This window comes from Mytilus edulis, chromosome 13 (genome assembly GCF_963676685.1).
Source record: "Mytilus edulis chromosome 13, xbMytEdul2.2, whole genome shotgun sequence".
NCBI classification, from domain to species: domain Eukaryota; kingdom Metazoa; phylum Mollusca; class Bivalvia; order Mytilida; family Mytilidae; genus Mytilus; species Mytilus edulis.
The window spans coordinates 50908899-51197256 of record NC_092356.1 but is presented as its reverse complement, the minus strand read 5'-3'; the positions used below and the strand labels follow the sequence as shown (position 1 = coordinate 51197256).

General features: G+C 32.3%; 1 protein-coding gene and 3 long non-coding RNA genes across 4 annotated transcripts; 3 read left to right on the top strand and 1 right to left on the bottom strand.

Moving 5' to 3' along the window:
* The first annotated feature begins 101954 nt into the window (after window positions 1–101954).
* LOC139499887 (uncharacterized) lies at window positions 101955–115277 on the top strand. The gene is made up of 6 exons (XR_011658253.1): window positions 101955–102019; window positions 105971–106005; window positions 106658–106736; window positions 111472–111502; window positions 112672–112721; window positions 114826–115277. It is a non-coding gene; the product is annotated as an uncharacterized lncRNA (long non-coding RNA).
* A 38834-nt stretch (window positions 115278–154111) lies between these two features.
* On the top strand, window positions 154112–154876 carry LOC139500802 (uncharacterized). Its single transcript, XR_011658367.1, has 2 exons — window positions 154112–154178; window positions 154723–154876. It is a non-coding gene; the product is annotated as an uncharacterized lncRNA (long non-coding RNA).
* Window positions 154877–185833: 30957 nt separating this feature from the next.
* Window positions 185834–286119, bottom strand: LOC139501742 (uncharacterized). The gene is made up of 39 exons (XM_071290887.1): window positions 285920–286119; window positions 283822–283888; window positions 278452–278502; window positions 274406–274429; window positions 272736–272823; window positions 272005–272076; window positions 271206–271367; window positions 270023–270194; window positions 269766–269863; window positions 268359–268541; window positions 265064–265143; window positions 264190–264343; window positions 262490–262676; window positions 261660–261757; window positions 255075–255257; window positions 250544–250602; window positions 248986–249139; window positions 247825–247931; window positions 245096–245186; window positions 240345–240457; window positions 238830–239070; window positions 235747–235784; window positions 234825–234956; window positions 231430–231514; window positions 229342–229454; window positions 223178–223281; window positions 220897–221206; window positions 219722–219807; window positions 217131–217179; window positions 216626–216757; window positions 213852–214097; window positions 212445–212619; window positions 207593–207752; window positions 205694–205944; window positions 201035–201116; window positions 198834–198867; window positions 196182–196223; window positions 190035–190088; window positions 185834–187552 (listed from the first exon to the last, which is right to left on the bottom strand). Exons 8-39 carry the CDS (start codon window positions 270187–270189, stop codon window positions 187514–187516), a joined length of 4047 nt encoding a protein of 1348 aa, XP_071146988.1. The 5' UTR covers window positions 270190–270194; window positions 271206–271367; window positions 272005–272076; window positions 272736–272823; window positions 274406–274429; window positions 278452–278502; window positions 283822–283888; window positions 285920–286119; the 3' UTR covers window positions 185834–187513.
* Window positions 191121–193187, top strand: LOC139501744 (uncharacterized). The gene is made up of 3 exons (XR_011658644.1): window positions 191121–191237; window positions 191948–192047; window positions 193075–193187. It is a non-coding gene; the product is annotated as an uncharacterized lncRNA (long non-coding RNA).
* Window positions 286120–288358: the final 2239 nt, after the last annotated feature.

Genomic DNA, 288358 nt, shown 5'->3' with positions numbered 1-288358 from the left:
GATTATTATAAAAAGGAAAGCATAAATTATAACAAGAATTTACAGAAATAAGAATGAGACAAAACTAAGAAAAATGGATAAAAATTAAAAATAAGGAATACAGACTAACGTGGCTACAATATACCGACTGTTGGTTGCTTAACGTCAAGTGGCAAATATTTCATGAATGTTCAGGACGATGTGATACAATATAAAGAATAGAGAATATATATAGTGGTGTACTATAATATGAAAATAGAGAAAAATGGTAGTTTATAGTATGTATATTAAACGTGGTGTGTTAAAATATAAAAATAGATTGACTTCATCTTTTCTTTTGGGTTGCTTGGTTATCGTCTTGTGGTAAATAGTGTATGTTCAGGACGAAAAAAAATAACAATAATTATAAAAATGAGGTCCTAAATTATAGCCCGTTGGGGATACATGTTCGAGAAATTATAACTCACCAGAAAATTAAGGTATATTGTATTGCTTTATGTACAACGGTCCACCTACGGATCCCTCTCTTAGCGCGCAGAGAGCGCGGTATCCTCTATACACGACCAGTGGCGGATCCAGAACTTGTTATAAGGAGGGTACTATACAGTCATGCTACAGTGTTTCCTTATATGAAATAATCAACCAAATTTTTCCCACGAAATTTAATTTTCTTATACATGTGTACAAAATTCAGAAAAAAAGATCGCCGCTAATTACAGTTTTTTTATCGTTCTTTTTTTTAACATTGCCCATCTGCAAGTTGGGCAACATAGGATCAGCTACAAGAATGTCAGTTTTAATAGTCACATATAAATGTAACGTTACACTGTTTTACTGTTGTTACTTTTTGTTTAAATATAATGGGGATAACGGAAGTGCTATTTATAGATATGTTCTATATTTAATTATTTGTTACGCCCCCTATAAATACCTGACCAGTCCGGTTAATCACCCCAGACGCTATATTTAAATATGCGTCTGGGTTATCGAGACTAACACAAAAGTATCTCAATGCTCGTCGATCTCAATCATTTAACCGTTTTAATACGCAGTTTAAAGTGTAAATTATACGCATTACTGTTCTATTTTTAGAGAATAGCAATAATACATAAATGTACAGTTTCTTAACAAAATAGCAACATAATTACAAGATTAAATCACCACATTGTCACAAGATTATATAATCTGCACCAAATTGACAGTTTGTCGTGAGTTATCATCATAACTAATCACTATAGCAAATGAACACTTTATCATAATATGTACATATAACCTAGTATCATGATTTCAATCCGACCCCACTTACGGACGCGTTGAACATATAATGCATGCCACTCATTAATAGCCAATCAGACGTTAAAAAGACCTTCATTTCCCAAAAAATCATTCCGGAAACATCCGCGAAGCAGTATTTATAACCAATGAAATAACAGAAATATCGTTAACAGATTTACCCGAACCTGACGTTTAGCCTCTGACTAATCAGACCGTATGACCATACGGTAATGAGTGTCGTCGACTCACTCCAAACCTACTGTTTGAAATGGGTAAAACGGGAAAAAGCTGACAAAAAATCTTTGGACTCATTTTTTAATTCAGTAATGAAGATAGTTGATATTCGAATACAACATTTTAAAGAACATTTTACTCTTAACAACAACCATAAAAACCATATTTCGCATATAAACTAAAAGAACTAGCCAAAGAATTTTTTTTGTCCCGGCTGATAAAGCTGCTAATAATATCATTATTGTTTGACGTAAATTTTATATAGAGTTTCTGCAAAAGGAAATCACGAGTTCACCAACATTCCAACTGACTTCATTTTCAAAAAACGACATCTGTAACAAACACAAACTTTTAGCTACTTCTTTCCAACCAGAACAAATTACAATGAAAGTCCCAACTATGTACTGGCTTCCGAAGCTACACAAACAAGAGTGCACACGCTGAAATGTCTCGCCTTCTATACTAACCATTGATATTATGTTGATAGTCCTAAGTATAAAGCTAAACTTTAATACAACTGTCACATACACTTAACATTAACCAAGATAACTAAACAAAGACCAATGAACCTTGAAAATGAGGTCAAGGTCAGATGAACCATGCCAGGCAGACATGTACAACTAACAATGCTTCTATACAATATATATAGTTGACCTATTACTTATAGTTTAAGAAAAATAGACCAAAACACAAAAACTTAACACTGTGCAATGAACCGTGAAAATGAGGTCACGGTCAAATAAAACCTGCCTGATTGACATAAAGATCATAAAATATTTCCATTCACCAAATATAGATGACCTATGGCATATAGTATTAGTTACAAAGACCAAAACTCAAAAACTTAACTTTGACCACTGAACTATGAAAATGAGATCAAGGTCACATGACATCTGCCCGCTAGATAGGTACACCTTACAATCATTCCATACAACAAATATAGTAGACCTATTGCATATAGTATGAGAAAAACAGACCAAAATACAAAAATTTAACTATAACCACTGAACCATGAAAATGAGGTCAAGGTCAGATGACACCTGCCAGTTGGACATGTACACCTTACAGTCCTTCCATACACCGAATATACTAGCCCTATTGCTTGTAGTATCTGAGATATGGACGACCACCAAAACTTAACCTTGTTCACTGATCCATGAAATGAGGTCGAGGTCAAGTGAAAACTGTCTGACAGACATGAGGACCTTTCAAGGTACGCACATATCAAATATAGTTATCCTATTACTTATAATAAGAGAGAATTCAACATTACAAAAAATCTGAACTTTTTTTTCAAGTGGTCACTGAACCATGAAAATGAGGTCAAGGACATTGGATATGTGACTGACGGAAACTTCGTAACATGAGGCATCTATATACAAAGTATGAAGCATCCAGGTCTTCAACTTTCTAAAATATAAAGCTTTTAAGAAGTTAGCTAACACCGCCGCCGCCGCCGTAGCCGCCGCCGGATCACTATCCCTATGTCGAGCTTTCTGCAACAAAAGTTGCAGGCTCGACAAAAACCTTACAAATATAGATTTATTTCATCTTCAAGCCATTGTTCCACTACTAAATTGTCTATTTTACTTCCTAGTACACTTGGTACAATATAAAACGTGATAATAAATTGTTCAAATAAAGCCTTTGAAAATAGTGGAATTAATTACTTTTGGAGTGTCAAAAACTCGTTGGAAGTACTTGATAAATTGCATGCATATATTGGTGATTTTAAATCTGTTCAAAGTTTTGATTTTTCTACCCTTTGTACCACTTTGCCTCATATTCTAATTGAGAAAAAATTCACATCCCTTATTAACTGGGCATTTAAAAAGTCAGAATGCGAGTATATATGTTCAAACTCTTTTATTTCATTCTTTAGTAGCAATAAACAAAAGAACTATGTCAATTGGACATGCTTTGATACTATATATGCGCTTGAATATTTACTTGATAACATTTTTGTTCGCTTTGGAGATTCCGTATATCGTCCAGTTATTGGAATTCCAATGGGGACTAACTATGCAACACTTATTGCGGACCTGTTTTTGTATTGTTATGAGTTACAATTTATGACTAAAATTAACAAAGACCCATCGAAACAACATTTGATACAAAAATTTAACAATACTTTTAGATATTTGGATGATATATTGGCTCTCAATAATGACGACTTCAGTATGTATACTGAAGAAACTTATCCTTTTATGATAAAATAGATGATTTTTCATTTCCTATCGTTAATTATCCATTTTTAGATGGTGACGTTCCCTTGTCACCATCTTATGGTGTTTATATATCTCAACTTGTACGATTCGCTCGTGTATGTAACAACGTATTAGATTTGAGCGAGAGAAATTTATGTATTACTGAAAAATTATTACACCAGGGTTTTCGATATTACAAACTGGTCAAAACATTTACTAAATTTTATCACCGGTATAAGGAAATAATTCGTAAAATATAACTCAACATGCAGACATCTTATACGTTCAGGTATTTCACATCCAATCTTTTATGGTAATATTCTTTACAAAGCACAAAAAATGTCAGTATTCACCTCAAAAGCTTACAAAACCTTAAAACAGACTTATTAAGAAGGGATATATTTACGATACTGTTGTCAGGTCATTAAAGATTGCATATTGTGGCTTTAATATTGATTCACTTATAGGGTCTTTGCATCGGAACTAAACACATTTATTTAAAAAAAAAAGTTATTGGCATGTCAGTTAACTGCTAGTAGTCTGTTGTTATATATGTATTATTGTCATTTTATTTATTTTCTTTTGTTACATCTTTTGACATCGGACTCGGACTTCTCTTGAACTGAATTTTAATGTGCGTATTGTTATGCGTTTACTTTTCTACATTGGCTAGAGGTATAGGAGGGGGGGTTGAGATCTCATAAACATGTTTAACCCCGCCGCAATTTTGCGCCTGTCCCAAGTCAGGAGCGTCTGGCCTTTGTTCGTCTTGTATGATTTTTAATTTTAGTTTCTTGTGTATAATTCGGAGTTTAGTATGACGTCCATTATCACTGTACTAGTATACATATTTTTAGGGGCCAGCTGAAGGACACCTACGGGTGCGGGAATTCTCGCTACATTGGAGACCCTTTGGTGGCCTTCGGCTGTTGTCTGCTCTATGGTCGGGTTGTTGTCGCTTTGACACATTCCCCATTTCCTTTCTCAATCTTATTATACTACTGGTACTTACTGGATGAAGGAATCTCCAGCCTGACTCTTCGTGTTCCAAACCAATCAGCTGTTATCCACTTCTGGAAGAGAAAGTATGTGTTTGAGTGTTGTTACTTGGTAGCGATTCAATACGAAAGGTAAGTAGTAAAACCTGATAAGATAAAGTCACCTAGAATTTTACTACTCGTCTCGACTGTTCATTGGCAACTCTGTTCTCTAAAGCGGATGAAAGCGTTGGTTCTACAAGTGTGTTCAGTTCGTCTTGTTCCACTCTGATTCAGATTTCTGATCAATGTTAAAACATTAAATGTATGTGTCTAGTAAGATGGATTTGGTGATAGCAAGACTGAGAAAGCGTCCTGGGTGTATACCGTCCTTGTTGTTTATTGAAAGGTTTACTAGTACTGATTTGCGTATTTGTCCTTTCCTTCTCTTTCGTCCTCTAAAGAAGTAATTACTGACTTTGACTGATGTTTTATTGAGTTTACTGTTGAGTTGGTAGATTTTGTAGTCCAATTCCTGTATTTGCTTGGTAACTAGGAAGTCTTCAACTTCATAGGCGGATCCAGGAGGGGCCAGGGGGGGGGCAGCCCCCCCCCCTTTCGTGGGAAAAATTTGGTTGATTATATAGGGAATCATTGAAGCATGACTGGAGCCCCCCCCCCCCCCCTTTAGGAGAAGTTCTGGATCCGCCACTGAACTTTGTACGTCTCTGGATGTTTGTGACCTTTGTACTTTTTCCAGTTGGATATCGAAAGTAATGGGCAGTCGATGAATTTTATTTCTGCGTTTTGGTACTTGCTTACAATATTAATTGCTCTATCGTATTGTTCTTCTATGGTTTTAATTGACATTTGCTGTGAGATTTGAGTTTTATAAATCTCCCTTCTTTTTGTTGAGGTCGCATGTACCGGACCAGAGGTAAATTATGACGTGTTGGTGTCTTTTGATGGATTTTTCAATTCTACTTTTGATAAGATCTACGAGTACTTCGGTTGTAGCCCCTGATTTGCACCAGGATTCAAGTAGGAATTCCTTTTCTTTGCAGGCGTTTCTTAGTGTGAAGCCTTTACTATTAGAAACTAGGATAGGGGTTTTGTATTGGAACCCATCTGGATATTGAGGCTGGTTTTCGATGTATTTTTCGAGTTTTCTACTCATGAGTTCACTCAATCGTTATAGTTGTTTACATTGGAGATTTACCGGAAGTTGGACTGTCACAAAAAGATATGTTCCCGCCGGTTGTCAAAATCAAATTTTGTTGACAACTTCTTTGGTCATTTCTCCTTGGCTTAAAACAATTTTCGGGACAGCATGATACGATCTTTTGACTTCACCTCGATCTGATCTGTTGTGACAGTTAAAAATAACACAGGTATTATAGTGCCTAACAAGATTTTGTGAGGTAGACGAAATTGACTTTAAAACGATCGTATTGACTTTTGATGTGCAGAAATAGGCAGATCGGACATATTTTGACTTTAGTTACTTACTTCTTAAGTTTGGGATTAATTGTAATCAACATATTCCAATGAGACTGAAAAATGCTTTTTTTTATTATGATAAATAATAATTTTACCTGCCGTAGTCGTGCGTAAAATATATTTCGGTATTTCTCTTACGAAAATGACTTGTTTAATGGAACAAAACGTATTATTTGTAAACTTTCTCTTTACTCTTCACAATAGGCTTTTAAAAAATAACCTTTCAACTGTATATTACGAAAATTTTGTGAAAATCGAATAAGTGGCAATTCTTACCTTTCATACCTTAACTTTCATTGATAAAACATAATATTGACTCGTCCAGTGTCCAGCTTGAAGGTCATTTTAGTTACCGTACACATTCATGCACGTTCTAATTAAACAATTGTCATGTATGAAAAGCATAAACAAGTTTGAAGGTAAACAAATAACAACTTAATCCAATCAAATTGCCTACGATTCAATAACAATGACCAGTCCACATCATAAAAATGTATAGGGGTAAACTGGGTAGGGAGAAAATGTCAGATATATTAAGTTCATTATTTTGCAATAACGAGTAAAAATTTGTTAACCAATAGATTTGTTATAATTTCATAAACATGTCGTTATGTATTGGTATAGTTTTTGGATCTTTCATTAGCGTATTTAAGGCTGTAGAAAGTTTGGCCTTCAAAAGTCAACATAATCATTGACTTTATAAAGAAAATTCGCCTTTTTAAAACATTGAATGTTTCACAAATAATACGCGACAACAAAGCAAAATCATTTCTTAAAACACTGCAAAAAAAATAATTCTGATTGATGCAGTGGTATTGTCATAAATTGCACTGGAGTGAACAGTGGTACATCAAACGTCGAATTCCCTCACACAATGTTATCACACACTATAACCATTGTGTTATTTATTCTAAGCTTAAGGCGATTTAAATGTCTCTAACTCGATACTAAGGTAAACAATTGATGGGCGCATTTTATTTGCGCCAATTTTAAAAAAATCAAACCTTTCATTTGCGCCACAAGGTTATATATCATTTGCGCCAAAAGAAAACCCTTCATTTGCGCCATTTTACAGGTATGACAGGTAATATAACGGAAAAGATAAATATTATTTACGATTTATTTTGTTTTCTGTTTTCTGATATCGTGCCCTATACAAGATTGCGGCCGACCTTTTGAACTCAGGGAGCTGACGTCACATGAAATCTATGTATTAGATGATTTTTTTTATCTGGAACTTAGTTTTATATGTGTGTATTGTTGTATTTTACACACTGTATATATATAGATATGTTTTAGAATGGTCGTAAATGATGAATTTCTAGTAATTTCCAGGAGCCGTCGGAAGATCAGCTGTGTTGTCCGAGCATGCGCATTAACCACTGCCAGCAACTAATCATATACCTGTGTTTGTCTTGATTATAGCTTATTGAATTTAGAGATTGAATATTTTAAATTCGGACGATCAGGGCGATGGAGAATTTAAACTGTTTGTTTGTGTATGATTTTCGCATTAAAAACTAATATCGACGTCCTTGTGGTACTTTATATCAAAATAGTGAGAGTGTTCTCCCTTTACGTGACTAAACAGTAGGTTTATTTTGTATATTACTACCTTAAAACTAGCGTGGTATAAATAAAGAAATTGCTGAAATACCACTGACTTCATATTTTATATGGAAAAAAAGACAAAAAATGTTAGATATGATTATTATATTGATTATATAACATATCGTATCTTCAAAATCTTAATAAATGGAGCATCATATTGTTATATATACATAGGGTGAAAAAGGGGAACATTCAGAATTTAACCAAATTTGCTTTATTTCACAGATTTTAAAGAAATTAACACAAATATGAAGTTTTATAAATATTTAATGAAGATTGATAGAATCCTGGGCCTTAAATATGATGACTCAGCATAAATTCACAGTTTACAGTATGCATAGTATACTTAAAGTCCTGGATACAAAATAAATTCATAATATTTGCATATTTGTAAGTTAAATTGTTAAGAAGTGCTTATATTTACTCTTCACAGTCATTGAAACTCATAGATTCTTCCTGAATATTTTTTATTGGGTGTTTGTGTCCTTTCGATATCCCAAAAGTATGCCGCAACACCTAAATCTGCTTTTTTGTCACCACGGCATAATAAATACAAGCTAGAAAAACAAAAATATCTCAACAAAACTTACAATAGTGAGTTCTATCCTGAAAATGTACTAAATATTCTAAATTGCTAGAAACAGCAGAATGATTTAGGAAATTTGAGGCCCCAGGGGCAAAAAACATAGAAAATTGCCTACCCCCTGGGTCATAAAACAAATAATTTAACTGGTAAATGCTATGATTTATGATTTTAAAGGTCTTGATATAGAAAACAATAACTATGCTTGGAAGTTATGCAAAAATCAGATATTAGCAGTCATCTCTATAACATTTTAAGTGAATTTATATCTCAGACTGGTATCTGCAAACATACAACTATTGCATATATATGGCTTTGTTTGAACACTTCTAGTATATATATTAGCTAAATTGTGTCAGATATGTGGTAACAGATGATACTGTTGTGACAAGAATTGTAAAGGAGTAGGTTCAGTAAGACCCCTTTTTGGCCCCAAAATATACCAGTTTTTACAAAATTGTTAAAATGTAAACCTTTAGTTATTTATTGGACAGTAGAATGCTTCTGCTACATAAATGTGGGCTGTTTTTGACAAAACAATGCACATATATCCGGTACTAGCACCATTAAGTCATGCTAAATTACTGAAATCCTCATAATTCTAGCATTTTAGTTAAATTTTAGACGGTTTTCGTTTAAACGAAAGTGGCCGCATTCGTGTTCATCCTTAATATTGAAATGTAAGTTGTATTTTATGATAATACATAACATATATAAAGGTTGAGGATGAACACGGATGCGGCCACTTTCATTTTTACCAAAAACCATCTGAAAAGTGACATTTTTCGGCATATTAGGTAGATTTGTCATATTTGGGCTTGAATCGGATCGCTTTTAATGACTAAATCTGTTTAAATCTTTCACATAAACTAATTAATTCAAATAGAATAAAAAAGTGGTCAAAATGTTTCGTCAGATGAACCTGAAATTTGAGGCCAAAATCGGTCCTTACCGGACCTACTGCTTTACCATTTGAGGCAGAAAATGTGTACTTTAATTGACAAATAGGCATACAGTAAGATGTGGACTGGAGACAGAGGCTGGATTGGATACTTTATATAATCTTGAATGTTGTAATGATTGAATGCTAAACATTACATTTATAGTATTCTGATATGCTTTCAATATGTTATCGAAACAGTTTTGAACAGGTTCTAGGCATTTTTTTATCAGAAAATATGCAAATAGGGTAAGCTGGCAATAATTAAAATCTTGTTTTCAAATTCTTTAAAACAGGGAGGGGGTATAAAATGTAGAGTAAAGAAAAACTTGGAGTATACATACGGCTATAATTCTGATAAATGAGTATTACATGTAATGTGAGAAAAACTGATTTTAGAGAGTTTTCTATTTGAATAAATGTTTGTATAGGTTGCACTTTTTAAATACAGCTGTTTCTCAAAACACGCCTCCTTTGGGGAGATCTTGAATATTGATAGAAAATTAATTTTGTTTACATACTGGTTCCCAGTTATGCTCTGTGTATTCCATCTCACAGAGACATAACTTGGGAATGTTACCAGTAAATATACATGTGCATATTGTTTACATTGAAATCTGTGGTGAACTTTCATTCGAGGTAGGGGTAGTTAAGAAAATTAGTGTTAGTTTAAACTCCAAAAGTTCAGGGCATATAAACGTTGAAAATATGCCGCACAGCCCTATATTTTGACCTTTGAAAAAAATTGTGGTGCATATATGAACTTTCAATTTTAGGATCAGATTTTTTTCAAAACTTCATAGTAAAAGTGGTACAGTTTTCGCCGTGAAAGGAGATTCTATGGGAAATTGCATGGTCAATATTTACAGAAGTGCAACCTACAAATATGTTTCGTGGGATATATACATATTTTCTTGTCTGTTCCACTTCTTTTGCACTAAGTTGGGATTTACCTTTGGTGAAAGCAGGAATTACTAATGGTGCATGGCGACTGGCTAACTCCTCTGCAATTAAAAAACCTCGATCGGTTAGAATTTGGTCCCCATGCTCTTATTTATCCAAAAAACCACTTCGCTGAGTTATAACTTTGTCTGACGTTCTACCTCCAAAGGCTTTTGACACAAATGATATTGTACCGGTAGGTGTTATTGACACTAAAAACTTGATGGTGTTGTGATGCTTATAATTCGACCAGGTTTGTGCCCTTGCAGATAAAGCTGGTCTTTGGATGAATACTTCGAAACAGTCTATTATGCTGATACAGCTTGAATATGAAAGTTTGAATACTATGAGCATGTTCTTAATGAGATTGTCTTTATATCTGGCCACTGCACTAGAAACGACAGTTTTCAGCAAGTTTTGGAATACCTTTGTTAAATATATCGAATGCAGTAGTGACTGACACGTTGAACCGATAAGCTATATCTTGGTGATGAATGTTCAGTCTAACAGTCATTCCCAAAAAATGGGTACAATTCGAATGAAGACACTGTTAAAAAATAAATTTCAACTGAGCAGAGAGAGAGTGTTGTTTTCTTCTGTGTCTATATCTAGTCTGTCATTTTTTTAATTTTTACTTACACCATTTTAGTTGTTTTCTAGTTTTAGCATTTTTTTGTAAGACAAGGTAAGTATGAACGTATCGGAGGTTAGTGTTGTATAAAGTCATCGTAAAAATTGCATTAAAGATTTAAATCCAGGCTCATGTGAAATGGATTACATTTACCACCATAGCAAACTGATTTATACGTATTATTCTGTATATATTGAAAGCAAATGCCAATTTTAAGGTCTGAATTAATATAGTGTTTAAAAAATAATTCAAATAAGTAGTTTTCACAACTTATTTAGTAATAAATTTAAACTAATGAAATGTTATGCTGTATTATATTTTAGTTTCATAATACAGCTTTCCAGGAAAAACCCTATTATTTATGTTTTGAATCACTTGTATGTATTTTTTATGCTTGTATTAGTCCACACCCCCATCTTTGTTACGGAGGTTGATATCAAACCAGTATCTGAATGCTGATACATAGTAACACTTAACTCTTTAATCCTAGCTTTTCTAAACAATTTATTGACATTACAAACTAAACTAGAGGCTCTCAAGAGCCTGCATCGCTCACCTGACTCTACTTGGGTTTTTCAAATCATATAAAAAAAGATAAAATATTTGGCTACAAATTAACAACACTTGGCCAGCACCTGATTAGGAAAGGAGCATTCATGCTATGTTTGGTTTCATTCGATTTCTATGTAGTGGTTCTCTAGAAGAAGACTTTTGTATGCATTTCACATAGGGTCCTATATTAAACTAAGCCCCTTGATGGTGGCCATCTTGGATGTTGGATCAGCGACAAAGTACAACACTTGGTCAGCATCTCATCAAGAACATTCATGCTAAGTTTGATTTCATTCCATTCAGTGGTTCTCTAAAAGAAGACATTTAAATGTATTTCCCGTTGGGTCCTATGTTAAACTAAGTCCCCTGCTGATGGCCATCTTGGATGACGGATCAGCTACAAAGTAACAACACTTGGTCAGCACCTCATAAGGAACATTCATGCTATGTTTGGTTTCATTCCATTGAGTGGTTCTCTAAAAGAAGTCATTTGTTTGCATTTCCCTTAGGGTCCCATGTTAAACTAAGTCCCCCCTGGTGGCCATCTTGGATGATGGATCGGCTACAAAGTAACAACGTTTGGTCAGCACCTATGTTGAAGTTTGAAATATTAGCCAGTTGATATAAATCATCTAGGTGGTGTGGTATGTATAATTCGTACAGAAGAGATCTTTTAAAGTCCAAAACATATACCTTGTCCAGTTTCAGGTAAATCACAGGTAGAAGTGTCTGTTAATATATTCTGAAATCAAAATAAATAATGACAAGTGTATTTTTTGTAGGTTATAACTTTAAAAGAAAATATTGATTTCAGCTAGAAGAAATCAATGAGTTCCTGTATCATTCTCAGGTTTAAGACAAACAAGAATGTGTCCATAGTATATGGATGCCCCAAGCGCACTATCATTTTCTATGTTCAGTTGACAGTAACATTGGGGTAAAAAATCTAATTTGGTATTAAAATTAGAAAGATCATATCATAGGGAACATGTGAATAATGTTTCAAGTTGATTTGAAACCTGAAGCGGGACAGACGAACGGAAGAATAGATTTAAGGACAGACAAACCGACACACAGACTAGAAAACATGATGCCAATAAATGGGCATAAAAAATGTCAATCACAGCTTTAGGCAGTATTTCCATTCTCAATTACATTTGATTGTCAACATACAAAGATTTCATTGGTGTATAAAAGTAAACAAGAGTGCACAAGCTGAAATGTCTCTCCTTCTTTACTTAGCATTGCTATTATGTTGATAGTCCTAAATATAAAGCTTTATTACAACTGTCATATAAACTTAACATTAACCAAGAAAACTAAACATTGACCAATGAACCTTGAAAATGAGGTCAAGGTCAGATGACAGCTGCCAGTTGGACATGTACACCTTACAGTCCTTCCATACACTGAATATACTAGACCTATTGCTTATAGTATCTGAAATATGGACTTGACCACCAAAACTTAACCTTGTTCACTGATCATTGAAATGAGGTCAAGTGAAAACTGTCTGATGGGCATGAGGACCTTGCAAGGTACACACATACCAAATATAGTTATCCTTTAACCTATAATAAAAGAGAATTTAACATTACACAACTCTTCACTTTTTTTTTCAAGTAGTCACTGAACCATGAAAATGAGGTCAAGGACATTGGATATGTGACTTGACGGAAACTTCGTAACAGGAGGCATCCATATACAAAGTATGAAGCGTCCAGGTCTTCCACCTCCTAAAATATAAAGCTTTTAAGAAGTTAGCTAACAACGCTGGCGCCGTAGCCATCGCTGCTGGATCGCTATCCCTATGTCGAGCTTTCTGCGACAAAAGTCACAGGCTCGAAAAAAATCACCAGTAAAGAGGAACAACAGTTATTCCTAAATACATATTTCTCGTTTCCTTTAAAATACTCAATTTTGATCACTAGTACTACAGTATAAATACAAACTTACACTGATTCCCAACTTTCTCAAAATGATATTAAATGCTTCTGCTGTTAGTCTTCCACCTATAGCATTTACCATATCAGATATAGAATTCCCACCTAAAAATAATATATTAAGACTGTTCAGCACAAAATAGTCATCTAAGTACAAAAGAAATCAAGTTTGATTTCGATTAATTGTTGCTTGCATACTGTTCAGTGACAAATGTTTCAACAAATTTATGACAATTTTCAGTAAACGATGCATCTTGCATTAATAAATATCGAAATGGGGCTCGATATAAATATAAATAATTAAAATAATTTCATGATATTGGTTAAAGCATTTTTGAGTCATTGTAGGACATGTTGACCACAGAGGGACAGACAGCAATAGTATACCATAATACTTCCCATAAATGGACATGTAAAAATACACTTTTGTTTGGTACTTAAAACTATTGATTAAAATATCTTAGAGAAATGAATGCTTTAGAGCAAATTCAATGTGATTTCCAATATAATTAATATTTCTAAGGGGCAAAACTCGTTAAAAATATTTCAAGAGCACTTATTATCCCAATTGTTAAAGACACTGCTGATATAAACCTATGAGAAACAAGAATGTGTCCCAAGTACACGGATGCCCTATCCGCACTATCATTTTCTATGTTCAGTGGACTGTGAAAATGGGGTAAAATCTCTAATTTGGCATTAAAATTGGAAAGATCATATCACAAGGAACATGTTTACTAAGTTTCAAGTTGATAGTACTTCAACATCATCAAAAACTACCTGGACCAAAAACCTTTCACCGGAAGCGGGACAGACGGACAAACAAACGGATGGACGAACAGACGCACAGACCAGAAAACATAATGCCCATAAATGGGGCATAAAAATTCAGGCAAGAGTTTTACACATGGGAGTTTTTTTTATTTAACTTTTATTGAAACAGACAAACAATGCAAACATATTGCATAAACCCACTAAACTGTGTAAGGGTTTTACCTGGCCATGTAAAATTTTCATTACATATTGGTATTGGAATCTCCATATCCTGAACAAACATTGTATCATCAAGTATACAGGTTCCTGCTATACACAGTTTCATTCCAAAATCTACTTTGAAGACTTTCTTATCATCATCTTTATCTACTTTGACCCTGTCAACACATTTAAACCAAGTAAGTAAGTACAAAGAAAATTTGGTGCAATAAGCATAGAGATAAAATAATAATAGATTCATATCATTTTTCTGGACCTGAGCAAGTTGGTGAATTGGATTATATGTTATATATTTAACATGTCATGCAGTCACATTTCAGTTTCTTTCATTAAAGACTTATTATGGTACTGTTGTTATTCAATCACTAACGTAACAGTACCCAAATTACACCTATTCAGCAAAAAATTGCAGCGAAAATCTGAAAATTTTCTTACAGAATAATAAATTTGTTTTTTTACTATTAGACATTTCAAATAGGTTATAACATATTTAAATATTCCCAAATCTACAGTAACATCGACATGCAATTTCCCGTCAACTTCCACAAAGAGTCAACTTTTAAAAATGAGCAAATAAAATATGTAACAAAATAGTTTATAAATAAACGTAGGTAAAAAAAAACTGTCAAAATATTGCACCTGATCATGAGGTCCCTTTACTGTTTATGACATGATTTTTGTATGAAATCTTCTACAAAGTGTTGCAACCAACACTAAATGGGTTTCGAAAGATGAATTTCTGTAAATATTGAAAACCCAATTGTTTCAGATCTACAATGCAACAACATGCAGTGTTTTCATACCCACTTACTCAGAATATAAACTTACAAAATATGAATATTATCTGTAACTGAATATCTTTCAACCTGACCTGTAATTAGAAAATTGTTGCTTGGATTCTTTTCATTTGCAATTTCATACACATATCATTTAAAGCAAATAATGTGAATTCAAAAATTATTGTGAGGTTTTTATTTATGCACAAAATGTGACTGAATAATTATCACAATAGTAAGAAGTCACATTTTTATATCCAATACATAAACTGTATGCAGGTTTTGTGGAAAATGTAAAAATGAATCTCAAATTTTAGTCCATTCTCCAAAATCTGCAGATATATTACAGTGAGTTGACTGTTAGTGTTGCTCTCCACCAATTGCAACTCATTCAAAATTTTGACCAAATTGCAATTTGTTTTTTAAAATCAAATTGTTCAACTGGTCAGTAATTTGAACCAACTGCTGTAGAAAACCACAGCCAAGTCATGAAAGTGCAAGGTGATAACATAAAACATACTTACAATCCTATAAGACTTTAACTCCACTTTAATGATGTTGTGACAAAATTAGTTTATCAGTTTGTATAGTTATATTATATTCATTTCCATGCTGAAGGGGAACTGTTTATTTTGAATTGCTATTAAATTGTCCAAACTAAGCTTTCATATAGTTTTTCTTTCTAAAAGTATTCTATATTTATAAGAATCAGATATCATTTTAAATAAAACATCATATATTCAGTAAAACATGTGTGAAATAACAATATGCTATATTGATAAATTTTCAGGGGAGATAACCTAAAATATTATTCTTTTGAATAAAGACTTTTTGAAAGAAAAGTTATTATCTCCCCCATGGAAACTTCCTACAAACATATATTGCAATTTTACACATATTTTACTGAATATGAAATGTTTTAAATCATATAATGTCTGATTCTTATAAATACTAGAACACACCCGTGATATCGCAGGTCCGTGACTGAATTAAAGTATGTAACTATGTGAAGTCTTATTTTAGTATTAGTATTGTCATTTGATAAAGTCATGCCGATTATAAGATACACAGTTTTCTCCGCTTTCAAATCTTTCTGTTTGAACCCGTCGAACTGGAACTTATCAATTATTGATAATATTAATTATTTGGAAAACAAAAGGTCCTGGAATGGAGTACTTTTTAATCAACAGCATTGTCCTATATTAGTCATAAATAAAGTTGAATTCTTTGATTCGCTGTTTTACGTAATGCCCGCTAACAAATTGAAAACTGTACCTATACGCCTTATTTTAGTCCAGATTTTTAGTATTCGTATTGTTATCTTAGAAAGTCTAACTGATTAAAATACTACAATAGGTAACAATTTGACAATTAAGTAGTGTCAACCCTGTGATTATGACCCGTGTAATACTATATAACATATTAATCCTGAATACACCGTTTGGTGGTGCGCCTGTCAGATGCGGAACGTACAGATAAGGTAATCGGTAACAGGTGAATATACTATTGGTATCGGTATCGGACTGACACTCGACCCGAAACTTCTTAATTATTGGCAATATTAATTACGTGGAAAACAAAAGGGCCTGGAGTGGTGTAATTTTTAATCTACACCTTTGTACTATATTAGTTATATATAAAGTTGAATTTTTTTATTCGTCGTTTTTACGTGATGACGGCTGACAAATTGGACCTCGTAATTTTAGTATTATAGATAGAATACTTTTAGAAAGAAAAACTATATGAAAGCTTAGTTTGGACAATTTAATAGCAATTCAAACTAGAGGCTCTAAAGAGCCTGTGTCGCTCACCTTGGTCTATGTGCATATTAAACAAAGGACACAGATGGATTCGTGACAAAATTGTGTTTTGCTGATAGTGATGTGTTTGTAGATCTTACTTTACTGAACATTCTTGGTACTTAGAATTTTCTCTATCTATAATAAACTTGGACCTTTAGATACAGTGAAAAATATTTTGTAAAAATTTACAAAAATTTACCAAATTAGTGAAAATTGTTAAAAATTGAATAAAATGGGCAACAACTCCTTAAGGGGTCAACTGACGATTTTGGTCATGATGACTTATTTTTAGATCTTACTTAGCTGAACATTATTGCTGTTTAAAAGTTATCTCTATCTATAACAATATTCAAGATAATAACCAAAAACAGCAAAATTTCCTTAAAATTACTAATTCAGGGGCAGCAACCCAACAACAGGTTATCCGATTTATCTGAAAATTTCAGGGCAGATAGATCTTGACCTGTTACACAATTTTACCCCTTGTCAGATTTGCTCTAAATGCTTTGGTTTTTGAGTTATAAGCCAAAAACTGCATTTTACCCCTATGTTCTATTTTTAGCCATGGCGGCCATCTTGGATGGTTGGCCGGGTCACCGGACACATTTTTTAAACAAGATACCCCAATGATGATTTTGGCCAAGTTTAGTGTAATTTGGCCAAGTAGTTTCAGAGGAGAAGATGTAAAAGATTACTAAGATTTACGAAAAATGGTTAAAAATTGACTATTAAGGGCAATAACTCCTAAAGGGGTCAACTGACCATTTCGGTCATGTTGACTTATTTGTAAATCTTTTTTTGCTGAACATTATTGCTGTTCACAGTTTATCTCTATCTATAATAATATTCAAGATGATAACCAAAAACAGCAAAATTTCATTAAAATTACTTATTCTGGGGCAGCAACCCAAAACCGGGTTGTCCAATTCATCTGAAAATTTCAGGGCAGGTAGATCTTGACCTGATAAACAAATTTACCTCATGTCAGATTTACTCTAAATGCTTTGGTTTTTGAGTTATAAGCCAAAAACTGCATTTTACCCCTATGTTCTATTTTTAGCCATGGCGGCCATCTTGGATGGTTGGCCAGGTCACCGGACACATTTTTAAAACTAGATACCCCAATGATGATTTTGGCCAAGTTTGGTGTAATTTGGCCCAGTAGTTTCAGAGGAGAAGATTTTTGTAAAAGTTAACGACGCCGGACGACGACGGACGACAGACGACGGACGACGGACGCCAAGTGATGGGAAAAGCTCACTTGGCCCTTTGGGCCAGGTGAGCTAAAAACTGTTTTCTATCAAGTTATATGTTTCTTTTAGTCAAATGGACTTGTTCTTGTCAAAATCTCCGTAACGATTCATGAACTTTCACTCAAAAATATGTTTTACCTAAACCGAATACTGTTCAACTTAATTTTATTAGCTCTATACAGATAATGTCATCTTCCTTCACACAATAATGTATGTATTATACTCAACTATGAAGTTTTGGAGTCAAAATAGTTTCTTTTCGAAAATTTCTATCCTCCGTAACGACATTTAAAACCTCCATAACGGACAATTCCAGTTTTTACCAACAGCAAACATATAAATGAATGTAAATATTGGAATTAAATGACAAACAAGACAACAGAATTAAACATTTTTCTTAGAAAATCGTTATCTAAAAAGAGTAAAGTCCTGTTAGAGAAAAAAAAAACTTGTTTTCCTTTAATTTCTATCCTCCGTAACGTAAATCAATGATGTCGTCTATGATTGACATCACCTTTTGATTTTTATTAGTGATAATTGATGAACTGATTTGGTATCTATAACAATGTACAAGAATTTCAATTGGTATGATCGTGTTTTCATGCATCTTTAGATTTTTGTTATTTGCATAACCTCCGTTACATTGATGAGTCCTAAATAATCTTGAAAATGTTTGCCATAAACCGCTGTTAAAGTTATGATTGTCGTCGCAATTACACAAGTTGTGTTGTAGACTATTTCAAATCTAAGAAAATGGCTGATATATCGTTTATTAAAAGTTATAATGTTGCTCACATAATAGGGAAAAAACAAGTTAACATACCTTTCTCAAAACAACATTTTTTTTCTCAAAATCTGTATTTTGTTTGTCTGTTTCCTTTATAATAAATGATGTCTGCTACAAAAATGACTTTCGGCAGTGTCGGCAGCCGCTAATACTGATAAACTAGAGGCTCTAAAGAGCCTGTGTCGCTCACCTTGGTCTATGTGACTATTAAACAAAGGAAGCAGATGGATTCATGACAAAATTGTATTTTGGTGATGGTGATGTGTTTGTACATCTTACTTTACTGAACATCCTTGCAGCTTACAATTATCTCTATCTATAATGAAGTTGGCCCAGTAGTTTCAGTGGAAAATGTTAGTAAAAATTTACAAATTTTATAAAAATTGTTGAAAATTGACTATAAAGGACAATAACTCCTTAGGGGATCAATTGACCATTTCGGTCATGTTGACTTATTTGTAAATCTTACTTTGCTGAACATTATTGCTGTTTACAGTTTATTTCTATCTATAATAATTTTCAAGATAATAACCAAAAACAGTAAAATTTCCTTAAAATTACCAATTCAGGGGCAGGAACCCAACAACGGGTTGTCCGATTTATCTGAAAATTTCAGGGCAGATAGATCTTGACCTGATAAACAATTTATTCACCTGTCAGATTTGCTCTAAAGGCTTTGGTTTTTGAGTTATAAGCCAAAAACTGCATTTTACCCCTATCTTCTATTTTTAGCCATGGCGGCCATCTTGGTTGGATGGCCGGGTCATCGGACACATTTTTTAAACTAGATACCTAAAAGGTGATTGTGGATAAGTTTGGATTAATTTGGCCCAGTAGTTTCAGAGGAGAAGATTTTTGTAAAAGATTACTAAGATTTACGAAAAATGGTTAAAAATTGACTATAAAGGGCAATAACTCCTATATGGGTCAACTGACCATTTCGGTCATGTTGACTTATTTGTAAATATTACTTTGCTGAACATTATTGCTGTTTACAGTTTATCTCTATCTATAATAATATTCAAGATAATAACCAAAAACAGAAAAATTTCCTTAAAATTACTAATTCAGGGGCAGCAACCCAACAACAGGTTATCCAATTTATCTGAAAATTTCAGGGCAGATAGATCTTGACCTGTTACACAAGTTTACCCCATGTCAGATTTGCTCTAAATGCTTTGGTTTTTGAGTTATAAGCCAAAAACTGCATTTTACCCCTATGTTCTATTTTTAGCCATGGCGGCCATCTTGGATGGTTGGCCGGGTCACCGGACACATTTTTTAAACTAGATACCCTAATGATGATTTTGGCCAAGTTTGGTGTAATTTGGCCCAGTAGTTTCAGAGGAGAAGATTTTTGTAAAAGTTAACGACGCCAGACGACGACGGACGACAGACGACGGACGACAGACGACGGACGACGGACGACGGACACAGTTTTGGAGGTCAAGCTGTGTTGTACAAGAATCTATAAAATATTTTGGGATGCTATGAAGAACAAAGACGCTAAATTCATTCAAGTGTGGACATCACAATATAGCAACTAATTACATAACAATTGATTATGTAATAATTATGTCATAATGAAATTATCACAATTTGAAAGATTAATCTTTCTTCTTTCTTTTGGTACCTCATTTATAAAATATAAAGAAGGATGAAATGAATTACATCAGTTTAAAGTTGTCTGATTGGGAGTGAACAAATCGTTGTATTGTGCTACCTTAAGATCGGTCCTATAAGATATTCTTAGTACAGAAATTATGATAAAATTAGAACCGAGTTACGACATGTTAAAAGCACGCACATCAAAGCTATTTGAGGATGATTTTAGCCAGGATGTCCTAACCGCTGTCTCAAGTATTGGCGTAAAAGAAAATAACAAATGAAAAATTTGAAATATATTTTTTCAAGTCTAAACAACAACTTTAATTGAAAAAAACGATTAATTATTAGAAAATAACTATTAGTTTTGAATTAAAGGTAATAAAACAATTTTGATATTTTAATTGTACATTTAAACTCTTTGAAACAAAACATAAGTGAAAAACATAACTACGTTTTATATTAGAATTGAACAAATTAATTGTAAACAGTTCAAATTAGATATATAATCGGTAAAATCATTTCAAACGCGCAATTTTACACCAGTAATGAAAACCTTCTATCATTTATGGGTAGACTTTACATAGATAAATTCAGCCGTATTTGACGTGAAACTGTACTTATGTGTCCCGTCATACTTTGAACCACACCATTATTTTATTTATTATTTTTACTGTAAGTCTGTTTTTTGTTATATCTACTTTACGTGAGTCTGCATTTATGTATGCCGTCATACGACAAAATTATTTTTATGTCTACCTGTGCGAATTTCAAACGCGCAATTTTACACCAGTAATGAAAACCTTCTTTCATTTATGGGTAGACTTTACATAGATAAATTCAGCCGTATAAGAAAAGCAAAATGAGAATGTTAAATTTGATGTATGCCTTTTTGTGCTACTTTGTTACATTTGTTGTTTATGTAGTGATATTAAGATGATAACACAATATTGACTGTTGTACCCCTATTTTTTACATTTTTACTCTTTAAGTATGTTTGTTTTGTTCATGCATCGTTGACAATGTAATGAAATTTGATGCGACTGTCATACAAGTGAGAGGTTTAGCTAGCTATAAAACCAGGTTCAATCCACCATTTTCTACATTAGAAAATGCCTGTACCAAGTCAGGAATATGACAGTTGTTATCCATTCGTTTGATGTGTTTGGACTTTTGATTTTGCCTTTTGATTTTTGATTTTCCTTTTTGAATTTTCCTCGGAGTTCAGTATTTTTGTGTTTTTACTTTTTACATGCTTTGAGGGAGCTGAATTTGAATTTTATTACTGCAATTAACATACGTTTGAATACATGCATGAGCAAGAGAAAAAAAAATCGAGTTTTGCCAATGCAAAACTACAGGGCCCAGTTTCATCCTAAATATAAAAAAGGTATGTGGTATGACTGCCAATGAGATACCTCTCCCAAAGAGACCGGAAATAAAATCGATAATAAAATACATACTATCTATATTAAAACGCATCAAATAATAATTCAAAAATATGAAAAATTGATGGAAACTTGTGTTAAAATCATTTTGTTATCACAAGTTGTGGAACTGTTAACAAAGAAAATGTACTTATCCAATACAACAAATTGGAAAATGGTGTGAGCAAAAAATAATATCCTAATTGTGTCTACTTTTGACCAGTTCAAACCAGCTCAACTAGTGAAGTGTACAAATTTTCAATTAAATATAATAATTATTCTATAAAATCTTTCCCCTTTTTAAATTGCATACAATCACTTTTTTAAATCTTTTTAATATTTTGTTATACCACAAAAACATGAAAAAAGTTTGAGTTAACTCTTTTTTTAACTGCTAAAATTACTTTTAAATAAACTTAGTATACTAAATTTGAAGACCTGTTAAATGAATGTATTATATTCATACATGTAATATTAGAAAGATAATTAGGAAACAAATTTATATCAAGAATAAATCACCAAATATGCATAAATTCCACAGTTTACTTGTTGCCTAAAATCATGTTCGGCAATAGGATGAATAATCATCATCAAATTTCAGGAAATAAGCTTAATGCCTGAAAATTTCAGGCAACAACTTAATGCCTAGGCATAAGCTTATTGCCTAGGATTTAAGCTTAATGCCTAATTTCACTTATTGCCGCTAACATATATATTCAATGGTCAAGTTAACTATCTAAGATATGCATTAAACACAAAAAATCCAATTTCTAATAGTACCTTTCAAGAGAAACACATAAAGAGAAAAAATAATCTATGGGTCACTCACCCCTGGCAATCAGGTACTGAAAACAAATATATAATCTCAGATATTGAATATCATTAACAACGAAAAGGCTAATTTTAGAAAATTACTTTTGAAAAATAAAAGTTACAGGGATATTTTTCAGGAGGAAACAGTTGATAAAAAATAATCAAAGTTCACTGAAAAGTGAAACCACAGAAGTTTGCTCTCAGCACCAACCAGCCAACTGAAAGCTTATGGTCCAATAAGAAATATAACCACAGAGGTTCAGTATCAGCTATAAGATTTTACTACAAGTATCGGATAAGCATAAAACTGTCAATATTTTATGGAAATGAACCATGATATACAAACATACAGATATAAGAAGATGTGGTACGATTGCCAATGAGACAACTCTCCATCCAAGTCACAATTTGTAAAAGTAAACCATTATGGGTCAAAGTACAGTCTACCGCATTTTTGCGCCTGTCCCAAGTCAGGAGCCTCTGGCCTTTGTTAGTCTTGTAATATTTTAAATTTTAGTGTCTTGTGTACAATTTGGAGTTTAGTATGGCGTTCATTATCACTGAACTATGTATTTGTTAAGGGGCCAGCTGAAGGACGACTCCGGGTGCGGGAATTTCTCGCTGCATTGAAGACCTGTTGGTGACCTTCTGCTGTTGTCTTCTCTATGGTCGGGTTGTTGTCTCTTTGACACATTCCCCATTTCCATTCTCAATTTTATTCAACACGGAGCCTTGGCTCACACCGAATAGCAAGCTATAAAGAGCCCCCCCCCCCCCCCAAAAAAAAAAAAAAAAGTGATGTAAAACCATCCAAACGGGAAAACCCATGCTGTACACATTACAATCATTTCATATAACACATATAATGATCCTGTCGGTAAAAAAAACCCAACTAAAACCTTAACATTGATTAATGCTCCATAAAAGTCAGGTCAAGGTCATATGAACCCTGATAGTAAATGACTTTACTAATACTGGTTTTATGTTGATAGCCCTAAATATATTTTTTTACTTCTAATATCACATTAACTTATCATGATCCAAAACATGAGGTCTAGGTCAGATATTAACCATATGAGACATACATATACACCTTACAATCCTTCCATGCATTGAGTTAGTATAGTTGACTTATTGCTTATTGTATACACGAAACAGACCAAACCATAAAAACTTTATTTAATTACTTACTTACTTACTTACTGCCGATTACTCCCATTGGCGTGTGGGGCAGCAACATTTATTTTGAACAATGAAGCATGAATATGATTGAGGTTAAAGTCATATGAACCCTGACAGACAGACATATACACTTTACAAGCATTCCAGGGATCAAATATAGTTGATGTATGAAATAAAGAAAAAAGCTTAATCACAAAAACTTATCATTGAACAAGTTAACCGTTAAAATGAGGTCAAGGGGAGATGGTATCTACAAGACAGCCAAATATACAATTCGATCATTCCATATACGAGGTCAAGGGGAGATGGTATCTGCAAGACAGCCAAATATACAATTCGATCATTCCATATACGAGGTCAAGGGGAGATGGTATCTACAAGACAGCCAAATATACAATTCGATCATTCCATATACGAGGTCAAGGGGAGATGGTATCTGCAAGACAGCCAAATAAACAATTCGATCATTCCATATACCAAACATAGTTGTTCTATTGTTTAGTTTAAGAAAAACAGACCAAAACACAAAAAAACTTAACATTGACAAATGAACTGTGAAAATGAGGTCAAGGTCAAATAAAACCTGCCAGACAGACATCATGTACATCATAAAATATTTCCATACATCCAATATAGCTGACCTATTGCATACAGTATTAGAAAATTAGACCAAAACACAATAAAATGCTTAGCAGAGCGCAGCCTGATACGACTGCAGAGGTTCAATCAAGAAAAGTTGGTGCAAATTTGGACACAATATTCAAGCTTGTTACTGTCTGAATATGTATTTTTTATCAAATTTTTGACATAATATAGGTCTATGACACAAAATAAATGTAGTGAAAGATCTAAAAAATTTGAAATGGGTTAAAATATTTGTATCAATTTTCAATTCAAGATTTCTTGCTAATGCGCAGTACTGTATAAAAGATTTCTTGCTATTACGCAATACTGTGATATTGAACAATACTGTGCAATAGAAGAATTCTTGCTATTGTGCAATACTGTGCTATGGGACATTTCTAAATACTTGCTATTGTACAATACTGTGCTGAGATATGTCTTTGATAAGATTTTTTGCTATTGTGGTATACTGCAATTGAAAATTTCTTGCTATTGCACAATAATGTGCTATTGCACAATACTTTAAAGAACTGAAAGGAAAAAAACTAGATGCTCTGCATGGCGCAGCTTTATACGACCGCAGAGTTCGAACCCTGAACAGTTTGGGCAAGTATGGACACAACATTCAAGCTTGATACAGCTCTGAATTTGGATTGTGATTAAATAGTTGACAACAAAATAGGTTTATGACAATGAATGTGGTCTAAGAACTTAAACTTAAAAACTTAAAATTTTTAAATTGGACATAAATTTACCTATTATGGTCCAATATCCAAAATCTAAATGCATGGTTAGATTCAGCATATCAAAGACTCCAAGAATTCAATTTTTGATGAAATCAAATAAAGTTCAATTTTGGACCCTTTAGACCTCGATGTGGACCAATTTGATAACCGGGCCAAAATATCAAAAATCTAAATACATGGTTATATTCAACATATATTTAATTTTTGTTGAAATCAAACAAAGTTTAATTTTGGACCTCGATTTGGACCAACTTGAAAACTGGGCCCTTAATCAAAAATCTAAGTACATGTTTAGATTCAGCATAGCAAAGAACCATAAGAATTCAATTTTTGTTAAAATCAAACTAAGTTTAATTTTGGACCCTTTGGACCTTAATGTAGACCAATTTGAAAACGGGCCAAAAAATTAAAAATCTACATACATAGTTAGATTCGGCGTATCAAAGAACCCCCATTATTCAATTTTTGATGAAATCAAACGAAGTTAATTTTGGACCCTTTGGGCCCCTAATTCCTAAACTGTTGGGACCAAAACTCCCAAAATCAATCCCAACCTTCCTCTATGGTCATAAATCTTGTGTTTAAATTTCATACTAGATTTCTATTTACTTATACAAAAGTTATGGTGCAAAAACCAAGAAAAATGCTTATTTGAGCCCCTTTTTGTCCCCTAATTCCTAAACTATTGGGACCAAAACTCCCAAAATTAATCCCAACCTTCCTTTTGTGGTCATTAACCTTGTGTTTAAATTTCATAGATTTCTATTCACTTATACTAAAGTTATTGTGCGAAAACAAAGAAAAATGTTATTTGGGCCCTTTTTGGCCCCTAATTCCTAAACTGTTGGGACTAAAACTTCCAAAATCAATCCCAACCTTCCTTTTGTGGTCATTAACCTTGTGTTTAAATTTCATAGATTTCTATTTACTGAAACTAAAGTTATAGTGCGAAAACCAATGTGTCTTCGGACGATGACAAAGACGACGACGCTAACGTCATACCACAAAGTTTTTTTGCGGTCGTATGATAAATTATGAAAAAAAATCCCCCCCCCAACTTTTTTGGAACCCCCTTGCAGTGATTACTCCCATACTCAATCCCAACCTTCCCTTAGCAGTATGATACCTTGCAGTACAATTTCAGAGAGATCCATACACTTAAACACAAGTCATTGTCTGGAAACTATAAAAATGCTTATTTTTGGCCCCTACTTCCTGAACGTTTGGGGCCATTACCCCAAACTAAATCACAGCCTTCCCTTTGTGATATGAAACCTTGTGGTACAATTTCAGAGAGATCCATACACTTCCTCACAAGTTATTGTCCGGAAACTACAGCTTACAATTATTCCATACAACAAATATAGTTGACCTTTTGCTTATAGTTTAAGAAAAACAGACCAAAACACAAAAACTTATCACTGAGCAATGAACTGTAAAAATGAGGTCAAGGTCAAATAGAACATGCAAGACAGACATGTACATCATAAAATATTTCCATACATCAAATATAGTTCACGAGAATGCCAGACACTATATTAGTTCACACTTTTTTTTCACTAATTTCACGTGTTTTCAAGTTGTAGTAAACTCGTAGTAGCCCACAATGCATTGTAGTTCATTGCGTCGATTGGTCAGTTTTTCAAGGCCGTATTGGAAATCAAATCAAATCAAAGTTTTATTTATTGTGGATATGTTCCAGACCATATAAGTATTTGGACCGTACTATATCACAAAGGGAAGGCTGTGATTTAGTTTGGGGTAATGGCCCCAAAACGGTTCAGGAAGTAGGGGCCAAAAATAAGCATTTTTATAGTTTCCAGACAATGACTTGTGTTTAAGTGTATGGATCTCTCTGAAATTGTACTGCAAGGTATCATATATTCTTGGTGTTCCTTAAAGGAAGGCAATACAAACAGAAGAAGAAGAAGTACGCGTACGGTCTGGACCGTATGCGTACTTTTTCAAAATACTCATACGGTCGGACCGTACGCGTAGTTACGGTCTGACTAATATTAAAAAGTTGGTCAAGTTTATAAGTTACAAATGCATATAGCAGATCAACATAACTTAACTATCAAATTAATCTAAAAAAGTTCAATTGTAATTGAAACAAAAACTTTATATTTTAACTTTTTTAAAATTCACGCTAATTAAATCTGTTAGTCTCTTGTATTAATCATGTCGATCAGTAATACATTAATTGAATTATGATCACTGAAATTGAAGACATCGGAAGTAAACATAATGTGGGAGGTCAATTGTTTTAGAATATTTAGCAACTTTACCAAAAAATTCAAATGCAAAGGAACATGCATGAACTGCATACATGAAAATGTAAAAAATATTACGTTATTTGAATTGTGTCACCTTGAGCGAGAGTACCAAAATGGAATTCAGATATAAAATTAAACAAATACTTAATTTCAATTGTTCGTTTGTTCATTTTATCTATCTAATTGTAACAAATTATCAATAACAATTTGTAAAACTAAAAATAAAGATTGTGATAAATGCTTGTTTCAATTTAACCCATATGATCAAATAACATGACTGTATGGTCAGCTCGTACTGGACCGTACGCGTATACTCATACGGTCCGACCGTACGCGTATAGTCGGACCGTACGGGTATACATGTACGTATACGGTCCGGACCGTACGCGTACGGTCCAAATACTCATATGGTCTGGAACAGATACATAGTAAACAAAGTAACAGTCCTTAGTGTTGACAGTGGGTTACTTTCCATTAATTTTTATACCCCTTCCAAATTTATTTCTCCATGTTTAATGCCTCAAATTGCAAGTAGGGGATGAAATTACACTGTAAAAAAATTAGGGTCCAGAATTTTAAAGGAAAGTAGTGATTTGGTCAAGCTGAAAACGGTTTAAAATTAGCACTTCGGAAGCTGTCAAAAGATTTCAAGACGCCCTAACATACAATTGTCCATATTTTGAGTTAGAGACGATAAAGTTTTCTATAATTTTGATATAATTTGTCCCAAAAGTAGTACAACACACTGTAAAAGTTTCTTAGAGAAAGCGTAGGTGGGATTTTTTTATTTTCATTTATGTTCTAAAAGAAATGCACTACGAAATAATTGTGGTCTCGGACCAAGTAACATGCAAACAAAACACACATATTAAGTAAGACAAACATAAATACATTACAGCATGATATTAAAAGCACATACATGACATAAGCAGATAGAAAAATACTGTTCATGCAGTTAAAATATAAAATCATAGCTAGCAAATTTTAGTATTTATGAAAAAAGGTGAAAAAAGCAAAGCTAAGCTCAAATCCCAAAGCACTATAATGGTATGAGCTGCCATTCCAGGTCTGTATTAGATTGGAAAATTGAGTAAGAGTATTTTCCTGTCTCATGTGGTTTGGCAGCTCATTCCATAACTGTGCAGCACTGAAACGAAATGATTTTTAACCCATATTATGTAGTTTTAACTCTGGGTATGTCAGCTGTATCCTTAGATCTTAAGTTATAACGTTGAGTGTTGATATTTATTAAGTCATGAAGATAACTGGGACTTTTCTTGTGTACAATTTTAAATGTTTCAATTTCAATGGGTCTAAGTCTGCGAATTTTTAAAGATGGAGGTTTAGAAGTAAAAAGTAAATTTTTATAGCTGCTTATATTGTCTTCATATTTGAAGCGGAGAGATCTTTCCTGTATTTTTTCAATTTTTTGTGTATTCGTTTCACTACAGAAATGCCAAATTACTGGACAATAATTAAATTTGAAAGAATGAAAGAGTAGTAAGCTGTAAGACGTCCCAACCTGTTTAGATATTTGCCAATACGTTTAAGAATGTTTAGTTGTTTAGAAGCTTTTTTACACCAAGGAATTTAACATCTTCATCACATGAAATTTTATTGTCTTCTAAATTAAAAGTTTAATTATAATTTTTGGGAGTTGTGTTTGGGAAATTACTATATGCAAATATATTCTGACGTAAGGAAATCTAGACTTCTCGATCTGTTAAATAGCTTTAAGGCTCTTTTTCATGACACCCGCTCACGTGAACTCGCGTTGTGATTACGGTTCCTTAACTCGAAAATTATTCTGGAATTTATTGCAGGGTAAGAATGACGGTTTTTTTTTTGTTTCGATCAATATATATATAAAATAATTTTGTGCCAAACATAAATCGATTAAAACTCAAACAAGATAAATCTTTACTACTAAAAACTCAAAAGACCTCTCCTGTCCTTAAAAAAAAAGAATAAAATAAATAATATATATACAGACAATTTTATGTCGACATAAGGTCCTGTGTATCCTTATTCTAGGGAACAGTTGATCCCCCAACATCAAATACTGGACCCGTAAAAGTATCTTACAGGAGATCCCCCAACATCAAATACTGGACCCGTGAAATTATCTTACAGGAGATTCCCGCACATCAAATGCTGGACCCGTACAAGTATCTTACATGCAGGAGATACCCAACATCAAATGCTGGACCCGTAAAAGTATCTTACAGGAGATCCCCCAACATCAAATGCTGGACCCCAGATCCCCCAACATCAAATACTGGACCCGTAAAAGTATCTTACAGGAGATACCCAGCATCAAACGCTGGAACCCAGATCCCCAAACATCAAATACTGGACCCGTAAAAGTATCTTACAGGAGATACCCAACATCAAATGCTGGACCCCAGACCCCCCAACATCAAATACAGTACTCGTAAAAGTATCTTACAAGAGAACCCCCAACATCAAATACTGGACCCGTAAAAGTATCTTACAGGCGATCCCCCAACATCAAATACTGGACCCCAGATCCCCTAACATCAAATACTGGACCCGTAAAAGTATCTTACAGGAGATACCCAGCATCAAACACTAGACCCCAAATCCCCAAACATCAAATACTGGACCCGTAAAAGTATCTTTCAGTAGATACCCAACATCAAATACTGGACCCGTAAAAGTATTTTACAGGAGATACCCAACATCAAACGCTGGACCCCAGATCCACCAACATCAAATACTGGACCCGTAAAAGTATCTTACAGGAGATACCCAACATCAAATACTAAACCCATAAAAGTATCTCATTCAATACTCCCCATGCAATCTGAACGTACAGACGAATAAGAAGTAGTATCGAATGTGCTTATTATTATTTTTTTTTTTTAAATATCAATATGTATATGTAATATATCAAAAGGAAGATGGGGTGTGATTGCCAATGAGCAAACTCTCCACAAGAGACCAAAGAATACAGAATTAACTATAGGTCACCATACGGCCTTCAACAATCATTATGAGCAAAGTCGGTTAAGAGTTCTATGCAATGTGTTGATTTGTACTTATCATGCACGACTCTAAACAGAATTTACTTACTTACATATATTTCCAAATCAGGATTCTGTTATCCCAAATTATTGTATGGTATGTCTCTTATTTTAATACACAAAGAAGGCTATGTAAGGGCTTTTTTGCTCATATGAAGTAATCGAAGTTATGTGGTCCTATGGGGTGGGTCGTGCTCCTTTTCGTTGTTTTAGAGGTCTAGAATTTAAACAATGAAGAAATGGACATCAACAAATCCAGACCTTTATGAGGACGGGATGTGTAATATTTTTGTTTTGACAAAAGATTCGAGCCAAATTACTCGAGGTTAATAGTTCATGACACCCTCTCACGTGTTGATCACTGACCATGCATAAACTTGCCAATCATTCTGGAATTTAATTGCAGCGTAAGAGGACATTTTTTTTGTTTGGCACAAAATTATATTATATATATTGACAAAAAAAAAACACGGCATTCTTACCCTGCAATAAATTCCAGAATAATTTTCGAGTTAAGGAACCGTAATCACAACGCGAGTTCACGTGAGCGTGTGTCATGAAAAAGAGCCTTAAAGGCTATTTAACAGGTCGAGAACTAGATAGATTTCCTGACGTCAGAATATATTTGCATAGTAATTTCCCAAACACAACTCCAATACGGCCTTGAAAAACTGACCAATGGACCCAATGAACTACAATGCATTGTGGGCTACTACGAGTTTACTACAACTTGAAAACACGTGGAATTAGTGAAAAAAGTGTCAACTAATAAAGTGTCTGGATGAAATTTGAAAAAAATAGGCAGGACAGGAGTTTTGAGTAAAAAAAAAAGGCAGGATGAGACGCTTGCAAAAAAAAAGTCAGGACGACAATTTAGGTAAAAAAAAGTCAGGATAAACTAAAAAAAAAAAGGCAGGACCGAACAGAGTGAAAATTAAAAATGCAGGACAGAGATTACAGCTAAAAAAATGCAGGACAAAATTTTTCATCCTAGCCCCCTCATAAAAATCAAATGGTAGCTCCCTAACATAATCTTCAAGGTGCATGCTCAGATTACAAAAGGATTGTTTACGGGCTTCACTTTTCGACTTTCTCTTTCGCCTCGTATAAGTAAAAGTAGCTGAACAGGTTTGTTCCATTATTATAAAATTGAGAATGGAAATGGGGAATGTGTCAAAGAGACAACCACCCGCCCAAATAAAAAACAACAGCAGAGGGTCACCAACAGGTCTTCAATGTAGCGAGAAATTCCCGCACCCGGAGGCGTCCTTCAGCTGGCCCCTAAACAAATATATACTAGTCCAGTGATAATGAACGCCATACTAATTGCCAAATTGTACACAAGAAACTAAAATTAAAATAATACAAGACTAACAAAGGCCAGAGGCTCCTGACTTGGGACAGGCGCAAAAATGCATTGTAATGTACCTGTGCAATAATTTCACGGCGTGAAAACAGCGAAATTTCAGATGAATTGACCAGTATGTAAAATTTTTAGGCTCTTTTTAAAACCTATATAATGTCAGGACCTGAACTAAAGGTAAGAACATCATAACATTCAGTAACTATGCTAAAAATAAGGTGTTATAATAGTTATCAAAGTACCAGTGTCCTATAGCCATTCTTCCCCCATGTCAATTTTTTGAGCTCTTTAAAACCTGTATAATGTCATATTAAAAACATTTCTGCCTCTTAACTCGAAAACTGGCACTAAAACACTTCTATCTGTACTGGATGTGTAAACGTTTTACCAGGACCTGAACTAATGGTAAAAACATCATATTAACATTCATTATTTTTTTCTTTCTTTCTAAAACGTGCCCGGTTTGTATATAGAAATAAACAGATGAGGTATGAGTGCCAAATGAGACATCTTACTATCCAAGATACAATCTAAAAGTAAGCAATTTTACGTTCAATACCGAAAAGCAGGCTTTAAAAGGACCACAAATTGTGTAAAACAATTAAAAAAAAACAACCAACGGCTTTATTTAATATACAAAAGAAGAAATGTATCCAATAAATAAAAGAAATATAATAGCTCTGCAATTTTCACAAAATATATCAATGCAATCACTTGTCGCACATCAAATGGTCTTGCTAAGGTTGGTAAATTGTACGAGTCAGTCTGTTAACAAAAAATCAAATGTCTCCATAAGAAAAAAATCAACTTTGCAAGTGGAAAAACAAAATGAAACTACAGTTGCTGCTTCACTATCTTCAGAACAAAATGACCAATAATACAGAAATATATCAAAAATCATTTATACCTATAGATTTTGTTAACACTGTCAGACAAGAATTTAAAAAGGTTTTGTATAGTTTGAACTTTCGATGAAATATGATGGATGATACAGGTTTTGTGCATGTTCTGTACCTTTGAAATTCTCAAAATGAAAATATTACTTAGTGTTCTACAGACGTTAGTAAATATATTTGAACTTCGGGGTTTCTTGTCACGGGTTTGCAGGGGCGTAGCTAGATAGAAACAATGTGGAAGCAACTACTGGGACCCTATTATGCAGAATTTGTTTTCGGTTTTCGGTCATAGGACGCTTAAAAGAGGAGCTATATGTAGATACAAATTTATGAATGTAAAACTATTAATAAATCTTCTGAATATAGTAATACATAAACATGATAAACAACACATATTTGTGATATAGAATTTACTCAAAATTGTCCAAAATCTGCTCTTCGGGTCTGGGCAGAAACAAACTTCTCTATTACTTTGTCAACATTCACACTGAAATCCCGATGAATATGCAGTAATGCTATGTATCTTTCGTTGTTCATTGTTGATCGTACATTTGTTTTCAATTACATACGTAGTACCGTGACTGATAGATCTCAGGGCCATCATGGCATGGTAGCACTCGCGAGATGTTATAAACCAGCGTTCGTGTTCGGCATCGAGCGACCTCCCAATTGAATTCGTCAAAATTACATGCTAGGTCAGTTTCGTATGTTTCAGACAATATTGAGATTTGTTCGTTTGTGATATTTCCTACAACACGATGAAGCAGATAGAGCACAAAGAAGCGATTTTCTGATAACTTGACGCGACTCCACTCTCCAGTTGCCTTATCATATGGTCTATGAACGCAAAAAATAATGAGACTTTCCAATACTGTTTTGGCGTGGTTGCAGGGTGATTGGCTCCGGTAGTCTGTCAACCACATCGCCTCGGCATATTTTCAACGATATCGAACGGATCTGACAATTCTAATGTCGATTGGTACATCTCATTCCAAACTGATATGAACTGTTCACTGTAAAATGTGCTCCAAAACTACATATCTTAGACTGAGTATTACAAATTCAAAAGTAAAAATCTTGTAAAAAATACAAGTAACCTTCCGATTTTGTCATAATCAGAGACATATAATATATGTCTCTGTCATAATCATGCCAAGAAATTGCCTCCGTTGAAATTCTGCAAACACGTACCCCATAGAGCAAATTACATGGATGATTATTTTTGACTATTTGGTATATGGCCGTGTTCTAAGCGACACGTACATGAAGGTCATACATTAATTTCTTGAATGAAATCAAATCTTTAGCTACTAATGACTGCCGTAGGGGGTCGACCGGAATTTTTAGCGAGGATTTCTTGGCATGCTCCAAATTGTTTTTTATTTTGAAACCAAATGTCGTTAATTAATGATATGTCATCAATTAAAAAAAGTGACAACATAGGTGTTTCCTTTAACATTCAATTTATAAATTTTTATTTTGCGATTTCTTTTTTTGCATGCCGAATCAATGTGCACGCAACTTCGGAGCTACGATCTTCAAGTTTTCTGAATGAACAGCTTCATCAACACTTGTAACTAGGTTGTCAAACTAATATCCGGGATAGACGGAAAGATACCAACAGTCTCCGATTGACCAACTCGTCTCTCTCTTCTGCTTTTTTTTATTTTTTTATTTTTTTATTTTTTTTATTTGTGAAAACGACGTGGATGCACGTGCTGTCGTGCCTCCGGGTAGCTACGCCCCTGGTTTGTATCCTTTATAGAAAATCCACAGCCTTTATCCTTGTAATCTCGATATTTGGCAATTTGATGACGGATAAATATAGGATGTTTGCATGCAGTGCTAGTATTGATTTCCTTAAAACAAGTTTATTAATGTAGTTATTATATTTGGTTAAAACAAATACAAATGTGGACCAAATCAAGTAAACCTTTTAGGGTGCGCTCGACTTTAGTGACTCAGCACGAGGTATTTTGGAATTTACAGGTTGCTTAGAACTTTTTGTAAAGAATTAACACTAGTCAGGTTGCTTAGAACTTTCGTAAAGAATTAACACTAGCACACCATAGAAAAGGAAGTGAGTAATCTATGTTTCAAATTTTATATAAAAAATCTATGGATTTTATATAAAAATCTTGGTTTATTTGCCACAAAATCCTCTTTTTCTCTTAAACTGTTAAATGCAATGAAACAGTAGATAATGATGCCAGGGCCGTAACTAGCTTCTTTTAATATTGAGGCAAAATATATTTGCCGAACGTAGCGAGGCGAAATTGTTTTGGCAAGCGGTCTGGGGGCCGCTGAAGGCCCCCAAAAGCTCTGAGAAAAATAACGCAAAATCGTGCATTCTGAGCGTTTCCCAGACTCTTTCTTACATTTAAACGCAATTAATTTTTTAGCTATTTCTTTCGACAATATTCTTGTTTCAAAGCAAAAACATAAATTCATTGTAATTCAAGACTTTTAGGTTTTTACGTAAGTAAGTAAGTAAATTTTATTAAGAGTCGGCATATATATACATAATAACAGAGAAAACATGAGCTCTGGTGAGCTCTTTAACCGAGCTTACGGGGACAACATTAAAAGTAGACCGATATGTAGGATAAAGCAAAAACCCAAATTCTCATAATCATAATATGTCTGTCTGTTCTTGTCTTGTACTCCGTGCATAATTCAGACTTTGGTGATTTTTTTATGACTAGATTTAAATATAGTGACAGTGCAGTATTATACTTTAAGTACTAGTACTGCTTAAGTCGACACTAAGGACCATCTTGACCATGTTTTACGGTATTAATGATTCTTTTATTGTTGAAGACCCTCCATCAACTATCAAGATGAAGAAAGGGAAAACAAATTTGGCCATTGATCATTTGTATTTTTCTATGCATTGACTTTGTGTGAGATAAGGTCCTGTTGTGAACATATATTTGTTCTGCATAATACTTGTTCCCCCTGGAACAAAACTATGGATAATAAAAGTTCTTGGGATCAAACATTACATAATATTATTTCCACCTTCATAAGATATTTTCCTGGAACTAAAATGTCATATGGTTTCATAATATTTGTTTCTTTAAAGAAAAGGTGTCATAGGTATCAATTTTAATGGATAGTCTGACATACCTGCCAACTGTCACTATTTATGGGGGATTTCCCCCATGGAGGCTCCCAAATTGAAATTTTTAAAGAGAAATTTTGTCCTCAATTTTAATCAAAACAATTGATTTTTCAATGACTATAGGCTTATAAAAGTATGAAGAAGCAAAAAAACAACATAAAAATGTATTTGATGGCCCACTTGAAGTTTTTATAGGACTATGATAGTCATCTTGCACGCAAAACCCCCATGGGCATTTTGAAAAGTTGGCAGGTATAGATAGAGGAAAACTTGCACTTTTGTGGATATTTGATTTCGTGCCAATCTCTGCATACATAGCCTATAGAACATCTGTAATTTGTTGGACATTTAAATTCAGGGTTCACCTGTACCCATGAAACCCCAAAAAATTGGTATCCGACGAATAATAATGAATCCGCAGTATATATTTTATGTTTCAATTATTAAATTAATGTTTGAAACATAAGATATATATACTGGTAGTACTATTATAGGTACTTACTTTTATTAAGACACTTGCTTGTACTTGGGCACTTGCTCTTTATGTCTATATTTACATTTATGTTAGATGTGACCATGGAAGTATTATATTGACAATATAATACTTCCATGATGTGACCTACCAAATTAGACTTACACTAGGTAATAGTATTTACATAAAAAACAGGATGGGTGCCACATGTGGAGAAGGATTTGATGTCTGTCCATTTGTCTGGTCTTTGTTCACACTCTCACTCACATTCTTGCCAGATTTTTTTATAAAACTCATACTATAGGTTGATATCAGTAATATCTCGCACAAGTGCTATAACTGTGGACAATCTAATTTTTTGAAAAGAGTTTGAAATATTAAATAAGTGCAATGAGAGAGACATTTTAACTCTTTTTCTTTTTATTAATTTTGTATATTATAAGTCAGGCAGCAATAATGCGTTCAACTTTAAAGAAACATTTATGTTTCGTCATCTAAAGTATGACATATTTTACCATTTTTTAATAGGGAGCTACCATTTGATTTGGAAGGGCTAGGATGAATAGTTTTGTCCTGTCTATTTCCCCCCTTTTAATATCAAATTGTAGCTTCCTAATTTATCATAGCCAATTTTGACAAAAATTCTCAATATTGATCTTCTGTTCTCTGACTAAAAAAATATGATACACTAAAGTTTAAGTACAAATTAACATTAATCTGATCTAAAGATATATGTGTAACTGAATTTTTACAGCAGAATAAATAAGCCACTATTGTAAAAAGTTGATGACAACTTATTCATAGAGGAATCTTATTCCAGATTCAATAATATCTTTTTTGGTTCGTTGATGACATTGATTGGTGACTTCCAAAATGCAGTCAATTATCGGTACTGATTTTTCAACAGAAAAAAAATGTTAACTAAAAAAGGCTTAGAAAATTTAGTTAAAGCTTTGCTTCCAAAATGTATGTTGTATGTGAACTTGAATATTATTGTAAATGACTGAAATAAAAACTTAGGAAATTCTGGGGTACAGAGAAACTAACCTTATTTACACATAAATAAAGAAATGCACAAGTTTTGATTCCCAAAACTATTATACAACAATTTTCAAGTTTACATTATTACAACATTTTGGAAGTAAACTGTATAAACAATTGAGATTGACAGTTTTGTCACATGTCTAATTTCAAATGTCTTCATTGGTCCACATGGATGATATTTTCAAAAAAGAGATTTCCTCCCATCCCACCAAGGGGTTTGTGTAAAAAAATATTTTAAGCATATGTAAAAAGCCATATCGAACATTTTGGAAGCTTTGAGACGATATAGACAATGAAATTTTATACAGGTTTCAGAAATTATACACACCATAATGAAATTGTATTTTCATATATGAATGAACTTTGTACTAAAATAATTTCACTCTTTTCCAGATAATTTACATCGTTTTTCAGCTATTTATAATTATTTCAAAGGTATGTATAAATAGTAATAATTATATGCATAATTGAATTAGATGGAATATTTCAATTACCGTTAATTGTGTATTTATCTATAGTGTACTTTGAATTGATTCAGTGGCGGATCCAGGGGGGGGGGGGGGGGGTGTTCTGGGGGTTGGAACCCCCCCCTTTTTTTTGGCCGATCAATGCATTTGAATGGGAGCATATAGTTGGAACCCCCCTGTTTAAAATGGCTGGATACGCCACTGTGATTAATTAGATATATTAAGAAGATGTGGTATCAGTGTCAATGAAACAACTCTCCATCCAAGTCACAAATTATAAAAGTAAACCATTATTAAAGGTCAATGTACATTTTTCAACACGGAGCTTTGGCTCACACTGAACAGCAAGCTATACAGGGACCCAAAAATTACTAGTGTAAAACCATTCAAACGGGAAAACCAAAAGTCTAAGTCTAATCTATTTAAAAAACTAGAACTGAGAAACACTTATGAACCTCATCAACAAACGTCAACTTAACTGAACATCAGATTACAGCTAGTAAATTGGTAATGAAATTTTAAGTTTGTTTGCCTTTTTATTGGTTGTAAACATGGGTAGACATGATTGTATGGTCTATTATTAGTAATCAAGAAAAAGTTTACTGTGTACAGATTCAGTGAAGAATATGCAATTCAATTCACTCAAGAAGACATTTTTGTTCAATAAACTGAAGGTAACTTTTCGCCTATGTAATACTGGTTATTTCAAGCATTACTATTAAATTTTGTCATAATCTGTTCAATAGTTTGAGAAAAATCTAGTAAAATGAAAGACGACATCTACAGCGATTCGAGCAAAATTTCTTCTACAAATCCAAACCAAGCCCCATCAAGATAGAATAGAGTGTGGACCAATAAATGATCAAATATCTATCTTATCTGCCTACAAACAGTTGAATATGATACACAAGATGATTTAAGGAAGATAAATACCACTAATGGACCTTTTTGTTTTCCTTATAAGGTCTCTTTTGGTCAATTTATGCCTCTCATTTCCTCAAAATTTCAACTTTTCAGGCCAATAAATAAAAATAATGGGGTAACTTTCACTCAGTTATGGTAGAAATGTTATAAGAAATGAGCAATTGAAGCATTTTAACAGAATGAACAATCCATATAAAAGTTAACTGTCTCCAAGGAGGTTTCAATAAGTCCTTACGTAAAAATTAAATTTACGCCGCGTTCCAAAGAGGGACATAAAAGGCTTCTCTTTAAGTAAATAAATTGTCATTACGGCATTAAAAATAATTTCATCTACTTATAACTATATATTTATTTAAGTTTTTCCTAGGAAAATGTTCTATCATAGCAGAATAGAAGAAATAAGGAGAAAAAGCCCCCCCCCCCTTTTTTAGTATGGCTTGTTCTGTCAACTGAATAATCATGGTAGAGTCCTATTTCAAGGCAATATTCTCATAAAATTTGTTTTGAAGACTCAATCCACTCAGAATATTTTATTTATTGAACTATTTCACTTAAATAGCAAGAAATTTTAACACATGAGATAATACTCACAAGGTCAAAGGTACATGTACAGCTTCCCATAATGTGTTATACCACCATTGATTTTCCCCTATTAGTCTTTGTTAAATTTGCACTTTTCAAAAAGAAGTGCAGAATTTATCCTTGTTTCAAAAAAAGAAATACTTGACATGAGTAAAGTTTTATCCTGTCCAGTTCTATAGAAAAAAATTCACATAACATTTCATTGCATATAAGAAAATAACCATCATTGGAAGTTAACCAATCAAATTTCTCCCCTTATTTTATCTTTGTTTAAGGTTTAGTCACCATGTAACCTCAAGATTACAAAATTTTCTATAGAAATCCCAAATAAAAAATAATGGTGTTTTGAAATACCCAAGACATATGATTATGACACAGAAATAGTTTTACTGCAATAAAATGTAGGATTAATTACCTACTATAAAAAAGAAGATGTGGTATGATTGCCAATGAGACAGCTATCCACAAAAGACCAAAATGACACAGACATTAACAACTAGAGGTCACCATACGGCCTTCAAGAATGAGTAAAGCTCATACCGCATAGTGAGCTATAAAAGACAACTGTCAAATTCAAAGGAATATATTTTTTGACCTACTTTCGTATACAACCGTATGTGACGTACCATGATTTGGTGGTATTACACCTCAATAATAAAATAATTAAGATATCAAATTCTTACATTAACATTTCAGATTAATTTACTTTACAGCAAATTTTGCTATCACATTTTTTTGGTGAAATTTTAACTCAATGATATTGTTTTGCAATACTAGAGTTCCTGTTACATTGAAAGTTTAGTACAAATCATCATTTTATCACAGGTTTGCCCTTAAGTTTGCTGATATTTTAACCCTCGCTGTCACTATGGTAAAATATTAGTGGTAAAATCAGTATAAAGTCAAGTCCCCATGAATTATTTCTTAATCAATAAAAAGTTTACTTTGTACAGATTCAGTGAAGAATATATGCCATTCAATTTACACACATAAAAATATTAATAAAAAAATTGTTGTTAGATTTTTTTGGTGAAATTGTAATTTTATGCAAGGCAAGTCAGTTCTTGATAATGTGCATCATAATTTACATTTAAAGTTTTTGTAAATTCAGAAATTATTGTGATGTTTTTATTATTGCGAAAAATGCAACAGGGTTATAATTGCAATAATTAAAACACGCATTTTGAAATTTATTATATGAATTTAAAAGGATTTTCTCAATATCACAAAAATTTTAATCACATTTTAGTCTAAAATGACAAAATGGCAATACAAAGTGTATGCAATAATTTCTGAATTCACAGTACAAAAATGTAGTGGATTTATGGTATGTTTTCTAATGAGATATCTATCCATCAGAGATCAATTAAAACACTGAAAGACCTCTGCATGACAAAATACAAAATCAATTCAAAAGAGAAAGCCAGCATCAAGATTCATGGTTAACATGTATATAAAATACAACACAAATGTGGAAAACAACATCAAGGTTCAGGCAACCACTAAAGTACTCCTGACTTCATAGGCGGATGCAGGGGGGTCCCCCCTTTCATGGGAAAAATTTGGTTGCTTATATAGGAAATCACTGAAGCATGACTTGAGTGGCCCCCCCCCCTTAGGTCAGTCAGCGGGCCCCCCCCTTAGGAAAAGTTCTGGATCCGCCACTGGACTTGGGATTAAAGGTGAAATAGAATACTATTTGACTGTATTAAGAAAAGTTGCTTTTTCTTGAAATTACTTTTTTTGTATTTTTAATTGTAGATCATCCATCATGTATACTGTCATGGACATATTGGAGATGTGGATAAGGAAGTTCAGAGAAAATTGGGTAAATAATATAATAATATTAATTATCAAATAGAAGATTTGTTCGAAAAGATTGACTTTTTGACCGTTTATCTAGTCTGTTGGCATACCGTCCCTGTCAGTAATTGTCATCATGATCTGATCACTTGGCGTCAGTAATCATCATGGTAAAAAGTTTCCTCTCAAACCTCTGGACTACTTGAGACAAAACTGACCAGAACAATCTTAAGGGTATCTAGTATAAATTGCATTAAGTTTTACTCTTGTCTGTCTGTACGTACGTCAGTCCTTCCATATGAATGTCACAAAGTTTGGTTTCCATTCTCTAACTTAACTTTACCTCAACCATATTTTTATCTTTTTTTTATCTTTTTTTTTATCTTTATTCTTTAATGAAACTGTCAGCATAAGTTTTTTTCTTGGTATACCCCCATTTTGCATTGTACAATCGCAGTACACAATAGGTCTAGTTATGTGCCTTAATCTGCAAATTAGGAGAAAGATTTGCATTTTATTGGTTAGACTGTTTATTTATTCAAAGAAAATTTGATAATTTATTGTTTTAAACAAAACATTCAAACAAATATAATTTTTTTTTTTAATCATTTTTGTCAACTAAGCCATTTAAGGGGAGATAACTCTTAAAGTACAAAAAAAATATACTTGACCAGTAGGGAAATTTTCAAATTTTGCTTGTAGCAAGAAAACAAGTTTGGTGACTTCATTTTTTTCTTCTCCTGAGTATGTTTATGTGTCCGTGACCTCATTTTCATGGTTCACTGATCATCAATAAGTTTATGTCATTACTTGGACAGATGTATGATTTGATTAGCAAATTTAGGCAATTTTCAGCGACCCATAAATTGAAAAATAGCATGGTGACCCATACTTTTTATTATATTTTTGAAAAAAGCATAGTAAAATCTTCAATTTGGCAAATTATAAGAAAAATCTTTCTCAATAAATATATACTGATGATCTACCTTAATACTTATCAGTTTTGCTTCTTATATTGTTGTAAGGTTATATTTTATGTATGCAGGATTATAGATTATAAATTAATTGCTCATTGCAAGCTACACATTCATCAGACAGAGATCACCTAACCTTGACCTTATTTCAAGATGTGGTTACTTTTTCTCGGGAACTACAGTAAAGACTGGTCAACTAATTTTAAAAGTGTGTAGAATCTATGTAAGAGGTATATACCTGTTCATGTGACTGTGACCTCATTTTCATGGTTCACTGATCATCAATAAGTGATTAGGGTTGATTCATAGACACTAAACAATACTATATTGGGTGTATAGAATAATGCAAAGTGTACATACCTACTTTCATTTTCATGATGCATGTGTATAAAGTCTAAAGAATAATTGTTAGGTGTAAATGTCTGTCTGACATTATTTTATCTGTCAACCTATGACAATGAAAAATGCAGGTGATGACCTGCATAGAATAATGAAATCTCAGGTCATAACGCGTACAAACTTTTTCGAGCTGAATATCAGTATTAAGGGGACATTTTTCTTATAATTTATATCAAAGTTTCCAAGACATGTCCACATGGTTAAATAATTTAAAATTGTACATATTATTAATGTGTCATTGCTCTTGAAGGCTATTTATAGATTTTTGTTATATTGCCTTATTTCCTTTTCCTATTCGTTCCATGAAATTCAATGTGCCAATTTCTGTTTACATTGCATACATTAGTGCAGTTATTTGATCATATCACAACAAATTTGAGTTTTTAATGACCTTGACTGGCTACACAGCCGTGATACGGTCAGTTGAGAGGTTGATATTCAAATATAATAAGATAAAGTTAACAGTTTAAAGAGGTATAGATGAAAAAAGTAATTTTCAAAATTTGTAGAAAAATAGTAAATGTATTATTCTGATATGTTTTTCATATGATGAAATCATAATCTTTCAGTCAGTTCAATTGAAGTCTGGAGCTGGCATGTCAGTTAACTGCTAGTAGTCTGTTGTTATTTATGTATTATTGTCATTTTGTTTATTTTCTTTGGTTACATCTTCTGACATCAGACTCGGACTTCTCTTGAACTGAATTTTAATGTGCGTATTGTTATGCGTTTACTTTTCTACATTGGCTAGAGGTATAGGGGGAGGGTTGAGATCTCACAAATATGTTTAACCCCGCCGCATTTTTGCGCCTGTCCAAAGTCAGGAGCCTCTGGCCTTTGTTAGTCTTGTATTATTTTTAATTTTAGTTTCTTGTGTACAATTTGGAAATTAGTATGGCGTTCATTATCACTGAACTAGCATATATTTGTTTAGGGGCCAGCTGAAGGACGCCTCCGGGTGCGGGAATTTCTCACTACATTGAAGACCTGTTGGTGACCATCTGCTGTTGTTTTTTTCTATGGTCGGGTTGTTGTCTCTTTGGCATATTCCCCATTTCCATTCTCAATTTTATTTTGCATTCAATTCATTTCAGATTTAATCTTGTTACAAAAAAAAACATAAGTTTAAGGTGATTATTGTGAGATGACAAAAAAGGGGAAGTAACTCAAATTGTTTTTAAAATAACTTTGAAATACACAAATTATTTACGACCTAAACTAAAGCTAAAGTAATTGGTGTAAATTAACAGTGCGTTTTACACCAAAGTTGTCAAGTGAAGCCATGCTCTGAAATGGGTCAAACAATTTAAGTTTACACAGGTAGTTGAACCTCCTGTTCAGGAGGAAATACGAATTTACCGGTTATTTCAAAGGAAAATCACTTATGAAATCAATCTGAAGGCTAAGGAATCTGTGTCAAAAACCGATTATTTGGTCACCTGGCACACCTCAGAATTGTAAAAAACTCGGGTAACACCCACAGGATCCTGGTCAGTTGACAGGTACTCAATGAGTAATAGGATAACATTATTTGGTATGTGCGTACTTTGCAAGGTCCCCATGCCCACAAGACAGTTTCGCATGACCTTGACCTCATTTCATAGTTTAAGTTTTGGTGTCAAGTCCATATCTCAGATGCTATAAGCAATAGATCTAGTATGTTTGGTGTATGGAAGGACTAAATGTCCAATTGGTAGGGGTCATCTGACCTTCACCTCCTTTCCATGGTTCAGTGGTAAAATAAGTTTTTGAGTTTTGGTCGTTTTTACTAATACTATATATGCAATATAGGTCAAATGTATTTGGTGTATGGAAATATTTTATGATGTACATATGTCAGTCTTGCAGGTTTTGTTTGACCTAAGCTTGACTTCATTTTCACAGTTCATTGCTCAGTGTTAAGTTTTTGTCTGTTTTTCTTAAACTTTAAGCAATAGGTCAACTATATTTGTTGTATGGAATAATTGTAAGCTGCACATGTCTGCCTGGCATGGTTCTTGGTACCTTGACCTTATTTTCATTGTTTATTGGTCAATGTTTAGTTTTCTTGGTTAAGTCTTTTTCTAAGAAACTATATATAAGCAATTGATGAACTATATTTAATGTATTGAATGATTGTTAGGTGTACATGAATTTCTTGTTTGGTTTATATGACCTTGACCTCATTTTCATGTATCATGTTGAGGTAGATCATAAGTAAATGTTTTTTGAGACAGAATTTTCTTATAATTTGCCAAATTGAAGATTTTACTATGCTTTTTTCAAAAATATAATAAAAAGTATGGGTCACCATGCTATTTTTCAAGCTATGAGTTGTTGAAAATTGCCTAAATTTGGTTAGTTTGTTCATGAAAAAACACATAAGAGAGCATAACAAAATTCCATAGAATTTTGAAATAAATAGTGAGAAGATTATGTTTCATAATATGTTTTAAGAAAAGAAAAAGAAAACATGGTGTCACCAAACTTGTTTTCTTGCCACAAGTAAAAATAAAAAATTTCCCTATTAGCCCTTATAAATTTTGTACTAAAAGAGTTATCTCCCGTTAAATGGCTCATTTGAAAAAAAATGATTTTAAAAACCAAAAAGGTGGATATTTGTTAAAATATTTTAAATAATACAATAAATTAACAAGTTTTCTTTATATAAATAAACAGTCTAACCATTAAATTGCAAAACTGTTTCCAAATTTGCTGATTTGGGCAAATAACTAGATCGATTTTGTACTGTGATTGTACAATCCAAGATGGCAGTATACCATGAATCTACCTTAAGTTTATGTGATAGTTGTAGTAAAGCTTTGTATTTTGGACTATCAACATATATCAATGATAAGTAAAGAAAGCAAGACATTTCAGCGTGTGCACTCTTGTTTAGAAACTATAGTGCATTGTATGATTGTAAGGTGTACATGTATTTCTAGTTTGGTTTATGTGACCTTGACCTCATTTTATTTGACCATGTTAAGTTTATGTGACAGTTGTAGTAGACCTTATATTTAGGACTATCAACATAATATCTATGATTAGAATAGAAGGTGAGTAATTTCAATCTGTACACTCTTGTTATTGTAGGAAGAAGCAGTGCCTGAAGAAGCACCAGAAGAAGCAGTGCCTGAAGAAGCACCAGAAGAAGCACCCGAAGAAGCAGTACCTGAAGAAATAAGAGTTGATATTGGGGATCTGTTAGAGGCAGAAAGAATCAAGGTTTGGAAAATTATTGGATTTTGTTTTTAAACAAGGAAAATTGAAATTAAATGCCATTTTTGAAAACCCAAGAGGCTGAGTTAAAAAGTGTTTTTTTTGTTTTTTTTATGGCTTTGCCAGTTTGTTTTCCAATAGTATTTTGAAAAATATCTTGTCAAGGGGTACATTTTACAAATGGCAGAAAAAATTAGGTCAAAAGATTGTTTTTATGGCTTTGCTGTAGGCAATAGGGTCAGCTAGTGTTATATGGTCCCTTGATGGTCAGTCTGTCTTTCCGTTCTACTGTCCTTCCATTCATTTTATTTTATTTTCTGCACGTTAAATTTTATTAAGGTGGTACCCAACACTTTCACTAAAATTAATTTGGCTCGTTTAATTTTCATAAAATTTTGACAAAGTATTTACTTTGACCCTTTAACAAAAATATAAAAATTTCAAACCAACCATTTTATCAGAAAAATTACACTGGTTAGATAGCAGTTTGACAAACACCAATTTTGATCATTGAGAAGCTTAATATTCCCTTTACACAACTACGTATTTAAAATGTTTAGCAGACTTTACAGAGTTATCTCCCTGTAGTATAAGGTACCACCTTAATCCAAATTCTCTGAAACTCATACACAAAGCTTAGAGCCAAAACTTGTATAGTTCAAATAATTCACTTATTGTTCTATAGTAATGCCCCTTTATTACAACTTGGAAAATTGCAATTTTTTTTGCTTCATTAGTTGTTAAGTTTTCTTAATCCAAATTTTATGAAACTCATGTACACGATATGGTAAAAACAAAACCTTGCAAACAGAGTTCTAATTTGTTCAGTAAGTCACTTACAATTCAAGAGTTATTCCCCTTTATAACTTGAAAATTGCAAATATTTCTAATACCACACTCATATTTAAGTTTGCTAATCCAAATTTTATAAAACTCATACAGTGATAAGGTTACCATAACAGAAAGACGGGGTCGAAATTTTGGCAGTATTCTTCTAGAGTTATTCTCTTTTTACCTTGAGAAAATGCAAAGCTTTGGGTGCATTCTTGTTCTACAAAAGAATTCTCCTTTTATTTCAACAATCTTTCACAAAGGGCTTTATGGGGAAAAACTTAAGGGTTGACACACTTGAACATGAGAACAGTTAACAGTCTATTAAAGAGGTTGACACAAAAATAAGAATCATGTATTATTAAAGTAAGGAGATGAAGTATGGGTGCATGCCAATAGACATGTTATGAAAAGGTATATTCACGACGCTGAGGTTTACAAATTACACTTTAAATGTAGGGACTGTGTCGAAATTCAAAAGAGATTACCTGTGTATACATTGAATATTCTTTAAAAACTGCATTGATACTTTTGGAGGCAATTCCGCCGTATGGAACGAATATTCAGAAACATTTTTACCATAAGAAATAAAAGAAATAGATATTAATAAATTCCATGATATTTTTAAGAAACTCTAATGCAAAAGATTGGAGGGGGGAGGGAGCCTTCATGTAAATGCAACGGAGACACGGGGTACATGCGTGTGTAAATATTTCGGGCGAGCCCTTGCAAAATTGATAGAAGTTGCAAATAATCTTAAGTATTATAAACTGCTTTACAAATACCTGCTCGTGAATATATGTAACGGTCATTTTTATATATGTATGAAAAGCACACAAAGAAGTTTATGTATTTTGATCCAGTTTTTTGCCACCTAAATTTTTATCTGACGGGGTCTGTTTTAAAACACATAGACATGAGTTTTATACAATTTCAACTCGAATCATGTTGCATTCTAGTTTAGAAAATTTATACTCCCGGTCACATAGCTTCGAGGGCATGACTTTTCTTCCTTTATTTTCTTCCAACTTTGTCTTAATTTAAACAGTTTCAGCTCAATTTGTATTTTCTTTATAAGGTGTTTGTGATTGATTGATTATTGGTTGCATAACGTTCAGTGGCAAATATTTAATGCCTGTTTAGAACAATAAGAGGTTTGTGTAAAATATGACTCACTACTCATCAGTTGAACGTTGAACTAGGATTAGATTTGAAAAAGACATCAACTAAGAGCTAAATGACGAGCAGAAAGATGAAAATGTAAAAAAAATGAATTTGCGTATATAAGAGTGGCGGGTATATGTCGAACACGATATAAGGCGCTTCAAAACTTTCAGTGTCAATGGAAGCTTATGGAGACACCCGAGAGAAGAAATCAATCAGACAATAGAGCGTTGTTTGGGATTAATAAAGCCATGCATTAAACTTTTTCAGGAACTGTAATACAACAATAAAATTATTATCTAACTATGTATATATAATCAATCTAGAATCGAATGAACTTGTATAACTCTCAGCCCCCCTTTTTCTATTCCACCCAATATTACACGCGTACAACTTTCAAGTCGTTTGATAGTCAACAATATCACAAAAGCAAATGTCATAATATTAGGATGTTACGTAAATGTGATTTGAATTCACCAAGACCCACATGATTTAATTTTTATCTATAATCAATGTTTTGACACCATCCCCAGATTTAAAGTGTAATTTGTCAACCTCAGCGACGAGAATATACCTTTTCGTAACATGTCTAATGAGACAACTATCCATAGAAGTTTAAAGTAAATGTAAGCAATTACAGGCAATCATACAGCTTTCAATAATGAGCAAAATCCATACCAAATAGTCGGCTATGAACAAAGGGCCCTGTCAGGAAAATATGAAACAATTCAATTGAAAAAACTAATGGCCTAATTTATAACCAAACAAATATGCATGACAACCACTAACCTACAGGCTTCTAACTTAAGACAGGCTCATAAAGAATGTGGTAGGATTAAACATGTTTTTGAGTTCTCAACCCTCCTCTTACCTGGGATAGTGGTGTAACAGTACATTACATCTTCTGACATCAGACTCAGACTTCTCTTGAACTGAATTTTAATGTGCATATTGTTATGCGTTTACTTTTTTACATTGGCTAGATGTATAAGGGGAGGGTTGAGATCTCAGAAACATGTTTAACCCTGCTGCATTTTTGCACCTGTCCCAAGTCAGGAGCCTCTGGCCTTTGTTAGTCTTGTATTATTTTTAATTTTAGTTTCTTGTGTACAATTTGGAGTTTAGTATGGCGTTCATTATCACTGAACAAGTATATATTTGTTAAGGGGCCAGCTGAAGGACGCCTCCGGGTGCGGGAATTTCTCGCTAAATTGAAGACCTGTTGGTGACCTTCTACTGTTGTCTTTTCTATGGTCGGGTTGTTGTCTCTTTGACACATTCCCTATTTCCATTCACAATTTTATTACATAACAATTGTTAACAAGCTATAAATTCAGGTCACTTCAAAAAGGCACTTTTTTCTCCTCATTGTTGATTATTTCAGGTTGTTCTTTGATCTAGGGAGAATGATTATTTAAAAGAAAAACTTCAACTTACCAGATTAATAATGTACACCTCTGAGGAGCCAAAAATTTCTAGAATTGAACTTTTTTTCTTAACCTGATTTTTGGGTTTATATGACTGTAAAAAAAATAATTGAAGAAAAAATCATATGGTGGTGCTGCTGGTGCACTTCATTTTTTTTGCTACAGCCCTCATTTTGAAAGTACCCAATTTTGATGATTTTCCCATTTTTCATCAGATTTTGCACATTTTTGGGCTATTATCATGGAAAAAATTAAAGTTCCACAATTAAACTTTTTTTCATACTTTCAAGTAAGATTAAGTGGACCAATCTGAATAAGTTTCACTTAAATAAAACTATAGGTAGGTGTTAATATAAGAAAGTTTTTTATCATATTTTGATGCTTTGTCGTGTCAAATTAACCATACTGTCAATTTTGTAAATTTGTGATTTTTCTCTGTTTTTAGAACAAAATGCATATTATCTCAAGTTCTTTGTTATTAATGATTGAAAAATAATACATATCTAAGAAATTTGAAAAGAAAAATATGGGATGTACAAGTTTATAGTAAAATCATTTTTTGTACCCCTCATGCACCCATTTTCTCAAATTTTTGGATAAAAAGACTGCTTTGATTGGTATAGTAAAATTTGATTTTTTTTTACTTAAAAACAGCTGATAGTAAATAAACAATTTTTTCACAGAGTTTAGTTTGATTATGATATTTATTAAATTCTTTGCTATTTTCCACTTGTATCACATGTTTTGGAAAAAAATCCAGAAAGAGATTTCTACGAGGCTGAAACTTCAGAAGAATACATCCTTAAGTAGATTGAGTGACATTATCGAGAGATATTAATTTTATAATGATGCTTGGGAACTAATGGTTAATATAAATTTTCATACTATTTTTCACTTTTCATTGATTAATTTCAGGTGGAGCAATTGAAAAGAGATGTAAGAAGAACATCTGAAGAAAATGGTAATATTAATTTCCATACTAAAATATAACCTAAGTTTGGCCTATGCATAATGTTCCTTTAAATTTTAAAAGTGTCATAGACGCTAAGGTTTTTTTTAAAGTAAGCATATTTTAAGCATTTGTCAATTATGACTTGAATTGTACATACTTCAACAAGAAACAATTACTATTATTAGTGCATCCTCACAACTTAATTACAACCATTCTACAGCTGAAAATATAAGATATTAATATATATATACTACTTAAGACAATAACAATCAAAACCAAGGAGTAAACAAAGACTCACAAAACCAAAGGACATTTACATCAACAGACTGTTATAAATAATAATTAAGAAACAACACGAACTCCACTAAAAACGGGAGTGAAATCAGGTGCTCTGGAAGGGTAAGCATTTCCTGCACCATATACGGCACCCGCCGTGTTATTTCTTTGTTCAGTTCGGTAATGATGGAAAGTTATCATGACTGAGGAAGAATATCAGATATGATTTCTGACACACTTTTGTCATAATGGCCAATCAGCTCATGATTACGACCATAAAATTTCTTGAGTGATGACCTTAATTTGATTGATTTATAGCCCTGTCTTAGCAACTTTTGAGAAAGCAGTATTCCTCGTTCAACAAAATCAACGTACTTTGAGCTAGCTCTAGAGTAACATATCAATTGAGACACATATACTCCATATGCTGGTGCCGCTTGGATGTTGCTACACAGAAATGGAAAGTTGACAATAGGAAAATTAAAATCATCGCGTTTGTTATAAATTTGGGCAAACTTAAGGAAGAGACTGATTTCATTGAGCTGCATCTCCTCTGAAACCATACAAAGTACGAAAGATGTGTGATATGATGTAAAAATGTGTAGTTTTTGTCCTTTGTAAAATTGTCTTTGAAACAATCTTTTTCCTCAAAAAATGCCATTTTTTCAAGAAAATAACCCAATTGAGAGCCTGTTATCAATCCGTGTAGTATATCACAGCTTAAGTGCATGTGTGACATAAAATATTGTCCTCCATGAAATATTGTCTTTCACACAAATTTTCATATAAATATTGTCCACAGACAGTATTTCATTATGAAATCGATAGTTAATTAGATGGCGTCTGGACTAAAATATACACGAAATGAACCTATATATTATCTACCCCATGCTCTGTAAACTGTTTATTTTAGACTTTTGATAGTTTGGATAAATGTTTTACATTGTTGTAATTCAAATATGAGAATTTGAGTCAAATCGGTGACCATGAATTTGACAGCTAGTGCCCCTTTAAAACATTAAAAGGATAAAAGGAAAATAAGACATTCCAAAAGACCACTCCTACCAAAAACAATAGACCCTTCTCCAAAATTAATCATGATACATGTAATCACTGGCAACAAATGGTCAAGATATCCCGACTTGTTACAGACGCAAATGTGATGGGTACAAACCTTTAAATCAGTTTGAAGAGTTATACTTTCTGTTTAAACATTGCTTTTATTTGATTGACATGTAAATGACTTGGTGTTCACAAAAGGCCGTATGGTCAAGATCTTAGATCAATTGTTTACCTGATCAAAGTTATAATTTCTTGCTTTTATATTGATACCTATAACACTACATGTTCAATTTTCAGAGAGAATGAGAGAAGAATTATCTTCCAAAAGACAGAAGGTAAGAAGGTGTTTTGGAATTACAGTACAAACAAAATGATTCAGTAATTAATTACTGATGGTTGTGATTTTTGTAAGTCCCCTGTGAAAGATCGGGATTATAATCTGCCAACATAAAATCCCATCCCTAGATTTTCCATCATCTATCATGGAAAACTTCATGGAATTCCATGGAATATTTTTCCATGGAATTCCATGGAGTATTGGAACCTGTTTTCCATGGAAATCCATGGAAAATAAAAAGAGAAAAAAAGGAATTAATAATATTTCCATCTGAAACATTTTCCATGGAATTCCATGGAAAATATTTTCCATGATGTTTTTCCATGGAATTCCATGGAAATATATTACATAGAATTTCTTTTTCCATGGAATTCCATGGAAATATTTCCATCGTTTTCATTTAAAATGAATTGTCCAAATTAACCTTTTGACAATATACCCTGTTTAACCGTATCTGTAATAATGAAGGTAAAAAAAACTAGGTTCCATGCTTTTTTTCGGTTTGGTAAGGTCTTTTGAGTCTTGCAATGGTCAGTAATAAGCAATAGACTCAACCATCATTTTAACCTTTAATTCAAACTCATTTGATGTATTATGATAAATACAATAAACAAGCAAAAACTTTCAATATTGGTATATGTTTGCACTGCCTTTATATCAAGAAATTAAGGTTATAAATGTCACTTATGTCAACACCAGGCTTCAGTAGATCCATCTTGTAGAACAGCATTAACCATTTTATTGGAGTTTCATTTCTTCCTCATGATACCTAAAAATAATTTTACTGTTATAAATAAACAGATATTCTTTAAATAATGACATTATTAATAATGGTTAACCACTTTAGTCTTTGTCCTAAATAAATTTTTTTCATAATTATTGTATATAAATGTCTTCATTGGTACATTGTATTTTCCATATATATTTAGAACTTAGTGTTGATCTGCAGTTTGCTGTATTAAAGATTCACTTTTTTTTACTTTTATGGATCTATTTCTCATTGGCAACCAATTTTAACGGATCTTAAATTTTATAACCAAATTACTTCATTAGTGGATTATTAGTTATTATAATACACCATACACAGTTTGTCTTGTCTTAATACCCAATCATTATAATTATAAGTGAAAAATCTACTATAGGTGTTTTCATGATGTTGTTATGTTGAACTAAAGGAGCTTGCTCACACTCAAAATGGTAGAATCTAATTCAGTGTACTTACCAAAAAATATGCTCCTAAATCCAACAGTCAATGCAAGTCATCAGAGAATAAATCTGCACTATTCGATGTCAAGAACTATTTGGAACTATTTAATCTAAGTCCAATATAAATTTTCCATTTTGTTCAGGAGAGAAGACATCTTTGTTTGTTGCCTGCATATCCGTTGCAAGTTCAAATTTTCAATGTGTTGAGGGATGTATGAGGAGTTATCTGATTTCTTTTAAAAGAGCCCCAATTGAATACTGTTATTTACCTATATCTTGGATATTTTATATATATTTTAATAAAAGATTATCCATTTATTGTTTATTTACCATTTTTATATTTAAAGTAATAATAATTGCACAAAAATGTATAAATTCATGTTCTACCCTACATTTGGCCTCACACTGTATGGTCATATCACTTCTTGTCTTCTACACAAAGACCAATGAAAACCAGATGGCACTTTACATTTCTTTCACAGTCTAAGTGATGATAAAGAATTAATGTATGTAATTTGTGTACATTTTTTCCATGACTTTCCATCTCAAAAATATTCTAAGTTAAGATTCTATAATTTTTCCATGTTAAAAATATTCTAAGTCAAGATTCCATCCTCTTTTCCATCTCAAAAATATTCTAAGTCCACTTTCCATCCTCATTTCCATCTACAAAGTTTTATTAGTCTACTTTCCATCCCATTTTCCATCCAAAAAGTATTTTTCCATGGAATTCCATGGAAAGTTTTCCATCTTATCATGGAAAATGATGAAATAAGTAACACATATAAGTTTTCCATCTGAGATGGATTATTTTTCCATGAAATTCCATGGAAATTCATGGAAAAAAACGCAATTTCCATCTTTTTCCATCATTTTATCATGGAAAAAGTTGAACTGCATGGAAAATCTAGGGATGGGATACTTGTAAAAAGATTCATGTTTCCATAGGTAGAAGACTAGGATGCTTCATGCCCTATGTACATATACACTATGTTATGAAGTTTCCTTCTGTTATGTGTCAATTGTAAAAATAATTGTGGTGTATGGAATGATTGTTATATGTTCGTGTCTGTCTACTTTAGTATTCCTGACTTGGTTCAGGTCTTTTCTTATAAATGAAGAATTGGATCGATCTCTTTATTAGATATATAAAATGATTATTAGGTGAACATGTTCACCTGGCATTGTTCATCTTATGACCATGACTATTATCTTTATGGAACCTTAATAATGTCAAGTCTGACATACCAGTAAGGCCTTAATCTAAGACATTCAACATAATTTCAAATATATCAAGAAAACAAGCACTAAGACATACCAGTATTTGGTCTTCATCAGCTGTTACAATATTACTTAAGAGTTATCTTTCTTGATTTTATTTTGTCATTTGGCAGAAGCAACTGTTGATTTTTTGTGTCAGTGTAAACTTTTTTTTCTTTTTTTTTTTTTTTTTTTTAAATTTTATACTTCTTATTGTAGGCAGAAGTAGACCATGCTAAGATTGAGAGTCTTTTACGCTCAGAGAAGGAAAAGGTTTGCAAAATTATGTTATTTTTTTTAAGCAAGAAATAGTGAATATATTGAACCAAATAAGGCTGAGTTACATAGTGTTTTGCGTTTAATGTACGTCATCTTTTTGTAATTTTTCATTTCTTCCATGGCTTTGTCAGTATGTTTTTGACTTAGGTGTTTGACCTTGATGCCTTATACCTTGTATACAGCTGATACCTCATATTATGAAGTTCCCTTTTGTCGTGCATTAGTTGTCCTTGATCTAAATTTCATTGTTCAGTGACTGCTTGAAATTTTGTAAAGTGAAATGCATATAAGTAATTGGATGACTGTATTTGGGTTCAAGTTTTTAATTTAATTTGTTTATGTTGAAAAAAGTACATTTCCAATGCATGTTTCTGGAAAATTATAATTTGAATTGAAATACAACTCTACAACTTTAAATTACAAAAATACTTTACCTAAGATTCAACTAAAAAAAATGCAGAGAAAAGTCTTTTTAGATTAATTGATGGAGACAACAATAGTTCATAGTTTCTGTTTTGATCATGATGACCCCAGTGACAAGGATAATTGATCAACTTTATTTGAAGAAGAATCTTTATTTGGTATTTTTGTTTTGTTTCTAAAAAATAAAATATAAAAGGTGAAAATATGCAATACAGAAGATTATTTGGTTAAGATATGAAATTGCAATATAATGAACAAAATTATTTAACATAATTATTTTAAAGTGACCCATTTTACTATTATTAATTCAAATTTAGCTAATCTTTGGGACTATGAAGTGCTTAATTATACTCTGAAAGATTGCAATTCATGCAATTGTCAGCAAAAGTGCTTTACTGTGGATTAATTTATTTTCGTGGGTATCAATTTTAATTTTTTATGTGGATTAAGGAAAACTTTCATGGTTGTGGATATTCAATTTGTGGTTTTCATAAAGTCTGCATACAAGCAACTGGGAAAATGTGTAGTTCCTTTTAATCTACCAATAAAATCTATAAAAAAATGTATCTAATAAAGTTACAAGCTTCTGTCAAAGTTTGGTAAAGATAAGGGATGATTTATGAATCTAATAAATGAAAGATTATTTAAAAGAAGAACTTCACCTAATACCAGAAGTAGATTGAGTGACATCATTGAGAAATGTTAATTTTATAATGAAGCTAAAACAAACTAATGGGTAATAAACATTTTCCTACTATTTTTCACTTCTCATTTATTATTTCAGGTTGAGAAATTGAGGTGGTTAGAGGAAGAAAGGGGTAATTTTAATTTTCATACTAAGTTTGGCCAATGCTATGTTCCTTTAAAAATTAAAGTGTCATAGATTAGCTGAGTTCTATTAAAAGTAAGCATATAAGGATAATCTTTATACCTTAAAAACTAAAAAAAAAATAATAATCGAAGAAGGCAAACCAGTTAATATTAAGAATTATCTCTTCATCTGTATATCTCCACGTTAAAGAAAATGTATTACTTATCAACGATGGCTATAAATTACATGTTCATTGGTATACACATCTTATTTAGCCTTAATGTAACTCTATTGTAATCCATGACCCCCTTGGACCCGCCTCTGGTATTCAGGCAAAAAGTCTATAATCCATTGATTGTTTTTGATAGCTGTCTATATCAAACAGAAGATTTGTTTTTGAGACAACTCTTCACAAGATACCAAACGACACAAAAATGAACAACTATAGGTCAATGTACGGCCTTCAACAATGAGCAAAGCCCATACCGCATAGTCAGCTATAAAACACACCGAAATGACAAATGTAAAACACTTCAAACGAGAAAACTAATGGTCTAATTTATGCTTAAATAGTGAACAAAAAAAATATATAACCACTGAATTACACGCTTCTGTCTTCGGACAGGCACATACAGAATATGGCAAGATTAACATGTTAGCGGGCACCCAACCAACCCCTAACCTAGGACAGTGGTGTAACCGTACATTGAATGTCGTATAGTAAACACTTTCAAAAATGATATCAAATTAGAAATCAGACCTGTGTATCTGTATGCTCAGCCAGTGATATTTGCATCTCGAGTAATTGTGTTTTCCTACAAATTTACACTTTCGTATACATAAGGATGTTTTTTTTCGTATGTACAAAATACCTCCAAGAGTGTTTCGACAATACAACAGATATTATGGGTTGCTGTCTGCATGTTATGGTGGTAAATTATTTTTTTAAAACATGTATATTGGTTAAAATCATATTAAAGCATAATTTAATACATGCAAAATTCATTGACAAACACAATATTGTCGCAACGAAGCGTACCGTATAAAAAGCTGTTATGAAAGGGAAGACACTTTTAAACTTGTATTTTTTTGTTTCTTGATACAACATAAACCAACGATCTTTATAAATTTGTTAATTTTAAACTATGAAATTTTCAAAAATGTATGTTTTAAAACTATGATGCACGAGAAACATTAAGTTTTGATGTTTAAAAATACCAGGCCGTTTTATCATTGATATTGTCGTGCGTTTTGTGATGTTTGTGTACAAAAATATCACATATTTCAAAAAACTTTAGTAAGTAATGAGTATTATGGCAAAGAATATATTGGAGCAAAATATCTGAAGAATGGATATTGGATTTTCTATAAAAGTGGTCATTCTTTACTGTCTGAACTCAGTGGTACACGGTGTGTTCGATTTGAATGCATCAACGTCCAGATTCATCTGTATCCGGGTTATACAGGGTGAAAATTAATCATACATGTACTCAGGCAACAAATGGTCAAGATATCCCGACTTGGTCAGGCACAAATGTGATGGGGTACAAACCTTTTAATCAGTTTGAAGAGTTATACTTTCTGTTTAAACAGTGTAAATGTAAATGACGTGGTGTTCACAAAAGGCTGGACAAGATCTTAAATCAATTCTTGCTTTTATGTTGATACCTAACACTACATGTTCAATTTTCAGAGAGAATAAGCAGATCCCTTCATGCTGAAAGACAGAAGGTAAGAAGGTGTTTTGAAATTACAGTTCAAACAAAATGGTTTAGTAATTAATTTAATACTCATGGTTGTGATTTTTGTAAGTCCCCTGCAATTTATGCAATTGTCAGCAAAAGTGCTTTACTGTGGATTAATTTCATTTTCCTGGGTATAAATTTTATGTGGATTTAAGGAAAACTTTCATGTTTGTGGATATTCAATTTTGTGGTTTTCCTAAAGTCTGCATACAAGCCACTGAAAAAATGTGCTGTTCTTTTTACATTTAAATTTGTGGTTCCCTTCTTTACCAATAAAATAAAAAAGTATATTTAACAAATTAACAAGCTTGTGTCCAAGTTTGGTAAAAATCCAGGAAGGGCTATGAATCTAATATTAAATGAATGATTATGTAATGGGGAAATTTCACCTTAATAGAAGTAGATTGAGTGACAACTGCATTGAGAAATGTTAATTTTATAATGAAGCTAAAACAAACTAATGGGTAATATATATTTTCATACTATTTTTAACTTCTCATTTATTATTTCAGGTTGAGCAGTTGAAAAAAGAAAAAGGCAAGGAAGAGGAAGAAAAGGGTAATTTTAATTTTCATAAAAAAAAATAACCCAAAATTGGCCAATGCAAAATTCCTTTAAAAATTAGGGCTATTCCAGTAAAATTTACCTAGGAGGGGCGGAACGCCGACGATATTTTTTTCCATAGGTGGGGGTTATCAACATAATTGTATTCTGGAGGGTGGTGGTCCCGATTTAAATTCTCATTTCTGTTGGTGGGGGGTTTCTGAATGATAGGTTAAACATATTGTTCCCCCTGTTATGAAGGAAGATTCTCCTGAAAAGGTCATCCAACTGCAAATAAAGTTGGCAGACCACTAATTTTAAGCGTCCGTTTGTGTTCTTGTCAAACCAGTGATCGGGAAGGACGTGCCCCCTGCGCCTATAACGCATATTGACAAGAAATGGCGCATACAGTGACAAATGTAAGCGCCCACATGGCGCACGATACTTTTCACTTCGTTTCGAAACGTTTAGATATCGTCAAATGAATTTCCGATCGTGTTCCATGCCGCCATGTGTGTGTACACAACTGTGTAATGTTCCTCCAATAATAGGAGCACCTATATATTTTTGGGACGTCTCGGATGTTTACCTGTGATAATAGAACCATGCGATTTCACGTCTCGGGTGTTTTCCTATTGTAATAATAAAACCATGCGGTCTAACTGATAACCCGAAAAACGTAATTAACCATCATTCATGATATATATTTTTTTTATAAACAACTTTAAATTTGTTAAATTTGGCTAATACAGACGAGATTTAGCCCTTATAATAATTTCATTTAGTTTAGCTTGCTATTATTTCGATTGAAGAACCCCAAAGACTTTTTAGGAATATAGTTTTTGTCTCCATAAAAGACGCTTAACTGTCCTTGTCATTTTTTGGTCTTTGGCTCATTTTGACATTTTGTAAACATGACTTCTTCAGCGATTTGTTGTTTTGTTCTATGAATTAATGGTACTCTATACTGTTATTCTTGTCACCGTGATGAAGATATAATGATACAAGAAGTGCAGAGGAATTGCCTGAAATGTCCTCTGATACAGAACGTCTGGAATAAGTATGCCCTGCTTTCCTGACCTTGAATTATTCATGAATATTCATGAACAATTCATGAATATTCATGAATAATATTCATGAATATTCATGAATATTCAAGGTAACAGTTCATGAATATTCATGAATATTCATGAATATTCATGAATGTTAAATGGCACCTTGAATATACATGAATATTGTTTGAACTGAATAAGCTTGAATATACATGAATATTGTATGAGCTGAATAAGCTTGAATATACATGAATATTGTATGAACTGAATAACCACGATTAAACATGAATAATTATCTGTAGAATATTCATGAACATGAAATAGGATGTCTATGAATAATGCATGATTAGAATCACCATGAATGAAAAATATATATCTATCCCAATTTTGAATGCTAAATACATACTCTAGAATAACCTTGAATATTTAATGAATATTGAAAGGTTGAATATTCTAGAATAACCATGAATATTGAAAGGTTGAATATTCTAGAATAACTATGAATATTGAATGGTTGAATATTCTAGATTAACCATGAATATTGAAATAAGTGTCCTTGAGAGGTTTTTTGAAAACCAAAAGCAAATACAGACATTTAAGTTTAAAATATTTTTTAATCATGATAGCTGTGAAATATGAATTTTACAATCACTTTCATTAAAAGCTAGCAAAATTGTCCACTATTTAATCTAGAATTTAATCCAAACCTGTTTAGTCGGATAGCTTTTTGAACATTTTGTAATTATGCAATGATATTTTTTCTCATTTATCTGGGAATTGTTCAAAAATTGTTATTGTCAATAATTCTTATGTAGGCCTATCTAATGCTGGCTTGACGTCGTCCTTTGCATTGGCTTTTCTTCCTTTCATTAACTTTACCCAACCCGCTAGTTTTCTCCAAAAATGAACAGGAAAACATCTATGACACATGACTGAAAGTCACTTTTGTTGCTTATTATTTTCTTGACATCTGAGTGTTTTGTATGAAGATGTTATGAATATCACCTACATGAGCTATCTATTAAAATTATCATATATTTTTTTCATTTAACTGTGGAATACATACATGTACATGTATGTTATTCCGCATCAACAATCAAGTAAAAATATACGTATACAAAAGTCCTAGAACAAATTTCATTATCAATTTTTATGCCGTTTACCACAAATAGTTCTGAGTCATTATCATGCAGCTTTATTCATGCTTATTCATGTTTGTCACACAATGGAAAAAATATTCTAAGTCCAAAATTTATTCCTCATTATTCATTCTTATTCATGAAATGTATGCAAAAAAATTCTAAGTCCAAACATTCATTCTTATTCATGTTTATTCATATTGACAAAAAGGGTTTTATTACCACAAAAAAACAATTTTGAATGAAGGAAACTTGATTATACTATGATATAGTAAGTGACTAGCATTTTAAGAACATTTATTTGTTGTCTCCAAACAGTTATTAAGAATTCATGTATATTCCACTTAATTCATGTTTCATATTCATGAATAATTTTGACACTGGAATAGTAACCATGAATGGAAGTGGAATATTCATGAATATTCATGAATATTCTACTTTATTCATGAATACATGAATATCATGAAAGCAGGGTGGTATCGACGAAGACCCAAATTTAATGTAAAAAAAACCAACATGAACATGAACAAGGCAACAGTACCAGTTTAAACATTGTAAATAAAGGTTAACTTAAATATTGTTGCGGTTGGAAGAAGTTATTGTATATTCATTGAAATTGAAATGGCAGAATTTGCTGTACTTAAATCTCTTTCCTTGCAAAGAATATGTCCTTAATAAGGTGGACTGGCCAATTCTTTGCAATTTTTGTCCCAAATAATATTTTATTGCATACAGTTTATAACAACTTCATGTACCCTCTCCCTTGTATACCGTCTCCCCACAAAAAAATATGTGTGGGTGACATCCAAACTATGCGGTCCATAAAAAAATATTTATATTTGGCACAGACAATTAGATTTTTATTGCGCATGTTGCGTGGGTGGTATTGAAGGAAAAAAATGGCCTAATTTTTGCGGAAAAATATGGCCTTGTTACACAGGAGAGTATATCATCTTCCTCAACATTTGCCTATTGAAAAAAAAAATGTATATAAGAAATACAAAAAATAAAAAAAGAATTACATTGTGCCTACCAAAAATATTTTATGGCTCAAACTAAACTCTGAAACATCAAATGGTTGGTGCCAACCAGTTTCCCCACCTGAAGAATATGTCATACCTGAAAATGTTATTGACAGTTTTAAAAATAAAATGGGCCATAATTAAAATCGCACCCCCCTTTTTCGGTCACTGTGAGCTATTGCCGTCATGTTGCATCTGTCGTCTGCTGCTCCATAACATTGTTACATGTTTCATTTTATATTTTAATAGCAATATAGCTAGTATAAAAAAGAAGATGTGGTATGATTGCCATTGAGACCAGAGGCGGATTTTGGATGCACTGAAATAGATAAACCAACAAATTTTACATTTATTTGACAGGATGCAACATTTTTGTATACTTTGAAAAACTAGCTAACTTTTATTTTTTTTTCTCTAGGTAGGGGGTCTTGGAAGAAAATACATGTTCTAGGTGGGGGTGTATTTTTTTAATCTTTTTCATAGGTGGGGGGTCAAAAAATAAGTGGCGTTCCACCCCCCCTGGATAATTTTTACTGGAATAGCCCTTAAACTGCCATAGATTAGCAAAGTTCTTTTAAAAGAAAGCATATGCTAAGCATTTGTCAATCATCTTTAGATTCATGACTTGAATTGTACATGCTTTTGCGCATGCTCAGTAGGCGTACTGACCGCGAAGTTTAAAACTTTTTGTTTCAACACTTTTGCTGCTATTCTGAGGGCATCTTTTAGTATAAATATAGTTTTGTAAAACATTAAAAGGATAGTAGGAAAATAAGACATTCCAAAAGACCACTCCTACCAAAAACAATAGACCCTTCTCCAAAATTAATCAGGCAACAAATGGTCAAAATATCCCGACTTGGTACAGTCCACAAATGTGATGGGGTACAAACCTTTAAATCAGTTTGAAGAGTTATACTTTCTGTTTAAACATTGCTTTCATTTAATTGACATGTAAATGACTTGGTGTTCACAAAAGGCTGTATGGACAAGATCTTAGATCAATTGTTATAATTTCTAGCTTTTATATTGATACTGTAACGTGATCGAGGGGAGGTCAACACCGACACAGACGGACGGATATAGCCATCTATGGCACGACAATATATCCTGTGGTAAATTCCCAGTAACTAAATAATACGGTATTTATATATACAAGTTTATTAACAAATGTACATTACTTCAGACACATTGACAAAGTAAGCTACAAAGTTTAAACATATAAACTTTAAATACAAGTCCTCCAGAATCTAACTGATTCAAGACTTCAAGGAATACACATCCTTACAGTATCACAGCTGATACACAATCTGACAGTCTCTTGACCAACTGACCTTATCATAGAGTTCAATTACTTCATCTCTAGACAAACAAATAGGCATAACTAATTTTATTATCCTACACACCAGGACATCGTTTCTGGTCTTAATCACATCTGATAGTTCAACTTTAACTGCAGATAATAAACTAGCAACTTGTCAAATTAGCCTTGCGTCATTAATTTTCTCTGTACACAAAATAAACAATTGTAAAGCCAAACTAACTAGAGGTCAATATTTACAAAACATTAAAATATTACAATACCTAACTAACACTTCATGTTCAATTTTCAGAGAGAATGAGAGAAGAATTGTTTTCTGAAAGACAGAAGGTAAGAAGGTGTTTTGAAATTACAGTACAAACAAAATGGTTTAGTAATTAATTACTCATGGTTGTGATTTTTGTAAGTCCCCTGTGAAAGATCGGGATTATAATCTGCCAACATAAACTACTTGATAATAATTTCTGAAAGTAAAAGATTTGGATGATTCCTGCCTTGTTTACATGTACATTATGTTATGAAGTTTCCTTCTGTCATGTGTCAATTGTAAAATTTCAAGTGAAATACTAAATTATTATGATCGAGTCATAGGATAAACTATTTGGTATGAAGGTTCTTTTCAATGTCTACATGTCTGTGAGTTAGGATTCAACTGAATTCAACCTCATTTCATGGAGCATGCATGCAGTGATCAATGTTAAAGTTAATTGGCTAAGTTTGTATTCCAGATATTAGAAGGTTAACTATATTTGGTGTATGAAATGATGGAAAGGTGTAAATGTCTATTTGGCAGGATTATTCCAACCTTGACCTCATTTTCGTGGTTCATTAAACAATGTTTGGTTTTATGTGGTTTGGTCTATTAATCAAAGCAAAAAGTCAGTGGATTAAGGAAAACTTTCTTGTTTGTTGATATTCAATTTTGTGGTTTTCCTTAAGTCTGCATACAAGCCACTGAAAATCTTTTTCTTTTAACATTTAAATTGATTTTGTGGTTCCCATAAAATAAAAATTTGTATCTAACAAAAAATAATGAATCCACAGGTTATACATATTAATTTTCTTTTTTGTTGGTAGCAAACCTAAATATAATTTGAAATTGTTCAAACTACTCTTTCAAATTTTTCACATTTGATTTCCATCTATATAATATTAGTTTTGTTTTACTTTTTTTGTCGCGCCTGTGACTTTTGTTGCAAAAGCTAGACAAACTGATCCTACATTCTGTCGGGTGTCGGCATAGGTAGCCACAAATATTCACTCTGTGGTTAAAGTTTTGAAATCTAACTATCCTGGATTTCTAGAAAACTGATGGACAGAAGTTTGTTTTTGATCATGAGATTGAAACAATTAGCTAATTTTGTAAAAAAAACCATTTTTTTTCTGTATTTGACTTATAAATAGACTTTGTTTTTCTGCCAGTTAACGTTACATTCACTCAGTTGTTAAAGATTAAAATTTTTTAATAACTTTCTTAAATCTATCCTGGATTTGTACCACACTTGGACAGAAGTTTGTTTATTGTTTACGATCAAAAGCTAGTATCTGGAAAAAAATTGGCTTCATGATTGAGTAAATATGTTGTCAGGTCACTTCAATTGGACATTATTTTTCCCTTATCATTGATTGTTTCAGGTTCAAGATTTAACAAGAAAGAGTGCAGAGGCTGGTGATGACAAAGGTAATATAAATGTTCTAACTAACAGGTAACTGAAGCTTGGCCATTGCAAAGTCTTAGTAGCTAGGTTCTTTTGAAAGTAAACATGCAAAAAATTTAAAAAAGCCAAATATAGTACAAAGTTGAAGTTCTTTTAAAAATAAGCATTTGCTAAGCATTTGTCATCCTCTTTTAGATTCATGATGGGAATTGTACATGTTTTTGCACATGGTCAGTTGACATACTGACCACTAAATTTAAAAACTATTTGTTTCAACACTAGCCCAATTGTGTGGCAATTTCGAGGGCATCTTTTAGTATAAAAATAGCTTTGTAAAAACATTAAATGGATGAAATGGGAACATATAGACATTCGAAAAGACCACTCCTACCAAAAACAATAGACCCTTCTCCAAAATTAATCATACATATACTCAGACAACAAATGGTCAAGATATCCCGACTTGGTACAGGCACAAATGTGATGGGGTACAAACCTTTAAATCAGTTTGAAGAGTTATACTTTCTGTTTAAACATTGCTTTTATTTCATTGACATGTTACAATGACTTTGTGTTCACAAAAGGCTGTATGGACAAGATCTTAAATCAATTGTTAATCTGATCAAAGTTATAATTTCTTGCTTTTATATTGATACTTAATAAAATGGAGAATGTGTCAAAGAGACAACAACCCGACCAAATAAAAAACAACAGCAGAGGGTCACCAACAGGTCTTCAATGTAGCGAGAAATTCCCCCACCCGGAGGCGTCCTTCAGATGGCCCCTAAACAAATATATACTAGTCCAGTGATAATGAACGCCATACTAATTTCCAAATTGTACACAAGAAACTAAAATTAAAAAAATACAAGACTAACAAAGGCCAGAGGCTCCTGACTTGGGACAGGTGCAAAAATGCGGCGGGGTTAAACATGTTTGTGAGATCTCAACCCTCCCCCTATACCTCTAACCAATGTAGAAAAGTAAACGCATAACAATACGCACATTAAAATTCAGTTCAAGAGAAGTCCGAGTCTGATGTCAGAAGATGTAACCAAAGAAAATAAACAAAATGACAATAATACATAAATAACAACAGACTACTAGCAGTTAACTGACATGCCAGCTCCAGACTTCAATTAAACTGACTGAAAGATTATGATTTCATCATATGAACATCAGGCACAATCCTTCCCGTTAGCTAGGGGTTTAGTATCATACCATCATAACATATATGAGAAGAACATAACCCGTGTCATGCCAACAACTGTTTTTAGAATAAATGTGTTTAGTTCCGATGCAAAGACCTTATCAGTGACTCAATATTAACGCCAAAATATGCAATCTTTAATGACTTGACAACAGTATCGTAATTATATCCCTTCTTAAATTAATAAGTCTATTCAAAGGTTTTTTAAGTTTCTGAGGTGAATACTGACACCTTTGTGCTTTATAAAGAATATTTCCATAAAAAATTGGATGTGAAATACCTGAACGTATTAGAAGTCTGCATGTTGAGCTATATTTACTATTGATGTCTTGATACCGATGATAAAATTTAGTAAATGTTTTGACTAGTTTGTGATATCGAAAACCCTGGTGTAATAATTTTTCAGTAATACATAAATTTCTCTCGTTAAAATCTAAAACATAGTTACATACACGAGCGAATCGTACAAGTTGAGATATATAAACACCGTAAGATGGTGACAAGGGAACGTCACCATCTAAATTACACATTCCAAAAGACCGCTCCTACCAAAAACAATAGACCCTTCTCCATAATTAATCATACATGTACTCAGACAATAACACTACATGTTCAATTTTCAGAGAGAATAAGCAGATCCCTGCATAATGAAAAACAGAAGGTAAGAAGGTGTTTTGGAATTACAGTACAAACAAAATGGTTTAGTAATTAATTACTCATGGTTGTGATTTTTGTAAGTCCCCTGTGAAAGATCGGGATTATAATTTGCCAACATAAACTACTTGTAAAAAGCTTCGTATTTCTGAAAGAAGAAGACCTGGATGATTCCTGCCTTGTCCCCATGAATTATTTTGATTCTAATAGGACAAATACGGCAATTGTTTTTGATCGAAGCTAAGTGAAAGCATTATTTGCCATTCCCATAAATAAACGCACTATTAAATTGACATAAAAGAACGGAGCAAACTGAATAAGTGATATGCTGAAACTATTTGCAATAGCATTGATTGATTGTTGGTTGCATTATGCCGCATTTTTTGCAATAGTATATTTAGGTAGGTTTGAATGAATCTAAATTATAATTGTATTTATATATCTTATATTTATTAAAAAAAATGGCTTTTAACACGTTTTAGCATCATTTGTTTACGTTTTCTTGTTGTGATGATTTTCGGTTTCACAAGCGTGTATGTTCCCGTAAATTGCACATATTCTGACGTCATCGTTCTATGACGTCAGGTAGCTCATTTATAAAAAACATATGACGTGGGAGTACAATAAGAACAGTCCAAATAATATATTCACATTTTACCACAGGTTTGTGCTCAAACTGTTAGAAGGACGTCATGTTAGAACTGCTTACAGACTGCTGTTAAAAGTTTTTAAAACATTTATTAGATTTATAAACCATCCTGGATTTTTATCAAACTTGGACAGAAGCTTCTTACTATGTAAAGATAGTATCTAGAAAATACTTAAGTGATTTTTTTCCTATTTTTGTTCATTCTGCGACTTAGAAATGACTGTAATATTTTTTCTGTCTATTCTAAAATAAACTTTAAAAGTGTGGTGCACACTCTAAAATAACCTGCTAGGCAGCTGCTTACAAAGTCAATTTTAGAAAAATATCTGTTACAGGTTACATAAATACAAATCACAAAAAGAAGTTAATTCAAACAATTTTATTTTCTTCAAAAAATGTTTTGCAGAGGGCTTCATGACTGAGTAAATGTGTTGTCAGGTCACTTCAATTGGACATTATTTTTCCCTTATTATTGATTGTTTCAGGTTCAAGATTTAACAAGAAAGAGTGCAGAGGCTAATGATGACAAAGGTAATATAAATGTTCTAACTAACAGGTAAATGAAGCTTGGCCATTGCAAAGTCTTAGTAGCTAGGTTCTTTTGAAAGTAAACATGCAAATAAAAATTTAAAAAGCCAAATATAGTACAAAGTTGAAGTTCTTTTAAAAGTAAGCATTTGCTAAGCATTTTTCAATCATCTTTAGATTCATGATGCGAATTGTACATGCTTTTGCACATGCTCAGTCCACATACTGACCACTAGATTTAATTTGTTTCAACACTAGCCCAATTGTGTGGCAATTTTGAGGGCATCTTCTTGTATAAATATAGTTTTGTAAAAACATTAAATGGATGAAATGAAAAAAATTACACATTCCAAAAGACCGCTCCTACCAAAAACAATAGACCCTTCTCCATAATTAATCATACATATACTCAGACAATAAATGGTCAAGATATCCCGACTTGGTCAGGCACAAATGTGATGGGGTACAAACCTTTTAATCAGTTTGAAGAGTTATACTTTCTGTTTAAACAGTGTAAATGTAAATGACTTTGTGTTCACAAAAGGCTGTATGGACAAGATCTTAAATCAATTGTTAACCTGATCAAAGTTATAATTTCTTGCTTTTATGTTGATACCTAACACTACATGTTCAATTTTCAGAGAGAATAAGCAGATCCCTGATAAATGAAAAACAGAAGGTAAGAAAGTGTTTTGGAATTACAGTACACTAACAAAATGGTTCAGTAATTAATTACTCATGATTGTGATTTTTGTAAGTCCCCTGTGAAAGTTTGGGATTATAATCTGCCAGCATAAACTACTTGTAAAAAGCTTTGTATTTCTGAAAGTAGAAGACCTGGATGATTCCTGCCTTGCCCCCAATAAATTATTTCGATTCTAATAGGACAAATATGGCAATTGTTTTGGATCAAAGCGCTCTATAGCTAGGTGAAAGCATTATTTGCCGTTCCCATTAAAAAACGCACTTTTAAATTGATGTAAAAGAACGGAGCAAACTGAATAAGTGATATGTTGAAACTATTGATTGTTTCAGGTCCAAGATTTAATGAGAAAGATTGCAGAGGCTGGTGATGACAAAGGTAATATAAATGTTCTAACTAACAGGTAAATGAAGCTTGGCCATTGCAAAGTCTAAGTAGGTTCTTTTGAAAGCAAATATGCAAACAAATTATCATTCATCTTGCAAATTCTGATTTGAATTAGACAAATGACTTCAACAGATCAATTGTTAACCTAATCAATGTATAGTTACTTGCTCTAATGTAACTGTCATAAAAGCAAGAGGTTTAGCTAGCTATAAAGCCAGCTTTAATCTACATTGTTCTACTTTAAAAAAAAAATGCCTGTACCAAGGAATGTGACAATTAATGATTATCCATTCGTTTGATGTGTGTGAGCTTTTGATTTTGCCATTTGTTTAGGGACTTTCTGTATTGAATTTCCCTTGGAGTTTGGTATTTTTGTTATGTTACTAATAGCTCACTTGCCCGAAGGCCAAGTGAGCTTTTCTCATCACTTGGTGTCTGTCTTCTCGTTGTCGTCTCTTGTTCTCGTCTCTTGTCATTAATTTGACAAAAATCTTCTCCCCTTTTATTGGGGAAAGTTTAACCAAACTTGGCTACAATCATAAGGGTATCTAGTTTAACAAGGGTGTTCTATGCCAACCAACATGGCAGACATGGCTAAAAATAGAACATAGGGGTAAAATGAAATTTTTTTGGCTTATATCTCTGAAACTAAAGCATTTTGAGCAAAAAATGTTCATCAGATTTAGATCTGTCTGCCGTGACATTTTCAGACAACTTCGACAATCTGCTGTTGGTAAAGTGCTTCCCCTGAATTGGTATTTTTAGAAAATTTTGTAGTTTTCATATGACCACAAAAATAAAAAATTATTTGGTCGTATATTTGTATCACCTTGTCGTCGTCGTTGTCAGCGTCGTCCAAAGATGGATGGTTTCCGGATAATAACTTAAGTATAAGTGAATAGAATTCAATAAAGTTTTAACACAATGTTTATAGCCACAAAAGGAAGGTTGGGATTGATTTTTGAGGTTATGATCCTAATGGTTAGAAAAAAAGGGCCCAAAGGGGCCCAAAACAAGCATTTATCTATTTTCAGGACAAAAAGATGTGTATTATGAAGTATTTCAATTGCTCTGAAATTATACCACAATGTCCATACCATTAAGTGGAAGATTGCGATTTATTTTAAGGGTTATGGGGCAATCAGTCTAGGAATTAAGGGCCATAAAAGGGGCTAATAACAAGCATTTTTGTAGTTTCAGGAAAATTACTTGTGTATAACTATATGGATCTCTCTGACATTGTACTACAATGTTCCATATAACAAAGGGTGGGCTTGTATTCAGTTTGGGGTTGATATCCTTGAACATATAGGAATAAGGGGCCAAAAAGAAACATTTTTCTAGTTTACAGACAATTACTTTTGTTGAAGTGTAAAGATCTCTCTGAAATTATACTACAAGGTTTCTTACTACAAAGGAAAGGCTGAAAGTGAGTTTTTGGGTTCTTCCTAAAAGGGAGGGAGGTTTCAATAAGTGATTGGCCAAAGAAAGGGCCCAAATAAGTATTTTTGTAGTTTTCAGTGAATAACTTGTGTTTAAGTGTATGAATCTCTCTGGAATTATACCTCAAGTTTTCATACCATGAAGGGATGGTAAGTATTGACTTTGGGGGTAATGGCTCAAACAATTTGGAATAAGGGCCATAAAAAGTGGAAAAACTAGGTCTTTCTGGGAAATGGACAATTAAGACAATTTAAAAGCAGTTTAAGGGCTGTAACACAAAAACATTTAACATACAATGTTGAGTATGTGTGGATTTTACTCCCTTACACTGCTTGTAAATTATGTATAAAGAAATGTCAGGTTTTGGAATTATTGCAAAAAATGGGGGGTGGTAGCAGTTTTCATTTTTTTTTCCTCCAAATTTCTCAATTATTGTGCAATAGATTTTTAGATCTTGACTTTTTGTGTCAGAAACTCTTTTTATGTCAAAAATCTAATCACAATCCAAATTCAGAGCTGTCAAGCTTGAATGTTGTGTCCATACTTGCCCCAACTATTCAGGATTCGACTTATGTAGTCGTATAAAGCTGTGCCCTGCGGAGTACCTGGCTGGTTATTATCTTAAATATTATTATAATTAGAGATAAAATGGAAACAGCAATAATGTTCAACAAAGTACGATCTACAAATAAGTCAACATTACCAAAAATTTTAATTGACTTTTAAGGAGTTATTTCTCTTTAAAGTAAATTTTTAACAATTTGTTTGTAAATGTTTGCAATCTCATTCAAAAAATTTATAATAGGGTTCTTGATTGAAAAATATATCTGATGACCCTTCCATCCAACCAACATGGCTGACATTGACTGAAATAAAACATGGGGATTTATTATACAAGTCTAATGGAAAATTTTAAAGAAAAACAATTTCAAATGGTCACAATAAAAAAATAATCTAAATAATGATAAGAGGTCTTCAGTTACTACTCTAAACTAGTCTAGTTACTAGTGGGATGACCTGCTTTTAATTAAACTTAACTAGGCCAAATTAAACCAAACTAATGGCTTGTATCATAATAAGGGTATTTAATACTATTTACTATGATATAAACCTTATTGTACATGATATCCTAAACCACAGCAGATTCAGGTGAGCAACACAGGCTCTTGCGAGCCTCTAGTTATATTTATACATAACGCTACACGTTTAATTTTCAGAGAGAGATAGCAGAAAAATGAATAACGTGTTGGAATCAAATTCAAGGCTACAACAGCTCATTACTGAGCAGAAGGTGAGCAGGTGTTTTGAATTACAGTACATTTAAGGGGAGATAACATGTTTAGTAAAAAATTATACTGGACTGATGGGGAAACTCTTATTTTTTACTTGTAGCAAGAAAACAAGTTTGGTGCCACTATTTGTTCATGTCTTTTTTTTCTAAAAGCATATTAGATCATATTAAAGACCTATCTTCTTTGATTTTATTTCAAAGTCTATCTCATAGATTCTTTTTATGCACAAAAATGTGTTTTCTTCTGAACAATCTAAGCAAATTTGGACAATTTTGAATGACTCATAGCTTGAAAAATAGCACAGGTACCCATCCTTTTTTTTATATTTAAAAAAAAAGCATAGTAATTCTTCATTTTTGCAATGTTTTTGATTTTTTTTTATCTAAGAAAATATATACCAATATGCCTTAAATTTATGTGATTTTTGTATTAAAACCTCATGATATACACTTAAAACATAGTTAAGATGATAGGTAAAACAGGTAAAACAATTCAGTCTTGTTGTTTTACAAGTTCCCTCAAATTCTTAAGTTTTGTAGGAATAATTCAAACATGCCTAAACAATTGTTTTTCTAGCTTGCTAATATCATTTTGAATTTCTAGCTGTCTCAAAAACTAAACAAATAAATCTTAAGGCCACACCAATTTAATTTCTTGTTCTACAGATTTTTGGACTCCAAAATTTGAGGCGAGCGAGCGATTTTAAAATTTTAATAAAAAAATATTTGATTTGCAAATTTTTGAGGCGAAGCTTGAAAAGTTAAGGCGAGCAATTAATTTTTATTTTGTAAACCTAAAATAGTAGATTTTGACATTTATTAAAACTTGATTTATCACTTGTACTTTGACTTTTCTTTAATTTATGAAGAAGTTTCTCCCTGTTCACCAAGAAATAACTGAATAATTGTCTATATATGTTTAACTGACAATGAGACAATTCTCTATCCAAGTCATAATCAGTTTTGGAACAACCCCTTAATTTTATAAATATCCCTTTTATGAGGGGTCAATATAAGCAGGACTTTCTATACTAAGTAAGTAATAGAAAGTCCCTGATACAGGTTATAATATATGTTTTGTGAGAAAAAAAACCACTTTTTAGTACAAAAGGGCTCATATTTTCCCAAAGAACTATATATCTGTCTGGTATTAAATGGTTAAAACATGTCCAAGAATTTTGTAATATTCCTGGACTTTTACCATGTAAACATATTTACTTTAAAAGTTCAATATTATTCAAAATAAGTGGAACCCTCTTTCAGAAAAATGGTTTAAAATATGATGTATTTCTCCTCTTTTTGAGTAAAAAATTATAAGTTTTCAAAGGTTTTTTAGTAGCACTATACAAATTCTTGATATTTCTAGTTTCATTTCTATATCAGTAAAAGGACCCCTTGTCTGAGGGAGGGTTGCTCCCTACCTGATAATAACAAACACATGTCAAAGTACGACCTTTTACACTGGGCTTTGATCCAGACCGTCATCAAACAGCAAGCTATAAAGGACCCTTAAATAATTAGTGTACATTCAAACAGGAAAACCAACGATCTTATTTATATATCCAAACCGGCAAACGGGAAAATACCAATGAACCGCATCAACAAACGACAACTGCTGAACGACAGACCCCTGAATCAATCAGGACAGGTGCATAAACATGCAGCGGGTATTGATAGTTTTGTTTCGCCAGCATACAATATAATTGCAGTTGAGGCAAATCCTTCAGAAGTTCTTTGTACTTTATTCTAACAACGAACATTTTTTGATAGGGAATATAAGTAAGGGGGAAAGAAACCAACGTTTTGTTCTTTACAAATATTTCCGCTGTTATATATTTATATCGGAGCACTTCCATTTTGGATAAATTGGTTTCATGCTGAAACAAATATTCTCACAGATATTTACACAGTGTGGTGGGGTGCTTATAGGTATAAAATCGTTATATACAGGTTAGACCAAAATGTTGATATTTTTTTATATCATTTACAAAAAACAGTTCGGGAAATGGACAAGATTACAGTTCCGGATGCGGGAAGTGGGAATATAAAAAAAAAAAAAAAAATCTGTTTTGAAAAAAATATGTGTGGGCGGGTCCGTCGAACAAGGAATTAAATTGGTGGGGCCTAATCTCACATTTGTTAAATTACTCTGTAAGGCTGTCCAATATTGCTCCCTTGTAACTATCAAATTTGTAGTAGTTTGAATATAACAAACAAAGCAGATTTTCATTGTCCATGAATTTATACTTTTATGAATCATAAGTAGACAACTATTTTAATGATGGACAATAAACACTCTATTAGAGCAATGTAGTCAAGCAAATTAAAAGTAAAGAAGAAAGTAATATTTTTGACTTAAAGCAAGTAATGCAACTCTAAATTATGTCTAAGAGGTATATTTCTACCTTTAAAATGATGCACTAGTGAATGGGAGAGATCCGTTTGCGCCAAAAATGCGTCCTTTTGCGCCACAACTTTTTTTCTCAAATGCTACGTTTGCGCCACATGTTTTAAAATTAGATGGTATCATTTGCGCCAAAAATAAAACATACGATTGCGCCAGTTAAAAGAAAAATTACTAACTTATCCTTTATTCGGACTTGGAACCGGCAGTGTAACACGGCACATGTTTCCTTTTCTGAAACATATCTTACTGCTGCTGCATGAGTATTTCCCTATTTAATGTATGCGGTAGCTTTTAACTTCTATTTATTGTCCAAAAACACAAACATTGAAGGATGAAATCCATAAAATAGTTTATATTAGTTCATAATAATAATAAAGCCCATACGCATGGTGGGAACAAAGCTCTGTGTCATCAACGTATGTGGCTAAAATATAAAGAGCAAACACTTCTATTTTCTATATTGGCATTATCTTAAAAAGTTTGTTAAGCAAAGCAATAGGTTTTATTCTCTCTCTGTACATTGACTGTCAATGCTGTTTAAGTCATTTAATTCTCTTCAGAAACTCGTCTTTATGGTGAAATATCTCCTAACATATGATACCTTTTTAGGCAAAAATAAGAATAAATATATATATATATATATATATATATAGTAATCATAAATATTTATGATAGATATATGTGTACAGGTAAATTGGCGCAAATGAGTTCCGAATATTGGCGCAATTGATACATTTTGAAAATAAAATTTGGCGCAAATGATACCACTGAAAAACAGTAATTGGCGCAAAAGGACTGCTGCCTAGTGAATACCCCCCACCTTGTATCAGTAATGACCCTGTCTGATGGGGAGATAACTCAGTAAATACAACTCTGACTGTCTAAGGGGTCAATCTCTACCTTTAGAATGGTGTACTAGTGAATAAAAAACCCTTGTATCAGTAATGACCCTGTCTGATAGGGAGATAACTCAGTAAATACAACTCTGAATGTCAGGGGTATATCTTTATCTTTAAAATGGTGTACTAGTGAGGGTATAAAAAACTAGGGGTTATTCCCCAACTAAAAATAGACATGGAGGGAAGTCCCTTTTTATCAACATAATTGGTGAAAAAGTATCATGTTTTTTGTATTTGGTTGCAAAAGATATGTTAATTAACTTCAATTAAAGCAGGTTGAATGATTAAAATAATTTAAAAAATTAGATTAAATATTCATGTTTTGAGGGGAGACAACACTGTAAACAGTCTTTTTTTGGCAGTGAAAATTCAAAACTTATTTGCAGCCACTGTAGCTCTTTTCTCAGTAGGCAAACGTACCCTGAAGCATGAATTTTTTGAAATACCTGGTAAAAATCTATGAAATTCATACAACTTTGATTATGAAAAATGTGCAGGTATCATGTCTCCAGGGGTGTGCACTAGTCCAAATAATTATGACGTCATGTAAGGCGTCAAAGAAAAAATTATAATAGCCTTTCAAGACGTCATAATTATTTGGACTAGGGTGTGCACATGACCTGATTTCAGGTTTTTTAAGCTTAAATTAGGCAATGTTTTTCCCAGTTTCTCTGGATAAAACTTTTTTATTCTATTAAAAGTACACTTTTTTTTATTCCATTATAAACTATAGAGAACATTCTGATTCCAGTGATATCTAGTTTTATACAAGCATCTTTATTAATCAGTCCACTACTAAGGGTCACTTATACATGGTCCCTCAAAAGATGACGTCATAGAAAAAAACTGTTGATTGCACCCTGAATTAAAAAAAACTTGTATCAGTAATGACCCTGTCTGAAGGGGAGATAACTCAGTAAATACAACTCTGAATGTCTAAGGAGTATACCTCTACCTTTAGAATGGTGTACTAGTGAATAACCCTCCCTCCCTTTCCCCTTTGTAGCAGTAAAAACCCTGACTGATGGGGAGATAACTCAGTAAATATTTTTCAGTTTGCTATCATTATCTCAAGTTATCAAGCATTTACTTTTGAATGACAAATTGTAAGATAAGAATAGCATATTGCTTACTTAAAGTTATATGGAGCGATTGAGCGGTGAAAAAATGTTAATCCATTTCTAGAACCTATGCATACATTTATCATAAACTATAAGTCTTTTGTGCACGATTTTATCATTTTTAAGGCAACCATTTCGTATAAACATCAAATAAATATATCAAGCAGTCAGTGTTGTTGGGAAAATATGCCAGCTAATTAATGGTCGTATTTTAAATCCAGATTTACCGAATGTCACCTTTGTAAACTATCCACATACATTAAGCATGTATATTCAGGTAGGCACATGTAAAACATGTATGTTCAGATTAAGTTTATTTTGATGGAGAGATGTTTACATTGGTTTTCCCATTTGTATTTGCGTATTGTGATCACTTGATTTTACTAAAAAGGTCTTCCCGCGGGTAACTGCATTATTACAGTAATGGAAAACATATCGGCTTCCAGCAAACAATTTTCTTCAAAAAAAGTTTTAGTCATGTCGTTATAACATACACATAGATTTTGTTTTTAATTTGAAGTTTCATATAACTTTAAGTAAGATGGTTCCCACCTTATTTTAAAAAGAGGGGTTGATTTTTATGACATTTTTTAGTAAATCACCTCCTTCTTAAATAGACAATCATTGAAATGTGTAATTCTCTATTTAGTATGATAAATTAACCAAGTCTCAGGTCAACGAAGTGAAGACGTCATTACAAGGACATAACATGTATATATGAACATATTTATGCTTTTATTTACACTTATTGTTGTAGGGACTAGTAATGTCATGTATGTAGGACAATAGATATAAATTACTACTGTGAGTGGTGAGAGGCGTCTGAGTGGTTCATTTGAAATTTGACCTGGTTTTCATGGTTCATAAATCATCAGTTTTCCTAATGATGTCCTTTTTGTCAATCTCTCTCAGATCTAAAGGCTTAATACAATCATTCTAATAGGTGTATAAATAAAAGTTTCTATGATACCAGTAAGGCCTTGATCTTTAAAAGACATTCATCATAAATTCAATATTGAAATAAAACTGGCAAGACATAACCGTGTTTGGACTTTTATGTTGGTCATAATTATAGCTCTTACAATGCTTAACTTAAGAGTTATTTTTCTTGATTTTATTACTTTTGTCGCAGAAAGCTCAACATAGGAATAGTGATCCGGGGGCAGCATTAGCTAACTTCTTAAAAGCTTTATATTTTAGAAGGTGGAAGACCTTGATGCTTCCATACTTTGTATATGGATGCCTCATGTTACGAAGTTTCTGTCAGTCACATTTTTAATGCCCTTGACCTCATTTTCATGATTCAGTGAATACTTGAAAAAAAAGTTCAGATTTTTTGTAATGTTAAATTCTCTTTTATTATAAGTAATTGGATAACTATAGCTTGTATGTGTGTACCTTGCAAGGTCCTCATATCCGTCAGACAGTTTTCACTTGACATCGACCTCATGTCATGGATCAGTGAACAAGGTTTAGTTTTGGTGTCATGTCTATATCTCATATACCATAAGAAATAGGTCTAGTATATTTGGTGTATGGAAGGACTGTAAGGTGTACATGTCTAACTGGCAGGTGTCATCTGACCTCGAGTCGACCTCATTTTCACGGTTCAGTGGTCAATGTTGAGTTTTTGAGTTTTAGACTTTTTTTCTAATACTATATGCAATAGGTCAACTATATTTGGTGTATGGAAATATTTTATGATCTATATGTCGTACAGGTTTTATTTGACCTTGACCTCATTTTCACAGTTCATTGCTCAGTGTTAAGTTTTTGTGTTTTGGTCTGTTTTTCTTAAACTATAAGTAATAGCTTAGGGTCAACTATATTTGTTTTAAAAAATTGGAAGAATTGTTAGCTGCTACAAGCCTGCCTGGCATGGTTCATCTTACCTTGACCTTAATTTCATGGTTTATTGGTCAATGTTTAGTTTGCTTGGTTAATGTTAAGATTATGTGACAGTTGTAATAAAGCTTTATATTGAGGACTCTCATCATAATATCAATGATTTGTAAAGAAGGCGAGTAATTTCAGCGTGTGCACTCTTGTTTTAAAATGTTACAATATTGTGTAAGAGTTATCTTTCTTGAATTTTTATTTTGTCATAACAGAAGTAACTACAGTTAGCTTTTTTATTTTTTTTGTAGGCTGTAGCAACACAGATGATTGAAGAAAAAAACAATCTTATCAATACAGAGAGAAAAAAGGTTGGAAAAATTATAGTTTCTTTGTTTTAAAGCAATAAAAAGTGAAATTTGATGCTGTTCTCGACTTACATGTATAATGTTTTATGTACTGTCTGTCAGTTGTTTTTTTTTGCCATGGCATTGGCAGTTTGTATTTTCTCAAGAATTTGAATATACCTTTAGTATCTTTCGCCTCTTTTTATGATATGATACAAGACAATCACTCACAGGTAAGAAACTTTACTTGGGACTGGCCAGGAAACATTTAATGTCGAGTTGAAACTAATTTATGAGTTGTACAAAATTGTGAGTTTCAGTGTACATATATGTCAGACATGAAATGGTAATTAATTCCCCTACCATACAGTCCTCTCGCCTTTAAATCACAAAAAGACAAGACATGTTAAGTATTTTGTGAGTTCGACAGGTCTGGAACTACATGTAATAGATCATTGTTTTGACAATCATACCACATCTTTTTTTTTATATGTCAATTACAGGGAAAGTATCTGATGAGGTTTACATTAATATTATACAAATAACAGAAAGAAGTAGGTCAAATGGTTTTATTCGTTCAAAAATCTTTCACAGAGGTCTTCATGGGTGAAAGTATAAATGGTTGACACAAACATTAGAACTTGGACAGTTTAACAGGTTGATACACAATTAAGAATGTGGGCGGTCAAACAGGTTGATACGAAAATAAGGATGTGGACAGTCTAACACGTTGATACAAAACAAACATTAGAACATGGACAGTTCAACAGGTTGATAAAAAACAAAGAAGTGGGTGGTCTAACAGGTTGAAACATACAAACATTAGAACTTGGACAGTTCAACAGGTTGATACAAAAATAAGTATGTGGGCGGTCTAACAGGTTGACAAATAAATAAGAACTATGTACTGTCAGGTCACTTCAATAAAACATTATTTTTCCCTTATCATTGACTGTTTCAGGTTGAAGATATTACAAGAATATGTCAGACGGTTCATGCTGAAAATGGTAAATTTAATGTTCTTACTAAAAAATAACCCAAGCTTGGTCATTGCAAAGTTCCTTTTATCAAAGTCATAACAGGATCTTTTGAAAGAAAATAACCCAAGCTTGGCCATTGCAAAGTTCCTTTTATCAAAGTCATAGCAGGATCTTTTGAAAGAAAATAACCCAAGCTTGGCCATTGCAAAGTTCCTATTATCAAAGTCATAGCAGGTTTTTTTGAAAGAAAATAACCCAAGCTTGGCCATTGCAAAGTTCCTTTTAACAAAGTCATAGCATGTTCTTTTGAAAGAAAATAACCCAAGCTTGGCCATTATGCAAAGTGTCTTTATCAAAGTCATAGCAGGTTCTTTTGAAAGAAAATAACCCAAGCTTGGCCATTGCAAAGTTATGACCTTTTATCAAAATCATAGCAATTTCTTTTGAAAGTAAACATGTCATTCATCTAAATGCAATTGATGATTTAAATTGGACAATACTTCAACAATAGTTAATAGAATGGTAACCAAACAATGATTCTGTTAAAGTTGAAAATATTTGATTAAGAATTGAATGCTTCTTTTTGTAAATTCATTGGGGTGTAAAAGCGTTGACCGAAGTACATTTTGTATGAAGCGCGGAAGCGCTTCATTCTAAAAATGTGTGCACGGTCAAGGCTTTTACAACCCTATGAAGTTACAAAAAGAAGCGTTCAATACTTATAATTACATTTTTTAGCTATGATCAAGAAAACACGAATTTTATATTGTTTTTATTTAATTCACCTGTGCACTTTATTGTGGGACCACGTTTTATGATCATGAATGAAAAGTTTTATTGAGTGATGCAATTGCTTACGGAATAACATGTGATGTGTAGTTAGCCAATCAGAATAAAGTATTGTAATGAAACATACATCTAATTTAATTATTAGGAAATGCGATGTAAAACATAAAAGAATAATAATAATGGATTACATTTTAATTACTTTACATTACATTTATATATTTGCTAGGAAATTATTAAAAAAAAACATTTTGGGCTTTCCTGATGCAATTAAATATCATACATGTATGTTTGATACTTTGATATTTAGAAAAATAGCATTGTTTTATAATAATACTTAATCATTATTTAGTATTTGTAGTATAATTTTTATCTATATTTGATCCATTATTTTATTTTCTTCACATGCATAAAAAAGAGCGTTTTACATTTGTGCCGATCTGCATTTCACTTGCACTGATTTTGTACTTTATTTGCAGTTGTGAACAGGTAAATTATAGGTGTTTATCATTATAAATGTTCTTTATTAGCCAGTTGTACATATGTTATGAATTGTCAATGAATTATAGATTTGTTCTTGTTGAGTATTTATATGCTAGTACATCTCCTGACTTTTTCCTTGTTCATACCCAGAGTTCTTTTTCCTCTGTCTTTTGGTCATCTGCCACATGTTTATGCTCTTTCTGTGTTTTGACAATAGTCAGACCATCAGAACCTGTGGTGACCCTGGGTTTAAACAACTTGATCGTACATTGGTAAGCTTTGTTATTATGTTTCAAGAAATTGACCTGCCAAAATGTATTGTCTTATTATTATGACCTAGTCCTGAAAAGTAAAACTGTCTTTCTGGTTTATTGCTGCCTGGTCTTACTTGGACGTCAACTTTGATAGGAAATGCCCCTATTGCATGCTCCATTATTTGGGGTAAAGCGTTGTCCTGTGCTGAATAATTAACAAAGAATTGATGCTCGACCTTTTCAGTGAGCAATACATGTATATGTTAATCATGTTACAACTATTAAAATTCCCGAACACATTTTATATGCAGATTTTACCAATGTACGTTCTAGGTAAACTGTATTTACTCACTCGATTTAGAATGAAAATTCAAATAGGAGCAAATGTAGAAATGGTGCTTGTGATAAAAAATAATGGGCATATTTAAGGACTTTGCTTGTGATATCTTGGAATTTTTGTCAGATTTTCGGAATCCTCTGGTTTCATCCATTTGATTGCCTCCAAAAATTTGCCCATTGACCCCCATTTTTCTTTTTATAAATCTTTTACATGTATAATGATAAGCCATCTGTGAAAGTCTTATAAAATTTTGATTATTTCTTAATAGTTTTTAGAAACATAAACTTGTCAATGATAAAGCTATGAAAAGTCAAGAGAAAACATTTCCCCGTTAAAATTTCAATGGCTAAAATCCGGAAAACAAGCACATTGACCTATTTATTTTTCTTTTAACTTTTATGATTCCTTGATTAATCCCCTATCAATATATACTCGTGTTTTGAAAAGATAATTATACCCCTGCTTTGAAAAAAGGGGGGTATACTGTTTTACCTCTGTCTGTCCTTCTGTCAGTCCGTCAGTCTGTCAGTCAGTCCGTCCGTCCCATGAATATTTTTTGTCACATTTTTCTCAGGAACTACACTACCAGGATTTCTGAAATTTGGTTTCAGGCTTGATATAAGTCAGCTATACCGTATGATGCATTTTCAGATTCATAACTCAACAACTTCCTGTTTACCAAACACTTGTTTGATTTTACACATGATAGCCAAGTTGAAAATTTTTCGTCACATTTTTCTCAGGAACTACAATACAAGGATTTCTGAAATTTGGTTTAAGGGTTAATATAAGTCAGCTTTACCGTGTGATGCGTTTTCAGATTCATCACTCTACAACTTCCTGTTTACCGAACACTTGCATATTTTTACACAATTAATATTATCCACTTGCGGCGGGGGTATCATCAGTGAGCAGTAGCTCGCAGTTTCACTTGTTATTTTGAAACTGAGAAACGACCTCCCTTAATGAAAGAATCAAATAAAAAAATAGAAATTTAAAAAAATCTATGAACGTGTCTACGCCCATAAAAAGTCTAAAAATTATAACAGAGTAACAATTTATTAAGGCAGACATGATTGATGTATTATTTGTTTATATGGTGTATAACAACTTACAATAATCTGATTAGACTATGGATATTTCCTTTCACTTAAATTTTGCAAGAGATTATGTCCCTTGGTTGAAATTCAAAAGGCATTTTTTCTTTTAAACCATCATATTTATTATATGTTAAAATATGTTCAAAAGGTTATTATTCAAACTCATTCTACAAAATTTAAGATAAAGCATTCAATTAATATTGCTAGTCTGTAATAATTTGAAGCTTGAAAGTTACTTTTGAGTTGTTTTTTTTTTATTCACATGAGATAATATAAAGAAATCCTTTTCAAAAATCTAAATCTTAAGAATATAAAAAAAATTATTCATTTGTATATATACATATATCTTTGCAAAGCGTTTTTTTTTTTCTGATAAAAAAATATATGCAATCAGATAATCATCTTTAAAAATTTAATTGACCCAAGGTCTCATGGGGTTAAAGTCATTAAAACTTTGCTCAGTGATCGGAGCACAAAATTCATGCTCAAAACATGAAATAAGCATTTTGATTGGTTGATTTTGGAGTATGAGAACAAAAAACTGCCTGTTATCTTATATATTTATACATAAACACTACATATTTAATTTTCAGAAAAATTAAAAGAAGAGAACTCAATCAACCAGCATTTCCGTGCTTTAGCTAATGAGCAGAAGGTGAGAAGATGTTTTGAATTACAGTACAAACAAATCAGTTCATTCTTTTACTCTTGCTTTCTCATTCATGGTGGTGATTGTGTCTGCAGTCACCTTTGAGAATTCGCTGTTTCAGAATCCAATGCATTCTTGGTAATATTTTCAAAAGCGTACACCAAAACGTGATTGGTTTAAAATGTGATAAACAATAGAAATTCAACCAATGACATAAAGTTATTTTAATTTTGGTTTACGAACAACGAAATAACCCATAGTCCTTTATATTAGATTCTGAAAAGGCGAATTATAAATTTATATACCAACTATTAAAAAAATCTACTTCTCATGATAATTGAACGTCTATAGATTTAAAACTAACAATCATTCGTCAAATAGACCATCGCACATCAGTGTACGGACCATTGCACTTCAGCATAGACCATCTCACTTCAGCGTGACCATCACACTTCAGCGTCCGCATCCCACCTCGGAGTCCTACATATATGCTCAGATACTCAAGTCACAAAACGATGTTACACCTGTCAAGAAAATTGCGTAACTTTTGCAAGGTGCAGGAATCTAATATCTGGTCTAAAAATGTAAATGATGTCATTGTTTAAGTCATCTTTAATAAAAATTGGAGGTCCTCCATTGTCCAGATTTATAGTTGAATCAACTGCAACCAATGCATTTATAATGACAATGCATTATTAAATTTACTTCCCACTGATAAATTTACGCAATTTTAACCCTTCGTGTGCTTACAAGCACTTTGATTTTGAAATGTTAATGTATTGTGAAAGAGTTATCTTTCTTGATTTCATTTTGTCATTGAAGCAACTTTTGTAATATTGTGTCAGATAATTTTTTTAAATTATTTTGTAGGCTCAAGCTCAAGCTACCATTCAAAATCTTGAGGCCGAAGTTATAAAAGTGAGTGAATTTTTGTTGATAATGAACCTAAATATAATTAAAATTGTTCAAACTACTCTTTCAAATTTTGATTTCCATCTATTATGATTTTAGTTTTGTTTTACTTTTGTCACGAAGCAATTAAGACATAGTGATCCTACATTCTGTCAGGTGCTGGTGTAGGTTGCCACAAATATTCACTATTTATATAAACTATCCTGGATTTCTACCAAAATAGGACAGAAGATTGTTTATTATCATGAGATAGTATCCAGAAGTAAAGTTTGTAAAAAAAAAATCCTGTTTTTCAATATTTTTTTTATTTTGTTGTTCTGTTAGGTAACATTACATTCACTCTGTGGTTAAAGTATAAAAAAAAATTAACAACTTTCTTAAATCTATACTGGATTTGTACCAAACTTGGACAGAAGCTTCTTGCTATATATAAAGATAGTATCTAAATTTTTTTTTACCCCTGCTTTAAATCATACCCCCGCTTTCAGGATTTATAGAAGTCAGCTATACTGTGTGATTTGTTTTCAGATTCATTACTCAACAACTTCCTTTTTACCGAACACTTGTATCATTTTACACATGCTGGCCAAGTTGAAAATTTTCGTCACATTTTTCTCAGGAACTTACAATGCCAGGATTTATAAAATTTGGTTTCAGGGTTTATATAAGCCAGCTATATATTTACCATGTGATGCATTTTCAGATTCATCACTCATGTCATGGATAAGTGAACAAGGTTTAGTTTTGGTGTCATGTCTATATCTCATATACCATAAGAAATAGGTCTAGTATATTTGGTGTATGGAAGGACTGTAAGGTGTACATGTCTTACTGGCAGGTGTCATCTGACCTCAACCTCATTTTCATGGTTCAGTGGTCAATGTTGAGTTTTTGAGTTTTAGACTTTTTTTCTAATACTATATGCAATAGGTCAACTATATTTGGTGTATGGAAATATTTTATGATCTATATGTCGTACACAAACATTAGAACTTGGACAGTTTAACAGGTTGATACACAATTAAGAATGTGGGTGGTCAAACAGGTTGATACGAAAATAAGAATTTGGAAAGTCTAACAGGTTGATACAAAACAAAGAAGTGGGTGGTCTAACAGGTTGAAACGTACAAACATTAGAACTTGGACAGTTCAACAGGTTGATACAAAAATAAGTATGTGGGCGGTCTAACAGGTTGACAAATAAATAAGAACTATGTATTGTCAGGTCACTTCAATAAAACATTATTTTTCCCTTATCATTGACTGTTTCAGGTTGAAGATATTACAAGAATATGTCAGACGGTTCATGCTGAAAATGGTAAAATTAATGTTCTTACTAAAACATAACCCAAGCTTGGTCATTGCAAAGTTCCTTTTATCAAAGTCATAGCAGGTTCTTTTGAAAGAAAATAACCCAAGCTTGGTCATTGCAAAGTTCCTTTTATCAAAGTCATAGCAGGTTCTTTTGAATGAAAATAACCCAAGCTTGGCCATTGCAAAGTTCCTTTTATCAAAGTCATAGCAGGATCTTTTGAAAGAAAATAACCCAAGCTTGGCCATTGCAAAGTTCCTTTTATCAAAATCATAGCAATTTCTTTTGAAAGAAAATAACCCAAGCTTGGCCATTGCAAAGTTCCTTTTATCAAAATCATAGCAGATTCTTTTGAAAGAAAATAACCCATGCTTGGCCATTGCAAAGTTCCTATTAACAAAGTCATAGCATGTTCTTTTGAAAGAAAATAACCCAAGTTTGGCCATTGCAAAGTTCCTGTTATCAAAGTCATATAGCAGGTTCTTTTGAAAGAAAATAACCCAAGCTTGGTCATTGCAAAGTTCCTTTTATCAAAGTCATAGCAGGTTCTTTTGAAAGAAAATAACCCAAGCTTGGTCATTGCTAAGTTCCTATTATCAAAGACATAGCAGATTCTTTTGAAAGAAAATAACCCAAGCTTGGCCATTGCAAAGTTCCTATTATCAAAGTCATAGCAGATTCTTTTGAAAGAAAATAACCCAAGCTTGGCCATTGCAAAGTTCCTTTTAACAAAGTCATAGCATGTTCTTTTGAAAGAAAATAACCCAAGCTTGGCCATTGCAAAGTTCCTGTTATCAAAGTCATATAGCAGGTTCTGTTGAAAGAAAATAACCCAAGCTTGGCCATTGCAAAGTTTCTTTTATCAAAATCATAACAGGTTCTTTTATAGAAAGTAACCCAAGATTGGCCATTGCAAAGTTCCTGTTATCAAAGTCGTAGCAGGTTCTTTTAAAATAAAATAACCCAAGTTTGGCCATTGCAAAGTTCCTGTTATCAAAGTCATAGCAGGTTCTTTTGATAGAAAATAACCCAAGCTTGGCCATTGCAAAGTTTCTTTTATCAAAATCATAACAAGTTCTTTTATAGAAAATAACCCAAGCTTGGCCATTGCAAAGTTCCTTTTATCAAAGTCATAACAAGTTCTTTTATAGAAAATAACCCAAGATTGGCCATTGCAAAGTTCCTGTTATCAAAGTCATTGCAGGTCCTATAATAGAAAATAACCCAAGTTTGGCCATTGCAAAGTTCCTGTTATCAAAGTCATAGCAGGTTCTTTTGAAAGAAAATAACCCAAGCTTAGCCATTGCAAAGTTTCTTTTATCAAAATCATAACAAGTTCTTTTATAGAAAATAACCCAAGCTTGGCCATTGCAAAGTTCCTTTCATCAAAGTCATAACAAGTTCTTTTATAGAAAATAACCCAAGATTGGCCATTGCAAAGTTCCTGTTATCAAAGTCATTGCAGGTCCTATAATAAAAAATAACCCAAGTTTGGCCATTGCAAAGTTCCTGTTATCAAAGTCATAGCAGGTTCTTTTGAAAGAAAATAACCCAAGCTTGGCCATTGCAAAGTTTCTTTTATCAAAATCATAACAAGTTCTTTTATAGAAAATAACCCAAGCTTGGCCATTGCAAAGTTCCTTTTATCAAAATCATAACAGGTTCTTTTGAAAGAAAATAACCCAAGCTTGGCCATTGCAAAGTTCCTTTTATCAAAGTCATAACAAGTTCTTTTATAGAAAATAACCCAAGCTTGGCCATTGCAAAGTTCCTTTTATCAAAATCATAACAGGTTCTTTTATAGAAAATAACCCAAGCTTGGCCATTGCAAAGTTCCTTTTATCAAAATCATAACAGGTTCTTTTATAGAAAATAACCCAAGCTTGGCCATTGCAAAGTTCCTTTTATCAAAGTCATAACAAGTTCTTTTATAGAAAATAACCCAAGTTTGGCCATTGCAAAGTTCTTTTTATCAAAATCATAACAGGTTCTTTTATAGAAAATATCCCAAAATAACATGCAGATGTTATATGTATCTTTTTTGTAAACTGTATTTACTCACTGGATTCAAAATGCAAATTCAAATAGGAGCAAATGTAAAAATGGTGCTTGTGATAAAAAAAAATTGGCATATTTAAGGACTTTGCTTGTCATGTCTTGGAATTTTTGTCAGATTTTTGGAATCCTCTCTTTGCCCATTGACCCACATTTTTCTTTTTATAAATCTTTTAGATGTATAATGATAAGCCATCTGTGAAAGTCTTATAACATTTTAATTATTTCTTAATAGTTTTTAACACAGTAACAATTTATTGAGGCAGGCAATATATGATTGATGTATTATTTGTTTATTATGCATGGTGTATAACAACTTACAATAATCTGATAAGACTATGGATATTTCCTTTCTCTTAGCTAATTTTACAAGAAATTATGTTCCTTGGTTGAAATCCCAAAGGTAATTTTTCTTTTAAACCTTATCATATTTATATGTTGAAATATATTCAAAAGGTTATGCATTCTACAAAATTTAAGATAAAGCATTCAATTGCTAGTCTGTATTAATTTGAAGCTTGAAAGTTACTTTTTTTTTTTTATTATTCACATGAGATAATAAGAAATCCTTTTCAAAAATTTAAATCTTAAAAATATAAAAAAATACATGCAATCAAATAATCATCTTTAAAAATTTAATTGACCCAAGGTCTCATGGGGTTAAAGTCATAAAAACTTTGCTCAGTGATCGGAGCACAAAATTCATGCTCAAAACATGAAATAAGCATTTTGATTGGTTGATTTTGGAGTATGAAATAAAAAAAACTGCCTGTTATCTTATATATTTATACATAAACACTACATATTTAATTTTCAGAAAAATTAAAAGAAGAGAATTCAATTCAAAACCAGCATTTCTGTGCTAGCTAATGAGCAGAAGGTGAGAAGATGTTTTGAATTACAGTACAAACAAATCAGTTCATTCTTTTTCTTTTGCTTCCTCATTCATGGTGGTGATTGTGTCTGCAGTCACCTTTGAGAATTCGCTGTTTCAGAATCCAATGCATTCTTGGTAATATTTTCGAAAGCGTACACCAAAACGTGATTGGTTTAAAATGTGATAAACAATAGAAATTCAACCAATGGCATAATGTTATTTTAATTTTAGTTTACGAACAATGAAATAGCCCATAGTCCTTTATATTAGATTCTGAAAAGGCGAATTATAAATTTATATACCAACTATTAAAAAAATCTACTCCTCATGATAATTGAAGGTCTGTAGATTTAAAACTAACAATCATTCGTCAAATAGACCATCGCACATCAGTGTACGGACCATTGCACTTCAGCATAGACCATCTCACTTCAGCGTGACCATCGCACTTCAGCGTCCGCAGCGCACCTCGGAGTCCTACATATATGCTCAGATACTCAAGTCACAAAACGATGTTACACCTGTCAAGAAAATTGCGTAACTTTTGCAAGGTGCAGGAATCTAATATCTGGTCTAAAAATGTAAATGATGTCATTGTTTAAGTCATCTTTAATAAAAATTGGAGGTCCTCCATTGTCCAGATTTATAGTTGAATCAACTGCAACCAATGCATTTATAATGACAATGCATTATAAAATTTACTTCCCACTGATAAATTTACGCAATTTTAACCCTTCGTGTGCTTACAAGCACTTTGATTTTGAAATGTTAATGTATTGTGAAAGAGTTATCTTTCTTGATTTCATTTTGTCATAAGTGAAGCAACTTTTGTAATATTGTGTCAGATAATTTTTTTAAATTATTTTGTAGGCTCAAGCTCAAGCTACCATACATAATCTTGAGGCCGAAGTTATAAAAGTGAGTGAATTTTTGTTGATAATGAACCTAAATATAATTAAAATTGTTCAAACTACTCTTTCAAATTTTGATTTCCATCTATTATGATTTTAGTTTTGTTTTACTTTTGTCACGAAGCAATTAAAACATAATGATCCTACATTCTGTCAGGTGCTGGTGTAGGTGGCCACAAATATTCACTATTTATATAAACTATCCTGGATTTCTACCAAAATAGGACAGAAGATTGTTTATTATCATGAGATAGTATCCAGAAGTAAAGTTTGTAAAAAAAAAAATCCTGTTTTTCAATATTTTTTTTATTTGTTGTTCTGTTAGGTAACATTACATTCACTCTGTGGTTAAAGTATAACAAAAAATTAACAACTTTCTTAAGTCTATACTGGATTTGTACCAAACTAATTCTTGCTATATATAAAGATAGTATCTAAAAAATTGTATACCCCTGCTTTAAATCATGCCCCCGCTTTCAGGATTTATAGAAGTCAGCTATACTGTGTGATGTGTTTTCAGATTCATTACTCGACAACTTCCTTTTTACCGAACTCTTGTATCATTTTACACATGCTGGCCAAGTTGAAAATTTTCGTCACATTTTTCTCAGGAACTTACAATGCCAGGATTTCTAAAATTTTGTTTCAGGGTTTATATAAGTCAGCTATACCATGTGATGCATTTTCAGATTCATCACTCAACAACTTCCTGTTTACCAAACACTGTATCATTTTACACATGATGGCCAAGTTGAAAATTTTGGTCACATTTTTCTTTGGAACTACAAATTACAAGGGTTTCTAAAATTTGGTTTCAGGGTTAATATATGTCAGCTTAACTGTGTGATGCGTTTTCAGATTCATCACTTGGCAACTCTCTGTTTACCGAAAACATGTATTATTTTACACATGATAGCCAAGTAGAAATTTTCATCAGATTTTTCTCAGGAACTATCGGATATACAACACAAGGATTTCTAAAATTTGATTTCAGAGTTTATAATTATGTCAGCTATACGTGTGATGTGTTTTTAGATTCATCACCTGACATCTTCCTTTTTACCAAGCACTTACACATTTTTAAACTATTAACAATATCCACTTGCGGCGGGTATCAACAGTGAGCAGTAGCTCGCAGTTACACTTGTTTTATAAATTTTCCCTGATTTTTGTTGACTAACAGGAAAAGTAGGCGAAACACTGTTCCACGGAACCCTTACAAATTTTTAAAAACATATCAGCTGCTTGCATGATAAAGCCATGTCAATTTCAGGAAAAATATCTGTCAAGGGTTACATAAATACAAATCACAGAAAAAATTTATTTTTTTCAAAAAGTGTTTTGCAGAGAGCTTTATGAGTCTATAACAAGGGACAGTCTAACAGTTTGACACTAAAATAGGAATAATGTTTTGTCAGGTTACTTCAATTAAACATTATTTTTCTCTCATTGATTGTTTCAGTTTGAAGAATACAGGAGAATCTGTGATGAGGCCCGTGAAGAAAAGGGTAATATAATTGTTCTTACTAACAGATAAGTGAAGCTTGGCTACTGCAAATCAAATTCATAATAGAAGGTTCTTTTCAAAGTAAACATGCAAAAAAAATATCATTCATCTTGCAATTCATGATTTCAATTGGACAAATCAGCTCAACAGATGTTAACCTAAATCAATGTATACATTTAGAGAGAGGTTTAGCTAGCTATAAAACCAGTTTTAATCCATAATGTTCTTCAAGAGAAAATGCATGAACCATGAAGGAATATAACAATGATTATCCATTCGTTTGATGTGTGTGAGCTTTTGATTTTGCCATTTGATTAGGGTTTCTGATTTGAATTTTTGTTATTTTAATTTTTATCTCAAACTAGCCCTTTGGGTAAAGTGAGCTTTTCTCATCAGTTGGTTGTCTATCCTCTGTTGTCTTCGTCGTTTTTCGTTGTTAACTTTTTAAAAAATCTTCTCCTCTGACTGAATCTGCTGGCCTGGGCCAAATTAATCCAAATTTGACCACAATCATCATTAGGGTATCTATTTTTAATATGTCTGATGACCCGCCCCTGCCAACCAACATGGACGACATGGCTAAAAATAGAAAGTATTTAAGCAAATCTGACAGGTGGAAAAATGTTCATCAGGTTAAGATCTATCTGCCCTAAAATGTTTAGACAAATCAGACAACCCGTTTTTGGTTTGCTGCCCCTGAATTGGTAATTTTAAGAAAATTTTTAAAGTTTACAATTATTACATTGAATATAATTATAAAAAGAGATAAAATTGAAACAACAATAATGTTCAGCAAAGTACGATCAACAAATAAGTCAGCAATGACCAAAATTTTCGATTGACCCCTTAACAATTATTGCACTTTATAGTTGGTTTTTAACAATTTTACAAAAATCTTCTACACATATAGTCAATCGCTACCCCTAGCTGTAGAGACAGGGAGATACACCAGACCGCAGATTCCATTGAATAATAGACTATGTAAATTTTGTAAATTGAATGATATTGAACACGAAACTCACTTTTTAATGGTTTGCACTCTGTATGAAGACATTAGATATGAATTGTTTCAAAAGGCACGTCAATGTATTGAAAATTTTGAAAACATGAGTACAGAGCTCAAGTTCAATGCTTTAATGACATGTAATGACATTCAAGTAACACTGTCCTACTCTATTCACAAATTTTATGTAAGGAGAAAAAGTTTTTTATAACATATAATTGTCCATAAAACCTATTCTTTTTATCAGGGTAAAAATATAATTTAAAGAAAATATATATTAATTAAAGGAAATAACTTTTGGTACATAAATAAAGAAAGTATATGTATTGTAATAGTTTATGTAGTATGTCGATAGAACATTTTAAATATATTTTTTGAAAATTGTTGAAAGTGGTTTAAATGTACTGATGATTCAATTTACTTTTCTTTTTTCTATGACTTTTATTAATTCTAAATTATAATATATAGAAATATTTTATACTTATCGCAGTTTTACCCATAATTTTGTTTTCGTCGTTAGACGCAATTTTTGTCGAGCCTGCAACTTTTGTTGCAGAAAGCTCGACATAGGGATAGTGATCCGGCGGCGGCGGCGGCGGCGTTAGCTAACTTCTTTAAAGCTTTATGTTTTAGAAGGTGGAAGTCCTGGATGCTTCATACTTTGTATATAGATGCCTCATGTTACGAAGTTTCCGTCAGTCACATGTCCAATGTCCTTGACCTCATTTTCATGGTTCAGTGACCACTTGGAAAAAAAGTTCAAATTTTTTGTAATGTTGAATTCTCTCTTATTATAAGTAATAGGATAAACATATTTGATATGTGCGTACCTTGCAAGGTCCTCGTGTCTGTCAGACAGTTTTCACTTGACCTCAACCTCATTTCATGGATCAGTGAACAAGGTTAAGTTTTGGTGGTCAAGTCCATATCTCAGATACTATAAGCAATAGGGCTAGTATATTCGGTGTATGGAAGGACTGTAAGGTGTACATGTCCAACTGGCAGGTGTCATCTCGCCTTGACCTCATTTTCATGGTTCAGTGGTTATAGTTAAATTTTTGTGTTTTGGTCTGTTTTTTTCATACTATATGCAATAGGTCTACTATATTTGTTGTATGGAATGATTGTAAGGTGTACATGTCTAGCGGGCAGATGTCATGTGACCTTGACCTCATTTTCATGGTTCAGTGGTTATAGTTAAATTTTTGTGTTTTGGTCTGTTTTTTTCATACTATATACAATAGGTCTACTATATTTGTTGTATGGAATGATTGTAAGGTGTACATGTCTAGCGGGCAGATGTCATGTGACCTTGACCTCATTTTCATGGTTCAGTGGTCAAAGTTAAGTTTTTGAGTTTTGGTCTTTTTATCTAATACTATATGCCATAGGTCAACTATATTTGGTGTATGGAAATATTTTATGATCTTTATGTGAGTAGCGCAGGTTTCTTTTGACCGTGACCTCATTTTCACGGTTCATTGCACAGTGTTAAGTTTTTGTGTTTTGGTCTTTTTTTCTTAAACTATAAGTAATGGGTCAACTATATATGTTGTATAGAAGCATTGTTAGCTGTACATGTCTGCCTTGCATGGTTCATCTGACCTTGACCTCATTTTCATGGTTCATTGGTCTTTGTTTAGTTATCTTGGTTAATGTTAAGTTTATGTGACAGTTGTAATAAAGCTTAGCTTTATACTTAGGACTATCAACATAATATCAATGATTAGTATAGAAGGCGAGACATTTCAGTGTGTGCACTCTTGTTAAACTAGGTGTATTTAACATTCTTACATTTCTTAAAAATCTAATTTTTATTAGTCCGTTTATAATTTATAAGGTTTGCAAGTTTTTTTTATATATTATTTCTATTTTTTACATTGTGTGATTGAGCTGTTTTATATGTATATAACAGTGTCTCATAAGTCTTTTTAGGCTGGGTGTTGATCTTTTTTTTATGTGATTGTACTTATGTAAATATTTTACTATAATTGTGTAAGATCAATATGTGACACTTTAATAAAATAAATTTATCTCTTATCCCCCCATATGAAACCACATATGTTTTTATAACTAAATGGATAGTTTTTATTAAAAAACGTATGTACATTTTTTTTTTAAAGAAAATTCTTTAATTTGTCCACATTTAGAAGAAGTTTACTTTTTAGCTCACCTGGCCCGAAGGGCCAAGTGAGCTTTTCTCATCACTTGGCATCCGTCGTCGTCCTTCATCATCGTTGTCGTCGTTAACTTTTTACATTTTGAACTTCTTCTGGAGAACCACTGAATGGAATGAAACCGAACATGGCATGAATGTTCCTTATAATGTGCTGACCAAGTGTTGTTACTTTGTAGCCGATCCATCATCCAAGTTGGCCGCCAGCGGGGGACATAGTTTAACATAGAACCTTATGGGAAATGCATACAAATGACTTCTTTTAGAGAACCACTTAATTGAATGAAAACAAACATGGCATGAATGTTCCTTATGAGGTGCTGACCAAGTGTTGTTACTTTGTAGCCGATCCATCATCCAAGATGGCCGCCAGCGGGAGACTTAGTTTAACATAGGACCCTATGGGAAATGCAGACAAATGACTTCTTTTAGAGAACTACTAAATGGAATGAAACTAAACATGACATGAATGTTTCTTATGAGGTGCTGACCAAGTGTTGTTACTTTGTAGCCGATTCAACATCCAAGATGGCCACCAGCGGGGGACTTAGTTTAACATAGGACCCTATGGGAAATGCATACAAATGACTTCTTTTAGACAACCACTGAATGGAATGAAACCAAACATAGTTTATATGAATGTTCCTTATGAGGTGCTGACCAAGTGTTGTTACTTTAATTGTAGCCGATCCAACATCCAAGATGGCCGCCAGTGGGGTGACTTTGTTTAAGGTTCATGTGGACCCTATGGCTAAAATGGCCGTATTTTCACCTCAAAATTTACTCCGAGTACAGGCAAACCTGTGCATTTTGAGAAGTTTTAAGGCATAGCATGCCCTAGATAAATAGAATTCAAATGCATTGTATGATTTAGAAAATTCATAACTTAACTGAATTTTACCGTACACTTTTTTTCGTCCCTGCAGAAGATGATGAAATCAACAAACAGTTGAGTTTACCTTGATATGGTCCACTCAGGTACACAGTTTAAATAACCAATTATTGTCAGGTATCTATTGTCCATCTCATGTCCATGTCAAACAAAACAGCTCACTTCAATAATTACCTGTGGGGAAGTTCTCAAACCTGTTTCCCAACTTAGTTTATTATGGCACCTTCTGGAGGAATGAAAAAAAGTGCACGGCAAAATCCTGGTAAGTTTTTATTTTTCTAAAACACAAAACATATTTGAAAAAATTAATTTATCTAGGGCATGCCTGAAAATTTTTACAGATGCACAGGTTTGTCTGTACTCAGAGTAAATTTTGATGTGAAAATACGGCCATTTTAGCCATAGGGTCCACATGAACCTTAACATAGGACACTATGGGAAATGCATACAAAAGTCTTCTTCTAGAGTCACCCACTAAATTGAATGAAATCAAACATAGCATAAATGATCCTTTCCTAATGAGGTGGTGGCCAAGTGTTGTTACTTTGTAGCCAAATTTTATCTTTTTTTATATGATTTCAAAAACCCAAGTAGAGTCAGGTGAGCGATACAGGCTCTTGAGAGCCTCTAGTTTTTAATTGCTTGCTTCCAGGAAGCAATTAGCCAAAATATTTTCTGTATACAAGTGAAAAATCTGATGCATAGATCTGTCATTGAAAACAAACATTATCTGATTGTACCCTGTGTCGGGGCAGGTTTAGTTGAGTTTCAAGATGGCGTCAAGTAATTGCAACAAAATAAATGGATACAAAATACCTGGTTTCTGACAAAATACAGCCGAAGAAAGGGGCTGAAAAGGGTAATTTATTTTTGCCTGTATTTTGGAATTAACAAATAATTTGTTCATGTGTGTATGAACTGTCGGAGATGTTTATTAATTAATAAAACAGAAATTACATTTTTTTCTCAGAATGAATTCTTTTTCTCACAGTTTTTTTCACTAACAAACTTTTTTTTTCAAATGCTTACAGGATGAGTTTTCGTTCCGAAACATAATGAATTTTATTTTGATTTTAATGCTTTAATTTGACAGTAGATACAATTTTTTTCACTTCCCTTATGATAGTCAACTCAATGGAAGAGTTTTGACTTTGTTTCGAAAAGGTTGCGCACATGCGCATTAACACAGATCTTTTAACTTGAGTCAACCGGAGTTGGACAAATTGAAATAGGCCCAAGTGTAAGGGAAAATTGCAAAAACAAGGTTTGAATGGTTACTATTGAAAAATAATTTAAATAATGATAAGGGATCTTCAGTCAACTAATTTTTTGTACTAGTCTTGTTACTGGTGGGATGACCTGCTTTAAATTTAACTACTGGGCCAAATTAAACCAAACTTGGCCTGAACCATTATCAGGGTATTTTCTACTATTTATTGTGATTTAAACCTTATTTTATATGATTTCCAAAACCACAGTAGATACACTAGGTGAGGGACACAGGCTTTTGAAAGCCTCTATAGCTATATTTATACATAACACTACATGTTTAATTTACAGAGAGAATGGAAAGAGAAGAAAAGATGGCCATCTATGCAAGATTCAATGAACTCCTCAATGAACAGAAGGTGAGAAGGCGTTTTGAATTACAGTTAATTAATAACAAAATGGTTCAGTCATTAATTTCTCTTAGTGGTGAATTTTTGTCGGTCATCTTCATGAAATAAGGATTAATATCTGTAGCCATGAACTACTTGTATTAAGCTTCATATTTCAGAAGGTGGAAAAGTTTCCCATTCTATCATTTTTTGAATTGTTCTTGCATGGCCTCATTTGCATGGTGCAATGACTTCATTGAAATTTTGTCAAGTGAAATACCATTACCTCATCTTCATAGAATATTGATATTGTTAAGGTAGAACAGTGGTATGCGGCTATCTTGGATTGTACAATGGCAGTACACAGTCAGTCTAGTTCTTTGTCTAAATCTGCAAATTTTGAGACAGATTTGCAATTTATTGATTAGACTGTTTATTTATATCAAGAAAAAATAGTGAATAATTGCATTATTTAAATGTTTAAACAAAAATCAAATGTATGTGATTTTAGTATCAATTTTTCAACTGAGCCATTGAAGGGGAGATAACTCTTTTATTAAAAAAATATACTGGACTGATAGGGAAACTCTAATTTTTTACTTGTAGCCAGAAAACAAGTTTGGACGTAACACCATTTTTGCATGTCTTTTTATATTCAGAAAGCATATTAAAGACCTATCATCTTAAATTTTATTTCAAAAGTCTATCTCATAGATTTCTTTTAATGCACAAAAATGTGTTTTCTTATAAACAATTTAAGCAAACTTGGGCAATTTTGAACGGTGATCCATACTGCCTTATGGTCTAAGGTGTCCATCTGGCATATATTACAATTTTGATTCAATGACCACTTTAAACACTTCAGTTTTGATCACTTGATTTTTTCATGGTTATTTTTGTTGTTAGGTAAACTATATTTTTTATGACTCATTGCAAGGTGCACATGTCCATCAGACAGACTTCACCTGACCTTGACCTTATTTCATGGTTTACTGATCAAATTTTAGTTCACAAGAAGAGGTCTATTCTTCATAAATATACAGTCATAGTTCAATTGTCAGTGTAAAGATTTTCTAAGATTGGTATATACCTGTCTGATTGGGGTCAGCTAAATGTGACCTCATTTTCATAGTTCATAAATCAATGTTAAGTTTTTATTAATCATAGTTTTTATTATTACATTGGTTGCAATGAATTACATTGATTTCCCAGTTAGATAAAAACCGATAATTTCACATGTGAAATAAACGTGGTTATTTCACTCTCTGACGTCATACAACAATAGGCGTTGTCAAGACGTCGATAACGTCGGATCAAAACAAATTGTCAATGCGTAGGAAAAAGATATAGTTCCGTACATTTTCTATATTAATTTCATAAAAAAAGGCCATTTGCCAATGTAATAAAAAGAATAACTAATCGCCGTATTTGAATATCAAAAATAAGACAACTTGTGACCGAACGCCGCTATGGATTAAACTCGTGCTGCGCACTCGTTTAATCCATGCGTTGTTCGGTCACGCGTTGTCTTATTCTTGATATTCAAATACGGCGATTAGTTATACTATAAATAATATCATTTTCTATGATAATATAAGTGATTGGTCAACTATATTACTTGAAAGTTAATGCAAAGTCAGCTACTCAGTACATGAGAGTGTTATCTCTTATTTTTGGCCATCATTAGCTGTTACAAAATTACATATTAAGTAGTTCTCTTTCTTTTTTTTTAAAGAGGTTTGCTACTCAGTTTCAAATAACAAGATTTTATTAACACTGAAGTATATATTGATAGGGGATTAATAAAGAAACCAAAAGAGCAAAAAAAAATATATAGTGCAATGTGCTTGTTTTCGACATATTAGCCATTGAAATTTTGCAAGAAAATGTTTTCTTTTGATTTTTCATAGCTTAACCATTGACAAGTTTAAGTTCACAAAAACTAATAAAAAATCGCAAAGATTTCAATACTATCAGACTTTAACAGATGGCTTGCAAATATACATGTACATGTAAAAGATTTATAAAAAGAAAAATAGGGTTCAATGGGAAAATTAATTTAAGGCATTCAAATGCATAAAACCAGAGGATTCTGAAAATCTGTCAAAAATTTAAAACATGACAAGTGAACATCCTTAATTTGAAATGTTACTGTATTGTGTAAGAGTTATCTTTCTTGATTTTATTTTGTCACAGACAGATGTAGCTATTGTGTCAGAGATAATTTTTTTCAAATTTTATTGTAGGCTCAAGCTACAGAACTGCTTAAAAGTGTTAATGACAGTCTAGATACAGAAGTAAAAAAAGTTAGTAAATTTAAGACTGTTCTTGAACCAAATATGTAAAAATTTAGTGTTTAGTGCATGTTACTGTCTTTCATAGGTTGTTTTTTTCCATGGTATTTTTGTTTGTTTTTGACTTACGAGTTTGAATATACCTTTGGTATCTTTTACCTCTGTTTTAAAGCTATGTAAATTATTACAATTATTACCCTGTCCTATTTTCGAAGTAATGAAAACAACACAATAATTTTTGAATTTACAGTATGTTGTAACTAAAACAATTTAACAATACACAAAAGTATTCTGACGACGTGGCCGTTATAGCAAGTAATATTCTGTTTGAGGACGGCGAAGACATACTGGGGAAAGCACAGAAACTTGTTTCTGAATTGGATATATCTTTGGCAGAACACGATATAATTTCTACCTATCGATTGAGAAGTAAAAGATCCGATAAACCTGGATTTGTGAAAATTTGTTTCCGCAGCGTTCAGATCAAAAAACGAATTCTTAGAGAAAAACATAAACTCAGACAATCAACAGATTATCGTAGTGTGTATTTACGAAGCAGCAAATCATATGTAGAGAGAATGATAGAACTAAATATGCACACTCTTCTTAAGGAACTGCCGCAAGGTGCGCAATATCGCATGACAGCAAGCGGAAGAATAGTTAAGAAAAATGAAGATTCAAGTGAGGAGAATAATCAAGAAGGAAATGGTCATGATTAGGATACTTCCCGGTCTGTTGAAGATGTTTTAAAGTTTGAACATATCAATGTAGGCGGTTGGACAAGTAACAATGAAGTGTTACGAATTGCATTGATCAAAAGTATTCGTGCTGATGTTGTTAGCGTTAACGAAACACACTTAAAGGATACCGGTAATGATAAGTTGGAATTTCGAAATAAAGGATATAAATGGTTTGGTTTTAACCGACATTCTGTACATAGGAAGGCTCCAAAAGGTTCTGGAGGTGTTGGTTTTTTTTGTTATATGTACATTTTAAAACTTTTTTCAGGTACGTGTGATTGACAAATCTATTGATGGTATATTGGGATTAGATCTTCGTCATAGACAAACAGACTTGTGTTTCGTTGTATTTTCATGTTATCTGCCACCTGAAAATTCACCATGGGGTAGAGACGCTGAAACTTTTTTCTCTCAAATTCTGGCTCAAATTTACTTGCATTGCGATATGGATGCCATCTTTTTATTAGGCGGCTTTAACTCTCGAATTGGCCATTTGAATGACTTCAATTTTGAATTTGATAATGTTTGTGAAAGGACCACTATAGACGGAAAATCGCCAGGCATTGACCTTTTGCATTATGAAGTTTTTAAGAATAATAGTATTAAATCTGTGTTACATAAGCTATATCAATTATGTTTCAAAACTGGAAAAGTACCTTCAGTATGGGGAAAGGCTATAATTCATCCAATTCCAAAAGGTACACAATTAGGTCAAAGAATTTCATTAAACTACCATGATATAAGTCTGTTTTCTGTAGTAGCTAAGTGTTATAGTTCGGTTTTAAACAACAGATTGCAAAACTTTTTAGAAGAAAAAGATTCAATTGTTGACAAACAGAATGGATTTGGAAAAGATCGATCATGTTTGGACCATGTCTTTACATTAAACAGTATGATTCAAAATCGGAAGTCAAACTTTGTAACTTTCATTGATTTGCAGAAAGCATTTGACTTCGTTGATTGCAACTTACTGCAGTACATGTACAAACTTAAATTGAATGGAATAGATGGTTACATGTACAATGCTATATCCAGTTTATATGTTAACACTGAGTCTTGTGTGTGTGTAAACGGATTCCAAACGAACTGGTTCCCTTGTGTAAATGGTGTCCGACAGGGAGACAACATTTCGCTGATGCTTTTTTCAATCTTTATTAATGAATTAGCTGTTAAGATTAAAAATTTGAAAATGGGTATTCCGGTAGAAGATGAAAAAATCAGTATATTGTTGTACGCCGATGATATTGCTTTAGTGACTGAAAACGAACGCAATATGCAAGTTGTTCCTGACATACTTAATAAATGGTGGAAATACAAGAAGCTAAAGAAAAACTTTTATGTTATACTGAAAGTGAATGGAAATACAAATCTGCTTTATCACCGAAAACTACGAACATTTGTGACCTTCAAACAAAATTAGGAACTAGAACAGTATATCACATCAAATCTGTCTTAACAAGAATGGTCGGCTCTTTCCCAATTAAGATGTGGGATTCTTCCTATACATATTGAGACTGGAAGGTTCCGTAACGAAGCGATACCAGACCGAATATGTGTACTGTGTGAAAAGCAAGAGGTCGAAGATGAAAAACATTTTATGTTAAACTGTCCATGTTATGACAAACTTAGACAAAGGTTTCTACCTATGGCCGCATTAGACAATTTTAGTGACAATAGTGAAAAACTTATCCATTTATTGAATTACTATCAAATTCAAACTGCAAAATTTGTAAATTCAGCTTTTATGCATAGAAAAAAACAACTTTACGTCTAATTCTGTATTTTTTTTTTGTAAATTCTTTTACGTTTTCGGATATGATATTATATTGCTAAAGTGACATATAGGTCCAATGGGCTGGATGTAAATATCAAATTGCTATGTATATAATTGTAAAAAATGTATGTTGTGATACACATGTCACTTATAATAATAATTAATAATTACTTACTTACTTACTTACTACTAGTTTTGATTTGCTTTTATTAGAAAAAAATCATCTGCATGCACTAAGACATGCCATTTTCAGGAAAAATCTTTGTTTATGGCAACAAAGATACAAATAACGGATACAAGAAGGTCAAATGATTTCATTTTTTCAAAACTCTTTCACAAAGGGCTTCATGGGATATAATTTAAAGGTAATTGACATCACCATAAAAATTGGGGATAGTCTACTGTAATAGGTTGACAGAAAAATAAGAAAGGGGGACATTCTAATAGGGTGACGCTTAAATAAGAAATTTGGAAATTAAATTCTAATAGCTAGGGTAACACTAAAACAAGAAAAGGGGAAATTATAATAGGGTGACACTAAAACAAGAAAGGGGGACATTCTTTTAGGATGACCTTAAGATAAGCTAGAAACGTGGACATTCTAATAGGTTGACAGAAAAAACAAGAAAGGGGACATTCTAATAGAGTGACACTAAGATATAAAAGGGGGACATTCTAATAGGTTGACACTAAAGGATCATGAATTGTCAATTCACTTAGATAAAGACATTAATTTCCCTGGTTATTGATTGTTTCAGGTTCAGGTTGAATCATGGACATTGTATTGCCATAAATTAAACGAAGAGGCTAAGGAGGAAATAGGTAATGTAAATGTTCATACTAGAAAATAATAGAAAATATTTCTGTTTTAAATTGTTACATTTGTCATTTCAGGGCCTTTTTATAGCTGACTTATTGGTATTGGTTTTGCTCATTAATAAAGGCTTTACGTGATCAATCATTGTTATGCCGCACCTACAATAGTAGAGGGGCATTATGTTTTCTGGTCTTTTGGCCGTCCATTCATTGGTTCTTAATCACTTATATAGTCTGATAGTCTAAACACCCCATTTGAAGACAGTCGGTAAGATAAATTCTTTACATGGTGTGCAAGTGACCTAATATGATATATATGGCATGGTGTGCAAGTGACCTAATATGATATATAGGGAATTTACTGACACCATATATATTGTATTGGGTCACTAACACACCATGTAACTAATAATATGCTGTTTCAATTTTTTTTTCATTTACATGTTTATATCTGGTAGGTCCCAAAATGCTGTATAAACATGCTCTTACATCAGTTTAAATCTAATCAATTGATACTTATTAGCTCATATATATAGCACTATTTGTTTAATTTCAGATAGAACTATTGCATAGGGTTGGAAGCTGAAAGAAACCAGCTTCAACTGGCATTGAATGCTTTGAAGGTGAGAAGATGTTTTAAATTACAGTACAAACAAATTGATTTAGTTATTAATTATTCTTAATGGTGACTTAATATCATAGAATGTGTATCATAGTGTTAACAATCTGTCACAAGGTTTAATTGTAAAAAAATTTTAAGTTGATTCAACAAAATTTACAAATAAGTCATATGGACTTGACAATTTTTTAGCTTTCCCCCTTTTTTCAAAATCTGCTTCCTATATGAAATAGGTCAAATATCCTGTTACCTTATCAATACTTGAATTAATTGAGTCGTTGTGTAATGGGCATTTTCTTGAAATCAATGTCAGGAAATTTTATACATTTGTATTTTCATGGCCATATACTAATCATTTCTCATATTATAATAAACTGTAAAGATTGATTTCATATATTAATTTGGATGCTACACAAATATCAGCCAATGAGAAAAAACATGCAATACTGCATAGTCAGTGTAAAGGTCCCCAAATGACAAATTTAAAGCAGTTCAAATGAAAAAATAAATAACCTGTTTTATGTACAAGACCATGAACAAAAACATATGATATATATATACAAATGAAAACCACTGAGTTATAAGGCTTCTCCCTTGAGATAGACACATTCAGAATGTGTCTGGATAAAAAAATGTTTATTGATGCCAGTTTTTGACTTAAAGAAACTTGAAACTCCCATGATAAAAATATCTTTTTTTGGTTATAAAGTTATTATTTTGAATGTTGATTTAAGGATGTACACCTCTCACTCACTCAGAGGAGCTCAAAATTTCTAGAATTGAACTTTTTGTCTAAACCTGGTTTTTAAACGCCCATTTATGGGACGTATTATGGTATACCATTGTCTGTCTGTTTGTCCATCGTCAACATGTCAGACATTAACCAAAAAATGCTTAAACCAATTTGCATAAAATTTTGTGAATTGTTTGTATCTATTGACGTCAGCTCCATTTTGTTTTTTTTTTAATTTTAGATTTTAGGTTTCAGAGTTCTGGGGTTTTATTCAATAAAAAAGAAGGGGATTATCCAGTTTTCGAAACAAAAACTCAAAAATGATTTCAGCAGTTCTTTAATAATGAAACTTTGGTGAATTTTTTATATCAATTGATGTAAGCTCCCTTTAGTATTTTATAGATTTTACATTTTACATTTCTGAGTTTTGGGGTTTTATTCATTTAAAAAGGGGGGATTTTTCAGTTTTCAGACAATAACTCAAAAATGCTGTCAGCAATTATTCTCATGAAACTTTGGTTAATTGTTTATATCTATTTATATAAGCTCCCTTTTGATTTTCATAAATTTCTTATATGACATTGAGAATTAATTGAACTTTATTTGTTTATAGTTTCACAACAGATTTATATTTTACTTATATGTAATATAAGTTTTGTTTATACAAACAAGAGTATAATTATTATCTGGTGAAAGATGCTGACATCATTGATACATTTAACATCATTGACCACCTGTTTTAGTTTGAGAAAAATGTCTATGGTATTTGACACTTTGAGGTTATGGAGTCTCACCAGGACAAACATTAATCTTTTCCTAATCAGATACATGTCACAAGCAATTACTCTTGGTGAGGAAATGCAGATTATGATAACAGATCATATAAAATTTATTGAACAGCAATTAGTATATCATTCTGAAGGCCAAGTGAGGTCAGTCTCCTCCCACTGTATGATTGATGTACCCAATCTGTGTGTGAAGCCATATGCATGGTCTTTGTATAATCACTTTCTAGGTTCATAGCAGTCTGACTAGTTGATATAGTTAATTACAGTGCTATTATTCAACTTACCACCCACCGTCCACCTTCCTAACACCTTCAATAATGTTTCATGACGAGGGAAACATTTCAGCAATTTTACTAGTGATAAATATTATTTTTCTTTTCATATTATATTTCCTTGATGGAATTTTATCACTGGTCATTTCTAAAATTTCATTCATCCCCAAGCATTTCGGGGACAAATTTGATCTAAATAATTCCAGAGCCAGTTTGATAGACCCCTGCTACTCTACTAGCACATGGGCTATCCCCTGATGCAGTCCTTGCACAACCCAGCTGCAGATGAGATGTCTATTCTCATCCTCTCTGTGGAGACACTCCACTTCCTGGCTGGCGCATTGCCGGGCAGGTAGGTTCTTCCTCACACTGAAGGTTGCAAGCTGACTTGCTCAGGCAGGAACTCAAAATTTTATTTTGTATGCTGAGTGTTTCTCAAGGGCCAAAACTGTTTTGATTGTTTATAATAAAATTATTATTCTAACATATCTTTCTGCTTTAAGCCAGTGTGACTTGCAAGGATTATGTTTTGGTTAACACACAGATATCCCTTATGTAAAATGTGGTTTATTTGTGTTTTGAGCTGGTAATTGGTGTACAATGCTCAAATATGTGGGTTGCTGTCTTGACTTTAATTGAGATTTGCTCTATCAGGAGAGTTTACTTGAACTAATTATTGAACTTCAGGACTTCTCATCAATACACAGAGTAAAAAATAATTTACCTAAATTACAGCTGTAAAATACAGGTTGATGCATGTGATCGTTAAAACTTTCTTTTCATCAATGGAAGGCTTACATTATGAAACTTTGCTCTTTGGGATAGGTAAATGAATATAACTCAAAATATTTAGTACGCCTGCCATTGGTGACCTACAATGTTTTGTTTTAATACTGACACTATACATTTATAAAAGAAGTTTTTGCATACCACTGGACAAAAAAAAAAAAAATAAACAACCACCTTCTTAAACTACAGGAAATATTTACACCTACAAGATTTCAGAAAAGATTAGAGACTACAAGAAAGTTACAATATGAGACAATTAAACAGTTTGACTGTAACATACAACAAGTTTGTATAAACTAAGTATTGTGCAACAACAAGAATTCTTCAATTGAATGTAAATTCAATTTATATAACTAATTTCAAGTTCTCTGACTACATTTATTCAGAAACCTATAATATGTCAAATATTTAATTACTGTCCAAATTCAAACCTGTACCAAGCTTGAATATTGTGTCCATTTTTGCCCCAACTGTTCAGGGTTTGACCTCTGCAGGGTGTATCTAGCAGCACACAGGGAAGCAGTTTATTGGCTTCCTATAGCTATGACTGTAAAAAAGTAATTGCAGAAGAAAAATCGCATTATGGTTGTACATTTCTTTTATTTTTTGCTCAGCCTGTTGAAAGTACCCAATTTTTGATGATTTTCCCATTTTTGGGATATTATCGAGGGGAACAAACTCGCAGTTCCACAATTTTTTTCATACTTTCTATTAAAATGAAGCGGACCAATTTGAGTAAATTTGAATTAAAAAACTATATTTGTTTATATAAGAAAGTTTTATCACATTTAAATGCTTTTTCGTGTCATTAATATACCATGCTGTCAATATTGTTAATTTGTGATTTCCTATTTTTTAAGAACAAAATGCCTATTATGTCAACTTCTTTGTTAAAATTGAATAAGAAAATAAATTTCTAAGAATAAGAAACTTAAAAACTAAAAAATTGATATAGGATGTTAATGTTTCTGGTAAAATCACTTCTTGTATCCATCACCAATTTTCTCAAACTTTTGGCTTAATTTAATACTGACTTGATTGCTAATAAAATTTTATTCTTAAAAAACTGCTTATTATAAATCTTCAATTTTGTTCACAGAGTTAAGTTTGATAATGATATTTATTGTAAAATTCATAACTATATTTTTCACTTGTATCACATGTTTTGAAAATAATTCCAGAACAAGATTTCAAAGAGACTGAAACGTCACAAGAATATATCCTTAATTCATGAATATGTTCCAAAGTTTAACTGTATATACGGTAGACGTCACAAGAATAGTACATCCTTATTTCATGTATATATTCCAAGGTTTATCAATTTATCAAGACTTTCAAGATGAAGTTTATAATTGAAAATTTTCTCTTTTAAGGAATCCAACAAACACATCTACCAGACTTCACTTCTGTAAGCAATTATTGTTATTTTACTGATATCCAAATTATATTATTGATTATATTTAGGGTTATGTCCCTTACTTTAAAAATCATAACAAGATAAACTGAACTGAATGTTTGTGGATATTTACTCACTGGCAGAGTCTTTCATGGATGCTGTTTAAGGGCAGATCCAGCCATTTTAATGGGGGTTTCCCAACCCAGGACAAAGGGGGGGTTCCAATTATATGTCCCCAGGCAAATGCATTGATCGTCCAAAAAAAGGGGTGTCCATCCCCCGGAACCCTCCCCAGAACCCTCCCCCTGGATCCGCCACTGCTGTTGGTTGATATTATTTTTTTGAAAATCAGACAATCACTTTTTTTCTTTTTTATTTGACAATCTTCATTTTACTATACATACATTTAAAAAAAAAATATCTAGGTTTTAATAAAAAATTTATTATGAAATGATATAAACCTAGGAATTTTCCAGTAAAATTATTAATTCTTTATGGAGTTATTGTCCTCTATGAATGATTTATCTAGTATACTGAAAATAGGCTTTTGTTGAGGATGCAGGAAGGCAAGATGTGAGGGTCTTTCCAGCCTCTGGTTGTAAGTATCAGGGCTGGACATTTTTTATTGATCAATTCTGTATTTGTTATTTTTTTTAATTTGTAGAGAAAGAGATAGCATAAATGAACAAATTAAAAAAGAAGCTGCAATAGAAATGGAAAAATCAATGATGCAAATAAAAGAGGTATGCATTCATAATGAATATTGTTTTTTATTATTTAAAACAGATATAAGTATGGTTTAACCATTTTTCACTTAAAATAAATCATAAAAAGTAACCATTTAGTAAGCTGCTAAAGTCTTGAAATTGAATATGTTTTTCAAAAAATGCACAAACTTTCAATATTTGAAAATAAAGTTTGGCCTTCTCTGATGATCATCTATGTTTGTAGGACATTATTTATATTTCAGGGGGCCTCAATAACCCAGTGTTCTAAGTAGTCGAATAACTGTAATACTAGCAAAGTCAACAGAGGTTGTGAGTTCAAAACTTGCAAAGGGCAGGTGCACTCAACTATAATCTCTTTTGACTAAGATTGTCAGCTTACCTACCTAAAGTCGGTTGTTTTCTCTGGGTTCCTCCACCAATTAAACAAATAACAGTATCGGTTTTAAGGGATCCTTGCAAGGTCAATTGTTTCCGACCGTGCAAGGACTGCATAGCCAGTCAAGGTCATTAATAACTTCCATTTGTTGTTGTGAGGTCAACCTGATCGCAACTTCATTTCACGGATCAGTGATCAAGCTTAAAAATTTTCAGGGTCAAGTCTTCCTTAGATAGGCAAAGATACGCAATAGACTCTTTTCATATCACTAACTTGACTGGATTATATTATTTTTTGAAAGTTACCTAATCTGCGATAGTACATTCTGGTACTAGTTCAAATAAGAGCAACAAAAAGAAGTAAATTCAAACATTTAAACAGTGCACATTGGGGGTAAAAGTTTACTGTTTTATTGTCGAGCCTGCAACTTTTGTTGCAGAAAGCTCGACATAGGGATAGTGATCCGGCGGCGGCGGCGGCGTTAGCTAACTTCTTAAAAGGTTTATATTTTAGAAGGTGAAAGACCTGGATGCTTCATACTTTGTATATAGATGCCTCATGTTACGAAGTTTCCGTCAGTCACATGTCCAATGTCCTTGACCTCATTTTCATGGTTCAGTGACCTCTTGAAAAAAAAGTTCAGAATTTTTGTAATGTTGAATTCTCTCTTATTATAAGTAATAGGATAACTATATTTGGTATGTGCGTACCTTGCGAGGTCCTCATGCCCGTCAGACAGTTTTCACTTGACCTCGACCTCATTTCATGGATCAGTGAACAAGGTTAAGTTTTGGTGGTCAAGTCCATATCTCAGATACTATAAGCAATAGGGCTAGTATATTTGGTGTATGAAAGGACTGGAAGGTGTACATGTCCAACTGGCAGGTGTCATCTGACCTTGACCTCATTTTCATGGTTCAGTGGTTATAGTTAAGTTTTTGTGTTTTGGTCTGTTTTTCTCATACTTTATGCAATAGGTCTACTATATTTGTTGTATGGAATGATTGTAAGATGTACATGTCTAGCGGCATACCTGCCAACTTTCACGATTTAGGCGTGTACTACACGATTTTGACCCTTTGTCACGATTGCACGATCGTGTTCCTGAAAAACCCTCTAAAACACGATTTGGTGAAAATTTACACGAAAAATATTGTTGTTCCCGATTTTGAACTGTGTCCAATGGAGGAAAATCGTGTTCAGCCAATCAAATTGTGCGTTTCTCATGATCAAATTAATCAGCCAATCAAAAACGTTTTCTCTCAAGATTGTTTTAACATGCTAGATATTGAACTTGTGTTGTATTCCTCTGTTTGTTGGTCAGAATTGTAAAAACGTGAACATGGCAAATGATTTTTCAACTGCAAGGAGGTTCTTACACTGAATAAGAATAAAAGCATGGCTGATTGACAAACTTCAATGATGCAGTACTACCATGAATATAATAAATAGTAGTTTATTCACTAATTTATTGACATAACATGTACACTTACTGTAACATAATTTTATTTATGTATTCAATCATTTAAAGGATAATGTACTCTTCATTATTTTCCACATGGAACCCCCCCCCCCCCCCCCCCACATCAACATGAGGAATCCCTTAAATGAGGGACAACCCTTAGTCAAGGGGTCACTCTTGTAAAAATTAAATAGGAAAATGTAGATTTGTTAACTTAAAAATGGGAAATTCTGACATTATATTTGGAACAGCTTTTCTAAATGAAGAGTCCTATTATTTTGAATAATAAAGAAGATATAAGGCCAAGAACATATCAAAATTCTTGGACATGTGTTGACCATATAATACCAGATAGACAATGATAGATCATAAGCTGTACAGTTCTTTGGGAAAAGTTTCTTCAAATAATATGAATGCTCATTTGTACTTAAAAAGTGGTTTTTAATGTCCTAACATTGAGGGGGGCTCCCTATGTGTTGTTCCCAACCTGATAAAAGTCCTTCTTTGTGTATAATTTTAAATTGGAAAAGTCAACAACTATATAGTATCCTTACACATGAAAATAATTCCTGGTCTTACAGCTACATGTTCATATTTTCTGCTGATATAATAACTAGAATCATGTAAATAAACTTAAAAAAAGGGATGTAAGCTCATCTTACAAATCATGCAAAAATGACACTTTTTCGCGCAAAATAGTCGTCGCAAAGAATTTTAAACTTTGAAATTGTTGTCGCGCGCTAAAACCCCCATGGGCATTTTCAAAAGTTGGCAGGTATGTAGCGGGCAGATGTCATCTGACCTTGACCTCATTTTCATGGTTCAGTGGTCAAAGTTAAGTTATTAAGTTTTGGTCTTTTTATCTAATATTATATGCCAAAGGTCAACTATATTTGGTGTATGGAAATATATTATGATCTATATGTCAGTCCCGCAGGTTTTATTTGACCATGACCTCAATTGCACGGTTCATTGCACAGTGTTTAGTTTTTGTGTTTTGGTCTATTTTTCTTAAACTATAAGTAGTAGGTCAACTATATTTGTTGTATGGAAGCTTTGTTAGCTGTACATGTCTGCCTGGCATGGTTCATCTGACCTTGACCTCATTTTCATGGTTCATTGGTCTTTGTTTAGCTATCTTGGTTAATGTTAAGTTTATGTGACAGTTGTAATAAAGCTTTATACTTAGGACTATCAACATAATTTCAATGATTAGTAAAGAAGGCGAGACATTTCAGTGTGTGCACTCTTGTCATTATTATACTACCGCTTTCATAAAGTGGGGGTATACTGTTTTACCTCTGTCTGTCCATCTGTCAGTCAGTCCATCCATCCATTCATCCTTCAGTCTGTCCGTCCCATGAATATTTTTGTCACATTTTACTCAGGAACTACTTGACAAGGATTTTTGAAATTTGGTTTCAGGGTTTATATAAGTCAATGCGTTTTCAGATTCATTACCTTAACAAATTCCTGTTTACCGAACACTAGTATCATTTTTCACATGATAGCCAATTGCTCTTACTTGACAGAGTACCATGATGTCCTACCAAAGAATAGGTAACCAGTTGAAAAAATAAAAACTCTGTTGTCAAAAGTTGGTAATATATATTAATAGATATAGGAAGATTTGGTATGAGTGCCAATGAGACAAATCTCCATCCAAATCACAATTTATATAAAAGTAAACCGTTAAAGGTTGAGGTACAGTACAGTCTTCTGTCCCAGGATAGGGGAGGGTTGGGCTCGCTAACATGTTTAAACCCGCCACATTATTTATGTATGTGCCTGTCCCAAGTCAGGAGCCTGTAATTCAGTGGTTGTCGTTTGTTTATGTGTTACATATTTGTTTTTCGTTCATTTTTTTACATAAATAAGGCCGTTAGTTTTCTCGTTGATTTGTTTTACATTGTCTTATCGGGGCCTATTATAGCTGACTATGTGGTATGGGCTTAGCTCATTGTTGAAGGCCGTATGGTGACCTATAGTTGTTAATGTCTGTGTCATTTTGGTCTTTTGTAGATAGTTGTCTCATTGGCAATCATACCACATCTTCTTTTTTATATATTCAACAGGAAGCCTATTTGAGGTTGGTGTTTGTAGTAGCCTTTTCCTCAATTCCTCTGCTCATATATTAAACTTGGATATGTATGATGGTTATTTTCCAAGCTGAGACATTTTCAAATATGTGGTTAAATTATGAAATAAGATGAATTTTTCTGTAATTTAGGACACCCTGAAAAGCCTTCTGTGATACAGCTTCTCGATGTTACAACATTTTGGGAGTCAACTCTCCCATTGTATTTTTTAGATGTCTTTAAAGATCATAGTCAATCCTGTTAGCTTCTGAAAACTTCTTTTTTATGTTTTTTTTTAACTTATATGTTTTATTCACCAAATATCTTTGTCATATATAGTTACATTAAGAGTCTAAAAATGCCTTTAGATATAAGTGCACTCTTCTGTAGGGTTCTAGGAGATTTTCCAATTACTATACAAAAGCTTGTTTGTGGAGTAAGGTAGGATTGTGTTTACACAAGGCACATTTTTGTTAAGGTTATATTTGTAATGCTTCATATTGGTAAATATGAAGATCTTTAATATTTCAATGTGTTTGATCATTTTCCATCTACTGTGATTCATTTGTTTTTCGTGGGTACCAATTCATGAATTAGGGAAAACTTTCATTTTCAAGGATATTTAATTTCATTGTTTTGCTGAAGTCTGCATACAAGCCTATAAAATTGTTCGTTCAATGAAGATTTAATTTCATGGTTCACCTGTACCCACAATATCCATGAAAATTGGTATCCAACAAATACTAATAAATCAACAGTAAATATTTTTGTTACTGAATATTTAGTTAACTAATAATTCATTTATAAGATTTTAAAGTATTGACTTTTTTTCAGTACCAAAAAGAAATAGAGAATATGAAAAAAGGTGAATATTAAGATCCTGTAATCTACTCAGAAAACTTTACAAAAAATTGTACTTTGTTCATTTTTCTTTTTTATATAGACAAACAAAAATGCTTGTCTTAGGGAGCTACCATTTGATTTTTATGGGGGGGCTAGGATGAAACATTTTGTCCTGCATTTTTTTTTAGCTGTAATCTCTGTCCTGACTTTTTATTTTTCACTCTAATCGGTCCTGCCTTTTTTTTTCTTAGTTAATCCTGACTTTTTTTACCTAAATTGTCTTCCTAACTTTTTTTTTTGCAAGTGTCACATCCTGCCTTTTTTTTACTCAAAACTCCTGTCCTGCCTATTTTTTTCAAATTTCATCCTAGCCCCCCCCCCCCCCCCCCCCATAAAAATCAAATGGTAGCTCCCTTATTTTGTTGTCTCTCTGTTTAAGTCATGTTGGTGCATCCATTTTATGAAGATAACATCTGGTGTGAAGAATTAGAGTCTAGCTAATCATGATTGGTTGGCATTAAGCCAAAGGCAAAAAATCTATTTTTCATTATTTCTTAAGGAATTAGAAATCTTTTTTACACTGACCAGACATATTTTTAAGTAAAATATTGATAGGCAAGGGAGATAAGTACAAATTGCCTTGAGAAAAACAATGAGATAGATATAGAAAGATGTGGTATGAATGCCAGTGAGACAACTCTAAATCCAAGTCACAATTTATAAAAGTAAACCATTATAGGTATAGGTACAGACTTCAACACAGAGCCTTGAACCTATATTTTTTTATCTTAGAAAAACTGTACTAATAATTTTTCTTTGATTCTAGCAAGGCTTCTTCTCAATATCTACTTTTTCTTAAGGCTTTTGTTGCTTATTGGGAAATTAATAGTCTTTTGGAATCAGTATGCCATATCTTGAATGACTGCAAGAGGGATAATTGTAAAGTTGTCTCATTGGCAATCACACCGCATCTTCTTTTTTAAAATTAAACAAATTATAGGATTAGGCCAGTCAAAATTTATTTAAGAACCTCCCCTCTCTATCATCCAGCCTCAGCTGTACAATGTTTTCATAGCTGGCATGTTGCGATTTAAAAAAAAAATTGTTTGTCTTTATTTTATTCTCTTCTCCTTTTTTGAATGTTTTTTCTATAGATATTTGTGTACATTGAATATTTAACATTTATTTCAGTGGAGGTCAACAGAGAGATTATAACAAGAAGCAAAGCAAGGAGCATTATGGTATTATGCAATAACATTTTTTTGTAGTTGTTTTTGTTTCATTAATTTTTAATAAATTTTGTCACTGTTGCTAAATGCATAACATAGGGTGTGTATAATGCAGTTTTTGACTTAGACCCCGTTTACACTGGCAACGAATTTGAATCGATCTTTATTTGAATTGATCTTAAAAAGACCAGTTCGCGTTTACATGGCACAAGAAAGATCGATTGAGATCGATCTTATTTAATCCAGTGCCTTTACATTACAATATAAAAAGAACCGGTCTGACCTTTATTTTCCTATCTAAATATAACAAACGTCTGAAAAAAGATCCATGCGGGCAATCTAAGCGTTTGCACCAAAAAAAGATCGATTCAAATAAGATCGAACTTTTTAAAACCACCTCTAGAGGTAGATTTTTTAAGTCCGATTGAAGATTAATCTTACCTGTTTACACTGGACCAAAGATCGATCTTAAAAAGATCATCGCTCTTAGTATAGATCAATCTTAGTAAAGATCGATCTTTTTTGTCAGTGTAAACGGGGTCTTATATTGCAAAACTTTAAGCAGTTACAGCAAATTAATATAAAAATGATGATCAGGTATGAAGGCCTACGGTATCTCTATACATATTTTAGACAACAACAAAAATAACCAATTTTGGAAGTATTGTCCTTGAGTATTTTCCCAATTTTTGAAGTTTTTGGTTTTAATTTGAAAAAAACTATAACAGAGAGTTTAATTTTTAAACAGTAAAATGACCAGAACAGAAAGGTATACACACAAATCACAGTTAAAAATGTTCCATATATTTTATTCATAATCATTATTTCACCATTGATAATACAACTGCAAAATATAATGGGGAATGTACCAAGCTCTCCGAGCATAACTAAGTTAGAGGAATTTTAATTTACATCAAAAATATACTTCATATAAATTGCACTGGATTCATCTGGAGAAAAAAAATCTTTGATACAAATGTGCTGTAATAACTATTCTTTTTTTTTTTTGGCATGCTGCATAGCTATATAACAAACTTGTAATTTTAAGGCCATGCATTACAATAGGTTTTATTCTATAGTCATATTATGTAACAGATGATGATATTTTTGTAATTTTGTAATTTTGTAATTTTGACAGCTTTTAGTATATTGTGGTATAATTCTTCTTTACTTCAAAAAGTCTACTTTTGTGTCAGAAATTGTCAATCTTCTCCTTAAAGGAGTTATTTCCCCTGAATTATCTTTATCTTCACAGATATTTCATTTCACTCTACTGTGATGAGAAATGAAATTATCAGTCCGTTAAAGATCAAAAGAAAACTTTGAAAAAAAGAGAAAATAAAATTTATCATCAATACCAGAACTATAAAAATATCATTAAAGATAAATAGGAAAACATAAATATGATAGCAAAAATGGTAAAAACAAATAACAAAATGAATTATTTTCCCATTGAGCTTTTCAAACTGTTTTAAGCCTCATATTATTGATGGAGAAAGCCTTGTAGGTACCACTCTAATGTATTACAACTCCAGTTTCCGGTGCATGTCAAAACATGGAGGGAAACAAAATAGTCCATTTTTTTCTGGACTCAAATTTTTCTGTTTGATTATAGGTTTATGATGAATTGAAACATATATGTAGATCGAAAAAAAATCTTGCATCTTTTTGGGGATATCAATCCAGGAAAGTGGAAGGATATCATGTTTACTGGAAGTGGTGCTGCCTAGTAAAAACAGCAAACAGAAAGTGGGGAAAAAAATCTTTTGACTTCAGGGTTACATAACTTTTTATTCTTTGTGTCATGACCCACTTTTTTTTCTCGATTAAATCACAATTTCACATTAGTACATACATGATATGAACATAAAAAAAAATTTCTATGTAGCATTTTTATCAAAGATCAGCTGTTTTGCATATGTAAGCCTATTATGGAGTGGTCAATTACAAGACTGCAACCTGCCTAAATTCCTGGAGAACATCTACAACCTTTTGAAGTGTTGAAGTAAAAGAATCTCTCTAATGACATCTTTAATAAATCACATATTCCTAAGAGGAATCTTCAAAAGATCATACATTTAACAGGTTTTAACACACCTTTATTTCTGACATACAGATTCAGCTAAAAAAAGACCAGCTAAAAATCTCCAAAGAGAATACAAAGAAAAGTGGCAAAAAAAAGGCTCCAATAAAGAAAGATGACAAAGGTAAATTATTGTAGCAATTATTTTGCATGCATCACTGTAAATTTTAAGATGATGGACAGCCATACATATTAAGTTGTATTTGCTTTTATTTTGGTCAGTATTGTGCGTATTTGTTACATTATTAAAGGTGGTACCTAACACTACAGGGAGAACTCTGTAAAATCAGCTGAACGTTTTAAAGATGTTTTATTATTAAGGAAATATTAAGCTTATTTTTATATTTTTGTCGAGCGATTGGTTGTCGAAGGTACTCACAATCAATATATACCTGACCCTAATTATAAATGTTTCACCAAACGAGAACATATTTGCATAATTTATCAATCAAAGGGAGGTAATTATGAGCCATTTAAATTTTAAAGATATTATATTCTGAAATCTATTTCTAATTTAAATTTTTCCTTTATTTTTAATTTTTGATATTAATTTATATAAGATTTAATTGTCATAAAATATTTCACAGGTAAATACTATCAAGCTATCCAGCTATCCATCCCTATATCATCTGATCCCCTATCCGGCTTACAATATATACATAAGCAATTCTCATTATTTTGTAATTTCCCGTATATCACTTAGACTTCATTTCCAGTTTTCACGTGTCCTGCTTACAAAAAATCAGGAATTTAGCGTCCCCAATGAGACCCACTCTGTAAAGGTGGTATTGCCCTTCAGAGCATATAATACAGTTACAGGGGAGGTTATGACGTTGCTAACGTAAAATGTTATTTTTGCGACGTCAAACTGTGACATATCGGGGAAAAGATGCATTTTTCGACTGATTTTTATCATTCAAACTGATTTAATTTGAAAACGAGTGCATGGACCCCTATTTTTTTAAAACGACATTTTGTTTCATTTTGCAGGAAGATTATTTAAATCAAATTTTATAAAACTGTAAATAGTAAATTTTTTTAATTTTGATAAATATACAGCAAAAAATTTTGTTTTTTTTCTCAATTCATGACCATTTGATAAATATGAGTTATTTCTGAATAAAAAATGCATAAATTTTTAGGATTCTTATAAAATACAGAAATTACAAATTATTTAACAAAAAACAATTTGTGTTTATCTTTTAAAACAAAAAAGTTATGTCTTTCTTTCGAAAGGAAAAATACAGCCACAAATCCAAATTTTGAGTAAATATACAAAAGTTCGACCTCATTTAACTCAAAAAGTAGCACATAAAGGTATATTTTTTATTACATATTTGATTTAATTAGGCAAAAAATAGCCTATATATGTAAATTTTCATCAAACTGTAAATATGGGATCAAAACTCTATCCTATGCCCTTAAATGACACTTTTTACCTATTTGTAGCATTGTTGGCTTAATATATGTTTAAAGCTATAATAATAGAGAAATATACTTTGCAAAAATTATCAGTAAGACTAAATCTACACACAAGTTATGGTTGAAATTGTCAGTCAAAAACTATTTAGTGACAATTTTGCAATTTTGTTTGCATATTTTAAGAGGAAATTAAAATATAAGTAGAGGAAACTATTATATAATATAAGTAGAGAAATCATGAGGTTATTTTTTACTATCTTGGCTAATTTCTTTGAAACCTCTCAATTAATGAGGTATTAGAGAATTATTGATTATGGATTGTTTTGTTGTTTGATAGCTGTTATTGTATCTTAGTGACTTATGGAAAAAAAATAACTAAATTGTCGATCTCCCTTTAAGTTCACTTATTGTTATGTTATTTGCTCCTTTGGTATAACTATTTAGAATGATAGAAAACCAAAGAATATGATACAAAATCAGAACAACAGCAAAAAACAGCAAAACATAGTAAAAGCATGTTTCTATGAAAACTTTAACTGACTGTTTTGTTTTGTTTTCAGGTACAAAACAAGTCAAAGTAGCAAGGTTAAAAAGAATAACACCAACAGATGGAAAATCCTGGAAGAGAAATTGATCATTAATTGTAAGCATCCTTATGTAAAAACTAAAAGAAAATATTCCCTTATTGTCTACATCTTATGATAAATAATTATTGCGTCTTTGACAGGTAAAATATGTCCAATGTTGGGACTTTGTATGAACCTCTATTATTTTATTTTTATGTAATCAATAATTCAGGTTTGTAAAATATATTATACTTCAATCCGTCAGTGTTGTTCTTATCATAGCAACTCCTGGTAAACCACACAACAGAATTTTATTATTTTTTGTGGATAATTAGAACATACTTTGTAGATGTATAAAGGTTAAGTCCCTTTGAACTTAGAATTTTAGCCAAATATACTACTGCAACAGTTTGACATTGCAACTCCTCTGAAACCATTTTTACAACAGAATATCATCAAACTTTGCAGGTAACTTAAGACATTCTATGTAGATGTGCATAACAACAACAAAATAGATTTTTATTCTAGGAATTATTACCCTTTAAAATTAGAATTTTGGCCTAAATATACCACTGCAATAGTTTGTCAGTGCATCTCCTTTGAAACCAACCAGCTGAATTGTATTTAAGGTGGTTCCAAATATCTTCTGTTCTGTACAGGTATTTTCCTCCATTATATATAGGAGCACTCCCACTTGGGATATATGGGTTTAATGCATAATCAAATATTTACTAAAACTAATATGGCTTGTTTAATTACATAAAATTTTGACAAATATTTACATTCACTGTATGACAAAAATATAAAAAATTCAAAAACTTGAACCACACATTTTATTTTACAGATTTAAAGAATTAAAGACACCAAGGCTCCATATTGGAAAGACTCTTAATTGAACAAGGTTTCAAATTTATATTATAACTTAAAATTCTATATTTTCTATATAAAGAAATACATTTAAATTTTTAAATTAACTTTACTACAGTAGATTATAAGGTATTTGATTGATCTAAGTTCTGTTGAATTGAAAAATGTCTATTTTTTGCTTAATTCATTCAGCCAAAGCTGAACCATTGCACACATTTAACATGCTTGCAGCTCTTCAATATTTCATTTGCTACTGGACGTTAAGCAACCAACAATCAATCAATCAATATTTCATACTCAAAAGGATATAATAATCATCAAACACATTTCATACTTTTTCAAGCTACAAGTCATGCAAAATTGCACAAATTTGCATAGATCATTCATGAAAACACTATTTTTTTTTTAATAAAAAGAAAACTATGTTAAAGAATTTTAAGATAGAATATGAGAAGATTAGTTTTATTATAATAAATTATTGCTTTAAGTAAATAAAAGAAATGGTGTCACAGAACTTGTTTTTCGTGCTAGAAGTAAAAAAATTAAAATTTTACTATCAGTCTAGTTTAAAACTTTTACTAAAAGAATTTTCTCCCCTTTAATTGGCTTAGTTGAAAATTGATTCTAAAACACAAACATTTGATATTTGTTTAAACATTTTGGATAATGCAATAAATTAGTTATTTTCGTTTATAATATTAAATAGTCTTACACAGATTTAGGGAATGAACTGAAGACCACTTATGTACTGCTGTTGTTCAATCCAAGATGGTGGTATACAGTGAATCTACCTTAAAATGATGTGTGCATACTCATTTGAAAATTGCTCACCTGGCACAAGGTGAAAGATTTTGAATCATAAAATAGTACAGGACCCCAGGCCATACGTTACAATGACTTCTCCACAATAGTTTATAATTAATTATAATGAGACAATAAATATTCCATTCATCTGTGTAAAGAAAATTTAAATTAATTAACAAATCTTACAGTTGAGAACTATGAAGTAACTCAATTCCTGTATTCATAAGCGAACACTAAAATAAATGGAAGGTTGGAATTAAACTTGGGCAAAAAGAATGTGAAAGTGTAAATTTTATATTTCCTGAGAGTCCAATAATGCTGATGCTCTATTTCAGTGTCAAATATTGGACTTTTCTACCAAGTCCTATTTCTATTTTCTTATTTTCAGAATTTATCTCCCTTTCTCAAATTAACTAAACCAGAGAACAAATACATATTTTGTGCACAAATGAGATTTGATATGGGATGCTAGGTGTAAGTTTTGATTTACCATTACAATTTTTGGGATTGGTGGAGAAAGAGAATTGTCTTAGACACATGGTATTTAATCCTGAATAAGGTAAAATAGGTCTTTCATAAAATGAGCCTAAACTTGCATTAACTTTGGTTAGCGCAAAAAACTACAAACAAAGGTTCCTGGTCCAATCCCCGTTCCGGGAGAAAATTTCAGGGACTGAATTTTCAGCTCTCTCTTGACATTATTTTGGAGTATGATCTTTAGAAATCATGATAGTCAGTCAGAAGGGGACAATAAATGGCTGCCTCTTCTCAAAATAGTGCAATAATCTCTTGCACATAAAAGATACGCTTGAAGATTTAAAAAAATAGCAGACTAATCCCGGGGGGTGGGGGTGTTACTGACTATCCTTTCAGGTTTAACTGTGCCGACAGCACTTGCCAAATCATATCTTGTTCTAACCAGAAAAAAATTGGAAAACAAACCCTGTTCTAAACAGATATATTGAATAACATACCCTGTTCTAGACCCCTCAGAAAATGTATATCGTATATAACATAGATGCTGTTGTAGACCTAGGTCTAAACTGTATCTTAAACAGTTAAATAAGTGATCCTGTACTAGACAAATACTTTGTTCAAAAAAAGACCCTGTTCTCACCAGAAGGGCATGAAAAAAATACCCTGTTCTAACCAGCAGGACATGAAAAAGGGACCCTGTTCTAACCAGCAGGGCATGAAAAAAGGGACCCTGATCTAAACAGCAGGGCATGAAAAAGGGACCCTGTTTTGTGGCACTCTCATATCACTTAAACTATAGGAGGTAACCCCCCTCCCCCCCCCCCCCCCCCATCCCTCAGGAGACTAATGCCACTTAAAGGCAGCACTTAGACAATCAACGTGGAAAGAGATTAATATAAGTTGTTAACCAGATGCTCCGCAGTGCACAGCTTTATACGACAGCAGAGGTCGAACCCTGAACGGTTGGGGCAAGAATGGACACAACATTCAAGCTGGATACAGCTCTAAATTTGGATAGTGATTACATAGTTGACACAGCATAGGTTTCTGACACAGAATGAATGTGGTCTAATGAACTTAAAATTATTTTTTTTGCTTCTGAGCAATTCACTTTGCTGTTGAATATTAATCCTCTCAAAAAAAAATATTTGAAGAAATTTTCTTTTTAATTTCTGAAATCTGAAATGAGAAAAATTGACCCCCCTACCCCCAATTTTTTTTCACCTCCCCCTTTCCCTTATTCCAAAAATGATCTCAATTCAAATTTCTTATGGAGTTTGCAACATTATCTAATTATTTAGATACATCATAAAATATTAAAATGTCATACAGTCATTATTAGGTTAAAATAAATATTAATTAATAGTAACGTCTAAAAAAAAAATGGGGAATGTGTCCAAAGGGACAAAGATGATGCCCCCGCTAGCATATAATGTTAAAAAGGGACATACCGGTAACTCAAGAACTGTTAAAGTGAAGCAGCCAAAAATTGAACTTAAACTGAGTTTAGAGGTAATAAGCATTATATACACATTTCATTAATTTAGTAAAGACAAACTAAAGTTAAGAGAGCAGAAACAATTTTTCCACTTGTAAAGGGGCATAACCCTAGAATGGTTATCAAAGTGCTTGTAATCACTGAATGGTAAAGATTGCTTTAATTAATCAGTTGGTAGTAAAGTGAATATTGCATTGTATATTGTATATAGCATTGATTTAAGTTGATTTCAACTACTATTCTGGACAAAGAAAGATAACTTCAATTTTCTAAGATTTCATAAAGCATTAATTTAACGTGATTCAACAACCAGTCTGGATAAAGAAAGATAACTCCAATTTATTGTCTTGAAACTACAAAAATACTTGTTTTTGGCCCCTTTTTTGCCCTTTATTCCTAGACTGTTTGCCCCATAACCTTAAAATATATCCCAACCTTCTACTTATGGTGTTAAACATTGTGGTACAATTTCAGAACAATTGAAACTAGATAAATACTGTTTTTGGCCCCTTTTGGCCCCTAATTCCTAAACCTTTGGGACCATAACCCCCAAAATAAATCCGAAGCTTCCTTTTGTGGTTATAAACATAGTGCAAAAATTTGATTGATTCTTTTTACTTATTCAAAAGTTATTATCCGGAAACAATCTGTCTTCGGACGACGCTGACGATGACGACGTGATACCAATATACGAACGCAAAAATTTTTGCGATCGTATAAAAATTGTTTCCCAATCAGCATTAGATAAATATGTTTAAACTAAACTAAAAACATATTTTAATTTTTAAAATGAGTAATTAAAATATACAAAATTTTGATAGAAACACCCCTTATCAGAAAAGATTGAAATAAAAATATAGTAAAATTTGAATGCACTAGAAACTTATCAAATTCATTCAATTTTAGTGGAATAGAAATATCAGAAGTATGTCTGAACAATTTATGAATATATATCAAAAATGAATACCTAAATCAAGTGAACTTTTTAAGGATTTGGTCTGTTCTTCAGTTTCTAAGCAAGATTGATATCATTTATTTTTGTGCCCGCCTACTATAGAAAAAAAGTAAAACCAAAAAAATCTCTAAGGTTTGCAATTAAAAGCGGATATCTATGAAAATCAAATGTTATGAACCAAGAGAACGAATGGAGGAGAAGTAAATACCTAATAAAAGAAGAGAGGCATCATGTTTTCTTGTTATGGGTCAGACAGACATTCTGTTTGTTATTTGTTGGTGTCCTTTATCAGGATGAAGTTTTGTTCAATGTTGTTTTGACTGATCATGGGAATGAGGTATTGTAAATCTAGTACATTAACTGGTTCAAATTTTTTGTTCCAGTAAACATATTACTTTGATCATGTCCAGACCCATTATAGATCTTGTTTTATTCTAGGGATATCTTATATATGAAATTGGCACTCCGACTTCCTCCACCGATAAAACCTTGAAATAGCCCAAAAGGGATGCTTAAATAAAAAGCAGTGTTAAAACACCCATAAAATCAAATATATATAAAATTGAATTATAATAATATTTTTCACATACAGATTGTTATTAAATAGTTAACAAAGGTAAAACAGTAGATAAAGAATTTTGTTATGCAATCAGTTTAGGATTAAAAACCCTTGATTCAGTATTTCATTTTTAGCAGCTACTGTTTTTCAAGAAATACCTATATGAGCTTCAAATAGTGGAACAACTTATCAGCAAGGAGACATGAAATTCAATTACAGGTATAACTGGATTGCTGCTACATATATATATATATATAAGAAAAGTTCACAATGGGGAATTGAAGTCTCTTTTGTTAAATAATTAGCTCTCAGCTGGTCCTTGCTGATGGTTTCTAGGTGATATTGGGGCAAGTTTTGAAGCAGCTTGTCTGTATCTGTTGTATTCTTCTGCCAGTTCATTGGGTCAGTTGTGATCAACATTGTCACCAAACTTTGAATTATATATATTAAAAGGTCAATTTCCTACATTGTGGAACGTGAAATTAAGGGATAATGCTTGATTCTTTTTATCCTTGATAAGTGCCTGTATAAAGTCTGCCTTAAAAGGAGTAAGGTTCCCATAGCAATGTCAACATTTTTTTATAACTTTTTTTGGTTTGTGCATGAAGAGTAGCAGCTCTCTCAATTTTTTAATTATTTTTTTTCCTCTGCCATTTCCCCCTTTTTTCATATTATTTTCAAATACTCCCTCTTCAACATTATTTCATTATCTTTTTTTTATTAATTATTTAACTTTTTCTCATTCTGAATCAGTATTAAGGTCTGCAACAATGCTTTTAGAAATGATATTATTTCTTTTCTTATTTCTATAAAATTTCAGTTTATTAATTATGAGATATGGAAATATTATCTCTTTTGGATGTTATGCTTATTAAAATCTTAGTGTTTGACTCGACATAGTTTGGGTTTCTTGCAATCCATATGAAGGTCATTCCATTAACCAGTTGAGCACACTGAAAACATCCATTTATTTTACCACACATTCATTTAAGTTCATGAAATATTTTAATTTCTTTATTTTTATGTGTCCCTCCATGTCTAGTACTTCATCTAAAAATCTTAAATGTTTTGAAGTATCAACACTAACCTGGGGGTTTAATAACATGATACTTCCTAAATAGGTTGTTAGGTATTAGTGGTGTGATAGATGGCGCAAGGGGGAGAGAGATTGGTGTATGACATTCTAGTAAGGGTTTGGGGTACTAACCAGATGGAGGGATATGGAATTGCTTTCAAATTTAGTATGTGTGCAGAATGGAATTTTTTAGTTGAGACTGACTAGTGTTAGTGAATAACTTTCAAAAGACTTATTACCAAAAGTTTAGTTGAAAAAGGTTATAGCTTCAGATAAATACCTTATACATAGAATTCAGAATGGGACAGTTAAATAAGGAATATCTTTGGGGTGATTATATGTTTAATTAGAAAAGAGTTTCTCTCCTCAGACCATGTTCCATTTTAAAGGGATATCTGAATGTTCATGTTTAGTTTTTTTTAAATTTGCTTTTTTTTTCATTTCTATTGACCATATATTCAAATTTCAATTTAATGGGGAACATATAAATTACCGCCTCCCAAATTTTATTCAATTTTTCATGTTTGAATGACCTATTTTTGTAACACAGTTGACATTTCTATTGGAACCAACTACTGTAAACCAACTTATTTTATGGACATTTGTATTCCTGTTATGCTATTTCTATCATATTTCGCAGCGGATATTATTTTTTCATGTATTTCCATTTCTATCATATTTCGCAGCCGATAATTTTTTTTGCGTGTTTCCATTTCAGTCATGTTTTGCAAGGGATATTTTTTGTATGCATTTTTTTCTTTTTTTAACATATTTTGTATGTGATTTTTTTTCCTCGTAAAGCCCTTTAATTTTTAGCATATTTCACGTGGATATGTTTTTGCGGTTATCTCAATTTTGGGATGAATTCATTTAACAGACGATTCTATTTTGAAATATTCGCGAACGATATTCCACTTATTTCTTTTCGCTCAAAGTCGTGTTTATAAATTGTTTCAAAATGAGTTGTTTCACAGTATGCTCCTCTTCTAGTCTTGGCCATCCCTATGTAGCAGTCTCAATAAATCCCCCCTGGACCCCAGCTGAGTCTAAGCCAGAGTCTTCAAAATTTAGTATTGCAATTCCTTCACCAACCAACAGATACTTAAGAGTAAGAGCAAAGACTGGTTGGGTTTGAAGAGAAACCAGAGAGAGGAAAAGTGAGATAATTAACGTCAATGAGACAGCAACTTCCCAACAACAAAATATGGCCATGACACTTATAAGGTTAACATACAGTCTTCAGCTATAGAATGTTGTTCTAGCATACAAATATGAAGATGTGATATGATTGCCAGTAAGATAAACTCTTCATCAAGACCAAATGACAAAGATGTAGGGTCTTTTACAATTCAGCCATGATCTAGTATTTCATTTTCAAATCGCATATACATATAAACATCAGATGGGGTATGATCGCCTTTGGACATGTATATGTATTGCTGGTCTTAAATATCCTCCCTTTCATTAATCTTTACAGGATGTTCCTTTGTTCATTTGTTCATCTGTAGTAGACTTGATTCAGGGCCCCTGAATCAAGTGTCAGATTCAGAACTTTTCCTAAAGGGGGGCCCACTCCAGTCATGCTTTAATGATTCCCTATATAATCAACCTAATTTTTCCAACGAAAGGGGGGCCCACCCCCCCTGGATCCGCCTATGACTGGGGCTTCTTGGGGGAAACATAGAGGAAGCTTGTATTGTCCTTTTACTTCACATTCCCTAATTTAGGTGTTTCTTTTTTTCAATATTCAAAATTACTTTTCAATTTTTTTATCATTGATTTTTATTTATAAATATAATTCAAAGTACATTGACATTATTGATTCCTTCTGTAATTCCTTCAGAACTAGTTTGAAGGATACATCGGATACAGGTAGGACTGGTTCATATCTTGACCTTAGCCTAGGGGTTGTTAGTGAGGTCAGTTGGGAACTATAAAAAATTAAAACAAAGGAGACTTCCTTTTTCTTATTGTGAACCTTCTATTATTATGTAGCAACAATCCAGGTACACTTGTATATAGGGATTTTATATTGCCATGTTGATTATTCCACTCTTTGCATGTGCTGTAGGTAAATTGATAAGTGGTAGCTGCTTTAAAGGGTAGCATGGAACCAAGGGTTGTTAATGGTAACGTGGTAAGTCAAATCTTCTTTGGACGATTTAATAATAATAACTATTAACTAAAATTCTAAGAATGTTTTGAATTCTAATTCTTGCATATAAGAAATGCAAATTGTAGTTCGGAAAATTAATTAAGTGTTTGAGAAATTCCTTTTGAATACCATTTGCTTTTAATGGATATATATTAGCTAATGTGACCAATTATATTTATTTAATGCAATTTTTAAATGAATTTACAAGGTTTTGAGAAATCTGTCATAATTAAATAATTGAAAAATCTGAGATATTCAAGAAAACTAATTTCAACCTTTGAAAGATAGATGAATCAAAATAAGTTCTTATGAAAAACTGAAAATAGTGTATCCAAATATTCCATTCTGAAAATCTGAGTCAGGTACAATAAAAAAAAAAAACAATAAGAAAAGTGACAAAATTAATAAACCATGTTGCTGTCCATCATATTTTCTTTTTCCGAATTTTATGCTGATAGGCCAGACATATTTAGCCTGCCATGAAAGTTGCCAAAGCTAAATATAATTGTCCTCGATTACATTATTTGCTAAACTGCAAACAATTTTACACCTTAGTCAGGAGCCACTGGCCTTTGTTAGTCTTGTATGTTTTATAATTTTTAGTTCATTTGTAAAGAGTTAAGTATGATGTCCATTTTCACTGTACACATTTTTGTTAAGGGGCCAGCTGAAGTCCATTTCCTGGTGCAGGATTTTCTCGCTTTGTTGGAGACCCATTGATGGCATTCAGCTGCTTTTTTATGCCTCACCTAAGATAGTAGAGGGGCATTATGTTTTCTGGTCTGTTGGTCCATTTGTTTCTCCGTCTGTCTGTCCCCCTTCAGGTTAAAGTGTTTGCTCAAGGTTGTTTTTTATGAAGTTGAAGTTCAATCGTCTTGAAACTTAGTACATATGTTCCCTATGATATGATCTGAATTATAATGCCAAATTAGAGTTTTGACCCTCACCCAAATTTCAAGGTCCACTGAACATAGAAAATGATAGTGCAAGTGGGGCATCCGTGTACTGTGGACACATTCTTGTTAACTGTTTGGTCGGATTGTTGTCTCTGACACATTCCTCATTTTCATTCTCTATTTTATTAATGTTCAGTCTGTGGTTAAAGGGTTTCATTAAACTTGGTCAGATCTCTCTTTATGATCAAGAGATAGCACCTGGATCAAATTATTTGGTTTCCAAGACTTAATTGTTAAATGCAGTAATTTTTTATTTTTTTTTATAACAAGTTTATTCACACTTTGAAGAGATTACAAACACCCTTGGGGAGAGGGACTTGCATTTTTTGTTTTAATGTAGATGAAAATTTTAATTGTTATTCTAGAAATCAGATTTGACTGTTCATTTATAATATAAAAGCAATATTTTCAAAAAAAAATTACATCTTTTCAAATGACAGATGATTAAGGAAATTCTAAAACTTTATAAATATTATTTTGGTATCTTTTAACTTTTGGTGAAACAAATTCATTTATATGGATACAAAAAATAATTTGCAGAACAGGATGCATCCCTCTGGCGCACCATGAAAAGTCGTAAGGTTGCAAGTCACTGGCGTAGATGGAATAAGCTCGTAAACTTGACCTGCTGCAAATAAAATCTTGCTTTCGGCACATTTTTAGTTAAAAATTATTGTTCGTATGTCATTTGAGAAGGTACATCTTTTATATTCAATGTTTATTTTATGTTTTAAAAAAGATTTGCCTAAACATTTAGTCATCATGGTTTATCAACATGGTTTAAATTTTATATGGTTAGTGTAAGGGAAACTATTGATGTCAAATCAAGGATATTTGGTATATAGATTTATAGTATCCATTGTATTAAAAGGCCGAACATATTCAGTTATTGGTCATTGACTTTCAACGTTTTCATAGTTTCAACATCAGATGCTCCAAAAAGTAAGAATGTCTTGCTCCATGTCAGACAACCCTGTGTTTCTCACAATGGTCATATTCTGGAATGGGAGAAATTGTCATTATCATAAAATTGCTGCAACCAAAAAGTAGACATAAAAAAAGGCTGCATGTTTCAATAGCAAACTTTTAATCTTAGCTGCCTATTATATAAAAGAATAAAGCAGTTCTGACATACATAAATCAACCCTTGCCTGGATCTTACAAATAGCTGTACTTAAGATGTCACTTTTAAATTGTGGGGAGGAGGGTGGTATGTGAATTTGCTGACTAAGGATTTTTTCAATGGCAAATCATTCCAACAAAGCAGTGCTGATATTGGTATTATAGCTTGTTAACATATACATGTATTGATTTATTTGGACCCTCTTAAAGCCTTTAATTTTAAACAGCATATCAATTTTAATTTATATTGTTGAAATTCAGCTTCTAGACCATAAATGCTTATATCCTCAATTTTTGATACTGGAAATTTTAATACAATCTTTATAATCGGGTGTAATCCTTTGAAATCTACCAATCAAGAGATTTCCCTCTGAGGAAAATTCTTCAGAAGGAGATTGACTGTGGACCTGTTATTTCAGATAATGATCTCCCTCTGAGGAAAGTTCTTCAGGGGGAGGGGGGGAAATTATAACTGTTAATAGATATAGGAAGATGTGGTATGAGTGCCAATGAGACAACTCTCAATCCAAGTCACAATTTATAAAAGTAAACAATTATAGATCAAGGTACGGTCTTCAACACAGAGCCTAGGCTCACACTGAACAGCAAACTATAAAGGGTCCCAAAAATTACTAATGTAAAACCATTCAAACGGAATAACCAACGATCTAATCTATATAAAAAACAAGAAACCAGAAATAAGAAACTACTGAACATCAGATTCCTGACTTAGGACAGGTGCAAACAATTGCAGTTGGATTAAACATTTTAGTGGTACCAAACCTTCTCCCTTTTCTGAAACAATAGAATAACATCACAACATAGAAAGACGTACTATAAATATCAATTGGAATAGTTAACCCTATTCCTGATTAAAAAAATTAATGTTGTGCAAATTTTCTATGAATAAACAAACCTATGTTAAAAACCTATCTTACCAATGTTGTTGATTGCTTTGTCCATACAAAATATAATTATTTTCTAATTAAGCTCTTATTTTAAAAACTATGGGGTGTCCAGTAACCATTAGTAACAATTATGACAAAGAAAACAATCTTAATGTGCCTATCCAAAGTCGCCAACTTAAGTAAGGTTCAGTGTAATAGTTGGTAGCTTTTGAATTACGTAGCCAATACATTTGAGAAATCCAATTAAGGAAGCCCAAGGGTACAAAAATTTCAGCAAAAATTTAAACATTTTTTTTTTACAAATTTTATTTATTACACTTTGAGTTGTTGCTTTATGATATATACAAATATTAACCCAAAAAAATCGATTCGTTTCGGTGACAGATGATCTCTTTTTGCATTAAAATTGAAATATCTTTTTAACTCATCAGGTGCTATTTTTTATAATTTTTTTTCAAATAAGCTGTACTTAAACTAAACAATCATAAAATTTAACAATTTCTGTAATCTAGTTCTTTTTTTATTTCGATATAACCTATTTCTCTAGTTGTGCAACAGAAAAAAAGTACCTTAACAAAACTGCATGCTTCTTTCAAAGGCAGATTGTGCGCTTAAATGAACGATGACCCCATTTTTTTATTTTGTTTTTCTATTAAGTATATTATAAAATAAAAAAATGGATTTATACCCGCGAGCCCCCTTAACTACCAAGTACAAATTATTGTCAAGAAAATGCTCAAGGTTTTCAGAAATGTGTTAGATTTTGTCACATTCACAGAGGATAGGAATTATCTAGGTATATATTTAGGAAAATAAGGAAATTTACTGTGTTTCCATGAAATTGAAAAGGTTTGAAATATGCCCTTTTTTGATATGATCAGTATCCCTTCCTCTGCAGGAAAAAAGTCTAAAGGTATGTAGCTGACATCTACATAATTGTAGTTTATTGTCCAATCCTCAGCTAAATGAATGTCTGACATCTACATAGTTTTCGTCCAAATGTCTGCTGAAATGAATGTCTGACATCTATATAGTTTCCGTCCAATCGTCAGCTGAAATGCATGTCCATCCTCCACAAAGATTTAGGTTTTGTTCAATCCTCTTCTGAATAATGTCTGTCATCGACATAGTTTTAATCCAATCCTCTTCTGAAATAAATGTCTGTCATTGACATAGTTTTCATCCAATCCTCTTCTGAATAATTAATGTCTGTCATCGACATAGTTTTCATCCAATCCTCTTCTGAATAATGTCTGTCATCGACATAGTTTTCATTCAATCCTCTTCTGAATAATGTCTGTCATCGACATAGTTTTAATCCAATCCTCTTCTGAAATAAATGTTTGTCATTGACATAGTTTTCATCCAATCCTCTTCTGAATAATTAATGTCTGTCATCGACATAGTTTTCATCCAATCCTCTTCTGAATAATGTCTGTCATCGACATAGTTTTCATCCAATCCTCTTCTGAAATAAATGTTTGTCATCGACATAGTTTTCATCCAATCGTCTTCTAAAATAAATGTTTGTCATCGACATAGTTTTCATCCAATCCTCTTCTGAATAATTAATGGCTGTCATCGACATAGTTTTCATTCAATTCTCTTCTGAAATAAATGTCTGACATCTTACATAGTTTTCGTCCAATCGTCAGCTGAAATGCATGTCCATCCTCCACAAAGATTTAGGTTTTGTTCAATCCTCTTCTGAATAATGTCTGTCATCGACATAGTTTTCATCCAATCCTCTTCTGAAATAAATGTTTGTCATCGACATAGTTTTCATCCAATCGTCTTCTAAAATAAATGTTTGTCATCGACATAGTTTTCATCCAATCCTCTTCTGAATAATTAATGGCTGTCATCGACATAGTTTTCATTCAATTCTCTTCTGAAATAAATGTCTGACATCTTACATAGTTTTCGTCCAATCGTCAGATGAAATGCATGTCCATCCTCCACAAAGATTTAGGTTTTGTTCAATCCTCTTCTGAATAATGTCTGTCATCGACATAGTTTTAATCCAATCCTCTTCTGAAATAAATGTTGTCATCGACATAGTTTTCATCCAATCCTCTTCTGAAGTAAATGTCCATCCTCCACAAAGATTTAGGTTTTGTTCAATCCTCTTCTGAATAATGTTTGTCATCAAAATAGTCATCATCCAATCCTCTTCTGAAATGAATGTCTGTCATCGACATAGTTTCCGTCCAATCGTCTGCTGAAATGAATGTCTGTCTTCTAAATAGTTTTCTTCCAATTGTCTTCTGAAATGAATGTCTGTCACCTAAATAGTTTTCTTTCAATTGTCTTCTAAAACGAATGTGTGTCATCTACATAGTTGCTGTCCAATCATTAGCTGAAAAAAATGTCTGTGGTCTACATAGTTTTATCTAATCGTTTGCTTAAACGATTGTCTCATCTACATAGTTTTATCTAATCGTTTGCTTAAACGATTGTCTCATCTACATAGTTTTATCTAATCGTTTGCTTAAACGATTGTCTCATCTACATAGTTTTATCTAATCGTTTGCTTAAACGATTGTCTCATCTACATAGTTTTATCTAATCGTTTGCTTAAACGATTGTCTCATCTACATAGTTTTATCTAATCGTTTGCTTAAACGAATGTCTCATCTACACAGTTTTATTTAATCATCCAATCGTCTTCTCAAATGAATGTCTCATCTACATAGATTTATTTAATCTTCCAATCTTCTTCTGAAATGAATGTTTTTATCCTACATTGAACTTTTGATGTCCCTTATTGATCAATCATCTTTAAAATTAAATGTCTGAATTGGCTGAAATGAATGGTATAACTCAGTCAGAGCTGTTATTGGTCCATTTGATAAGTATTTACAGTAATGATTTAAGAATGCCTCTCCTGGTAGTATATATTTATGTTTTGAAAGACAACTGCTGATTTAATACTATGTGTTTTAAATTAATAAAGAAATTAATCACCAATATTATTAAAAAACAGAGTTCGAAATTCCTATGCTACTTAGAAAAGTTTTGAAAGACAACTGCTGAAGTAATACTATGTGTTTTGAATTTCAAAAATATCATTAAAATACAGAGTTCTAATGGTACTTAGAAAATTTGTAAAAGTCTTGTTAAGGTTTTAGCTATAAATATACATATACAATTGCCACTTTGTGCCACACAATCAACATTCAATCACACAGTTTTAGTACGGTATTTCATTCAGGATTATGTACCTTGTTTACTCATTCTCTTTATACAATAGTCCCATATTGCCATCCATGTGCCATCCCAAGGGTGACTGGGGTAAAGATGCCATTCATGTGCCATCCCAAGGGTGACTGGGGTATAGATATCATCCATGTGCCAACCCAAGGGTGACTGCGGTATATATGCCATCCATGTTCCACCCCAAGGGTGACTTGGGTATAGATGCCAACCATGTGCCACCCAAAGGGTGACTGGGGGTGAAGATGCCATCCATGTGCCACCCCAAGGGTGACTGGGGTATAGATACCATTCATGTGCCACCCAAAGGGTGACTTGGGTATAGATGCCATCAATGTGCCACCCCAAGGGTGACTGGGGTAAAGATGCCATCCATTTGCCACCCCAAGGGTGACTGGGGTATAGATGCCATCAATGTGCCACCCCAAGAGTGATTGGATATAGATGCCATCAGTGTGCCACCCCAAGGGTGACTGGTAAAGATGACATCAATGTGCCACCCCAAGGGTGACAGGGGTATAGATGCCATCCATGTGCCACCCCAAGGGTGACTGGGGTAAAGATGCCATCCATGTGCCACCCCAAGGGTGACTGGGGTAAATATGCCATCCATGTGCCACCCCAAGGGTGACTGGGGTATAGAAATATGGTCACTTGGTTTTCAATTGACCATCAGTAAAACTCTGCTTTCCTGCTAGCCTAGGTGAATGTGGGGCTAGATATATAAAAGTGATTGCCATCCATGTGCCACCCCAAGGGTGACTGGGGTATACAAATATGGTCACTTGGTATTCAATCGACCGGCAGTGAAACCCTGCTTTCCTGCTAGCCTAGGTGAATGTGGGGCTAGATATATAAAACAAGAAGATGGAGTAGTACCGTAGGATATATATTGGCAATGAAACAACAACCCATCAAAGATGTAGAATATAAAGGTTCCTTCATAGCATATTAAAGTGTTATAATAGGGGTTTTGTATGAGTTTAAAAAAATAGAGAATAATCATGAGCAATAAAAGGGCCCTTTAAATAAAGAGAAGAGGAAAAAGGAAAATAGATAGACTAGAGAATAATTGGGTGGAAAAAGGACCTATAAAATTATAGAATACAGAAATTATAGACCACCATCCAGACCCTCATAATAAGATTGATACATGATTAGGGTTAATTGTCTTCAGTATAATATTTGATGGCATCTAAGTTATTATTGGACCATAAGTTCTCATTCAACTGTAATCTTGACTACGTAGATTAATGATTAGCCATTATAAGTGAAACGCTGGACCTTGTATGTTCCCCTCACAATTGAATCAAATAATTGGAAAATCCGGAAAAAATTCCCAGTAATAAGTAAACTTATTAAATGCTTAACTTTCAATACATTATTTGTCAAATTGAATCTGAATTAAAGTGTTGAAGGACATATAACACATTAAGGGCTTTATAAAGTGTCGAAGGACATATAACACATTAAGGGCTTTATAAAGTGTCGAAGGACATATAACACATTAAGGGCTTTATAAAGTGTCGAAGGACATATAACACATTAAGGGCTTTATAAAGTGTCGAAGGACATATAACACATTAAGGGCTTTATAAAGTGTCGAAGGACATATAACACATTAAGGGCTTTATAAAGTGTCGAAGGACATATAACACATTAAGGGCTTTATAAAGTGTCGAAGGACATATAACACATTAAGGGCTTTATAAAGTGTCGAAGGACATATAACACATTAAGGGCTTTATAAAGTGTCGAAGGACATATAACACATTAAGGGCTTTATAAAGTGTTGAAGGACATATAACACATTAAGGGCTTTATAAAGTGTCGAAGGACATATAACACATTAAGGGCTTTATAAAGTGTGGAAGGACATATAACACATTAAGGGCTTTATAAAGTGTCGAAGGACATATAACACATTAAGGGCTTTATAAAGTGTCGAAGGACATATAACACATTAAGGGCTTTATAAAGTGTTGAAGGACATATAACACATTAAGGGCTTTATAAAGTGTGGAAGGACATATAACACATTAAGGGCTTTATAAAGTGTGGAAGGACATATAACACATTAAGGGCTTTATAAAGTGTGGAAGGACATATAACACATTAAGGGCTTTATAAAGTGTCGAAGGACATATAACACATTAAGGGCTTTATAAAGTGTCGAAGGACATATAACACATTAAGGGCTTTATAAAGTGTCGAAGGACATATAACACATTAAGGGCTTTATAAAGTGTCGAAGGACATATAACACATTAAGGGCTTTATAAAGTGTTGAAGGACGTATATCACATTAAGGGCTTTATAAATTGTTGAAGGACATATAACACATTAAGGGCTTTGAAACTATTACCAAGAATGCCTTTGATTCTTAAACGGCAAATGGATGAACATTTTTTATTAGAACTAAACTTAAACAATAAAAGTCTTTATTTAATTTATTTAGTAAAGTACATGTGTTGTCTTCCATGGAGAAACTTTAAAAAAAAAATATGTTGTAATTCAAAATTAAGTTAAATTGGTGATTTTGAAATATGAGAGCAGATAATGGGGAAAATATGTTCTTTAGTCATGGAAATACATCATATTAGATTTTTTTTTAATCAGACTTGAAAGATATTCCCTGTGTATATCTTATATACATGTACATGTGACCAAGAAAGAGCAATTTGTAGCGAACTTTGAAGAGCTGTAACAAGTGTCATGTGTGCAATGGTTTATGTAATATATTTGTTCCTGTATCATGTGCAATATTATTTTATTCTAGGTTAAATTATATAACAACTAATGTATTATATTTTTTCAATTTAAGGGTGGTTCAAAATGAGAAGTGTCCTGAAATCTGAAATGTATTGTTCGAAATAACATACTTTTAAAAATTTTGGTTGTTTGTAACAAATATAAAAAGCTCAAAACTTGACAAAAAACAATGCTATTTTTCAGGTTTAATGATCATTTAACATTAGTCATTTACGAGTTTTACTGAACTTGAATTGTCAAACCAAATTGCATAGTTTAAGTTTTTAAAGTCTTGCAAAGTATAGAATTTAACTTACATTTTTATTTTGTCAATTTAAATGTTGATCATTCCACCAGAGTTATTGGATTTCTATGATTTTGAAGTATCACCAAACAAGTTTGCATGAAAATGGGAAACCATGCAAACTAGATACATTTGTACAATCTTAAAATTCTAGAACATGTCTTCAATTGCATTTGATAATTCGCCGTTTCAGAATCTAATGCATCATGGGTAATATTTTCAAAAGCGTACACCAAAGCATTTTGATTGGTTTAAAACGCTATAAACAATGGAAATTCAACCAATGACGTAACATTATTTTCACTTTGGGGTACGAACAATGAAATTACCCATGATGCCTTAGATTCTGAAACGGCCAATTGCCTCATATCACTTACACAAAATACAGTTCTAAGCTGATCTAATATTTTCTACTTTAAACATTTTTAAAGGTCATGGATATTTCAATTAGATGTAAAATTGCAATGTTGCAGGTCAGATTTGACCATGATAAAACACTTTAAGTAATGACTACATATTTTTGTTGTCTATAATTTTTATTTAGATAAGGGGACAAATGAAGTAATGATAGAATTGTGAATATCATTTTGTAAATGAAAGGGCATGTAAATAAGTAAATATTATGATGTAGATATCTATGATTGCACAGATCTATGATTTATTTGTACAAGTGCTTGATGTGCCTGAATAAAACGATACTGTAATATACTAGACTATACATTGTGTCATTTGTGCATGTGTATGCTTTTTATTTTGCTATACTCTCATGATAATATTTGGGTAAAGATTGTATAAAATCTAAATCTTTCTTTTGGTACTGGCTCAATAGCTATATCTTCTAAGCCTCATCTTCATCTTGGAGAGTTCAAACAAGACAGTGCATTGAGGTTAAGATTCGTTAGATCATATACCGTATATCATGATCATGCCCAAATCTTCAGATATTAAAGTTAAAACATGATGTGTGTGGATGCATGTATAACCATACTTTCCATGTAGATTGTTTTTCTTCAAAAAAAACCATTGTGCATGGTGTATATGAATCTATGTTTTGGAAAAAACAAAAGTTCACAAGATCAACAGCAAAATGGGACAATGGGAGATAACTCCATTGATTTAAGCTCAAAATTGAAAATTGAAAGCAGTCTTTACCCTTCAGTGCTGACAGGCACTTTGTTTGTATGTTTGTAAAGTGTTTGTGTTCATATATGTATGCTTATGTGTAATAGTCTGTTGTAAAATAGATCCTATATACCATGCCCAATTCTTCAGACATTAAAAGTTAAAACATGATGTGTGTGGGTGCATGTATAACCATACTTTTCATGTAGATTATTTTTTTCTAAAAAAACTTACATCAATTGTGCATGGTGTATATGACTCTATTTTTTTCGAAAAATCTAAAGTTTACAAGTTCACCAGTTCACGTGACAGTAAGATTTGACAATGGGAGATAACTCCATTGAATTAAGCTCAAAATTGAAAATTGAAAGCACTTTGTTTGTATGTTTGTAAAGTGTTTGTGTTCATATATGCATTCTTATGTTTTAAAGTCCATTGTAAATATATCATATACACCATGCCCAATTCTTCAGACATTAAAGTTAAAACATGATGTGTGTGGGTGCATGTATAACCATACTTTCCATGTAGATTATTTTCATAAACAGTTTTTTCTCCAAACAAATTACATAAATTGTGCATGGTGTATATGAATCTATCTTTTCTAAAACAAAAGTCCAAATTCAACAACAATATTGGACAACGAGAGATAACTCACAAATTAATGACTTAAGTTCAAATTGAAAATGAAAGCAGTTGTTACCTTTCAGTACAGACAAGCACTCTGTTTGTTTGTTTGTAAAGTGTTTGTGTTCATATATGCATTCTTATGTTTTATAGTCTGTTGTAAATAGATCCTATATACCATGCCCAATTCTTCAGACATTAAAGTTAAAACATGATGTGTGTGTGTACATGTATTACCATACTTTCCATGTAAACTATGTTTATCAACAACAAAAAAACAACATAAATTGTGCATGGTGTATGTGATCTATCTTTTCTAAACAAACAAAAAGTTCCAAAGTTCAACAACAACATTGGACAATGGGAGATAACTCTAATAATTTAAATTCAAAATTGAAAATTGAAAGCACTGTCTTTACCCTTCTATGCTGATAAGCAGTTTGTTTGTTTGTAAAGTGTTTGTGTTCATATATGTATGCTTATGTTTTATAGTCTATTGTGAACAGATCATATATAACCATGCCCAATTCTTCAGACATTAAAGTTAAAACATGATGTGTGTGTGTGTGTGTGTGCATTTATTACCATACTTTCCATGTAAACTATTTTTATCAACAACAAAAAAACAACATAAATTGTGCATGGTGTATGTGAATTTATCTTTTCTAAACAAACAAAAAGTTCCAAAGTTCAACAACAATATTGGACAATGGGAGACAACTCCAATAATTGAAGCTCAAATTGAAAATTGAAAGTAGTCTTATATTTCCCTTCAGTGCTGACAAGCACTCTGTTTGTTTGTTTGTAATGAGTTTGTGTTCATATATACTGTATATGCTTATGTTTTATAGTCCATTGTAAATAGATCATATACACCATGCCCAAATTCTTCAGACATTAAAGTTAAAACATGATGTGTGTGTGTGCATGTATAACCATACTTTCCATGTAAACTATTTTTATCAACAACAAAAACAGCATAAATTGTGCATGGTGTATATGATCTATCTTTTCTATAAATGTGATAATGTTTTATAGTGGGTTGTGAAAGCTTCTTTGAGTTCATGATACTTTTTTGTTTTGTATATACTGAGTTGTGCCAAACCAAGTTAAAATGTATACTTATATTTATTGATGATAGATATTTCAGTAAGTTTATTTCATATGTACATTAAAACCTGCTATAACATTACGCTTCTATTAGCAAAAAACTGCCTTGACATGTTTAATTGCCATTTTGTCCCATATTGCACAACCTTTGCATTTTGAAACTTTCTTCAGGTGTCAATTTTTTTTCACACATGTTTAAAATAGACTGATCATTCCATGTATTATTTTTAGATCACAATACTACAAAAATTGGTTTACATTTGTAGAATTATCAACAGGTTAAGGTGGTACCCAACACTTTCACTAACATTTATTTGACTTGTTTATTTTTTATTAAATTTTGACAAAGTATTTTCTTTGACCCTTTGACAAAAATATGAAAATTTCAAAAAATTTGAACCAACCATTTTATCAGAAAAAATACACTGGTTATATAACAGTTTCACAAACACTAATTTTGATCATTGAGAAGCTTAATATTCCCTTAGCAACACAGTGTAATTAAAACGTTTAGCTGATTTTACAGAGTTATCTCCCTGTAGTTAAGCTTTGTCTTTCTTCTGCTCCATTTTGAGAAAAATCTGGCCACTAACTTTGAAGTTATTGCCCCTGTTATGTCGATTTTGGCAAATTTTAGTTTTTGTCTTGCTATGAAGTTGAAAAAGGAGACTTCAATGTGTCACTGGATTAGTTTTTGATTAGGTCTGTTTATGGGAAACTAGGAGACTTCAATGTGTCACTGGATTAGTTTTTGATTAGGTCTGTTTATGGGAAACTGGTAGTGGTACGTCAATGACGTTTAGTATACAGTTGTGTAAGTATTTCCATGGGGATTTTTTGGCCTGCTCCCTCAGTATATTGACTTTGAAACTTTTGCTCCATTTACATGTTTTACACAAGTGATGGTCTTGTATATCATCATACCAACGTTGGCCCAATGTTGTGTAGCCATCACCAACAAATGTATAAGAATTCATCTCAACGGACCGACAATTTGCCAACGTTGGGCCAATGTTGTGCAGCCAACATCAACGTATGACCAACGGACCGACAATTTGCCAACGTTGGGTCAATGTTGTGCTGCCAACACCAACGGACCGACAATTTGCCAATGTTGGGCCACTGTTAGTCTGTTGACTCGGGAGATGTGGTACGATTCCCAATGAAATAACTTTCCACCATAAACATGTAAGCAATAATAGGCCACTGAATTGCATTCAACAATGAGAAAACCTAAAACCATTTAGTCCGCTTTAAAAGGCCCCCACATGAAAAATGTGAAACAATTCAGAAGAGTAAAATCATGGCCTAATTTATAACAAAACAATTTACAGAAAAACAATGAACACAAAACATCGAAATAAAGAGTAACTGCAGTTACTGAAAGTAAGTTCAAAGCCAATTCAGCTGTAGATAAAGGGAAATTATGACCTGAATGATAATGCTGTATGGAGTTTGCTCAGGACATTGCTGCCAAACTTCATCAAAACAAAATAATATATAATATTATAAAATATTGAAGTTTCTAGATAAATGTCTGCGGCTAGAATGATTTTCAAACACAAAGTTCATCAAAAGACGCTTTCACCTCATCAACATACTAGTAATAGATATAAGAAGATGTGGTATGAGTGCCAATGAGACAACTCTCCATCCAAGTCACAATTTGTAAAAGTTAACCATTATAGGTCAGAGTACTGTCTTCAACGCGACGCCTTGGCTCACACGGTGGAGGTCTCATTGCATATGTAAGATCTGATCTTGCAGCTGATAGAAAAATTCAACTAGAATTTTCAGTTGTTGATGATTGGTATAGAGGCAGCAATTGGTAACACAAAATGGTTCTTTTGTGGGATATATAAACCTCCTAGTATGTCAGATGACCATTTCAGTACAGACTGTACCAAAACTATAGACAAAATTATATCAAAATATGACAACTATATTTTTATTGGTGATTTTAATTATAACATGCTTATAACTGTGATAAGAGTGCAATGATAAGAGAAATCTGTGATATTTTTAATTTAAAGAACATCATGAAGAAAGCTACATGTTTTACAAAAATTGCTAAAGCAACCCTTTTACATTTGATTTTAATGAATCATGACTGTGATTTTAAAAAGATATGTAATTTTGGCACTGGAATTAGTGATGTGCACAATTTTATATCTGTGCAGTTAAATTATGATTTACCTAAAATTTCCAAAAAAGAAGATATGCAGAAGCTTTAAGAATTTTGATTTTTTTAAATGATTTAGAAAATCAGCATTTTGATATATCTGAATTTGATAATGTAAATACAGCATATGATTATTTTAGCAAAAGTTTCATTGAGGTAGCTGACAAACATGCACCTTTTAAGGAAAGGAAAATGCTTCCAAATCAGGTACCATATATGAATGCAGAGCTTAAAAGTGCCATTTATAAGAAAAAAATGTTGTATCATAAATTTCAAAAATTCAGTGGTGGTAAGAACTGGGAGTCGTATAGTCGGCAACGCAACTATGTTACAAAAATAAAAAAAAATCCCTTAATCAATATTTTGTAGAGAGGTGTTCTGGAGGCCCGAAGTCGAAAGATTTCTGGCCAACAGTGAAACCTTTTCTTACAAATAAGGGAAATGTACACCAAAAGGAAACTGTCCTCTCTGAAAATAATGTTTTAATTACAAAACAGGAGGAGGTGTGTGAGATATTTAATGACTATTTTGTAAATGTTGCAAAGAATATAAGAAGCAGTCAAATAAAGGTTGATGATGATCATCCGAGTATTTTGGCCATTAAAGATAATATTCCAGATCTTGATCAAAACAATTTTACCTTTTCCCCTACTGATCAAGACTTTGTCGAGAAACGTTTACGTAAAATTAATGTTAAAAAAGCCACTGGTATAGATGGTATCTCACCCTGTATTTTGCTAAAGGCACTGGCTACAGTTACATGGAAATGTAACAATAATAAAAATATTATTGTTACATTGGAGACTAATTGCCGGAATGCAAAGTTGGGTGAGGAACCGATTAATTACAAATGTAACAATAATTACTGAGGCTACGGTTACATTACGTTATTGTTACATGAAAAACAGCAATGTATGCTAGATTGATTAAACTTAAATCTTCTATAGTGGTATTGCTTCATTCTTTCATATGTACTAAACAATACTTGTAATTTAATACAGTAACTGATAAATAATAAAATATTATTATTCAACAAATGGTGTACAACTTGAATAGTTTTACTACATATTTTAAATGGTTTTGATGTTCTTAAAGATACTACTCAAGATTAGGAGTGTGACTGTCAAAGGCGAAAAATATAATTCAATGGTTTCACTTTTTTAAAGTATTTAACTGCACACCTACTCTTATTACTGTCATTATACTTTGGACCAATTTTGTTTATGGTGAAAAAAATAAAACTTGGGATGCGTTTTAAACGAAACTGAAACAATATCAAGAGTCATTAGACATGCATATTATACAGCTTTATAACTTGACGCAAATTGATAATCAAAAGCAATGTTTGCTAACTGTAACTTGACTTAAATACTAAGAAATTCTGTATGTACACGTATCCGTGGAGGACGTAATTTCGAAATTCGTTCATCAAAAATGTGTCGGACTTTAAAAACAACTTACTGGATTTGTAGAAATTGTCATTGTAGAATAAAAAATTACAGTAAATAAATTGTATGTTATAAATGTATGTAATAAATGTCCTGAACTTTTATTATTTAGTAAATATTACTAGTCCCATCGTACATTGCTTTTTTTCATGTAACAATAACGTAATGTAACCGTAGCCTCAATAATTATTGTTACATTCGTAATTAAACAGGTCCTTACATAACCATGCATTCCGGCATTTAGTCTCCAATGTAACAATAATATTTTTATGCCCCACCTACGATAGTAGAGGGGCATTATGTTTTCTGGTCTGTGCGTCCGTCCGTCCGTCCGTCCGTCTGTCCCGCTTCAGGTTAAAGTTTTTGGTCGAGGTAGTTTTTGATGAAGTTGAAGTCCAATCGACTTCAAACTTGGTACACATGTTCCCTATGATATGATCTTTCTAATTTTAATGCCAAATTAGAGATTTTACCCCAATTTCACGGTCCACTGAACATAGAAAATGATAGTGCGAATGGGGCATTCGTGTACTGAGGACACATTCTTGTTATTCCCTGCTATTGTAAAACCCCTTACAGATATTGTTAATTTGTCATTATCATCATCGACCTTCCCTGACCGTCTTAAGGAAGCTCAAGTTGCACCTATTCACAAAAAGAATAGTGTTTTAGAAAAGGGAAATTATAGATCGGTAAGTGTATTACCGGCTATTTCTAAAATTTTTGAAAATGCCATAGAAGTACAATTAGTACAGTACTTTGATAAAATATTCAGTCCTTTTTTGGCAGCTTTTAGATCTGGTTCTGGATGTCAGTCAACTTTTTTAAGAGTGATTGAAGATTGGAAATTAGCCTTAGACCAAAATGAATACCTTGCAGCTATCCTTATGGACTTGTCAAAAGCATTTGACTGTCTCCCCCATGACTTACTGCTACTGAAACTAAAAGCTTATGGTATATCCAAATCCTCACTTGATATTTTATATAGTTATTTAACAAAAAGAAAACAGCGTGTGAAAGTAAACCAAAATTTAAGTGGGATGTTTGACATATTTAAAGGGGTACCACAAGGTTCTATCCTTGGACTCATCCTATTTAATATTTTTATTAATGATTTGTTCTTTTTTGTAAAAAAATGTTCTTTATATAATTATGCTGATGGCAATACTCTGTCAAAGTCTGGAAATTCCTTACAAGATGTAATTTCTGCTCTTGAGGAAGACAGCAATTATCTAATACAGTGGTTTTCTTCCAATAAAATGCAGGCCAACCTAGAGAAATTTCAAGCTATCTCTTGGCAAAAAAAAACACATGATAAAAAGATTGTGTTCAATTTGAATGGTATTTCTATATCATGTGAGGATGAGGTTAAACTACTTGAAGTTACGATTGATTTAAAATTAAACTTTAATTAACACATTTCAAATATTTGTAAAAAGGCTGCAAGGCAATTAAATGTTTTGAAAAGAATTGGGAAACATCTTTAGAAACAAACTGAGTAAGCTTACAATTTACTACTCTTTTATTGTGTCTAACTTTAGTTACTGCCCTTTGACTTGGCATTTCTGTGGGGAACAAAATACCAGAAAAATAGAAAAAATACAAGAACGAGCGCTTCGATTTATTTATGAAGACCATCAGAGCTCATACGAAACACTCCTGCAGATTTCAAACCTTCCATCATTAAAGAGGGGGGCAAGGGGGGTCCCAATAACAGCAACACAGTGAATTGATTTGGCGTAAAACAGATAACAAGGAATTGAAAAGAGTTAAATTAAATAACAGATTACAGTAAATGAAATATTAAAATAAGTCCGGTACAGGACCAATCCAGTAGATGACTCGTAGATCTTAGTATATAACTGGTGGTATGGACCTAGAAAATTAGGCTATTGGTACTTTACGGAACGGAACGGAAAAGAATTTCATTTAAGGTATCCAAAGGGGGCATTTATCAAAATTTCGAAAAATCTTTAAAACAAAACAAACTTTAAAATTTCTGTGTTTTACGGTTTTCCATATACAAATAACACAAATGTATACTTAATCTCATCTTCACAGGTGAAATGTGTAATAATGTATAACATCGGAAAATATTCTGTAGATGAATATGTCGGATTGTCCTGATAAATTATCATGAAATTAACGCATTTGCAAGTCATGCATTATGATATCTAGACTGACCTCACGTCGTCCTTGATTAGAGACAGTGATCAAAATGAATCTGATTTAAACTTTTTAATTTATTTTTCCGTTCCGTTCCGTTCCGCAAAGTACCAATTGCTCTGAGGAATTGGTATTTAACGGAAAAAACGGAAACAGACATCTTTAATGTAATTAAAGCAGTATGATAAAAAAAAATTGTCTGACACCTCTTTTTGCATGAGTGGTATGTGTTTTAGATAGCATTTTCGACTTGATCAATAATAAAAAATTTAACACAAAGGCAGGTTACACAAAAAGTCTTTCTCCTTCCATCGGTAATTATATTTTAAAAAAGAGGCCTTCAACAGCCCGTTCCGACGATGATTAGAGACAGTGATCAAGTTGAATCTGATGTAAACTTTTTAATTTATTTTTCCGTTCCGCAAAGTACCAATTGCTCTGAGGAATTGGTATTTAACGGAAAAAACGGAAACAGACATCTTTAATGTAATTAAAGCAGTATGATAAAAAAAAATTGTCTGGCACCTCTTTTTGCATGAATGGTATGTGTTTTAGATAGCATTTTCGACTTGATCAATAATAAAAAATTTAACACAAAGGCAGGTTACACAAAAAGTCTTTCTCCTTCCATCGGTAATTATATTTCAAAAAAGAGGCCTTCAACAGCCCGTTCCGACGATGATTAGAGACAGTGATCAAGTTGAATCTGATTTAAACTTTTTAATTTATTTTTCCGTTCCGTTCCATTCCGCAAAGTACCAATTGCTCTGAGGAATTGGTATTTAACGGAAAAAACGGAAACAGACATCTTTAATGTAATTAAAGCAGTATGATAACAAAAATTGTCTGACACCTCTTTTTGCATGAGTGGTATGTGTTTTAGATAGCATTTTCGACTTGATCAATAATACAAAATTTAACACAAAGGCAGGTTACACAAAAAGTCTTTCTCCTTCCATCGGTAATTATATTTTAAAAAAGAGGCCTTCAACAGCCCGTTCCGACGATGATTAGAGACAGTGATCAAGTTGAATCTGATTTAAACTTTTTAATTTATTTTTCCGTTCCGTTCCGTTCCGCAAAGTACCAATTGCTCTGAGGAATTGGTATTTAACGGAAAAAACGGAAACAGACATCTTTAATGTAATTAAAGCAGTATGATAAAAAAAAAATGTCTGACACCTCTTTTTGCATGAGTGGTATGTGTTTTAGATAGCATTTTCGACTTGAACAATAATAAAAAAATTAACACAAAGGCAGGTTACACAAAAAGTCTTTCTCCTTCCATCGGTAATTATATTTTAAAAAAGAGGCATTCAACAGCCCGTTCCGACGATGATTAGAGACAGTGATCAAGTTGAATCTGATTTAAACTTTTTAATTTATTTTTCCGTTCCGTTCCGTTCCGCAAAGTACCAATTGCTCTGAGGAATTGGTATTTAACGGAAAAAACGGAAACAGACATCTTTAATGTAATTAAAGCAGTATGATAACAAAAATTGTCTGACACCTCTTTTTGCATGAGTGGTATGTGTTTTAGATAGCATTTTCGACTTGATCAATAATACAAAATTTAACACAAAGGCAGGTTACACAAAAAGTCTTTCTCCTTCCATCGGTAATTATATTTTAAAAAAGAGGCCTTCAACAGCCCGTTCCGACGATGATTAGAGACAGTGATCAAGTTGAATCTGATTTAAACTTTTTAATTTATTTTTCCGTTCCGTTCCGTTCCGCAAAGTACCAATTGCTCTGAGGAATTGGTATTTAACGGAAAAAACGGAAACAGACATCTTTAATGTAATTAAAGCAGTATGATAAAAAAAAATGTCTGACACCTCTTTTTGCATGAGTGGTATGTGTTTTAGATAGCATTTTCGACTTGATCAATAATAAAAAAATTAACACAAAGGCAGGTTACACAAAAAGTCTTTCTCCTTCCATCGGTAATTATATTTTAAAAAAGAGGCATTCAACAGCCCGTTCCGACGATGATTAGAGACAGTGATCAAGTTGAATCTGATTTAAACTTTTTAATTTATTTTTCCGTTCCGTTCCGTTCCGCAAAGTACCAATTGCTCTGAGGAATTGGTATTTAACGGAAAAAACGGAAACAGATGTCTTTAATGTAATTAAAGCAGTATGATAAAAAAAATGTCTGACACCTCTTTTTGCATGAGTGGTATGTGTTTTAGATAGCATTTTCGACTTGATCAATAATAAAAAAAATTAACACAAAGGCAGGTTACACAAAAAGTCTTTCTCCTTCCATCGGTAATTATATTTTAAAAAAGAGGCATTCAACAGCCCGTTCCGACGATGATTAGAGACAGTGATCAAGTTGAATCTGATTTAAACTTTTTAATTTATTTTTCCGTTCCGTTCCGTTCCGCAAAGTACCAATTGCTCTGAGGAATTGGTATTTAACGGAAAAAACGGAAACAGACATCTTTAATGTAATTAAAGCAGTATGATAACAAAAATTGTCTGACACCTCTTTTTGCATGAGTGGTATGTGTTTTAGATAGCATTTTCGACTTGATCAATAATACAAAATTTAACACAAAGGCAGGTTACACAAAAAGTCTTTCTCCTTCCATCGGTAATTATATTTTAAAAAAGAGGCCTTCAACAGCCCGTTCCGACGATGATTAGAGACAGTGATCAAGTTGAATCTGATTTAAACTTTTTAATTTATTTTTCCGTTCCGTTCCGTTCCGCAAAGTACCAATTGCTCTGAGGAATTGGTATTTAACGGAAAAAACGGAAACAGACATCTTTAATGTAATTAAAGCAGTATGATAAAAAAAAATGTCTGACACCTCTTTTTGCATGAGTGGTATGTGTTTTAGATAGCATTTTCGACTTGATCAATAATAAAAAAATTAACACAAAGGCAGGTTACACAAAAAGTCTTTCTCCTTCCATCGGTAATTATATTTTAAAAAAGAGGCATTCAACAGCCCGTTCCGACGATGATTAGAGACAGTGATCAAGTTGAATCTGATTTAAACTTTTTAATTTATTTTTCCGTTCCGTTCCGTTCCGCAAAGTACCAATTGCTCTGAGGAATTGGTATTTAACGGAAAAAACGGAAACAGACATCTTTAATGTAATTAAAGCAGTATGATAAAAAAAAATGTCTGACACCTCTTTTTGCATGAGTGGTATGTGTTTTAGATAGCATTTTCGACTTGATCAATAATAAAAAAATTAACACAAAGGCAGGTTACACAAAAAGTCTTTCTCCTTCCATCGGTAATTATATTTTAAAAAAGAGGCATTCAACAGCCCGTTCCGACGATGATTAGAGACAGTGATCAAGTTGAATCTGATTTAAACTTTTTAATTTATTTTTCCGTTCCGTTCCGTTCCGCAAAGTACCAATTGCTCTGAGGAATTGGTATTTAACGGAAAAAACGGAAACAGATGTCTTTAATGTAATTAAAGCAGTATGATAAAAAAAATGTCTGACACCTCTTTTTGCATGAGTGGTATGTGTTTTAGATAGCATTTTCGACTTGATCAATAATAAAAAAAATTAACACAAAGGCAGGTTACACAAAAAGTCTTTCTCCTTCCATCGGTAATTATATTTTAAAAAAGAGGCATTCAACAGCCCGTTCCGACGATGATTAGAGACAGTGATCAAGTTGAATCTGATTTAAACTTTTTAATTTATTTTTCCGTTCCGTTCCGTTCCGCAAAGTACCAATTGCTCTGAGGAATTGGTATTTAACGGAAAAAACGGAAACAGACATCTTTAATGTAATTAAAGCAGTATGATAACAAAAATTGTCTGACACCTCTTTTTGCATGAGTGGTATGTGTTTTAGATAGCATTTTCGACTTGATCAATAATACAAAATTTAACACAAAGGCAGGTTACACAAAAAGTCTTTCTCCTTCCATCGGTAATTATATTTTAAAAAAGAGGCCTTCAACAGCCCGTTCCGACGATGATTAGAGACAGTGATCAAGTTGAATCTGATTTAAAAAAAATGTCTGACACCTCTTTTTGCATGAGTGGTATGTGTTTTAGGTAGCATTTTCGACTTGATCAATAATAAAAAAATTAACACAAAGGCAGGTTACACAAAAAGTCTTTCTCCTTCCATCGGTAATTATATTTTAAAAAAGAGGCATTCAACAGCCCGTTCCGACGATGATTAGAGACAGTGATCAAGTTGAATCTGATTTAAACTTTTTAATTTATTTTTCCGTTCCGTTCCGTTCCGCAAAGTACCAATTGCTCTGAGGAATTGGTATTTAACGGAAAAAACGGAAACAGACATCTTTAATGTAATTAAAGCAGTATGATAAAAAAAAATGTCTGACACCTCTTTTTGCATGAGTGGTATGTGTTTTAGATAGCATTTTCGACTTGATCAATAATAAAAAAATTAACACAAAGGCAGGTTACACAAAAAGTCTTTCTCCTTCCATCGGTAATTATATTTTAAAAAAGAGGCATTCAACAGCCCGTTCCGACGATGATTAGAGACAGTGATCAAGTTGAATCTGATTTAAACTTTTTAATTTATTTTTCCGTTCCGTTCCGTTCCGCAAAGTACCAATTGCTCTGAGGAATTGGTATTTAACGGAAAAAACGGAAACAGATGTCTTTAATGTAATCAAAGCAGTATGATAAAAAAAATGTCTGACACCTCTTTTTGCATGAGTGGTATGTGTTTTAGATAGCATTTTCGACTTGATCAATAATAAAAAAAATTAACACAAAGGCAGGTTACACAAAAAGTCTTTCTCCTTCCATCGGTAATTATATTTTAAAAAAGAGGCATTCAACAGCCCGTTCCGACGATGATTAGAGACAGTGATCAAGTTGAATCTGATTTAAACTTTTTAATTTATTTTTCCGTTCCGTTCCGTTCCGCAAAGTACCAATTGCTCTGAGGAATTGGTATTTAACGGAAAAAACGGAAACAGACATCTTTAATGTAATTAAAGCAGTATGATAACAAAAATTGTCTGACACCTCTTTTTGCATGAGTGGTATGTGTTTTAGATAGCATTTTCGACTTGATCAATAATACAAAATTTAACACAAAGGCAGGTTACACAAAAAGTCTTTCTCCTTCCATCGGTAATTATATTTTAAAAAAGAGGCCTTCAACAGCCCGTTCCGACGATGATTAGAGACAGTGATCAAGTTGAATCTGATTTAAACTTTTTAATTTATTTTTCCGTTCCGTTCCGTTCCGCAAAGTACCAATTGCTCTGAGGAATTGGTATTTAACGGAAAAAACGGAAACAGACATCTTTAATGTAATTAAAGCAGTATGATAAAAAAAAATGTCTGACACCTCTTTTTGCATGAGTGGTATGTGTTTTAGATAGCATTTTCGACTTGATCAATAATAAAAAAATTAACACAAAGGCAGGTTACACAAAAAGTCTTTCTCCTTCCATCGGTAATTATATTTTAAAAAAGAGGCATTCAACAGCCCGTTCCGACGATGATTAGAGACAGTGATCAAGTTGAATCTGATTTAAACTTTTTAATTTATTTTTCCGTTCCGTTCCGTTCCGCAAAGTACCAATTGCTCTGAGGAATTGGTATTTAACGGAAAAAACGGAAACAGACATCTTTAATGTAATTAAAGCAGTATGATAAAAAAAAATGTCTGACACCTCTTTTTGCATGAGTGGTATGTGTTTTAGATAGCATTTTCGACTTGATCAATAATAAAAAAATTAACACAAAGGCAGGTTACACAAAAAGTCTTTCTCCTTCCATCGGTAATTATATTTTAAAAAAGAGGCATTCAACAGCCCGTTCCGACGATGATTAGAGACAGTGATCAAGTTGAATCTGATTTAAACTTTTTAATTTATTTTTCCGTTCCGTTCCGTTCCGCAAAGTACCAATTGCTCTGAGGAATTGGTATTTAACGGAAAAAACGGAAACAGATGTCTTTAATGTAATTAAAGCAGTATGATAAAAAAAATGTCTGACACCTCTTTTTGCATGAGTGGTATGTGTTTTAGATAGCATTTTCGACTTGATCAATAATAAAAAAAATTAACACAAAGGCAGGTTACACAAAAAGTCTTTCTCCTTCCATCGGTAATTATATTTTAAAAAAGAGGCATTCAACAGCCCGTTCCGACGATGATTAGAGACAGTGATCAAGTTGAATCTGATTTAAACTTTTTAATTTATTTTTCCGTTCCGTTCCGTTCCGCAAAGTACCAATTGCTCTGAGGAATTGGTATTTAACGGAAAAAACGTAAACAGACATCTTTAATGTAATTAAAGCAGTATGATAACAAAAATTGTCTGACACCTCTTTTTGCATGAGTGGTATGTGTTTTAGATAGCATTTTCGACTTGATCAATAATACAAAATTTAACACAAAGGCAGGTTACACAAAAAGTCTTTCTCCTTCCATCGGTAATTATATTTTAAAAAAGAGGCCTTCAACAGCCCGTTCCGACGATGATTAGAGACAGTGATCAAGTTGAATCTGATTTAAACTTTTTAATTTATTTTTCCGTTCCGTTCCGTTCCGCAAAGTACCAATTGCTCTGAGGAATTGGTATTTAACGGAAAAAACGGAAACAGACATCTTTAATGTAATTAAAGCAGTATGATAAAAAAAAATGTCTGACACCTCTTTTTGCATGAGTGGTATGTGTTTTAGATAGCATTTTCGACTTGATCAATAATAAAAAAATTAACACAAAGGCAGGTTACACAAAAAGTCTTTCTCCTTCCATCGGTAATTATATTTTAAAAAAGAGGCATTCAACAGCCCGTTCCGACGATGATTAGAGACAGTGATCAAGTTGAATCTGATTTAAACTTTTTAATTTATTTTTCCGTTCCGTTCCGTTCCGCCAAGTACCAATTGCTCTGAGGAATTGGTATTTAACGGAAAAAACGGAAACAGATAAACGGAAACAGATGTCTTTAATGTAATTAAAGCAGTATGATAAAAAAAAATGTCTGACACCTCTTTTTGCATGAGTGGTATGTGTTTTAGATAGCATTTTCGACTTGATCAATAATAAAAAAAATTAACACAAAGGCAGGTTACACAAAAAGTCTTTCTCCTTCCATCGGTAATTATATTTTAAAAAAGAGGCCTTCAACAGCCCGTTCCGACGATGATTAGAGACAGTGATCAAGTTGAATCTGATTTAAACTTTTTAATTTATTTTTCCGTTCCGTTCCGTTCCGCAAAGTACCAATTGCTCTGAGGAATTGGTATTTAACGGAATCAACGGAAACAGACATCTATAATGTAATAAAAGCAGTATGATAAAAAAATGTCAGACCCTTCTTTTTTGAATGAGTGGTAAGTGTTTTAGATAGCATTTCGACTGGATCAATATTTAAATAAACAGCTGCGCCATGAGCGCATGATACGCCCGTCGTCTTGTGAAAAAACATTTTAATGTAAGTGCGGTTCTACCCACACATCAACCTATCTTAGAATGAAAATGACCTTTATTTTACACATGAGGAATGTCAGGGAATGAAACTGTACGTGTATTGCTTGGCCGCTCAAGTCCTCTTGATTTATAACGGATTAAGAAACAAATTGAAAACATGTAAGATTATTTGCAAAAGTAATTGCATACATTTAATTCACTGTCCGTGTCACTGCTAGTCATGATAGCCCTACGATACAAACATTTCACTAGATTTTTTCGGGACAAACTAACATGTAAATCAAAGAATTTCAAAGAAAACGTTGTCGGATAAGTCCGAAAATTAATAAGTGCGCTTAGACTAAGAATGTTTTAAGGGTTTTATCAAACGAAGTTATGGGAAAGAAAAGAACGAAAATAGAATGCTTTTTGATACACTCTTAAAAGGACCCTTAATGCATTCTTTGTGTAATCGTAAACTATGACTTACGAAGACTTTAAGAGAAGTTTCTTGTTACCGCGGGCCCCTGTATCATGAAAACCTATCTTAAGTTTCATTTAAGAGAAAACGCTTTACAAGAAGATTACGATGGTGATAAGAGAGTATCTGCAATCCCCTCGTGGGTTATCTTAACAATTTAACGGCTATCTTAGTATACACTTACGATAACTAGTTAAGATAGCCCTATTATCGACTTCGAAGTAACCGTCTTTGATTTCTAAGAGAATATTAGTATTTGCGGCAAAATCGGTATTAAAACTAAAGTCGTCTACTGTATGTGTTTAAAAGAATGCTAAAAATATACTATGATTCGTTTTTTGTTGCAGACTCTACATCCACTGTCAAGTAAAGCCCTGTTTAATGCTCCTTTCTGGCATAGATAATAAACGAATATTCAAGTTAATAAATTCTATTCTTCAAAAACACATCTACATGGAATGGTAACAATAAATCAAGAGAACAAATCAACTAACATATCATACAAATACGGAATGCAATCCGCAATACGAAAAACCCCATAACTGGTTAAGGCGAGATAACTCTCTTAAAAGGATGTTATCTTTACCAAACGTCTTGACCATACCAAACTGACATATAACACCTGTTCATTGATAATTTGTATTATTCTATGTATTTTTTGTGATTTTGTCCCATGTACATTTTACTTCATAACTCTTTATTAACATACTGTTTGTAGATTTTTTTTTACTGATATGTAATAATACGTATCAGTATTACCACCGTAGGTATAGTGTCCGGTTGAGATCGGGTTTTTTCGAGAGCGTCCAGTTTTTTTCGAGAGATTATGACTAAAAATGTAAACAAACAGACATGTTTTCCTGTAACACGTAAAATAAATGCTTAAACTAAATTTACAAGATCAAACAAGTTAAGTAAGTATTTGTGATGAAAGGATGTTGCCAACCATACATACTTTGCAGTTAAAAAAGTTTGATTTGGCCTAATAATGCTTTTATGCCAAAATATAGAAAAAAGCAATTTCTATACACATACCAATGCAAATTTCAAAGAGCATGCACACATGATGTCTTTATATCCTTACATTTACATATGCTATAACAAAAGTTTTAGTTATTGTAATTAAAAGGCAATTTTAAGGGTATATTCATTTCCATCTGTTCAAGTTTTTTCGAGAGCAGTTCGGGTTTTTTCGAGAACATTTCAGGTTTTTTCGAGAGATAAACCAATTTCTTACGGTTTAAAATGTGCTATTTTTAAAGTACATTTGAGTTTAAAAACGAATGAAAAGTCATCGGTTCTTTCAAAGTTTATAACTAATGCATTACAGCAGTTTGATAATGTTGCATAAGCACATACATTTCATAAAAAAAACATAATTTATTTCTATATATTGTTGTATTGCATTATGAATTGCATGGACACCGGTATGCTTTATACCTATATTATTTGGATTAATCAAATCTACCTATGTCTATAGAAAAAAATGTTCACATCATGCATGATCACTGTATTCAAAGGACACTGGTTAACGTATGGTTAGATCAATCAAACATATTGCCATCCATGTTATTGAAATGACGGAACTAAGCTAGTGTACTGACTCGTCCGTAATTATTTCATGATGTTTCCGAAAGTTGACTTACATTTACTATCTTCTTTGTTACTTTCCCCTCTTTTGTAATTTCCCCTTATTTACCACAGGGACTCGGTTAGCAGATTAAAATTTTGAAAATCAATGTTTTTAATTTATTTTTTATTATTTCCTGTCAATTTGCATTACTATATTAACGTATTTAAAGTTGCCATCACTATTTCTTTGTTTTCTGGCAATGTGCAGTTTACTATCCATATCCATATACTGAAAAAACCTAAAGGGATCTAAGTCGCCATCTTGAATTGCCTTCCCTACTTTAGATAAAAAATAATTAAAAATATGAATAAATTACTATATACCTTACAACAGCCCTCATTTTCTTCCGAAATGATTCTTCTATAACATGCATATTTTGATTTGTGGATTAACAGAACCCTTACGAAGTTTCAGTTGCATTCGTGTCAGAATATTCAAATTTCCCGGCGAAAGCAACGTATCATTCGAAAACTTCCGGGTTGATGCGTTTACCACAACGATAAATCCTTATAAACAGACGAGTGCTGTCCCTTGATTTATCATTACATATCGAGCGCAAAGTTAACGAATAGAACCTTTCTTCAAACGGGGTAACATAAATCATTGACTTTTTCGAAGGCACATCAATAAAGTAAAGAAGTTACTAAAAATATTGACACGTTCAATGGGATTTATAAGGTTTACTAACAGTACCAGGGTATAAAAAAGGGGAGGGCCGGTCAACTTGGAGTAATACTTTGAAAAAGTATATTAACTTATCATACATGCATGTATGAAGTTCAATCGGAAGGCCCCTTTTCCATATACATACATACTACTCTGATTATATAAGTGTAAGTGTTGTACTGCATAAATCCATGATATGAAAAATATCAGGATGTCAGAAATACAACCCGATAGTTTGGGACAATCATTTGATATTTTCAATGGGCGGAAGGATAGGAGGATAATCTGATATTGAAACAATACATGCACTAACTGTTCAAAGACATTTTTGTTTGATATTTAATTAATATGAAGGATATCTTGGTGTGGTGAGGTATGAAGTTAGGGGACAGCACTCGTCTGTTTATAAGGATTTATCGTTGTAGTAAACGCATCAACCCGGAAGTTTCCGAATGATACGTTGCTTTCGCCGGGAAATTTGAATATTCTGACACGAATGCAACTGAAACTTCATAAGGGTTCTGTTGATCCACAAATCAAAATATGCATGTTATAGAAGAATCATTTCGGAAGAAAATGAGGGCTGTTGTAAGGTATATAGTAATTTATTCATATTTTTAATTATTTTTTATCTAAAGTAGGGAAGGCAATTCAAGATGGCGACTTAGATCCCTTTAGGTTTTTTCAGTATATGGATATGGATAGTAAACTGCACATTGCCAGAAAACAAAGAAATAGTGATGGCAACTTTAAATACGTTAATATAGTAATGCAAATAGACAGGAAATAATAAAAAATAAATTAAAAACATTGATTTTCAAAATTTTAATCTGCTAACCGAGTCCCTGTGTTATTTACATGCTCACGTTGATGATTCAGCATCATTTATTGATATATCTGCCAGATTCCGGCACAGTGTACGTTTATAGCATATTGACAATTTGAAGAACTGTTTATTGTAAACATATATAACATGTATTGTGTTTTGATGACGTATAAAACGTTGGATAAATGACAATGATGACAAATATGCCACTTCACCAGATTATTTGTTTTATTGTTTCACAACCGTTTGTTATTACTTGTAAACACACAGATACAACTTTTACACTATAAAAATGTTCTATAAACATTCAAATACCCTTTTTGGTAATTTTTGTATGATTCATAGCACCCCCCTCATTTCGTTATTTTTAAAGTATGGAAAGCAATTCGTGTCATAATTTGCATACATAATGTTTGATACTTGTCGAGTTTTCAACACATTAAAAGCTGAACACACCAGTTTTGACTCACAGTTATGTTACAAACTTGATATATTGTTAATACATGTGTACTTGTATTTTTTATGTGAATGTATGGAACACAATTAGTGTCATAAGCCAACTTTGTATTTTTGTATGTTTTGGCAAATCTTTTTGATTGATAGGTTTTATATTGAGTTTTTATTTGTTCTTTCAGCTTTTTACCGTTTGATGTTCACGTTCAGTTTGGAGTTATACTTACCTGTCATCATTTGTAATCATTCATTGAACACCAGCATACCTTTGTTATTCATGCTACATTGTGTTAATAGAGTGGATTATATGACAATAAATAAAACGGTTATCTTTAATGAAGTCCATTATTTAATGCCCGCAAAGAATAGATGGGAGTCATTACAGCTAGCATGCTGATGTCCAGATAAACATATTGCATAGATCCAAATATACGTATATCGATATGGAATTTATGTGATTTAAAAAATCTACATTTTAGAGTGCCATGGATTTTAAGCTGAAACTATTCGTAATTTGAACAATCGTTTTGTGGGCACGGTCAAATTTGATTGATATTTAAGTACGCATTGCTTTTGCGCCAATTCTTAAAAGTTGTAGTTTTTCATTTGCGCCAAAAAATAAATATTGCTTCTGCGCCATTGTGCAGGTAAACTAATTAAAAAGTGAAAATATAGAAAATTTAAACAATATCTACGGACACACCAGCTGTCATCAGGAGATGGGAGAAAAAAAACAGATTCAGTGGCGGATCCAGGGGGGGGGGGGGTTCCGGGGGTGTGCACCCCCCCCCTTTATTTTTGCCGATCAATGCATTTGTATCGGGACATATGTTTTGCACCCCCCCTTTGCCCTGGGTTACCTGGGTTAGCACCCCCTCTTTCGAAAATTCCTGCATCCGCCCCTGCAGATTAAATACGGAATGCATCTCTAGAACCGAAATTTCCTGCTGATATTATAGTAAGACCTTTGCCTATAGGTTTTGTAACAGAACAGACTTTTAGTTTTTATAAATACTTTGATTAACAGCAGTTATTATTGTGGTTTTATGACTTTTAAGGAGTTACCATTTTTTATAGTGCTTTGATAAATCCGAAAATGTTTTAACAATTTGCAAACATTTTTTTATTATAGTGTAAACCAGTGATTAGTGCTCATATTTTTATGAAGATATATTTTAAACATATGTTTTAATATTTATGAGACCTTGTTTCTAATATAAAATTGAGAATGGAAATGGGGATCACTGTTTCTTATCATCTTCGGAAGGCCCCTTTTTTAATTTATAATTACCAATGGAAGTAGAAAGACCTTTTGTCTAACCTGTCTTTGTGTTATTTTTTATACGTCCGTCAATTTTGACGGGACGTATTATGGTATACAAATGTCCAGTGTCCGTCCGTCCGTCCGTCCGTCCGTCCGTCCGTCTGTCCGTCTGTCTGGTGTAAACATGTCGCACCGTAACTTGAGAACGACTTATCCAAATTTTGAAACTTAACATAGTTGTTTCTTATGATGGTCAAATGATCTGTATACTTTTTTGTGAAAATAAGATTACAACTTTTTGAGTTATGGCACTTTGTAACTAAAACAGGGGTGTGTTTTTTTCACATGTCGCACCGTATCTCAAAAACGATTCTTGATTATGGCTTAAAACTTCAAAGGCTTCTTAGTTATATTAATCTTAATATATCTGTATACCTTTTGGTGATGATTCAAAATGTCATTTTTGAGTTATTGAGTATTTTGTAAAAAAAAAAAAAAAAGGGGGGTTTACATGTCGCACCATATCTCAAAAACGATTTATGATTATTGCTTAAAACTTTACACTATTCTTTGTTATATTAATCTAAAGATCTGTATACTTTTTGGTGATGATTCATTTTTATATTTTCGAGTTATTGAGATTTTGTAAAAAAAGAGGTTTTTTTCACATGTTGCGCTGTATCTCTATTGCTTAAAACTTAACAGGCTAATGTTGCGTCGGGTTTCCAAATACATCTTGTACAATCTTCCTATTGAGCGGGAATAAGGAATGAGTCAGGATATACTAAGCATGACATCCTGTACAACCCTGTGTTATTCAAAAAAGATTTATGTTTTTTCACAAGACGACGGGCGTATCATGCGCTCATGGCGCAGCTGTTTATTTAAATATTGATCCAGTCGAAATGCTATCTAAAACACTTACCACTCATTCAAAAAAGAAGGGTCTGACTTGTTTTTATCATACTGCTTTTATTACATTATAGATGTCTGTTTCCGTTGATTCCGTTAAATACCAATTCCTCAGAGCAATTGGTACTTTGCGGAACGGAACGGAACGGAAAAATAAATTTAAAAGTTTAAATCAGATTCAACTTGATCACTGTCTCTAATCATCGTCGGAACGGGCTGTTGAATGCCTCTTTTTTAAAATATAATTACCGATGGAAGGAGAAAGACTTTTTGTGTAACCTGCCTTTGTGTTAATTTTTTTATTATTGATCAAGTCGAAAATGCTATCTAAAACACATACCACTCATGCAAAAAGAGTGTCAGACAATTTTTGTTATCATACTGCTTTAATTACATTAAAGATGTCTGTTTCCGTTTTTTCCGTTAAATACCAATTCCTCACAGCAATTGGTACTTTGCGGAACGGAACGGAACGGAAAAATAAATTTAAAAGTTTAAATCAGATTCAACTTGATCACTGTCTCTAATCATCGTCGGAACGGGCTGTTGAAGGCCTCTTTTTTAAAATATGATTACCGATGGAAGGAGAAAGACTTTTTGTGTTATTTTTTTTATTATTGATCAAGTCGAAAATGCTATCTAAAACACATACCATGCAAAAAGAGGTGTCAGACATTTTTTTTTTATCATACTGCTTTAATTACATTAAAGATGTCTGTTTCCGTTTTTTCCGTTAAATACCAATTCCTCAGAGCAATTGGTACTTTGCGGAACGGAACGGAACGGAAAAATAAATTAAAAAGTTTAAATCAGATTCAACTTGATCACTGTCTCTAATCATCGTCGGAACGGGCTGTTGAAGGCCTCTTTTTTAAAATATGATTACCGATGGAAGGAGAAAGACTTTTTGTGTAACCTGCCTTTGTGTTAAATTTTGTAATTATTGATCAAGTCGAAAATGCTATCTAAAACACATACCACTCACGCAAAAAGAGGTGTCAGACAATTTTTGTTATCATACTGCTTTAATTACATTAAAGATGTCTGTTTCCGTTTTTTCCGTTAAATACCAATTCCTCAGAGCAATTGGTACTTTGCGGAACGGAACGGAACGGAAAAATAAATTAAAAAGTTTAAATCAGATTCAACTTGATCACTGTCTCTAATCATCGTCGGAACGGGCTGTTGAAGGCCTCTTTTTTAAAATATAATTACCGATGGAAGGAGAAAACTTTTTGTGTAACCTGCCTCTGTGTTAAATTTTTTATTTTTGATCAAGTCGAAAATGCTATCTAAAACACATACCACTCATGCAAAAAGAGTGTCAGACAATTTTTGTTATCATACTGCTTTTATTACATTAAAGATGTCTGTTTCCGTTTTTTCCGTTAAATACCAATTCCTCAGAGCAATTGGTACTTTGCGGAACGGAACGGAACGGAAAAATAAATTAAAAAGTTTAAATCAGATTCAACTTGATCACTGTCTCTAATCATCGTCGGAACGGGCTGTTGAAGGCCTCTTTTTTAAAATATAATTACCGATGGAAGGAGAAAGACTTTTTGTGTAACCTGCCTTTGTGTTAAATTTTGTATTATTGATCAAGTCGAAAATGCTATCTAAAACACATACCACTCACGCAAAAAGAGGTGTCAGACAATTTTTGTTATCATACTGCTTTAATTACATTAAAGATGTCTGTTTCCGTTTTTTCCGTTAAATACCAATTCCTCAGAGCAATTGGTACTTTGCGGAACGGAACGGAAAAATAAATTAAAAAGTTTAAATCAGATTCAACTTGATCACTGTCTCTAATCATCGTCGGAACGGGCTGTTGAAGGCCTCTTTTTTAAAATATAATTACCGATGGAAGGAGAAAGACTTTTTGTGTAACCTGCCTTTGTGTTAAATTTTGTATTATTGATCAAGTCGAAAATGCTATCTAAAACACATACCACTCATGCAAAAAGAGGTGTCAGACAATTTTTGTTATCATACTGCTTTAATTACATTAAAGATGTCTGTTTCCGTTTTTTCCGTTAAATACCAATTCCTCAGAGCAATTGGTACTTTGCGGAACGGAACGGAACGGAAAAATAAATTAAAAAGTTTAAATCAGATTCAACTTGATCACTGTCTCTAATCATCGTCGGAACGGGCTGTTGAAGGCCTCTTTTTTAAAATATAATTACCGATGGAAGGAGAAAGACTTTTTGTGTAACCTGCCTTTGTGTTAAATTTTGTATTATTGATCAAGTCGAAAATGCTATCTAAAACACATACCACTCACGCAAAAAGAGGTGTCAGACAATTTTTGTTATCATACTGCTTTAATTACATTAAAGATGTCTGTTTCCGTTTTTTCCGTTAAATACCAATTCCTCAGAGCAATTGGTACTTTGCGGAACGGAACGGAACGGAAAAATAAATTAAAAAGTTTAAATCAGATTCAACTTGATCACTGTCTCTAATCATCGTCGGAACGGGCTGTTGAAGGCCTCTTTTTTAAAATATAATTACCGATGGAAGGAGAAAACTTTTTGTGTAACCTGCCTCTGTGTTAAATTTTTTATTTTTGATCAAGTCGAAAATGCTATCTAAAACACATACCACTCATGCAAAAAGAGTGTCAGACAATTTTTGTTATCATACTGCTTTTATTACATTAAAGATGTCTGTTTCCGTTTTTTCCGTTAAATACCAATTCCTCAGAGCAATTGGTACTTTGCGGAACGGAACGGAACGGAAAAATAAATTAAAAAGTTTAAATCAGATTCAACTTGATCACTGTCTCTAATCATCGTCGGAACGGGCTGTTGAAGGCCTCTTTTTTAAAATATAATTACCGATGGAAGGAGAAAGACTTTTTGTGTAACCTGCCTCTGTGTTAAATTTTTTATTATTGATCAAGTCGAAAATGCTATCTAAAACACATACCACTCATGCAAAAAGAGTGTCAGACAATTTTTGTTATCATACTGCTTTTATTACATTAAAGATGTCTGTTTCCGTTTTTTCCGTTAAATACCAATTCCTCAGAGCAATTGGTACTTTGCGGAACGGAACGGAAAAATAAATTAAAAAGTTTAAATCAGATTCAACTTGATCACTGTCTCTAATCATCGTCGGAACGGGCTGTTGAAGGCCTCTTTTTTAAAATATAATTACCGATGGAAGGAGAAAGACTTTTTGTGTAACCTGCCTCTGTGTTAAATTTTGTATTATTGATCAAGTCGAAAATGCTATCTAAAACACATACCACTCATGCAAAAAGAGGTGTCAGACAATTTTTGTTATCATACTGCTTTAATTAAATTAAAGATGTCTGTTTCCGTTTTTTCCGTTAAATACCAATTCCTAAGAGCAATTGGTACTTTGCGGAACGGAACGGAACGGAAAAATAAATTAAAAAGTTTAAATCAGATTCAACTTGATCACTGTCTCTAATCATCGTCGGAACGGGCTGTTGAAGGCCTCTTTTTTAAAATATAATTACCGATGGAAGGAGAAAGACTTTTTGTGTAACCTGCCTTTGTGTTAAATTTTGTATTATTGATCAAGTCGAAAATGCTATCTAAAACACATACCACTCACGCAAAAAGAGGTGTCAGACAATTTTTGTTATCATACTGCTTTAATTACATTAAAGATGTCTGTTTCCGTTTTTTCCGTTAAATACCAATTCCTCAGAGCAATTGGTACTTTGCGGAACGGAACGGAACGGAAAAATAAATTAAAAAGTTTAAATCAGATTCAACTTGATCACTGTCTCTAATCATCGTCGGAACGGGCTGTTGAAGGCCTCTTTTTTTTAAAATATAATTACCGATGGAAGGAGAAAACTTTTTGTGTAACCTGCCTCTGTGTTAAATTTTTTATTTTTGATCAAGTCGAAAATGCTATCTAAAACACATACCACTCATGCAAAAAGAGTGTCAGACAATTTTTGTTATCATACTGCTTTTATTACATTAAAGATGTCTGTTTCCGTTTTTTCCGTTAAATACCAATTCCTCAGAGCAATTGGTACTTTGCGGAACGGAACGGAACGGAAAAATAAATTAAAAAGTTTAAATCAGATTCAACTTGATCACTGTCTCTAATCATCGTCGGAACGGGCTGTTGAAGGCCTCTTTTTTAAAATATAATTACCGATGGAAGGAGAAAGACTTTTTGTGTAACCTGCCTCTGTGTTAAATTTTTTATTATTGATCAAGTCGAAAATGCTATCTAAAACACATACCACTCATGCAAAAAGAGTGTCAGACAATTTTTGTTATCATACTGCTTTTATTACATTAAAGATGTCTGTTTCCGTTTTTTCCGTTAAATACCAATTCCTCAGAGCAATTGGTACTTTGCGGAACGGAACGGAACGGAAAAATAAATTAAAAGATTTAATAAAGATTCAACTTGATCACTGTCTCTAATCATCGTCGGAACGGGCTGTTGGAGGCCTCTTTTTTAAAATATAATTACCGATGGAAGGCGAAAGACTTTTTGTGTAACCTGCCTTTGTGTTAAATTTTGTATTATTGATCAAGTCGAAAATGCTATCTAAAACACATACCACTCATGCAAAAAGAGGTGTCAGACAATTTTTGTTATCATACAGCTTTAATTACATTAAAGATGTCTGTTTCCGTTTTTTCCGTTAAATACCAATTCCTCAGAGCAATTGGTACTTTGCGGAACGGAACGGAACGGAAAAATAAATTAATAAGTTTAAATCAGATTCAACTTGATCACTGTCTCTAATCAAGGACGACGTGAGGTCAGTCTAGATATCATAATGCATGACTTGCAAATGCGTTAATTTCATGATAATTTATCAGGACAATCCGACATATTCATCTACAGAGTATTTCCCGATGTTATACATTATTACACATTTCACCTGTGAAGATGAGATTTAGTATACATTTGTGCTATTTGTATATGGAAAACCGTAAAACACAGAAATTTTAAAGTTTGTTTTGTTTTAAAGATTTTTCGAAATTTTGATAAATGCCCCCTTTGGATACCTTAAATGAAATTCTTTTCCGTTCCGTTCCGTTCCGTTCCGTTCCGTAAAGTACCAATAGCCGAAAATTATAATTTATGTAAACAAGACGTTTCGACCATTGAGGCAGTTTGCCCTTGGTTGATTTTTTTCTGTTACTTATACAATAAGTTATAGTATGGATGTCATTTTTTTCTGAAGAAAATTACTAGTTTCGGTTTTTGTCATAGGAATATTTTAAATCAAGGGCATTGGATGAATCAATTTTTTATGGTTTATTTTTTTTTTAATTTAATTATTCAAGAAAATGCTGCCAGTGACACTTTATATCAATTTGATCTTTAGAACCTTTTTTTTTCTGAAAAGCAGTTTATAGTATAATAGTTTGTATTAAAAAAAAACATTGATGCACACTATAGAATTTTAATCCAATTACCACATAATAAACCTTACTTATAAAATACAAAAATACGCATGCAGATGGAGACAGGAAATGTAATTGAAAACATGCATGCCAGTTACGGTTTTTTTCTGATAATATAATAGAAATTGGCTAGAGTAACAATTTGGATGACACCAAGTGAAACACCAATCATGTATCTTATGTGAAGTTATAGAATATGGAGAATTTTGGTACAGCATTGGAGTAGCTGTAGGATTTTTAAAAGGATTCTGACGAGAAATCAAATTGAAGACTCAGCTTTATTTGAAGCTATGGTTGCTGAGCTTCAACTTTTGCTATGCGAAGCAGTTAAAAAGCTTTAAGGAAAATTGGTTGTCAGGGTTCTCTTTCATGTTAATGCAAATAAATTATTGTATAAGTTATAAGTGATTTTTAGTCAAATTTTGTACAAATTATAAATTGCACAAATAATTTGTACAAAGTCAAAACACAAATTATAATTTGTACAATTTTTTTGTGCAAATAACAATTAAAGGAGAAGGTCCGGGAAGGGTCGATTTTGGCCTCAAATAATTTTTGTCAAAAATGAAAGTGGCCGCATCCGTGTTCATCCTCAAGCTTGATATATGTTATGTATTATCATCAAATACAACTTACATTTCAATATTATGAATGAACACGGATGCGGCCACTTTCGTTTAACGGTCTAAAATTGAACTAAAATGCTAAATTTATGACGATTTCAGTAATTTAGCATGACTAGTACCCGATATAGGTACATTGTATTGTCAAAAACAGCCCATATTTATGTAGCAGAAGCATTCTACTTTCAAATGAATAGCTAAAAGTTTATATTTTAACAATTTTGTAAAACTGCTGTATTTTGGGGCCAAAACGGGGTCTTACTGAACCTACTCCTTTGTAGAAAATGATACATGTTCACAGACAATGGAATTTATTACAAAGGATAATAATAATTTATACTGGAATTGTCCTAGGTCCAAGTGATGTTTAAAATATGTTTATGTGACATATTACTGAAATCCTTCTGCAAATACAGGACCACCATATTACTAGCAGAAAGACCCCAAACAGATATACATTGTAACCCGATGTGGTATGCGTGCCAATGAGACAACTCTCCACAATGTTCAATTATCTTCAATTTCTACTGATGATTGGCTCTCAAAATGCTAACATTCCAATTTTAATAACAGTTTAAAACAGCAAATACATTCTTACAATAACAGATAACAAAATAAATAATAGTCCTATAACAGCTAACAAAGAGTAAGACAATAACAGCTAACAGTAAATATATAAATATATTTTCAGAATAACAGATAACAAAGAATTAAATTGCTAAACCCCTTGCCCCGCCGCCCCCCCCCCCCCCCCCCATTAAAAATTCGTAGAATGCGCTCAATTGCCTTGAAGACCTATAAAATAATTAATAAAAAATGTCCTGTTTATTCAAGATTTAGTTGTAATAAAAAACAATTCATATAATTTCAGGTATGTAAACACTGCTGAGGTACCTAGACCTAGAACCTCCAGTTATGGTAAAAGATCCTTTAGATTTGAGGCAGCACAAGTATGGAACTCACTTCCTAATGAGGCTAGACTCATGACTTCTTTTGACCAGTTTAGGAATTATATAAATTCCTGGTGTGGGTGTCAAAAATGCTACTGCAGTTCATGTCGTTTCCACCCAGTGCTGTCTCAAAGCTGAAATTTCTTTCTTTCTTTTTATAATGGCCTTTTGCTCTGCTTTTTATGCATATTTTGAATATATCTGCCATTAAATGCTAGTGCTTATATTTATTTATTTATTGTTTTTATGCTTTTAGTCTGTTATATTTTATGATTTTCAAGTGATTTGCTTATTCCCCCGTTTCAATGCACATAGAGGCGCTTGCCACATGAACTTTGACTCTGGATGCTCACAAATCAAATAGATTTGCTTGTATTATATTGCATGTTTTTTCAGTTTTTATTTGGTAGTATTTGCATGATGCTGCATGATTTTTCATGTGATAGTCGGTTAAAGAGCTCACCAGAGCTCATGTTTTCTCTGTTATATTATGTATATATATGCCGACTCTAAATAAAATTTACTTACTTACTTACAACGAACAAGCTATAAAGGGCCCAAAGTGACTAGTGTAAAACCATTCAAACTGGAAAACCAACGGTCTAATCTATATAAAAAATTTGTAAGGGTTCCGCGGAACCCAGTGTCTCGCCTACTTCAGCTGTAAATTGCAGGCGCAACAAAATTGAGGGAAAAAATCAATAAAAATATTCCTCTTGATACTATCTTTTGATTGTAAGAAGCTTCTGTCCAAGTTTGGTAAAAATCCAAGATAGTTTATGAATCTAATAAATGTTTTAAAAACTTTAACTGCAGACTGGATGTAATGTTAACTGGAAGAAAAACTAAGTCCATTTATAAGTAAAATACAGATACACAGGTACAAAATATCAACAAAATTTCCTTCTAGATACTAGCTTTTGATCATAAACAAGCTTCTGTCCAAGTTTGGTACAAATTAAAAATAGTATAAGAAAGTTATTAAAATTTTTAAAAATTTAACCACAGAGTGAATGTGTTGCTGGCAGAAAATCTAAGTCCATTTAAAGTAGAATACGGAAAAAAAGGATTTATCGTTTTACAAAATTTACTTCTGGATACTATCTTATGATCATAAACAAGCTTCTGTCCAAGTTTGGTACAAACCAAGGATAGTTTAAGAAAGTTATTAAAATTTTTAAAAATTAACCACAGAGTGAATGTTATGTTTTCCCGCAGAAAAACTAAGTCCATTTATAAGTAAAATACGGAAAAAATGGAATTTAATTTTTACAAAATTTACTTCTGGATACTATCTAATGATCATAAACAAGCTTCTGTCCAAGTTTGGTAGAAATCCATGATAGTTTAAGAAAGTTATTAAAATTTTAAAAACTTTAACCACAGAGTGAATGTAATGTTTTCCCGCAGAAAAACTGTCTATTTATAAGTAAAATACGGAAAAAATGGAATTTTATTTTCACAAAATTTACTTCTGGATACTATCTTATGATCATAAACAACCTTCTGTCCAAGTTTAGTAGAAATCCAGTATGGTTTAAGAAAGTTATTAAAATTTCAAAAACTTTAACCACAGAGTGAATATTTGTGGACGCCGCCGACGACGACACCGACGACGACGGAATGTAGGATCGCTTAGTCTCGCTTTTTCGACTAAAGTCGAAGGCTCGACAAAAACGAGAAAAGAGAAATAAGTATTAACCACATCAACAAACGACAACCACTGAACATCAGGTTACTGATTTAGGACAGGTGCAAACAAAAATTTAATGCAGAGGGTTTTTAAACGTTTTAATAGATAAGAATACTTATTGACACAATCTTAATGATAGGTCCCGCGTAACCATGTGTACAACTACATATAAAACCGCCAAAACATTCAATTCTTAAAAAGTTTTTATGTCGATCCTGCCCCACGTCGATCCGGCCCCAATAAAAGGTGTACGGTAAAAAAAAATGTTTTCACTACAAGTTTTCTAGATTATTGGGTATTATTATATTAAAAAAAATATAACAGAATTTAGGATAATCAACAGACATCAACATTAATAAGCAGTAATATGAGGTAGGCGCTACCATAAATGCCAGCTTTATACCAAGACAATGTCCTATATATTGATTGGTTGTTGGGTGCTTAACGTCCGTCTTGTGGCAAATACTTCATGTATGTTCAGGACGAATGTCCTAGGCTACATTAACATATAGTTTTGACTAAAATAAGTTCAGATGGAATATGTTTAGGGAACGATAATTGAACTTCAAAAGGCAGGAGGGGGTATGGTATTTTCTTTTTTTTTTCATAAAAAAAATGATTCTCAAATCTCAAATTGAAGAAAAAAAATCTGTTCAAGCAGATCTAGAGGACCAACAAAACATTTTGAATCCAGATCTCCACCAAAAACGAATGGGTTTGGGTGGGTGGGTGAACATTTATACGTCTAACTTGAACAATCTAAATCAAATAATAAGGTGTGATGATTTTGTATCTAAGGCTAGATTGTTTATATTAGTAACTGTTCGGTAGAAGCCGTATTTTATGCATTGTATATATACTTTAATAAAACATAGAAAAGAGTAAGATGTTTCGCGGGTAAACTTTGGGTCAGGTCAAACGTGAAGGGGTGTTCCAAAGGAAACTGTCAGTACGAGTAATGAGACACTTTGGAAGAACACCCCTCCTATAATAATGGTACGGCTACCATTGGGGTATATAAGCAGGAGAGATTCCTAGTTCAGGGTCGATTGTCATAAGTCTTCGTAGACATAAGACCAAGACCACGGTACGTTGATATTCGAGATCGCTGTCTCGTATATATAAGGTATTATAGATAATATTACAAAGTGTAATAAAGAACAGGTCGGTGCCTGTTATAAATACGGACTTGTACATTTACAAGCGGAACCGTATGGTACCGTATAGGACAAGTGTGAGTCTGTGTGACCACCTTGTAAAGTACATAATTGACCAGAGGAACAAAGACGAAGTGTGTAAACTTGTAGGGTACATTATTGTACCAGGAGGACAAGTTTGTTCCTGACCCAGGACAAATTTGTAAGAGAGTACAAATTTGTACCAGTGTATATATTTTGAGTAGAGTATTTATAGATAGTTTATTAAAGATTGCAAAGAGCAGTTGTACATATTTTGGTTCATTGATGTATATATTTGAATAAAGATTATTTGTTATATGTTTTGTAAATAGAGCAATTTTGGATCCAGTATCAAACTGGTAACATACTCATTCTAAATTGAAATAGACACGCTTACCCTGTGTGCACGTTACATAATTTGGTGGCTAGCGGTGGGATCCAAATTGTTCCTTTTTAAATCAATAGTTAAAGATTATATATCCAATTTTGATCATCTTATAAACTTATATCCAAACTGTCTTGTGAGAGAGAATTTACTGTTCACTTTTGCACAGATCGTTTTTGTTCAAACTGTTCACTTTTGCACAGATCAAAATTGTCCTCTTAACGTTTTATATTTCCCACGGTTAAATTACGATTATTATTTACATTAGGGATTAACGATCGATAGTGGTACAGGCAATATTTTGATTGACATTTATTACGTTGTACATTTATGACATTGTGTTGATATTATTATATTGTGAATGCATAGTTATATCGCAAATTAAAGTACAAAAATGTCTTTTGATGACGAATTGACAAAACAAATTGAAGGTATGGAAGAGACAAGGTATAGACACAGTTTTGTTTCGTCTACACCTAAAGATCAGGGTGTTCGTCCAAAAGATACTTTTATAAAAAGAAATGATTCGGGTCTGGAATCAAGAGGGTCCTTATTGTCAAGAAAGGGAGATAATGTGGAAGTTGATTTACCAACATTCAACAACCCGAATACGCACAAAACTGTTAAATTTTCCAAAATTGATTTTAAGGAAGGGGATACTTTGCCTTTACCCATAAATAATAGTTACATTAGGGAAAAAGACGAAACTGACAAATCAAAGTACCGACATACTGGTAACACAGATAATTCTGGTGTAAAAATCAAACCATGTCAATATGATGGTAGCACATCATGGACAGACTATTTGTCCCATTTTGAAATGTGTGCACTTGTAAATAATTGGTCGGAAAACCAAAAAGGGTTATATTTGGCGGTATCGTTAATGGGACAAGCACAGGCTGTACTTGGAGATTTACCAAGTGAGAAAAGACAAAACTTTTATGATTTAGTCAGCGCACTTGAAGAGCGATTCGCGCCTTCTAGTCAAACTGAGTTATATAGAGTTCAGTTTAAAGAGAGACGTCAAAAAGCCAGCGAATCACTGCCCGAATTAGGCCAGTCAATTCGGAGATTGTCCAACTTTGCATATCCTACTGCCCCATTGGACGTACGTGAAACTCTCGGAAAAGAGCAGTTTATTGACGCGCTCGTTGATTCGGAAATGCGACTCAGAATAAAACAATCGCGACCGAAAGGTTTAAATGATGCCGTGAGACTTGCTGTTGAACTAGAGGCGTACAATAAAGCCGAAAATAAAGTAAGAGAGGGACGAGGTTATTTACGGCAAACTATGAACGATGACGAGTTAGGTAGGGAAGAAAAGGTTACAAAAAGTGACTCGCCAACGAAAGACATTGCATCATGGATGCAAACAATGGAGAAAAGTCTGATTACTCTTACGACTGAAATGGCAAAATTAAAAACTAGTGGTACAAATAATAAAACAAGATATACTCAAAGTAAGAGGACAAATAAGGGTTGTTACAATTGTGGCAAGTTTGGTCATTTAGCAAGGGACTGTCGCCTACCCCGAAGAAATCAGAACAATTATAATGGAAATAAGGGGGATGGGTCTGTCAAAACATTAATAAAAACTAGGAAACAAAATAACCGTAAGACAAAGGAAGGTGCGGTTACAACAGCATCTGAAGATGCTGGTATGTATGTCAAACTAAATGTAGGAGACATTGAAGCCAAGTTTGTGGTTGATACAGGAGCAACTTTGACATTGGTATCTTCCAAGTTATACGATATGTTGACTCCATTAGATAAATCATATCTAAGTGAAGTTAAGACAACTGTTAGGTCAGTGTGTGGCAATAAGCTAGAGCTTCGTGGAAAAGGGAGGTTCAATCTGCATTTCGGTCCAAATATGTTGCAATCTGAAGCTGTTGTGACTGATCTGCAAGTTGACGGTATACTTGGTTTGGACTTCATGAAACGACATAATTGTTTAATTGATGTTAAGAATGGGCACTTTTGTATTGGGGATTTTAAGGTAGATTTGTGTTTTCAGAGATCAATAGGCTGTTACCGAGTGGTTGCTTCAGAAGCGGTTGTTATACCGCCAAGGTCAGAAATTGTCATTAATGGCACGGTTTGCTTAGCAGAAGGTCAAAAATTACCTGCTGACAATGCTTTGTTAGAAGCAAATGAGCATGCAGGGAAAGACTACATTTTGACTGCTAGAACGTTGGTAAGGTCAGGCGAAAAAGTCCCTGTTAGATTAATGAACACAGAACTAGATCCTAAGACAATCTATCCTGGTACAACTATAGCCCAAATGTCTGGTGTTGAACAAGTACTAGATGGTAATATTAGTTCAAATGAACAGAAACATGACGGACTTAGACCAGATTTACAAGTTCTGTTAGACAGGACATCAGATGAATTGACTTCGAAAGACAAACAAAAAGTAGAATCTTTGTTGATAGAAAATCAGAACTTGTTTGCTTCTTCTGATGTTGACTTGGGAAGGACCAATCTTGTAAAACATGAAATCAATACGGGAAACGCAAGGCCGTTTAAAGAACCGCCTCGTCGTACACCATATCATTTGAACAAGGTAGTAAATGACAACCTTGACAAAATGTTACAAAAAGGGATTATTGAACCATCCCACAGTCCCTGGGCGGCAGGGATAGTCTTAGTTAAGAAAAAGGACGACAGTTATCGCTTTTGCGTAGATAATAGACGCTTAAATAGTGTGACCCTTAATAAAGACGCGTATCCTTTACCAAGGATTGACGATTCGTTAGATCATTTAGCAGGAAATAAATGGTACAGTACTCTGGACTGTTGTTCAGGATATTGGCAGGTTGAGCTGGCCGAGAATGACAAACACAAAACCGCTTTTGCAACGCGAAGGGGTTTATTTCAATTTCGGGTCATGCCGTTTGGGTTGTGTTGCGCTGCACAGACATTTGAGCGATTGATGGAAACCATACTAGCTGGTTTACAGTGGGAAACATGTCTGGTTTACATTGACGATATCATCGTTTTTGGAAAAACACTAGATGGTATGCTTGACAATCTAAGAGACGTTTTTGCTAGACTTAACTCGGCTGGTTTAAAGCTGAAGGCGAAGAAGTGCACCTTGTGTACCACCAAGGTTCGTTTCTTAGGACATATTGTCTCTGAGGAAGGAATTTCCACTGATCCCGATAAGATTAAAGCTGTTAAAGAGTGGCCCACCCCTACAAATATAACCGAAGTTCGTTCCTTTTTAGGTCTTTGTGGGTACTACAGAAAATTTATCAAAAACTTTGCCCACATTGCTAAACCATTACACAAAATAACAGAGAAGGAAACTAAGTTTGTCTGGACCACAAATTGCCAAGAGGCTTTTGATCAATTAAAAGGTAAATTAATAAACGCACCAGTTCTTGCATATCCAGATTTTAACAAAGAGTTCATTTTGGATACAGATGCAAGCAATTTGGCAGTCGGAGCTGTCTTGACTCAGAAATCTGATGCAGGACTTGAACATGTTGTGGCTTATGCTAGTCGTACACTTTCAAAATCAGAACGAAAGTACTGTGTGACACGCAAGGAATTGCTTGCTGTGGTTTGTTTTGTTAAACATTTTAAACCATACCTCTACGGTAGAAAATTCACGGTTAGAACTGATCACGGATCATTAAAGTGGTTACTTAACTTTAAGAACCCAGAAGGACAGATAGCTAGATGGATAGAGACATTAGGATCATTTGAGATGCAAATTCAACATCGGCCAGGAGTGCAACATAGGAATGCAGACGCACTTAGTCGCATTCCATGTAAACAATGCGGTTATCATTCCGGTTTAGAAAAAGAGACTGAGACTAAAGACCAATATGACACTGTTAATGCTATCACCCGTTTTGATGATAGTAATGACAAAGAACATCATGATTTGTCTCTAATGGAAATTCAAAATAATGATCATGACTTGAAAATAGTGACAGAATGGGTAGAAAAAGATGAACGTCCAGATTACAAAGATATTTCTGATAAGGGATTTTTCTTGAGATCACTTTGGAATCAATGGAACAACTTAGAGTTAAGAGACGGACTTATTTACAGACGATTTGAAGACCCTGTAACCAAAATTGTAAAAATGCAGGCTATCATTCCTTTATCAGAACGCAAAAAGGTTTTACAATTTTCCCATGATGATAAATGTTCTGCTCATTTGGGTATCCATAAAACTTTGGCAAAAATTAGACAATCTTATTATTGGCCAGGGTTACAAAATGACGTCAGGACTTACATAAACGGATGTGACAAATGTGCAAAGCGAAAAAGTCCACAAAAGTCCAAAAGAGCTCCAATGGCTTTAGTTGAAGCTAATGGGCCAATGGAAAGGATAGCTACAGATATCCTTGGTGAGTTGCCAGAAACAGAGAGTGGTAATAAATATATCTTGGTAGTTTCTGACTACTACACAAAGTGGACGGAATCTTTTGCCATGTCAAATATGGAAGCTAAGACTGTGGCTAAGATTATAGTTGAAGAAGTTATTGTGAGATTTGGTGTTCCTCATTGGATACATTCAGATCAAGGTAGACAATTTGAAAGTTTGTTGTTTCAAGAGATGTGTTGTATTCTAAACATTAAGAAAACACGTACAACTCCATATCATCCAAAATCTGATGGTATGGTGGAAAGGTTTAATAAGACTCTTGCAACAATGTTAAGTTCATTTGTGGAACAAAATCAGAGAGACTGGGATGAATACATTCCTTTTGTCATGATGGCATATAGGGCATCCGAGCACGAGACGACTGGACAAACGCCAAATAGTCTCATGTTAGGTAGGGAACTATCAACCCCTTTAGACATCATGTATGAAATGCCACCATCCGTTAAAGATATACCTGCACATAAGTGGGCTTGGGCGCTTAAGGAAAAGTTAGAAATCTCCCACAGTTTTGTCAGAGGTAAAATAAAAGGCCAAATGCGAAGACAGAAACACTATCACGACCTCAAATTGTCATACCAAGATTTCAGAAAAGATGACGAGGTGTATGTTTATTTCCCAGTTAAGAAACCTGGGATGTCTTCAAAATTGACTAGTTTCTGGAAAGGTCCTTTCAAAATTCTCGACAAATATGGTGACCTTACATATAAAGTTGACTGTGGATACAGAGGGAAACCACAAGTCATACACGTCGACAGACTTAAGAAAAAGAACAAACAGACATTAAGGACAGAATCAGATAAGAACACCTTTGTTCCCTTAGACACTGAAAATGATACAGCTGAAAACGACCCTATAGAGACTCCTTATGTTCAAAACGTTGCTGTTCATGAGTCCACGTTGCTTGATGAAGATGTACAAGAAAGTAGTCACGAAGGGCGCCGCACAAGGCGAAAACCAGCTTGGATGGCAGAATACATTGTTAAATAGATTTTGTACATTTATTTGAATTCATATGTGTATATAGTACTTCAATGTTTTATCCGTTTTAAAAGTTAGTTTTAGACATGCGGGACGCATGTGTTTTTGAGGCGTGGGTTATGTGATGATTTTGTATCTAAGGCTAGATTGTTTATATTAGTAACTGTTCGATAGAAGCCTTATTTTATGCATTGTATATATACTTTAATAAAACATAGAAAAGAGTAAGATGTTTCGCGGGTAAACTTTGGGTCAGGTCAAACGTGAAGGGGTGTTCCAAAGGAAACTGTCAGTACGAGTAATGAGACACTTTGGAAGAACACCCCTCCTATAATAATGGTACGGCTACCATTGGGGTATATAAGCAGGAGAGATTCCTAGTTCAGGGTCGATTGTCATAAGTCTTCGTAGACATAAGACCAAGACCACGGTACGTTGATATTCGAGATCGCTGTCTCGTATATATAAGGTATTATAGATAATATTATTAAGTGTAATAAAGAACAGGTCGGTGCCTGTTATAAATACGGACTTGTACATTTACAAGCGGAACCGTATGGTACCGTATAGGACAAGTGTGAGTCTGTGTGACCACCTTGTAAAGTACATAATTGACCAGAGGAACAAAGACGAAGTGTGTAAACTTGTAGGGTACATTATTGTACCAGGAGGACAAGTTTGTTCCTGACCCAGGACAAATTTGTAAGAGAGTACAAATTTGTACCAGTGTATATATTTTGAGTAGAGTATTTATAGATAGTTTATTAAAGATTGCAAAGAGCAGTTGTACATATTTTGGTTCATTGATGTATATATTTGAATAAAGATTATTTGTTATATGTTTTGTAAATAGAGCAATTTTGGATCCAGTATCAAACTGGTAACGTACTCATTCTAAATTGAAATAGACACGCTTACCCTGTGTGCACGTTACATATAAGGATATAACATAACAGTGTGAGCAGGTTTCACTCACTTACAAATTTATTTACATTTTATACCATAAGGCTAATATCCACGATTTTGGGGTTATGGTAAAACATTTTTGAGGGTGTTTTTTTTTACAAAATATTGGGTTTTTCTTCAAATATTTACCATATTTACATTGATTATTACTCATCTAGTATATATAGATGCAACAAATACTGATTTGGCAGGCTATGCACACAACATAGGGTGGTTGAATTATTTTGTCTGTAATTTGTGTATTTTGTCACGATGTGTACTTGTATACTCCTTGATAATGTCGACGTCAGTATCATGATAAAGAAAATATATTTGGTAAGTAATTTCACAATTGACATGCGCCAGTGTGACGCAAAAGGATTTCTTTCCCTTTAATTCCCAAAATTGCACATGATTTTTTTTCTATCACAGAAACACAAGAGTTATTTCATTTTGGTAAATAAAACACTTGTAATTATTTGAAACTTTAAGTAATAAAAATTTAGTTTAGCTTTTTTGAATGTTTCACTGATTGTGTGAAAATTTTAACAGAAAATGTACAAAACACTTGATAAATTTGCATTATCTGCAGAATTATTGATAACTTTCCTCACTATATATTCACAAGGACATATAACTAACATAATTTATCGTCAATGCTATTCTGATCTGAGTTTTTATTCATACGTATACTGCATGGCTTGTGCTGTTCCAAGTTGTCTTCTTTTTCTGTTAATTGAGAAGTATTTGTTCAACCTGTTCAGTCACTATAAAGTGTTACAATTCTTATTTACATAAATAGTGACCAAAAAGGTACCGCTTTCACATGAGAGAACTAGACTCAAGCTGGCAGCCACTTTTATCGGCCAATCAAGATAGCAGCCACTTTTTTCCAGCAGCCAATTTTGACGATATGTCTAAAAACCAAAAAACTGCATGAGACTCAAACGTTTCAAAAATCGCTACATCTTACTAGTTAAATATAATTTAACAGCGGAATTCGACCAACTTCACGGGTTTTACTGACTTTAAAAGCATTTCATTACGTTTTAAGTATGTATATGAAGTAAGCTGCCGGTTTGTTATTCGATATTCAACATCCAACCGTCTGCTAGCAATATCGGTTCAAATTGAATATTAAAATTTAGTTGAAAATCATTAAAAAGTATGATTTTCATAGTTGACAGGAGTGAAAAGATACGTCCAAAAAGTTTTATGAACCCTTCAAGCTGTCGTAAATTCTCGTTGTCCTCTCGTTGTCCTCGAATATAAACCCTTATATAAGTTGCCTATTTGTCTTTATATAATAAAGATTTTTATCAATAAAACGACATCAAAGATTCATCAAAGATTTAATTTAATATGTAATATATAAAACTAAAACATAAGCCGTCCACTCTAAACACATTCAGAAATATAAATTAAAATATCTCTGGAAAGCAAAAAAAAAAAGAAAGAAATATATATAGTGAAAACCTACCGGAGACCGCTCAGATGACGGTGTTCAATGTCCCAAATTCGACGATATTATATAGACTCTGTAATATATAAAATTGGGTGAAGATACAAACGTTACTAAAAGGATCTTGGGTTATGGGTATTGAAAATACGTAAATGGGTAACTTTGAACCTCTGTGGTGGCCAGACAGGCCCGGATCCCAGAAAAATATTTAAGTGGCGAATAGCTTGGGTCAATACCTTTGAAATAAGCTAGCTCGGGTTCGGAACTTTGTCGTAGGGATATGCCGAAGAGTACCGAAATTGTGGTTGATATGAAAAATACGTAAATGGCCAACTTTGAACCTCTGTGGTGGCCAGACGGGCCCGGATCCCAGAACAATATTTAAGTGGGGAATAGCTTGGGTCAATACCTTTAAAATGAACTAGGTCCGGTTCGGAACTTTGCCGTAGGGATATGCCGAAGAGTACCGAATGTGTGGTTGATATGGAAAATACGTAAATGGGCAATTTTGAACCTCTGTGGTGGCCAGACGGGCCCGGATCCCAGAAAAATATTTAAGTGTGGGGAAAAGCTTGGGTCAATACCTTCAAAATGAGCTAGGTCCAGTTCGGAACTTTGCCGAAACAAATAAATAAAATCATGCATCTAAGACTAAATTGTCAATCAGTACAAATCATTACACCCAATGGATAAAGTGCAAAGACGTCAATAAAAAGCCGTAGAAAAACCTGACCATGTGCTATGCTAAGATGCAGGAGTCGACATATTGCAGATCCATGCATTTGTATATGTATATCAAAATAATATTTAGATAAAAAAAATCAATATCAATACCAATAAAACAATATTCAATGATCTAATTACAGTGCTGAATTGGTTACCTTTTAGAATGCGTTTATTTAAATGATTCATAAGTTTACCAGGATCGTTTCAAAATTACCGGGAACGATAGAGTTAAACAACATTGCTGTAAAAATGAGGATGTGCTACATGTATCCCGTTTAAAATAATTTTTAAGGTACAACCAAACTTTAAAACCTAATCTGTGTATCTATATATGGAAGAATTAAGTAAAGGTTTTAAGTATTAGTGGTAACGAAATCCCTAATTTTTGCATAGTCGTGAGGAGCACAGTTGGTGACAGAAGTGAGAAGCAGTATCATCATATGCGCTGGAATAGTAACTTCTAGATATTCCAGTTCATGTTTTGAAAGCATGCTGACAATATTTGATGTTTTTTTCTTTATCAAACATTTCCCGGACATAGAGCAAGCCAACATTCCAAAGAACTTTCAACATTTCTGATTCTGCCATTTTTCTTTTTGTTTGATCTCAATTCTCTTAATTTCCCATGATTCCCTTCTACATTTTTGTTCTAACAGCTCATCATAACAGAGAAAATCTCATAAAGTAAAACCTCATCATAATAGAGAAAATTTTAAAGCTCATCATAATAAAAAAAAATCTCATCATAATAAGGAAAAAGCTCATCATAATAGAGAATGAAGTACCATAAGGCAGTTACGGCGTTCCATAAATTAAACTTAAACCGCACGATCTATTATACAAATGGTTAACTTCTAATAATATTAATAATATTTGTTAGATCAAGTAACTTGCAACTAGTTTGTTAATCTTTATTTCAAAAACAAAATGCCACAGCTAATATCCAGATACAGAACTGTACTGAAACTATTGAGGCAGTTAACCACACAGACGTATACACAATTACCCCTAGAAGAATCCTAGAATATGACAATGAGAAAGTTATATACTAGAGTATATATTTCTTAATGCGCTGATCAAGCAAGAACGCTTTAAAAATAAATTTCCAAAAAGTTGAGCTATGATGATTTGTTCAACAAGTGTGAAATACATGTGTCACAAATGAACAAAGATATTTGTTGTTGTCTTTGCAATTTTCACTTCCTCTTTTCTAAAACAATATTATCAACTGCGACATATCAGAATGTAAATTTATAGTGAATCAGGACCGATTAATTGTCTTTCGTTTTTAAAGGGTTCTTGATGCTTAGAATTTCTGTGTACCGTTATATGAATTAGATGCATTACCTTCTTTAGTGGACAAGGTGTTGTATGTTGCATTTTTCGCGATTGTACCGACGGGCGAGAACTTTTATGAATTAAGAATAAACTTGCACTCTTATGTTTTTCTTTAATCAGAGTTAAATTATTAAATTTCAGAAACCAAATTTGAACTAAAGTATTGGAAATATGAATGTCTTATCTTTTTTGCTTTGCTGCAAAAACAGCATTGGGATGGAGCACTTCAACTCTTAAAAAATGAATATGTAAGTGATGAATTACTTTTAAAAATGTGTCAATTATAACTTAATTTAGGTTGTTTTTTCAGTATAGAATTATCGAACATTGTTTCATGGAGTGAATGACGAACCAGATTTTTTTCATGTTAATTTTGCTGACGTTGAGCACAATGGTCCGGCCGATCGGTGAAAAAATTGCTCAAATAATGAGGAAAGCACCAAATTCTGCATGATGGTACATTTTGGTGTACTGAGCAAGATTAGCTATGGACCTACCCTAAAAACTTGATTCAATATGGCGGCTAATTTCAAGATGGCCGCTATACATTCTAAAATAGTTTCCAGTACTGCACAAACCACAGTGGATTTGATTCTGAAAGCACAAAATTCAACATATTTTAATGATTTGGTGTACTTAGCAAGATTTTATTTTAATTTATCTTTGAAATTTAAAATGACGGCTATTTTCAAAATGGCCGCCTTAAAAAAAATGCAAACATTCATTATTGAGAATTGACCTGAGTTTAATCATTTCATTAAAGTATAGTGGTCATTCAGTCTCTGTTCTAGTTCTGTCCTTTTGATTTTCCCTGGCTGGTCATTTCCTATACAAAGTAATAGCTTTCATAAAAAGCTAAAGTAGTAGCTTTCATTTAAAGATGCATTTTTTTTCTTAGGTCACACATAAAAGCTGTGATTTGAGATTTATCTGCCGTAAGATATTATTCATTGAGTATCTTATTTCTTGGCTTGCAATATTTTGCAATTTGAGATATCCAGCGATATATAGAGCAAAAACAGTCAATTATGCCCATCGGCAAGTCTTCTTTGCTGATGGAGCAGTATCACCGACCGATAAAGGGAATATGAGCAGTCCTTTGGAAAATGAGGTCCGTAACCTCACGCAAATGGTCACAAAACTACCTGGTGTTATGCTTTTAACTAATCAGCGTAGCCGTGGATTGGCTGATCAATAAAACCTTGGGCCTTCTGATCAATATAATCGTGGAAGATTACCAGATCAAAGAAAGATCGTCTGATAAATTGACACATGGAAGAGCCCATAGCCATATAATTGCAGTAGATCGACAGATAAAAACAATTCATGTGTAATGCCTATCGACCAGTAACACCCTTACCTAGTCAAATATGATATAGTCCATAAGGACAACGGTCAGTATCAACACGGACAAACTCTAAAAATCTCAGTTATTTCAGGCAACGGTCACTTTCACCCCAACATCGGAGTCTTTAAACAACAACCGGCTGGATCAGTAGGCCAACTCTAAACTCCAAAGTCTATTTGCCATTAAACATCACCTAATGACAAACCGAACAAAGGCCCACGTCTTCCTCCGATATAGTCATCAAGACTAACCATGATTATAAATAGCCTAGCAATAGGAGATATTATATGTGACCAGAATGTTACCATAAATGTAGACACTATTGCAATGATAACATTAGTGAATGAGAAATTATTTCTAGTAGATATTGAAGATATGGAGACCGTAACGAGGTTTTGTTGAAAAGCTGGTTACTGGGAAGATTTTAAAGAACAACCTCTCGACATTGATAGCAAAAAAGCATACAATGGGATGTATGCAAAGCGCCCTTAACAGGCAATGTAATACTTGGGCTAGATATTTTGGACCCAGTGGGCGCAGTGATAAATCTGAGTACTCCCACACTTACCATCAACAACAAAGTGATACACGCGGCATTTGTTAACAGTGGAGGTGATATTTCAACTCAGCAAGTTTGCATAAAACAAACAATCACAGTTCCGCCAAACTCTGAAATGACTATAATCATTCAGTAAAACTAATAAAAGTGCTAACCAGAAGTTCATCTAATAACCATGCCCGCTGACTAGTTGGAAAAAGAAATTGTTGTCCCTCATTCATTTTAAATGATGAAAATTGTCACATCCGCCTGAAGAAAGCTACACCTATATTGGTTTCATAGAATAATTTGACGATATAATGGTCACGACAGATGAAACCTGATAAGTGACGTAGGATGTGGCATTGCCTAGACACTTGACAAGGTGCCCTTGACACTGCCTCAAAGTTCAGATAAGGTACCTAATATGCAACCACATTTAACCGACCTATATCAATGTTCAATCGCCTTACTTTAACCAACCTGTTTCATTTCAACCATTAAAACTGAAAGCGATGAAAGAACATTTAAAATAACATCTTACATATTGATTATCATTTTGATTTTCACAATTTGATTTTTTTTTGTATATGCAGCCATATTTGCAAATCTATGCATTCTAGAAATTACCAAACTATTTTATTTATATTTAAAAATTAATTGATAACAAATTCAAGAACATGAGGACCATTTTGTAAGGATCATTACTTTAATTTTCGAAATTATTTAAAATACCTTGCAGACAATCTTGATATTTATAACGTTTTGCCGCCATCTTGAAAATGGCAGCCATATTGGATTTTTCTGAGTGGGTTCATAGCTAAAATCAAAGGGTATACTACCAAGAACTACTGTGCAAAGATTCATGATTTCCTCATCCAGTGAGCAATTCTTCTCTATATCTGCACCAATCGGCCGGACTATATGTTATCATTGCTACTAAATATAGATGTTTTAGTTTTTAACTTGAAGTTCCTTTATTTTTTCACTGCTGTGACTTACTTTTAAATAACAAATACATAAAGATTTGTATAAGAGCCCACGCAATGTGGTTTACATATAAATAATCAGTCTCATACCCGGAGGTCACGATCATATTTAGAAATGATTAGTTACTGTTAACCAACAAAAATATATTCTGCAAATGATAAACCGCGAAAACTATATCGTTTTCACGCAGTCCAGTCACATTTTTTGTATTCGAATGCAATGTCATTTTCACTTCATTTAGTAATAACGTACGCTCTGTTATTGTATTTCTGGAAATTTCCCCCTTATACAACAATACCGAAAATTATGATTAGTGATACAACCCAGGCAACTCCGCCAGAACGTTGTTTGTCCTGCTCAAAGCCAAAAATCTTGTTAATCAGTCTTAATTTCGCCATAAGATATTCTTATCTTACTTATCATACTAAAAAATATACGTATTTTTTGTAAAACTAAATTAATGTAAATTGAATTTAAATTATTTCCAATTCACCCGGAGAATATTTCAAATTAAAACAAACCCACACGCTTCGTCTCGTAAGGTTTACGTAGCTGATAGGTGTGATACGTAAGTAATGTATGCTGAGTGTCGGAACTCTGAGTATCTTTAATTGTGACGTTGTAGGCGCGAGGTGTTAGACCAAAATTGTAACGCATAGTACTATATGCCTCTTTACCCTTGCATCTTTTCTGATAATTTCAACATAACAGATGAAATAAAAAAAAATATAATCTTTATTCTCGTAAAACCCAAGTAGAATAATAATGGAATAACTCTAGAGACATATGACTATATGATATTTTACGTTTGTGCGTTTAAGATTGAATCCTCGTTTAAAGTGTTCCCCCACTTTAATTATATATTTTTTACTTTATGTTTTACGTCCGGGCATACAAGATGGATGCCTCGTTCAATATGTTCCTCCAATTTAATAATATATTAAACAAGATTAAAAGTGTTGCATCAAAATGTAAAGTGCTTGTTTTTTGGACTGGTAAACATAAGACTCGTTTTGGAAGTATAAAAAAGAAGATGTGGAATGATTGCCAATGAAACAACTGTCCACAAGAGACCAAAACGACACAGACATTAACAACTATAGGTCACCGTACGAACTTCAACAATGAACAAAGCCTAAAGACTCGTTTTGGATGTTTAAACAAAGAAACCGAATGTGATTTGATTTGTTTTAAGAAATTTCCGCTAGACATGGCTAAAGATACGTACTACTCCACTTCATCCTTGGTGGATCTAGAGACACAAGGTTATAATTTTCATTGGTCGCAGTTGTAACTGGATGCATCAAATCAAAAAGCCCATTTAAGCTTATCACGTGTTAATATAGAAAATGTAAATAAACAATTACCATGTGCTGATTGTGCAACAAGTTATTACCCCCTGAAAGAAGAACAGTATGTATTTGGTGACAATTTTAAAGTTCGTAATTAACTTATTGAAGTTACTGGGCTTGCGAAGGATAGAAAGAAGGCGAATGAATCATAACCCTTTTCTAGCGAATATGTTTTTCGACGACAGTTTCTTAACCAATCTATGTCTTTGTCGAAGACTTTTTTACACACTAGCCACAGAAGCCTTATTCATTTAGAAAATACTGTCCGTATCGTGGATAACATAACATATATGTAAAGCCTTCTGAAGCAATAGAAGGAGCACTTATGGTTTACTTTTACAAATTGTGACTTGGATGGATAGTTGTCTCTTTGGAACTCATACCACATCTCCTGATACACTACAAAAACAGGAATCATTATCACACACAATAAGTAGTGCCGGTGGGCATCACTTTGAGTTGATATCACTGCCTTTCAATTTAGCACCTTGCTACAGGCTTATGTTTTTTATGATCCTTGACACTTAAAAAATGGCATGGTATTTCGTTTCCTTGCAATAAATCGTTCAACCAATGCTTTTCAGATTTGAATATGTTATTACTGATGACATAATTACAGGTGTGATATTAAATACTTTTCAAAATATTGTTTCGTTGGTTGATAAATCGGGCAATAGAAACTTGAACTGCCACTCCAACAGTACATAAGGGTATATTGGAAAAGAACAAAAGTAATATAATGAAATGAACATGTGGTATGATTTCCAAAGAGACAACTCTCCGCCAGAGATTATACATATGTTCTGGAACGTTAACTTTTTAGCAGTAGAAACATTTGAACATAAGATTCGTTGCAAAAAAAATCCTGGAAATTTCTTACATCATTGTTACAAATTTAAATCTACACTGGATATCTTATTTTCAAACTTTTATGAGATTTAAGGATGAAATGACATAGAATATTACAACTATAGTCACCGTACGGTCTTCAACATAACCCAGAACTGATACCGCTTATATACCGCATATATACTTGGCAATAATAGGCCCAAAAGTATGACAAATATGAAACAATTTAAACATGAAAACTAACGGCCTGATTAACTATTAAGTTTTAGGTTAAGAAATGTTACCCTTTCCCATTCAAATCAAAACAACTATGAAAATTTAAGTATTCGCGTAGTGTAACTGTACACATATATTTTTGTTTTATTGTTGTTGAAATATAAGGTAAAGGTTTTGAGAACAGCCAATGAACTATTCATCATTATTCATTTATTAGCAGCTCAAAAGAACTGTCACGACGGAATATATATCTATTATCAAAACAAAAAACACAAAAATATTGGTATCCATCTTTTGCACAGTTTGTTGTGGTTTGCCTAAATCAAACAGTCATATTAGTTATCAAAGGTACCAGGATTATAATTTAGTACGCCAGACGCGCGTTTCGTTTACATAAGACTCATCAGTGACGCTCATATCAAACTATTTATAAAGCCAAACAATTACAAAGTTGAAGAGCATCGAGGATTCAAAAGTCCAAAAAGTTGTGCCAAATACGGCTAAGGTTATCTATGCCTGGGATAAAAAATCCTTAGTTTTTCGTAAAGTTCAAAGTTTTGTAAACAGGAAATTTATAAAAATGACCACATTATTGATATTCATGTCAAAACCGGAATGTTGACTATTGGGCTGGTGATACCCTCGGGGACAAAACGTCCACCAGCAGTGGCATCGACCCAGTGGTGTAAATAGTTATTAAAGGTACCAGGATTATAATCTAGTACGCCAGACGCGCGTTTCGTCTACATAAGACTCATCAGTGACGCTCATATCAAATATTTATAAAGCCAAACAAGTACAAAGTTGCAGAGCATTGAGGATCCAGAAGTCCAAAAAGTTGTGCCAAACACGGCTAAGGTTATCTATGCCTGGGATAAGAAAATCCTTAGTTTTTCGTAAACTTCAAAGTTTTATAAACAGGAAATTTATAAAAATGACAACATTATTGATATTCATGTCAACACCAAAAGGTTGACTACTGGGCTGGTGATACCCTCGGGGACGAAACGTCTACAAGCAGTGGCATCGACCCAGTGGTGTAAATAGTTATCAAAGGTACCAGGATTATAATTTAGTACGCCAGACGCGCGTTTCGTCATATGTCTGAATATAAATATTACGTTAAAGAAACGTCTTATTTGGGTAGATCCTACGGTCCTCAATATTCCGGTTGATTAAAAAATATGTTTTATTGATTTGATTAAGAATCTTTTTAGTTGTTTATGAAATTGTTGCATAATACCAGAACATATTCATTAATTCACGAATAAATTATTTTTTTGAGGTTTCTTTCACATACCGTATATTTACATTTTTTAACCGGAATACAATCCGGATTCTATTGTTATATAGTATGAGACTCTTCTGTTTAGAAGGTTAATAAATATAGTTCGTATTGTGAACTGTACATTGAAGCAATCTTAACAGTTGCATGAACAATCCAGCTACTTGAATTAATTACGATCATAGACATGATAGATGCACTATCAGAATCACATCAAAAATATACTGAGAAGCAACAAACCTGGTGACCTCTTGAAATCTTTCAAACAACATACATAATTTTGGTTGCGGGGCCTCTATCTTAAACTGCCGAAGTACAAAAATGTAAAAAATATATTTAATGATATTGATTATAAATTCGGATAGGGACATTTATTCAACCTGGAATCTCTCGGAAGATGACAAACAGAAACTTGAAGTGTTTTGAAAAACATGTCCGACCTAAATCAAACAAAATATATTCTCGGTACTATTTTTTAGCAGTGTACAAAAAGACAGTGGCACGTTCGAAGAATACATCAACGACCTTACAAAATTGGTAAGATATTATGGCTTTGCAACGCCAGAAGAAATAGTCCGCAATGCCATTGTTTTATAAACTAAAGACCACAAAGTTCGTGAAAATTGCATCACCGAAATGTCTGAAATAACGTTAGAAAACACAATCAATGTCGCAAGAACGTCTGACCTTTCTACAGCACAATCACAATTTATGGAAAAAGAAAATAAAACCATCAGAATGTTGAACAAACAAGGATCAAAATCAAACAGTGTTACATCAGGTAAAGAGTATGACAAGCAAAACACACCACAATGGAACTACCTCAAAATAACAAGGAGCAATCACCCAATTCATCAAACAAATGTAAAATGAGGTAAACATTAGCGTAGACCATGCCCTACAGTGCAACAAGTGCTATACATATAACCACTTTGCGTCCGTAGGTCTGACTTCAAACAAATCAACAAAGAAAATGCACACTTTAGACATATGCATTGAATCTGACGATGATGAACTTTTTGTTGCTACAATTGATGATTCAGAATTGAATACCAATGAAAGATCAGAAACAATCAACGTCAACCACCTACCAGTTACATTTCTGCTAGACACATGTGCACAAAAAAGGAGGGCGAAAGAAACCAGAGGGTCAGTCAAACTATTAGATTGAAAACTGACAACGCCATGGCTAAAATGAAAAAGACAACAGACAAATAATAATATACAAGACATAACATAAAAAATTAAAGACTAAGCAGCACTCACTGCACCAAAAACTGGGGATGATAGCAGGTGCTCCTGAAGGGAAAGCTGTTCCTGCTCCACATATGGCATCCGTCGTGTTGTTCATTTTATTACAAACCCGGTGAATAGTCTAATTCGGTAGGCCATATTCATAAAAAGGTAAAGGGTAATGTAGTTACGACATAAGAAACATATCCGATATCATCTGTTAAACGGTTATTTCATAACGGATAACTCGTGATGACGTCCGAAAATTTAGGAAAGGATGCTTCCAACTTCACCATTTACACCTCTTGATTTAATACCTCCCTTGGGAGCAGCATCCCTCTTTCAAGCAAATTCTGATAGAAAAGATAAGCCTGGAAATATCGTTTCAATTGAAAAATATATAATATGTATGCAGGCGTCGCTGGAATGTTGCTACATACAAATGGAAGTTCACAATTTGAAGCTGAAATCATCTTTTTTTGTCGTAAAATTTTGATTTTAACCAACCCTTATTGTCAATTTCTAAATGTAAGTCAATATATGATGTGGACTTAACTGCATCTATTGTATCTTTTATCTGCAGTTTGAAAGGATATATGCGTTAAATATAGTCATCACATTTTGAAACTTTCCTTACACAAACGGAAAAACATGTTTTCGCATCCTATCATCACAAAACAAGTGTCACCGCTCCATTCATACTCAGGGCACATAATTGACACTGTTGGCGTAATCAATATGAGGTGTAGTAATGAATGTCAGGATAATACCGTCAACTTTTACATTGTGGTTAGTAATGTACATTACGTCATAGATGCCAAGAACAACGAAGCGATGAAACTCCATTAACGAACATCTCCAATCGCCCACACAATAAGCAACTCGCACGAAACAAGTTTGTTTTTCCAAAGTAAGGTTTAACTAACTATATAGAAAACGATATCTTCTTGTTATCTAATTCGGTTTTTTTTTTCATTAGACGTCAAGAGATTTCGGGTTTAAAAAAGCTTTTAAGAATTTGGATTATGCATTATTGCATTTCAAGCGTAGCGAAAGACATTCATCATGAACATATTGTTTATCATATTGCAATGGTTTACAATGTGATGTTATACGGTTTAGGTTTACGATTCTGGTAATCATGGTTTAGATTGCATCGTCCTTTTATCCGTTGGTAGTCAATGATATTAAGTAATGTTTGCGTTATGCATTTTATTTAAACATCTAGTGTGTAAAAATTATAACAATGATATTACAATGCAAAAAAAAAAAACAAAAACAAAAACAAAAACAATCAATCCATGTTACAAAAAACACGTGAGTCATTCATATTGTCCACATTATCAGTATTATTCGAAAAATAATATACTAACAAAAGTATTCAGTTAATCAGATTATCACTGTGATATAAGTATACAAAATTCAAACTTAAAACAGGTTACACTGACAGATATTGGGTTATCAGTAAAAATCGGTTTCAAAACAAGAAAAAAACACAACTAAAAGTATTGAAATTGATCCTAATATCAACAATGGCATCAGAATAAATAAATTAAAACAGTAAATTAAAAGTAAAGTACAGGTAAATTTCAAAATAATCATATATAAAAAAACAAAACAGTTTTTCGAATGTATAAATACCACGAAAAAAAATCACACCAGCTGTTGCGTGTTCCTACTTAAGGTAATTTAATAATAATTTTTCAGTTTTTCAGATTTCCAGTAAAATGGAAATCCGTATTACAGCATTCTTTTTTTTAAACTAAATTGCAAAATTCTAAATTTAAATGTTTGTTTGTAAAGTTGTTACTTTAAGGAAGAACAGTAATCTCTTATATATGAATTCTGTAAATCAGACATCGTTGGTGTTTTCCTACTTTAATAACGTAGGATTAAACTATCTCTCGGCTCTTTTATTATATTCACGGGTCTTTTGAACAGAGAATAAGATATACTGCTGCTTATGGTTGCTCTAACGAAAAGTAATTGTAAACACAGACTAAACGATCCAAAGGGCATCAACACAATTTTAAATTAAAAATAATTCGCGGGATCGAAAGTGAGTACTGACGAAATTTACTTGTTATGAAATTACATAGCAAGAAAATCTAGTCATACATTATAGTTGTAACACTGTCATATCAGATTGTCAGTCGCTTTGCTCTTCAAACTGGTTATCTTTTCCCACCAAAACACAATGTCTTTTGACCTCGATTAAGTGACGTTTTTGGTTAATAAGATTGAAGTTTAGTATTCTAAAATCATGGATTTAAGAATGTAATCAGGTAAAAAAAAACTATCTTTTTGTAATTGCTTTGATTTTAGCAACACACTTGTGAATCTATACAAAAATAAAACAGACAAAACACACGTTTATGTTATACGTTATCATACATTTGTTATCATTAATTAGTTTAAAAGATTAAGATTACATATACAATATTTATTGAAGTTATATATCATTTTTTTGATGAAATCAAAATAAGGCGCAGCATATTGTTTGTATTACTTATGGCAATTTGAAATATCCACTTCTTTTAATTTTATTGTTGTTTTTTTAATGATACAAATAAAGACGATTTTTATACAGTAATCAAATTTCAATATTTTTTATTTCTTAAAGTGATTAAAACCATTCGAAAAACAAATACAAATATGCCCTTACTTTGTTGTCGTTGCAAAATGGTAAAAAGAATATAAATCTCCCAAATGAGATAACTCATTGTTCAACGCTTTTTGCAAAAAATGAAAACAAATTGCGTCGATATATACTCTTTATAATAAACACAATGTTCTTTTTTCATTCTAGGGTATATTTTCATCTTTAATCTGGATCTTTGTCATAGTTTGTATAAACATCATCTTCCGACAGTCGTTTCACGTTCCTTGTCTTCCAATTAGTTCGTTTTTTGATAACTGGAAATAAATTATAGCACTGTAAATAGTCAATATATTACCTATAATGCTAAACTGTATTGCTAAATATGAATGCATTAGACTCGATCCCAGTTTTTGTGTACAGAAACGAATAGTTGACCTATCCACTAGCGATGGGTTTGTTTTCTATCATAAATGTTTATAATTATTGATGTTATTAATTAATAAGAAATCATAATTTTAAAGTAGAATATAACACATCTACATAAACCCTATGCAAAGTTGTAAAAAAAAGAGCGATATGATTGCAAAAAAGAGGGTCGAAAGATACCAGAGGGACAGTCAAACTCATAGATTAAAAATAAACTGACAACGCCATGGCTTAAAATAAAAGTAAAAACAGACAAATAATAGTTCACATGACACGACATAGAAAACACACACCCAACAAAAAACTGGAACGATATCAGGTGCTCCGGAAGGGTCAGCAGATCCTGCTCCACATGTGGCACCCGTCATATTGCTCATGTTAGTACAAATCCGGTATAAAATCTAATTCGGTAGGTCACATTCATGGAAAGGGAAAGGTATTGGAGTTACGACACATGGAACATATCCGATATCATCTGGAAAACGGTTATTCCTTTAAGGTCAACCAATTCGTGATGGCGTCCATAAAATTTACGAAGAGATGATTTCAACTTAACCATTTGGAACTCTTGGTTTAATAGCTTCCTTGAGATCAGCAATCCTCTATTAAGGAAATCATGATAGGAAATAACAGCCCAGGAATATCGTATCAATTATGAGATATATAATCCGTATGCAGGCGCTTCTGGCCTGTTGCTACATAGAAATATAAAGTTCACAGCTAGGAAGCTGAACTCATCTCTTTTGTCATAAAGTTTTGTTTTTAACCGACCCTCATTGTCAATTTCTAGATGTAAGTCGACATCATCTCTATAGCGTCTATTAAAGGATATTGCTAACTTTTTATCTCTCTTCCTAAGAAGTATGACGTCAGCCTCATAATAATAAAGAAACAAGTTCGCAAGGACAGGGGTACAATTGGTTCTCATTGGAAATCGGAATTCATAATATACGTATTGTTTGTTGTAATGCTTAAAACATTTAAACACTAATGCATGTAGCAAACACGGCTAACCTTTCGTTGTAAATAATGTTAATTTAACAAAAACCAATCATTAACAAGATCGACTAAGATATCTTTATTTGGCACATCATTTGGTTAAAATCCTGTCAATACTGGAGTTTTTTTCTTTTCGTTTATTCATTATATTTTTTTTTCTCTCAAAATATAGCAAATACAACAAGTGCACTGTTGTCATTTAAGTATTAAAGTGCTTAGCCATTCTATAAATAAATTTCCAAATAGTATAATATAAAAGCTTTAAAAATGTTATTGTAACTAATGCCAGTCGATATAGTATCATCTGTAAATGAGGCCATTGTCAATATTTATAATTGTTTTCTGTTAAGAAAATGTACGATTCCGAGTGTTTGAACGTCCATTTCATTAAGCTATATCATATAAAAAAAACATAGTCTAAGCAATAGATAGATAATCGCACAGTGATTGTTAGTTGTACTGATTTATTTAAACTGCCTTTACTTAACTAGATTGCTTCGACTGACTTTCATTTTAAAGCTTCTATCATTGAAGGTCTTAAACCACACAAAGATATGTCTAGCTATACATTGTACTCCGTTGTGGGCGTATCCATAACTTAAAAATCCGACATCTATTCTTTTATACTAACGGGTCTTTACCATTCGAAAACTTGCATTTACAACGGTAATGTCAGGATACAAGCAACGTTACAGGTCTGTTTCAGATGACATGTAAATCAAATCCTTCAAAGTCGATAAACAGTAAAGAAAAAGGAACAGTAGTATACCATTTGTGAATAGTCATTGATCGATTAAGCGAAAATAAATCCGGGTCACAAAACTAATTCGAAGGAAACTCACCAACTATAAATCAACGAAACAACAAAAACACTAAACTACAACAAAAACAAACACCAACATACATAGAAACGAATTATTGAACAGCAACTGCCATATTCCTGACTTGGTTCAGCACATTTAGGAATAAAAGTTTGATTGAATCTGTGAGCATTTAATGTTTACATGTTAGTTGTATATCTTGATAATTGTTTGTTTCCGATTCTAGTTAAACAAATTAAAATGCAACTTGCCAACGTACATAGAAACGAATTATTTGATAGCAACTGTCATATTCCTGGCTTAGTTCAGTAAATTTAAGAAGAAAAGTTGGATTGAATCTGTTAGCACTTTATTTTTTACATGTTAGTTGTATATGTTAATACTTTTTTGTTCGCGAACTTTGGTTAAACAAATTAAAATCCTACTTGCCAGCATAGTTTTAGATCAACAAGGAAAGAATCTAATAGTAACGAAATAATATCCAATGTTTTAATTTTAGTATTGGACATGAAAGTCATGTAGATAAATCACAGTCGACTTCAATACAAACCATTTCATGTAAATCATTCAAACTGTTTTCGATATTCTGCAGTCTTTTCATTATCTAGAAAAAGAAATATTGATAGAACTGGATATAATATTTTTCAGTTGAATTTTAAACAGACTTGCAGTGTATTTTTGTAATGGCCTCACGCACATTTATACCAAGTAAAACAAAATGTTTTTTTTTTATTTAACTGATAGTAATTGAATATTGATCATAAGTGGTAGAAGTAGTACAATAATACGCATTGTCTAATATAGATATTCAACGTGCTCGGTCCTTTTAAATCCTTGGGTTTAAACAATTTGGCTTTAATCGTTCCTGATATAGGATATCCAGAAAAACGCATCAGACGCATGTTTCCATTTTTTTGCAAAACATTGTCGATGCCTCTGCTGATTGACTACAAGTATCAGTTACCGAGGGCATTATTAGCTCATTAGTCAGTACATCGGATCTTACATGATTAATAACAAACTATCTAGAAGTACCGGTATTTATTATGAAATTATACAGAAATAAAATTTGCAACTCCCACTGTATTGAGCATAATGGTCGTCATTATTCAATTGATAAATATCGTGAAGGTAGTCAGTAGTCAAATGGTGCCTCAAAACAATTATAAAATACTCAATGGCCAAATTGATACTACACAGACAACTATATATTTGCTTGTTATTAACATATAATTGCAAGTATTAGTTGAAATTAAAGTTGTAAGTAGTATTTGTATATCACTATGGAGGTTGCACTTTGTAAATCACGTGTGATTTGCAAGTCACGCCTCTTTTGGGGAGAAATTGAATGTGCATAAAATACTGCTACTGTTTACATAGTTGTTGCCATGGATGCAAAGTAATTTTTTTTTAATTAAGACTTGATTGGAGAATTAAATGGATATAAATAAAAATGTCAATTTATTTAACTTATTTTTCAGGAGGACTGGAAGACATTTGGGTGTTGAGTCAAATTTAATGGAAAAATTCAGTGCGAACCTGCAATGTTTATAAATGGAGGGCAGTAAAACTTGAAAATATGCCGCACAGCTATATGTTTTTATTAGTGCAAAAAAAAGTAGTGCATGTCTCCTTTCCAGGGAAATATAACATTCTCCTCAAAACTTCCTGAATGAAGAGTGACTGCATATGCAATTTAGGCAGTTCCTATAGAAAACTGCATTGCTGGTTTTACACAAGTGCAACCTATAAGGTAAATAATGGGAATTCACCCCTCAGCCTCCCTGGGATCCCAATTTCGGACCCCTTTTGGGTTTTCATTTTACAGAAACAACATGGAATCATTTTGGAATGCATTGGCTTTAGCTTTGTCTAAGAAAAGTGAAAAAAATTATGGAAATTATGACTGTACAGTGTGGGTTGGAGCTTTGGAGCATGGGGTCTATGGGAAAAAAGTTATGAATTGGCCTGATGGCACTAGAACTCTTGACAGAGCTCACAGATTATCTTATATTCTAGATAAAAGAATATTAAAAGAAAATCTTCCCCGTTTCTCTCCAAACGGCGATCCTTTAGATATTTCACACCTTTGCCATAACCCCAAATGTATTAAACCGGAGCACCTGATTTTAGAGTCGCACAGTATAAACATAGAGAGAATTTTCTGTAGACGGACAAAACAGTGTACAAATAATCATTTCCCGTGTTGTCTTATCTGATGCAGGTAGTTTATTTATTTTTAACATGTCTTGATCGGAGTTTTTTGGCAAACGAATACTCTTGAGGCTGTTTTGCGGCCAGCCGTTTTGTCGGTAAAAGTTTGTTTTTCTCATAGTCTTTTTCCTCTTGATACTCATCATATATTTTATATAGTTCATGCTTTTTTGAGCATCTCTGATCTGTGTACTGCTTTGACTGCTAATATAATTTATGTTTTTCATTGTGTTGTTGAATATTTTTCAGACCTCTGGCAGCACGACTTCCTGGTTCGATGGGAACCCCAGCCGCTTTACAGAGTTTAACGATGGATTCTCCAGGGCCATTATTTACATTGTGTATAGCTGTATGTACCCTTCCTTTATAGTTTCTGGTAAATGTTACATTGCTAGGTACAGTTGCACGTATTGCACGGTTAGTTGCTTCAGCTTTTTGTGTGTTAGTGTTTTTGCATGTACGGTTTAGCATGGTAGGTCCAAGGCGATATTTTACGCATTCACGTAACAATGCTGCTGTGTTCTCTGATTTATTTAATTTAAAGTTATTTTTCAGATAAGCTGATTTTTCAGTCCATGTCTTCAAACTGTTCCTATTTGAACAAACAAGGGAATATTTTGTACACCCGTTATGATCACCCTGATAGCAAGAAACTATAGCATAACATGCATATGATAGGTGAACTTTTACCCGTACAGAGTCCATATTGAATTTATCAAAGGCAGCATTGTACTCTGCCTGACAACGTGCTGCCATATCTAATGCAAACCTTTTTAGCATTTTATCTTTCTCTGAAACTAATCGTGCCGGCATTATTTCCTTCAGACCTGACATTTTTTTAATAAAATTTCTATGATTTGCGGACACATGTCTTGTATCTAGAAAATGAATTTGCTGAGTATTCGTTGTACCAGCTTTAAAAAGAGACTCTGCAGCTCTAAATGCACTGCTGTCAGGGTCAGTGGTAATTTCTTGAACTTCCAGACCATCATTTTTCAGGTCTAACAAGCAGTCTTTAGCCCATCGCTCCTCACTGCCTATGCTGTCATGCATTTCAATGTTTGCGGAACAGTGACCTTTGTGAGATTTAACTTTTGTTTTTGTTTTATGTTCACTCTTATTTGAGCAAAGCTTAGACACTTGTCTTGTGCTTACAATACTGTGCTTATAAGTATTATTTTCTAACATGTTATATGTACATTGGGTAGCTGGTTGAAATGGTGTTTTACCCATTCCGGAATAAATAGGGTTATTATACATTCCGTCGGCCTGAATGTTAATAATATTAGGATTATCACCTCTTAATATGTTTATTTCCTTAATTAATTTTCTTTTCTGAACCAAATCCTTTTGATTGTACTCTTCTATAATTTCAGAAACAACATTAGCACTGTGTTGCATACTTGAAGTGGAAGGAGCTGGTATATTAGAACCAAGAAATAATTTCTGTAGACCAGTTGTGCTGATAGCTATATGATTAAGTGCGACTTGTATGGATAGATTAATAGCTGCTGTTCGACGACCACGTTTCTTAGCGATCACCTCATTGTAAAGGTTGAACATTTTTGAATGGTAAGAACACTCATTGCAGCTTGCCTTTTTCCTCCAGGCAGCCCCTCTTTGCTGCTCTGCACTTAAATCCCATGATATGAACCCTGTACACATAGGGGATATTTGTCTGTGTTCTATGAAAACCTCATTCCACATCTGTTCAAGTTCATTGATCCGAAGGAGTCGAAAACTATTTTTCTCTGACCTGAAGTTGAAAAATGTTGCCATAATTGAAGTGAATTAGTTTTTTTATTTGTTAAACTAAGTTTGGAAAATGTGAAAATAATTTTATTTTGAATTACCTCCCTTACAATAGTGTTTTCTTTAAATAAGCTTTTTGATCAAATGCACTCTCAAAAGTGCATATTGTTTTCTTTGCCTGTGTTTTTATATATATTATGTATAAAAACCATGCACTGTTTAGCTCTTGAAAATATATATAGGACTAGAAATTTTAAAATAAGTATAATCCTAGCTTGCATTTTCTTCAGATGTCACATTTAAAGAATTGGCATATAAGACACATGCCTTTTTCTTCATAGTTGTTTATAAATGGCTTTTTTAAGCAAGTTTAATTATTTTTGAAAGCTTAATAACAAAAAAAGTATTCTTACCCTGTTTTTGTTTCATTTTCAGCACATTTTTCAACTTCTGTTTTTGTCGGAGGCTTCGGCCTTAGAAAGCGAGCTGAATTTGTAGAGGCAGGAATTAGTTGAACATTCTTTTTATGAACAGATTTAGTCACTAAGTCATACAAGTCTTTTGGTAGTCTCACAAATTTGCCTTTTTCAGCAGGTAAAGTCTTATTTCTGTATTTTTTCCCCTTATTATATGGCTTGTTTCCTTTCTGAAATGTGTATTTCCTTAGACGCCATGGGATTAGACCCATTGTTATTGTAAGAATTGTTTGAAATGCACTTTATTCCAGTATTTTAATATTTAAACATCAAATATAGGCCCTTACAACTAAACAATCATGTTTTTTGTTTATATCTGATGGAACTGAAGGTGACCCCAGATGTAAGATTTTTTATATAAATCATATAAAAATCATCATGATGGCTAATCTCATTATTTTGTAATTTGACAAGTTCATATAATTTGACCTCTCTTCATTTAATTTTTTTATCAGTGCTGACAGGCTTGTGTGCTATAACATAAACAGAAAGTAAAGATAATTTTTTGAAGCTTGTATGACAACTTTTTATGCATTTTATGGTATAGTACATAAAGAAGACAAAAATTCAACAAAATAAACAGATTGTAGTAAAACTAACCATGATTCAAATAGCTATTACACAAAGGCACAAGAAAAACACAAATATATAATGAGTTTATTAAGTAGACAAAAAAAATAATAATTTGAATAAAAAGAAAAAAAATAGTGAACAGGAAAAAAACACATCTTGCCGCAAACAGGGTATAGTTACTAGAAGTACTATAAAAATACAATAATGAAAAAACTACCATTGTAACTTATTATTTTCTATTACTTACATAAATAACAACAAGAATATAAGAATATTTTGATACTAAAAGGGGTTTGAAAGTACAGTATAGGTTGCACTTTGTAAATCACGTGTGATTTGCAAGTCACGCCTCTTTTGGGGAGAAATTGAATGTGCATAAAATACTGCTACTGTTTACATAGTTGTTGCCATGGATGCAAAGTAATTTTTTTTTAATTAAGACTTGATTGGAGAATTAAATGGATATAAATAAAAATGTCTATTTATTTAACTTATTTTTCAGGAGGACTGGAAGACATTTGGGTGTTGAGTCAAATTTAATGGAAAAATTCAGTGCGAACCTGCAATGTTTATAAATGGAGGGCAGTAAAACTTGAAAATATGCCGCACAGCTATATGTTTTTATTAGTGCAAAAAAAAGTAGTGCATGTCTCCTTTCCAGGGAAATATAACATTCTCCTCAAAACTTCCTGAATGAAGAGTGACTGCATATGCAATTTAGGCAGTTCCTATGGAAAACTGCATTGCTGGTTTTACACAAGTGCAACCTGGAGAGACAATTCTATAGAACTGGTACAATACATAAATGTTTATAAATCATGTAAAATGTACGTTCGTTTTATTTTTTCATTTTTCTTAAAACAATAATTACACGTAAATTAAAACGTCTTTTAAAATGTTATTACTTTAAGACAACTACCCCTTTCATTTATCGTTTTTCATATTAATGTTACTCCTCCAGTATTTGGAGTCTTTATGAACGTTAAAAATAGACAAAACTATAACTGTCACATTGTTTACGTCATACGCAAATCAATTGCAGCAACACTGTCGATCTGTGTTTAATTCTAATCAATTGATTGAAAAAATAACAAACAAAGTGATGAAGAAAAACTGCAGACAGTGTTAAACTGGGTGAGTCAACTGTCTCGGCATCTCTGGTCATGCATGCATCATCAATCATATTAAAACACACTAAAAGAGGGATAAAAGATACCAAAGAGACGATCAAACTCATAAACTGAAACGTCAGATTCTGGACGTATACACATAAGCTACACACTTCATCAACGACAATAAGTATAATATATAAAAACCTAATACCACGAAGATATGTATTCAGTGAGTTGAGGAACCGTTTCATGGTGTATGTCAAACAATCAGTGATGGTGACCAATTTTGTGGTGTCTGTTTTAGTGGCATCTCTTTATTACTATGATATAAAAGTTTGTTTTGTTCTAAAAGCAAACATCAAATATATCAAAACCTATTTGGAGTCACCAATTGCATTATTTAACAAATGTAAAGAGATCACCCTAGACGCACACATTTATATAGCGTTATTTTCTTTTTAAACTGTACGAACTGACTGTTAAACACCCATTAAACAGTTCATTAACACCTTGGTCATAATTTAAATGGCAGTTTATTTACAGTTTAGCCTTCGATATTTGCTTATTTACCTTATCATTTCGCCTTTCACTTCCCTCTTTCTGTTGTGGACCCTGTAGAAAAATGTACAGAAACATGTATAGTTATTTTTATAACATATTCATTCATATACTTCTATGTACACTTTTTAAAAGATAAAGCAATATATTAGTCTGAACTTCATGCTTTATTACTTCTTTGAGGTTACAAATTGCTTTAATTGATTATATAAAATTTTATTTTTCTAAGATCTGAAATGACATCTGTATCTACTACATGTACACATAATCCAGTTTGTGCAACACTGTTTTAGAGTTTGTATGGTATGGTTGCAATTTAGACAACTTTCTACAAAATTGCAACGTAGATGTAAGTTGGTATAGGCAACCAATAAGTATTCAACAATAAGAAACACCCATAATGTATGGTTGAATATAAAATGCTCTAACATATAATCATGTTAACAATAGGATACAATGCAATTGACAAACTGAACTTTTTAATTTATGACAAAACAATTTACGGAAAACAAATACTCCCGACATGAAACAATGACAACCACTGCACTACAGGCTCCTGTATTGGATATAATGATGGGATTTAACATGTTTGGGTAGAGCTAAACCCTTCTAACCTAGAACAGTGGTATGATATCACAACATAAGAACAAATAATAAAAATCAGTTTAAAAAGATTAACTTATCCAAATATACTAAGTTCAAACCTATGAGTACTCGCAGTTACTGATAGGTACATGTAGTTCAAAGCCAACAAAAGTAATGAACAAAAAAATCAAGTATCTCAGACTAAAATAGCAATCAGTATATTTTCAACATTCAATGGATTTAGTGTAAATTTATTACACTCAGTAAATATTAACGCAGATAAACCAACATTGGTCATTATTATGAAGGTATTTCAATTCCTGTTCACAAACACACACACACACACACATCAATAAATTTTTTGTTTTAAATTACAAAATTTCATCATTGCATTTTATTGAATTCATTTGTTTGTTTTTGCATAAATATAACTGAAGTCAATGGGTAGTTTCCATTGTGAAGTAGTGAAGTAGAAAAGTCATCGTCTAAACAAAATTCCAATATTGTAGCAAGTAAGTGTGTCAAATCATTCTAATACATTTATAGTCCAATTTAACTATATATAGGTTATGCAAACTTTAAAAACAAACCACTATGTATGCTAACATTGCCTATTTTTTAACCCTGTATGCTAACATTGCCTAAGTAAATTTAAAAATTGTTTGTATGCACATTGAACGACAAATCTATGTGACGTAACATTTTCTGACGTCAAACACATAAATCAATGAATGTGTTTGTAGATAGATGTTTTTGTGTTCTGTTAAATTGTTCCTTTTAAAATTGTTCTACGATGATGACTGATGTACCAATATTTTTACTATTTTATTTATTGTGTCTGTTTAGTAAACACATCTATGTAAATATAACGGAATTTGATGAGATTGTCATCAAAGTGAAAGGGTTCGCCGTATAAAACCAGGTTTAATCCACCATTTTCTACATTTGAAAATGCCTTTACCAAGTTCTTGTCCATTCGTTTTTAATGCGTTTTTTTTTATTTGAATTTGCCATGTGATTATGGACTTTTCAATTTGATTTTCCTTTAAGTTCACTATTTTTGTGATTTACTTTTTTTCTGTCGTGTCTTCTCTTGATCATGCTGTGTCGGCTCTTTTAACAGTTCTGCTTCCATAAATAAGCTACTATGATGACTCTATAAACCAATAGTAGTCCCCATTCGAATGATGAATTGTATAGAAATTTATGTAAGTTAACAGATCAGTTGGAACCAAAATCAATTTAGGATGAACAAATGTTGATTTCCTGCATACACTATTTGACTTAACTTCATTAATTCTCCATGGGACTTCCCTGTGTTTATATAATACACATTCTCAAGAGAATGCAAAAAAGAATGAAAAATGCAAGTCGTAAAAAACAACAAACAATGATTTTGAAAAGACAGAAACCAACCGTCCCAAAACACAGACTTAAGCTACTTCAAAATAAAGGAGAAGTCAACTACAACTTACAGCAGGAATCATCTAAAGTCAACGTTCCTTTAAGACTATCAGTATCATCTGTTACATAGTTAACTCTTAATTTGTTCTTAACATGTTCCCCATTATGACAGAACTACTATATCGTAGAACTATCTGAACCCTGTTGTTTTTATTGGTGGTGCGACAAACCGAAATTGGAAACATCAATTACAAAATTTGATTTGAACATAGCATTTATATATGTGGAAACAATTCTGTATATTGTGAACAGCTCCCAAGCAATGTAATAAACCAGTGAACGTTACTTAAAATAATTTCTAGGTCCGTAAACATGTTAGCAGTCAACAGTGTTTTATAAGAACATTAACGGTACCATTTTTTCTGCACCAAAAATAATAAATGTCTCTTCAGTGATGCATAGAGAAAAGAAACGATTTTGTTTACAACATTACATCATCGTAACTCTGATGGTTCTTTTGAGTTGTTATATGGCATATCTGGACTGTTCTTATTCATCTTTTGTTTTAATTACCTATGAATATTATGAAAAACATGTGTGTTATTTAAACGACAAGCACAGGTTATACACATGTATGGATACACACTCACTAACACATAACATGTCAAAACTTACCGTTATCCTGTCAAAATCTATAAAGTCTATTTCCCTGAAAATATCAAAATTTCATTAATGATTGTTATGTATAATCGAGTGTGCAGAAGAAATTACCTCTAGCAGATGCTCTCTGGATTCATTTACTATTTACTGTAAATAGTTATATAGGACATTCAATAATGCTGTTCCTATAATGCATTTATACACCCTTGTAAATATGTTGATATGAAAAAATCCTAATGAGCATACGATACAGTAACAGGGGAGGTAATGACGTTGCTAACGTAAAATGTTTTTTTCGTGACGTCAAACTATGACATATCGGGAAAAGATGCATTTTTTGACTATTTTTTGTCATTCAAACTGATTAAATTTGAAAACCAGTGCATGGACCCCTATTTTTCAAAACGACATTTTGTTTCATTTTGCAGGGAGATTATGTGGTACAAATTTTATAAAACTGTAAATAGAGGATTTTTTTTTATTTTGATAAATATACAGCAAAAAAATACGATTTTTTCTTAATTCATGACCATTTGATAAATATGAGTTATTTCTGAATAAAAAATGCCTAATTTTTTAGGATACTTATAAAATACAAAAATTACAAATTATCTATTAAAAAACAATTTGTTTTTATCTTTTAAAACAAAAAAGTTATGGCTTTCTTTAGAAAGGGAAATACGGCCACAAATCCGAATTTTGTGCAAATGTACAAAATTTCGACCTCATTTAACTCAAAAAGTAGCACATCAAGGTATATTTTTTATTCCATGTTTGATTTAAGCAGGCAAAAACATGATCTGCCGTATCTGTGACTCACACGACATTGGTGACGAGTACCATTACGTTACGAATTGTGTGAAATATTTAAGTTGGTAAGAACAAACAATAAACCGAAATTCTGTACAAGTAATATCTATAAATTTGATCAATTTGTAAACTGATCAAATGTTGATAAATTAGAAAAACTATGCAAATTTAGCAAAGTTATAAATGTGAAAGTCAGTCTTCTGAGTTTATTTCAATGTATTGTTCCCACATGCATGTGATAATTGTTCCTGATTGTTATATTTATGTATGTTCTCTATAACTATCCCTACAAACCAGTAAAAGTCTGAGATTGCCTATATCTGTACTAGACTGTACTGTTTTTTAGTCGACCAGTCTGAATTGGTCTGAAACTTACTTGATAATACTCGACTGTAGTCTGAACCATACTTTATTAAAACGAAAACGAAAAACCAGTAGACGCAAACATACACGGAACTCAAAAACACTTCTTTTGAATAAAGTTGTGGAAACATGTCAGCGGGGAATGTAAAAGTTGGATAATTTACAGTTACTTGTTCTTTTAAATGTTTCTATATGGAGTATTCCTAGTAATAATTGAACAGTAAATGTTGAGGCATATGAAAAAAGATATCAACATACGCAAACCGATTAATTGTCAAAAAAGTTCGTATGTTATCAATACTAAAATTCAATATCTTAATAATACCAGTGATATCAGTTTCGCTGAACGTTTGTTTTGAATGTAAGCATTTTAAAAAGTCAACTTTATCACATTTTTAACAAAACATTGGTATCCATACTTGACCCGCTGTGTCATGAATTTAAAATGGCTCCTTGTGTTCTTTTTTTTATTTTATCTTTACCTTTGCTTGTTGTTTTTACCAGGAATATGTGGTATGCTTACCAATGAAACACTTCTGCACAAGAGATCAAATGACATATGGATTACCTTCAGTAGCCATTAAAGGCCGCAACAGAACAAATGCTAAACAAAACAAATAAGAACACTAATTGCCTAATAGTGAATTATTAACAAAACAATGAAAGAAAAACAGATAAGATATAGAGCAATTGAGAACAACCACTACATTACAGACTTATGTTCAACGAAATGTGGCGGAGTTAAACAGTTTTGAAAGCGCCAACCGTTCCCCTTACTTTGGACAGTGATATAACAGTGCAACAAAGGAACAAACTATAAAAATGAATTGAAAAAGGCTTCACTCATTGTATAGATACAACACAGTAACATATATAACAAAACAAAGACCGGACGTTTTTTTAATATGGTGGCCCGAATCCTTTGTAAATTGATGTGTATGTTTGTGTTGCCCGTACGATTTTGATTGCGTTTTAACTTCCTATATTCGTTCTCTTTTCCTTCAAAACATGTTGTAATTAAAATTATTTTAGCTTAATGTTACCCCTTGGCGTACAGACCACCGTTTCTTTCTGCTTCATTTGTTGTTTTCAATCTCAGATCAAAATTCGTATTGTACAGAAAAACTGAAATAAGAAAAGCCTTCTGTAACACATACTATTTCTACAATGATAATGACTATCAGCTATACAAGACATAATTAAAATTAAAAACCAATTCTTCAGAGAAAAACTGAAGGTCTTTCAACCTCGATAATAAGAATAACATTTCAAAAACAATGTTAGAAAATGTCACTCCTTAAAATTGAGAATGGAAATGGGGAATGTGCCAAAGAGACAACAACCCGACCATAGAGCAGACAACAGCAGAAGGTCACTAACAGGTCTTCAATGCAACGAGAAATTCTCGCACCCGGAGGCGTCCTTCAGCTGGCCCCTAAACAAATATATACTGGTTCAGTGATAATGAACACCATACTAAACTCAAAATTGTACACAAAAAACTAAAAGTTGATTTGTAATTTGGTACTTTCTTGTTGATTTGTAATTTGGTACTTCCTTGTTGATTTGTAATTTGGTACTTCAAACTTACATAACAAAATAAGATTAATAGGTATATGCAGAAGACTTAATTGTTTTATAATGAACAAGAAAGAATTTTTAGCACAGGGCAAAATCTAGAACGTCAACAATTTCAAGGTCATAGGTCAGTGAACTCAAATTGGAAGACCCGAGGTCAATCATTTGTATGGTTGTGGATAAATACTGATTTCAAATGCATAAGAAGAGAACACTCCTATAAGGGTTAACCAAAACACTTCAACTGAAATAGGTAGAAGTTGCGCCTTATGGTAAACAGTTTTTTGGCAAACACATCATATCATTAACTGTAACAGTTTCTTTTGAATAACGATAAAAAACAAAATTCAAAATTTAGAATATGACTTTGACCTTTGACATTGACCTCAATTTCAAAGTCATAGGTCAGTGAACTCAAATCGGAAAACCCGATGTCAATCACTTGTATAGTTGCGGAGAAATACTGATTTCATATACACAAGGGGAGAAAATTCCTATAAGGGTTAACCAAAACACTTCAACTCAAATAGCTTGAAGTTGCGTCTTATTGTAAACAGTTATTTGGCTAACACATCATATCATTAACTGTACAAGTTTCCTTTGAGTAACGATAACAAGCAAAATTCATTTATAACATGAACTTGACCTTTGACCTTGACCTCAATTTCCTTCAAATGGACCATGGACTTCATATGAAAAGACTATATGCCTCTACGACTTATACCATATGAATTTATCCAACATATCGCCTATCTTAAATTTTCAAAGGGAAATAACTCACATAACATGTATTCCGATCACTCCAATCAAAATTAACAAAATCATTCTTAAGATGAGATGAACAATTTGGTTAAAACAGTTTGTTAAAATATTTTACCGTTTTAGAGATATAGTGATAACAAGAAAAGGGGGACATGGGGAGATAACTTCTATAAGAATAAGTGTTCGGTCACATTGGGTGAGTTTTGAAAACCTCATTACTGTACAAAATCATTGGCCAAACATCCATTCAATATGTTGTAAAACAAAAATGCATCTTTGACGGTAGAAAAAAAAAATAATCAGAAGAAAAACAAAAGATCTTTCCACGAAAGATTTGTTTGAATATTCTTTTCAAATGAAAATTAAAAAATCACTAAAATTCTTGGACATATATGTTTTGGTGCAACCATTTCTCGGAAACTTAAAATCAAAGAAGTGCATCGGAAACACAAAATTAATAATGTGGGTTTTATGGTAATGAAGATAGTATCATGAAACTAGAGGCTCTAAAGAGCATGTGTCGCTAACCTTGGTCTATGCACATATCATAAACGAAGGAAACAAATGGATTCATGACAAAATTGTGTTTTGGTGATGGTGATGTGTTTGTAGATCTTACCTTTCTGAATTATTGCTCCTTACAATTATCTCTATCTAATGAACCTATGAATCTATCCAAGTACATGTAGTTAAAATCATTGTAAAAATTTACAAAATTAATGAAAATTGTTACAAATTGACTAAAAAGGGCAATAACTACTAAAGAGGTCAATTGACCATTTTGATTATGTTGACTTATTTGTAGGTTTCACTTTGCTGTACATTATTGCTGTTTACATTTTATCTCTATTTATTATAATATTCAAGATAATAACCAAAACCTGCACACTTTTCTTAAAATTACCTAGTCAGGGGCAGCATCCCAACAACGGATTGTCTGATTGGTCTGACATTTCAGGGCAGATAGACTTTGACCTGATGATTAATTATACCCAATGTCAGATTTGCTCTAAATGCTTTGGTTTCAGAGATATAAGCCAAAATCTACTTTTTACCCTTATGTTCTATGTTTAGCTATTGCTGCCATCTTGGTTGGTTGGCCGGGTCACCGGACACATTTTTTAAACTAAATACGCCAATGATGATTGTGGCCAAGTATGGTTAAATTTGGCCCAGTAGTTTCAGAGGAAAAGATTTTTGTAAAAGATTACAAAAATTTACGAAAAATTGCTTATTAAGGGCAATTACTCATTTAGGAGTCAACTGACCATTTTTGCGATGAGGACTTTTTCGTTGATCTTACTTTTCTGAACATTATTGCCGTATACAGTTTATCTCTATCTATAATAATATTCAAGATAATAACAAAAAAACGACAAAATTTCCTTAAAGTATCAATTTAGGGCAGCAACCCAACAACAGGTTCTCTGATTCATCCGAAAATTTCAGGACAGATAAATCTCGACCTGATAAACAACTTTACCCAATGTCAGATTTGCTCTGAATGCTGTGGTTTCAGAGATATAAGCCAAAATCTACATTTTACCCATATGCTGTATTTTTAGCCATGGCGGCCATCTTGGTTGGTTGGCCAGGTCACCGCACACATTTTTTAAACTAGATATCCCAATAATGATTGTGGTGAAGTATGGTTAAATTTGGCCCAGTAGTTTCAGTGAAGAAGATTTTTGTAAAAAGAATACAAAAATTTACGAAAAATTGACTATAAAGGGCAATAACTCGTTAAGGGTCAACTGACCATTTTTGTGATGTTGGCTTTTTTGTAGATCTTACTTTGCTGAACATTATTGCTACAAACAGTTTATCTCTATTTATAATAATATTCAAAATAATAACCAACTAGAGGCTCTTAAGAGCCTTTGTCGTTCACCTTGGTATATATGCATATCAAATAAAGAAAACAGAACGTCAGATGGATTCATGACAAAATTGTGTTTTGGTAATGGTGATGTGTTTCGAGATCTTGCTTTACTGAAAATTCTTGCTACTTACAATTCTGTCTATCTATAATGAACTTGGCCTTTTAGTATCAGAGAAAAATCTTTTGTAAAAACTAATGAAAATTGTTAAAAATTGACTATAAAGGGCAATAACTCCTTAAGAGGTCAACTGACCATTTTGGTCATGTTCACTCAATTGCAGATCTTACTTTGTTGAACATTGGTGCAGTTTACAGTCTATCTCTATCTATAATAATATTCAAGATAATAACCAAAAACGGCAAAATTTCCTTAAAAATTACCAATTGAGGGGCAGCAACACAACAACCAGTTGTCAAATTCATTTGCAGCTTTCCGGGCAGATAAATATTGACTTGATAAACAATTTAACACCTTGTCAGATTTGCTCTCAATGCTTTGGTTTCAAAGTTATAAACCAAAATCTGCATTTTATCCCGATGTTCTGTTTATAGCCATGTTGGCCATCTTTGTTGTTTGGCCTGGTCACCGGACACATTTTGAAAACTAGATACACCCTAATAATGATTGTGGCTAAGTTTGATTAAGTTTGGCCCAGTAGTTTTAGAGGAGAAGATTTTTGTAAAAGATTACAAAAATTTACAAAAAAATTGGTAAAAAATGACTATAAAGGGCAATAACTCCTTCAGGGGTCAACTGACCATTTCAGTCATGTTGCCTTCTTTGTAGATCTTACTTTGCTGAACATTATTGCTGTTTACAGTTTATCTCTATCTATAATAATATTCAAGGTAATAACTAAAAACAGAAACAAATCCTTAAAATTACTAATTCAGGGGCAGCAACAGAACAACCGGTTGTCCGATTCATTAAAAAAATTTCACGGCAGATAGATTTTCACTTGATAAACAATTTTACTCCATGTCAGATTTGCTCTAAATGCCTTGGTTTCAGAGTTATAAGCCAAAATCTACATTTTACCCCTATGTTCTACTTTTAGCCATGGCGGCCATCTTGTTTGGTTTGCCTGGTCACGCCACACATTTTTTCAAACTAGATACCCCAATGATGTGGCCAAGTTTTGTGTAATTTGGCTCAGTAGTTTGAGAGGAGAAATTTTTGTAAAAGTTAACGATTTACGGACGGACGCCGGACGCAAAGTGATGAGAAAATCTCACTTGGCCCTTCGGGCCGGGTGAGCTAAAAAGTAAAATTACAAAAGTGCGGAATCCAAAACAAATTCAAAACGAAAAGTTCCTAATTCAAATCGCCATTCCAAAAGCTCAAATACATCAAACGAATGGATAGCAACTGTCATCTTCTTGACTTGACATATATATGCATAAAAAAAAAGAAATATGTAGAAAATGATGGATTAAACGCCTATACCTGTTTTTTTCAATTAAATAACTAACAATTTACCTCTAACAAACATTGGCATATGATTAACACTTTCTGCCTCTTCTCTTTCTTCCTCTCCGCAACAGGTCACACACAATATTTCTCCACACGGACAGAACAACCAAAGAATGGCGTGCATGATTGCTATGGGTAATACCAACAATTGAAGATGTATTGGAAAAACTGTCTTGACACTGTATTCTTCAAGGAAGTCATTCTGTAGCTGCGACCAATAATATTCAGATTCTTGATGCACTGATTGAAAAGTATTACTGTCGAAAAAATTAATGCAAAATTTTGATCAGGCAAGTTTTCTGTTTTTTTTTTTTTTTTTAATTTTATTTTCGGAACAGCTTAAACTTTTATTTGAAGTAACGAAATACATTAAATCATTTGGAAAATAATATTCATTTCGTATATAGTGTGTGTAGACGGATATGTATAAGACACCAACGACATAAGTTATGTGTAACATTTAGTGTTTAAATGTATGAGAACATATTTAAATATCAGCATTGTTTCAGTTTTTTATTAGACATGCATTCTGTTAGTCTTATGTACTTTTCGGATGCACATGTATATTTAACATCAAGGACTATAAATGTAAGTCCGTTTAGGTAGTAAAAATGTGAAAAGTTATCCAAGCTGCATGAGAAATAAGCGTTTTATATCAAGTTAGTTAAAACAGCATGTATGTTTACTTTTTTTTATTTTTTTATTTAAGAAATAGTTCATGGGGACTTGAATCTGTATTGATTTTAAAACGAGTTTGCCGTTTATTGGTTGTTACCTCCAGCGATAGCAAGGGTATAATCGTTATTAATGCGATCCCAAATGAATAATGTATATCGTAATAGGACAAGGTTTGTTATTGTTTAAATCGAAGCGTTTCAGGAGTGAAAAGTATGTTAACGTTCCCATAACTGACAAACTTGTCAATATTGTATACCAGACACAAGTTTTCCCTACAATAGTCTCATCAGTGACTCCAATAAAAAATTCCAAGTGGTGAAATAACGTACGAAGTTGAAGATGATAGAAATTGTAACATAGAGTAGGATGCAGGTACACGATTGTAATCGTATAGTTCGTTTCTATGTGTGTTGCATTGTCGTTGGTGCACTTGAGTGTTGTAGTTGTTTCGTTGGTTTTATTTTATAGTTGATGTGTTTATCTCGGTTTTAGATTGTAACCCGAATCTGTTTTTTTCTTAATTGATTTCTGACTTTCGAACAGTGTTCAACTACTGTTGCCTTTATTTGTCAAAATTATTTCAAATCATGTTTCTTTTCAATTAATTTTATTGCAAAAAGTAAATAAAGAAAACGTTTTCACATTGAAAGATATACTTTTTTACCATACAATATCAGATTAGTAGTCCTCTTGCTGGAACAATCGCATAACTTTTAATGGATATTCAATGTTTAAATCCTACTATGTATCTAATCAGTAAATGATGGGACTTGAGGTATTTTGTCGATTCGTTGGAGAATAGACAAAAAAATTGTGGTGTCCTAATAAGTTGGAAGAAATTGAATTCTTCTGTAACAATGGTTAATGTTTAAAAATAATTATTAGATAAATGTTTTATAATTAATCAATATCATATAATTGTTAATTATACTAATTCATCACAAAAAGCAAAGCGTTTTAAAGACAAGTAAATAAGCATTGTTACAGCAATTGATGGCAATAAAAAACTCTTGTAAAGAAAACGATATAAAAAAATATATTTCAATGGGGTATTCAAACACACATTACACTTGGAACAACTACATTAAAAATGTTGCTAAGATGAAAACCGTCGATAAAGCACGTATTGCAATTGGACAAATAAGTCTAACTCATTTTGGTTCTAATGCATATTGTTTTTACATTATACTTGAATATATATATATATATATAAAATACAAGTTGTACCTGTAGATAGCTATCAACAGATTCAACAGCAAGATCACTGCAATCAATCCGTATGTTGCTTTTAAATAAGGTGACAGGTATACGCCAAGCTGTGTAGGACATCGCTGTGAAGCACCAGATTGATAAATTGTATTGTTAAAAGTGCAATCAGGTTCAGTCACTGCAAAAAGGTAATTTTTTTTTAAATCTAAAAAAAAATCAGTTTTGACAATCCATTTAATACTTTAGTTGTTACTACTTGTATGGCACTTGTGTGCCTCAAAATGACAGGGTATGAATGTATATTAAATTTACTAAGCTATGTCTTTCATTTCAAACGTGTCCAATCTAACCAGCGTGTTTATACGATCTTAATATTAAACGCTTTATCGTGTCAATTTTTTAAGCACTCCCATATGAGTTTAATTATGATGACGATTTTAAAAACTATATCCTAACAAGCAGATTTATTGGGACGAAAACCAATTGATATTTTGGTTTAAGACACATGCATTGTTAGTTCGATGTTATTACCTTTCAATTAGCTTTCAGTGACTGCAAATGTTTAAGATCTATGCATTGTGTCTTTTGATTTTTTGTTATTTGATTTTATGTTCTTTAAATCGGACTACTGTGTTAAGACTTTTCCAAATACTACTTATGGTTTGGTTAAAGATCCACTGCTGGTGGAGATTTATTTCCCCGAGGGTATCACAAGCCAAGTAGTCAGCACTTTTTGTGCTGACATGAATTATCATTGATATTGTTATATTTATAAATTAACTGTTCACAAAATTTTGAATTTTTTGAAATACTAGGGCTTTTATACCTCAGGCATAGATTACTTAGCTGTATTTGGCAACACTTTTAGGAATTTTGGATCTCATTGCTCTTCAACTTCGTACTTTATTTGGCATTTTTAACTTTTTTGGATTCGAGCGTCACTGATGAGTCTTTTGTAGACGAAACGCGCGTCTGGCGTATATATAAAATTTAGTCCTGGTATCTTTGATGATTTTATTTACAACCACTGGGTTGATGCCACTGCTGGTGGAGATTTATTTCCCCGAGGGTATCACAAGCCCTGTAGTAAGCACTTTTTGTGCTGACATGAATTATCATTGATATTGTTATATTTATAAATTAACTGTTCACAAAGTTTTGAATTTTTTGAAATACTAGGGCTTTTCTACCTCAGGCATAGATTACCTTAACTGTATTTGGCAACACTTTTAGGAATTTTAGATCTCAATGCTCTTCAACTTCGTACTTTATTTGGCATTTTTAACTTTTTTGGATTCGAGCGTCACTGGTGAGTCTTTTGTAGACGAAACGTGCGTCTGGCGTATATATAAAATTTAGTCCTGGTATTTTTGATGATTTTATCTAATACAACACTGTCCCATGTTAGAAGAAATGTTTGGAGCAAACAAACGTGTATATTTCCGTCACATACTATATGTGCCACTTTATAGTCAGTTACCTGTGATTCATTGGTTTTCGTTTTTTGATGTGTATCATGTGTTATTTTCTACTAGAGTACTGTTCATCAGTCTGGATGTACATATGTTCCTTTAAAATTGTTTTATATTAAAAAAATATCATTACGGGGCTTTTTAGCATGTTCAGTGTAGTATAAATGTCCTTATTTATAGGATCTGTATGCCTTGAATAAAATATCCTTGTTTTTTCGAAAAATTAAAATTTTGTAAACAGGAAATTTAAAGAAAAAATGTTGTATATGATTCTCAAAGGTACCAGGATTGTAAACTGCATTTTACCCCAGGCCTATGTTTTGATTTAGCTATGTCGGCCATGTTGGTATGGGTGATCGGACATATTTTAGGTAAATACCCTTCTGATGATTGTGGCCAAATTTGTTTAAAAATTGAATTTAAAAGGCAATAACTCCTTAAGGGGTTAATTGACAATTTTGGTTCGATTGACTTATTTGTAGATCTTACTATGCTGAACATGATTGCTGTTTACAGGTTATTTTTATCCATAACAAAATATAAGATCATAACTCAAAACTGTAAAGTTCTTTAATATTACTAATTAAGGGACAGCAACCCAACAACTGGTTGTCTGATTCTTCTTAAAAATGCAGGGTAGATAAATCTCAACCAGTTGATCATTTCTACTTATGTCGGATTTGCTCTGAATGCTCAAGTTACAGAGATATAAGCCAAAAACTGTATTTTACCCCTATGTTCTATTTTTTGCTATGACGGCCATATTGGTTTGCAGGTGGGGTCATCAGACACATATTTTTAAAACAAGATACTCTAATGATGATTGTGGCAATGTTTGGTTAAATTTGTTTCAGAGGAGAGGATTTCTGTAAAGATTACAAAAATTGGTAAAAATTTACTATAAAGGTCACACATTGCTGACATTTATTGGACCTTTTGGATTATAGATCTTCATCTTTTATATAAGCTTTGGATTTCAAATATTTTGGCCACGAGCATCACTGAAGAGACATGTCTTGTCGAAATGCGCATCTGGTGCAACAAAATTGGTACCGTTAATTTTATTATTGCTGATGTTTACAGTTTATCTCTATCTACATGTATAATAAAAGTCAAGATAATAATCAAAAACTGCAAAATTTCCTTAAAACAAGAAGTAATTGTAACAGAATGCTGTTACGAAGTCTCCAAAAATAAATTAAGCTCCCATAATTAGTTATTCCCATAGTCTCATATTTGATTACATTTGTTTTATAATCACACACAATGATATACAAGGTTTAGAGGTGGGAATCACTACTGTTTACATGTTTTCAAATAGAAGGGTGTAGGGTGACCCCATATACTCCCCTATATTTGGTTTGATTTGTTTATCGTCCCATACAATAAATAAATGGTTTAGGGGTGGGGATCTCAACCTTTTACATGTTCTCTAACAAGAGGTAGTGGGGTGACCCTTAAGGACTTCCCTTTTCTTTCATTTGAATTGTTTTATTGTCCCATACAAGAATATATATGGTTTAAGGGTGAGGATCTGGATGGTTTACAAGTTTTCAAACAAGAGGGGTGGGGGTGAACCCAATAGACTTTCCTTTTATTTCATTTGATTTATTTTATTGTCCCATACAAGAATATATATGGTTTAGGGGTGAGGATCTGGACGGTTTACAAGTTTTCAAACAAGAGGGGTCGGGGTGAACCCCATAGACTTTCATTTTATTTCATTTGATATGTTTCGTCCCTTGCAAGAATATATATGGTTTAGTGGTGGGGATCTCGACTGTTTACAAGTTCTTCAACAAGAGGGGATGGGGCTGACCCCTAGGGACTTACTTTTTCTTTCATTTAATTTGCTTTATTGTCCCATGCAATAATATATATGGTTTAGGGGTTGGGATCTCGATCGTTTACAAGTTCTCAAACAAAAGGTTGTGGATGTGACCCCAATGACTTTCCTTTCCTTTTATTTCATTTGATTTGTTTTATTGTGCTATACAAGCATATAAAACTTATTTAGTTTAGGGGTGGGGATCTGGACCGTTTACAAGATAATAACACATTCTCAAATTTAAGGGGGTGGAGGTTACATTACATTTCATTTGATTTGTTTTATTGTCCTGTGCTCATTTATGAAGACTGCATAAGTTTATTACTTACAGATTTTAAGATATAGTTATTTGAATTTTGTTTTAAATAGCGGTATGGGCTTTGCTAATTGTTGATGGCCGTACATTGACCTATAGCTGTGTCATTATTTTGACGGATGTCTCAATCATACCGAGTCTTCTTTGTATATATTTGTAGCGTAGCAAAAGTTGGAAACAAAATTCATTTTTAATATTTGATACAATAAGAGATCACAAACGCATTCATTTCTATATGAATACAAATCATTGAAACATGTATATCGTTGAAAGTTACATTTTGTTTATTGACATTTACTATTTTGAGATGAGCGTCACTGATGAGTCTTATGTAGACGAAACGCGCGTCTGGCGTACTAAATTATAATCCTGGTACTTTTGATAAGTATTTATAAGTTTATATATTGAATTTGTTTTCAAATTTGTATGTTATTACATGTACATTGTGGTATGTGTAATATATCATAATGCATAACATAAGTACCAATGTTTACTTAAAAAAGTCTTTTAAGTGACGTATAAATATGTTTACGACTATAATATTATGTGTCGATGAATTCAAACAATAATAAATGCATCATAGATAAAATAATACTTTAAATTTATAAATATTTTTTTTGGGTATTTTATAAGAACTTAGAGGCGTCCATATAACTGGAATCAGTATTAATGTACCTTCTGAACTAGTTTAAAGGATTATCATTTTACAATTGCTTCTGTATTTAATTAGTTGAGAATGTAACAGATTGAAGGATTTCATATAGGCTCAACTAATACATATTGCAAGAAAATCGATAAGACTGCATGATTATGTAAAATTTAATCCTAACAACATATTTGAGTTTGAACCCTTAACCACTTTTGCTAAATAAGCAGCTTACCTTTGATAACAAAGGAAATTGATAATACTTACTTACAATTTGAAAATTAGTATTACCCTCTTAAATTATGACAGGATAACAACACGTTTGATCCTTCTAAACACTAATACTTGTATAGACGATCGTCTTTTTTATTATTATTATTTTCTTGTATGTTTTAGAAATACATTTACAATATAATACTGTCTAGATTACACAGTTTTTGCTATATTGTATTGAATGATAGTTTGTAAACCTCTTCGGTAAACAATTACATTACCTTGAATGCTGTCAATGTGACCACACACTTTGATGAAAAAAATGTTGTATGAACGATTTGTGAACATATTGAATAATATGTTAAAAACAATTTTCAAATTGAATATTTTCTTACTTGTATCGCCATCCAAATTAAGCTCTCCAAATAACATCCAGTAGCCAGTCATTGCTATTTTTTCCATTTCTTGCCAGCTGAACTCAGAATTAGGATATAATAATGCATAAAAAGATACATTGTAGCACGTCATTATAACGGCCATAATAATCATGAAAGAAAATGTATCTCGAAACTGAAATAAAAAATAAATGTACAATTCAGCGGACAGTTTTCCTTACAAATCTCCATAAGAGACAAAATTTTAACATGTTCAAATAAATAAATAAATATAGATCACCGTGAAGTATTCAACAATGAGTAAACCTTATATCACTGAGTCCTGAAAATGACAAATGCAAAACAAAAATGAAACGATAAAACTACAGTTTGCCTTCTCTTTCTTCAAATAAATAGAATTGGACCTTGTGGTACCTGCTTTAAATATGTAACGAATCTAAAACACAAATATTCTTCAATAATTTATTAGAATGTTTTGTAGAACAACGTTATATAATATTTAATCTTAAACAATATATTTGTATTTGCTGTATTTTGAAATAAGCTATCAGTTTTGTGTCAGAAAATGCCTGTTAAAAAGCGAAAAAATTGTACAGTAAATACTGTTTTACTGTACCAGGAATGTACTAGTTACAATGAACTTTTTGTTATCACAATGCTGGATTGTGGATTGGACCCTTTCTGATGAAGATTAATGTAGAAGGGTACTTTGAAATTCATGTGTACTATTATCATTTGTATACTGATGAAACTTGCTTTATAATTAAAAAAAAAAAAAAACACGTCGACATTCTAATGGGAACCAAAAGTGCACCTCACCTGATTGACCGTTTCTTATTTTCATATTTTAAGATATCCTTCAGACACTTTTAAACATAATGACCAGAAAAACATAGATCATCTAAATTTAAATTCAAGGTATATTGATGATGTTTTTTTTTCAATAACTTAATGGAGCCCACCGATACACCATTTAAAGAAAAAGAGATGCAAGAACTTGTAATTGTTCTACAAAAGGAAAAAGCAAACGCATCAAATGAATCCTTCTGACTGAAAGGTATAACAAGTATAAAAGCCGTCCATGTGAAGATTGCAGATATAACATAATTCCTTGTTAATTTCCTGACATCAGTGTTAAATTCAGATGAGATCGGAAGCTCATTTGTGACGATTGCATTGCAAACGAAATATCACATTGTTTAACTATTGCAGAACAAACAGGCTCCTTAAATTTGTGGATGAATGAATATTGCTAACGAAAATACCTGATATTCTTTCAGGTATATAATATTTTTTTCATTCTATTTTCTGTTTCAAATAATGGTTTGTCCGTCCACAATTGTAATTGCGTCGTATTCACGACTTATGAATTTTTATATGGATCATGCATTCTATATTCGTACATACCATTTGTTGAATCATAACCAACTTTGGTCCCAAAATTGAGGATATACAAAACAAATTCAGAATGCGTATGCATAGCAATATAAATGCGGCTATCAAACAGACTTTGGATGCATTCTGGAAATTTGAACCTTCGCCTAATTTCAACAGCATTCCACAGGTGTAAACTAATATCGACATCCAATCTAATATGTTCCACCAGCTAGTTATATATATCTTCCATCTTCGTCTCATAATTGCAACAAGGTGCTGAAAACAAAATATGCAATACACACTAAAATGAAACCGTTATTTTTTTGTTTCATTTTGTGTGTACTTACTTGCAGATTCAACTTTTTATCTTACTTAGCGGTTAAGTCAGAGTGCTACTCAGAACAAAGACTAAAAGAACAAACTGAATTTACATTCATAAGTACATGTACAGTCATTGCGAGTTGCCATTTTTTACCTACCTGTGCATTTAAATACTAGTCATGCACATCACATTACCATACATCATTATAACAGCATAAGTTGTGTAGTTGATGTACACAAATATAAAGTGTACATTGGATAATGAAAAGCAAAATTTTCAAAATCGCGAATCTGCTATAATGTACTGATTGTGTTGTTTTCCAATGTTAATATTAAAAAACAAGAATGTGTCCAAAGTACAAGGATGTCCCACTTGCACTATCATTTTCCATGTTCAATGAACCGTGAAATTAGTGAATAAACAGCTGCGCCATGAGCGCATGATACGCCTAACGTCTTGTGTAGAAGTTTTATGCAATAATCATAAATAGTTTCTGAGAAAGTTTTTAGCAATAACCATATATTGTTTTTTAGACACAGCGGGACATGTAAAACCCCCAACCCTGTTTTTTTGTTACAAAAAACTAAATATCAATAAAAGAAAACTTTGAATCATCACCAAAAAGTATACAGACCTTTAGATTAATAAAACAAAGAAGTCTGAAAGTTTTAAGCAATAATCATAAATTGTTTTTGAGAAACGGCACAACATGTAAAAAACCCTCCCCTTTTTTTACAAAATACTCAATAACTCAAAAAACAAATTTTGAATCATCACCAAAAAGTATACAGATCTTAAGATTAGTAAAACAAAGACATGTGTAAAATTTTAAGCAATGATCATAAATCATTTTTGAGATATGGTGCGACATGCAAAAAAACCCTCCCCCTTTTTTACAAAATACTCAATAACTCAAAAATGAAATTTTGAATCATCACCAAAAAGTATACAGATATTAAGATTAATATAACTAAGAAGTCTTTAAAGTTTTAAGCCATAATCAAGAATCGTTTTTGAGATACGGTGCGACATGTGAAAAAAAACCATCCCTGTTTTAGTTACAAAGTGCCGTAACTCAAAAAGTTTAAATCTTATTTTCACCAAAAAGTATACAGATCATTTTATCATCATAAGAAACAACTACATTAAGTTTCATGAAATTTGGATATAAGTCGTTCTCAAGTTACGGTGCGACATGTTTACGCCGGACAGACAGACGGACAGACGGACGGACGGACGAACGGAAGCACAGACCAGTAAACATAATGCCCCTCTACTATAAGTTGGGGTATAAAAAGAATACAGACTACAGAGTAAGAAATTCTAGGGAAAAAAATACAGATGTTTAAAGGACAACCTTTCGATTAAAATAAGTGATTAAACTAAATGCTGTAACATATGTATATGCCAACAAAAAAAAACCCAAGCATTCGACACGAACACTTTAAATTCATTAGAGAGAAATCAATGATGTGTTAGAGATACATGTTTATCATGCGTATGTTCTTGTAACAATTGTGGCAAAAGTTGTATTTGACTTGTGAACCACATTAAAAGGCCACCTATTCAATATATAGTAAAAAGGGATTAAACAAAAATCAATTGCTAAATGCATATTCTCATATATAACATATGTATCGGGAAAATACATTTTTAATCGTTTTAGTGTGTTTTTGATTGTTGCAAAAAAAAAGACAATATCAATCAAAACCGAGGAGTAAAAAAAGACTCACAGTACCAAAGGTCATTTACAGTTATAAATAATAAATAAGAAACAACACGAATTCCACTAAAACAGACAGTGTCAGCAGATCACCAACCATCGCAAAGAGTTCGAAAGTCAGAGTTTCGTAGTTCAATTGCGTTAATGGGTAGTCATTGTTATCTTTTAACAAAAGATATAATAATTTCTTATTTGGGCTTGTTGCTTTGTTGTATTTGTTTGCTGATCTGTTTACTTTAAATGATATGTTGTCGGCCCAGTTAACATCTTTTGTTATCATTAATCTACTGATAATCATATATCTTCGGTCAAATAATGTCCTCACGTCTTCTAACTTATATGCACAACTGCTTTTCAGCTTGCATCCCTATAAAATGAGACAATTTGTAATGGTAGATAATCAAGCCTATTTCTGAGAACCAAGCATGTCATAAATGAAGTCAGTATTGGAAAGCGAAAAGTACTAAGTAAGAAATAACACCTTAGTAATGACCATCGAACTATATAATCAACATAAGATTAATTTCCAACTCTTTGTTTCTGAAGTCTTACAATGCATCATACGAATTGTTTATCACAATAATATCCGCGATTTGAAAATCCACAAACAAGTATTTATTTTATTTTTTTGCGTTCAAAGACATTAAACTGATGCCTACGAATAAATGTGTTCTTTAAATTCGGAGTATTTACTTTAAATATCTTGTTTTACCATACAAAGAATACATTTAAAATTATTACAAAAAAGTTGCATATTACCTGCTTGTTTTCATCCACAAAGAAGCTGACCATTAAGGATATTACAAAATAGTCTGTATACGTGACTCCTACTTCACTGTAGTCAAAAAGCAACATGTATCCGTAAGCAAAGATAAGAGTTAAGAACCCAAGCTGTTCAAAGAAATAAGCAAGCATTTGTTAAATGTATATAATGCTGCAATGAGAATATTATACCTTGAAACGAATACATTTTTTTCAATATGCTATTCATTTTCCTTTTACCCATGCAACTATAAATAATATTTAAACTAGTGTAATGCTATCCACATATAACATATTATCAATATTCAAATTTAATAGCTTTTATAAAAAATTGTAAAACGACATGAACGATATGCAAGATAGATTAGAATGTTCACGTGTGATCAATTACGATGATGCATGGTCTGTCATTAAATATCCACAAGGAAAATGTGAAAAAGTCATTTTTCTTTTTAACTTCATAATTGTCTTAAATGAAAACAAAGGAACTAATTTTCCCTACCGTATGCATGAAAACCTTCATAAAAGGAAGCTTGTACTTCTTGTAAAACCTGAAATTATTATAAAGCCTTCAATACCGCATTCAATATTTTAAACGGAATTAAAACAATTGATTATCAATCGCAATTTATTGATGTGAATTGTAACATTTCTTGTTCAACTGTCTTAAACTGACTCAGAGAATTTAAGTTGATTTCATATGTATCTGATACGTACTGAAATAGACCACCCTTTGAAGTTATAAGGCTAAAATTAAATTTAAACGTAATATTAAATCAGTTTCAAATCAGCTTTTGTTAGGTTCTGGTTTTTTTCTAATTCAAGTTTGAAATTTTTATATTTTGTGTATCTGCCCAAATATTATGCAAAACACAGCTGTTTCAGAAGAAGTTAACAAAAAAATGATCAATTTGTTAAAATTATTTTGCTTAATCTGTCTAGTAAGGCAATTATTCTGAATACGACGAAAATCCATTCTATGTCTATAGACAAGATTATTTTGAATTGTAACTATATTGATAACATGCTCATCCGTTTTTTCCAGAACAAAAAAAATTAATTTCAAACAGAACGTCCTACGTCTAACGTACGCGTGTACTTTCGAATGAAAATGTTTCCAACATTAAGTTGTTTCAATTCTATGTAAAACGTCTGGCGTACTAAATTATAATCCTGGTACCTTTGATAACTATTAAACGACAACTACACATCCTTTAATTAGAACATACTCAACCCTTCTTGTCCATTGAAAAGTCATTTTTTACCCTCTAATGTTCATAGTGTATGGTTTTCCATGCACTATGAAATGCTATACATGAACGACTTTCCATTGCCAGTGAATTATGAAAGTGAACTATTAATAACTGTACTTATGAAGTGTACAATCCTTGAGGCATTTTCCCTGGGAAAAGAGCCTACCGTTTATACATGAAAGAGCAAAGATTAAAACAAAACATTTTGAATTTTAAGAAATTTTCATACATTTTCTAATGGTACACATATTAGAATAAAAAAAAAACAATGGGGGTAAGGATGTAGGTAAAATAATATTTATTTATTATATACCTAGCATATGAAGGAATTTTGTTTCTTTCAAGAAAACAATGCCAGACTGCTGATAAATAAAGCAAAGGATTTTTTTAAGAGAAACACAATACATATAGAATTATCAATAAAAAGTAAGCATTTAATTTTGAATGGTCTAAATTGAAATGGTTATACAGAGAGTTTTATATTTATAAAAAAAAAAAAATCAAAAAGAGGATTTATATAACATTGTGTTGCTTTTTTTAAAATAAAAAAAATCTCAAGATATATAAGTATTTAATTTTACCTGACGCAGAAGAAAAACAATTTATCTATTCGGTCCTCACAAACTATGTCAGTGCTATTTCATTCCATCCATTGAAATGATGATTACCTATGTTTTACATTTGTTTCATTATAAAAAGTGAACTCTTATTAAGGTTTGAATATTACAATGGGAAAGGCTAATTTTGTAAGGTCACTCGAAAGTGTGAATATGTTCTAAATTGGTCAGACAATACTTGGTCATGTTTTATGAAGATTTAAGCCCTCGACTTCGCATTGGGCTTAAATCTTCATAAAACATCTGACCAAGTATTGTCTAACCTATAAATAATCATAGAATGAACAGACTTAAGAAACTATTTGAAAACAAAGTTCAATCCAGATATTATTTACAAAAAATGTAATACTTCAATTTATGAATTAATAATTATTTAAATCAACCATGCTCACATATCTAATAATTTCTGTGTACTGTTATGATAAATGTCTCATAGTGCTTCTAATCTTTCTATTAATAAACACATTTTAGATACCAGGATTAATTTTATATATACACCAGACGTACGTTTCGTCTACAAAAGACTCATTAGCCACGCTCGAATCCTAAAATGTTCAAAAGGCAGAATAGAGTACGAAGTTGAAGAGTATAAACTGACTGGACTTACAAATTGTCGCACGAATCTTATAATGTTATAAAGAGTCATTTTGATCTAAAAATCTGAAATGCTCAGAAAAGATCATTCGGAGCCGAATCTGTGTTTTTCATAAGTTTTTCAGACAATTTATATAAAATATGATGCTGGTAAAACTCATTTGATCAGTCTAGACATGGATTTAAGAAATCTTAATAGTACTGAACTTAACAATTGATTTGTCTAATCATTAACTGAAAGACTGCAAAACAATTTTGATAACAATTAAGGTAGCTATATGTTTCATAACCGCGTGCAACGATTAACCATATAACACTACAATACACCATGATTTCTACTTTATACCAGAATATGTCAGAAATATTTTAACTAAACATCGGTGGTTTGACAACAAAATTAGGTTTTTAAAAAAATCCATGAGCACGGAAAACGGAACTCTTCTTTTTAAAACAACTAGAAAAGACTAACATGACTTAGTCAGTCTATGTCCAAGTACGTTGTATGCTATCTTCATAACATATTGTGACGTAGACATAACTATAATATGTGCATAATTACAAATAAACTATTATGGAGCATATTGTAAAACGAAACAAAAGTTAACATTTAAAAAAACATTCAAACTTACCAACGTAGAGGCCTGGCCTCCATATTGATCATTAACAACGGCAGCAAAACTATGTGAAATAGTGCCAATCCAATAAAGCACAAAATCTAAATAAAAGAACAATCACACAGTTATTTTCATAATATTAATACGTGTTATTTGTTAGGGTACAAGGTACCGTGACTATGTTAATGAATTTACAAATTGTACTAACAACATAAAATGTCAGCACTTTTACTGCAAGGAATATTACTTTGTATGGTGAATGATTTCTACTGATACAAAGACATACACTTTTTCGACTATTTATGTCATTTTGTATTGCTCTAGTGCAACTATCAGTAGTAACTTATTTATTTCGAATAAAATGTGAAACTTGACAATTAAAAGGTTTATCATAATAAAAAAAAAAGATTTAAAACAATAATAACTACATGTATATCTCTTGAAAATAAAGTAACATCACTTCATTATCAGAGATCGAAAATGTTCACCTCTCTGTTTATATTAATTGTGTTATTTTGAACAGATTTCAAGAATACTTTTACGAAACAAAGAATAATGTATTAACGAAATTGACATTATTATTTGTTAATTTATTAAAAAAATGTGTTTTTCGCGTGTCCACCTAACCACCTTAGATATGTAAAAAAAAACAATTTTAAATTTACGAATGTTTGTACGATACGCGTTAAAGTAGGTATTACAAATAACAAGTAGCGTTACATAAGAATTTTTCGTTAGTATATATCAAATATCGCAAATATAATTATTCATTACTTCTCGTTATGTACGGTTTGTGTAAATCTTATTAATTTAGAATTGTAATGAAAAATACTTTTGAGAATAACGAGGTTCTGTCATATTCATACTCGTGCTATATGCCATTGTGTCTTTATTCTAAACGACTAAACAAACAAACTTAATTATGAATGCCTTTTTAATAATTCACATTTCATTATCATGACTATTACATCATTTCGTCATATGAATTAGAATAAGAATTAACTGCTTCATTGTTTGCAATGTTTTTCTTCTGTTTTGTTATCGTTTAGATATTTGAATTAAGCCTTGTTTTTATGATAGAATTTCTTGAATACTCAATTGAGCTGATCTTATTCATCAAATCGGGATTCTGTATGACATAACATGCATAAGTTAATTATTGAAAAGGTAATTCATTATATTCAACAAACCGTTCGGAAATCAAACTGGTCTGTACCGTACCACATTGTATTTAAGATATCCTTGACTATGCTGTCGTCAAAAAACATTTTATTTTCAGTCTTGATAGCAGTTTCTAAATATCCACGACTCAAAAGTAATTGTCCGGCATGATTGATATAGTCACCCAATTCTCTTTTTCCATTGTTCTTTGAATAATGTTTATTATACTTCTGAATTGTGTGTTCTTTCTTTTTCGATGTATCTTTCTCATGTTTCTGTCTTTTTTTGTCAGCATAGTGAATGCAGCTAATAATACGGATCGCTCTCTGTGTGAACGCCCTAGAAAAAAAAAGATTCGGAAATAAATTACATTGTTTTTTAATTTTGATTGTAGACTTGCGAAACAAATTATCAAATATTCTGTAAATATGCAAAATTTAAATAAAAAAAAAATAGTGTAAAAATCCAAATCAAGCATTGACGACCACGTTATTAATTAGACGTTGTTCGAGCTATTTTTGTAGTAACAGGGTGTAGGATGCTTGCAATTCGACCAGTTTTCTCTAGAGGTAAAATGGTGGTAATAACACATTGGTCACCGTCTGGCCTTCAACTATTATCAATTCCATAGTGTATTATAGGTTATATAGGCCTTAAATGTTTACAAAATTTTGATCAATTCCTACAAATTGATCAACGAACAATTAATATAAGGAACAAAACCACTAATTCGGCCCAATCAGAAAGAACAGTAAAGAGGGTAGAATATATGTTAAAAAAATCTTACGCATTGTAGTAAATTTGTAAATATGTAAATTATTCTGATAGTTTTGGCATTACATAGAAGCTAACGGAATTTTGTTCACTTTAAAGGCATTATTTATAGTTGTCTTTTCAAGAAAAAAATATATATGCAATTACTATAGGGTGGCAGATTTGCCTTCTTGCTCAGATCAAAAGAACCAGTGTTTGCAAACAGTGCACTTCAATTTGTCATTTGTTTAAATGATTTTTTGTTTCTTTCGGCACAATTCAAGAAATAGTTTAGTTTTTACTTAAAATAATAACTACATTAAAATATTGTTATTAAATCGTGTTGACAAATATTGCGGCTCAACAAATGGCCTTCTTACCTGTATTATTACTGATCTATTTTTACACCTTATACATTATGTATCAGTATAGTTAAAACTTGTGACACTTGAAGAAGACCATTTGTTGAGCCGAAATAGTTGTCAACACGATTTAATAACAACATTTTCGTATAATAACATCTTATATCAGTACCGTTGTGCAAATTTGTAGACTGATATATATATATATATATTTTAACAAGAAATTTCTTTACACGCAATCATAATTTTGAACGTTGTTTATATTTTTCGTTTAAACTGAAAATATAGTAGGTTTTTCACTACAAGTTACGAAAAGGCATAGTTTTAATACGGTTTGACTATCTATCTATCTAATTTGAGGACTGTCTGTGTAGCATTATTTTTCATAAAGAGCAATCTGACTTTGAATTGGAGTTTTTAAAAACTAGATCTGACATACATTAAAAATTAAACCGATACTTTTCTTTACTTTAAAAAAGAAATATACCTTATTTAAAAATTGGTTATCTTTGTAGAAATGTTAAATGATGATAATATGTAATGCAAACCAAGTGAATCTTTTGTTTCACAGATTCATCGCCTGTTAGTCAATCTGTTTAAACTATCGCAGTTCATTTGTCGTATTAAATAACTATTATTTAAAGTGATTGTTCTCTGTGTATTTTATCACTTGCACCCTTAATATGCCTAGACTTAGAGAAATCTATCACTCATTGATTAAGTCGCCTGAGTAAAAAGAAAATATTTTTAAACAAATAAAATACACGTTTTTCGTTTCAAAGAAATTGAAATGGTCCCAGTGAAAATACTTTATAGAAACCAATAGCTATTGTATGTATTATATTGGACAAAAGAACTGCCAAAAGTTTAAATAGATTAACCAATAGTTGGTAATTCGGTTGAAATGTCAAGAATTGAATTTCTGACAACAAATAACATCATTTTAGAAGCACTTCTATGAAAATATATTGATCCATTGACAACACTTATTCCAAGACCAAGCTTAACTTATCAAAATTAAATATCTCATAGTTCAAAAGACGCATGTCATCATATTTCGTTTACTGTTTTCGTATATCTGTTTATAAATCATTTTAATCAATATTTAGTAATGCAAGATATGCAAAGCAAATGAAATAGAATTTTATGAAAAAGTATTTATTCAAAAGTCATGTTGGTGTGTATTTATAATTACAGTCTTAAACGTTGCAATCTTTCTTTTAAAACAGGATTTGTTATCCCATTGTTAGCAACATCATGTAGTATGGAACATCCAAGCAGAATATGGCGAATCTTAATCTGCAATTAAAATAAACTGTCATAAGTAACATGATCATATATTTATATGTACAATGATTACATGTCCTTAAAGTTTAAAACAGCAACAGTTGTCCTTTTCTAGTTTAAAAATTTCAATTTCTAAAGGGAAACTCAATATATTTCTTTGCCTCCATCATACGGTGTTAATATAACTCAACTTGTTCGTTATGCCTGTGTGTGATGTGATGTCATAGAATTTTACGATCGTAATCAATGCATCACTGGTAAATTGTTAAGTCGGGGGGATTCATTATCATAAAATACTTTACACTTTTACTAAATTCTTTCATTGATAGAAAGATTTAGCTGTACCTAAATAATACGGTATTTCATATCCTATCCTCAATTTTACGATAATATTGTTCTTAAAGCGCGGAAATCACTTTGTGATCAATGTAAAATCATCGAACCTTTAAACAAACTTATAAGTAAAGGATATCTTAACAATGTTGTATTTAGATCTTTGAATATAGTTTACTTTGGCAAAAATATCGATCTTGCCATTAGCAAATTAAAACAGAACTTATTTGGTATTCTTTCCAAATTGGGTTAATAAAGGCAACAGTAGTATATTTCTGTTCGAAAGTCATAACTCCATTGAGAAAAAACAAATCCAGGTTCAAAACTATAACTGACGGAAATACATCAACCGTAAGAGGAAAAACAACAAAACAACAGAAAAACTGAAGGGTAACAAATAATTAAATAACAAAACACAGAGAAATGAACTCCAAGACAACAAGTATCATTTACCTGGCTTGACACAGGACATTTAAAGAAAAACATAGTGGGTTGATTTTTGTTTTGTGGCTAGCCAAACTTCGCGCTTTTGTGTCAATGTTAAATATAAAACTAAAATGACAACATTACATGACAAAATTATAGGTCAAATAAACCAAGAACATTTAGGCAGAGAAATAAAAAAAAAACCAATACAATATGACATTTCAACATGCTGTTAATCATCAAACATGTCAAGATACCAGGCTTGTAATTTAAAAGAGCCAGACGGGCTTTTCGTCTACTCATCAGTGACTTGCAGATCAAAAAAGTAAAGTAAGCCAAACAAGTACAAAGTAAGAGAGCATTGATGACCCACAATTCCGAAAAGTTGTGCCAGATACGGCTATGGTTGTCTTTTTCTTGGAAAAGAAAATCCTTAATTTTTTGAATAATTCGTTATTTTACAAACAGTACATTTATAAAAATTACCATAAGATTGCTATTTATGTCAAAAAAAGTAGTGTGTAACCACAGACTAAAAACGAACACGTACATAAATACACGTTCACCTTCGTTTTTTTAATTTAGATCCTAACTCATAATGTCCTATTGCCTGTCAATGCTTTTTGATTTGGCATTGCACAATTAAAGTCGTCTTTCACTGTCCATGACGTTAAAACACTAAATCCCTGAGATGTGTTTTAGTTAATTTAAGTTTCTGATGCATGATTTTGTATTATCAACTTGTTTTGGCTTTTACTAGCTTTTAGTAACTGTGAATACCCTACAACCGTACGTTCGTGTTCATTTTACCTGTTAATAAAATTGTTATGGGTTTTTTCTTGGCATTTATTGTTTAATTGTTTTAAGTTATATCACGTGTCACTATTTGTTATTTAATTATTCCAACTTTGATATTTGTTTGGTATGCCTATAATTAAATGTTCACTCCTGCACTCGTACTTTGAACAACAAACTCATGTATTTAGTAAAAATATTTCTGTTACTCCATTACTTCACAAAATTATTCCCATGTACCTGTGGACATTAATTTTTGGCGACGTTTTATTCAAGGTTTACATCTTTGTATCATGTATATGGTGGACATGTTGTTCAATGATACGGTTGACTTTCTGATATTGTTTATTATCTGACCCCTTATTTTATTGATTTTTTATAAACATTGTGTCATAGATTTTTTTTTTCGTTCAATTATTCACTTGTTTGTTTTAATATATCTTTTGATTGAGATCAGCCTTTGCACTTAATATTTTATATTGTATCTTTCTATGTTGTGGTGTCTCAATACGGTTGATTAAAAAAGGTTTTATTGTAATGAGAAACAGATACGATTTAAATGGAACAGTAACAAAGCTCAGTTGTGCAAAGATCTAATAGTCAATCCGACTTCCTTAGCAGGTTTAAATGATATTTTAGAATTAATAGACAGCAATACAAATGACGCTGCCAAGGCATTAGTATCTCACTTGCAAAATATTTGTACAGAAGCTGGTTTATTATCATGTCATAATAAAAGCAGTGAACGTGCTATTAACAATCAGGAATGGTTTGACTCAGAATGTGTGTCTATGAAAAGAAAAAAGTGTAAATTATTAAATGATTTTCGAGCAACTAGCAATGCTGACATACTACAAGAATATGTTAAAACGAAACAAAATTTTAACAAGTTGTGTGTAACTAAACAAAAACAACACAAAGAGAATAAGAAAACTGAATTATGTAATATTGCTAAAACTGGAGATTCTTGTAAATTTTGGAAATTGATAAAATCAGTTATTAGTAAATCTAATATACCTAGGTCAAATATTTCTAGTGAAGAATGGAAAACTTATTTTTCTGACCTTTTGAACCCTGAAATAATAGATAAAGATGTAAATTTTTCTGAATTTGTTGATAATTTTGTACAGGCTCATAATACTGAATGTGATTTATGTATTGATGAAAATTTTTCATATTTAGACAGTGATATTACTAGTGAAGAAATTTTAAGTGAAATAAAAAAGCTTAAAAATAATAAATCACCAGGTGAAGATGGTTTATCAGGGGAATTTTATAAATGTTTATCTTCAACACTTCTGCCAGTGTTGTTAAAATTATTTAATGAAATATTTCACACTGGAGATTTTCCAGAATGTTGGTCTACTGCTATTATTATTACATTGTTCAAAAAAGGCGATAGAAATGATTGTGGTAACTATCGTGGCATATCACTTTTATGTGTTATAAGTAAAATTTTTATGGGTATTATTTGTAATAGATTAAAAGTATGGTCAGATTTGAACGAGCATTTAATAGAAGAACAAGCTGGTTTTCGCAGTGGCTATTCCACAATAGATAATATTTTCATACTGTGTAGTATTATTATGAAATATTTATCAAAGAAAAAGGGTGTTCTGTACTGTGCATTCATTGATTTTAGCAAAGCCTTTGATGGCATCAATCGTTCAAAACTTTTTTATATATTGTTAAGTAAAAATTTACATGGCAGAATGATAAAGCTATTGCAAAACATTTATGGCAATGTCAAAGCAAAAGTTAAAACAACTGATGGATTATCAGAAACTTTTACATGTAATTCTGGTGTGAGACAAGGTTGTACTTTAAGTCCTTGGTTATTTGCAATGTATATAAATGAACTTGCAACTGAAATTGAGAACAGTGGTGGAAATGGCATCTTTATACATGAGAACTTTCATAACGTTATGCTACTACTCTTTGCAGACGATCTTGCACTTATAGCCGATACACCAATTGATCTACAGAGAAGATTAAACAATTTAGAAAAGTATTGCGAAAAGTGGAATATGACTATAAACATGGACAAATCAAATATTGTTGTATTTAAAAATGGAGGTAAATTATCTAAAAACGAGAAGTGGTACTTCAATAATGAACCTTTAAAAGTTGTCAGTTATTATAAATATTTAGGAATATATTTTTCCAATAGACTGAAATGGACTTACTGTTGCAAAACATTACGAATGCAGTGTGAAAAGGCTCTGAACATGATAAAACATTGTATGTGTAAACTTGGAACTAGAGATATAAATCTTGGATTTAAGTTATTTGACTCTATGGTTGCTCCAATTCTTTATTATGGTGCAGAATTATGGGGAACAGAGAAAGTGAAAGACATTGAAACTGTTCAAAATAAATTTTGTAAATGGCTACTTGGAATGGGCCAAAAGACTAATAATCACATAGCAAGAGGTGAATGTGGCCGTCATGAACTATATATAAATTATGTGTGTAAACCTATTAAGTATTTTCTACACTTACAATGCATGGATGATAACAGACTTCCAAAACTATGCTATCGTATGATGTATAAAATGAATGAAAATGGACGTTTAAATTGGTGTTCTAAAGTGCAAAGACTATTATTTTCAAATGGATTTGGTGTTGTATGGGAAAGTCAAAGTGTTGGAGATGCAAAATTGTTTTTACATTTATTTAAACAGAGACTTACAGATATAAACTTACAATCTTGGTCAGATTATATTGGCAACTCATCAAAGTGTGCTTTTTATTCAAAAGTTAAGGATTATATTTGTATAAATGAAAATATACAGAAACTGTCATATAATCTTAGATATGAAATTTTTTCAATTTTATGTTCAAACCATAAGCTAGCTATTGAACAAGGTAGACATGAAAACCAACCAAGGGAAAATAGGTTGTGTAAAATTTGTAATACAAATGAAATAGAAGATGAATTCCATTTTGTACTTGTTTGTCCAATTTTGGCTGACAAAAGGAGAAATTTTTTACCATTATGGTGTCAAAGTAATTGTAACAGAGACACTTTAACTAGTCTTTTTAGAACAGAAAATTTAATTACTTTGAAAAATCTGGCTGTATTTTTGAAAAAAGCTAAATGCTGTAGAGAAGAAGTCTTGTCACTATGACTTGATAAAATGAATATACTTAATAAATAAATAAATAAATTTATTACAAATACAAGTTTATAAAACTTTTTGAAAATTAATAGATATATATATATATGTTGGTAATATGTGTGTGTTGTATTGTTTAATATATGTTATTATTGAACTGTAGTTGATATTAAATTGTGAATTTATAAATGTACCGTGGGCTGGAGGCCTGTTTTTGTACAATAAACTTGAAAAAAAAAAAAAAAAAAAAAAAAAAAAAAAAAAAAAAAGGTTTTGAGTGGTTGTCGTTTGCTGATGTGGTTCATAAAAGTTTCTCGTCTCATGTTATTATATAGATTAGACCGTTTGATTTTCCTGTCTGAAAGGTTTTCACTAATAATTGTATAGGACCCTTTATGGCTTGCGGTTCGGTGTGATTCAAGGCTCGGTGTTGAAGACAGTACTTTGACCTTCAATAATTAAGTATGAATGACAATATCGCAATAATAACTGCACGCAATAATGTCTGAAAAAGGTACATTTACAAATTGTGACCTTGATTAAAAGAGTTATCTCTTTGGCACCCATACCACATCTTTTCACATCTATCTATGCTCATGTTGACATTGATAAGCTGCACATTGGTGGGAATTTAGATGTGGCCAAATATAACATGTTAAATGCCTACACATGTTAAAATGAGTATAGAGTATGCAATAAAGGAACTATCTAGATGATTACATGTCGTATACAACACATACGGTATGGTGTTAGATTGAGGCGTACAAAAACCCCATTGGGATATTCGGCTGTTGTCGTTTCAACGTTATGAATTAAGTTCATATTTGATATTGTTATAAACAGGTAACAGGATTAATATATGATGTTTTAATTTTGCGACTGCCCTGAGTCAGGAGCCTCTGGCCTTTGTTAGTCTGGAATGAGTTTTAATTTCAGGTTTTTGAGTATAATTCGGAATTTAGTATGACGTCCACCATCACTGAACTAGTATGAATATTTGTTTAGGGACCAGCTGAAGGACGCCTCCGGGTGCGGGTGTTTCTCGCTACATTGAAGACTCATTGTTGTAGCTTTGACACATTCCCCATTTCCATTCTCAATTTTATTTTATATGAACATGTTATGTAAATACATATATTTTACTCTGATAAAAAAATATATATGATGTAAACAGTAAGTTTGTTAGCATGTGTCAAACATATGATGTGCTTTTTTCAACACAACTTTGTTACAAAGTGAAGTAAGGATATCAGTATCTACTATTTACCTCGACATCTCGAGGTTCGTTTCGATTGTGAGCTATTCGACTATACAAACGTATGGGGATGTTACATATATTTGTGTACTACTTAATATAAATACATGTACATTGGTGTAAATATCTATGATTTAATCTTACGTATCCTGTTTCTATCAGCTGTTTTGCACCAGCATAGTATTGTTTTTGGAGCAACGTACAAAATATAAAACCAAACATTTCCGATTTCGAACGTTCCAGTTGTAATGTATCACCTTTGAAATATAAAATTAATTGATTTTACTTTTTTTTACCTGTGACAAATAATATGTGATGTTGGGAAGAACGATATACACTCCTACAAATTGGACTAAGTAAAATGTTACATGAAACTCACATAATATAAATGCTGTATCCTTTCATGGAATATTTCTATGATTATATTTATTTATATGAATACATGAGCACTAATGCAATCCCACGTACAAAAACATTTTATTTGACAAGTATGAGATTATTACAATCATAAGTCCTTCGTGGCTAAAATGAACATTACATTGAATGACACATAGTAGGACTAACCTTGTTTGTATTGGATACATTTGCTTCGTAAAATTCAAAACAAACAACGGTATATATTGTCGGTTCATCTGCATGTTCGACGAAAGAATTGGCCTTTAGATTGACAAAAATTCTGCCCACAGTGACAGTTGATCTTCAAAAAATACTGTGAAACTGTAGCTCGCGAAGTTGCATTAACCATATGTGGATTCTAAAAACACTCTAAAGACTTTTGATACATGTAATGTTAATCTAGATCTTTTTTCTGAAATTAGTTCTATCTTAACTTTGGCTTTTTCAACCCTGTTTTTCATCATACCCAATGCATATTTTCAACCATGTCCTAGATGTACCAACTATCAATAGTGTTAAAATCGACTAGTCGAGACTCTATCGATGTTTGCTTAAACATGAATGATCAACAAATACATTACCAGATGTCGATACTTTCGATATCAACAATGTCGACACGATATGGAATCAATATCGGTTTTAGTTTTAAAAAATTCCATGGCCAACCCTGACCCGATGTCGATATGTCGGTGCCATGTTAAAAGTCGTTTTTTATAAAGACTGATATGTCAGATTTTACAATGAATATTGCGATGGAGTTTACATTTAGATCACTAGAATATATTTTAAAAAAAATATGAATACCAGAGACACATTAAAAATATTGGATTGGAAAAAAAGGAATTTTAAAATAAGTTACTAAACAGATTACTTACCCTATAAACAAATGCGTCAGAAAGGAAATCATACAAGTATTACTTTTTCTTACAATGTTTATTGAAAAAACTAAAGGACATTTATTTTACTTATAAAAGAAATTACAACACAACATAGTCATTAACCTTAGACACATCAATCATTAATAATTTACAGGGGGAAAAAAGAAATTGTTAAAAATAAAGACAAGCATAATAATGGCTCTTCATAATTAAATGAAATAGCTTAAACACGCACATGAGATATCAACATAGGTTCAAACTGTATAGTATTTATTATCATGGTCATAATTCAAAAATAAAGTAATTGATGATTTCAGAGGGTGGTAAAGGGTTATTTTCGTGCAACATGTTTTGTCATTTAATTTCACGTGCAGACGTGAAAAAAGATCAACGTGCAAGAAATTTTGAATTGCTCGTTCATCGTGAAATGGCAATTCTATTTCGCGTTTATCCGTAGATGTACCCCTTTACACCCCTCATTTCACATTTTAAAGTCATTATACGTTAAAGTATGTTATGTAAATTCATCACTTTTTGTTGATTTTTCCCCCCATTTATTCCTTTTTTTAAATCTTTGTATTATTGTTTATCTGTTTTATTAGTTAATCGTAAAAAAAATGGGGATATATGCCTCTTTGTAAAAATTTAATCACATCTTGACAATCATTATGCAATTTAACCACACACTGGTGGATTTTTATGATAGTTGAAAGATTTACAATGAAGTGCTCTGTCAAATATGTGTTTGATTATTCTCACCGAGTTGTGGTGTTGATTAACCAAGACGAGATCACATTACCATTATACTTATGTAGATGATTTAGTAAGCCTGTACCTTGTTGAATATATTACAGTTGCAGTTTCAATTTTGGAACTATTTATTTCAATACTATGCAGATATTTTTAACTTTTTTCTGTAGATAACAAGATATAGTCATTTTAATCATACAAATCTTACCTTCAAAATCAAGGGCTTTGTATGCCATACGCGTCGAGTATTGCAGATGTGACCAGAGTCCCGTTTTCATTTCCGAAGTCATATCCTACACAAAATAAAACAACACGTACAAATGTATTCAACTTTAATGTCTGTTTGTGATAAAAACATGTACTCATCAGGTTCTTTGTGTTCTTTACTTCTCTCAGAATTTTTTTAAGCATTAAAATTGAAATATCCTTTTTAAGTCATCGGTGAACTATAATTTTTATTATTATTTTGAAATAAGCTATACTTAAACTAAACACTTTTAAATTTAGGCGATTTCTGTAATTTAATTATATTATATTTCGATAATACCTATATTTCTCCTATTAGTTCAACAGAAAAAAAAGTACATCAACAAAAATGCATGTTTCTTTCGAAAGCAGATTGTGAGCAGCTTAAGTGAACGGTGACACCTTTTTATTTTTTTTTTATATTAAGTAAATGGTCAAGTTGAATTATAGAAAAAAAATAGCGAAATCCTATATTTTAAAGAATAATTCTATTTATACCCGCGAGCCCCCTTAGACGCTAGCGTATGATTAATATCTCTCTTTTTGATAGACAACTTTTTTCTTATTTGAAAATCTAAAAAAACAGTTTGGTCAAGATAAACATTTGTATAATGAAAAAGCCCACGTTATATGTTTTTGTTTAAAAGGAGGCTGATTAAACGAATACGAATAATTAGTAGGGATCGACTCAATTATGTAGTGTTTGTAATAGGACAAAGCTTATGCTTAAACTATCGCAGTCAAAATTGAACTGGCTATATATAATTCCCTTTCTTAATTTATATAACCTCCTAATGTTCTTAGTACTTTCAAAATTTGTAGATGTCATTTAGTAATTTGTTGTGCTTGATTTTTATATTACAAGAGTCCATATCCCATTTACATGACAAATATGTTGTTGTCCCCGCAGATAAAGCCCTAAACAACATCGTTTTTGTGTATAAAACTCATTGCATTAACTGCTTGATAAACGCATTAGGTATTGACAATTCACTTGGAAACTCAGTATATACCCTCAAGACACTTATCAAAGAGGAAATCCTGGATAATCATAGGTCTGTTCTATGTTCCTTTGGAATTTCAACCAAAAATGAAGAACTGGATCTGCAATCACTGTATTAAATACCTAAACTATATAAGTGTCCTTACAAACAACGGTATATTGCTGGGTCTTCCAAGTGCTCCACGAAACTTCTTTCTAAATTATTAACATCTATTTGTATCAGCAATCAACGACGGGCTTCAAATTTATTGTGAAACTGCCTATTCTAGAGGGGGCGTGAATCAGATGTGGATACTTAAAAATTCCAAAGATCTTTTAAAGTACATACAATCTAACTCTCTTTCATCTTGTAACAGTATTAAAACATTTAACTTTTCTACTCTTTACACAAGTATTCCACATTCCAAACTAAAAGACAAATTGAAAGAGTTGGTATTGCTTTGCTTCATAAAAAAGAATGGCCAACGTAGATACAAGTATCTTGTCTAAGGGAAGGATAAATCCTACTTTGTAAAGGATTACTCTGATTTAAACAAAAAAATCCCTTAAACTGATATTATCAAGATGCTTGATTTCTTGATTGACAACATATTTGTTACGTTCGGAGGACGTGTTTTTCAACAGACTGTCGACATTCCAATGGGAACAAACTGTGTCCCTCTACTTGCCGACTTGTTTCTTTCTTATTATGAGGCTGATTTCGTGCAGGATTGTCTTTGGTAAGTGTCGTAAGGGTATATTTGAGTTTCGAAGTGAATTGTCAATACCTAATTCGCTTATCAAGCAGTTAATGTAATGAGTTTTACACACAAAACGATGTTGTTTGGGGCTTTATCTGCGGGGACAACAACATATTAGTCATGGAGGTAGGATAGGTGTTTTGCAACATTTGGGTCTTTAAAGATTGACGTAGCATGGGCATTGATAGACCCATTCAGTTTCTTAATTCTGATTTGTATCAACGACCTCACTGACTTAATCTATTCGGAAAGAGTGTCTACATCTTCCTTTTCGCGCTAAGTCCATTGCCTGGCATAATCCTCAACTGAATCCATCAAAATTTTAAAGTTGTATTTCCAATTGATGGATTTAGGCTCACGATATTTCGGATCTTTCGATAACACATTTCGTAGAGAAGTGTTATTAACAATGCTGAGGTCACCGGTTTAACTCTACTTTCCGCTATATAGATGATGTTCTTTCACTAAATAATTCAAAATTTGGTGACTATGTGGAACGCATCTATCCCATTAAACAACAGATAAAGGATACTACAGATACAGTTAAGTCGGCCTAATATCTTGACTTGCATCTAAAAATTGACAATGAGGGTCGGTTGTAAACAAAACTTTACGACAAAAGAGATGATTTCAGCTTTCCAATCCATTTTCTAAGTAGCACCATTCCAGCAGCACCTGCATACGGGGTATATATCTCCCAATTGATACGATACTCCCGGGCCTGCATTTCCTATCATGATTTCCTTGATAGAGGGTTGCTGATCAGAAGGAAGATATTAAACCAAGAGTTCCAAATGGTGAAGTTGAAGTCATCCCTTCGTAAATTTTCGTTTCTGTGTGTGTAACATTTTACGTTTTTTTCCGTTGTGTCGTTTGTTTTCTCCTATAGATTAGTGTGAATTCACATTACTATAAGACGTGTCACGGTACTTTTCTATCGCAAATTCATGTATTTGGTTGATGTTATATTGGTTATTCTCATCGGATTTTGTCTAATGCTTAGTCCGTTGCTGTGTGTGTTACATTTTAATGTTGTGTCGTTGTTCTCCTCTTATATTTAATGCGTTTCCCTCAGTTTTAGTTTGTGACCCCGATTTTGTTTTTTGTCCATAGATTTATGAGTTTTGAACAGCGGTATACTACTGTTGCCTTTATTTACGGACGCCATCACGAGTTGGTTGACCGTTATGTAAGAACCGTTTAAGAATGATACCGGGTATGTTCCTTACGTCGTAACTACAATCCCCTTCCCTTTCATGAATGTGACCTACCAAATTAGACTATCTAACGGATTTGTTATCACATAAGCAACACTACGGGTGTCTCATGTGGAGCAGGATCTGCTTACCCTTCTGGAGCACCTGAGATGACCCCTAGTTTTTACCGGGGTTCCTGTTGTTTATTCTTTAGTTTTCTATGGTGTGTCATGTGTACTATTGTTTGTCTGTTTTTTATTTTAAGCCATGTCGTTGTCAGTTTGTTTTAGATTTATGAGTTTGACTGTCCCTTTGGTATCTCTCGTCCCTCTTTTACATAAATCATTGATTAATTCAAAGCCAACGTATTAAATTAATGTTTACTCTGCAAAAGGTAAATCGTGAAGACAAAACTTACCTTCTCATGAATGTAATTAATTGATTTAAGATTGAATGACTTTTTCATTTGCTCTTTAGGGATGTTCCACTTTCCTTCCTTTAAAAGGTACATCGACAAAGCGTCTAGGAAAATCGCAGTACTATTTGATTTCTGAAATGTAGTACCTTAACTATGTAAATATTGCAGTGGAAAACTTGAAAAATAGCACAACCATACATTTACCAATTGTGAATTCTTTAATTAGCCATCAACATGTTTTTTCAATGTTACAAAATGTTACATATCTTTAAAATGTATTGCAAAACTCTAGGAACGCGTAGTAAAACTATCAAAAGAATGAAATAGGACCAGTTATTAGCTAATGTTTCTGTTAGATATGTCTATGAGTTTATAAATTATAACTATTAACTTTCAGCCCTGGTATCTATAATGAGTTTATTAGCCCCTATCAGATCGTATCAAGAGTATGTTTGCATTCACCCCAAAAAAATCGAGTAAGACATAAAACATGAAGAATACATTTCTGCTAATATTTTTTTTTATTATTTTGTTATCTCTCATATTTTGTTCAAACAAAATAATAAAAATACTTTTCTCTGAGATGAATAATCTATTATAATTGATCAATAGAACAGTATATCCTTGATAAAAACTCAAAGAGTTTTCAAATCTCGTAGAACAGTTGTAAAACAAGATATACCATTGCTCTGTTGTATAACATATATCACGTACATATAATTCTATATTTCAAAAATTTATCACATAACACTTTAAGATTCACAAGAACATTTCTCCAATGGAAGTAAATATTAACGGGACATTATTCTATGTTGTCTTTGCAAAGGCTTTCAAATTGTTTGAATTATGATACATAGGAATACAATTTCAAAAAGGACAACTGTTTGAAACACAGCTCTGTTTGTCTCTTGATTTTACTTACTTTTGTCGACCTTTCAGACGAATTCTCCTCCATTGACACTGAAAAAAGAATAAGTGTAAACATGTAATCAAAATACAATTATATTTGAGAACTTGCACTTGTTTCACAATTTGGAATATTTTTCAATAATGATCGTTCAAACGAACTGTTTGTTTTCATTGAGGTTCCAATATTCAAACATTTGAAACGAACTGACTCGTTCATATGTTATGAATGTGAATAGAATTAAGAGGATGTGGTATGAGTGTCAATGAGACAACTGCCCATCAAATTATCAATGTTTTACATATAACATCAATCTATAAAGCACACACAAAACACAGTTTTATCAAATCCAACGATTAATTGATGAGTGTTCATCAGAACTTCAAAATCACAATAATTATTGCAAAAATCAGCTATGAACAAAGTACAAAAACATAACCCAAATTCAAAAGTAACGGCATAAGAGAATATGTTATAGTCTGAAAACAAATCCTTTTGGACTATATTAATTGATCGATTTTGGGAGTGCCTGGTTTATTCAGTATTACTGTTTTTGAATTAACTTTCTGTAACTGGAAGTAACCAGCGATCTGTATAGTATATCTTAACTTTAAGTTAGTTGAGATTCCTGTGTAATTGTTGTTTTGTAGTATTGAATGTTTTGTGACTTTCGGATGATTCAAACTTATTCTAATTCATGTGTACCGGTTATGCATTTTTTATTCTTTTACGTTATCGTCTCGAGAACTACGGTTTGGAATGCGCGGTCAAGCTATGTGTAACCTCGCCATATCAAGTAGCTACCCGGATCCAGTAATGTAGCTCTGGTCGTTGATTGCTGTTTACAATGTTATTTTGTTTATTGATATGTCATCAGACTTTTGTTTTTTTCATTCGAATTGTTTTCTTCAGGTTTGTCGGCTTTTTGAATACCATCACGCCATTTGTGCTCTGGTGAACGTTATACCACGTCCAAACATTGTTCATTTTTTTAATCAATCTAAAAAAACAAAGTTATTACAAATAAAAAGAATACTCAAAGAATGATGAAAGAGGAAAGGACTTTCAACTTCATAGATCTAAAATATACTGATAACGCGATTGCTAAAACAGGAAAAAAGACAAACAATAGTTCACTAGACACAACATAGAAGACCCAAGTTTTATCAACACGATCACATTTAAACCTAGAGTGTTTTCAGGTGATATGGTAGGGTAATCATATGTGACACCCGTGGTGTTGTTTATATTATATCAAACCCGGTAAATGTTTCAATTTCGGCAGTTCACATTTGTAAAAAAGGAACGGGATTGTAGTTACGACATAAGGAATATATCTGATATAATCTGTGAAACGGATATTCAATAACGGTCAACCAACTCGTGATGACGTCCGTAAAATGTACGAAGGAATGATATCAACTTTGATATTGAGGAAATGATGATAGGAAAACAAGCACGTGAATATTCTATCAATATTTCCTAATGCAAGCAAGCAACCAACAAAATATTAATATATCTATAAAACATAATACTTAAAAGAACGAAGAAAAGTTAAGTATACCGAATCTGTGTGTGGCTGTTTTATTATTTTCCCGCTGTAAGATAAATAGATTCAGAATCTCATCAGGCAGATGTTTACAAAGTGAAAGCAGCACACTATTCAACAGTATGCATTTACTGTCTTTATTAGCATGATGAGGTAAATATATCTATAAAGTTATAAGGGCTTTAATGAGGAAAAACTGATGGCCGAAGTTGTTAATAAAAAAAAATCAAATTAAATGATATTTTAAGGTAAACTGAATACAGATATATTTTTCGAAATTTCGAGAGAGCAAATGATTTTGGAGGCACTTAGTTACAAAACTACATATCAATCAAACGATTTACCATATTAAATAAAGGCAACAGTAGTATACCGCTGTTCAAAACTCATAAATCCATGGACAAAAAACAAAATCGGGATAACAAACTAAAACCGAGGGAAACGCATTAAATATAAGAGGAGAACAACGACATAACACTAAAATGTAACACACATAGACAAAATCCAACGAGAATAATATATATAACATCAAAACCAAATACATGAGTTTGGGATAGACAAGTACCGTGACACGTCTTATCGCAATGTGAATTTACACTCAAAAATAAGAGAAAACAAACGACACAACGTTATAATGTAATACACACAGAAACGAACTATAATATAACAATGACCATATTCCTGACTTGGTACAGGGCATTTTTAAAGGAAAAAATGGTGGGTTGAACCTGGTTTTGTGGCATGCCAAACCTCGCACTTTTATGGCCATGTGAAATATAACATCAAAATGACAACATAGGACTACAATATAAATAAATTGGAGAACACAATTAACAAAGAATCACACGAACAACAGCCAACAAAAGGCAACAAGTTCAAAATTTTAATACGCCAGAAGTGTATTTTGTTCACACAAGACCTATGTGTGATGCACAGATACAAAAGTTTGAAAGCCGAAACGAGTACAAAGTTGAACAGCATCGAGGACCAAAAGATCAAAAAGCTTGTGCCAAAAACGGCAAGGGTTTTCTGTTAAGTTACCAGAAAATCCCTATAATTTAGAGTAATTTATACTTTTGCAAACAGTAAATTTAATAAAATGAATATTCAAAAGATGTACATGATAAAGCTGAAGTATTAACTAATTACAGGAAACAACTGAAATACATTTACATAACCAGACATTTGAAACACAAAAGTAGACACATCCGAATACGTTTAAACCTCTACGCCAAGTGACGTCCTATTTGAAACTGAAAAATGACGAAAAAACGACGTCATTTGAATTAGTAAAACAGAGCATCAAAAAATGAAAAATGACGTCACATAAGAATGAATAAGATAGAATAAGAATTAATTTAAGATTATATGCTATTAACACATGTTAAACTACTCGACGTTTTGCAAGATGAATATACTTTTCCCTCATATAAATCTGCTGTTGAATTCATTTTATACTGGAAAAATCTACCAAAAACACGCTATTTTGAAATATTTGCAAATATTCTAATATCATATTGTTTAAAGGTGATACATATTGATAAAATACCTCCAATTATCAAACAACAAACAAGAACATCCAAATTGTGTTGAAAATTCGGCTGAATTTCAGAAAGAAGTACAATTTCATCAGGATCTTCATGTAGGTTAATCTTTGCTAATTCGATATTCCATGATTCCGATTCCTTTACATTCCACGGATTTTGTATATCTGTCTTGTGTTCTGTAATCTTTAGTTTGCCTTTCTGTAGCTTTTCAGGCGTAAATACTCTAATGTCTATTTTGTGTTTCTATTTTTTGCATAATATACAATTTACATACTGTAAGTATTTATAAATAAAATACGGAAAAACAGGTTCAAAATTTTAACAAAATTTCCTTCGAGATATTAGCTTTTGATCATATACAAAATTCAGTTCAATTTTGGTACAAATCCAGGATAGTAAAAAAAGTCATTAAAAATTTTAAAAACTTGAACTTCTGAGTGAATGTTTTGTATCCTGGCAAAAATAAACTAAGTCCATTTATAATTAAAATCCGGAAAAATTGGGTTTTTTTCAACATAATTTACTTCTGAATACTATCAACGCGTCTGGCGTATATACAAAATTTAGTCCTGGTGTCTATGATGAATTTATTTACATCCACTGGGTCGATGCCACTGCTGGATATTTCTTTCCCCGAGGGTAACACCAACCCAGTAGTCAGCACTTTTGTGCTGATATGAAGTATCATTGATATGGTTATATTTATAAATTAACTCTTTACAAATTTTTGAATTTTTGAAATACTAACATGACTAAGGCTTTTCTACTCCAGCCATATATTACCTTAGCTGGATTGGCAATACGTTTAGGAATTTTTGTCCTCACTGCTCTTCAACCTCGTTCTTTATTTGGCCTTTTTTACTCTTTTGGATTCGTGCGTCACTGATGAGTCTTTTCTAGACGAAACGCGCGTCTAGCGTATATACAAAATTTAGTCCTGGTATCTATGATGGGTTTATTCATACTATATATGACTATAAACAAGCTTCTGTCGAAGTTTGGTACAAATCTAGGATAGCTTAAGAATGTTATTAAGATTAAAAAAATTTAACCACAGATTGAATGTTATGTTTTCCGGCAAAAAAAACTAAGTCAACTTATAAGTGAAATGCGGAAAAACAGGAATTTTTTTTCACAAAGTTTTCTTCTGGATACTATCTTATGATCATAAACAAGCTTCTGTCCAAGTTTAGTAGAAATTTAGAATAGTATAAAAAAGTTATTAAAATTTCAAAAATTTTAACTACAGAGTGAATATTTGAGGACTCCGCAGACGACGACGCCGATGACGAAATGTAGGATCGCTATGCCTCGTTTTTTGGACTAAGGTCAAAGGCTCGACAAAATTTTGTTTTCCCAAATCATACTTCCTTTGAGACTCATGAAACTATATGTCATTCGCGTATGTAATGACCTAAACCCCTGACATCAGAAAACGTTTGGATATTTTGATAAAGATTTATGCTCAGATAGAAACATAGATCGAATTTTGATTCCACAGTGTACGGAAAAATTACCTTAAATCGAATAATAGGTATTTTTGATTGTGCTGCACTGTTCATTACACTTGTCGAGATTCCACCATTCCCCAAGGATATAATTACTGGTAGCACGTTTTCTCCAATTACATCTATAAATAATGATAACGTTTTGTTTTGTATATAATAGTAATATTATTAATTAGTATACTCTAAGTAATGTGATTCGTTCTGTGATATTAACCTGTTATATATTTTCGAAGGTAGATACAAAACGGTGGATATCAAACGTGATATTGCACGGTTAGTTTTAGAATATCTAAAAAAATATATGCTTTGCGACTTCATCTACTGAATTTCATCATATTGCCAAAAGTTGTTAGAAAGTGCATATATATGATCGATTACTTGAAAAAAAAATCTTCAAGATATTTTAATATTTACACCATAGCGATAAACAAAAAAATAATGAAATAAAAACGTTTTATTGTCAAAGTGATAATATGATATCTATAAAATTCCAAAAAAAAATTAAGAATAATATACACTGACGATTATGAAACAAAAATGGTCGGAAAGTAATCACACCACAATTATAGCCTTTATATATAAAAAAGAAGATGTGGTATGATTGCCAATGAGACAACTATCCACAAAAGACCAAAATGACACAGACATTAACAACTATAGGTCACCGTACGGCCTTCAACACTGAGCAAAGCCCATACCGCATAGTGACTTATAAAAGGCCCCGATAAGACAACGTAAAACAATTCAAACGAGAAAACTAACGGCCTTATTCATTGTTTGAGGTCAAAACAGGATATATCGACCCATTGACGTCGTCATCAGTCAATATACGTGTGTATTCGTGTATCGACCTTACACAGATGGTTGAGTGGTATAATGGTATTGACTAGACATGTTAAAGACCATATGTATACCACGGCACTCAAACTACGTTTAAAGTACAACAATAAAACATTCATTGGAGATAGCTATAAAAGAAAGTTGAGACAGTACATATTCAATAACGGGAATCACGGTAAATTCAAATGGGGGCAGTCAAGACTTGTACAACAAATTAACTTGATTACTAGTCATAGGACCACTAGCTATATAGGACTTGGTCCTAGGACTGTTTTTATGTCTACCGAAGAAGTTAACATGGTAACAGGTCCGCTACTTATATAAGTGGACTTCGAAAACAGTCCTGCCATAAGTTATCATAAGTCAACTTTGATTTTGACAACTCCGTTAAAATCAGACCGGATCTCAAATTAATATGTAGGTTGTCCCCGTTTACACTTGAAAAAACCAATCGTTAGTCTAATGTAAACGGAAAAGATCAATCGTCAGTCGGTCTTTAAAAGTCCACCTCCAGAGAAACTTAATTATGCTAACTCATACATGTCATACAGCCGCATAGAAAAAATCAGGAATATATTTATGCCTGGAAAGGTTTTATAATAGAAATGACAGCAATAATGGAACACAATGACAACAAAATTGTTTTCCCATCAATTTAGATTGCCAGCACATGACCTATATTTTTCAAAATATTGTCTTGCAACAAATTGACAGTAGTTTTGATATCTAAGGCTAAATTGCATAACAAAATTGTTTAACTCTATTTAGCTGCATAATATTTCAGCAATATATTTTTTGGCAGGATGCATTGCACATGCATAGTATTATAAAAAAGACGGGAATATTTGAACACAATGAAGACAAAATTTATAAATATAAGAAAAAAATAGATTAGTTTGCGGTAATGTGACCTGACCATCGTTGACAATAACCTGACCAACATCGACAATGACAGGACCGAGTTAAAATGCTAATATATATATATTTTTTTTTTATTTCTCAAAGGATTTATGATTTGAAGTATTATAGAGTTCATCATTGAATACATAAATATAAGATAAAATTAAGAAAACAACAGACAACAACTTTGTTTTTATGTGCCAGTGAGGTAATTTTCATAGAAGATAATTCGTGTAGAAAATAAAGAAGATTATAGGTCATTCAAATGTGAATCATATGGTTATTCGTGTCTGTGTTCACACTTAAGGGATATCACATGGGTGATGAACTATTCTTTGTAACGTGATAACTGTTACTCCAAACAAATGTTTATCATACGCAGAAGGTATGATAATGGTAATTATACAGCTTTTAAGTAGATATAGGAAGATGTGGTGTGAGTGCCAATGAGACAACTCTCCATCCAAATAACAATTTAAAAAAGTGAACCATTATAGGTCAATGTACGGTCTTCAACACGGAGCCGTGGCTCACACCGAACAACAAGCTATAAAGGGCCCCAAAATTACTAGTGTAAAACCATTCAAACGGGAAACCCAACGGTCTAGTCTATATAAAATAAAAAAACGACAAACGACAAACACGTATAAATTACATAAACAAACGCAAACTACTGTACATCAGATTCCTGACTTAGGACAGGTGCAAACATTTGCAGCGGATTAAACGTTTTAATGGATCCAAACCTTCTCCCTTTTTCTGAAACAATAGCATTACATCACAACATAGAAAAACACACTATAAAATATCAATTGGCAGGCTTAACTCAATAACAAAACGTACATTAATACACTATAAACGAATAAATTTGATCTGCGATATCTGAATTGAAATGCACAGTTAATAAAATATTAGGGACAAACATTCAAGGCCAAAAAGCAAACAAACAAGTCCAAACAAAACCATGTCAAGACACCACTGCGAAATATTTAACCCTTCGAAAATATTCACTTTAGAAAAAAAACCGGTTTAAAAAAATACAGGTAAATCTTGAAGTTTATACAAATGTATACGTAGTAAGAAGAAGTGATATTCCAATAATAAAAGCTGGTATATAGACATGATCAATATAAATATAAAATAACAAAAAAGCATTATAAACATTATCATCAGGTCGAATTAACACGAAAATAGGATTTGAGAGTACTCGCAGCTACTGACAGCTATAGCTATTTAAAAGCCAAAAACAATTAATAATAATAAAAAAAAATCATGCATCAGAGACTAACATCAACTTAAACATATCCCAAGGATTTAAAATTTTAACGTCATGAACAGTCAGAGAAGACATGACTTGTGCAATGCCAAAAATAAATGTATCGACACGTAGTAGGATAGTGAGGAGCGACTTCTATAGAGATAAAAATTAACGTGTATGTGTATCTATACATCCCGCCTCAAAAGAAGATACAATTTAGTTATGTTTTAATTTGCTAATGACAAATTCGATATTAGTGCCAATGTAAATTATATTCAGAGATCTAATTACAATATTAGTACGATAACCCTTACTAATAAGTTTGTTTAAAGGTTCGATGAGTTTACACGGATCACATAGTGATTTCCTCGCTTTAAGTACAATATTACCATAAAATTTAGGATGTGAAATACCAAGTTTTCTACAGGTATAGCCAAATTTACTAATCAAATCTTTGTATCTATGAAAGAATTTAGTAAAAGTTTTAAGTAATTTATGGTATCGAAATTCCTAACACAGCAGTTTCCCAGTGATGCATAGATTACGTTCGTTAAAATCTATGACATCCGAACACACACGGGCAAACCGAACGGGTTGGGATATATAAACACCGTATGATGGAGCCAAAGGCACATCGCCGTCTAAAAAAGGAAAATTAACAATAGGAAATAAAAAATTGTCTCTTTTGTCGTAAATTTTAGTATGAAGTTTCCGGTTTGAAATTGAAATGTCTAAATCTAGAAAAGGACAACTGCTGCTGTTTATGTTAGATTTAGTTAAAGTAAGTTCTATTGGGTAAATTTCTTAAGTATATTTAGAGAAATCTGGATAATTCAACGAAAAAATATCATCAAGATAACGGTAGGTATTTTTGAATGTATTAACAAAATATAACAATGATGGGTCTTTACTGAGTTTGGTCATAAACTGGGATTCATAGCAATATAGAAATAAATCTGCTATTAAAGGGGCACAGTTGGTGCCCATAGGAATACCTACTACCTGACGATACACTTTATCGCTGAAACGTACATAAATGTCATCTAGCAGAAAATTTAAAGCTTCAATCATATCCTCACATTTCCAGTAATTGTATCTAGCATACTTTCCTTTTTCGTTACAGAAAAAGGCTTTAAACGAGTTACAGCAAATAAAATTACAATGAGATTACCCTTTTATCAAATATAAAAACTCTTTCTTTATAAGATTGTGTGGAAGTGTAGTGTACAGAGTAGAAAAATCATAAATTGTAAGGACCATTAAAAGCATGTATTTTATTTAAAACCTCTAAAGAATTTTTAACACTCCAAAGAAAATTAATACCATTTTTTTCATAAGCTTTATTACAAAAGTTAATAACCAGTTCTATGATAGTAGTAAGGGAGGTAGTTAGAAGCACTGATATATTAGTAGTAGAACCCTTACTCGAAGCGGATATGAAATGGAATTTGAATGTTTTTTTTGTGTAATTTTGGTAACCAGTACATGGAAGGGACTTTCAAATGTTCGGAAGATGCCTTAAGCTGGGTAGTGGCAGTGGTATGCTTGTTAACGGTTTGGCTCTCTGTGGTGCGCACTAACTTAAGAGCTGTTTACAAAATCTGTGTACACAAAAATCCAAACGACGAGTCATTATAAAACAAATGTCATCATTTGGTCATCCAAACCCGTTATACTGGGTTAATTAGGGTGTTTATGCACAATAACTTTCAAGATTTGACAAATCTAGGTGTTTTGATATATTTATGTTTAGATTACTTACATTTCGCCAACCGTATGAAACAATGAATTTCATCTTCGTTATCCTCTATGTTTCCTCTCTCGAATTTACAAAATCCCCTCTTTACAAGTTCCTAAAACACGCATGTGTTTATAATATCATGTCATGAATAATAGCCCGATGTATACAACAAGAATTTTTCTAGTCTGAATTTCATAATCAGCTGATTCAGTTTTAGAGATTGAGGTAAAATCACAGATACTGGAACTGTTTTTACGAGGAATGCAAATTTTTGTCCGACACGTTATCGAGAACGATTGAAAATTTAGTCAAACAAACCTGTTGTAAAATAGAATATAGAAAGGATAAGTCCCCAATGAAATATTCCCAATCTAATGGGACAATTACGGAACTTTGAAGTATCAAAGCTTACAAGATAAGTTAAAGTTCCTGAAATTGAACTAACTTTAAAATTCGACTGAACAGAAAAACAAGTGACTTGGTTATAGGGTTTTATTTTCAGGCGGTTGAATTGTTGGTAAGCTTTCTCCTGGTACACAAATTTCAAATATTTTTTACTCGTTTTCTTCCAGTTGTACTATTTCAAAAGGAGTTTGCACTCAGTTGTACAGGCGACAATCGCCGACATGTACATGTATTTGAGAACATTTGCTTTCGTCTTTTAATTTATTTGAATCTTCGTTCGTTTTTTCCCCAGCCGTATTTCTATAACGCCTAAGCAGTAAATAAAAAGCATTTAACAAAACTTATGACATCAACAATGAGCCGACACAAATATTCACGTTTGTCTATGTGTATGTACCAAAAACGTTTAATGGTCGACATATTTAAAATTCTCAATAAACCAGTCGGCTACATGTATCAGATTTTTTCTTTCTTCTTTGACCAGTTTATCTGTGTTATATAAAGCCCATGTCCCACTACACCAAGATCACACCACGCTCACCGCGATGTAAAACAAATTCAGATCGTGGTGAGGTCGCGTTATGAGCGTCATGAAAATGTAAAATTTCTTTGCTTTCACGATGCTCCTGCGTCCTCATTACGCTTCTTCAACGATCCCGCTACGACAATACCACGTTCTCACCGCGCTTATTCTGCGACCTCGCTACGCTTATCAAGATCTTTCTACGCTCGTGTCACGTTCTCACTACGACCATACAACGAGTTATCCGATTGCAATACGATCTTACCACGCTTCTACTGCGATTATAGCACGTTCTTACCACGATTGTACTACGTTCATACCGCGATCTTGCTACGTTCTCAACAATAACGTCAACATCGTTTTCAATTCCTTCTATTTCCGATTCATACGTAGATTTCTCGGAAACAATACATTCATGCCAACAATGTGACAGGGGGCTCTGATAGTAACGAATCCTGATCAAGCAGAGATGACAACCTAAATTTAATACAACCTAGTGCTGGTCCATAAATTTCAAATGACAATACTTTAGTGAACGGTAGCAGAGATAACACAGATGTGTCAATAAATATAGGAAAATGTGGTATGGTGCCAATGAGACAACTCTCCATCCGAGTAACAATTTATAAAATAAGCCATTATAGGCCAAGGTACGGCCTTCAACGTGGAGCCTTTGCTCACAGCGAACAGCAAGCTATGGCGGTCCCTAAAATTTACTAGTGTAAAACCATTCAAACGGGATAATCAACGGTCTTATCTATATATACACGTGAAATATGGTTGAGTCGTTAGAGAAAACGGACAAGAAGTCCCAATTTCAAAGAGACAAACAAAAACTGGAGAGATTAATATATTTTATGTGAAAATGACAATGTGAATGATGGTCGTAGTATGAACGTAGTCAAGTCGTAAGAAGAGCGTGATGAGGACGGCAAGAGCGTGCAAGGATCGTACTGTGGTCGTGAACAGTGTTGTATAGTCGTAGTAGAAGCGTAGTTGGGTCGCGATGAGAACGTGTTGGTCGTATTGAGGTCGTAATAACCACGCTTTGAGATCATAGCACAGGCTCTCCGAATAGAATCACGCTTTTGGTACGCTCTCGCTACGATGGTACGGCGACCTTTGCGATCTTACTACGATCTTCGTGCACTCTCACTACGCTTCTACTACGACCTGATTTCACCACGACCGCACCACGATTGTTTTAAACATGTTCAAAGTTGGCCACGCTCATCACGATCTTGAAGACCTCACTACGACCGTGATACGACCTTACTGCGATTTACACGATCGTACTACGATCATCAAAAATTTTCATTTTTTCCCCAGATCGTAGTGCGATCTTGGCCTAGTGGGACTGTGGTATAAGCCTGTGGTATTTTTTTTAAATGTTTAAGTTCACGAATAAATCTATTGAACATACGGCTCAATGTTATACAGCCTAAAAGCTTACTTCTTGTACTTTTTTTGTATTAATTGATACAAAAGTATTTTTTTCTGTTTGAATTTTACACTAGTCATTGTATGGCCCTTTATAGCCTGCTATACGATGTGAGCCTAGGCTCCGTGTAGTAGGCCGTACTTTGAACTTAGTGATTTACTTCTATAACATTTTTACTTGGATAGAGAGTTGTCTTATTGGCTCCAATACCACATCTTCTTGTATATATTAAGCGTAATTCAACTAAATTAGAGTTGAAAATAAAATAAAACAATGAACAAAAAAGAAAAAGATGCCATGTTGAGCTTTTGTATGAATACATTATCAGCGGTCATATCCACGATAACGAAAGACATATTAAAAACAACGCAAGTTTATTACCTTTATCGTCTCTTTTGTCGTTTTATTATAAATACAGGCAGTATTAGTTGAACCACTGTGAAATAACACCATCGGATGTACCACGTAGCATGGCAAACTAGTTTCCTCTAAATGCAATGTACATATAATTACTTATATGAAGATTTACATATATTGTCAAAATCATATTATTCTACATGTTGTACATAGAAGAATACCTGCTCCTTTTCATAGGAACTATTTTTATTAAAATATGTATTACTTTCAAGTATACTTTAACTTTGACTGGACCCGATTTGTTGGTGTTCTATTAAAAAATATATCCAGATGATTTGTTCAAAGAATTCTATACAAATAGGTGCTCTAGGCCGTCTTGAACTTGCTTCATGATGTAGACATTACTGTGATTTCGACATAGAGAACAGCAATAAAAGCGCCGAGCCATTGGTTTTTGTGTGTTCTTTACGGTGAATGTAATAATGTTGAATCGTTACCATATACCCTTTGTCTGTTCTATCAAAGAAACAAAACATGAAGATAAATGTGTGGAGCTAGTATTCACACTTCAATTACATCTTTCCAAGTAAAGTAACCTTGATGTTTACATCTACGTAACTTTGCATCCGGTAAATAATTGTCTCAGTTGCATCAAACAACATGTCCTTAACATTTCTATTAGTGAAGTTAAAGTCAAATGTCATGCAAAACCCTTACAATGCATGAACTTGCAGTGAAGGTTTTGTATTTTACAATATTAAAAGGGCATTAGTTATCAAAATCATGATCACCGAATTAATTGAAATTATCATAATTGATCTATAACATACTAAAACGTATATCAAGATCACAATAAGTCTGAAATAAACAGATAGAAATGCACGAACTCGATGATATTTATCAGATCTGGAATTGCATGTGTAGTGTAGTATAAACGCCTTCCAATCTTAAAAGTACCATAATTACCTTCGAAGACTCCCCCAGAGTCAATATTTGAACAAAACAAATCGGTTAATATTTGTTTTTACCTGTATGAGAAGATTTTCGTGGATTGAATCAGTCATGTGAATGGGTAACCTTAATGTCAATTCCGTGTTGGCATTTGTTTTCCCTTTTCATGGCTTAACACGACTAAAAACATGTATAACCAATCTATAGTTAATGATTTGAATTAAATATACTTACTTGCGAAAGTAATTACTTCTTCCATAAGAACCATTTTGTCATCCTGACTTTTTTCTCTGTAAAGTTCTGGATGGTCAGCAAATATCAAAAATAAACTAGGTTTAAATGTGTCTTTTTCTACTGGTTTAACAGAACGTAAAATGTCAACCTGAATCTTTGAAAAAAAAGAGTTATGTGGTTTACAAACGTAAACTTTTATCGAATGATTACATTCGTTTTTAGTTTTACAGTCACTACTTATTAAATCCATATTAAGTATCAACATACGAGCATAGATTAAAAAAAAAGATAGTAAATTGGCTGCACAGGGTTTCCTTTCCATGCTAAAGTAAAACTTGTATAAGCTTAACGTACATTTGTAGCAGCTGCTTAATAAAATGTTTGAATTTTACATGTAAACTAGTTATCTTGAAATTTATCGGCCATTACATTTTGTTGATTGCAGTTTTATTAAATGCATATTTAAGCAATAATGAAATTGTCTAGTTCGAGTTTCTTTTAACCATATTCATGTAAATATATCTAATCTATGAATCATGGAAAACGAAGATGACATATATTTGATCATATCATCTTTATGCATGCTCTGTTGCCAGTAGAACATGATGACATAATATGCATGTTATTTTAGCCTGGAAGTTGAAGTTAAGCTTACCTCAAAAAAGGTTTCAAATGACATCATACCTTTTTATGAAATATATATACAATATTCTAGTAAGATAGTAAGTAAACATTTACTACAATTGTTTTACAACAAGTTATGCACGTTTGTTTTCAGTGGCAGGCAACGGTTAACCTGAATGTGTTTGCTAAGCGTATAAGGCTATGCAAGATGCTGTATTTAGTTGAGAAATAACTGGGTTTGCAGTCAGTTATGTTCAACATTCAAACCTAAAGCAAAATTAACGAAATTGAATACAAGGTTTAAAAGTTATAAATATATTTAAACCAAAGAAGGTGCATACAAGATAATAAAAATAATAATGAACTTCGTGGAAAATTCAAAACGGAAAGTCCATAATCAAATGGCAAAATCCAAAGCTCAAACAAATAAAAAGAGTGGGTATCAACTGTCATATTCCTGACTTGGTACAGGTATTTTCTTATGTAGAAAACGGTGGATTGATTCTGGTTTTATATCTTGCTTTACCTCTCATTTGTATGATAGTCGCATCGAATTCCGTCATATTGACAACAATGTGTGAACAAAAGAAACAGATGAAAAAAGTAAAATCACAAAAATACTGAACTCAGAGGAAAATCAAATCGGAAAGTCCCTAATAACATGGCAAACTCAAACGACAAACATATAAAAACGAATGGACAAGAACTGTCATATTCCGGACATGGTACAGGATACAATTAGCAGTCAATATTGTGTTATAATTGTAGTCGCATATGTCAGGGCCAATTCATAATATGGTTTGAAAACGAACACAAGAATCACTTGCCAAAAATTTGCAATTTCCACTTTGTTAACAGATGTTCCTCAAATCTTCTATTTATATATTAGTTGGGTGTTCTTAAAGGTAAATATGGAACATGATCAAAATACTACCTTTGTTGTAGATCCATTTTCAAAAGTAAAGTTAACTTCAAAATAACCACGGGAATCAGCTGCAAATACATTAAAATAATCATTTTGATACATGTATTATCAGTCTTTTCTTATGAAAATGTATCCAACATTTGAGTTTTGTTGTGACATATATTAATAAAAGTCTGCAAAAGTTATTCAGTCTTAAATCATGTTTCCTTTTTTTTCTAATTTCACAACTAGAAAACACCCGCGAAATCGCGGGCATGTACAGCTTGTGGACTGTTGTAGGATGATTTTTTGTAAAAGTCATTATGTATGGAAAATTTCATAAAAGGTATCAAAATCCCTCTCCCTTTTTCTAAAGTCCGATATTTGTTTCCTTTCTGATTATTTTTCTTGTGTCTGGCCTCTGACCATAATTATTCTTCTCCTTTGCTACAATGCTTCTTTTGGTAAAAGTTAAATCAAATTAACAATTTGCACCGTTTCAAACATGAAATAAATGGAACTGCTTATATATAGACCATTATTAGTCTAATAAAATATGCATCTAGGACAATCCATCAGTGTGTTTTTTTCTTTCTTTTGAGAGCCTTATTAACATGTCATTGGTAGGATATGAATCATGTATAAATGACTATGGCTAATTTCAGGGGTGATCGGAGGTCCTGATCCCGAAATCCCGGGCTTAAAACAATGAAATCCCGAGATGCAGAATTTAAAGAAATGCATATCCCGAAATCCCGAAATCGACAAATATATTCCCGGATCCCGTAAGGATCAATCCCCAAATCCCGAGCTTAAAAAAAAACCGATCCCGATTCCCCGAAAAAGGTCCTGCCTACTTCTTATCTCTACCTTACTTTCATTTTTGCAAAATCACTATTTTCCCTTTCAACAATAAATTTTATGCCCCATTTGTGGGCATTATGTTTTCTAGTCTGTACATCCGTTCGTTTGTTCGTCCGTCCGTCCGTCCATGTCTGTCCCGCTTCAGGTTAAATGTTTTTGTCGAGGTATAGTTTTAGATGAAGTTGAGCATTTTTTTCTTCTTATTTTAATATATATTCAAGTGGTATGACCCCTTAATTAGTTAACATTTCAAGGAAAACAGTAGACAGAAACAGGGCCGACTTTCTATACTAACATACTAAAATAGAAAGTCCCTGACAAAATACAGAGAGTCTCTTTATATTAAAGTAGTATAATCGTAGTTTACATGTAGATAAACGCGAAAAATAATTGTCTTCTCTAAGGAGGTATAATAGTTGTGGTTCTTGCGATCTTAACACCATGATATGAAACGTGAAAAATAATTGTCCTCTCTAAGGAGATATAATAGTTGTGATTCTTGCGATCTAAACACCATGATATGGAGAACGCTCTGCTTATTTTTTCCATTTTTGTTTATATCCATCGTACGATTGATTGTACTTGTGTCAAATGTTTTACTTATTTTAACATATACAACTGGTATGACCCCTTAAATAGTAAACATTTCAAAGAAAACAGTAGACAGAATACAGATAGTCTCTATATATTAAAGTAGTATAATCGTAGTTCACATGTAGATAAACGCGAAAATTAATTGTCCTCTATAAGGACGTATAATAGTTGTGGTTTTTGCGATCTAAACACCATGATATGGAGATGGCTCTGATTGGCTTATTTATTTTTCATTTTTGTTATCTATCATACGATTGGTTGTATTTGTGCATCTTTCAAACCGGAAGTCTTATTTATGACTAAAAGTCAGTCTGATGACGGAATCATATCCGGACTCCTTTTTTGTCGTTTTTCTCCCAAAATAACTCAATCTGAATAATCATAAGAATGGATGACAAATGCAACTATGCATGTTACCTATAGGACACAGAGGCATGATGATTGATTTATTGTGGAAGGAAGAGAAGCGACACACAAAATGAGGTCTTCTCGAATAATAGTAAAGATTACCTTTTGACTATTCTCATTTTATTTTGTCACTTTTTTTAGTTGGTCTTGTGTTTCTACAGCTGTCCCAAGGTAGGATTCCGCAAAAGAGACAAGTATCAGCCAAATGACGAAGATATAGGTGAGTAAATGTATTCATTTAGCCTTCAACAATGATACATTTGCATACTGATAATTAGCTATAAAAGGCCCCGACACGGAAAATGTAAACCAATTATGAAGAGACCACGAACGCCAATATATATATTATACAATTTATATACCTTTGAGTTTGTTTCAGAATTTGAATTGTTAACCTTTTATATATTACCTTATAGTATTATTACTTATTGTTGATTGCAGTAAAATTCAAACCCTTGCACTTGTTCTTTGATGAATAGTTGTCGCATTATAAATCATATTTCTCATTATTAATTCCATGTTTCCTTTTTACACATTAGCGGTTTTTTTTTTGTAAAATTCAGTGAACGTTTTTCACAGCAGAGTTTGTTGGTGAATCAGGTGTGTAGAGCTCTTATTGCAGTAAATCTGATTAACCGTGAATCATAACACACCTCTTTTTTTGCGTGAAGTTGAATATACTCTTCCTTTTTCTCTGAGTTTTAAATGAAATAGGCAAGCGTTTAATTGTTTAAGCTTTGGTAACAATTAAAGAAGTAGCATTCATATTTCTATCATCTTTGGTAATTCTGATTTCTTGGATGAAATTATCTGAATAGATGTTATAAGTTGCGCTAAACGCGAAAAATATGAAGTATCTGCTCTTTCTGAATGGTAAAGTTAGTAAAATATTGATACAAATTTTAATTAAAAATGGTTCTGTGTAACTAAATTGTAAACTGGCCAACGATTAACACGTACAAGGACATGAAGATAAATACCAAAACACCATGATCGTGTGTTTGTGAGAAAATCAAGTTACATTTACTGATTAATAAAGGAAATATTAGCAATATACAATAAAATATAACAAGTAATTGGCGTATATAATAATAGAAGCAATGTAATCAGGTTAGTTTTTGATAACAATCGGCAGTAGATTTGCTTCAAAAATGCTTTACGATTTATTCAGAAAATAATATATTATAATATGATGTTAGTATATATATGCAACTGTGAGCTGCATGTGTCTTGTCCATTTTTAAACGTTTTAAAGATAGCTGGATTATTTTACAAGACGTATCAAAGAAATATCGAGAAAGGTCATTTCTGAACGTTAAGGAGGTTCGCTACTCAGTTTCAAAATAACAAAGACTTCAAATGACTTTCATAAATTGGTGGACCTGAATAAAGAAACTAAAAAAGCTGAAAAGAATATGGGTCAGTGTGCATCTTTTTGAGATAAAGGTCATTGCAAAGTGAGCGGGAAACAATTTGTTCTAAACTTTTCATTCATTTAACATTGGTCATTATCTATTTGAAAGAAAAGAATGAAAAAATAGATTTTAATAGTCTGAACTTTTACTAAATCATATTAAATGCGTCTGAACCATACTCGACCAAGTCTTAGCCAACCTAGACCTATTTCTTGTATCTATCCATTGTATTTTATAAATTTAGGAGCTGGAAATTTAAACAACAATTTTAAATTAATAAATGTATTCACTATAGCATTTAAACCAACATTTCACAACAAACATAATATTTCTTCAACACTATACTTATCAACAGTTACACACATATACATATAACCTTTAAAATGAAAAATAAAACAAGCTGATCAAATTATCTCAATATTTTCAATGTTATTTTTTTTTTTAAATCTTTCGAATATAGTTTATATTTTATATATACAGGACAATTTTAATCATTTAAACTATAATCTTATATAGATGTAGGGTAACAGTTGAGTAAAGTAAATAATGCAGTGAATGTTTGTTTATATAATGAAATACATCTGCATGTAAAGTAGTATATAAAGCAACAATAATCAATTCAAAAAATGACAGCTTTGTTTTGTGAAACCATGAATTTATAAAATCATTATAAATAATCTTAGTAATCCTTGATAACCTTTTAAAAAAGGAAAATAAATGGGTTACAAAGTTGCAGTTATTTAAAAAAAAAAAAGTAATTTAATTGGAATTTAAATAATTGTTGTCCAAATTAAAGACATGAGATACAAGAAGCACTTTATATAAAGTAAAATCACAAAAATACTGAACTTAGAAGAAAATCTAATGAAAAAAAGTCCATAATCACACGGCAAAATCAAATAACAAAACATATAAAAACCGAATGGACAAGAACTGTCATATACCTGACTTTGTATAGGAATGTAGAAAATGGTAGATTACACCTAGTTTCATAGCGCTAACCCTCTCACTTTGATGACAGTCTCATGAAATTCCGTTATATTTACAACGATGTGTGAACTAAACAGACATATAAAACAAATAGTCCAAAATATTGGTACAGCAGTAATCTTCGTGTAACAATTCTAAAAGGAACAATTTAACAGAACACAAAAACATTTATCAATGTACCGATGTGGCAATAAAAAACACCAGTTACGTTCCTTACAACAGAGGCAAATATATATGCACATAGTCCATTAACTATCAAAATTCATATATCAATAATAATACAATCGTACCTTTTCCCAATACCGGTAACTGGTTGTGGTAATATAGAAAAGGCATTCTTGTTTTGGTGCATTTCAAGTCAAGGATGGGATGAAAACTGATCTTAGTTTTATAATTCCACTTAACTGCAACTTCGCTTTGATCTGAGTCTATCATAGAGTTGCAAATAGCTATTGTGATACCTTGTCCTTTCTCTGTTAGAAAAGGAAAATTTGTTAGAAACAGCATGACTCCATGGTGCTGAATTGGTTTATATAAATTGTAGACTGAGACCACCCCTAGTTTTTGTTTGGGTTCGTGTAGCTCTATCTTTAATCTTCTATGTTGTGTCTGTTGTACTATTATTTGTCCGTTTTTAATTTTTATTTTTAACCATGGCGTTGTCAGTTTATTTGTTATCTATGAGTTTGACTCTCCCTCTGGTATCTTTCGTCCCTCTTTTGTAATGATGCAGAGGTGATGCAGAGGTGTGCAAACACAAATTGTTTTTCGTTTCCCCTGCTGATCGTAGTAGGCAATTTACATGCTATTGTTCTATTTTAGTTTTATATTGCATACATTTTGTACTTCGAAGTTCCGGTGAGTATTGTATTTCGTAACATGCAGATTATTCTCTTCTGTTCAGTTCACTAATTTTGCCGACAGAGAGTGTTATGTACATGTAAATAACTACTGAACAGTCTGACAATAGAGTAAACAGGTCTTATTTGACCACAAAATCTATTTAGAAAATTATTTATTTAAAATCTAGGATTGGACTATTCTGTATTCACTTCATTTCTCCATAAACTTTATATTCACCATGTAATTCAAAATGCCTGGTTTGAAAATAGCCAAATATTATTGAGCTTACTTTTTAAACATCTTTAATATTTGCAAAATTTCAGTTAAACATTGCATCTGTATATAATTGAATGCTATTATAAATAATAACTATACGTCATTTAGTCGGTTAAATAAAAACTCTATGATATAAGATCGATATTAATAAACATTTTTCATGTTTTTCGTTTTTTGACACACGAACCCAGAAGTGCAGCTTTATTTTCTAGAAATTCATATTTAAGGAAATGTCAACAGACGTATTTCTATTATTTAGCAGTCGCCGTTTGTCGTCTTGAAGCTTTTTTTTAAACTTCTCATTTGAGCCTATTATATATATTTGTTAGATTTGATTGATGAAAAAATGTTTCTTCATCCAACCATATTTTGGATGTACAAGATGAAGGTCATTCTTAGAATATAAGCCTGAGGCTCGAACGTAATGAATTAGCTTCTCTATGAGGGGTGAAGCTTACATGTAATATCTCTGTTTAAAGAAACAAACTCTAACCATCAGATCATACATAACCAGTGACCTTGACCCTAGTTTATAAACACCTGTTCCATAATAACTTGTCATAATTTAAAGCATGTTTTTGTCGACAATAAAACCCATTGGAAAAGGGTGGGTCTAACTGATAATCCCTAGGTTGGGAATTAATTACTTTCGAGCCTCAGGCTCATATTCTAAGAATTACCTTCATTCTGCATATCCAAGATATGCTTGGATGAAGTAACATTCTTATTCATATTTCGCTTTCAATCTCAAGTAATGAATTAGCTTTTTGAAAGTGTAGACACAAACTAAAACACATTTTACACAAATGCCACATTTAATAAAGCGTAAAAATCACAAGATGATCCAGTAATTACAACTGAAGAAAAGTGTTTTAGTACTGATATTATTCACTTCACTGTTATAGAACTTTAAAAAAGATTTAGCGCATGTCCAGACTAAACTGTTGCCATTATGTCTTTAATAGAAAATCCTGAAGCTGAAGGTTATTATGAAGAGGTCCCTCTAAATGAGTGAGCCATACAAAGTCTATTAAAAATAGAACCATTTCTAACCATTTAGGTAAAGTAAAAGTTAAAACTTTGCGAAAATTTCCATAGAAAATAAATAGACTTAGATGAATTCCTCACATCTTTTGTACACAAAACATAATAAATCATTGTCTTAACAACACAAAGTTTTGGTTTATCAAAACCCTTGAACACCTCATTATGTAGACTAACTAACAGATCTAGCATTTTTCAAAAGCTCATGTTTATGAAGAAATAAAATGCCTTTTCTCTTAATGAAAGACATAGAATGTAAATCTAGAGCTGATAAAGATTGTACTTTGGCAGTTGTAGTCAAGGCAAATAAAGACACAAGTATAAAAGGCAGTCTTCAATGTTAAATCCTCCAATGAATATAAAGAATTAAAAAAAGTTAGCACTAAATTCACCTCTGAAGTGAAAGAGTATCTAACTCTTCAATTGCAGATTCAGGTTTAAGCAACCTTTTACATACAGTAAAGAAACAAATTTGATAACATCTACTTCTTAAAGGATCCAGTCTGTTTCAACATAGACCAAGTAAAATTTAACACTAACATGCTGAACATGAAAAGCTTCTGTTTTACAAAAAAATCAATAATCAATAACATTCTTTTCAGATGGTTATAAAGAATCGGTTCTCCTTTGAACACACCAAATAATGAATTTTCTTAAAAAATATGATATAGCTTGATCATAAATGCATGGTCTCCAAGATGAAGTGTAAACATATTTTGCAAATGATTCGGAAATCTTCTATTTATAAGTGATTTCTGAATACAATACTCACGTTTTCACTCTTTCCCACAATCACCACTCCAGGTGTTGGTTCACTTATATTTTTACAATACAAACAGTTTAATGTAGTCTCTTCCTGAAGGGAAGGCATTCTTCAGTATGCAACATCGTTACTAATTTTTATGCTTAGCAGTTTAGCTTACAAATAAATTAAAATTGGTCTTAGCAAAGAACATAAACTCTGAGCCAGCCAAAAAGGAATAATCAAAATAGCCTTCTGACCATTGTGACGTATGAGAGATGGGAAAATATAATGTCTTAATTCTGACCATGAAAAGTAATAGCATCTAACAATGGAGCTTGTTGTTCAAAAGACAAAGAAACAAATCTAGAGATTTTAAAATAAAACAATATGACAAAACTATTAAATTTGTGACCAAAAATTTCTCTCTAAAAGAAAAAAATATAGCCAACAATTCTAGGTAATATATATGAAATGAACGTACGTTCCAAGAAGCTCAATCTACAAACAGAAATGTTTTCGTCAAATTTGGATCCAAAACCCTTCCGATGAGGCATCTGGTCCAATCAAAAAAACTTATTTGGATGGATTTTTTTCAATTGTCAATTTTTGATTTTAAATTGTTAAAATTTCACCTTTTGATGATAATAATCACTGTAACAACTATTCAGTGCTTCAACATTATTTCTCGTCATGTTTCTGCAATGTTACATTCCCACAGATACTGCATTAAAAGCATGCAAAGCATCTATAATACAGTTACACAATTCTCAGAACTTCCCAAGGGAGATAATTTTACTATTTTCCATCTTTCAGAAAAATCTGAAATAACTCAGTATCAATAATGAGACAAAAGAAAACAATGTGTTTTAAAGGATGGGGACTGACTTCTTTTAAAAATTTATACTGAAGCACAGTTTATCAAGCATTTGCATCATTTTTTTGTATATTCACAGTACAACTATCTAGATTCTGATCCATAATAAAAGAATCATCAATGTAACTATATCATGTTTATACATGTACTTCAAGTGACATTTTTTCATAAAAATGTGTAGACAGGTTTTAAAACCTAAGTTAAACCTCATGGTGCAAAAGCCAATCCAAAACAAAGAGCATAAAATTGTATAAATGTCCTTTCCACATGAATCACAAATATTTGATATAATCATTATTGATACTAGAATATGCATCTGTGAGATCTATGAATGTTAGCTATATATACATATATAAATAATCATCCCTATGAATTACATCTAAACACATGATAAATAGTCCTGCTCCATTATGATGATTAGCCACAAGCTAAGTTTGTTTGAATTTTTCAAATAAATAACAGGCCCTGAAGACGAATCTATCTTAGGAACTAAGAAAACATTGGAAGTTAACTGATTTTCCAATGATTCAACCTCTTAAATAGCTCCCTCAGCTATCAATATTTGGACTTCTGAAATTATTTCATCCTTGTGTAAAGTGGAATATATTTTGTTCAAAAATGATGAACCTTGTGGTACAACATTAAAAATAGGTTTATAACCATTTCTTATTAAATCTTATATCAATAGATCTTTATTGATATTTTCTAATTCATAATATTTAAGTTATCTGCTGAACTGGTTGAGAATTTGAGAGTCTCTTTTCCCTTTTGTGAAACCTCTCCCTCTCAATGAAGGGAATTGCCATCTGCCCTGTTGACCGATAGAGCCTCTGCTGATAAAAGACTGATATTGGCTTTCTCATAACTGTTGGGAGTTATATAATTGCTAGACCTGAAATATTTTCCAAGGAATCTAGGTTTTGATAAATAATCTTGGTGTAATCACCAATTTTGCTTCATGCAATCAGAACCAAAGAACGTGATGAATCGACTATCACATCACAATTACAAATTGGTTTGAACTTAAGATACAGATATTTCTGAACATCTCCTTTGCATTTAACCAGAAACTCATGGCTAAACAAACAAATATAATTTGACAATAAATTCCTTGTATTATCAAAATCCAATGGCTCATTCTTACAATACATATTAGTCAACTCAACAATAGGGGTGATGGTCAACCCCTTTACAAAATATTTCTGGGTTTCCTACATCTTTGTCACTTGCAATTACAATGCCATTTTAGAAAACTACTAGGTTTTATAATTGTTTAAGAAGAGGATTTATTCAAAATACCACTAGTTTTTTTTATTAAATTTATCATCTTTAAGTTCTAAAACAACCCAGAGGTAATGAAAATCATACCAATCAACCTCATAAGCATTACAATCATTTTAAATGTCTTGCAAAGCAATACATCTGCATTATAAAATTCAGCCATTGTAATAAAATTATGTGTACCTGTACAGGTAAAACACGTGCAAATTCTGAAGAGTACTCACAACCGTCAGGTGAAAAGATACACTTTTAAATATCTACCTGTTAAAAAAAACAGGAGTTAATGAATTAAATAACATGCGCCTTACAACGTAGGTAAAAACTAAATGAATATATAAAATTGTCAAACATCGTAGACAAGAAAATTTTTAATTCATTTCTATCAACATTTGTCATACATTGTAGACAATAAATAAATTATTATGTTGAATTAAGATTAACACTTGTACATCGTAGACAAGATAAATGTAATTTTAGTAACTTTCCAACTTCCTAAATCTTACATAAAAAGTGTGGTGTTCACTTCACACCCTCTACAAAAATAATGACAACTTATTATGTAACAGGTGCTTATATACTAGGGTCAAGGTCACTGGCTATCTATGGTCCGGTTGTTATAGTTTTTTTCTTCAAACTAGGATATTTAATGCAAGTTTCATCCCTCAAAGAGAAGTTAAGCTAATTCATTACTTGAGACCGAAGGCGAAATATGAATAAGAATTGCCATTCTGCCTTATATTGTCTTTTTATAGTTTGAGAGTGTTTACTACAACATAATGTTCGGTTTCGCATGGGAAATACAACAACAGAATTTGAGGTTGCAAATACCGTTTAAAAACAAAAATTATATCATAAAACATAGTCAATGCAACACATATTCATCATTAGTATACTGACTGTGAGAGATGTACATGTATTGTATATCTTCAAAAGTTATACTTGGATTATGAGCAATCGTCTGTTAATCAAATCCGTGTATTGTGAAAATGCATAAAAGTAACGTTATAGATAATCTGGGATGAATGGAATGAATTGCTATGAGACTGCTGAGATATGAAAAATGAACTATAAAAACCTGAAATGGTCACGTTTGTTATTTTGTTTATTGAAAAGTTGCTGATGTGTGTAAATATCGAAAATCACATCAATAATCAGAACCTGACTATGTTCATTCGGAAGTATCTTAATATTAAGTTCACTGGGACATATAATATGTAAGCTTTCATTAATTGTGCATTTCAATATTTTTATATTTGAGAAGTTTTTTTTCTAGTTTTGCATTGCACAAGGTCAGGTTTTTCAATTACTTTAATTGACGTCTTCGCTGTAAAACCATTAAAATTCAAATGTATTTGTTACCTATATATAAAATAAATATATACATTTGTGTATCATGTCGGTTACGATTACACCACTTAAATATTCTCAAATAGATATCGTGTGTAAAATGAAAACTACATGTACATAGCAAACAAATGTATAAATAAATAAATTGAAAAAATTGAAAATGAGTTACATGATTGTAGCATTGCAGAATAAGTATATTTGAATAGAAATTACTACGTGTTGCATGATGTATATTGACTGAAATGTTTAGATATGTGGAGACATTGTTGGCAGGAGTTGTATCACTTTGTAAGTTTATCATGTTAATATTCGATGATTTTTTGTTCGAGGTTAAATATAACGTATCGCCAGACTGGTTCTTTAAAACTCAAGCAAAAAACACAATCAAATTCAGCCCCAACTATTGCAAATGAATGGGTTCAAAATGAGCACAACATGGATACATATCGTAATGAGATGTGTTACCTCCTTTTTTTGATACTTCAATAACCGTTGCGCCTACAAATATTCCGTAAGACTGGTTGTAAGATGGTTTCGAGTGTCTTGAAAACACCATAGTTTCCCTACAAAGCACCGATCTATTTTTTATTTGTGTTCGTTGACCAGTTTACTCTCTAAGAAAGCATTATTGAAACAGTTAATGTTGAAGCTATTTATAATCATCTCTTAATGATAAACAATTAATAATTTAAAGATATGTACGAAACAATAAGGTATTAAGGAGGCTCGCGGGTATAAACAAATCAGCAAAAAATTAAACATTTGTTTTTTCATTTCAAATTTTATTTATTACACTGTTAGTTATTACTTTATAATATGGTACAAAAATCACCAAGAAAAATCGATTTGGTTTGGCCACAGATGACTTTCATATCATAGAAAAAGCTCCAAATTATCTCCCTTTGGTGCAAAAAACAATTAGTTCAACAGAAAAAAAGGACATTTACAAAAATGTATGCTTCTTTCGGAGGCAGATTGTGAGCTTAAATGAACGGTGACTCCATATTTTAACTTTATATTTCCATTAGGTATAAGATAAAGTTTAATCATAGAAAAACGTAGGAAAATCCTATATTAGAAAAAAAAGTTGGTTTATACCTGCGAGCCCCTTAAGTGAAATACTATCAATATTGAAAAAAACCCACAAAGAACAAGGGAGTATCAATTTTTTTTACATTTAAGTAAGCATTAAAAACACGAAAGGCTTGAAAACCACAATATAATCAAATCCATCACCATACCTATCTCTCATTCTTGATAAAATCAATTAAAAACAGGAATTATAAGTGTCTTACCCTATATCTGGGAATATAAATCTCTGAAATTTATGCCTGAGCTTGTGTTTCCCTGCCATGTAGCAAATATTACACAAATTCAAGTTGAATTTAACACATTCTTCATGTATACATTTCCATCTGATTCCCCGTATATGTGCTGAGGGAGTTCGGCAAAAAAGGCAAAACTGACCATCATGTTCAACTTCTTTTCAATAAAAAGAAATAATAATATGTAGTATATCGAGAAAATCGCTTGCAAGTAATTCAAAAATATCATAGACAGTGTCATACTATTAATGCATTCTTTCCTGTGTGTGTTACCTTTTTTTCATTACATCATTTGCATGATTTGGTTCAAAGGTGAAAAATGTTTTAATCTTAAAATGCTCTCTCCTTATTCTTTCAGCGGAATCGCTTCTTTAATTATATAACTGACACATATTATTGCAGAGTTACAATATAAATAACTCCTGTCCTGTATTATTTATATATATATATATATATATATATATAAGTATGTTTTTATTTTTACTAGGCATACTTTTATTTTGTCACGAATATCTATAGTTTTCTGAAGGGCATTAAAAGGGGATAATGAAATACTTAGTTTTCAAATTGTGGTTAATCTGCAAAATTGTCCATTATATTTATATACATATAGCGACCTTCTCAAAAACCTGTAACCCCGTTCTACCACAAAAAATGACCTTTTTTTGTGGGTAGGCCGGTTTTTTAAAATGAAAAATGATGAAGTGTTACTCCTATTCAATATGTGTGTTTAAGTAATTCATATTTGTCAATGTACCTTTATCAGTCGACTTGTGATTCAACGATCCTGATCGCGAAATAAATTGATGATTGACACAATTTGTATTGTTATCAAATCAATGTGCACACGCCAAAATATTCTGCCACACAGTAATAAAACATTTAAGTTTATAATAGTTATAAAAGCTAAAATTATCTGTTTTGTTGTAGATATGGATATTTTAAGATGTGGTATGATGTCAATAAAACAACAAGTTTAGCTATTTATCAACAATCTAAATTGTCAATAATTTTTTAGGTTATGGTTATCCGTATTATCATGCTAGTTTCGAAGTACTAACCACTAGAAAAGTGATACCCTCTGGGACTATCAGCCCAACTCTAGAGGCATCGACCCAGTGGTAGTTATAAATAAACGTCTACAACTTTTATGTACCATGCACAGCAAAGTTTTTGTTTCATCTCAACATCTACATGTTTATAAAACGAATTTGAATGTAATAAATAGAATGTTTTCGTTCGGTGAACAGAGCTGTAAATGTTATACTAGATATGTTTTTATCTGATTTGTTTACTTGTCTTTGATATTATTTCTTTTATACTACATAAAGGGAATGGAAATTGCCTAGCAAAATATTTCAAATCAAAGCTTGTATCTTCTTACTGTCCGTACATTTTTTCTGATAGAATCTTGAAAAGGAATTTTAAGTTTGAAAGCAAAAAATATGTGTGTTTTCCTTTAGGTTTAAACAAACAAATTTAATTATTCATACACGCTAATTTTATTTCTAGCTACAAACATTTTTGCTAATAAACTGAATACAGAAAAGTTAATTACGTTAACTATATATTTACCTAAAAACATACGTTTTTCTAAATGCAAATAAGTTACCCAAAAAAACACATGTTATTTATATGTTGATAAAAGGAAGGTTTATGTGATATCATACCTGACGGTCCATTGTCAAAGAGTCGTATTTTGTTACAAGGCAAAGAATACTTGGAAAAATTTCCATCATCCCATTGAACTGTTACATCAGCTGTTGTCATAACTTCTTCTGATTTTCGTTTTTCGACTATACATCCGTCTTCCTGGTGTTCGATCTAAACCACAAAGAATACAGTTCCTATTTGTTCAAGTGTAATCAGCATATATCATTCAAGTCACAAAACGTCTGTATATTTTAATAGTTTTCTAAACATGTACACATTGATTTGCCAGTTAAAACTACACCGACCTTTGGTAAGAAATCTGATAAACCAATTCAGCTAAGGTTTGAGTCGTTCGTGCAATGGTTTATATATTGATATATATTTAGGTATATGAATATGTATATTATTTTAGTTACGTAAGTCAGGTCAATCAAACACATAATGTAAGAGTTTGTGGAAAAAACCCAACTATAAAATTAAATATTTATTAGAGTATCCACGTTCTCTATTTTGCACGATCTGTCAAATACGTGGCTGAATCAATTATTTATTTTTCAATGTCGTATTTTTTTAAACTTTGCCTTTCTCGTTTTGTTGCCATGGTGTTGCCCACTTATGAGTCTGATTGTTCCTTTCGATATCTTCCGCCTTTATTTTGACTAAATAGTTGAATTATCTATTGGTGTGCGCCAGTAATAGCACGGCAAATCTGAGTATATATGTGTTGCTAACTTAAACATGTTCGATAGGTGTAATAATTTGGTTCAGATTTGAGGTCGTAAAAACTGAATCTTGAAATCAATTATGAGTAGAAATAATGCCATGTAGAAAGCTAGAACATGTTTGTTTGTATTTTCGATAATAGTTCTAAACATTTATCTCAAAACTTACATATACAATTGTTCCTACATATCCATGTCCACCTTCCATTCTTTGACAATTTACAATTCTTGTTCCTTTTCTTGCATTTTCTGTAGAAAAAATCAAATTAAGTCGTTTTCAAAAATGTTAGGATACAATTTTGTATATGTAGCTCTTGGATAGTTCGCATTAGCCTACGAAAGTTGTACAGAAATATAAAATAGCAAATACTAGCCGTATTACACTACTATTAAAGAAATTTAAACGTGTTGTATATGCCGTACACTGTTGTCTATAGCTGTTTTCCAACCAATACAGTCTCACGATGTCTGAAATCTGCAATAAATCGACAAAGCGAAATCACAAAAGATACCAGCCGTACTATTTGCTTCGTTAGACACACGTTTGTCTACAAAATATAAAAAAAGAAGTGGTATGACTGCCAATGAGACAACTGTACACAAGAGACTACAATTACAAAGAAATAAACTATAGGTCACCGTACGGCTTTCAACAATAAGCAAACCCCATACTGTATAGTCAGCTATAAAAGTCCCCGAAATGATAATGTAAAACAATACAAACGTGAAACCTAACGACCTTTTTAAAGACTTGTTTGTGGCGAAATTGTATATGCCAAAATCACGACAATTACGAAGTTGACCAGAATTGCAAGACAAAAATTCCCAACAATTCTATGGATTCATTTCTATTCGTTGCATACCATTTTTTGTGGGTTACGTTTGTACAGGTAAACCACGAACTAAAATTATACAATATATGTAGGCTTTGTAAGCAGAGATTAGCAAAACCTCGAAATCCAATATCCACGAAAATATAAGTTTTCCTCTATCTACGAAAAAACATTCCCTAGGGAAAAAATGAGCCCACAGTAAACAACTAATAGAAAAAAATACATGTGTATACTATGTTATGTCAGATCTGTTTCAGCTTAATAAAACATTTCAATGATGATCGATTTAAATGTGTCAAGGTCTAAATCAAACACAAAAGTTAAGAACATTGGAAGTATAAAACCTCAAAACAAGTTGAACCAAAAACTACTATGGTCATGTATAACTTGGTTAAAAATCGCTGTTTTCTAGTAATTCAAAGTAAAATAAATTCCCATATCAAGGTCAATGTATGTACACAAAAAGCGCTGACTATTTGACTAGTGATACCTTTTTGGGGGCGGAATGTCCACACACAGTGGTATCAACTTTTCAAAGATAGAAGACTGATATTTTCATCTCGTCTATATAATAATCGAATTAACCTTTTGGAGGCCAAAATCAAATACTAATTTGAGGAGCATCGAAAGCAAGAAATATCTCAAAAGTGGTTTTACATACAGCTTACGCTATCTATACATGGGAATAGACATGTTTTTCAACTTGCATAAAAAGAACATTTAGTGACACATTAACCATAGCAATGCTATTTAATAGCAGCACAAAGTTTACAAAGCGTTGACTATTGAGCTTGTGATACCATTATAGAAGACAAGCAGCAGTGGCATCGACTCAATTATTTACAAACTCATAAATGATAATAGGCTTATAAGTCTAACTCCGATAAAATGGAACCCAATTTGTTAAGAAGTAGTAACATATCCCCGTAGGTGTTAATTACGAAATACAGCAACACATTTTAATTTTACAGTAATAGGTCCAGAAAATTTTATGCACAAGAACAAACTGTTAACTGCTTTTACAAACTGTCTTCCAGGAGTCCCATAAATCATCAAACATTATAAGTATGCAATCTAATGAAAGATAAGTTGGCTGTTAGAATACGATGAAAACTTTTCCTATTAAATACGAAAGCATCCTGCCTGTCTATTTAAATGTAAACGGACAGTATAATGGAAGGATTACTGCTATTTTTCCGCTCTGTGAGAACCTAAAGAGAAGCAATTAATAAATAAGGCCGAAAGATTAGAGAAAAAGTTAAAAATGTATGTCTTGATTCGTATTGGTGAGTTATTTATAGGAAAATGAAATCGTTCTTTATATAGAAAGCTCAATCAAAAGTAATCTCGTATTCAATTTGTCTTTTTTTCATCTTCGACGCCAATACTTGTATTGTATTGCATTCCTTTTCTTTGTTTTTGTTTCTACCAGTTTCTAATATATTCTTCGATACCAATAAATGTGTAAGTAATTGTATAAAAATTGAATTAAATACGAAGAAAACAACAATGAATAATATGATATTATTACGTAAGTATTTCTGTATTGGCCTTGTTATTGGTCCGAGGCTTGATGTATTGGCCAATACGGCTGGCCGAGGACCAATAACAAGGCCAATACAGAAATACTCGTAATAGTATCTTTATCTCTATTAATTAACTAAAGTGTTACAATTTTTTTTTTCATTTCACAAGAGATAAATATTTTTACCTTGAAGTGGAACTATCCAAATATCAGTTTCTTTTTATAAGATGCAATATATATAATGATCTGGTGCTGTTCTATGTGTCTTCAGCATTTTCTCATCTGATGAATTTTTCTATCCTTTCCAGTTACTATAAAGTGTTATAATTTTAATTTAGACGCAACACATATATAGTAATTGGAAAGGTACTGCCTTTGCATGTATTTCTATGCAGAAACAAATTGAATATATTTCAAAAAAAAAATGTATAGGGGCGGATCCATTTATTTTAAATAGGGGTTCCCAACCCAGGACAAAAGGGGGAGGGGGGTTCCAACTAAATGTCCCCATTCAAATGCATTGATCGGCCAAAAAAGGGGGGTTCCAACCCTGGATCCACCAGGATGTAGGAGTTGATATTGATACCACTATCCATAAGCCAAATTACCTAGGAACAGAGATTTTCATAGTAACAAATGCCTGGTTCGGGTTTAAAAATAAACGACAGTTTACAAACAAAAAGCGAAAATAAACAGGTCCGAGGTCGTCAAGAAATGAACTTTGTGATAATCTACTCGTTTCCCAAACCTGAAATAGTTCTATCGTTTGCTTTCAAAATACTTTTTAAATGAATGTGACCGTCTTTAGTCTGAAATGTATGCCATACTTGACATTTTCAGCATGTTTAAGATGACTAAACGACAACTGCGTCTTCAAAACAACTGTTTACTTTCAGTTTCTGTTTTTCATGACTTTCGATGTAAAAACTAGAGACGTTCCGAAATCCTGCACTTGTGCCAACTCGGCCAATACAGAAAAAAATCTATATTGGCCGAGTTTACACCATATATTGCATAGGCAGTTTTCATCATACTTAGTCCAATAACAGTGTAGTTAATTAATAATCGAGTATAATATTTCATATATGTCTTGTGTTGTCACTTACTAATTGTTACAAACGGAAGATGCTCTTCGTAGTACATAGGGCCTTTTGCTGCCTTTGTAAACTTTAATTCACATTGCCCGTTCCAACCAGCACAGTATCGTCCTTTTGAATAATCAGGCCATTGAACTAGTGCAAAAGACCGAAATGATTCGATCGTTTTTTCGGTGGAATGTTCTACGCGACCTATAACTAAATAAAAATCATATCATGTAGCTAAACCATTTGTTTAAAGTAACAAATTTATTCAAATTATCATTCTACACTCGACTACGAATGTATCAATAGTACCTTGATCCTGGCTGATAACGGTCATCGTTTGCCTGATCGAGTCTTAATCGACTGAATTGTCTGACAAAAACGTTAAGACTTATTCTCAGATTCTCGGTCGCTGTTCCAATAGGTAGTGACTGTGTGCATTTTACACCTATTAGATAACTGTAATATGGCTCGTTCAGGTTTCAGATTAAGATTTAAAGTTTGTTTTACACCAAATCAAACAAAGATGACAAATAACGTAAACAAATGTTAGCCGTGTTGAGAATGCATGCTTCACACTAAGAGTTACTTATCTTAATTTTAGTTGGTAATCTAATTTAGTAAGAATTTTCTCATAATAAAATTTATTTGAAACGTACGACTGTAATCAAGACGATTCTTGCCGAAAAATGTGCATACTGAGAGAGTTTTTCGCACCACGTTGAAGGCTTCACTGCGAATTAAATATGAAGATCATCAATAAAAGCGCTTATATTGTGCGGATTTTTTTTCTGTGCATGTAATAATTTTGTTTCATGGATGGATACCAATATCATTTGGTTTTCTATAGTAGGAAGATAGATTTGTTTAAAAGTAATGATGTTTCAAAACATCAGATTTAGAAATAAGTTAAACACGGATGAAATCATCAATTGACCCTTTATCCATTGTATGAGTAAAAGCTATTCAAATGATTTTGCCATTTTTTGTGTAATAACAAAAACTATAATGTTTTGGCGTACTTGAAAGGAAAAAGAATATTTTGCAAAATGTTTTCTCATATATATCAACATTGCTGAAATTTTCAATTGAATCCATATAGGAGTTTAAAAGTTTAGACGTGCCTAATCAAGTGTGTATCGTCCCAAAAAGACCGTCCTGTTTATATTAACCGGTCTGAACAGATCTTAAATATCTCATGATTTATGTACTTTCGATCGGAGAAACGACTGCAAATCTGAAAACAATATATTGTATTTACTCTACGGAACTTTCAGTCTACGGAGACTAGTTCAGGTTAAACAAAAATACCGTTTCAGAGTAAAGTCCAGCTACCATGTTTGGTTTTATCTACAAAACTGATTTAAGTTACAGCACTTTGTTGATAATGACCCCTTTCTGTAGATGATACATATATGATATATCTATTACCTTTTTCTCTAAAATTATTTCGTAGTTGAACATTTGAGTTTGGTAGTATACCGTAAGCAGCTTTTAAGTCAAGATTTTCTCGTGGTTCCATTTCAACACTGAAAAATTTGAAGATTTACAAATGCATTTTTGGAAATTCAAGTACATTAACACCAATGACGTACATATACAGCTAGCAATTTTAACCAGCATAATAATAATTGCAAACAATATATTTCACTTATTCGAACTCTCTTTTCAGAAAATTACAAACTCACCCTTTGCAGCGTTCACTGGTTATTCTTGTAAAAATATGACTGACGTCGTGCTGATCGCTCATGTAGCATTGTGTACATAGATTATAGTGTGCACAAGGCAAACAGTTCCACCTCATACCTCGTAAAGGGTACTGCTTACATCCATCACACTGTATGAAAGTATGCATTACACCTATGTAAGGGCAAAACAACAGTATTTACAGCTTCACTTATTATGCAACTATAAACATTGATAAATTAAACAATTGTAACGTTTAAAATGAGAATTAGTGTTCATTATTATATCTTATGTATTTTTTTAGAATAGGTTCCTATTACTGTTATTCTTATATGGTTTGATATTTATTACAGTAAATGACTTTCTAAGTAAGCGTTCCTTGTGAAGGATAATTCAAAAAAAAAATCTTTCAGACGCGTTACATTTATACATGTCTTTCGTTCATGTGTGTGCTTAGGTATTTAATAAGTCAATCCATTTTTTTCCCTGTTTTTATAATTTTTTTCTGGAACTACATTTTCTGCATAATCCTTCGTCTTTAAGATATTTCTTACTTTTGGATCTTGATTTTTCTCACGGATGAACTATGGTTCTATATCGTCTATTACAAACGAAATAATACGGATACATCCCTGTGCAAGCTATTCTGGTTAAGCAATACCATAAAATGACTATTTATATCTTTTCTGTGGTACAAAAGCACAAAAAAAGAACTGATGATATTCCATTTTATCAGCTTGGTATATTTAAGGAATGACTGTAATATTTTTTTCTGTCTATGAAGAAATAACATAAAAAATGTGGTGCACACTGAATAACGCGCGTAACGGGTTATTTAACAGTGTGTACCACATTTTTTATGTTATTTCGAATAGACAGAAAAAATATTACAGTCATTTCTTATAATTTAATTCTAAATTCCATTTTAAACCGTAGAAAACCATGAAAAAACGTTGATGACTTTACGGTCACATGACTAAATTATGTCTATGGGCTCATAACAAAATAACGTCAGCCAATCAGAAGACGCGTTACATCTCAAATTAAATTATTCAGCAATACCTGTAACAAATAATTCCTATGGCAGTTGATTTTCAATTTTTCCGTTGCCAATTTTTATGGTCTTCCCTTTTTTTAATTGCCTTGGAATTGAAAACATTTGTCATATTAAATTTATGATAATACCTGTTTGAGTATTATCAAGTAACAGCAAATCATTTTGTTTGTTTACTTCATTGCACAATTTCTCAGCATTTTCCTCTGTATCCCATTGAACTCTTGCATTACTTGAATTGGGTATAATATGTGTTATAGTTCCAATATTTCTTCTGGTTTCAATCTTGGATTCTACAAAGATGAAAAAAGAGATTGAATATACACAGTGATAAAAGCAGCGTATTAATACTTCAGGAAACAGATGAAAACTCATAGAAGTTAGCATACCTTTAAATGATTAGCAAGGAGTGTTTTTCTTTCCTACATCTGATCCCTCACTTCCCATTAAATCAAACGATTTGGAGTGCCTACTTAAATATTTATATATTTTTTATGTAAATCGGGTACTTGCATTATAATTATTATTCATTCTTAGCAATATACATGCATTTTTACATTTATTACGAGTTTCAAGAGTAGACAAAATATACATATTCGCTATTTAAGCTGCACACATGTCCTTTGCCACAGGAAAGTTACGTACATGCACTACACTTGTTACTGAACTGTAGCTATAGAAAACTGATGAAAGCTATAAAAGACTATGATTCTTTAAACTCTTTGTTCCTCTGTTTTTATTTTTTTTTTCTTTGATCATTGCTCAACTCAATTTCCCAAAAACTAGATTTGCAAATTTTAATATATGTTTTCACCAGCTGCTGTCCTATATTTCACATTTATTAACTATGTAATGTACGCTAATCCTAGAGTTTTTTTTGTCGAAAGAAAACAGTGTTCACGTCGGTTATGAGCTAATTGCTCTACTTACTTTTGTTATCCTTTTTTTTGTTTCCATGCTTCCATGTATCTCGTACAACTCTATATCCTTCTTCAATTTTTTCTAGAAATACGAATTTTAAGTAGATTACTGATGCTCAAAAGTTATAAGCACATGCAAAAAAGAAAAACTAAAGAAAAATCCAAAAGCGGCGAAATTGGCTGTGTCGATAATGTTAATGTTTCCGTTGGTGCATGTTTTATCCGTTACACGAATCAACAATATTAAAGTCAAAATAAGTCTTTGTTGGTGAATTAAAAGATATGACGACAATTTCAATATCTCAATGATTCAAGATTTAAAAAAAACCAGCTAAAAAACTTCATCGAATGTGACCCACCAAATAAAATGAATAAAACATCTAATTCTAATTGAAACAGCAACACAACGGGTTCCACTTAGGGAGTACCTTTCGTACCACTTGAGGAAACTTTGTTTAGGGTTTGTGTTGCTCAGTTTATGTTTTCTGTTTATGTTGTGTGTACTGTTTGTCTTTTCATAGTTTTATTGTCTTGATATTATCAGTTTTAATATCCTTTTGGTATATTTCGGCTCTCTTTTGAATCACTGAAATCTAGCTGATATAGTTTATCAAGTTGATTTAGATGTTGTCTGTAAAATTTAGAATACTTCGACCTCAATTTCGCGTTAATATTTAAATATAAGCCAAGTCAAATTATCTCGCTTAAACGTATGTTACATTCAAAGGGTTACAGACATACCTCCATCGTATACCTTGTGAATTTTGAAACCATGAAATGAAGAATAAACTGATAGTTGTTCATTCACAATTGGATCGTCTTGGATATCCTGCCAATACGACACATATAACTAATTAGTTTCGTAAAACAGTAGAATGAACAGAAGAGGAATTAATGATTTTTTTTTGATTTTTTAGTCATGGCGTTGCATTTTATTTTCGACTTATGAGTTTGACTGTCCCTATGGTATTTTTTACATCTCTTTACACATTACTTTCCCATTTCTGCTTTAAAAGAAAAATGATTTTTGAGATAAACTTAGAAATGTGCAAGTACATTTGTATGATTAGCCAAAAAACATATTAACCTCATATCAATTACACCGCATAGTCATGTCTTGTCGATTTTGAAGCAAAATGCTGTCTTTAGATAAATACTGTTTAGTGCATACTAGATCAATGAAGGTTATCTTCGTTTTTTTAAGTGGATTTTTCTTTCAAATATTGTGACAGATATTTGACATAAATATTGGACATAGCTGACGTTACAAATATTAATTAAATACTTTAAAGGCCAAATTTTCATGTCCAGTTTTTAGTTCAAGTAAACTTCACGTTGGTCAATCTAACTTTCTTTGGTCAAATAACTTTCTGATGGAACAAATATTACTTAAATCTTTGTTTGAAAGTAAAAGATGAACAAACAAGTCATAAACTTCGGACAATGGTTGACATGGTCAACTTACGTCAATAATTTAACTTTGATAAACTATAGGGCACAAACTAGTACCAAAGTCATTAAGTGATTGCTATATAAGTAGAAATTCTGCTTTGAGACGTCAAAGTTTGAATTTTGAAACTTATAGGTAAGTCATGATTTTAAAAGTATTAAGATTTAAAGTAAAATATTTTAAATAAGTTTAACTAAAATAAAGATAATAAATAGTAATCATAAATGAAGTTTATTCAAAATATTTATTGTTTTCTGTTAGGGAAATAATTGAAAATATTTGTTTTACTTTATTGTTGTTTGTAACTGTTTTGTATTATTTTTGTTTTTATTTATTTTATTAAAAAGTTTGAATTTTGAAACTTATAGGTGTCAGTCGATCCCGGCCTGCCTCTACATCGGCAACAACGCCCGGCCTGCCTTTACAGCTAGTTCCCTACTAAGATGTTCCCAGCTAGTTTCCCCCATCATGGAAAGATTCCAAGACCAACCCTCACAGAGTCATTCGTCTGTTGAGAGTTTGGGTCTTTATAGAACAACTAACTATGCAGACCAACATACTACATAATATCAACAATACGAATTCCATAAATTAATTGATACAATACAAACACGAAATGTGAACGAGTTGATATACACGTCTTACAATAAAATTCAAGTCAAATAATCAATTTTTGATATTTTTATCGGTCCAGATAAAAAAAAAATCTAAACAAAGCACTTTAGACCGATTACATTTGTTCAAATCGTTCCCCCTAGTATTAGAATGATACAAGTTGTGCTATACCGAGGATATTGTCAGCTGTGTTGTTTGGTTGTTGACAGATTTGTCATAAAGTTTAATATTTTTCTTATTTGAAGTCTTTCTTTGAAAACACGTACTCTTACGAAGGTTTTACTAGATAGGTTATAAATATGAGTCATGCTCGATCTAATACAGGCGAATTAAAATGTGTTCCTACCTTACATTCAGTAGTCACTGTTCTCTATAACAAAAATGTCATATCGTATATAACAACATTGATATAGTCTTAAAATTTTACGATATCCGTTCGCTTAATATTAATTACCTAGAACAAGTATATTTGTTTTTTGTTCTGTAGGTTTTGAAATGTATTAAGAATACTGCGCACTATTTCAAAACGAATTGTCTGATCACACACTGAAAAACTTATTTTGAAAGGTTAATGAAACTCTATTAGGACAAATTGGTATATGTAAAATCCCGCAGTTTGCGTATTTATCTAACAAGATAGAATAAGAACATGTTAATCATACTGTACAAAGTAGAAAGTCTTTTAAATTCAATTTACTTCATGTTATTCTTTCAAATTACCAGCCATATATATATATACTAACATTAAGGAAAAAAATATGTTTATCTTTTTAATCATATTATATTAGAGAAAATCGGGAGAGGTTTTGGATAAAAGAACTTGGTGTCCTCCATCCAGAGGGAATCAATAGAAAGAAATAATTAAATTTACAGTCTAATGTTTATATTATGATATTCAGGATTTTGGATTAATATCAATCGACCAAATCTTACCTGTATTATTATTGATCTATGTTTACACCTTACACATTGTATATCAGTATTGTTAAAACTTTTAAAACTGATGAAGGCCATTTGTTGAGCCGACATAATTGCGATTAATGTATAATTTATATCATCTGTTCCGTTTTGCCATCTTTGTGCGATGATATTCAACACTTTTTAGTGTTTTGTTTTCCATCTATTTATCGGTATTGTTACACAATCTTTTAGACTCATATATATATATATATATAATTTAAAAGTAAAAAACACAAAAAATCACATCATAAATCGAACATTGTTTCTGTTAGCGCTTTCACCGCATCTCCAGCGGTTCATCAGACAGGATAAAAGACCCGTCAATTCGAAATTCTCCCTGTTCTGAACACTTTGACCGATGTGGAAAGGGAAAATTTAAAATATATCCCTTTTTTAAGATGTGGACCGAAGATAAAATTCCGCGTGAAGCCAAGGAACAATATTTTATTGAACTTTATAAGCCCACACTAAATAGGAAGTGAAATTCGGTCCGTTAATAAAATTCCGTAAGATATATACAACTACCGCATGACGTTACTATAACGTAACGTCACAAGTCGTTACTATAACGTAACGTCACAAGTCGTTACTATTAACGATAACAATTCTGTCTGATGAACCGCTGGAGATGCGGTGAAAGCGCTAACAGAAACAATGTTCGATTTATGATGTGATTTTTTGTGTTTTTTACTTTTAAATTATATTTTCTGTACCAAGGACTTTTTATTTATCAAAATATATATATATATATATATATATATATATATTAAAAATCAAATACACAAAAAGAGTTTTAAAAGCAGCATTGTCTAGCGCTTTCATCCATCTTGGGACTTTTCAAGACTATGAACGTCGTTATGAACGTCGTTATGGGGAACACATTAGTATTATGACGTAACGTCATTGTTCGTAAAATATTAGTAGTATGACGCAACGTTATTGTTCATGTAACTACTAAGCATTAAGCTTGGCGTCAAACACTTTTATAAATTTTCTTTCTAGTTCTTTACGGTATTCTTCTGTTGGTTCTGTACATTTGAAGAACGGGAAAAATTTGAATTTTCCTCCCGCACAAATATCTAAATGTTCGCTCAACGGAATTTGTCTGTACTCGGGTTGCCGTATTTGCTGTTTATGGATCCTGACCCGTTCACACACACTATTTCCTGTTTGACCGATGTAGTTTTCTTTACAGTTGACACATGTTATACAATAGATTACATTTTCTGATTTGCAAGTCATATTTGCGTTTACTGTAAATTTCTTACCGTTTTTGAAATATTTCGTACTGCCTATTTCTAAGTAAATATAATTGTCTCTGGAACATACTCTACAGCGTGAATCGCCACAAATTTGTACGGATGATATCTTCTTAACTATATCAAATCGCGCTTTTGTAAGTTGGCGTTTCAAATTTTTCGGTTGTCTTCTACTATAAATGATCGATTCTTCTGTTACCAAATTTTTCATTGTTTCACTTTGATGTAAAATCGGAAAATTCGATTTTATAAACTTGAAGGCATTTGGTAATGACGGATCATGAGTAGTCACAAACGGGAGGATATCATCATCGGTTGTATGTTCCTTCGGTGTCCTTAGTTGATTTGTAGACATTTTATTTGTCCTCTCGATACTGTCATCTATAAGTTTTAATGGATATTTCTGCTGTAAGAGATACATCTTCAGTTCTTCTAACCTTCTTTTGCGAAGAGTTTTATCTAATACAATTGAACATACTCGTCTTGCCATACAATATGGAATGTTTCTTTTTGTATGTGATGGGTGGCATGATTCAAAATTTAAATACTGGTGTGTATCTGTCTTCTTGTAATAAATATCCGTAATGATTTTATTGTTTGAGAGTTTAATTAAAATGTCTAGAAATGGGAGTTCCAAGTTACTACTTTCAATAGTGAATTTTATTGACGGATGCAATGGGTTAAGAATTTCATGGAATTTTTCTAAGTCGTCTGTTGATTTACTCCATAATATGAATATAAACTCTCAAACAATAAAATCATTACGGATATTTATTACAAGAAGACAGATACACACCAGTATTTAAATTTTGAATCATGCCACCCATCACATACAAAAAGAAACATTCCATATTGTATGGCAAGACGAGTATGTTCAATTGTATTAGATAAAACTCTTCGCAAAAGAAGGTTAGAAGAACTGAAGATGTATCTCTTACAGCAGAAATATCCATTAAAACTTATAGATGACAGTATCGAGAGGACAAATAAAATGTCTACAAATCAACTAAGGACACCGAAGGAACATACAACCGATGATGATATCCTCCCGTTTGTGACTACTCATGATCCGTCATTACCAAATGCCTTCAAGTTTATAAAATCGAATTTTCCGATTTTACATCAAAGTGAAACAATGAAAAATTTGGTAACATAAGAATCGATCATTTATAGTAGAAGACAACCGAAAAATTTGAAACGCCAACTTACAAAAGCGCGATTTGATATAGTTAAGAAGATATCATCCGTACAAATTTGTGGCGATTCACGCTGTGGAGTATGTTCCAGAGACAATTATATTTACTTAGAAATAGGCAGTACGAAATATTTCAAAAACGGTAAGAAATTTACAGTAAACGCAAATATGACTTGCAAATCAGAAAATGTAATCTATTGTATAACATGTGTCAACTGTAAAGAAAACTACATCGGTCAAACAGGAAATAGTGTGTGTGAACGGGTCAGGATCCATAAACAGCAAATACGGCAACCCGAGTACAGACAAATTCCGTTGAGCGAACATTTAGATATTTGTGCGGGAGGAAAATTCAAATTTTTCCCGTTCTTCAAATGTACAGAACCAACAGAAGAATACCGTAAAGAACTAGAAAGAAAATTTATAAAAGTGTTTGACACCAAGCTTAATGCTTAGTAGTTACATGAACAATAACGTTGCGTCATACTACTAATATTTTACGAACAATGACGTTACGTCATAATACTAATGTGTTCCCCATAACGACGTTCATAACGACGTTCATAGTCTTGAAAAGTCCCAAGATGGATGAAAGCGCTAGACAATGCTGCTTTTAAAACTCTTTTTGTGTATTTAATTTTTAATATATAATTCTGTACACCGCTTGAAAAGAAACTTTTTTTGTATATATATATATATATATATATATTTTACTTAATCTTGAAATTTAAATCTTGAATATATATATACAACTCGTCTAAACATCAACCCAACAATGTCAGATCTGTAAATTTGCCTTCGTAATTTTTTTGTTCTTCCCTTGCCGGATGTTAACCTATGCTACTGAGATATCGTGACACCAAATCTTCTGCACTGGAACCGGTGCGCTAGACCACACGATCACATGGGCTTCTAAAATGAATATATATATATATATATATTGTGTTCGAAGAATTGATTGCAAAAAAAATAACTTACTTTGTATTCGCTTTCCAACTGAATGTTAACAGTAATACTTTCTTGTGAAGTCTATAAAAAAAACACCAATAAAAATTAAAATATCTGATTTTCAAAGGATATGGCTTAGTTTCATTTAATGCAATACCAATCATACTTTACTAAACTTCAAAAAAAAATTGTAAGCTGGTCAGTTTATCAAGAATCAAATTGAATGTATCCAAAGACGATCGTAATAATGTTTAGTTTTTAAGTCATTCTAACATCATGAACACGTGATTATTCTATCTTATTTAGTAAACAGTTGAAAATAAGATAAGTAGCACTGATTCAAATGGCAAATGCATCTTTTACACCAAGCTGCATTTCAATAAACCGAAACATCGAATATTTAAACAGCAACTAAATAATTCAAAATTTTGATGACTATGATGACTGCATCTATTCCATCGAACTAGAGATGTTGCTAGACATTGCGGAGCAGATGGTCAAAGTGGTATTTTTCTAAACCTAACAAAAATGGGGAAAAAAAAGTGTTTCTGAAAATGTCATTTTTATCATTTTTCTACATAAACTGCATTTTGTCGTGCTTTCTCCAAATCTCAAATAAAAAATATAGGTCACCGTGCTGGATTCAATGATTATCACGATTTATCCTAAAAATTACGTCACCCCTTTGTAACTTAAACGTTAGCGCTAAAGTGCACGACGTCGCTGGCTGACAATTTCGACGTTATCGCTTCAAATTACCGTCGACATTTTTCTGATGTATAAATATTGCTTGTAAAGTACTATCCATAAATTGGTAACATTGTTTTCGCAAATATAATCATGTGATTAACACATACCTCTCTGTGCTTGTGGTCTAAGTGAGAAACATCTCAAGAAAAGTTATATTATTACGGACGGTTGATAATTTTTACGGCAATTTAGAGGATGATATACAGGTACATTTACTGTACACACTCGTATATTATTTCATACCGTATGTTGACATCTAGATGTTGTTCTTTGTTTTGTTTTGTTTGGTTGGCTGCTGTTTCATAACACATACTCCTTATAATCCTTTTATTCACGTTTTTATCACTGAGAAATCCGTTTTTGTTGATACGAATTTTAAAAAAAGTTAACGTCGTTTAGACAGTATTCAAATTGACGCGCATTGCAATTTGAATAAGAATTTACGTAAGGATGTAAAACATTTCGAATGCGAATTAAACTAATTCGAATTAATTAATGCGAATCGAATTCGAATTACGTGTGAACTCAGCATTACCCTGCAATCGGAACTTCTTTTTTTGTACATAAATTGCAGCACATAAATTAGGCCGTTACTTTTCTCGTTGGAGTTGTTTTACCTTGTCATTTCGTGACCTTTTATAGCTGACTATGCGGTATGGGCTTTGCTGATTGTTGAAGACCGTACGATGACCTATAGTTGTTTATTTCTGTGTCATGTTTGTCTCTTGTTGAGAGTTGTCTAATTCCGGACTTCTGGTTAATTAGTGTATAATTCTTGCCAACTTTCTATAAACTGATTCGTATGGACACGTCCGAAAATCAGTGCATATCAACTATTCTTTAAGAGAGTTATGCCATTTGGAAATATTAATTATATTGAAAATTGCATTGTATTTTCTGTCATTCCGTCATTTCTCTAATATATTTATAAAAAAAAAATAAAGAAAAAAATAAACAGCTGCGCTACGAGCGCATGATACGCCCTTCGTCATATGAAAAAAAAATCCATAATATATGTTTTTGAAATAACACGGGGGGTTGTATGGGAAGTCATGCTAGGTATATCCTGACTCATTCATTATTCTTGCTCTATGGGAAGTTTATATATCACAACATGTTTTATATGATCCTCAAATTGAAGCTCAATAAAAATTCAAGAACTCAAAAATGAATTAAAGAATCATCACGAAAAAGTATACAGATCTTAAGAATAATTTAACTACAAAGTATGTGAAATTTAATGCCATAATTATAGATAGTTTCTGAGATACGGCGCGGCATGTGACCCCCCCCCCCCCTTTTGTCATAAACTCAATAACTCTAAAATCAAATTTTGAATCATTCTCCAAAGTATATACAAATCTTCAGAAATATATAACTAAGAAGTATTTTAAGTTTTAAGCAATAGTCATAATTCGTTTTCTAGATACAGCCATACTTGCCAACCTCTGACAATAGGAAATCATGTCATGACATGACATGACATGTCGAAAAGCGTGTGAAAACGCGTGACGTAGATGCGGACTTTTTAATATGAATATGGCAATGTTCATTATTTCACATTATACAAAAGTGTTATTATAAAAGAACAATATATATTCTTCTGAAAACTTTTATTGTATCCTACAGTGGTCTGTTATGTTGTTTTTAAAGCAACACCACTAGCTATATATAGGCACATATTGAAAACAACTGCCGGTTTCAAGTTTAGTTAAATTTATTTGATACATTGTAACAGCACACAATATAAATGTAACATTGTCAAGTTCTGATGAGAATTCAGTGTGAATTTCTTTATAATTGAAAGTGCTCTGTCTCAGTAAAAATTGATATTTGGCGCAACTCAATTAGTTTAATCAAGCTTTGACGCTGTATCTACAGCGCGAACTGTGAAACAACTGTTTTAGTTACAAAGTCCTCTAACTCAAAAAGTTCACAAACATGATACAGATCGTTTGACCATCATGACTGAAACAAGAGGCTCTCAAGAGCCTGAATCGCTCACCTTAATTTTTTAGGTTAAATCTCTCATCAATGATTATTTTGGCTTTTCAATTTATTTAAATGTTCTTTGAATCGTCCTATTTTCTTCAAAACCAAAAAAAAAATCATTTTCTCCTATGTTCTATTTACATTTTTGATATGAGCGTCACTGATGAGTCTTATGTAGACGAAACGCGCGTCTGGCGTACTAAATTATAATCCTGGTACCTTTGATAACCAATTAGCCATAGGAGCTATGTTTCTGACATACAAGGAAATGAAATATAAAATTTATACTAGATACTCTGAAACTCATTTAGCCTAAGTTTGGCTGAAATTGATACAGCAGTTTCAAAGGAGAAGATTTTTTAAAGTAAGTCAACATGATGAACAAATTGTGAAAAAAAGTCTTTAAAGGGCAATAACTCCTTAAGGGATCAATTGACAATTTTGGTCAAATTGACTTATTTGTTGATCTTACTTTGCTTAACATTTTTGCTATTAACAGTTTATCTGTATCTATAATAATATTCAAGATAATAACCAAAAACTGCAAAATTTCTTTAAAATCATCAATTCAGGGGCATTATACCTGAAAAACCAGTTACCCAATTCGGCTGAAAATTTCAGGACAGGTAGACCTTGACCTAATAAATACTTTAACTTCTTGTCTTAATTGCTCTAAATGCTGGAGTTTTTGAGATATAAGCCAAAAACTGCATTTTACCCTGTGTTCTATTTTAGCCATGACGGCCATGTTTTTTGACGAAATAAAAAATAAAGCACAAACTTTATTTTATACACCCTACTGATCATTCAGTTGAAGTTTGGTTGAATTTGGTTTAGTAGTTTTAGAGAAGAAGATTTTTTAAAGTTAGCAAATATGATGAACAAATTGTGAAAAATTGTCATTAAAGGACAATAACCCCTTAAGGGGTCAATTGACAATTTTGGTCATATTAACTTATTTGTAGATCTTACTTTGCTGATCATTTTTGCTGTTTACAGTTTATCTTTATCTATAATAATATTCAAGATAATGACCAAAAACTGCAAAATTTCCTTAAAATTACCAATTAAGTGGCAGCAACCCAACAATGGTTTGTTTGATTCATCTGAAAATTTCAGGGCTGATAGATCTTCACCTAATGAACATTTTTACCCCCATGTCAGATTTGCTCTAAATGCTTTCGTTTTTGAGATATAAGCCAAAAACTGCATTTGACCCCTATGTTCTATTTTAAGTAACGGCGGCCATGTTTTTTTACGGATCAAAAATCGAAGCACACACTTTGTGCAGGATAATCTAAGGAACAATCATGCTAAGTTTCATTCAAATCCATTCAGTAGTTTCAGAGGAGAAGATGTTTGAAAAATTGTTAACGATGACAGACGACGACGACGACGACGGACGCCAAGTGATGAGGAAAGCTCACATGGCCTTTTAGGCCAGGTGAGCTAAAAACAACCATGTTCAGTTTAATGATAATATGCTGTACCATATTTAAGACTGACAGACGGACGCGGGCATTTTTATACCATTTTACGTCCCGTCAAAATTTTTACGGGTATATAACCATATTATTTGCTATTGCCTTTTGTTAGATAAAATACGTGCAACGTGGAGGAAATAGAAACTTTGTTCTTTTATAAAAGTTGTATCATTGTTTGTATTAGCGGCATACCATTATTTTTTGTTTACATAAATAAGTTGAATAAATTGTCCAGAAAAGAAATTGACTTCTTCGTGTATATACATTTTCGGTATTAGTTTTAAAATATCATTGGTTTTCTGTGTTGTAATAAAATGTCAGAAAATCGGATCCGGACCAAATTGTGGATGATAAATGATAATAAAATTTTAATTGACATGCATGATAACACCAAAAGGGTCAGTCGTCTTGAAATTGCTCACTATACGAAATTTGTTGAAGATCTTAAAGAAACAATAATGTGTTTTATTTCTTATTATATTATTATACTGTTATCCTGGTAGAATCAAATGCACTGACTAATGTTAATGGCGTAGAAATTAGCATGCGGGAGAAACAGAAATTGGAGCATCGAAATTCCACATTACGTTTCTTATTACGGAAAATGACACGCATTACGTCCAGCAAAAAGTGACGTTTTACGGGAATTCAAACGCTTAACGTCGCGCCGAGAGTTAACTCCCTTGAAACTGTATCGGATGCCCTTAAGCCAGAAGCACGTTTCGTGTACAAGAGGCCTAAAAATGGTCATAATTGAAAATGTCCGTATATCTTTGATTACCGTTTACAAAGGAGGGTAACAATCAAACAAGATTTCAATATCGTTAAGTATTTTTTTTTTATTTTACAGAATAGAAATATACTCTTTGATTTCACTGGCTTAAGTGTTATTTATCCTAAAGCAAAAATGGTTATACCTTTGGGATTTCACCAAAATGTAAACGATTCTGCCTTTTTTTCTCTCATAAAATAGCAATCGTCCTGATATGTTATATACGACATTTTAGCTATTTGTTTATTCACCAGTCAAACAAAAAAACTAAAAGATGCATGAATGAATACGTTTTCAGGTCTTGGGGATGACAAGTATATAGCTCATCTTTCTATTTTTTTGAATGACAAAAGTATATATTGTTCAATAAATGTTTTAAAAATATTTAAAAATGTAACTTACAATGTCTTCGTCTTTGCTTATAGGTTCATATTCACTCTTAATAGATATACTTTCAGGTATGTTCCAGCTTGATAAAAAAAAAATTGTTAATTTATATGGCTTATGTTATTTGAATACAATTAAAATGATATCATACAAAGCCTTCAGAAAAATATGTACCTTGCGGGAGGTATGGTTTGTCACGTTTCCGAGACATTTTATTTTAAAAGCTATCGAAACATGGTTACTTTTTGGATTTCATGGTTTCTGTTATTTATTCTAAATAATAGTACTGAGCCATTGTTTAAAGTAAATTGCACTTAATTTATTATTTAAGATCAATTTCACAACATTAACAAAACAGGATGTCTAAAACGTGTGACACAAAGTTTGCGTTAAATAGCTTACTGATATCAAGACTATGGTTGATGTATGTTTAACCTTATAATCATCATCTTGATTTTATCATGAAGGTTTAAGAAAATCACTTGCAATGTTGTGCCTATCATTATCAAAGTTTACAGATATAGTATTAAAAATGTACAATTTGTATACCTCTGTTCAGTACCTACTGACATATCATGTTTCTTCTGTTTAGCTCCTTCATTTTGTTTTTGATGGTTGAAGCCCTGTGTTACAATGATACATGTAAATAGGAGTCGAAAGATACCAAAGGGACATTTAAATTCATGAGTCAAAAATAAATTGACAACGCCATAGATAAAAAAATAAAGAAAAAAGCATACATACAATAGAACACAAAACACAACATAGAAAACTAGAAGACTAAGAAACAGGTACCCCAACGACACTATGGATGATCTCAGGTACTTTAGAAGCGTAATCTGATCCGGCTCATTATATGTGGTCCCAATAGTGTTGCTTAAGTTACTACAGACGCGGTAATACATTTATATCGATAGGTCATATTCGGGAAAAAGGAGACGGGATTGTAGTAATGATAAAAGGAATTTATCCGCTTTTATCTGTGAATGGATATTCCGTAAAGTTCAACCAACTCGTGTTATCGTTCGTAAAATCAATAGAATAAAATAGAGAAGGGAAATGGGGAATGTTTCAAAAGAATGTATTTAGCCTCACCACTTATAGCTCTTGGTTTAATAGATTCCTTGTGAGCAGCAATCCCCTATCAAAGAAATCATGATATGAAATACAAGCTATGGGATATTGTTTCCCCAGGCAGATATATACTTCATATGCAGGAGCTGTTGTAGTGTTGCAGGAGACTACATAAGAATGGAAAGTTCACTATTGAGAAGTTTTCAACCGACGTTCGTTGTCAATTTCTCGATAGACAAAATATCTTTTTTAACTACACAGTAATAAAAGACCATCTAGGTAGCGGAAAATGAATTTAAAAGATAATTTTAAAAGTTCTCCTATGTATTCAGTCTCATATAAATAAAGGAACAAGTTGTCAAAAAGAGGGGTATAGTTGGTTTCCATGGAAATGACGATTGCTTTCATTGAAAATACGCCTCCATACTAACACATTTGTTGTTCAATCATCAGAAACGAAACCAAGCATCTTCGTAATGTCAGTTCCAAAGAATACACTGGTTATCTTTAACAAGGGAGGTACAGTTTTAATTTATACTTTATATTCAATATGTAGATTTTGTGTTACAATAATTGATGAGATAGGTGCTACCTCCCAGTCCGTCACTATACATCGTAAGGGGTACGAATAACCGTTTCACAAATGACGTCGCATATGTTCCGTACATACTAACTACGTATACAGTCCCCTTGCCTTTCATGATTGTGACCTACTGAATTAGACTATTTACCGTATTTGTTATAAAAGAGGGACGAAAGATACCAAAAGGACAGTCCAACTCATAAATCGAAAATAAACTTACAACGCCATGGCTAAAATGAATGGCGGGGTTCGTGTTGCTTATTCTTTAGTTTTCTATGTTGTGTCATGTGTACTATTGTTTGTCTGTTGTTTTTTTTTTCATTTTTAGCCATTTGATTTTTATGCATATGGAGTTTGTTGTAGAAATTATTGTACATATCTGTATACATGAACAGAAATGCACTGATCGTCAAATTATTTGAATTTATAGTGAATGAATACTAGTTTTCTACTCACACTGACTGTTTTGTGTCCTCTTTGTCTGTTCAATATGGATTGCTTACATCTTGTTATCAGTTATAACCTCTAGTTACATTGTCATAACCACATGTTCTGAAGCAAACAAGATTACATTGGATATACAGTATATCCCATAATGAGACATCGACCATACGCAAATATAATATATATATATTATCATGTTGCAAAATTATACTGGAAGTTTTTGAACCATATCAAAATGGTTAAACAGATATACCGAAATGTGTTCAAAAGAAATGTGTATAATTCTTAATAAAGGACAAACGGATGATATCAGATCATTACCAGGCCTTTATTTGGTTTATGTATGATTGATTGATGATTGACAAATTAATACTGTTGATAAAACATAATTATATCTTTTGAATATAAGGTAGATTTCAAATTTAATTTGATTATGTTCCACGACACACAAACTAAACAGATACGATTTAAGTGAACAGTTGCCAGCATTTGCGAACAAAATAAAATAAAGCTTACACACTTCTTCATGTAAAACAATTTCTTGGTATAATGGTCTGAAAACATCGATCACAAACAACATTTCCAAAAGATCAACACAAAAAAAGTATATTTAAATATAACGCATGTGACTAACATGTCGAGCAGCGGATGTTCGTTAACCGTAATGACTGTCATTGCCGACTGAAAAAGACAATTGATCACTACATTCAACATTGTTCTTAATAACTTTTAATACTTAACAGAAACCAATAAACAGATGCAAACATGTTTACACCATATCCGCGACAACTAATGGTTCTTCAGGGATGTTATTGATCGAAACGGTATTTGAGAGGCCATATATTTAACTCAATTTAAACTGCCTCGTATACCATTCACAAAAAGAAGTATAGCTTTTTTCATTTATATCATTAGAGCATGTACTGTTATAATAGACATTTCAAGGCGATCTGGACTTGTTCTCCATGTATGGTGGCGGGTAGATATATAGAAATACCCCCCCCCCCTTTAACGGACAATTAGCTAATATATGTGATTTTGACTTTATACCTGTATCGTGATTAATGATATAAGCATTTAAGCATCAATTCCGTACATAGTTAATTTTAGACAGAAACCCCGATCAGACTATAAACAGATGGAGGAAAAGGAAACTAGAGACAGGACAAACATAATTAGAAAAAAGAAAAGTTTCACGTTGTAGAAAGAATATTTTTCTTGTTACGAGGTTTCAAAAGATACCTTTTACATGTCCTGAATTTATAACATATGAACATTATTAGTACATACGTCGTCTCAAATGTATCCCCCAGGGTAAGATCATCAAATATGAGTTGGATTTCCAAATTGATATGCCAAGATCACCCTTAAGTTATTCGGTAAAATTGAATTGAAAATTTTATTCGATTATATATCAACACTAGGAGACTCATTTGTAAATGTACCTCGTTTTGATGTGATATTGCTCCGTCTTGCAATTTCAATTTCTTTCAACGTTTTATCTGCATTTCTGAAATAGCGTGTTTCCGTAAAATTTCTTACATGATATTATTAAATAACTTCTATGCAAATTTTGTTACATTTTTTTGAAAAAAATATATCCATTACCATTCATCTTTCGTCATTTTGAAGGCATTATACCTAAAAGAGGGACGAAAGATACCAAAGGGACAGTCAAACTCATAAATATAAAACAAACTGACAACGCCATGGCTAAAAATGAAAAACACAAACAGAAAAACAATAGCACACACGACACAACATAGAAAACTAAAGAATAAACAACACGAACCCCACCAAAAACTAGGGGTGATCTCAGGTGCTCCGGAAGGGTAAGCAGATCCTGCTCCACATGTGGCACCCGTCGTGTTGCTTATGTGATTACAAATCCGGTAAATAGTCTAATTCGGTAGGTCACATTCATGAAAGGGAAGGGGATTGTAGTTACGACGTAAGGAACATATCCGATATCATTTGTGAAACGGTTATTCCATAACGGTCAACCAACTTGTGATGGCGTCCGTAAAATTTACGAAGGGATGATTTCAACTTCACCATTTGGAACTCTTGGTTTAATAGCTTCCTTGTGAGCAGTAACCCTCTATCAAGAAAATCATGATAGGAAATGCAAGCACGGGAATATCGTATCAATTGGGAGATATATACCCCGTATAAAATATATTTGATTCCTTAATATTTAGTACCCGTTTTGTATTACATCGTATTTGAACAAAAATATTTCATTTTCAGAATCAGAGGTGTAGTTCAGTAAACATCAGACACTATCAGAGTGTTTCGAAAGATATTCGGTTACTCGAAAATATGTGAATTTTTCTAATCACCAAATACTTTATAGGAGACCCGATTGCAATATGTTATGTTTATATTAACTTTTGATTGTTTTCTAATTTCAACAGGTGTATGAATAAAATTCGCTTTCATATTGCTGGA

Bases quoted from the DNA above. Each gene is read 5' to 3' on its own strand.
- LOC139501742 (XM_071290887.1), bottom strand. From the start codon at position 270,189: ATGCATACTTTCATACAGTGTGATGGATGTAAGCAGTACCCTTTACGA. The intron at 221,207-223,177 runs GTAATTATAAAT...TTTTTTTTCTAG, and splicing joins AGATTGCAACGTTTAAGACT to GGCGTTCACACAGAGAGCGA. The intron at 217,180-219,721 runs GTAAGTTTGAAT...TAATAATTTCAG, and splicing joins GAGGCCAGGCCTCTACGTTG to GTTTTACAAGAAGTACAAGC.